Genomic DNA, 278,898 nt, shown 5'->3' with positions numbered 1-278,898 from the left:
TCTTTTTTTTCATGATAGACTTTTAATATAGAAACTAGCCCCCAAATAAAAGACACACTAAATCCACAGGCGCTTGGGTCTAGGATACAGAATTTTTTTTTATTATTATTATTAAAATATTCAATTTTCTATATTTATAATACATATCTATCACTTCTGTGCATGTCTCACCTAGTTTCGAGTGATTTAAACGACCCAGAAAAAATACCAAATTTTACTATCCATACTAAAATTGGGTATTTTCTCTGGGTCGTTTAAATCACTCGACCAAAAATTAAGAATCTACATGCACAGTTAGATTCGGCATATCAAAGAACCCCAATTAGTCAATTTTTGATGAAATTAAACAAAGTTTCATTTTGGACCCTTTGGGCCCCTTATTCCTAAACTTTTGGGACCAAAACTCCCAAAATCAATCCCAACCTTCCTTTTATGGTCATAAACCTTGTCTTTAAATTTCATTGATTTCTATTTACTTATACTAAAACTAAGAATTAGGGCAGGGGTACTTGATAAAATATGAATCTCTTAAATATATATATATATATATATATATACAACTCGTCTAAACATCAACCCAACAATGTTAGATCTGCAAATTTGCTTTCGCAAATTTTTGGTTCTTCCCTCGCCGGGATTCGAACCCATGCTACTGTGATATCGTGACACCAAATCGCCTGCACTGCAGCCGTCCCGCTAGACCACACGACCACCTGGGCTCTCAAAAAAAGAGCTTTCGCTGGCCGTGTGTTACCTTTCCTCGTCAGTTTTAATCTAGCGGCGTACTACAGTACATGATATATAAGGCATGAAGATGTTATTGTTACAGATCAGCTAAATTATCTATAGTAAAGGATCCTACGTTATTCAGGCCTCAGACAGGGTATATACTGTGACATTCCCGGCTTAGAGTTTATATCCCCTGAGCCGAAGGCGAAGGGGATATAAGCCCTAAGCCGGGAATGTCACAGTATATACCCTTTCTGAGACCTGAATTACACATATATTACGGATTACCCCTGACTTAATGTTATTTTTAGTGCAGGTATTTGTTGACAACACATATATATTAAAAACCCCAAACTGATATGTTAGGCATACGTGAAGGATTTTCTAATTTGCTGTGAACATAATTTTATCGTGTATGTAATAATTTATAATAACACTTTTAACATTAAATTTAAGTATTAAAAGCGTAAATTCATGATTTTGTATCAAACATGTATTATTGACTGAAGCACGTTATTACTTTCCCTCTGTGAGCCTCTGACAGTTTGATAGCTTTTGACTACGTCACATAGTTACCAGTGTTATGATGACGTTTTTGAGATTCCAATTGGGGATAAAAACGTCGTATATACCCCGGCAGTTTCCTGAATATATACTGACATCTCTGTGTTGTTATCCAATCACAAACCTCGACACATTTGTAATCCGTAATATATATACATATATATATGTTGATTTAAAGAAAGACAAGGATTATAGTAGAAAGTGTCAGCATTGTTTATTTTCACTGTTTATATGTAAACTGTGTATACCTATCTTCCAAAACCTATATGTATAATGTTTTTTTAAAAGCCTGGGGCCGTGTCAATGAAAGTATCCTAGGACATGTCCTAAGATAGGTCTTATGACATTATTTAGGATAGTCTTAGGACGTGTCTGAGACATGTCTTAGGATGTAAAACAAAGCTGTCTTAGGACAGTCCTAACTACGATGGTCCTAGGACCATCCTAACACATTTATTTAATTACAAATATATGTAGAGATTTGTATGACATGGATTGAATGGTATTTTAGTATCTATATATATAAAGAGAGGTTAAATAAAAGTTAAAGTTTTTACGGAATACTAATAAATACGTTATTTTAAAAATATGATAAAAGATATAAATATATTAAATACGAAAACAAAAGTAAATGGTCACAAAACTTTGTGATATTCGTGCTGCAATTTTAGTACATAAACTAGTTGTGTCCTTAGGTCCACTCGATTTCATTACATGTATCGAATCAGGATTAGGTAAAAAAAAAGAAGTAAACTTTTCCCCATATTTGAATTATTTAAAATATGTTGCTTAAGATGCTAGGCTTCAAAAAAGGCAGCACGAAATAATTTAGTATAATACAGTTAAATCTTTAACACACATTAAACAATATTTTTTTCTATTAATTTTATCAAATGATAGTTTAATATTGTATTAGTATTTTTAGTATTGAGTTTATGTCATATTTGTTGTTTTTATTACGTTTTAGGACGATGTAACCATTAGGACTATCCTAAGACACCTAATTGTATATCCTAACTTTAGGACCAAATTTAGGACATATCTTATTTTAGGAGACTTTCGTAAACCCGACATAGGACGAAGACGTGTCCTAAGACCATCCTTAGACATGTCTTAGTCCTAGGACAGCTTCGTTGACACGGCCCCTGGCATTTGCGCCCCCCCCCCCTCATTTGCTCATTTGGGCGTGAAGTGATTTTCAATAAAGTAATTAATTAATCAAGTTTAGACAACAGGGGCCGGTTTCACGAAGCTATCCTAAGACATGTCATAAGACATATCTTAGGACATGTCTTATGATCCTCTTATGACTATCCTAGGACATATCTCAGACCTCGTCTCGAAGCTGTCTTAGGATCATCTTAGCTAAGACATCCTAAACCTGTCGCAAGTTCTTTAAATTTTCAAATATAAATATGATCTACGGAAAAAAATCATGTAAATGTAGTATGTCTTACCATAAATTATTCTAAACGTATTGATTAATACAATGACATAATTTGCAAAATAAATATCAAAAAATAAAAGTAATTTATATATAAATTATCTTTAAACAATACATCAATATTAATATGAAATTTTCAATGCAAAATTAAGAAAAAAGAATATAAAGTTATGACATTGTTTTGGTACAAGTGAGTTGAATTCAATTTCGACTTTATTGGTTATAAAAGGTTAAGAGAATTTCGACTTTATTGGTTATAAAAGGTTAAGAGATAAAATCGTGCAATTTTTATATCAATATATCGAATTTTCATTGTTGACAAATCCTGATAATCCGTCAATGTATATATGTTTTAAGCAGGAACAGGAGAATAGATAATTAGATAATAATAAGATAATTTTTTTCAAAATTAATATAAAAAATGAGTGTAATTTATATAAATAAACGTATAACTATCCTAAGAACATCATAAGACACCTCTCGCGTTGTCCTAACTTTATGACCAACTTTAAGAGATGTCCTAATTTAGGACCGCTTTGTGAAACCCACTTAGGACTAAGATATGTCGTAAGACCATCCTAAGACAGCTTCGTGAAACTGGGCTCAGAACAATTAGAACTTGCTTAAAAATGGAAAATGGACAATCATTGAAACTATTTCACGTCCTTAATGTTTGGTTTGTGAAACTATGAAAAAAATGTCAGTCAACGAGCAATCTTGTTTTTATCCAACATGAAAAGCAACAAAACAAAGTATAAACTATGCAAGTTTTAAATTACTATATAATAATATAGGGTTATTGCATGAATATTGGGGAATAATTATATTGTCCCGAGTAGAACTTTAGAATCATATTCAAAACAGTGTGGTCCTGGCCATTGATTGACGACCTAACTTATCCCATTGACTGGGACAGATTAGGTGAACGTTTGTCGGTAACAATCACTGCTCACTATGTACTTTTTAAAGACACTGAATCTGTGGGGTCACCAAAGGTTCTCATTACCTAAATAAAGCAATTCGAAAAACGAATCCGGAATAATACGATGTGTTGATTTATATCAATAATATAAATCAAAACATAAAGGTTATTCCTGAATAATTTTTCGAATTATTTTATTATTAAAGGCGTTAAGAACCTTTGGTGACCCCACAGTTTAAATTCTATAATAAGTAAGAAGTGAGCAATGGTCGTTACAGACAAACGTTCACCTAATCTGTCACAGTCAATGGGATAATTAAGGTCGTCAATCAATGGCCAGGACCACACTGTTTTGAATATGATTCTATATCGCACGAGCTTGCGAGTGCAATATATGGTCTACGAGGGATAATATTCCCCAATATTCATGCAATAACCCTTTTATTGTATAGCAATATAATATTTGAAAGTAAAAAATTGTTTAAACTAAGATTTTGTCGTTGATGACGTCATTAATTTTGAAGATTTATTGCACTAATGCAATATTAGAATTTATTGCACGCTAACTTTTGGTTACTTTCTGTGGGAAATATTATATTGCTATGCAATAATATATATTGGTATATAACTTCCATGCAGAGACGTGTAATAAGTATCTCTACAATGTTCTGATCAATTTTGAATATGAAATGCTTAGTCAATTAATATGCAATTGGTATCAAAAGAGTTTTTTTAAATCTACTTTTGGTTTTGAATTTTACTTCCTCTTACTTTTTCCAGTATTTTTTTATAAAACTATTATTCTGATTTTTAAAATAGTCAATTCAACAAATGAACTAAATTGTACTTACTCTTGTCCGGCGCATTATCTTCTTGTATAACATGTATAATCAGCTTTAATTTTTAAAAGCGATTTCAATTTCAAATTTATAAGTCTTCCCAGCGATCAGTTATTTCGTCATTTATGATTTTAAACTTCACAGAGTTACCTCCCGTGAACTGTTAAAAGAATGTTGTTTCTCTTTTGGGAAAGATTCTATGGAATGTGTAGACGTTAAAAAGTATTAAAAGATTTAAAATTATAATCTAGGTCCTGGGAACTATTTAATAAAACACGAACCCCCAGTTTTTGGTTGGGTTCGTGTTGCTTTTCAATATTGTGTTTCGTTAACTGTCGTTTGTTTGTTTGTCTTATTTTCTTTTTTAGCCATGGCGTTGTCAGTTTATTTTCGATTTATGAGTTTGGATGTCCCTTTGGTATTTTTAGCATGGGAAGGGAGAATTGTACTAAATATCACTAAAAGCTGTGTATTCAAATTGCAAAGATCTTGCATCCTCATTCAAGCATTTCTACTCAATCATAAAACCTCTTCTAATGCATGGCCATGAAATTACGGGTATATTCAAAACTTGCTCTGAAACATGACATTTATTACAGCACATTTATATTAAATGATTTTATTTTAGATAAATCCAATTCAAGCTATGAAGGAAATTTTAGGGTTTATAAAAATCCATTTAACTTAGCTTCGCTATAAGAACTTCAGTTGTATTATCAATGGTGAACTATTGATTTACTACAATGTAATGTACAATAATGGTTTACTGTATAATATCTGTAAGTGTAACAAAAAATATGCCTACTAATAATATTGCCGGTATTCATCCATACATTATATCTTTAAAAAAAAAAAGCTGAATATTCAAAATTTAGAGGTAAAGCTTAACTTTTTTATCAAGCCAGTTAAGCAAAAACTGTAACAGCAAAAACTGTGTTACAGTTTTTTTACAATTTTGGAACACAAAAAGAACAGATACAAAAAGTAATAAATTAGATACTTATTTCAAACTGAAAACTTGTTTTCTGAGGAAATTTAAATATTTTTTTACAACTTTTTTGATTGAGTATTGCCATATGCAAAATAAGAACCAGTGCCTATGATAGAAAGAGACGTGTATAAAACATTGTATACAGAAAGAGAGGCTGTGAAAGAAATGTACTCTTAATTTTATTGAAGATGAACAACATTTATTACTATTTGTCCAGCATACAATGATGAAAGGGAGATATTTTTTAAGGAGATAAACAGCATTTTTCATTATTTTTTATGTTTCACAAATGAGGAAAAAATTGTTTGGTTATTTACTAATGAAAATGCGTCCGTCCTAAATTATTTAAGAAATTATGTTATTTAATCTTTAAATGTCTAGATGTTAGACGAAATGTAAATTGATATAAGTAATAACAATGCTTATTGTTATGATCTTATTGTTCTGGTCCTTGCTGGAATTAAATGTACAGGATTTATATAGAATAAAGAAACATGTGGAGTGGTTTTATGATAAATCATTGTATATTGTTTTATGTGTATTTATTTCATGCTGCCCATCTTAGGTCCGAGACCACAATTATTTCTTAGTGCATTTCTTTTAGAAGATGAATGAAAATTAAAAAAATCCCACCTGCGCTTTCTCAATGAAATTTTTACAGTGTGTTGTACTACTTTTGGGACAAATTATATCAAAATTATAGAAAACTTCATCGGCTCTAACTCAAAATATGGACAATTTTATGTTTAGGGCGTCTTGAAATATTTTGACAGCTTCCGAAGTGCTAATTTTCAACCTTTTTCAGCTGAACCAAATCACTACTTTCCTTCAAAATTATGAACCAAAATTTGTTTACAGTGTAATTTCACCCCCTTCTTGCAATTTGAGACATTAAACATAAATGGCAAGTAACCCACTGTCAACACTAGGGACTATATTTGTGGTCTCGGACCATCATGGGTCCTTAATTTTCTTATTCTTACAACAAAAGCCGTGGTAGTTATCTACCTTACCTCACAAATACTTGGATGTATAATTATGTATCGTGTAAAATGCATTGCGAAGTATATTCCGAACGTAAGATGAGATGAAAAACTTAATGTTACATACGAGGTAATAACTAACAAATAGGGCGGTTGGGCAGTAGATGAGGCGCGGATCCAGCCATGTTTAAAACGGTGGGGTTCCATTACGTGTAAGTCATATAAAAAGGGATTGTGCACCAGATATTCCCATACAGAAGCGATTTAGTTTGTAAAAATAAAATCGGGGTTTGAACTTTACATAATCTCCCTTAATACAATATGATTTAAATTCAAATATATCGTAATTCGCTTAGTCGTTGATCATGTACAGCGAAATCAGAGATCTACATCTTAAATTATAGATTTCGTGAATTGAGATCGACACAAATTCCAAAAAATAATAACTTATTTTGAAATGAATTTTTATTTTTTTTATTTTTTTTAACCTCAGTTACTCTGGTCCAAATTCAATAGAAAACTTGGCCTTTTTCCAACATTTCAAGTCCCTTGAAACGGTGGCGAGAAGTGTTTTTATTCCAAATTGTTCAATCCAAATTTAAGGTTCAAGATTGGGCAGTCCTTTACAACCCATGTATTGTTTTCTGTAGATTGTTGTACTTGTTTATAAACCTAGGATCGATGAAATATCTCTTATAGCCTCTGTTTAATTTATTACGTTGCATGTCTGTAGTTTAGAGCTAGATTTTTTTAATATATATATATAGATACGTTTCTTCAATAATGTCAGTATGACAATGTTTCATTTGTAGATATCCTTTTGAGTTGTTGATTTTCGTCTTAATGATATACAATGTATATATTGTTTTTACATTTATATGATGTTTGCTAAAAATAAGAATAAAATATATTAAATGACCCGTTAAAACGTTTTATTCCGTTCACTTGATTTTTTTTTCAAATTTGATAAAAATAACACAAAAAAAGATTGATTTGGGCCTCCTGTATGGATCTCAACGAAAATCAATTTAAACCCGGGTCCAAAATGTAAATCTAAATAGACCGTTAGATTCTGCATACCATAGAACCAAAGACTTTGAATTAAACCTCTATACAAAGTTATAGAAAATTGTTATAACTGGCCCCTTTTCCTAAACTGTTGGTGGCCCATGACCCCAAATCAATCCCAACCTTCCCTTTTTGATATGGAACCTTGTGGTACAATTTCACAAAGATCCATAGATTTATATACTCACGTTATTGTGCGGAAACCAGAAAATCCTAGTCTGCCCTTTTTTGCTCCTAATGATTAAAGGGTTAGTGCCATAACCCCCCCCCCCCCCCCAAAAAAAAAAATCAATCCAACTCCTACTTTTGGGGTATACAACCTTGTGGTACGATTTCATAGAAATACACAAGTTTTTGTCCTCACAACAAACACAAAATGCTTTTTTTTTTATCCTTCATTCCCCAGATTCTATCCCAACCTTCCTTTTTATTGTAACGAACCATGTTGTTAAATTTTAAAGAGATCTATTCACTTCTCTTGAAACTAGATGTATTCGAACAACAATAACAATATACGACCGCAAAATGTTGGATCAAAATGAAAAATTTTGAATTATCTGAATTATCATTTATCTTTGATGGCGTAGAATAAAGGAAAGATTGTACATTGATTTAGTAGATCATCGAATTTGCTGATAACATACATGTTAATTGTATAAAGTGACAGACAAGTTCAAGATCTTTCCTTTATCATAAACATTTATGATGAGAAAACTCTTATTGAAATTAGTCAATCAATTCAGAATCTCTGTGTTTTCATTGTCTGCATAAACATGTCAAACTTTATTCTGTGGCCGAATCTACCGAAGTATGTAACTGTTCAACTTTGAACAAAACACATAATATCATGAATATAGAAGACAAACTACTCTGCTTGACCATTTTTGTCAAATGGTCGCTGGGAACATAGAAAACGGGCGTCCGTCTGCATGTCTGTTCGTCCGTCTGTCAGTTCGTCTTGTTAACGCTCTCACGTGTAAAATTCTTTCCAAATTTTTATGAACGTTGTATTATAGGTTTCTATCAGCAGTGTCTTGAACGAACTCGAAGGTTGATGGGCTTTTTAACCTATTTCCGAATAGTAAAGGTTTTTTTTAATAAATGCAATATTTGTCTTTTTTGGGGGTTCCAAAAGTTATCGAAAAATTATGAGAGAACTGGAGTTTTGAACGGATTTTTGAAATCAAGTTTCTGCATTACTCCTTTTACCACGTTTTCAGTAGAATTTTGCAAGACGACAGCGCTTCTTACAAACCTTATTGAAAAGGCACTTTGAAAAAGCACTTTTATAGCTAGACCGCATGAAACCCTTTATAACTTTCTCAAGGATTATGATAGAGGTATACGCGTTTTTTCCCAGAACAATAATTAGGGCACGTGGTCAAATTATAACAGGGAAAGTTATATTCACATGATTCCATCATTAATGTATATATGTTTACTAAAATCATTCTAATTACTTATAATGACGACTGAACATGGGTTAATACTACATCTGGTGTATCTCAAACAAGATGGCTTTCTTCCGCACTGGCTACTTAAAAATAATTTATTGAAGAATTTCTTCTCATTCTTTTGAAGAAAACATTAAAATAAGTGTAGCAATGTCTCGTTCGAATTATCATTATCATTGATTAATTGGTTAGATGATTGATTGATTGATTGATTGATTGATTGATTGATTGATTGATTGATTGATTGATTGATTGATGATTGATTGATTGGTTGATTGGTTAGTTATTTGATTAATTAAATAATATTTGTCACATTTCAAGATTTTTTCTCAAAATTCCAAATTGTGGGACAAAAAGTTATATTCTCAAAAAGGTTTTAACGATTACTTCTCTTCCATTTGCTCCTCGTAGAGAGTCAAACTTGGAAAATTGATAAATCCAGTAGATGCGGTCATAAAACTTTCGAGTCAGTTTTTTGTACTCGTACTCGAAAATCAACCAATCAAAATGCTGGATTTCATGTTTCGAGCATGATTTTTGTGCTCCGAGCACTGAGCAAAGTTTTAGGCCTTCAGGTGCTTTGAATGATACTAGAGTCCTATAAAGGCAGCTCTACAAAGATAGTTTTAACATTTATTGATATACAATTGTATCTTTCTTCTTTCTTTTTTCTTATTACAGATCAAATGCCATGTGTCTCGATGCATGTATATAGTCATTAGGACCAAATAGTTATCAAAGGTATCAGGATTATAATTTAGTACGCCAGACGCGCGTTTCGTCTATATAAGACTCACCAGTGACGCTCATATCAAAATATTTATAAAGCCAAACTAGTACAGAGTTGAAGGGCATTGAAGATAAAAAATTCCAAAAAGTTGTGCCAAATACGGCTAAGGAAATCTATGCCTGGGATAAGAAAATCCTTAGTTTTTCGAAAAATTTAAACTTAAGTAAACAGGAAATTTATAAAAAAAAAAATGACCACATTATTGATATTCATGTCAAAACCGAAGTGTTGACTACTGGGCTGGTGATACCCTCGGGGACGAAACGTCCAAACTGATGAATAGTTCCTGAGACTACTATAACACATGTGTTTTATAAGTCTCAGATTGTTCGTATCTTTAAAGTATATCATAAATTTCTTGAAACATATTTGGATTTTGACAGATCTCAAGCTTATTATGACATATCACTATTACCCTGAACAGGTCCTGTTCCTCTGAAATTCCATGTTTCAAATTAAAGCACGGTTTCATTTGCTTTTGTTTTATTCATGTGTGTAGCGAAATTACTAGTATGTCACGAATTTGAACAAAAAAAGAGACTGTGTCGGTTTACGTCCATGAGACAGCATACCACCGACAAAAAGACTACGTATACTGACATCCAATCGATTAGATGACGTTTTAATCTCACTGTTTCGTAAGGCATTGAGATAAACAACAGCAACAAAACCGAGCACTATTACTTTGTTTATAAGGCTTTATGTCTTTCATATTTTTATTCACCCTTATTCTCATTTCATGTTAAGAAATCCTCGCTAAAAATTCCGGTCGACCCCCTACGGCAGTCATTAGTAGCTAAAGATTGAAATTAATGTATGACCTTCATGTACGTGTCGCTTAGAACACGGCCATATACCAAATGGTCAAAATTAATCATCCATGTAATTTGCTCTATGGGGTGTTTGCAGAATTTCAACGGAGGCAATTTCTTGGCATGGTAGGAAAAAAACAGCCGCTAGCAAAATTAAGTTAACAGTATTTGTTCTGTTTAATTTTTAGAAAGTACATCTTTGAAAATGTCGATTCAATAAAGAACAAAATAACTTTAAGTTCACTTAATTTGGTTTTTATTAAATCAACGTTAAACTATAAATTTCACCAAATATTAAAATTAAGTTATTAGCACCATAGAGCGGTTATATATTTCCAAGTTCACTTTTGTAAGATAAGACAAACGCACTGATTAAGTAATACTATAATTTAAATGGTTCATTAAAAATTCAGCCACTTTATGCGAGAATAATTCTAAGTTCCGACACTTTTTATTGAATTACTGAATAACATGTCGCTTATGTCAACGAAATCTTGTAGTGTCGACGGAACGAAAGACGAATATCCTCCCACAGGACTTGAGCTTAACGAACCATTACATTGTTAAGATACCGTGAAGATTTAACCACATCTGACACCAACTTCGTAGTAAAAAGATTTGTTAGATTAAAATACTGTGACGAAAAATTAGATCGCACTAAAGTGTCTGAATATATCCAGTAGCTATTTTTAAAGGAAGATTTGAAGATGTGAAGAAAATGTGGAGATGTGGCATGGTTGTATGCCTATGGTGCCATTAAATACCCACCATGCACAGCTTTAAACAACTTATAACTTACTTATTCAGTTTTTTTTTCTTTTATTCTCTGTAAATTTCTTTTACAACCACTAAAAAAAAAGGTAAAAAGTGACAATAGTCCCCTCTTAGTCTGCCTTTGATGGAAATTAAACCTTGAACCCATATATGATGAATCTATAACTGTGATTCTCCATAAAAAAAAAAGATGAAAAGAAACAATGCCCAACGGCACCATATGTAGTAACCCTACCCCTTGAGGCAGAATAAGTCGCAAATATTTTTACTGAAATAATTTTAAAGCCAATCAACGAAAAATCTCGTTAATATCAAATAACTTGCTTCTTTGTTTGAGGGTATTTAAAGCGGTAAAATAACAGAAACTAAAACAACTTACCATAATGTATCTACACCAAATCGAGTTGGAGTTTATCGATTTTTTTTTAAAATACAGCGGCAGATATTAGAGTTTAAGAACGCATGAGTCATATATCAACAGATGTAGCATATTCAACAAACTTTGGGTGTGTTTTTAAGCGGTATCATTTATTATTATTTGTGTTTTTGTCATTGATAACCACAAGCGCATCTGGATATAAAACCTATTTTCGAATCTCAAATTGTAGTCTGCGAACTTCTTGCACAGTTTTCCATCATTCTTACTTTCCAAATGTATACAAATAAGATGTTATCAAAATACGCGTTCAGAAATTAACATGTTTTATAAATACAGATAAATGACAATTCTTCTCATTTTCCAGTGACATTTTTCACCTAATCCTATATACTCTATGAGGGAGGTATATTATGATTGACGTTCAACACAATTTAATATATCAAGGAAGCGTCCCCTTTCGCCCTCAAAGAAATAAAAGATGGCCATGTGTTTTATGCAGGATTGTAAAAAAAGTACTTTTAATCTTGGTTTAATTTTTTAATTGGGATTATCATTATCAGATTAGATATAAATCATAGTAAGACGTAAACAAATCTTTCCAAAACACTGATAACTGTATAATCCTTTTTCTGTAAATATTTTTTTAAGAGAGCGACCTTTTTATTTTGACAGGAGGGTCTTCGTAATTTTGTTTAACGGAACAGATGAATATATCAATTTTCAAATTTTTACCAGAGAGAATATTTGCCTAATAGTTCCCTACCGACGAATCGAATATGGCTTTTGGTTTGCATTCCGTCCGTCTGTCTGTCCGTTCGTCAGTCAGCCTGCAAATCACTTTTCCACACTTTTTTTACTGCTTGAAGATATTGATTTTCTTTTTAGTGTATTACTGTTTTAAAGTTCGGTAATAATATTGTTTAAACCTCAATCGTTAATCCACGGCGAATCCGTTACTCTCCTTCTAGATGAAGGTACGGAATTGGCCGAGTTGTGACGAATGCAAGTTGTCGGAGACTTGAGAACTTACTTGTCCAATCGGCAATCCTCGGTTGAATCCGGTCCTTCTACTTGAAGGTACGGAATCGGCCGAGTGATTTTAACCTTTTTCGCCATAATATTGTTATTAAAGCTGCCTGTCGAATTGTCAACGTATATATAGTTATACCTTCTCACTAGCTTATATTTTTGTTTCTTAGAGATTTGTTTACTATGCGTAATTTAGTTTTGTGTATCAATATCTTATGAATGCGTTTAAGGTAAATGTTCCTGCTACAGATTGGAGTTTGCATGACAATTTGAGACGATTTTTTTTATATAAAAAAGAAGATGTGGTATGATAATTTGTCTAATTCAAAATTGACGACTTGGCTTAATCATGAAATATGCCAAATTGATTTGAATTTTAAAAGTAGATAGAAACAAGTGTAGATAGTTATTTGTATTTTAAACATTACATCTATTCAAGTTCATAGATTACATTCAATCGTGACGAGATGACACGAGAGTGGACGAGATTTTGAGTGCAGTTCAGCAGTAAATAAATTGTAATATTGTTAACTTATCTTCAAGTGCCATGCAAAATTATGCTTTCGCCCAATTGAATCATAACCTTCCATTTGTTTATCTTCTTTTATCAATCGGTAATTTCCTATATTACCCCATTAATGAATGATATATCTATAAACATGTTGTCTGAAGAAAAAAAACATTGATTCTTTTTGGTTTTATTTTCAGTGAGAATCTGAATGCATTAAACGTTTTTCGGCGACCGTTAGTCTGCCATGATCGAATTTCTAACTACGAGAAAGATGATCACTTGGGCGGTCTGGTTTTTATTTCATTCAGATGTATATAAGTAATTCATTGATTTACGTACTACGTTTAATACTTCTTTAATAAAAGTTGTATATATCAAGCATTTACTCAAGTGCGCCCGTTGACATTCCACGAAAAATGGCATTTGTGTCACGTGACTGTAGAAAATTAAGCAATACACAAACGAAATGGATTTTTCGCGTTAGCCAATCAGTCAGCTTCTTTTAAACAAATAATTTGGATTTATAAGTGTCATTTTGAGGAGGCGAGGAGAGGGTGTCCCCGGACGTTGTACACTCTCTATATTTCAAATGTGATGCTTGACCGATGGGGTAGGGGTTAATGTGTGTAAAGCGTAAATATAAGATCGATAATTCGTATGTCTGTTTTTTTCCCAGTTCGAACAACCCTTTTTTAGAAGCTTGAATTTCTAAAACCACTGAAATTCTAACATTATACGGTCTGTGTATGTAATGTTTTGGCACTTCTTGTCACCCTTAACAATTTGATTAAGCTTTCATAGAGAGGATTATCGTTTTGGTACTGATTGTTAATTTATTTCTGATAATAGCTTTAGATAAAAGTAAGTAAGTTACCAATCCCTGAGGATTTCTTGGTTGTAGATCTAAATTGGTAAATTTACGTTTAATCAATGGTAAAATTTAAGAAGATTACAACTCTTGTAAAAAGATAAGGATTAGAAGTTCTCATTTCAACATTCCCGCCTTTTGCATAATTCATCCTCGAAAGATTTACTGCGGTTTCTTATATCAAAAATTGCGGTTTTTATCCAACGCAATCATAGGTTTGAACGTAGTTTTCAATTTAGACTCGTTTATATATATGTGCATGGGTTCGAATCCCGGCGAGGGAAGAACCAAGTGAAAGCAAATTTACAAATCTAACATTGTTGGGTTGATGTTTAGACGAGTTGTATATATATATATATATATATATATATATATATATATATATATATATATATAAGGTTGAGATTTATGTAAAATGTTGATAACCAATGTACCTCTCCTGATTTGTATTACTCTCACATCTATACGAGATTACACTATGCAACATGTATGAAACATACAGGAGGGAGACTGGCCTGCAACCCGTTTTGAGTAAAATCGACTGATTTGTGCTTATAACAGACCGCAACTAATACTTTCTCTCATGTGGCGGACCATTACTTGTAAAAATAATCTTGAAACGTTGTTTTCCTATTCTCATAATCACTTTGTGTTAATTTCAATATTTTTTCCAGTTGTAATTATATATCTTTTGACTAAAATTGAACTCCCCTCTGGAAAATTTATTTTTCGTTTAATACTTTTAATAATATTTTAAAACTTTTTGTTTCTAATGTATCCTCACATTTTCGACTTAAGCCATAAAGATTCACTGGGTATACATATATGGTCATTCTTGGACATTTGCCGTCCGTCAGTAAAATCATTGCTTAATAAGGTTGGCGTCCCATTTGACAGTGTGGAATGTGTAAATACACAGCCCCGTCTGGTCGAAACGGGAACGTTGTATACTATGCCCCGTGTAGGATGCGTACCACGCTTTGCTAATCAATGAGCCCTTGCAAAAAATCACTCGGACGGGTCCGAAACGGCCAATGCCTAATTTCTGATTGTACAAAAAAATATTATCAATTTTCCGGTTGCAGTCCAAATTTTCCGTCTATCTTCATCCCGTTTAATTAACATTTTAAAACCAATACCTATTGTAATACCGGTAATTGTTAAAAATGTTATCGTCTTGTAGCATGAAATATTTGCCACTGAACATATAACAAACACAAATCTGTCGTTTCACTCTTTACCGGTTTGAAAAGTTATCAAGAAAAACATGTCAAAGGGCATTCAAAAATCCCTTATCAAGGTTTAGAAAAGACTTCAACAAATTCTTATATATAAACAGAAGATGTTGTATGATTACCAATGAGACAACTCTCAAGAATTCAAATGACACGGAAATTAATAGCTATAGGTCACTGTACGGCGTTCAATAATGAACATACCCCATACCAGATTGTCAGCCATAAAAGGCCATGGAATTAATGAAAACGCAAACGAGAAAATTAACCAGCCAATTGCAAGTCTCCGTGATGAAGACCGCGCTTAGTCTTTGAAGAGACATATAATACAATATATATTATATGTCTCTGGTCTTTGGATTGGACACTCATATATAAATATACCACATCTTCTTATATCTAATTATATGCACGATTTGTCTATGCTTGTAAATCAATTTTTTTATACGTTATCATCCAAGCGACAATGCTGTACAGTCTCATTGAACAATTATCTAGACGTTAAAAAATAGATATTACACAATTATGACATCTACATCGTTTATTATTACGTATATTTACTTATCTCAAAACTTAAGATTAAAAACTGTAAAACGAGCGTAAATGTCATTTCTAATTTAAACATGTTTATATCATTCTATCCTATACGGTAACGTACGGTTTTAGACTGTTGTAACCTGCCATTCATTACGTCACGAAAGCGGGGTTGCCAAATGATCGTGTATTTTATATGACGTAATTATGCGGATCGTTTTAGTAACAACCGGACGTATCAGTCATTATATTCTTTCAACAGTTCGTAATTATGTGTCTAATTGAAATTAAGAGGAAACCATTTTCAGGAGAGTTATAGTTTTTTTCATTTTTAAAATATTTAATGTAAAGGAATACAAATGATTTGTCCAGATAAGAACCATTCAAAGTACCATATTGAGGCTCTAAACACCGAGCCGCTATTGTCACTCAACTAGGTCTATGTTTAACTTAATGGACACTACAGCAATGAAGACTGACTGAAATCTTTCTTTTTTATCTTTTATCTTGATCATTTTTGTTTTTGTTTGAATTTCTTTCATCCGCACGACAATTAAAGACAATAGTACCTATAAAGACAAATGTAGTAGATGGAATGTTATATATATGTTATGGTTTCTTATGTATTTAATTTGAAGGGATTTGTTAAACTACTTGGTCAAAGTTACTTCTAGTGGATATTACGTCCATGAGTGTATGGTCGATCCAGTCGTCCATATCACCAAATATAGATTAATGTGGCCTTTGTCTGTAAAATAATTTTTTCATAAAATGTTTATAAAATCCTTTGTAACACTAAGGTTTTTCTCAAGGCATAGATTACTATACCTTCTTATAGGGGGGACTTTTGTGGGTAGTTGTCTACGGTTAGGGATGGCTTAGCCAGATATAGGCCAGCCTTTTAGGAAGTTGTGTATGCTCTTCAGCTACATATTATTGATTTGAGGTTTCTGTCGTGTTTTGTTTCGAGCGCCACTGGCGAGTCGTAGGTAGACGAAACGCAGCTGTTCTTTACCAATTTTTTTTTTTCATTATTTTTTATCTTAATGACATGGACATTTTTATACTCAGGAATCAATATTTATTGTGACACACTGGGATTTTGGGATTATAAATAGTTTGAAAAACAAAGTTAGCTACCATACCCTTATTTTTGACATTTTTACCTCTTATGTCTGTTTGTTGTGTTCACACATCGTTGTCAGTATAATGGAATTTTATGCGACTGTCGTACAAGGGAGAGGTTTAGCTAGCTATAAAACCAGATAAGAAATTGCCTGTACCAAGTCAGTAATATGACAGTTGTTATCCCTTCGTTTGGTGTGTTTAAGCATTTGACTTTGTCATTTGATTAAGTACTTTTCGTCTAGAATTTTCCTCGATTTTTTGTTATTTTTTATTTTTTTATATAGATTTCGGGATGAGAACCATTAGTATACCTTTATTTTAGAATAAAAATAAGACAGTCTGGATAAAACGTAAAACATGTCTTATATTTTTTGTGGTATGAAATTCATTATCTTATTAACCAACAGCAATTGTGGAATATCTGACGCCAAAAACTGTTGTTTTCCTAAATAGAATGAACTTGGAGATATGCGGAAGCATGGTTAATAATTATGTGCTCTCACTCCTACAGTTATCAATGTCCGCTTAAATTATTGTTATTTAAAGATAATTATCTGTATATGCTTGGTAATAAAAATTCATAACTTTCACAGGGAGGGTTAGTCTGGTAGTTACAAAACATGGCCCCTTAATCAATTATTTATTAACTTCGTAAAAATGGTAATCTCGTCATTAAAATATTTCAGTGTTCTTACATGCAGCAATTTGATAATGAAATTATACAATCACGGCGCATGTGTAATAAATTTGACAAACATCGTTCTCCGCTGCTAAACCAGTTAAACTGATGGTTATATTCAGTAGAACATTTATTAGGCAGACTTCGTCAACACTGTGACATGTTTAAATGAAATTGATGTTACCTTGTAAAAAAGGTCATGTTTTTGGATTTTCTAGTAAATGATGTTTGCTTGTATAAATTTTTCTTAAAGTGTAAAATAAAACCTGGCGCGCTCTAAGAAACAACCGTGCCCCCTAAAAAAAGAAAAAAAAAAGATGATGAAATCGTTTCTTGTATCTTGTATCCGACCAAAGAACATAAAGCATCTCAAGGTCAACAATGGGTCTTCAACTCATCGCGAAAATCTTGCACCCCGACACGGACTTTATGTGTCCTCCAAACAAAAAAGAGTACTAGTTCAGAGAAAATGAAAGTCCGAAACATATAGATGAACCAAAATTTAAAAATTATATAAGACAAACAAATGCCAGAGGTTCCTGACTTAGGACAGGCGCAACAATGCGGCGGGGTTAAACGTGTTTTGTGATATCTCAACCCTCCCCTACACCTCTATAGCCAATGTAAAATTAACACACACATACATGTAGCAATACGAACAGTAAAACTCAATTTAAAAGAATCTTTACATGAAAACATTCCTTCGTTTGTTTTGCAAATCACGAATGTCTATTCCTTTTGGTATTTCTGTTATGGGTTGTTGTATATATATAACCTAAGGTATATACTATCTTGAAATTAAGATCAAAAGTATTTAACTAATTTCCTTGATCAGCTGATTACAGAATATATTTCACATATCTTGTAATCCAATCTCTTGTATATTACTTACTAACATTTACCTTACTTCAGGTGATGATTTTGTCACTTTTTGATAATGATCCTTAACATTAAAATTTAATTGTTTAGGGCATAAGTTTCGCCGCATTATCACTGTACAAATGTGTATAGCGAATTCTTTGTTTTCTTTTTCTTAAAGAGTAGTTCGGTTGTGTTGTGATTGTACATGTTTCTGTTTCTTATACATTTTGGGGGGTGGGATGTGTGTGTGTGTGTTTATATAAATTTAGGGTTATCTTTGGTGGGGGAGGGGTGTGCTTTTCTTCTTCCTATGGGTTATACTGATATTTTTAGAACACCTGACCCGAAGTGTGAGATTATGCCATTACTTGGCATCTTGATCCGTCGTCGTCCATCGTCTGTCGTTGGCGTTGTCGTGATTATATGTCGTCCTCGTAACCTATTTCAAGAATCTTCTCCTCTCAAACTACTTGGCCAAATACCATCAAACTTTAACAAAATGTTCCTTCATTTTTAAATTTCATTTTGTAATGAGGCAAAAATAGACTTAAATAAGACTGAAACATTTCACCCAAGTATAATAATAGGACGTTAGACCCCTTTCTAATGTTATAAATAGACTGATAAATCTGCCTTAAATCTGATCGATATTGAGCGAAGGTACCAAGCCAGGGGACAGCACTCGTATGACTACCACTACCAGTCATAGTTTCAGCTCCCATTGCTCGGTATCATGTACGCTGCTATTTTATTTAGAGTATTATATTATACTATCCCTTATCAAAAACTAATTTCCAAGACTTGACGTTGATTAATGTGTCATGGTACGTCATCAGAAAAGACCAACGGCGCTAATGGGGAAAACCGCATTAACCTGCGTACACTTAATCGAACAGACCGTTATCAACAGAGAAGGCGGTATCCGAATTACACACTGCCAATTCAACGTAAGTAAAGTATTTTTGAATTAAGATTTGATGTACGAACGATCAGCGGGCGATTATTAAACTACTGTGTGTAGAATCAACGTTGATTGCATATCATCTCGATCATAACTGGAACACCGCTGTTACCCCATAAAAAAGGAAATATATATAAATGTCACGAAGAAGAATGTATATGAAAAGTTTTGGAAGGTTAAAAATATGCTATAAAATATTTACAAATCTGCATGATGAAATGTAAAGATTGTTATCATGAAATATCGTTTTCAAGATGAAATTATAGGATTTGTCTGTACCAATTACAATTGTAGTACGACTTGAAGAAAGGGGTTTGAACGAAAGAAAAAAAAAGAGTTAAAAAGAAAAATGAAGGTAACTTGGCTAATATAACCTCCTTGGTTAGGGCAAGTCAGCCAGATGGGATATAAATTAGCTGTATCGTTCGCAATGTTTTGGAATATAGGGAAAATTTTACAGTACAAACGAGTAGAATAAAAGACAAGACATTTCGGTTAACTACATTTCAGAATACGTTGTTATTCAAGTGCAAGATTGATCTCTGGGAAATCAGAGCGATCAATCTTTTAAGTATCCTGAAAAGTTGTTAATTTTGATCAAAACGATTGCTCTGCCCTGTTCATTTTTTTTCTAAAATTAAATAACTTTGATTTTATTGCTCCGCAAATCTATCTATTTATCACATTTCAGCTATCATAAATATCTTTACATATATATCTTTATTTCCTCCAATAATGAAGAGCGTTAGTCCCAACCTGGTGACAAACGGTCCGAAACAGAAGAAAAAGGGACGATATGGTTAATATTACGCATCATAAAACATTTACGCACAGGTTAGACTATACTTTTTGGACATTTTAGATTATAGCTCTTCATCTTTTATATATATATAAGCTTCGGATTTCAAATATTTTGGCCACGAGCATCACTGAAGAGACATGTATTGTCGAAATGCGCATCTGGTGCAAGAAAATTGGTACCGTTAATTTTATTAGAATTGTGTATAGGAGACATCATGTATTATAATAATTTGATCTCAATTATTAGGCTCGGCATTCTGGAAAATATTCGGTTGCAACGAAAACAAACAAGCAAATGCGAAAATACTTTTTCATATTGACTTCTCTTTGCTGTATGAATTGACTTAACTGAGAAACGTCAATGAGACAGCAACCCAAATGACAAATACATTCAACATAAATAACTCCATAGCCAATTTATGTACACAGTGTTTTAGTTTTCATTTTCTGACAATAAAGGCTTAAGTCGAAGTCCACGAAGAGATATTTAATTCAATAAAGAAACTCCTAAATATGTTTTTTTTTATACTTTTATTAGTACTTACCGCATTAAATATAATGATAGTCCATTATTTCATTATAAAACAGTTAGCACTTTTAGATATACTCGCAAAAACTACGAATATACAACAAAATCAGTGTAGAAATGACAGTTTCGTCAAGTTTCGGCCGTTATCTTACGTCGATTGGCGCCGACATGCTGGTTTGTGAATTAAATCTACAAAAATATGATGGAATATTTTGTGCCTGTCAATTTTAGTTATCAAATATAGATATGAAATATTGACATCTTGTTATTTTTTTCTTTACTAGACGAGTTTTTATTTTTTTTTTTAACAAAAGAGGAAAAAAGGTGTAAAAAAGATAAGAGTTTTTTTAAACTGCTTTATCGGCTTTTAAGGGGTGGCAACAGTAGAGTGGGAATTTTACAGAAGAATATAACATTTAGCATATACAACTGAAAATTGAAATAAAAAATTATTTCATTTACCGATTTTATTATTCGTGGATAAGACGAACTGTTTTTATAATGGATAATTACTACATGGCATAAAATATGTATGAAAACTTAGGGACAGTGCAAATAATTTGCGTGGTTTATACCAGAATATATTTGCGTTTTGATAATATAGGTATAAAAGTGGTTCTTGTGCAAGAAACAAAATTGTGCGTAGGCTTTATGCTCCGAGAAAACGACGGACCCCTTGGTATAACGATATGGTCACCTGCTATTTTACAGAAAAATAGTAAGAAAATACTAAAGTGACAATGACATTTTATCATAAATTACGAAAATACCATGAAAAAAAAATATCCAACAAAAAAGACGAAAGGACAAACAATAGTTTACCAAATAGATATAGGAAGATGTGGTATGAGTGCCTATGAGACAACTCTTTATCCAAGTCACAATTTATAAAAGAGTGTAAACCATTATAGGTCAAGGTATGGTCTTCAACACGGAGCCTAAACACCGTTTCAATGTCCCTCGTGATGCATCTATATTATTTATCAGAGGTACAACGGCAATAACTAAAAAATCACTTTGATATATAAACCTATGATGTAAGTTTCATAATATTTGTCTAGAAATGTACTCATAATGTTCTTCTCATTTAATTATTTAATTTTGAATGTAACACGTCTTCTGGTTGGTTGACGTTATTTTGTTATCAGCCCATAGACCTAATTTAGTCATGTGACCGTGACGTCATCAACGTTGTTTCATGGTTTTCTACGGTTTTTAAAATGGAACTTAGAATTAAATTAAAAGAAATGACTCATATTTTTTCTGTCTATTCGAAATAACATAAAAAATGTGGTGCACACTTTTAAATAACCCACACTGTTCAATAACCCGCTACGCGCGTTATTCAGTGTGCACCAAATTTTTTATGTTATTTCGAATAGACGAAAAAAATATTACAGTCATTCCTTAAACATGATGTTTCCAAGGGACATAACTCTTTTTAAAATAATTGATCGGCATTGATTTTTGCTGATATATAAACCTTTGATATAAGTTTCATAAAAAAAACTGACAAAAATTGGACACTTGAGAGTGATAACGATGCAATTTACCATGTGACTGATATTTCCAAGAGACATAACTCCTAATAAAATAAATAATGATATGAAAAATAATTGATCGGCACTATAATTTACGAATTTGTCCAGCACATTGCTGATATTAACCTTTGATATAAGTTTTATAAAAATCTAGCAAGAATTACATACGAGTGAGCGGGCGGACATCTGGTGTGTGTAGCAGGTGAAAAAACTAAAGAAAAAACATTTTAAATCACACGAAATCCTAGGGGTGATAAAAAGGACTTTGCAAGTGTTAGAAGGTCCTACTTTACTCATTCATTCGTCGTTTTGGTCATGACAAACACAATTTCGGCGAAAATTCGATGTACCCCACAACCATCCTGGTGTCTATTGGTTCTTTTTGTCCTCAGATTGTTTTCTCATTGGTGTTTACAGCACATTCCTTTTTACGCAGAGAATAACATCAATAAAAATAATTCCATTCTATAAAATTTGGCTATCTTCCTTTTTCATTGTTTTCTTACAATTTCTTATTGACGTTTTAAATTAATATACAACGCCATTTTTTTTTCATTTAAAAATTTGGCATGGGTATATTGTTTTAGTTGTTTATTTCATATGTTTTGTTTATCCGTTTTTCCCCCATTTTTTTTAGGGGTTGAAGGAGAATGGGTTTGAGCTCTTATGCTTTTTTAAAATACCATTACACTAATATTTCATTCTACATGTAAAGTTAATTAGATACTTTGGTTGTATTTTCTTTCAACGGTTGACTAAAATTCACGATATTTACATGGAGTTTAAATATACCCTTGAAATTCCCGGGCGGTCGCGTGAAAATAAGGCAAAGAATGCTACAGTGATATTTTTACCATAATTGTCCGTGTTTCTTATAACTGTAAACCTTGTTATAATCTTTTTGATCAACACTTCAAAATGAGTAGAATAAGAAACAAATTTTCTCGGATATCACCTTCATCTTTACTCAGAAACACGTTCTCCCGTATGCTGTTTTTGAGCAAACGTATATATAGACTTTTTTAAGCGTCTTTTATATTAGTCTGGATACTATCTATTATAAGAACTCGTTCATTCATTACTATCCTGTGAACTTTCAACGGTGTGTTTATACTGTTGCCTTTATTTATACTGTTTGTAGAAACAGCACTTTACATAATTCTTCTGTTCTTGGCATAAGAACAATATCTTAAGCGGTCAGCAAATGCCCATTATATCACTGAGAAAAGGGTTAACTTGCTCCGCCAATTGATCAGCACTTTAGCAAACGTCAATGCTAATTTGCTTATACTGGCGTCTAACGATAACCATATGCGTATTAATTTAATATCAGAATTGACAAATCAATATAATGACTGAATTCATCGAGAAACAAGGGAATTGCATGGTAGTTTATTGGATAGATTGGTCGTACAAAGGGGTAATAAATGACAGCACGCTACCTATGGCTATGTAGAAAATATAAGTGCAAACCACTGTGGTATCAGTCGAAAGATGCATAAAGTATTCCTGTCGAGACAGTCAGATAAAGTGGAAGAAAAATAGACCAGACGAAAGATATGCTTGTATTTGCATTGAATTAAAAGTAAACTTTTTCCAAATAAATAATCGCGTGCACCCTTGTGTTTCTTTGAGGGTCAGTTGTTGGCCTGTTGCACAGCATATTAGCTTTCCCTTTTCTATTACAATCTTTTCCAGCAGCAGTTCATTCGTTTAAAAGATTATTTTCAGCTTAATCAAATTTGAATCATCTTTGATTTATTATTAAGAATATATGCTTCAACTGAATATACACCAACTATTTGCCACTGGACGACGAGGAAATAACAATTTACCAATCTGTAAAATAGGGAACCGACTATGCGGCATTTGTTTTGCTCATTGTTGAAGGCCGTACTTTGACCTATAATAGTTAACTTCAATATGTCATTTTGGTCTCTGGTGGAGAGTGGTCTCATACCACATCTTATATTTATAAATATAAAAAAGAAGATGTGATATGATTGCCAATGAGACAACTATCCACAAAAGACCAAAATGACACAGACATTAACAACTATAGGTAATCGTACGGCCTTCAACAATGAGCAAAGCCCATACCACATAGTCAGCTATAAAAGGCCCCGATAAAGAATATTTGTGATAAATATAAACAAGAAAACAAAGCAGCAACACCAAATAAACAGCTATACGCATCGTATAACATTCACCAATTGTCAATGTTCTACGAAATCAAGAGAAAAGCCGACACCAACATCAATTTATCTTCCTTAACATGTTTTTTTTTCTCAGCAGTCCCGAATACATCTGCTACTTTGCCTAGTTATATCGATGCCTTATTTTATAGTCTTTTATATCAATTCTCTCTAATTATCCAACAATGTCAATACTGGCTGGCCACACTACCTTTTCAAATTTCTTTAAACTTATTGTGTGTAGTCACACTACATTACCATTAATGTTTTAAATAAGAAAAAAAAATAACCAAAATAATGGGTTGCTATTTTTCATACAATGGCCTCCTGAGAAGAAAAAAAAACACAAAAATTGCAATTCTGACCAATTTAATTGACATAATATAGTATAATATTTACAATACAGTGGAATATGCTGTTATTTATCTTAAGCTACTGTATTTGAAGTTTCTTATCATATAAACCACATGCTCCCAGGCGCAGCTTTATACGACCGCAGAGGTCGAACCCTAAACAGTTTGGGCAAGTATGGAAACAACATGTAAGCTTGATACAGCTCTGAATTTGGATTGTGATCAAATAGTTGACACAACATAGGTTTCTGACACAGAATGAATGTGGTCTATAAGAACTTAAATTTAAAAACTTAAAAGTTTCAAATTGGACATTTACATATTATGGTCCAATATCCAAAATATAAATACATGGTTAGATTCAGCATATCATAGAACCCCAAGAATTCAATTTTTGATGAAATCAAACAAAGTTAAATTTTGGACCCCGATTTGGACCAACTTGAAAACTGGGCCCATAATCAAAAATCTAAGGACATGTTAAGATTCAGCATATCAAAGAACCCCAAGAATTCCATTTTAGTTAAAATCAAACTAAGTTTAATTTTGGACCCTTTGGACCTAAATGTAGATCAATTTGAAAACAGGACCAACCAGATGCTCTGCAGGGCGCAGCTTTATACGACCGCAGAGTTCGAACCCTGAACATTGGGGCAAATATGGACTCAACATTCAAGCTTGATACAGCTCTGAATTTGGATTGTGATTAAATAGTTGACACAACATAGGTTTCTGATACATAATGAATGGTCTAAGAACTTCAACTTAAAAACTTTAAATTTTAAATTGGACATTACCTATTATGGTCCAATATCCAAAATCTAAATACATGGTTAGATTCAGCATATCAAAAAAAACCAAGAACTCAATTTTTGATGAAATCAAATAAACTTCAATTTTGGACCCTTTAGACCTCAATGTGGACCAATTTGATAACCGGGCCCAAACATCAAAAATCTAAATACATGGTTAGATTAAGCATATATCAAAGAACCCCATATATACAATTTTTGTTGAAATCCAACAAAGTTTAATTTTGGACCCCAATTTGGACCAACTTGAAAACTGGGCCTATAATCAAAAATCTAAATACATGTTTAGATGCAGCATATCAAGAACCCCAAGGATTCAATTTTTGTTGATATCAAACAAAGTTTAATTTTGGACCACGATTTGGACCAACTTGAAAACTGGGCCCATAATAAAAAAATCTAAGTACATGTTTACATTCAGCATATTAAAGAACCTCAAGAATTCAATTTTTGTTGAAATCAAACAAAGTTTAATTTTGAACCCCAATTTGGACAAGCTTGAAAACTGGGCCAATAATCAAAAATCTTAGTATTTATTTAGATTCAGCATATCAAAGAACCTCAAGAATTCAATTTTTGTTAGAATCAAACTTAGTTTAATTTTGGAGCCTTTGGACCTTAATGTAGACCAATCAAAAATTAAGAATCTACATACACAGTTAGATTCGGCATATCAAAGAACCCCAATTATTCAATTTTTGATGAAATCAAACAAAGTTTAATTTTGGACCCTTTGGGTCTCTTATTCCTAAACTGTTGGGACCTCAACTCCCAAAATCAATCCAAACCTTCTTTTTGTGTTCATAAACCTTGTGTTCAAATTTATTGATTTCTATTTACTTATACTAAAGTTATTGTGCGAAAACCAAGAATAATGCTTATCTGGGCCCTTTTTTTGGCCCCTAATTCCTAAACTGTTGGGACCAAAACTCCCAGAATCAATCCCAATCTTCCTTTTGTGGTAACAAACCTTGTGTCAAAATTTCATAGATTTCTATTTACTGAAACTAAAGTTATAGTGCGAAAACCAAGAAAATGCTTATTTGGACCCTTTTTGGACTCTAATTCCAAAACTGTTGGAACCAAAACTTCCAAAATCAATCCCAACCTTCCTTTTGTGGTCATAAACCTTGTGTTTAAATTTCATAGATTTCTATTGACTTACACTAAAGTTATAGTGCGAAAACCAAAAGTCTTCGGACGCCGACGTGATACCAATATACGACCAAAAATAATTTCAATTTTTGCGGTCGTATAAAGATTAAGAATCTAAATACACAGTTAGATTTGGCATATCAAAGAACCCCAATATTTCATTTTTTTTTTTTTTTTTTTTTTTTTTTATGAAATCAAACAAAGTTCAATTTTGGACCCTTTTTGACCCCTAATTTCTAAACTGATGGGACCAAAACTCCCAAAATCCATCCCAACCTTCCTTTTATGGTCATAAAACTATTCATAATAATAATTCTGCATAATTCAAAACGACACTTTATTTATCCAAATTTTGGCATTTTACCAATTCAAGAAAATTCCCTTTGGGAGCCTATTTTGAACAGATTTTTTTAACCTTTGTACACTAATTTGAATTATGCTTTGTTTGAATGGTTTTACACTTTGTAATTTTGGGCCCTTTATAGCTTGCTGTTCGGTGTGAGCCAAGGCTTCGTGTTGAAGTTCTTAGCTTGACCTATATTGGTTTACTATTAATAATTGTTATTTAAATTGAGAGTTGTCTCATTGGCATTCATACCACATCTCCCTATATTGGTTTACTATTAATAATTGTTATTTAGATTGAGAGTTGTCTCCTTGGCATTCATACCACATCTCCCTATATCTATTCGTTTCCTATTGTTAATTTTCCTTTTTTGAAGGGTGGTGTTACTTGTGCACCATCTTACGGTGTTTGTATTTCATAAACTCGTCCGCTATGCCCGTGTCTGTTTTGACGTTGTTAATTTTAACGAACTTAATACATAAAATTGAGAATGGAAATGGGGAATGTGCAAAATAGACAACAACCCGACCATAGAGCAGACAACAGCAGGTCACCAACAGGTCGTCAATGCAACGAGAAATTCCCGCACCCGGAGGCGTCCTTCAGTTGGCCCCTTAACAAATATATACTGGTTCAGTGATAATGAACGCCATACTTAACTCCAAATTGTACACAAGAAACTAAAAGTTAAAATAATACAAGACTAACAAAGGCCAGAGGCTCCTGACTTGGGAAAGGCGCAAAAATGCTGCGGGGTTAAACATGTTTGTGAGATCTCAACCCTCCCCTATACCTCTAGCCAATGCAGAAAAGTAAACGCATAACAATACGCACATTAAAATTCAGTTCAAAAGAAGTCCGAGTCTGATGTCAGAAGATGTAACCAAAGAAAATAAACAAAATATCTATTACTGGTAGTGGTAAGTTATTAATCCAAAACCTTTCCACAGATATGCAGATTTGGTTTTGAAGTTTTGTTGTACAAGTAGAAATCTTATTTCAAATGGGATAGCACATCCTCATTTTACGGATATGTTGTTAAAAACAATGTGTTAGGGACGACATCAAAAGTTTAATGAAGGATAAGAAAGTTAATTCACATAGTTTTTTCATTGACCCCCTCACCCCCCTCTTAACTTAATTTGGGATAAATTGATTGACCCATATGGATATATGTAAAAATCAATGTCGGATAACCAAATCTTGCAGCAGTTCAACCCCCCACCCCCAAACTATTTGAATTAAGTTTTTTATCTTACATTGATCTTTTGATGTCGTCCCTTACGGAGATGTTGCCCAGAAATTTGGAAACGATCCTAGTAAACTTATCGATCCTTTGAATAAACTTATTCTAAAAGGTTACCAAAACCTGTAATTAGAACTTTGAATATTGTTTTTATTGGTATAAATATTGATTTTATGATCAGTAAATTAAAAGCAGACTAAATGTTAGTTTGTTAATATATCTCGCTGCATTGAAGACCTATTTGTGACCTTCTGCTGTTGTCTGTTCTATAGTCGGGTTGTTGTCTCTTTGACACATTCCCCATTTCCATTCTTTATTATATATGCACATTCATGGATCTACAATATGTCGATACATGTATCTTGGCATTGCATAAGGTCATGTTTTTCTCTGCCACTTTATGACGTCGTTATACTAAAATCCATTGGATATTGGATGTGTACAGATAAATGATAATGATGTCCTATTTCCATGTTTTTCCATTTGTTGTATTTGGCTTTGAACTAGCTCTCAGTAGCTGCCAGTACTCTCTGATCTGTACTTTTTTTGCTTTTGTGATATACAAGTGCCTTTGTTAGAAGTATTTCTATTTGTATCTGAAGTTTTTTTCCACTGGTTTTTAAAGTTCATCCTTATGTTGTACTGTACTGTTACATCACTGTCCAAAGTTAAAGGAGGGTTGAGATTCGGCTAACATGTGTGTTCAATCCCGCCACATACTGTATGTATGTGAATGTTACAGGTCAATAGCCTGTATTTCGTCGATTGTTTTTGTTACATATTTGTTTTTCGTTGATTTTTTTGTTCATGAAATAGGCCGTTAGTTTTCTCGCTTGAATTACTTAACATTTGTCATTTCGGGGTCTTTTATAGCTTATTATACGGTATGGGCTTTTATCATTGTTGAAGGTCGAACGCTGGTCTATATTAATTAATTTCATTTAGTCTCTTGTAAAGTATTGTCTCATTGGCTATCACATGATATCAAATTTTTTATGTTATACAATAGATAATGGAAACGTGAAATTAGTTAAAGAGACAACAACAACCCGACCAAAGAGCAGAAAAAAGGCAGATGCCACCAACAGATCTTCAAAGACAATCGTGAATCCCATAACTGGAGGCAAGTTTCAACTGACCCCATAACATTAATGTATTATACTATTTCAGCTAAAAGGATGCCCTTATGTCTGTATGCCTAATATGGTTCCAATGATTGGGAAAGGTGGTTTGGTGAGTGTCTCGAAAAATATAAGTTTAAACTCCTTCATATTATCCAATGCATTTACAGTCATGAACCTTGTCCCAGCGGTTGTCTTTAATTATGCACAGTGCGCGTTTGTGATTTTTTTTTCAAGTATGTGATGTTTTTTTTGTTTGTTTGTGTGTGTTTTTCGTCATGTTTGGAATTTTGTGTTGATCCGGAAAAATCTTTAATACTACTGAATTACGACTTTTCGTCACTCATGCGTATGGTTTTATTTTCTGGATTTTTTTTTGTGTGGTTTTTTTTTTGGTATCGTGTCTAGAATTGTGTTGATATCCGGACAGATCTCTAATAGACCTTATTTCTTTCTTTCGTGATTTTTCTTCAATTATGCCGATTAAGAGTGTGACATAAGCACATGGGAATTTTCTCCATGTTATGTTTGTGTTGTTCGGTTTCTGTTCCGTTGCCCAACACCCTCGTTATTTTCCTCTTCTCCATGTTTTCAATTTTTTTGTCCTTGTTTTGTTTTTGAGGTCATCTTTTTGTTAAGTAAATATTAAGATTAATCTCTCTAAAATACATAGCATGTATCTAACTAAGCTTTGGTTACAAAGGTCTGAAAAGGCATCGCTCTACCTTCAATCCAAATAATTTTCGGGATCTTCTCGGGTTTTGCCCGATTAATGAACACATTCAAATGACTGAAGGCTGAAATTTCGTTGGCTGATATAATAAATATCAGAACAGAAAGTAAAACGAAGTATGTTCTGATCATTGTAAGCAAAACTTGAACCACATGATATGTAGTTTAATAACTTGCATTAATTTGTTCAAGGTCTCAAATCTTCACTTTAAAAAATAAGTATATGCATTGCAACAAAACTAATAAGTTCAATAAAACATGTATTTGAGTATCTCATATTTAGTTATAAAATCTCTGAATAATTAAGAAAAAACAACATAACAATCATTAATTTGGCACGAATAAGTTGTGTTCGGATTTCGGTATCGTGTCATAGTTGACCTTGGACGACTGCCACTTGATTTATCGTAAAAATTCGATAACCTCAAGTATTGCAATAAACTCCGTATCACAAAAGTCTATTAGATAATTGTTCAAATTCTCACACACACATATATGCAGATAAATAGTTCGTTCTACAATCATTCACAAAATTAAAGAAATGCTGCAAAACACAAATTGGAAAGTAAATGTTTACCGGAAATGTCTTTCAATTCAACCGGATATCCTGTTTTGTCCATGCAGTGAATAGCATGCGTATAGTTCCGTTTGCAGTACTTCCTGTCTGTCTAATTTGGTTTTTCGGAATTTCATGTCATAAAACCCGGATTTCCTGTGGAATTCACGTATCCTTCTTGGAATTGCTATTGATCGTCACTAAATCTAATGATTAATTCACGGTTTTAACTCGGAGGCCCAGACATGTTGCGGCCAACCTGTTCGTCCTCGTCCCTTACTTTTGTCACTTTTGTCACTACCTGAATCACTCTCCAGAATGTCCATCTGAAAAAAGAGAAAAGGAAATTTAATAAATCTTCTTATACAATATCAACAATCAAATATAATTATTTATCAAAGGTACCAGGATTATAATTTAGTACGATAGACGCGCGTTTCGTCTACACAAGACTCATCAGTGTCTGAGTGACGCTCATATCAAAATATTTATAAAGCCAAGCATGTACAAAGTTGAAGAGAATTGAGGATCCGAAATTCCAAAAAATTGTGCCAAATACGGCTAAGGTAATCTATGCCTGGGATAAGAAAATCCTTGGTTTTTTGAAAAATTCAAATGACATACAATTTTCGCTAACGGGGGTAAATTCAAAGGTTGTAGCATTGTAAAATTTTAATTGGAGACAATTTAACACAGATCCAACATCTTTAATAATATAGTGCAATAATAAATTTAATCAATGGCTATTGATTGAAAAATACTAAACATTCAGTGGCAAATATCTGATTCACATTAATTTCAAGTGTTGCTGAATATTTATAAAGCACACAGATTCGTGTATAAAAAAATCTACTCGGAACAATAATATTCACATATTTTCAAGTAATAAGCCTTTGTTTTTTTTTTTTTTTTATTTAATAAGTATTTTTTTTCAATTATATGTTTATGTATTGCTTTTTTTTCCCAGATTTAGTACTTAGTTAATATTCTTCTCAAAATGTTTCTATTATTCAGTACTTTTATTTCACAAACAAACTGTTATAATTCATTGGAATCGTTATTCACTTTAATTTTTTGAACATGGTATAATCAAAGATCAATTTTCTAATTAGGTTGCTGTTGCTGAAGTTTGTTCTATATTAATTTGTTTTGAGAAGTACTCAGACTTGGTTTTCTCTTTGAATTTTTTTTTATTTAAGATACACTATTGGTCATGCTTGGAATTCAATAGGTTATTATACGGTATGGCTTTTGTGCATTGTTAAACCCTGGTTAGACCCTGTACATTGATTAAAGTGAAATGAACAACTATAGTTCACCGTACGGCCTTCAACAATGAGCAGAGCCCATACCGCATAGTCAGCTTTTAAAGACCCCGAATGACAAATGTAAAACAATTCAAGTGAGAAAACTAATGGCCTAATTTATGAAAAAATAATGACAAAAGAATAAATATACATGTAAATCAGCAACAACCGACAACCATGATCGTCATTTGGTCCGTGCAGTAGATCTGTGATGCATACCAGTAATTGTCTCTATGGCAAACATACCACAACATCGTGTTTTTATATTGTGTTCTCTATGACCCGAAATACTTGAGGAGAAAATTTAAGATATGTTTACTTAAGAAAATATTTTGTTTACAAATGATGTCATTTGCAGGTTGGTAAAACATGTCATGATATCTAAGAAAGCATACATCAAGATAGAGGAGTTCCGAATAAAACGTAAAACACTTGGGTGATCCCATGCAACCTTTTGACCTTGTAACCGCAGCTTTATCAAGTGTCTGTCATACGTCCATTTAATCTTCGCTAATTAAAATATCTTTCAGCAAAATAAATGGTATACTGAGACAAATTTGTTGATAATAAAAGTGAAGAAAGCGACCACCGAACGTAAACATAAAATGCTATCTCCGACTTCAAATCGTGTCTCAGTTTTCATACAATAAAAATAGTAGTATCATTGTCTTAAATTTTCAACGTTTTTATATGTCGTGTAATAACACACGGTCTCTTGCTAAAGTCTTCTGAGAATGCATCCATTTTCGCGACTTGAGAGGACTGCAAAGATTTGTCTTCGTCGGGTGTTTCCGGTCAGTTCCGCTGTCAGTATGGATATACAAGAATTTGTTTAAAATACCAAACTAACTAATGAACTGATCCCTTTTTAATTAAAGTTATCTTACTTCACAATAGTTTACAAACAGACAGAAAACAAATTGTAGGAATGAAATAACAGTATAAATCCCACTTTATTATTTGTCTTCTATGTTATAGTTAATTGACGATTTTTCACCTTAAAAAATCAATTTCAACTTAAGTTTTAAGAAATTAGACTCATATTCCAGATACAGTAAAAGTGCACATATACTTTTAAAACTGGCATGGTCAGTTCTCACATAAAATGGTAGAATTCAAAACCCATTTCCGACGTTTAAGATTTCAATTTTTAGACAGCGGATTATGGGTGGGCTTGCTTAAAATGATTCTTCGACTATAAGACGCCAACATTCAGTTTCTACAAGTCGTGATTAAATCAACTTACACAACTACGATTTAATTATTTCCTCTCTTAAAATGTTTTAAAAAACAAGAAATATAATGGCTTTAATGTGTAACTTAGCTACTTTAATTCAAAACAATAAAATATATTATAAAGCGTGAAAAATGCGTTTCCGTTGTTTAAAGTCGTATCAGTCAAAACTACGTCAAAATAACGTAAATATATCATTTCCTCTCCGGGTTAGTTTTTTTTTTGTTAATACATTTACATCTTGTAGTTTTTAAATATTTTTTGCATAAGATAAGCGAACATATAATCAAATATTTGATAAGTTTGCATAAGACATGGCGGGTAACTAGTGGTTCGCCGCAGGAGTTCTGATTACATTGATATCTTCAGCAAAAATGTTTTAAAATTATTCCATTCATAAAAATTATGAAAATAAATAACATAAAGTATTCATAACATACGTCAATTTTCATTCTCGTAAATAACATAAAAAATGCATGACTTAAAAATCTTTGCAAATAAATTGAGTTTTTTCCTCTCACTTTTTTGCATAAAATGCTGAAGTTCATTCGATTTTTTTTTCGAAAATCTTTACTGAAAATGTCAAACTGCTGTTGAATGCAACATCTGACGTGGAAAAATTACTTTTCTAAGAAAGGAGGTCGATTTCGAAGTAAAAGTACAATACTATACAAAACGGACTAGTCCTTTCTCTTGTTTGCCGACTGATCAATGCAAAAAATGCTTCTTATTTCGAGAACATTTTTTGAAACAAAGTTTTTTATTTTTTATTTTTATGCCGAGCAGCAAAATAAGTTAAATCATTAAATATAAAAAGAATACCTGAAATGAGATACTGAGGGACAAAAAAGAACCGGAAAGTGGACAGTCACATAAATGTATGGAAAGGGAGGCAAAAGTTCTAAATCAATCCGCAACATTTCGTTCCCCCGGTCCCCTCCGGCATATGCACCAACTCAGTCCCTTAACAATATTCTGGAGTCCGAACACTTGCATGGTATTTGATACATACGCGTGAACTTCTTCGGGCATTTTTTAACCGTCGGACGTATTTTATTTTTTTTCAATCGGATTTTTTAAAGAAACGTGTTTCCAAAACAGTTAATATTTTTTTAACAACGTGTTTTAAACAAACAGAATATATTTAAGCAACGTGTTTTAATAAAAACAAGCAGGAAATATTGACTATAAATAAAGAAACAAAATGCGATAAATTTCATCAGTAATCTTTCCATAGCTCTTCGTTATGGAATTTTGTAATGAAATTAAATTGCCATTGATACATCTTTTTCATTGTTGGGATAATCATTTTATTTGATAATTAACAACGACCAATCGTTTACAATAACACAATTATTTCAAATTCAATTGAGTTTGATCTGATGATTATTACGGACCTTCTGCCTTCAAAAATTTTCTTCGCAGACGACAAGTGTGGGAATCGATTTCCCGTTTTCTTAAAATATTTGATTTGAATAAACATTTTACTTTGAATGTTTCGGGGTTCGAGTTGTTTTAATTTGACATTGCTATTTCTTCTCAAGAATAATATAGAATTTAGTCAGAGGGTATTCACCGGAACCCCTCCAAATTCTTAATTCATATTCAATGTGAACTACTTTTTCCACATTGAGTTTCCCTAGGAACAAATGAAACTATTTGTATTATTTTTGGAATAGAAATACCATAGCTGATGATATTCTAACCAAGATACAAACACAGTGAAGATATATTGCATCCATTTTTGTTTTTAGTAGTTTACGTTTACTTGATTTTCCCTTTAAAAATCTTACTTCTGTACGTGAATAATGTTTCAAATCATGTTATGCATATAGCGGCTAATCAGATTCGCGTATCCAAACTGACCAATTTGTCCGGACTTTGAATCCGCCATTAAAAACAGAAACCCTTAACAAAATTAAGATATATACTCTAATCAGCTTTTAGTTATACAACCATTAATTATGTCTTATTTTCAACATAAAAAGTTATCAACATGTACATAATTAGTGGCATTTTTTCAGAGTTCATTTAAGTGCAGTTTTGGCATGTTCTTATCGTTTTCGTCGTAAAGAACTGCCATGCCAGATTCAAGAAAAATCATTTAAAAAATGATTTACATTCAGAAATAAACTTAACGACAATCAGAAGCATCGTTTGCACTTATCTTTTACAAGGCACGTGCACGTGAAATGTAGAAATGAAAATTAAAAAAGTTTGGGCAGACGACAGATAGCGCATGAACGTAATAATTGAGATAGCATGTATTTTTTCTCATCTCAAAGGCTTCATTCATAAAGACAATTATTTATCTGTAAATATTTATAGTTTGTATATGTATAATTTACAAACAAAACATTTAAGCGTGATTAACTTTGTTATCTACATGTATATACAAACTATTTTTGTATGAAGGTATGATAAAGAATGGAATATGATTATATCATTTCTCAGACAGTTGGTCACATTTAGTTTCGCATTTAGGTTTTCATGTGCAACCCATCAACATTTGTTTAAAGTATCTGTGTTAATTATCTTTTTGGATTGTTTTTTCACTGAATGTAATTCGAACAATTAAGTAAAACATATTATGTTTGTTCAAACGAAGGAATTATCTTTTTATAAAAAAGTAATGTTTTCGATTACAAAAAGAAAGTTATGTGTTAATTTATTTTGAACATGTGACCGCTCAGGACTATCCAAACCTCCAAATCCTTGAACAGAATATTAGGGATTAGGAATGCCCTTTATTGTCAAGCGTCAAACCTCCGATTTTTGCTGCCGTTAGCGTCAAACAATCCTTTATTTTTTTATCTGCATCCGTCAAATCTCTTTTTGTAGCTAATGAGTATAATGTTATTGTTATAAACGGTATTTTAACAAATATTTTACCGTCATTCGTAATGTGTTGTGGTACACATACCTATAGTTTAAAATCAAACGCTGTATCATGCACCCATTTACGAAAAATCATAAAATGCAAATAATGTTTAATTTTCTTGCCACAACTGGTTTAACCAATTGATTTGTTACATTTTTTGTGGTTCATTTCTTCTATAAACAGATGGAGTGCTGTGTATCACAACAAACTAACCTTGCGCACAAGGGACTAATAAAGAAACCATTTTAAGTTTGTGCACGTCAAATGATGATCAACCACCGATAATTACCGTATCAATGTTAATTTTACTATATTGAATAGAATACCCAACTGCCTTTTTATGGGTACTTCATCAATTAGCTATATTAAATTAAACCGGCTTAATTCCTGCGGAGGTTTTCGTAACATGAAAGAAAATTGATCAAAAATTGAACAAGATGAGGAATCAAACACAAATCGAATTAGGGAATTATAGCCTCGGAGATTATTCCGATATCATTCAATGATGTATAGCCATTTTAATTTGATGGGCGTTGGATTGTAATTATGAATAATTCCGCCGATCGTTTACATGGACGTGATGTTAACTCCCTCGGCGAAACTTTCCGCGACAAGATATAGTATCTAGTTTCCACAATATGTGTAAAAGAAGTGTTTATAAAAACTGAGAGTCGTCCCTTCGCACCTGTTCTTGAGAAAATATGATTGTTATTTGCTTTATTTTCTCAATTTGATGCTAAATTTTACAGTTTTAATAACACATTATTGGTATTTTTTTATTTAGAAAACAGCAAACTCTAATTCGTTATGATGATAATATATTACAACAGTGCAGTTTGTCGCCTCTGTAAATATTTATTAACTTATTTACAAATCTTAATTAACGTTTCTTTTTACCAAATCGAAGATATATTTTAACAAAATAAGTCTACTTTCTAGACAGTATTTTAGAAAAGGTTGTTAACAAACGAAATATATAACATTTCCTTGATAATTTGATTGCTATCCCCTTTCATATTTTGTCGAATATTTTCAGTATTTAGTTTAGCATCATATGTACTAATGAGTCTGAAATATCCACTAGGTCCTAACGATTTTGCATATATTATATATGAAATCGTGCCGTTTTTTTCTTCAAAAAACTGGGTTCAATAAGTGGGTTTTTTTTAATAGAAATTCACGATGAACGGAAATTTTGTTATTGAAATAAAAAATAGGAAAAAAACATGTGAATAATTATAAATTCATACAGAACTCAATTTAATCTTTTTTATAAAAGATGCAGTCAGAATGTTTCGTTTCTCTCGATCTTGGATGGCTGCATACTCGCAAATAGAATAGTTCGATTACGGAGAAGACCGGAAACATTCCGGTTATGAGAAATCTGTACTGACATTTTTACTGCTTTACAGATGTATATCCCAAGTCCCCGTTACAAATGTCTTTGATGAAGATAACAATCAAATATTTAGTAAACAAATTATCCACGCGCCTTATGTAAACATGTGGTCGTAACTTTATCTATGACGCGGTCTTACTTTTTTGCCCGTCGGACATTTATTGCACATGTTCTTATAAATATACAAAGCAAGAATTACCCGGTCTCTATTTAGTGTTTAAACGTTACCACTAAAACTTTTATATATATATTTTTTAACGAAACGTAAACACACTAAAAATATATTTTGCCCTTAGCATTTTCTTAATTTCTCAATCGTTATATATAGGTTTGTATTTTTGGCGGGAAATGTTTGATCCGGTAACCGTTAAATTTTAAAACGTTGACATATCAGATAAAGCGTAATTCAAATGATTCCGCGTCCTCTTACGTCCAGTGCATGTAGAACTGTAGCGACTGAATTATTCGGATGAATGAAACGAGTACTTGAAGTCTTCTCTGTAAAAATTGTTTCTTTCATACAGTTCCAGATAGTTTTTTGGGGGATTTTGTTGAGAAAAGGGAACAAATTTCTTTAAGTAGAATATTTGTTGTTTTTGATCATGTAAACACTGGACAAACAGTCAGATTAAAACGATTCTACTTTTTTTCCTTTGATTCATCAATTGACCACGTTATTTGCAAAATAAATGTTGATGACCCAAACAGATTTCTTAGACAAATATATCTGACAGGCAACCAGCATGACCTAAAGCCAAAAGAAAAACAAGTTCGTCCTAAAAAACCGCTACACAGAAAATTTTAAACTGAGAAACATGAAGCCTCATTCTAAAATTTATCTCTCTCTCTAAAATTTTATTTTTCTAGATGAATTCTACCACGAAATATAAACCGTTGCAAAACTGGCCTTAGAAAACCATCAACTTCCTTGCATGTCTAAATGAAATAAAATATACACTCCAAATAATAACACTCAAACACACTGACGAAGAAGAGGTAAATGCAGTTAAAACGGTGCTAAGTGGTACATAATTTCCTTGAGGATGTTAAAGAGGAAAACGTGTAAGCTACTACTTGTGTATCTGATCTTATAAATTATCTTCCTATTATAAAAGCACTTTTGCGAATTATTGTAAATATAATATTGTTGTAAGCTTCAGTTGGGTCAAAAGTATATAATGTAATTTGCATTTTGTTTTGATCGTATATTTTGTAATTTGAGATGCTATTATAAAACACGTCAAAAGATGTAGTACTTTTTAATTTTTTTCGCTAAACGTGTGAATGTTACCAAAAAAAAACGCAATATTTAATAGTGCTGACTTTGTTTATTTTTTAAATTTCGCTCTAAAATATCAACATCATACGGTAGAATCTACAGTTATACTTGTATACTTGTATGCCAAATTAAGGTGTAGTTATACTTTCTCTCATTACAAAACGATGATTTCAAAACGTACATGTTTGTCATGTAATCTGGAAAGTCATAGGTGGCATATCAGTAACACTAGAATGTTTTTCAGCCACTTATAAAAACAATGAAGTCAGCATGAAATGAAATTATAAATGTTATTTTAGATTAAACAGTATAGATACACTGCAAGTAAACTGTAAATTATTGGACAATTTTTTATATTTTATATATTCATCCGTTTCAACCAAATTTTATTATTTTTTAATCATGTTTCATGAGTTTTCTTTGCCCATTTCCTTTGTCTATTTCAACTTAATTTCATTGTCTTTATTAATCTTATTTTTGTAATCGATTTTAGCTTACATGTTAGAGTTTTCAATTTGTTTTCTTATTTTCGTAATCTATTTTAGCTTATTTTCATTTGTCTATTTCGACTTATTTCACTGTCTAGTTAGAGCTAGTTTCATTGCGGTGTATAACTATATTTTATTGTCTATTTAAACTCATTTTCAAATAATTTCACTTTCTAGTTAAAAATTAGTTGCATTGCCTTTCAAACAAGTTTCGTGGTCTATTTCAGTTTTTGAATATATTTTTCGATGGCTAGTTCAGCCTTTTCTACCGTCTATTTCAATTTCTTATCGATGTATATTTCAGATTATTTTCGTTGTCTTTTTCAAATTATTGCCGAAGGATATTTCAGCTTATTTCCATAATCTATTTTGACTTATTATACTGTCTATAGTTTGGGTTAGCTTCATGGCGATGTAACTGAATTTCATCCTCTATTTAAATTTATTTTTATTCTCTAGTTTAACTTCTTTTTGAATATAATTTCACTTTTTAGTTTAAATTAGTTGCATTGTTTTCAAATAAGTTTCGTTTTTCAATGTATGAGCTTTTTCGTTGTCCATTTCAAATTATTAACGATGTCTATTTCAGTTTATTTTCATTGTATATTTCACTCAGAAATACATCTGCTTTAGAATGAAATATATACGAAATGCCCTCCGTTAATTTTATTAGTGGAGTTATAGATTTTTCACAGCAGCTAAGCACATTCATATAGCAGAACATGTAAAGTGGAGCCGTCTACACATAAAAACAGCAAATTGATTTCAAATGGTGAAATCTACACCTAATTTTTGAAATGAAATAAGACATCACTTGTCATTTAGACGATTAACCTCTCGGTATGAAAGCTAGTCAAGTGTCTTCATCTTTAAATGTGTACCTTATGTCTCTTTTCTGTTGCAGTTTCCGACGAAATACTTCCGAGTTTGTTTGTTGCAGTTTAGAGATTATAAAATTTAGAGAATATACTGTTCTTCAAGTATACTTATTTTCATAGTTCATAGTGTTTATATAAACGAGTAACCTCTCATTATGAAAGGTAGTCAATTGTCTTCATCTTCAAATGTGTACCTTATGTCTCTTTTTCTTTTGCATATTCCTAAGGATTGCTTCCGAGTATGTCTGTAGCAGTTTAGAGACTATAAAATTTAGAGAATATGTTGTTCTTCAAGTATACTAATTTTCATTTTACAAGAGGAGTGAGTGATATAATAGATTTCAATTTGTTTTCTCATAATGTTTTTATATTTATAATGTTTTTATATTTATAATTTTTTTATATTTATAATGTTTTTATATTTATAATTTTTTTATATTTATAATGTTTTTATATTTATAATTTTTTTATATTTATAATGTTTTATTTTATTTAAATCAACTATAATGGTGTACTTATTGAAAGTCTATCTAATCAAAAATATTTGAATTTTCAGAAAACGAAATGAGATTGTTATTTCTATTTATAGAGTTTAGAAGGGTATACGAACAATATCCGAAATTATTTTAGAACAAAACCCAAAGGGAACAATCAGTTAAAATAGTATTATAGATTTACAGAAAGCAGTCGTCATAAACAGGAGATCAAATGTATAAATTTTTATTCCTGTCCATTCTTACGTTTATTAAAATAAAATAATCGAAACAATGCTGGTACGCTGTTATTTAAAAACGGGATTTTAAAAAGATTTGTAATGTTTTGGATATAATGAATTCAGAGTTTATGATTGATATCATTTTTATGTTTTTAATCACGGTGCTTCATTTCAAAACTCGCGGGATCACAGGGTTAACATGGCCACATAGAGTTTAACGAGCTCAGAAGTATTTTTCTTAATGAAAACATTTTGATAAAAGATATTCAGAAACAAATAACTGAATGGAATTGTTGATTACACATCTAATTTCTGTCGCCGGTTGTTGGTTTAACCTCAGCAGGACGAGCGATTCGAAGCTGGTTTTTGACGGCCATTACTGGGCAGTGGAATGTTGCAATGCTCTTATAAAAACGATGACAGTTCACATTAAAACGGAAGAGTTAAAGGGATAGTAGCTACGATTTTGACAAAATTATGAACAAGTTTTAAAGCTGCTAAAATCAAAGATATGTACTAAATATAAGCAATAAGATCTCTAAAATGTTTTCATAAACTACAGAAGTGTTAATAATTGATAATTCATATCGTGTAGTGTGCCTATTCATCTCATTAATTATGCATCGGGTTTACTTCCCGAACTTTGCCGACATAGCGAGTGAGCTAACCAAGATATATATAGATACGAACACGTGCTTTTTGTTTTCTTACATATTTGATAATTACTCTTTATTAAACGTACATATTTGACGCCATTTATCAAATTATGTAAATAAAAAATATAACAAATACCGTCATATTATTCCAACCCAAGATTCTCCAACAATGGCGATATTATACACTTGTTATTACATTTGTATGACCAAACCATGCCGATAATGTATACACGTGTTTGTGTGTTAAATCGGGGCCTCCATGAAGGATACACTTGAAGAATAATACTTAAGTTTAGGAAGTTGATTTCTAATTTCTTCTAAGGTGGGAGATTACTGCCCGTAAATTTATAAACATATTTTTGACAATTATGAACACGTTGAGATTTTTTTTCATGTGATCTCGAAAATTTAAGAAATGTAAACATTACGCAAACCGTCGGCTACTTTTGTTTGACTTTGCCTGCGTCGCAGGTGTTTCGAGTGATTTTAATGACCGATCTCATCGACGTTTTTTTATTTTTAATTTACAATAACTTGTCTGCACCTCTTTTTTGTTTCTTTTCTCGCTGAAACTGTTAATGTCGCGTACCATTTCCGCGATAACATTCCCCTGTTCGACCATTTTCCCTTCGAGGCACAATGTGCGATTGCGCATTGGGAACTGACGAGTAAAGGTCACATGAATAAGGGTTGGGCTTAACATCGAATTATTATCTATAGATAATAAATAAATGTAGGTGTTAAACGTTAAAAAAATTCTAAATGCTTAATGGAACGTAACCAGTAATTGTTTTAATCATAATTATTTTACTTTTTGTACAAAATCCGGCATATAGATTAAAAAAGTAATTTTAACGAAAATCGTAGCTACTATCCGTTTAATAAAGTGAGAGAACTTGAAAGAATCTCTTTATTCATTTTATTCATTATTATTTAACTTTTGGATTGTGTTTTTGATTATGACACAGTTAAATAAGAATATATTTTAAAACTTTTATGAGATCATTGAACCATTGAAAATAATTTAGTTATTCTGTTGTAACTTCAACATTTTTTTTATAATTTTATGAAGAACTTTATAATGCCCATATAGAATTTGGTATGAGTAAGTATTTGGGGTTTTCTGTGTTGAATGGTTATTCAGAATATTGATTTCAAATGAGAATAATCTTTCCCCAAAATTACAGTCAAAAATCTAAAAAAAAAACTGAACATTTTTACGTCTTGAGTAAAAATATAATCCGTTTCTCTTCAAAGCGAAAAACAATACGAAGTTAAAGTGCAAGAACAGCATTTATAGTCCGTTATATCATACCATTGTAAATTCTTTGTTTTTGGTGATTATTTGTATCTATTTACACATTAATAAGAAATATTTGTAAGTAAACACCTCGGGTTGTAGTAAATATAACTATCTACATTGCTAATCTGGCTACATCATGCGTAAGAATGTCTGATAAGCCCCTGTTATTAACTACTTATAAAATCTCGCTACGGTTAAAAGGGGTCAGGGCAAATATACGTGAGGGGTCGCACCAGGCATTTCAAAATTTTACATTTTAGAGTGTAAACAATTTCAACATACTTGAGACTTTTTCAAGAATTTAATTCATAAATGAAAGTTAAATTTGCAAAAACAATACATAATTGTGATTTTTTTTAGAATTTAAATTTTCTAACGGTTATGAATACTTTCAATGTGATTTTCCAAATGAAAGATCAATGAAAAATGTAAAAAAAAAATGTTTTATTAAAGTCAATACTTTTCTGCAATAAACCTTTTAGGTCTGTGTGGGTTTTTTACGGACATACGATACTACATTTGCCCGACCAGTGCATGCATATTTGAAATTTAATCAGATATATAATATTATATTAAAAGATGAAATAAAAATTTAAAGTACAAAATGATTCTGCACCCACATATGAGTAATATAATTTTTGGGGGTGAATTGTAATGAGACAGCATCACAAAGACATACATCAGTGGCGGATCCAAGGGGGGGGGGGGGGGGGTTCCGGGGGTTGGAACCCCCCTTTTTTTTGGCCGATCAATGCATTTGAATGGGAGCATATAGTTGGAACCCCCCTTTACTCTTTGTTGGGAACCCCCCTTTTAAAATGGCTGGATCCGCCACTGTACATAACCGAAAGAGGGTTTCACATATAGACAGGACTGATGTCTTAACAATCTATTAAGATCTAAATCGACAAGAAGGTAAGAAAGTTGAGAAGGAATAATTAAAAAGAAACTAGTATGTATTGAAATGCATCTTGAACACGTCGGGAACCAATTTCATCATAAATATCATTCTCACTAAAATTCTTCGTCCATGAGCACTTAGTGAACCATTTTCAGAATTAATTTTGTATTTAAATAATCCACCCTTAACGTTTCTTTCCGTTTAAAATGGACGATTTATAAATATAGATATTAATTTAAAATGTCATAAAAGATAAGTGGTATTCATTACGTTAAGTAGGAGTTTTTAATGCATTAAGATAATTTGAGATTATGAAATTTTTGATAAATTGGTACCTCGCTAAAATGTATAGCATGATAAAAACACAGTGCTTCTGAAGTAGGTCTATTAGTTTCCTGTCTTGGTTAAAATATCTATTTCAAAATGTTGTCTTTAACATTTTTTGATAATGTTTATCTTAAAATCTAAAAGTCTGTTGAATGTTTGGATGTCTTTACCAATTAAGAGAGAACGCAATTGTATACGTCATTTTGTCTCTTGTGGAGAAATGTCTCATTGGCAATCATAGTACTATATCTACTTTTTTTTCTTATAAAACAAATTTCTTAAGACCAAGAATTTGTAAAGTTGGAACGAATTTTGTGCTATCTATAAGCATAAAGATAATATTGTCCTCCATACTCAATCAAATTTTTAATTCTAAAAGTTTACTGTTGGCATGTCAGTAGAAAATAAAGTTTTCGAATAGTTTTGAATTTTCACACAATAGTTAACACATTGCAAATTAAGTACGAGTAGATTGTACAAAAATACATCTCAAATAATATATCAAATTCGCCAAGAAGTATAGGTTAATGGAAATTCATTATTATTTGTATTTAGTTACACCTTTTACTATTTAAATAATACAAATCATTTTACGTATGACTTATGCGATATTTTTTTAACTAGACTTTTGTGACTGGAAAATACGAAGTGCATTTGTTCCGATATTTCATATTTCGTTTCAATTTTTTTATAACCATGGAAAATTTTGTATTTACCCGTCCAAAAGATTAACAGACTTCTGGTAAAAGCAAATATCTTTTAGAACTTCATGACCACCTCGTATGTATATATATATTGCCGAGTTCAATGTACAAAATTTCAAATTTACAAAATAATTTATAAAGTAACCTACTTACTGGTTCGGATTTAATGGCTGTCTTCTTGTCTTCTTTTTTGTCATTTTTCGGCTTCGTTAACTCCGCTTTAAACCCATTCTCTGTCAACGTGGGATCGTCTTTGGCTAGTACATCCATGAGATAAGTAATATAACTTGTAGCAAGTCTTAATGTTTTAATTTTGGATAATTTGGTATCAGATGGTACATTTGGTATACATCCCCTAAGCTGAGCAAAAGCCGTGTTAATACTTTGTGTCCTTCTTCTTTCTTTTTTGTTAGCGGTCACCCTTCGTTTCACAATTCTGTCCCCATTTTTATCAATGTAGTGTTCGTACTGTACCCCACCTAGGGTGTACGTCTCGGGCGACGATGGAGTGCCACCCATTGCGTAAATATCGGGCGGCATAGGAATATCTGTATGGTGGCCATTCAAAACCCAGTTCTGAAAATAAGCGGCGTCCGTGCAGTGGTCTGAATATCGAGGCATGTGCTGGTATGCTTGGTAAAAATCGTGTGTCATTGGTCCCGGGTGGTGGTATCCTTGATGGTGATACCCGGCCACACCCAAACTCATCCTGTTTCGTGTCAAATAATCCACAATAGTTGCAAGTATACAAATTTTCTCCCAACTGTCACTGTTCAGTCTTAATTTACAGAAACAATCGACAGAGGCTGGATGCTAATTGTGTGATCTTGAGTTTGTCAAATATTAACAGATGTCTTTTTTCGATTCTCTAATATCAGTTAGGGTACAACGTATAATCACAGAATGCCAAAGCATCTTTTATTTACACGTTTTTCTTAAGTTTACGCAAAATTAATCAAAACCAATCAGATTCCGTTATCGCTGTAGGCAGTTGTAAAGCTCCGCCTAGTTGCACCGTTAGCCACGCCTACATAATGATCGCATGTTGAGATAATCACTTTTGATAATTATGACAAATTTACTGCTTCATTTTATGCTCTTTTTTATTTTTCTGTTCTGCTTTTACCAGTGCAATAAATTAGAATAAAGGAGTTTTCTCTAATATATGAATAAGTATATCAAACGAATATTCTCTTATATAAAAACAACAAAAACACACACTTTAATTTAAGTTTTCTTCAAGCTAAACGAAATATAAAAAAAAACATCTCCGAAAGTAAATATGGAAAAATTTAAAACAATGGAAATTTTTTGTATTAAAGTAAAAATAATTGTGTATGAAAAGATAATTAGTTAATATACAAAAGAGGACAGTTGTCTCCGTATTGAACACAAAAAGGGGGATGAAAGTTAAGTAATCTGAATAGAATGAAAACCTCTTTCTTAGTTTATTTGCGGTACAATTTGAACATTTGGGGATGCCATTACCAAATAAACGTAAAATATTTAATGCCATATTATCATCAATGTATAGAATCAAATGCGTAAAAACGAGCAATCATTAGACTTTTTTTTCTAAAAAAAAAAAATAACAACAAGGTACTTTTGGTGTAATTTATTAATGACCGTATACTGTTGATTGAAGTGTACTAAATATATAGTGTCAGATATATTGAAAATCTTTATGTTAAATTGCGGCCTATTTTTTTAATATGACTTCCCTAAAAACCAAATTTAGTTTTCAATATTTAGAAAATTCCACTATTCCAGCGATCAATCAGATAGTAAAAAAGTAGGCGGTTCAAATCATTGTAACAAGTGCTCATTTTCAAAGATAACGATAACAGATAAACAAACATCGAACAAAACATATACCAAAGTCCTGTGAAACTGGAACATTTGCCGAACTCTAGTAGAATTTTTCAAAACCTCAGAAAATTGAGAAAAACTCTGTTCAAAAGTTACACGCAAAAATCAACATATTCTACACCTTAACTTTTCAACTATAACAAAAATCCACGTGCAGGTATGATTCTTATATCTGATACAGTACAAGTCTTTCATATTCAATTTTTATTTTTTTACAATATTTAATACAACTCTAGTACAAAGTCTTTCATATTCAATTTTCAATTTTTTACTATATTTAATACAACTCTAATTTTTGCTCGTAATTTCCCATTTTCATTTTATAAAGTATATATTTGGTTTGCCATCCACTATTTTCCTAAGCTCTTTTTAATATCTTTTTTGATATTAAATTGACCAGGGTAAATTGAATAAATGATTTATAATAAAATGCAAAATCAAATAGGATATAGATATGCCAGGACTATGCATTATTCTATATATCCTTCAAACATATAGTTTTATATTTTAGAACATCATATTCCGCAAAAAGTTAAACCCAACCTATAGGTAGATCTAGATAGATAAACGGGAACGAGGCTAAATTCAAATATATGACACTATCGTTTTGACGATAAGAATATTGTTGTGTATTGCAATGAATAATTCAATTAACACTCGTGTCATTAGTAGCACCGGAAATTGTTCTGGCACGTGTAAAATGGCTACTGTTGTTTATTTGTCAGTTTCAGTGTAATATATCCTGCCGTCAACTTGTCAAATATAATTAAATCATTTCAATTTCATATATAGCGATTTTCTGTGTATTTTCTTCTAATGTGTAAAGCCAGTTTATATAAAATGATATATATTATACATTTATGCAAAATATAGTCTTGGTATCAAGAATTTGAAATGAACGAGAAAAAGAATCACGAAGAAAAAAAAAGAAGACAAAGATTTAAAAAATATATATATACTTAGTACATATTACATGTAATACAAAAATAAAGCCGTTAGTTTTCGCGATGAACTGTTTTACATTGTCATTTCGGGTCTTTTTATAGCTAACTATGCGGTATGGGCTTTGCTCATTGCCGAAGGCCGTACAGTGACCTATAGTTGTTAATTTCTGTGTCATTTTGGTCTCTTGTGGAGAGTTGTCTCATTGGCAATCATACCACATCTTCTTTTTTATATTTACTATACAAATCCTTGGTAAAATACTGTTAACAATAAATGTGTTTAAAAATAATATTAACAATATTTATAACATTTTATTACGAAACGAAATACAAAACCTAATCTATAATAAAGCATTTTTGCGAATTCTCAGTTTTCTTTAGACGATAGTAACTTTACAATAAATCTTCATAATCATTATTCTTCTGGGAAATTATTTCAACAAATCTACATGCTACGTTGATTTCGATAGAGTCCATAGCTCCCAGTGAAACAGAGGCAGTAAAATTTTGAGATGTCAACTTTCGTAATTTTCTCGTTACACGCATCATTAATTTGTACATTTCGTGAATACTAAATGTAAGTTTCTCCCGGGACAACTAATAATTACCGATTAGTATATATGACACGCTTAATTGTTTATTTTGAAAATGAACACGTGCAAAGTGGTCAATTTTGACAATTTCTATAATTTTTCTTCTAAACAGATAAAAGGCGCGATTGTGGTCAAGGAATGGTCTTGAATTTATGAATATGAAGAAAGAGCTAAAAAAAAAAAAAAAAAAAAATGTAGTATTTTGTGCAATAATTTGTTTTCTAAAAAGTTATATTTTAAGCGCATGATTTAAATTTGGCTTCAAAAAGTTAAATGCAGAGTTAAAAGTATATAATTATTCAGAGGAGCTCCTGAAATTATAAGTGTGACAAAAACGCATTAAGTTTTTAAAAATAGTTTATACGGTCTCTTAACAATAGGCAAAATCTAAATATTAAAATATTGTTGTTTTATACTCGAAATTCGACATTTACTGTAAGTTTTGATATAAGATAATTAATATGTAAATTCATATTCAAAATAAGTTATATACATGTATTACAAAAATATCTTCAGAAACTTGAAATTGTACAAATCTAGAGAGTGATATATATATAACACTTTTGATGACGAATCTCATTTCTTTTTATCAAGCTACAGATAATATAATTTAAACTTTCCATACACAAACCTTACCAAATACCACAAGAAGAATTTGAAACAATGCAACAAGATAAGATAAACTGGTTGAAGGAGATCTTCGTTTTAACTACTTTGTGTTACGTCTCTTCTCAGTGTTTCGTATAGAAAGGGGTATTTCTTATTTTGATTCATATTTACATTGTTACAGCTATTTATAGCCATGCGTTGACCATTTTTAAAAGTGTAAATTGTGATTGTAATGCTAATTCGAATTGGAATGCGCGTCAAATTCGCTTTACTGTCCTAACGACGTTAACTTTTAATTCGGATTAACAAAAACGTATTTCTAATGCGAATTAGTTAATTCGAATTAGCTAATTCGAATCAATTCGAATTAAAAAAGAAGAGTGTGTGAACGCGATTAGCGAATTCGATTCGCATTCGATTCGAATTCAATTCGAATTAAAGGTCATCACACATTGTAGTATATTTAATGTTTAAAACCTCCAAGAGAAAATTCTTCCTCGAGAAGGAGAGGATATTAATTTTCAGCAATAATAATTAATTTTGAGCGATTGAGACTGTTCTCTATCATTATACAGTTCTTTCGAAGAATATTTCACCATATTTCAATTATAATATATACAAATCAATATTAAAATCTAAGCAGTTTAAGCATTTGAAAGCCGTATTTTTGAAGTTTCGACATTATCATGATTTCTGTGAGGAGTTTATTATAAAGCTGTCATTTTTATCCCAAAGAACATGAAAGATAACTTAATACAAAACGTTCAATGAAGGGAAACATTGTTCAAAGGTTCCGAATACTTAACCATTTTCAGCATAGTCGCATTTCTAACGTTTTCCGCAGAGGTAGCGAGTGCACCCCGCTGGCCGGTGCCGATATTGTCTAAAGACTGAACAGTGTCCACTACAGGACCTTAGGTGGCCATTTTAGATGATACTGATGCATTTGCATCGAAAGAAGTAAATCTTATTACGGGTCCTTAGGTTGCCATGCTTTGATCAAAACACGACGGAAGAGTGACCAATGTCCACGGGAGGACACCGATAATCTTGTTACTTTACCTCAGGAGGTCAATCTTTGATCCTAGATGAAATTAACATAACAATTTGTAGATAATGTTCATTTCAAGAGTATCTGTGAAACAAGTTTGCAAACAAGAGATTAGCTTCTGCTGTGAAACTCTTGGTTTTGATGAAACAGAACTATAGTTATGTAAACCATTGTACAGTCTAATTGGACATCTGGGATATTTTGTGTTTATTTATATTGATAATTAAGGATATTATCTACCACGAAACGTAAATGTAACGGTAGTAATGGATTATTTACCAGATATATGATGTAGATACAGAAACAAAAGAACAATTACATTATTTTTTTTAACTCTTGACGAATATTTAGATTGTAAGCGGAGCCGTTTTCGAACAAAAAGTATGCATGGAATATTTTGACCTTTTTGGAAAATGAAAGCTGATCAAATGTATATATTCAAGAGATCATGGAAATAATTTTACTTCCATGATGAGATTAATTAAATGTCTATTATTAATAAAATTGATTATAATAAGATTATTATATTGACAGACTGAAATTAAAGACGATGTATTAATACACGATTTAAAATAAATCGTCCTTTGTTTTTTTTATCTGATTGAACCTAGTGTTTCGAAGCAATTATTGCAAAATGATATAGTAACCTAGAGAGAGATTTTTTTTACATTGTAGGGAAATTCAAATTTGATATCTTGTATGTTCCAATCAGTTTTTACCGCGCACAACACTGAAAAAAAGTATTATTCAGAAAGGAACAAAATTTTTTATGAAAATTTAAGCGTTATCCCTAACACACAGTTTCCAACGTATCTATAGCATATTGAAAATTTTCGACTTTGAGAGACTCCTACGTATTCGTAAGGTTCGGTTTCTTAAATATATTTTCTCAAGGTTTTTTTCTATCTGGACAGTCACGTATATTAGAAAAAAATCATGAGTCAAGTTAGTGCATGTGATAACCGTCAAATAAAACTGTAAAAGTATGAATGCAAAAGCTTCATATATATGTTATCGTCCTTAATATGCATGAAATATTTGCCACTGGACGTAAAAAAAACCACTTTACATATCAATGAATCTTAACTTGTATGACATGCATAGATAAAGGCAACAGTAGTATACCGCTGTTCGAAACTCATAAATCGATTGAGAAAAAAAAAACAAATCCGGGTCACAAACTTAAACCGAGGGAAACGCATCAAATATAAGTGGAGAACAACAACACAACAGAAACACAACATTAAAATGTAACACACACAGAAACGAACTATAATATAACAATGGCCATTTTCCTAACTTGGTACAGGACATTTTTAGAAAAAAATTCTTAAAATGGTGAGTTGAACCTGGTTTTGGGCATGCCAGAACCTCTCGCTTTTATGGCAATGTTAAATATAACATTAAAATGACAACATAACATGGCAGGACTACAATACAAATAAATGGGAGAACATATAGGACAGAGAAACACACGAATAACAAAAAGTACCAGGTTTGAAAATTTAATACGCCAGACGTGCGTTTTGTCCACACAAGCAAGACCAGTGACGCTCAGGTGAAAAAAGTCCAAAAGCTAAAACAAGTACACAGTTGAAGAACACTGAGGACCATACTAAGTTCCAAAAGTTGTGCCCAATACGGCTAGGGTTACTGGGCATAAGTTAGTTGCACTGAACGTAAAGAAACAAATATAAATATGTCAACGAAGTTTAGCGTTGCATGAAATAGTTTCCACTGGACGTAAGGGAAGCAAACAACACATGAAGTATCAATGTTGACCGTGCATGAACTGTATCCGAGTTCTACTGGGAAAACACCGAATTCGATTCTCTCATGTTCATCTTAAACTGTAAATATATCTAATAACATTTTCATATAAACATATTAAGGCTTGAAGACATTTTTATATTTTTTTACGTTTTGATGCCACTAATGAATTAATTTAAGAGTTAATATAATTATATACATAAACCGGATGTACACCATCATCTTAAATCAACACTGAATCTTTCAAAGATCGTGTAAATGATTTATTCTTGGTCAAAGCGACGCTTAAATAATGTTCTCATCTCCCCTTTTAACCGAAATACATTTATATGTCTTCTTTGTTTATGCTTCGTACAAACAAAAGTAAGTATTAAATTCCCTTGTAAAACTATGAACATCTGAAAGTACTTCGCTTTGGATCGTTATAGCTAGAAAATTAATCATTAATTGAAAAATGGTGCCTTACTTATCGACATAATATTTTTATTTAATATAAGAAATTATTTTTGATACTGAGATTTTGGAGCCAAGAGTCTGTACAAAAGACCACCCAATCGCCAATGCCCATTAAGTTTACATTTTTTAATTAGCTGACTTTTCCAAACTGAACGTTATAATCATTCAATATTTCATATGCATAATCGGTGGAGGTATATTGAAAGAAATTTTTGGTAAAAAAAAACCCTGTTTTATTTGAACTACTTTCATTCATTGTTGCTGATTTCGAGGTCCGTCATTCAATATAACAATCTGACAGTCAGTATACTGCATGGTCAGTGAAGTTGAGTAACATAAAAATGAAGTTACGGCTTCGTGGTGAGTTCTTATGTGCATTATCCCAGGCTTTCAAAGGTGTTGAAAGCACGCAACTATTTCAATCCAGTAACATTCTGCATGTGTCACTTTGCCATCCGATGTATATCTGTTCTACTAAGTTAACGCCGTAAAATTATTATGTGATCTAAAATACCCATATAGACATACAAACATCCCATCAAATCACATGAAAATTGAAATTCACAAATTCAGTGATTTTGATTTTTATCTATAAGCAGTGCTTTGGGTTATACGAGGGGAATTTGGTGTAAACCGATTACACGATAAACTATATACTGCTAGAGGTAAAGATCGACACAAGATATGGTTCTCACACTCTATGGACGAACGATGCCGGTTTGGTACAATTTTTTACTCATCTATTTTTTTCTCTCGGAAACTTCTCTGCTAAGTTAGTCTATTTACGAGGTTGAATAACTAGAAATAATCGAGGACGAAACGTTACAGATATCAAACGACACGAATCAACGTTTTAACTTGATTAATTCAAAAACCTCAATTGTAGAACACAATGCTTAGGAGAATTAACTGATCGATCGATATATATGTTCCAGACCGTATGAGTATTTGGACCGTACGCGTACGGTCTGGACCGTATGCGTACTTTTTCAATATACGCATACGGTCGGACCGTACGCGTACGGTCGGACTAATATTAAGAATTTGGTCAAGTTTATTAGATACAAATGTATATAACAGATCAACATAACTTATATCTCAAATTAATATAAAAAGTTGAATAGTTATTGAAATAAAAACTTAATATGTTAACTATTTGTAAAAAATCAGGCTTATTTAATCTATTAATCTCCTGTACTTAGCATGTCAGTAATTCATTAATTACAGCCCAGTATGCTCATTGAAATTGAAGTTATCGGAAGTAAACATAATGTGGGAGGACAATTGTTTTAGAATATTTAGGAACTTTACAAAAAATGCATATGCAAAGGAACATGCATGAACAAAACATGTCAATGTTAAAAATATATGACGTTCCTTGTGAAAGCAAGTGTCATCTTGGGCCAGAGTAACAAAATAGGATTCACGGATATAAAATTAAACAAATATTTAATTTTAATTGTTCGCTTATTCACTTTATCCATCTAATTGTATAATAATAACAATTTGTATAACTAAAAATAAAGATTTTGATAAATGTTTGTTAACATTTAACCCATATGATCCCAAAACATGTATGGTCAGCTGGACCGTACGCGTATACTCATACGGTTCGACCGTACGCGTATGGTCGGACCGTACGAGTATACGTATACGGTCCGGACCGTACGCGTACGGTCCAAATACTCGTATGGTCTGGAACATATATATTGTTCTCGGGTGTTGGTAAGATTGCATCTTTTGAAAAAAATGTTTACAAAGCAATATGCTATTGTTTTGAAATTAATTTGCATTTATTTTAACTTCTTTTTTTTTAAAGTTCAGATTCCGAATTTGTACTTTATTGTGAAATGGCTGACATGTCTATAAAACGCAGCTGCGGATCCAGTCGTTTCAAAAATGCATGGGGTTGCCATTCGAATGCATTGATCTTCCAAAAGGTAAGTTCAAACCCCTGGACCCTCTAAATCCGCCACTTACTGAAACGATAATTATTCGGAATCTATTGATATTCTATCGTTGACGACGGTTACCGCGGCTGTCTTATTAACGTTTATACATCTTTATTTGTGTCTAAAACGTGTAAACACGCATTTCTTTTACACAAAATTGCACCCTTTTAATTGAGAGATGAATGCAAAGCGAGAAAGATAGATTAGAGAGCAATATTTCGGTATTTTCATGGGATGCGTACATTACTATATTCACAAGAATATAGCAAGTTAAAATCAGTATTAAACCAATATACTAGTATAGAAAAGAAGATGTGGCATTATGATTCCAAAAATGAGACAACTCTCCACTAGAATCCAAATGACAGAGAAATTAACAAATACTGGTCACCATACGGCATTTAACAATGAAACCAAAGCCCATACCGCATAGTCAGCTATAAAAGGCCCCGAAATGACAAATGTAAAACAATTCAAACGAGAAAACTAACGGCCTAATTCATGTTAAAAAATATAGCATATTTGTAGTTAACTTTCATCAAATCATCGCACATCGTTTTCTTCCCCCGACTCCTAACCAGTCTAAGTGCCCTGGGAATAACAAGACAACATTGAATTAACATAAAATACAAGTAAACAATTTGTATATTTGTCTTTGAAGTAACTGCCGCCTAGATTTTATCTTGGTATATCAATATCACAAATCTTAATGTTTATGCATCTTATTCAATATTGTAGTAACTGTTATTTAATATAAAACGAGATTGGAACGTGATCAGCTCTAGATGAGATTGGTAAGATGTCACCGACAATATATAGCATTCCACACATTGAAATTGAGAATGGAAACTGGGAATGTGTCAAAGACATAACAATCCGACGAAATAACAGCTAAAAAGTAATAAGTTCTTTTGATTATATCTCACTAAAATCAGTTACAATTTTTAGTTTCCAACTTTTTACAAGAGAGAGGAATTCAACGTATATTTTAGCCAAGTTAAATGTCCTGAAATACTTGAAAAAATTGACAATTCATTTCTTTTAATCGAAAATTGATATTTTTAAAATTGCACTGCTCCCTAAAAATTCATGACCGTTGCTATTCGAGTTGTGGTTCCTGGAAATTGGAAAGATTTAATTATTATTTTCATTTTTTTAAAACTGGTTAAGAGTTTTACTTGAGTGCGACAATATCTAATAACTGTATATACGTTGTTTCAGAAAAGTGAGATGAATCTATAGAAACTGAACTATTTCAACTCTAACAAAGCACAGAGAAATTTATTTAATGAATATATAAAGTGCTTTAAAAATAAACAAAACATGAATTTTGTGCATCTGGCAAAACTAGTCATTATTTTTTTATTTACTTTTCTTGAAAGTCGAAAAATAATTAAAAATCGAAAATTTATTTAATACAATTTGTTGATCATCGAGAAATGTGAACGATAAGTGCATTTTCTGCCATTTTGATGATGAATCGATGAAAAAGGTATCAATGAGCATTTGTAGTTATAATTGGAATTAATTATCCCTTTCATGTTATTGGACTTATCTTCAATCCCCCATTAATATTGAGTGCATCAAATTTGTTTGGAAAGTTGATAATATATTCATTTGTAGCAATAGAATAATTGCATCATTATCAACGATGCAGACGATTTGAAGACTGCGCGCGGCTTTGATCAATGTCTGTCTTCTGCTGAAATCGATGAAAGATTAAAGTATTCTTATCTTGATCAAACAACTAAATAAACTTCACTAAAAGAAAAACGTTTTATATCCAAATTGACGATTCTGAAAAGTTTGGTACTTAAGGTGTAAATTGGTTTCATCTACTATTCAAAGTTTTGAAATCTATAAATTCTATATAATTGAGCGATTCGGTAAAAATAGTTTTTTTGACTAAGCAGTTAAAAAAGAGCTAAATAACGCATACTGTTTCTAATGAAAATAAATAAATAAATAATAAATCAAAATTTGTAAAAAAAATTTATAAAAGACAATTAAAAATCTAATGTATTGTAATCGATTTAAAATTATGTGTTATAAACCTTTTGACATTATTTGTTCTTCATTCAAAACTTGATATAGTAATAAAATTTCAAAGATCTTATAATTCTTGATGCATGTTTCTATGAATACGGAATTAATTTCAAAACTAGTTGAATGGCTCCAGAATTTTACTGAAATCATTAGAGTTTGACATCTATATTTATTATCTTATTATTTACATGATTATTTTCTTTATAGAACTACTCGTGACCACAAACGATCTTCACACATTTCAAGGTCTTTACGCGCGCTTGTATACATGCAGTTCGAATTTAGCAGAACATATGTCTTTTATATGTTGCTGCATATACTTAAAACCAGATGACAAAAATGTTTATATAAAAGTGTATAGTCACTTATTCAAACCAAATTTCTTAGCAATTTTACTTTATAAAATAATAAACTCCGATTATATTAAATATAGATGGCATTTTTAATTACGGTCTCACGAGCGCACGTGCCACTGACGATCTTTCAGCAGACGATACAACTAATGAAATTAATTACAAATTAAAATCAGTTTCAGGACCATTTCACGATGACATAGGCCATTTTGATTTAATGACGATGTAGTGGTCACTACAATAACAAAATTAGTGAGTTACATGGACATTTATTGCTTAAAATTTCATGAAATGTCTCACTGGGACACTATATGGATTTTTGACATCTTCAAAGTCCCGAATCAATAAGTTATCGAGCGTCGCCTCTATTGAAAAGATTATGAAATTAAAAATAAATAAAATAAAATTATAATATATTAAGTTTTTTTTTGTCGTAAAACGGAACGGAAGAGTTAGGCATGGTGTATCAACTGCAAAACAAAATTTAAAAGGTTAAAGGATCAGTGCTTTCATACTTGTTTCAGCAAAGTCCCGCGGCAAAGCCTTCAACAGGGAACAAATTATCAAACTGTATGTTGTAATTTTACTGAGTTCATTTCATGTTTTTTATTGCGGGGTAGGTTCCGTTGGTCTTTAGTTTTCTCTGTTCGTTTGTTCGTCTATTCGTCGATTTTGTTTGCCTCGGCGCTGCCAGTGTTTCTGAGTTTTGAATGAGTCATGATATCTTGGGTTAATAGATGATGTATTTATATAAATGCATAAGTCCAAGATGATATCTACTGCATGTGAATTTAATATCATTTTTAAAAATAATAACGAAAACTGAGTCTGAACAGATATCCCTTAACTGCCAATATACAAATGAAAGGTCTTCTAACATTTTTCGACAATTGAAGATCATTGAAGAGAGTGTCCAAACATCACTAAAATTGTTATTACAAAATACTAGTTAGCAATTATCCTGGTATTTCAAAATGTCTTATTTAACAGTTTCACTTTAAAACATTAACATTTATATTATAATGTTTTTCCTACGTTTATAACAATATAACCGAAAAGAAGATAATTTGAATTTAAGGAAGAATAGTAAAAATGCTTGTACTACTGTGCAGGTGTGTTCCGTCAATATAATTGCAAAACAGTTACGTCACCCTTTTAGTGCCGGAAATATTTCGTTTCAACAATGACGTAAAAATTTACTTAAAATTTTGTTCTAACCGCAAATCTTACTTATATTACGGATTAACGGAAATCCTTTCAATTGTCAATTAGTGCCACAATACATTTTATTAACAATTTTAAATCAGATTTATGTTTTTGCACGTGACCCTTTTCGACCGTCAGTTTAATTGACTCTCAGAATTTCAAAGCCATGAAGATTCTCCCTATTAAAAGTCTATAATTTCAAGCGTGACTCCTTTCTCTCACAGGTGCGCTGTAGGTCGACTAAAATACATACTAATATAAAGAATTGTTTCACAAAGTTTACATTTAATTAATTTGAAATACACGTATTTTTTGGCAATCAATGGCAAACTATGACAACGATGCCAAAATATTTACAAATAATGAAAATGACAGACCGCGTGTTATACGTATCAAAACCTGGCTTTCTGTGTGATCGTAATCTATTACTGAAAATGCACTTTCTAGATAACGTATCTTTTAATCTGGTACTGAATTTAATTGTGCAAATAAAGTGAAATGTTCTTCAAAGTTACAACGGTTTGATGGCTTTACAGGTGGCCACGTTGAACTTTAAAAATCAAGAAGGACGACTTAGTTCACCTTAAAGTTATTTTACTCCACAGATTTTTTCAAAAATCGATCGGTTCTGAAATCGGTAGTTTTGCAGCTTCACTGTAATATGTATTTTCAGATCGTAACAAAACAATGTGGTATTGTTGAAAAGAAATTGAGAATGGAAATGGGGAATGTGTCAAAGAGAAAACAACCTGACCAAAGAGCAGACAACAGCCTAAGGCCACCAATGGGTCTTTAACAAGCTAGAAAATCCCGCACCCGGAGGCGGACTTCAGCTGGCCCAAACAAATATGTGTGTCTACAAATTATTTAAAATTTTCTAGATCTGGTTCAATATCATAATTTTTATATATATTTAGATTTTGGCAAAAGTTGTAACTGTGGCAGGTTTATTTACGATGTCTGCATGGTTTCTCACATGCAAGGGTTGAAGTACCCTACTATTCGAAAGTTGTATTAAACTTTTATTGGAATTATATATACATGTGAAAATATTAAATCTAATACGTGTACAATACTTTTTTTTTTTTTTTTATCTATGCTATCAAAATGTTTCTGAATACAATTTTGTATCGCAAAATAAATAAAAAAAGTTTTTTTTTTACAGTAATTGCAAATCCTGGCAATTTAATTTATATCTGAAAATCAAAACATCTTTATTGATTTTTGGTTCATCATGTCTTCCTTTTCATTCTTTGTCTAATGGCTCTATCCAAAATCTTTTTAAAAGTCATCAAAATTACAGCTGTGAGATGTATATTGAGGTAAATAAAAATAAAAACCATGCATGCCAAAATGTTGTTTAAAGCTATGTGTACACACTAGACGTGCAGATACTGATTCGAAAAGTAATAAAGTGTCTCCCTGTGAAATTAAAATTGTGTAAAGGGGTCCTAGATCTACTATTCAATGCATTAAAAAAATCACGTCATTTCAATGGATCGATTGTTGGTTTAATACTGGAAGTCCAGTGGCAACTATTTCAAACACGTTCAGAATGTCGAGGACAAAAAACACCAATTTTATATCAATTATATTATAAGTTATAATATATATGTTGTGTACAAGTTATCATTTTGTACAAATTATAATTTGTACAAAAATATTGTACAAATTATAATTTGTACAAATTATAATTTGTACAAAAATATTGTACAAATTATAATTTGTATTTTGACTTTGTACAAATTATAATTTGTACAAAACGTGCCTGTACAAATTACAATTTGTACAAAATTTGACCAAAATTCACTTATAACTTGTACAACAGTTATAACTAGTATCTCAATTGTTTGTAAAACAATTGAAAGGTCTTTCCTGTAAAAGTGATGTTTTCGTAATGTACTTTGTATGACCTTTCGTTTGATATACGACAAGGATACCTTTTGAAACTTTTCGCGTCTTACACTTAATGACCTCATCCGCCTACATTTTTGAGATCGGAAGTATGAAATATGTAACACAGGGTAGATGAGCTTTCATTTGATATGCGACAACGCCATGTTCTAAAAAGTTTGATTTTTGCACTTAATAACCCCATCCAACCAATTTTTGGATGTTAAGAATTTGATATTTCAAATGATGACCTTTCATTTGATATACAACAACCCGATCGTAAAAGAAAATTTATTTTTTGCACTCAATGACCCCATCCAACCAATTTTTGGGGGATGTCAATTTGAAAATTCAAATGTACGCTTTATGTTCTTCTGTAAGTATGCAGCAAACTCTTTTTGTTTTTTTAATATGCAAGCTTGAAATTGCAGCGTAATTTTTTTTTGCACTTGGTGACCTTTGACCTTGGGTGCAAATTAAAGGTCACATGAACTTAAGATTATTGGTGTAGGTCCCAAGTCTTTACGACATCCGGTTCTCGAGATACAATTTTTCAAAAATTGTGTATATTTTTTCAAGGGAAATAACTTCTTATAAGGGTTAACAACAAAATGATTGTATATTTTTATTATCATTGCCATCTGGTCTTGTACATGTTGCCGTTTTCAAATCGATTCTATCTTAAACACTTTTTGAGAAAAATGTAAAAGAAAGAAATTGCTTCAAGGGGACGTAACTCTCATAGGGAATGATGAAATCCTTAGCAGCCTCATTTGATATCACATCATGATGAGATCTAATTTTTTTTAAAATAAAGTCACGATATCTTTTAAAACAACGAGGGGGGGCTATGTCGAAAAAAAACAATAAAAGGGAGATAACTTCTAAAGGGGATGATGAAATCCTACACAGCCTCATCTGGTAATACTTCATGATGAGGTCTACCGATGGTCCATATTTGGTCTTGATAACTCCAATAGAAACGAGGGGTGGCCACATCATGACCTTTCATTTGATATACAACAACCCTATCGTAAAAGAAAATATATGTTTTGCACTCAATGACCCCTACCAACCATTTTTTTCTGGACGTCAATTTGAAATTTGAAATGTACTCTTTATGTTCTTTCATTTGATATGCGACAACCTTACCATCTGATAAATTTGAATTTTTGCACTAAATGACCCCACCCTTCCCCCTTGGATGAAAAAAGGGTTTACAATTTTCATTTTTAAGCAGAGTTTAGTAAGACCTTCAATTTGATATATTAGATGACCCCATTTGACAAAGAGCCAAAAATGATGCAATATCAACTATATAAATAGAACTTATGATACTCACAAAGTCAATGCAAAACTTGAAAATTTCAATTTGATTTTTTGGGTGTTTTTTTTCAATGGAATGTTTTTGGTATTTGGTTAAACATGTAACTATGTTAACCTCTTCACTTTCTTAAAAATTTTAAGTGGTAAACTGTTGTTGATTCAGAAATATTTGCCGCTGTTCGCAAAATTTCAAACTGAATTATCTCTAAAACGACAATAGATATCTCAAATCTGTTGAATGGTATTTGATCTACAATTAAAGCACAACATTATAGAAGAAGAATTTGGAGGATTTCAAAGTTCACCAAGGTCACAATTAATCATCAAGTATATGATGCAATACAAAACTTGAGAACCGGTAGTCGTGGAGACATGAGACTACCACCATTCAACTCAGGACCACTTGACCTTTCAAATATCAAAAGGTCAAGGTCATAGTATAATTTGAAGGTCAAGGTGAAATTTCATCATGACCTGACATTGACCTTAAATTGACGGTCTTGAATTACTGATCATCTTTGCAGTTTATAGTAGGTTGATATCTGTTACCTTTAAAAAGATATACACAAAATACTATACTTTTAAGAATCATCCCTTTGTAACTTTTGAACAGACAGTCGGACATTTATGGACTGATCATATAAAATGTAGAGCTCGTCAAGAGGAACATTGTATACGCTGTATGTATGCAGCAAAGTCTTATCGTTTTCCTAATATGTAAGCTTGAAATTGCAGCGTAATTTGTTTTTGCACTCAGTGACCTTTGACCTTGACTTCATATGAAAGGTCACATGAATTTAAGATTATTGGTGAAGGTCCCAAGTCTCTACGACTTCTGGTTCTCGAAATACAATTTTTCAAAAAATTATGTACAATTGTTCAAGGGGAATAACTCCTTATACGGGTTAATAACAAATGATTGTACATGTTCATTAATATTGCCATCTGTTCCTGTACATGTTGCCGTTTTCAAATCGATTCTATCTCGTATACTTTTTGAGAAAAATGCACAGGAAAGAAATTATTTCAAGGGGATATAACTCTCATAGGGGACGATGAAATCCTATTCAGCCTCATATGGTAATACATCATGATGAGATTAGCATTATATCCAATTAAGGTCATGATATCTTTAAAACCAACGAGGGAGGGCCATGTTGAAAAAAATCAATAAAAGGGAGATAACTCCTAAAGGGGATGATGAAATCCTTAACAAGGTCATTTGGTAATACATCTTGGTGAGGTCTAGCGATGGTCCATATTTGGTCTTAATAACTTCAACAGAAACAAGAGGCGGGCATGTCAAAAAAATGTTGGAAGAAAAAAAAGAAAAAAAAAAAGAAAAAGAAAAAAAAACATTAGAAAAACAATAAGGTCTTTCCTTTGTAGAGGAAAGACCTTAAATATGAATTTTGGTGAAAAATGCATTGATTCACACGATAGAATTGTAATTAACTGACCACACACTAAACTTAATTAACAAAATGCAAAAGGCAGATTGATCTTCGAAATTTTTGAGAGAAAAAAAGTAAACAAATAGGATTTTTATACAAATTTTTAATACATAAACTACTTTTTCTTAAAAAAAAGGAGATCATTCAATAGTACTGCTTGATTAGTTCTTATCGTTATTTTGAGGATTTTTGTTTTATTTAGATAGTTTGCAAAAACGATTATATTTGTAAAATTTGATATTTTGTATCGTGAAAGATCGTGTATAGCATTTTGATGATCGTGAAAAGGATCTCAAAAGATATGTTGCCACTTATTCGTTATTTCAAAAAGTCCATGAAAACAATCAAATCTTTCTTTAAACAAGTTATAGTTTATATTTGTAATTGGTACATCAAAAGATTGGATGTATATGACTTATTCAGCTTCACTTTTGTTTGTGAAAAGGTTGATGGTTTAATGCCATTTGGGTTTGATGATTTTATAATACTACACCAACTATAAAATAAAAGTCTGTCTGTCTGTTCTGCATACGTTTAATGTTTTTTTTCAAGCTTAGATTGTCTCAACTGATTTCCGTTAAGTTTGATATTTATAAAACAAAGATCCTTGTTGAAAAAAAAACATTGATAAAAAAACGGCAGAAAAACAACTGACATATTCCTGACTTTAGCATAGTCATATTCCTTAACCAAATGGGGTGTTTAATCTCGCTTTCTTTCTTGGATATTTATTTGTCTAAAAGTCCAACTGAAGCAGTGAAATACACATGTTTATTCACAGCAACGGTTCTTGAGCTTCAACGTTCGCTATGTGAAGCAGTTTAAATGCCAGTAAAACAGGTCGTCATCGATTTGAGAGTGAAAAGATGGTTTGTAATACCTGATTCCATAAATCACTAGATCAACTGCTCAAACGAATGATAAAAAAACTAATATTTGATTTTGTAACTTAGGTGTACTGTGTGGTCATTTTATAGCATTTCAATAATGTGTATTGATGCTTTTTTCACCAAAATCCATATGATAAATAATTGTACAAGTTATAAGTGAATTTTTGTCCATTTTTGTACAAATTGTAATTTGTATAAAATGATAACTTGTACACAACATACATACCCCTTGACATACAAACTAATTCCTTTTGTCATAGAATGTCCACTGGTGCAAACTTTTACCAAACATAACTTCATACAAAATTTTACTCTAGCTGGTATCTCTTAAGATTTTTGTGATTTTACTTTTTAATTGTGAAGATGCTTCTGTAAAAGTTAACTAAAATTCTAGGTATAAATTTATTTTAATAAACCAACCATGACTTTATTTTAATGTAAGTGCAAAATAAAATTTAGAATGGAAATGGGGAATGTGCCAAAGAGACAACAACCAGACCATAGAGCAGACAACAGCAGAAGGTCACCAACAGGTCTTCAATGCAACGAGAAATTCTCGCACCCGGAGGCGTCCTTCAGCTGGCCCCTAAACAAATATATACTGGTTCAGGGATAATGTACACCATACTAAACTCCAAATTGTACACAAGAAACTAAAAGTTAAAATAATACAAGACTAACAAAGGCCAGAGGCTCCTGACTTGGGACAGGCGCAAAAATGCGGCAGGGTTAAACATGTTTGTGAATTCTCAACCCTCCCCCTATACCTCTAACAATACGCACATTAAAATTCAGTTCAAGAGAAGTCCGAGTCTGATGTCAGAAGATGTAACCAAAGAAAATAAACAAAATGACAATAATACATAAATAACATCAGACTACTAGCAGTTAGTCTATTTATCTGTAAAATACGGAAGAATACAATACATTAATTCAAAATGTTTGCTCTGGCTAGCTGTGGTCTCCTGGTAATTAAAAAGAATCTGTCCAAGTTTCATAAAAATACCATGAAGATTCGACAAAGTCATTGACGCCCAAAATAACTTTACACTTGTAGAATCATAACTTACTGTTGGAAGACAATTTAATTTTGAAAGACCATTAAATAAAATAAACAGTCCGAGTGCAGTCTAAACATTTGATGATTGCAGCTTGATATTTCTGTTAAATTTATTTACAACTTCTTTAGACCATTTAGAATGTATGTTAGACATAGATCTCTCTGTCATTGAAGAATGTAACTTGCATCTCCTTTCATTTTTGTAGAAAGAGCTTTTGGTTGTTCAGCGATAAATATTACACACCTTTACACGTTTTCATGTTCAATGAAAAATCCTGCTTTCTAGAAAGTGATCCAACTGCATTGGCGGATCCAGGGGGGGGGGGGGGGGGGGGGTTTGGGTTCCAGGGGGAGTTCCAGGGGTTGGAACCCCCCTTTTTTTGGCCGATCAATGCATTTGAATGGGGACATATAGTTAGAACCCCCCCCCCCCTTTTGTCCTGGGTTGGGAACACCCCCTTTTTAAAATGGCTGGATCCGCCCCTGAACTGAGTTATTTTTTTTAACATGGTAGAAAAGATTCTTAGTCTAATTAGCTCTTGATCTTTTATTTCATTATTAAATGCTGTTATTATTTAGTTTAAAATTCTCTCATCCTTTTGAAAAATGAAATATTGCTACAGTTAATTCAACAAGAAACCAAAAAGGAAATTAAATTGAAATTTGTTTCAGAGTACTCATTTACAAAGTGCCCTCTTTCAAATTTATCACTTGCTTTTACAGTTTTAAAGCATTTTTAACTTCAATAAATATATTACAAGTATGTTTCATTATAATACGTTATTCTGATTGGCTACACTATAATCTCGTGTTATTCCTTAATCAACTTCATTACACAATAAAATTTATCATTCATGATGACACAAGGGGCGCATTGCATTTGCGCCAATTTAAAAAAAATCCAATCTTTCATTTGCATAAAAATGTTATATTTCATTTGCGCCAAATAAAAAAAACTTCATTTGCGCCATTTCACAGGTAATTCAAATAAAATATATCCGAACAGTTGAATATTCTTTGCTGTATCTTGAATAAGATTTGTTTTTACAGTGTTTCTCCTGAATGATTGTTCATACTAATTTCTAATACATAACTGAGGTTTAAAGTTATAAAATGCTTATATGCTTGAGGTGTATAGATGGACATTGTCAGTTCAGAGTCCAATAGAGGAAATAAGTCTGTATTTTTTATGATCACACATACGGTATATAGCTTATCATATGCATCATATTAAAAATCGTTTAGCTGTTCCATAAAACTTGCAAAGCCAGAATAACAACTGATATGGACAAAATTATAACTTTACTATAGTGTATAATGCATACAACTGTCTTGCAATTTTACTACTTTTTAAATATGTTCAAAGTAACAAAACTGTGTTTCAACGAAGTTTTAACATACCTTGTGTATGATTTTAGATGACTGAATTCTAAGGAATATGTTTTATTATTTAGATTTTTATCTATTTTTTAAAGTGTTTTCTGAAAAAAAAAAAAAAAATTCTATTTACTTTTATTTACCTGTATTATTGGCGCAGATGAAAAGTTTTATTTTTGGCGTAAATGAAAGATTTTTTTGGCGCAAATGAAATGACAAGTGGCGCAAAAGCAAAGCACCGTACACAAGGTCCCATAATAAAGTGCACAGGAAAATTAAATAAAAACTTGATAAAAATCGTGTTTTCATGACCCTAGCTAAAAAATGTAATTATAAGAATTGAATGCTTCTTTTTGTAACTTCATAGGGTTGTAAAAGCCTTGACTGTGCTCACATTTTTAGAATGAAGCACTTCATACAAAATGTAATTCGGTCAACGCTTTTACACCCTAATAAAGTTACAAAAAGAAGTATTCAATTAATAGATAACCTATAGTAATAGTTCTGGCAACATCAATGATGACAGAAATTTCTGTCCATGTATTACTTTCTATGTTATTATTTGTCCTTTTTTTCTATTCTTATAATATTTTTTTCACTTTTTCTATTTTTTATCCTTTTTTCTTTATTTTTTTTCTTTTTTTAATCTATTCTTCCCCCCCCCCCCCCCCCCCATTTGTCTGTAGTCTTGGACCCAATATCCTCCTATTCTGTGGACCCCATCTATATCCTCAACAAATGTAGTAGCACTATCAAATATGAATTCAAGGAGGGTGAACTTTCATAAGCAATCACAAACCAGTAACAAACAAAATAAACAATATCTGTAGAATTTAAATATTGCACTTTATTAACAAATATAATTTAATAGGCAACAATAAGTTAATGGTCCAGTAAAAATGTCTATAGACTGGAAATTATTTCATATAACAAGTAATGTGTATATAATTAATTAAAGTTCATTATAAAATACTGTAAAAAATAATTCAAAAATTAAACATGTTAAATGAGCAAATGAATTTCTATTCAATAGAGAAGCTCAAACATTCCTGGCAACTTCTTAAAATCTCCTCCTGGGATTGTCAGCAAAAGACACCCTTAAAAATGTTATTTTTGTTTAACCTAACATTTGAGTGATTTGAATGACTAAACATGTGCTTAAATACCATTTTTATTCTTCCAATGCCTGTTCTGAGGTATCCAGATTTTTAATGGAGGATTTTTATGATTTATGTTATTAAAATTGAGAAAATATGCAGGTCTGGTTTGTCACGTTTATTATTTTGTGGAACAAATGATATCCTATGAAAATATTCACCTTTCTATGTAAATATTATTGTTTTTTATTTTAAATCACATTTATTTTTGATTTGGTTAAATTTTCTCAAGTGCTGTTAGTTTTAGATAAAGGGGAACAATTCAATTATATTAAAGAGTAAAATCCAGAATAAAAATACAATTTAGAAATATTGACTATAGTCAATTTAGGGTTTCAAGAAATATTTAAAAATAAGTCAATATGGAATTGAACCATTTTCACATGGTCAATATTCATTAAAAAAAATAATTCAAGAAAGGAGTCTTCTTTCAATAACACAGTCAATAATTAAGGTTCTAGCAAAGAAAAATTTTAGACAAAGGGGGAATAATTCAAAAATTGTAAGATATAAAATCCATAATTCTTCCCTAAAAAAAATAATAAGGCAATATTAGATTTCAAGTATTTCTCTGTTGTTATTCTCTATAAAAAAAATCAGTACAAAATTTTTGAAATGTTTACAATTAAATGTCATAGACATAATACATTGCTCATAAAAAAAGATGGAATGTTTTGTAAAAAATCTTCACCAAAACATGCTTATTAAAACAGTCAAAAGGTTAAGGTCAACAAAAACATATGATTCAATACATTATTTAAAATTTCCTCATTGGTCATTGTTAAGTTAAGAATGATTCAACACTCACTATTTTGACTATAATATTGCTATAAAAATTGCTATTTTTGGTCCCATAATTTCATTTTCCTGCATAATTTTTTGGTGGGATTAGGACATTGCAGCAGTATCAATTTTGGTATGAAATCAGAGTTAAAAATAGCTATATATGAAAGTTTTAAGAATCCCCAGTTAGCGAAAATAATGGTTAACAAATATTTGAGGAACTGTCCAGTGTCAGTACTGTTTTTCTTTCAATCTTCTAACAATATTTGTTAACTATTCGTGGAAGAAAATTCAACTAGACACATGATGAAACATCTCTTCTCTGTTCTGCCACAAATCAATCATCACCCTGAAAAAACAAGATAATATCAATAAATACTCTTTTCACTTCACCTGTATGAAATAAAAATGTTCACATATGTTTCACCCTCAATAACTGAGGACTTATATAGTGATCTTCTTATGTTCAGTGGACCGTAAATTTGGGGTCAAAACTCTTAATTTGGCATTAAAATTAGAAAGATCATATCATAGGGAACATGTGTACTAAGTTTCAAGTGGATTGGACTTCAACTTCATCAAAAACTACGTTGACCAAAAACTTTAACCTGAAAGTGGGACGAATGGAAGGACAGACTGACGAACAGACGAACGAATGGAAAGACGAACAAACAAACCCACAGACCAGAAAACATAATGCCCCTCTACTATTGTATGTGGGGCATAAAAATAAAAAAGAGTTTAAGCCTGATTATTAATTTTTGTATGTGACTATTAAGAGGGAGATAACTCTGTAAAAACCAGTGGAACATTTTAATCATGTTAATCATGTTTTATTGAAAGTAAATATCAAGCTTCTAATGATCAAAAGATTGTCAAACTGCTTAATATTTAATGAAAAATTTCGGATAAAGTTTATGGCTCTAGTTTTTTGAAATTTTTATATTTTTGTCAAAATTTAATGAAAATAAAACGAGCCAAATTAATTTTATTCAAGGTTTTTGGTACCACCTTAAAGAAATACAAATGTATAAACCAACAGTTAAACCAACTCTTGAAATCTAATGACTTACCCATTCATCATCGTCAACACCTTCTGCTAAATCTTGTGGTAAGGGTGATTCTTTTATTTCTAACTTCTTTGTCACTGCATCAAGAAGCTACAATAAGTATAGAAGTTTTATCATCACTCAATGATAGATATAGATCTTTTTATAATTTGTCATTTAAATAAAATTAAATGATCTGGTTCTGATATCCCCTCACAATAATAGCAGCTTCTACTTTAAAAAAAAATAGAAAAAAAAGTAATCTGAATCCATGTTTGAATTTCCATCTTTTTCAAAAAGAGGAGACAACTCTATGTGAAAATTCCAGTAAGCTCCCATAATGCAATACTTCAACTGTTTCAAATTCAAAATGAATTCTGTATCTAGTTGATAACATTCACAAACCATAAGGAAAGGCATTCATTATACTAGTTTGTATAAAAAATTTGTAAGGGTTCTGCGGAACCTAGTGTCTCGCCTACTTTTGCTGTAAATCGCAGGCTTAACAAAAATGAGGAAAAAAATCAATAACAATATTCCTCTTGATACTATCTTTTGATTGTAAGAAGCTTCTGTCCAAGTTTGGTAAAAATCCAGGATAGTTTATGGATCTAATAAATGTTTTAAAAACTTTTAACTGCAGACTGTATGTAATGTTAACTGGAAGAAAAACTAAGTCCATTTATAAGTAAAATACAGATACACAGGTACAAAATATTAACAAAATTTCCTTCTAGATACTAGCTTTTGATCATAAACAAGCTTCTGTCCAAGTTTGGTACAAATTAAAAATAGTATAAGAAATTAAGTTATTATTTTTTTTTAAAATTTAACCACAGAGTGCATGAATGAATGTGTTGTTTCCTGGCAGAAAATCTAAGTCCATTTAAAAGTAAAATACGAAAACAATGAATTTATTTTTTTACAAAATTTACTTCTGGATACTATCTTATGATCATAAACAAGCTTCTGTCCAAGTTTGATGCAAACCCAGGATAGTTTGAGAAAGTTATTAAAATTTTAAAAACTTTAACCACAGAGTGAATGTAATGTTTCCCCGCATAAAAACTAAGTCCATTTATAAGTAAAATACAGAAAAAAGGAATTTTATTTTTGCAAACTTTACTTCTGGATACTATCTTATGATCATAAACAAGCTTCTGTCCAAGTTTGGTAGAAATCCAGTATAGTTTTAGAAAGTTATTAAAATTTTAAAAACTTTAACCACAGAGTGAATGTAATGTTTCCCCGCAGAAAAACTAAGTCCATTTATATATAAAATACAGAAAAAATGGAATTTTATTTTTACAAAATTTACTTCTGGACACTATCTTATGATCCTAAACAAGCTTCTGTCCAAGTGTGGTAGAAATCCAGTATAGTTTAAGAAAGTTATTAAAATTTCAAAAACTTTAACCACAGAGTGAATATTTGTGGACGCCGCCGCGAACGACGACGGAATGTAGGATCGCTTAGTCTCGCTTTTTCTACTAAAGTCGAAGGCTCAACAAAAAGAAGCCATTGTATTAATGTCTGGTTTTACTTTTAAAAACAATTGATCCCTAATTTTTAATGACTGAAAATTGTGAAAATTTATCAATTCAAGTTTTAAAATCCTATAATGTGGATTCATTAATTATTGTGGTTTTCAATTTTTTATGGACCAAGAAAATTTGAATGTTTCACAGATATTTTGATTTCCTGATTTAACAAATGTCTTCATACAAGCCTGTAAAAAAATTGTACTTTATTCAACTCCATTGGTTCTTAGCTTTTTTAAAAATACTCAGTGTTGACAGTTCCTGATGAAGGTAATTCCAGGAAAAGGCTTCCGACACATGAAATTCATAACCTGTTGTTTTCATTTTTGCATCTGCATCCAAGAAATTGGTATCTGGCCACAAATATTAATGAATGGTCAGTAAATACAAGATTTGAAATCATATTTTTTTACCTCTTCTTTCTTTTGTTCATCACTTTTGTATGTATCAGGATTAAAACTTTCATATTTCCTCTCTTTTGGAGCCTCTACAGGTGCCTCACTTACTACAACAAAATAGTTTAATAATATATTAATTGCAGAAAATTATAAAGAAATAGCAGATAGATTGTTGTAGAAATTTTTAGGAATCTTATAAAATTTTGAAAACCACCCTATAGATGACAGTCAACCAATTAATTTTGCAACTATTATGAGTATAAAAATGACAGTAGATATTGGTATGAAAGTCTTGAAAAACAGGGAACTTCTATTTAATCAATACATAACTTTTTTTAAAGAAAATTGTCTTTAAGTTGCCTAGAAAGGGCTAAAAGCAGAATGGGTTAACACTAGTAATTTTTGAATTCCTTTATAGCTTGCTGTGAAGTGTGAGCAAGGCTTTGTGTTGTACTTTGAACTATAATGGTTTACTTTTACAAATTTTGACTTGGATGAGAGAGTTTTCTCATTGGCACTCATACCGCATCTTCTTATATCAAATAAACAAAATTCTATAAGCCTTACATGGTTTCATATCCTTTGGTCTCAGACTGACAGTTCTTGGAGGAGTATTGGCCCCTGACAACCACTCTGTACTTGTCATAACTGGTTTGTCTATTACTTTGGTATCAGGGAAGACATCATCTTGGAAATATTCAGTCTAAAGAGTAAAATTAGAAAATCAAAAACCTGTAAGGTGGTACCCAACACTTTCACTAAAATTAATTTGGCTCGTTTAATTTTCATAAAATTTTGACAAAGTATTAACTTTGACCCTTTGACAAAAAAATAAGAATTTAAAAAATTTTGAACCAACCGTTTAGTAAGAAAATTTACACTGGTTATATAGCAATTTGACAAACACCAATTTTGATCATTGAGAAGCTTAATATTCCTTTTACAACACAACGTAATTAAAACGTTTAGCTGACTTTACAGAGTTATCTCCCTGTAGTGTTAGGTACCACCTTAAATCAGGAACATAAATCAAAGAGGCACATAAGGGTTAAATTTGTTCCACATGTAACTAAATAGTGGTACACATCATCCTAATTCCATTCAACTTTTTTGATGGTCATGGAACTGTACTCAAAACACCAAATCAAGTATTTTGTTTGCTTGAATTCAGAATTTGAGTACTATAATCAATTCTTATATTTTTCAAGGCAGGATAAAAGGAGCTGTGTTGTATGTGTCAACAAGACAGCAACCTAGGGAAACACATACAGCATTAGTTTCACTTGACCTTATATACGACTCAAATTCATATAATCTCTGAATAAATATAAATATATGCTATTGACTCACCTTAACTCTGGGTAGTGTAAAGGAAACTGGTTCAACAGTGTTATTTGTTAACCTCCAACCTTTAGCAAACTCTACTTTCTTTACATCACAGCATGTCTTGGGTAGGAATGATAGAGCCTGGTGGAGTCCGTCAAATTGGACTGGAGACAGTGGAAAGATGTGAGGATGTTCTGTGGATATCTCAAAACTGTGGACAACTCCATCACCCTGTTAAAAAAGAATAAATATACAACTGTAGAATAATTTATTTTCATGGGAAATAATTTTCATGGATAGAGGAAAAATAGTATATTCATGGATATTTGATAAAATGCTTTTGCTAAGGTCTGAATACCAACATATATAGAAAATAGAGGAAAAATAGTATCTTCATGGATATTTGATAAAATGCTTTTGCTAAGGTCTGAATACCAACATATAGAAAATGAATACTTTGTTGATCATTTGAATTCATAGTTCACCTATACCCAGGACATCCTCAGTTGGGAAGAGGTTTTTTTTTTTTTTTTTTTATCAATTTCTTGTCTGTAAGATTGTAAATGTAACTTCAGGGTTCATTTCCAGTAAGGAAAAACATTGGAAATGACCACATCTGATTTGCATATATATTTTTGCTTCCACTCTTCATGATATACAATATAAAATTTTGATTTAAACATGAAGGAAAGGGTTTGGTGTTTAATATATTAATACTGCTGACTTTTATGACTTGACCTAAATCATCCCTTGAAAGATTACTTTATAGTGCACAAGGCAAATAGTCTTAGATGTGTCCATAAAATGTCCCTGGGATGATTTACTACTAACTTTTACTGTTACAAACATATAGCCGTCAACTACATAGTCTGGTATCCAGTTTACTACTAACCCTTCCTGTTACAAACAGTGTTTTACTATCATCATCATAGTAGGGCACCAGTACTGCAGGATTAAAATCTAACTGATGAATGTACAGAGGAGATTCCAATTTATCTACATCATAAACGTATAGCTGTCTGCTGCATAGTCTGAAATAAATAAAAGATATATTAAATTCCGTTTTTCTTAAAAACATTTTTCGTCATCAAGAAATGATACAAAAATAAATTAAAATTCTCAGAATAATTTTCAATTTCTTTTTCTTTTTTCATTAAATATTAATCTTCTACAAAGATGTTCTTTCTTCTATTGCTTAATGATTGGAATGTTCTTGTCTTGAATATGCATTTAATTCAGCTTGTTAGTTGCAAGCGAATTGTGTTCTTACTAACACAAAGGTTCCTGGTTCGATTCCCGTTTGGGATGAAAATTTCAGGAACTCAATTTTCGGCTCTCCCTTGACACCATCTGCGAGTATGGTCTTGAGAAAACGATGATAGTCCGTCGGAAGGGGACGATATATGGCTGACCCGTGTTAAGAGAGAGCCATATCTCTTGCACGTTAAAGACACCCTTGTAGATTTCGAAAAAGAGTAGGCTAATGCCGCTACAAGGCAGCACTTGCACCCGCAAAGTGGAGAGGGATTAATATAAGTTGCAAAACTTGTTTCCCAATCTACTATAAATAAATATGTTTGAATTTAAATTAAATTGTGTTCTTAGATTTTTTTTTTATGTCATCTTGGTAAACAGTGAAATATGAAATACCTTCTTGTTTCTAGAAAATAGAGCATTACATCCATACACTTTCTATAATTTCAGATAATTTCAGACAGCATTACATTACCATGATGCTCAGGGATAAACACTGCCAGTTGGATTGGTATAGGTAAACCAAAATTGTTAGCTATCAACAATCTACAAATTTCTTTACTTTATATGCAGGCTTTTTCATGACCACGCAATCAAATACCCACAAGAATAAAAGTGTTCCTCAAAAAATGAAAGTTGTCAATATATGAATGCTTTCTTTTGTTACATTTTTTCCAAATTTTCTTTTAAAATGCAATAATAACAAGATACAAACTTACTTGTCAAATCCAGTTATAACCAGATATTTCCCGTTTAATGCCCAAACAACTCTGGCTCCTCTTGGTCCATCTGGTCCTTCTCCTTCCTGGAATGTGGAAAAGTTTGAATTTGTTTTATTTTATCTACACTTCTGTGTTGACTTCTATTATCGTCATGTTTCTAAATTAATTGTTAACAATACCGGGTAATGTAAATTGACCGAAATACTGTGGTAGTCCTGAATGCTCTTCAACTTTGTACTTTGTTTTGCCTTTTAACTTTTTAAATAATTAGCATGGTATCTTTCATGAATTATTCTTTCTCTACAAGCATTTATTCAGAAGCTTTTGACCTCGATCTGCGCCTTGATCCGGATAGGTAGATTCATAAAAGTTGTGATTTTAGCCTGAAATTTCAAGTCTCTCAAATATATGTACATTGTATATATTTTGGTCAGGGAGTGTGGAAAATTTTTGCAAGAGAGAAGTAAACCTTTGAAATGCATAGAAATTACAAAAATTACATAAATGTGTCAGGGTTTTAAAAATTTACACTCTCATTTTGAAATTTTTATATGACTTGAACAGAATTTATCTCAATATTGCAAAAACTAGTCAATTAAGATTTGGATCCCAATGCACTACCAAAATGTAGGGTTTCAAATTTAGAACCTCACTTTTCACAGGCTAGTGATACAGTAGTTTATTAGACCACTTCTATACAGAGGCCCTCAGTATAATTTGAAGATTAATGCAACAGATTTTTATAGTTTGTCGTACCTTTATGGCATCTGGTGACTTTCTTGGATCAAATATTCTGACTCTACCATCTTTACACACTGTGGCCAGGTATCTCCCATCAGGACTCCAGGCTACACAGAAAACCTACAAAGGGAGATAAACCACTCACTACTATTTTGTATGGATGATTAATCATATACTGTGATATCATTATTGATCATGGGATACAAATATGTATATATTTTGTGGGAACAGGTACTGGTGAATCACCAATTTAAATGTTTCAGAAATCAATTTTTTCTCTAGGCTTATATGCAAATAAAACAAGAATGTGTCCCAGTACACCGATGCCCCATCATTTTCTATGTTCAGTGGACTGTGAAAATGGGGAATTTTGACATTAAAATTAGGAAGATCATAACATAAGGAACATGTGTACTCAGTTTCAAGTTGATTGGATTTCAACTTTAATATACGAATTGATAATATTAAACAATATACCTGATCCGGATGTGTTGTGAGCTGTAGTTTTTCCTTGCCTTCAGTTAAATCCCATATTCTAACAGTAAAGTCATAAGCTGATGAAACAAGTATATCACTGGCTAATGGATGGAATCTGACAAAATACAGCTTCTCTGTGTGTCCTACAAATATTAAAAATAAAATTTAGAAGGAAAATGGGGAATATGTCAAAGAGAAAACAACCTGACCAATGAACAGCCAAAGGCCACCAATTGGTTTTCAATGTAGCGATAAAATCCACATCTGGGCCCTTAACATTCTATCATAAAATCATAAAATCAAATATCACCATGGTGGAAAGTATAGCACCAGGGTACTACATAGCCTTAAGGCCTTTGGGGAGAACACTGAACAATATAAGTCAAAGTTGGGAATATAAATTACAGAACTTGAAAGTCTGAATATTGATTGTTACCCCTAAGATACATGGAAGGTTCTGTAACTGTTTCTGCAAGTCCTCCCTCTGGTATGTTCCATATCCATACTTTAGCATCATCACATGCTGAAAAGTAAAGAAAATAGGTATACATTTAATCTTTAATCATTTATTTTAAGGAATAAAAGTTTAATTGATTGTTTATTATTCACTTAATATCCATTAGTAAATATACAATCATGTTCAGTTCAGAATGTACCTGTTTGGTTTTAATAGCCATTACTATTTATTGGTATAGATTTTTTTGTAATATTTTGGCTTTAAACATTACTGAAAAGACAATGAAATACCCATCTTGTGCAGTAAAACTGGTATTGTTATATATTAATTAGGACAAGAACAAATCAACATCATCTCACTAGAAGCAGGGCAGAAAATGTGGACATCACTATTGTTTAGAGGTCTAGAGTGTGAAGTCACTTGGCTCTGAATTTATTTTTACATATATACATTAATATAACACAAGGAACCTAACTAACATATGTGAGAAATGTCTTTGGGATGTGCAATTCTGTTATATTTTGATTCTGAGGTTGCCTACCTCTCTTAAATGTGTTGTTTTGTAAATCTACATTAAATTAAGTACAAAAAGGGGAAAAACACACCTTTTTTTCTATTGTAAGAATCATTTGTAACATTTCTTTCAAAATATTTCAACATTGAAAATATTTAGGTAATTTATTTTTAGAGACAGGTGCCTGAGGGAGAAGTGGGTAAACTAAAAAAAAAAACAAGAATGTGTCCCCAGTACACCGATGCCCCATCCGCACTATCATTTTCTGTGTTCATTGGACTGTGAAAATGGGGTATAATCTCTAATTTGGCATTAAAATTAGAAAGATCATATCATAGGGAACATCTGTACTAAGTTTCAAGTTGACTGGACTTCTACTTCATCGAAAACCAAAAATTTAACCTGAAGCGGGCCAAATAGACTAATGAACAGAAAATGAAGGAACGGAGGGACAGACGAACGAACGGAGGGACAGACAAACTAACGGACGCACAGACCAGAAATCATAATGACCATAAATGGGACATAAAATTCTCTACAGCCTGTCTTTATTATTGACTTTCAAATAACAGGTCCAAAGTTAAAACAATCACGTAATGCTTGTAGAACTTGGTTCCTGTCAGGGGATCATATTTTAGGTCTATGTCTAAAGAAGGGGAGGGAATATACAAATCTACATACACACAGCCAGTCTGCTATCATTGAATGGATCCCACACATAGTCAGTAGCTTTACTTTTATGTTGTAATACTGGAGTCCCAGTGTCTGCTAATCTTCCTGGTTTATTGAACTGTAAAAACAAGTACAAACAAATAATATGTTATCATGAGTAAAGGCAGTTGTGACAGTAACCTAATATCAAGAGCAAATAAATTAAAGAGTTGCGCTATAAGCACATGATACACCTGTTGCCCTTTTAGCTTGTCTTTGTGCTTTAAATGATTTTTTTTTACATTAATTAGGCTGTTAGTTTTCTCATTTGAATTGTTTTACATTTGTCATTTCAGGGTCTTTTATAGCTGACTGTTAATTACTGTGTTTTTCATTTTTTCTCGATTGGTTCAATTTTTTTGTGAATCAAAGAAAAACTATTTGTTTGTGGAAATTTGATTATTTATATTGATAACGTTGCCAATGTTTGCATATTAGCCTAAAGAAAATTTGAACTTTGTTGAACATTTAAATCTGTGGTTCACTTATACCCATGAATTCCATGAACAATAGTATCTCATGAAAGCTAATGAATTCACAGTATCTGCAACTGTATAAATAGTTTAACAATGAGGTAAAAACACCAAAGTTTATAGCATACCTACCTCTAGAACAGAGAGAAGGCCACCAGCTCCTTCCACTGGTACTACACATCTTGTTTGGTTAGCATAAAACATGTCACTTTCGCCTGGTACCCCATGATAAAGTTTTCGTATATTATCTATATGCAAACTTTTGTGTAGTGTGTGACCTTTCAGATATTTGAACTTTGATTGTCTAACAGCTGCAAATTAAAGATATCAATACATCAACAATTAGATAAATTTATGTTAGGCCAAATAAAAATATATGTGTGGTTCCAGTAACCCTACCGTCCCTACTTTTTCGGCTTAAAAATTGCCTACCCTAAAGATTTTATTGTCATTTTTAATTAAGCACTGTTAAAGTCAGAATGTTGCTCCCATAGACTCAATGTAAAAAAAAAACTTAAAATAAAAAAAAAATCCCTATGGTTTTAGAAAAGTTGCAGCTCAATAAAATTGGTCTCTTCTATCAGTAGTATAGGTACCACTGTATTGATTGAGATACAATACAACTTATCTCTATTTGGAAATATGTTCTATTTTACCACAGAATTTGCACCACTTGAACTATTATTGCATACAACAACCACTTTTCCATTGCAATGTCAGATATTTTTTAAATAGTCAAAATTTTAAGGAAATCTTTGATATGTCCAGTTATGGTGGACAAACAGGGATAAGTGTATAATGTACATTCAATACAGGAAAATTTCAATTTCAAAACTTTTTTTTATTTAAAATTTGAAATTTGTTAACAACAAACATGAATATAGCATGAACAATTTTTCAAAACAAAATAAACTTATCAAATTTTACCTGTAAATACTTTGGTGACAGGTTTATTAGCTGAAGTTAAGGCAGGGCTTTGTTCCTTAGGTGTGTCTGAACTTCTTTTGGTGGGTGTGCCAGCACTTTCCTTGGTGGGTGTGTCTGTAGTTACTTTAGTTGGTGTGGCTTGTTTTGGAATGACATTTGATGTATCTTTTCCTGAGATCTCTGGTTTTGAGGTTTGTGGAATGTCTTGGGTTTCTTGTATCACAGATTTGCTTGTTTCCTGTTGGAAAAATAAATACATCACACTTAACACACATATGAAAATTGATTAAAATGGCAAAAAATTATTGTGGAAAAACTATTCTTATTAAAAAATCTAACATTCAAAAAAACATTTATTCAAAACAAAAACAAAAATGCTTATTGTAGTGATTTAACTATTTTAAGATATTTTTTCTTATTTATAAATCAAACATTTGGATGTGAGTGTTCCTGTTGAGCGTAAATCCAGAAAAGCAGTTTGCATTTATATAGTGATTCTATTTCAATAAGCATTTATTTACAAAAATATGTAATGCTCATTTTTATAGTTTATGAATGAAAATACAGTTGTTTTAAACGCAATAGCTGTAAACCCAGTGAAAATCAAAAACATATTTTTTTTTCAATTAATCTCCCTTTAAAAAAAAAAAAATCTCCAAATAATATTGTTTTTATTACATCACTAAAGTCATTCTAACATATTCTGAAAATGTCGCTCCCTGTTACATTTATAACTGTTTTTTTTTTCTCATGTTTTTGTAGTTCTTCGCAATCTGTATTAGATATGTTTGTGTTTGCTTGACCCATATGGGTGTAATTTGCAAATAAAATTATAATTAGAATTAAAATGCTACCTTTGGTTTTGTAATCTCTTTGGTTTTACTGATGCTATTGGTCTGATTATCTCCCTTGCTGCCTATTGTCCTACTTCCTGTTTGCCTTTTCTTTCTCTTTGCTGGATCTAAACTTGTACATTGTACCTTTAAAAAAGTAAATTTACTATGTACATATAATATAATTTTGGATGTAACGCGTCTTCTGATTGGCTCATATCAGCCCATAGACATAATTTAGTCATGTGACCGTGACGTCATCAATGTTTTTTCATGGTTTTCTACGATTTAAAATGGAATTTAGAATTAAATTATAAGAAATGACTAATATTTTTTCTGTCTATTCGAAATAACATAAAAAATGTGGTGCACACTGTTAAATAACCCGCTACGCACGTTATTCAGTGTGCACCACATTTTTTTGTTATTTCTTCATAGACAGAAAAAATATTACCATCATTCCTTAAATAAATAATGATAAAATAAAATAGTAAATGGTTAATCTCTTTTATTCTAATCCTAAGACTTGTCATTAGAGCTGTTGCATAAAAACATACATAGGACCCAGGGTAAGGCAGCTTGAATTTGCCACTACAGGTGAGAACAAAATACAACGTTAAACATGCTTGAAAGTACGAGGACTCTAAATTTGCTCCTAAAGAAGGTTACTTTATTTTTAAGGACTCCTCTAGGTATAATAAAATGGAACAGCCCTTCACATATATGTGACTTAAAATTGTACACCCAATGATTTCGTTCTTGTATTTGTATAAATATTTGTAGATGAAATTGAAATTTCTAACTGCTAATGGTAATTTAAAATCAAAGTTTTTGGTAGGATTTGAATTGCCTTGTCTTCTCTATATTGTTTTCTAGTTGTTTGTATATTTGTTGTTTTTCTTTACTGTTATAGTATTAACATTCCTGACCTATATCTGATTGTCCCTATGGCATCTTTTGCCACTTTTTTTAAGACTACATGAGTTACCACTTGCCTAAACTGGTCCGCCGTTCTATCTAAAGCTTTGCACCGAAGGAACGGGTTGGAGCTACTGTCACATTGGCATTAATTGGATGAGTCTTACAAATTCAACGATTCGCTAATAAAATTGGCCAATTAAAGTGATAGGAAATTGACCTCAAGTGTTAATACAGCGATGCCGCAAAATAAACAAGTATCTGCTAATTTTACCACATGGTAGTAGCGCAGATAAATGACCAACGAGCATGATAACATGTTTTTGACAAACTGAGCCGGTATCTTTTATTCCCTTAAGAACTCAGTAGGGTAATAATTGTGCTAATTTTTCTTTGATTTGCTATCAGTATAATACATAATTAAACATAGCCCATGATGTACTAGTCTCATCGAATTATTAAATCCTGTGGTCAGAATTCTGACCACGGGATTTAGGCCATACCTGTTGTCAGTGTAGCGATAAGTGAACACAACAGGGGTCCAGTTTACCACTTGCCATACTTAAATGTACTGTTTTTATAAAACTGGTTGACTGTTACATGTATATCTTAATTAACATACCTGAGCATTTTGACCAGAGAACCAGTCATCAGTGGATAATGCTGGTTCCCCACAAGGTGTGTCTGGGAACAGATCGTCATGGAATTCTTTGTAAGACTGAAAAGAATTTACCAATCTTCATAAAATATGATGTTATAAATAAATACAAACAGGAAGATATATAAGGGCCTGGTAATAAAGGAATTGGGATAACTATAGAACCTTTATTGAATGTTTTTGACTAACAAAAACAAATGTTGAAATTGAATAAATAAGGCACATTTTGCCTGTTTCTGTGATAAGATTTAGCCAAACATCTAAGAACCAGCCTGTTCTTAAATGCAATTAAATTTTCATTCATAGAAATATTTTCTGCAATTCTTTTTCATGTGTAATCCTTACATCTTCAACCTGAATATATATCAAAATATTCTAACATCTAAATGCACTCACCTTTCTGGGTACTATATAGGGAGTAGGTAAAACATTTGACTTGGTCAATATCAGTATTCTGTTAACCTCCCCTGCCATTACATTTAATGCTAACTTAGGTACCAGTCCTGCTCCTTTTATCTGTTCAGTGGAGGCTACTGAATCTAAAAAAAATAATGAATTGGCAATTTCCCAATTAAAAAATTCTATAAATGTGTAACAAAACAATGTAAGAAACAATCTTGCTGAAAGACAATACGCTATTTACAATAAAAAATCTTAAGTAGTATAAGTTCAGTGGTTGTCTCCTAATTCTAATGCAATTTGTTTGTAACGATAGTTTTCATTGGACATTTACAAATATTTTGAAGGGGCAAATTCCACTTTCTACCAGTCCGTAACAGTAAGCCACCATTTTGAATTCTGCTAATCGCATTTTGTCTACAATGTATTTTTAAATTGATTAAATTGATGAAAAGATTAAAATTAAACTGATTTTTTTGTGGAATATAATTTCTCAAAAAATAAACAAGGTAGTCACATTTTGAGCTTCAAAATCTCCTTTTGATAAAAATGTACCAATCTAAAGTATAAGAAAGGTATAAATACGTCTAGAGTTTTATGTTTTACATCGTGAGTATACATATGACGTCAAATTGTTTAGTTGGTAAAGACATTGCGACAGTTTCACAGACTTTTTCATTTATGCCATTTTATGCCAAAATATTTATCATATGGTTTATATTTTAATATGCAAGTTTCGCAGATTGTAGTTTGTTGATGTGGTTCATATTAAGTATTTCTTGTTTCTCGTTTAAAAAAAATAAATAGATTAGACATTTGGTTTTCCTGTTTGAATGATTTTACACTAGTCAATTTTAGGGCCCTTTATAGCTTGGTGTTTGGTGTGAGCCAAGGCTTAGTGTTGAAAACTGTTTTTTGACCTATGATGGTTTACTATTTACACATTGTTATTTAGATGGAGAGTTGTCTCATTGGCACTCACTCCACATCTTCTTATATTTATGATTTTGTAACCTGTCTAGTGCAAAATCAAAAGTACCAATTTTTACAGATTTGTGTGAAAAGGTAAAATTTAAATGTTCAGCAAAGTATAAAATTGAGAATGGAAATGGAAATATTTTCTATAGGCTTGTATGTAAACTTTCGCAAATCTACAAAATATCCTTAAATAGATAATATTCCCTCAGTCCACAAAAAAATTAGGTAATCATGGAAGTAATTGAATCCACCCCAAGTATGAAATTTCATCTCATGATGATGAATTACTTTAATCAAATTAAAATCACTTACTTTCCTGTAAATATGGAGTCTTGTCTGTGATTTCACAATATTTGATTGTGTTGTCTCCCTGTAAAATAATTTAAATTTTCTTTTTACTAATATAAACAATAAATAGAATTGAGTTCTCTAGAAAATTTTATAAATTTTTGATTCCTGATTTTTTGTTTTTTTTGTTTGTGTATATTAAGAAAATAAAATACTTTCTGTGCGTAAAGGGGAGATAACTCATTGGAATTCCTTTAGTTTGGTAATTGCCCAACATCCAAAACATGGCACAGAATTTTCAATAATAATTGTGTTTTAAACTAAAATAATTTTAAATCTATAGACTAAAACATTGCATGAAAACATAAATATTTTCACAGCCTCAATTAATGTATTTTATTTCGTTTGAAATAGGGTTTTTCCTGTTTTCTATTTGTAGTAATTATTTATAGATGGGAACTTGTATAACTAGTTTGGATACTGGTTTTGTAACAGTATGTACTATTTATAAATTTGATGTTAGGTGCATAAGGCACAAGGAAAGTTTTGGCGGTTTTTACGGGTGGGGTTAAATGGTACTATATAAATTTTGGCATCTAAATGTATTAGTATCGAAGGTGCTTGCAGTTACGTCGAATTGAAGTTGGTCACATAGGTATATATGCAGTTGCTGCTGTGTTTATTGTACGTACAGGCGTTGGAGGTATTAGCCGAGGAAAAAGAAACAATGCGAAAGAGGAACAATGTTATATGTCATGTATTTATATATTGTTTCAATCGGAGAAATATGTACAATAAAGTAAAATAAAATATTGAATCGCAAGAGAAAATAAGATGTTACTGCAAGCAACTAATCCTATATCTGTGTTTGTCTTGTTTATAGCCTATTGAATTTAGAGATTAAATACTTTAAATTCGGACGAGCAGGGCGAGGGAGAATTTAACAGGTATTATTCTACATACCTTGCCAGCAAAGAAGATCATACCAGTGTCAGCATCATACAATGGTATTAAAGTCCTGCAAAATAATTTCATGTTAGAAATACTGTGAATTCATTTATATTTGTGGGTACAAATTTCTAACGCTCTGGAAAAGTTGTACTATTTTGGAGATTCGATTACATTGTGTTTATAACTACAGCATACAAATCTCACACAGAAATAAGTACATTATAGAACATTCAAATTTGTGGTTTCCACATTCACAAGGAAAAATAAGTACCCCTGAGTAATAATGAATAAACAGTATCATATATTATCATTATATCATAAGTTAGGTAAATTTTTTGTCTTTTTAAAATTTTGATTGCTGATATCTTCGTTAAACCTTAAATGTAGAGCTGGATCAGCTTATCCTTCAGAAGGACTTGAGGTCACCCCAGTTTTTAGTGGGGTTAGTGTTGCTCAGACTTTAGTTTTCTAAGAAGTGTTTAATATTCTCTTGTTTGTTGATCTTATCTTTTTCTCACCATTTTTTCAATCTTTTTTGGACAAACTAGTTTAAATGTTTAAAAAAAAAAAGGTTTTGGTTTTCATGTCTGAATTTTTACACAATTTGAGGTCCTTTTATAGTTTGATGTTTGGTGTGAACTAAGGCTCTGTGTTGAAAGCTGTACTTAGACCTATAATTGTTTACTTTTTTACACATTGTGACTTGGATGGAGAAATGTCGCATTAGCACTTATACCACATCTTCTTATATTATTAAGAGAAATAATAAAAATTCGAGATTTAACCCACACATGTCTGGCAATAAACTGATGAGGCTGTCTGTAAGATAAACCTACCCTGAGGATGCATCAACTGATACTGTGTTTAAAGAAGAAGACAAGTTTCTACTGTCCCAGATACTAATTTCTCTATTTCTTGACTGAAATGAAACATTATAAACATAACAAAATATCAGTGTTCAATCTTAATCAGAAATGACAAAAGAACGTTATTGGCTATATCATGGCCATCAGATTTTATTGGTGGAGAGAACCACAACCTTCAGGAGGAAAACTGACAATTTTACATTATCCCAATAAAGACAACAGTAGTATGTATGCCAGTGTTCAAAAGTCATAAATCCATTGAGAGAAAACAAACCTAGGTTACAAACACTTGCCAAATACTACCAGTTAACTGTTAAAATCTTAAGTTGCAGTTAGGAAGATAACTATTTCATGGTATACAGCTACTTACACTATCAAATCCTGTTGTAACTATGTTGTCTTTATTACCTAACCAGACAGCTCTGGAATCTTTTATATTCTGATGTCCAGATCCTTCCTGTAACATAAGAGAGAGAAATATAAACATCATTAACAAAACAAATTCTAGAACTGCTGATCCTTCTAGATACACCCAGTTAACGTCAAAATGTTGGTGAGTTTCATATTGCTCAAGCTTTAAGTTTTTGTGAAGGATTTAGTTGATTATTATGGATTCATTTATTTTCGTGGGAACCAATTTTCTTGGTTTGAGAAATACTTACATAATGTGGTACCTAACACTACAGGGAGATAACTCTGTAAAGTCAGCTAAACGTTTTGATTACGTTGTGTTGTAAAAGGAATATTAAGCTTCTCAATGATAAAAATTGGTGTTTGTCAAACTGCTATATAACCAGTGTAATTTTTCTGACAAAACGGTTGGGTCAAAATTTTTGAAATTTTTATATATTTTTTAAATTACTTTGACAAAATTTAATGAAAATTAAACGAGCCAAATTAATTTTAGTGCAAGTGTTGGGTACCACCATAAATGTGAATTTTTAATTTCGTGGTTTTGGCAAAGTGTGCACTCATTCTCTAAGAACATTTGTATTTCGTTGAACATTTGAATTTGTGGTTCTCCTGTAATCACGAAATCCACGAAAGTTGGTATCCCACCAATATAAATGAATCAGTAGTATTGAATTGGCTTTTTTAACTTTTGATGATAGTTGCCCCTCTTTGATTTTTAATTTTGGTTGTGGATTCATTTATTTTCGTGAGTATCAATTTTAGTGGATTGCTGAAAACTTGCATAATCTTGGATATTTGATTTTGTGATTTTTCCAATCTCTGTATACAAAGCCTATTGAAATATGTTATTCGTTGAACATTTGAATTCGTGGTTTACCTGTACCCACAAAATCCACGAAAATTGGTATCCAACGAATAAAAATGAATCCACAGTAATTCAATTTTGTAGCTGTCATTTGATTACTGTCTTTTTGATCTCCACATGTTTTTTTTCCACATGTATTTAATTCATTCAGGGCAATAATATGAAAACGTGAGCCATGCAACAAACTGACAAAGTAAAACATCATGCAACAAGAATGTGTCCATAGTACATGGATGCCCCACTCGCACTATCATTTTCTATGTTCAGTGGACCGTGAAATTGGGGTCAAAACTTTAATTTGGAATTAAAATTAGAACGATCACATCATAGGAAACATGTGTACTAAGTTTCAAGTTGATGTAACTTTAACTTCATCAAAAACTACCTTGACTAAAAACTTTAACCTGAATTTCGCACTATCATTTTCTATGTTCAGTGGACCATGAAATAGGGGTCAAAAATATAATTTGGCATTACAATTAGAAAGATCATATCATGGGGAACATTTGTACTAAGTTTCAAGTTGATTGGACTTCAACTTTTTCAAAAACTACCTTGACCAAAAACTTTAACCTGAAGCGAACGGATGCACAAACGGAGGCACAGACCAGAAAACATAATGCCCCTCTACTATCGTAGGTGGGGCATAAAAAGATATATTTTGTATGGACAGCCCATTGAAATCTTTTAATTAACAAGAGGAATCAGAAAATATTCCTAGAAAAGTAGGAAGAGGTAAGAAATCTAATGTCCAAAAATATCGAAAAAGATTGTAATTTGACACATTTATCATACTTTCAGCTTTATAAGGTCTTTAAATCTAAGTTTCTTCTTGTGCCACCAAATACTAAAATCAAAGTAAACAAAAAGTTTCTTGTGTATCACACACCTGTTGCACAGTAGATGAACGAGGATCTATAACTCTGAGAAGTTTATCTTTACATGAGGTCACTATACATGTTCCATCACCTTTCCAGCTAACACTTTGTATTTGATCTTTGTGACTGTCTATACCTATAATTAAATGCAAAACAAATGATTACTGTTATTTCGGAAATTAGTGTGTGCATTTATTATTGCCAAGACTTTACCTCTGGCAAAAATTGCAATTTAATTATTCCAGTTGTAAAAATTTATGACAGAAAATCACAATTGAAAGCATTTTTTTTTTGGTACCAATTTTCATGGATGTTAGAATATTTGGTTATGCAAAAGTATGCTTATATAAAAAAATAATTCTAAAGACAATTTTGTGGAAGACCCTTACCAAAGAAATGCTTTAAAAATGATATAATAAATCCCCAAGTAACTACATGTAGCTTTTATATCCAATCAAACTTCAACATCACTGAATTAAAACTGGTACCTACAACATTTTTCTGTTCCCTGAGATACATCAAACAATTTAACTGTATTGTGTGAGGTAACAGTCAATATGTTATCAGCGACTGGATTCCATGTAACATTCTCTATCCTACGCTGTTGGCCAGGTAACACTACAGCAGGACTAACATCTGATATGGTCTCTGTCAGGTTAGCTGTGTCTTCAGGAAGCTGCCAAACTTTTATCTGAAAATAGAAAATTGTATAAAATTCAAACAAAAATATATTTGACTTTTGAAACAAATGGTTCAAATTCTTGTTAGGGCTATTCCAGAAAAAAATGTATGGAGGGGTTGGAAGGCAGTTTTTGTCAGCACCCGCCACCCAGACAATTGTAATTGAGTATTATAGTGCATTATAGTGTGAAAAGTTGCTCTGATTCCCATCACCCATGTATTATTAATATAATGTGCCTCCCCCCCCCCCCCCCCCCCCCCCCCCTCATACATTTTTTTCTGGAATAGCCCTTATGGAATACTTTGATTAAATTTTAAGAATTTTAAGATCATATGTTTGCTAAAAACAGTAATTGTAGCAAATGTCGTCTTAATAATATTGTGTACTACAAAGTCAAAGGCAGAAAGATTGCAAATGATTTTGGTTCTACCACACATAAACATCTGAGACTTCTTTCTATAATTTTCTAGCTATGAAAAGGACGCTTATTTCATTCATATTTACCAAATTACTAATATACATCTGAGAGTAATAAAAACTAGACATTTTTAATCAATTTAAACAAGAATGTGACCATAGTATACGGATGTCCCACTCACACTATCATTTTCTATGTTCAGTTGACCGTGAAATTTGGGTCAAAACTCTAAAATGGTATTAAAATTAGAAAAATCATATCATAGGGAACATGTGTACATACTAAGTTTCAAAGTTGATTGTACTTCAACTTACTGTAAACCAACTTATATTCGCGGATACTTTATTTTGCATTTTACCAATTCTAGTCCATTTCAGGCCTTTAAAAATTCGTGATTTTCTTATTTACTTGATGTAGATTAATAACGATTTAATTATTCGCGACGATTTATATTCGCGTTATTTTTTTTCTCGCGAGTTGCGAAAATTAATCGCTCGCATAAGTTGGTTAACAGTAATCAAAACTATAACCTGATGCAGACACTACCATTCACTATGTTCATTGGACCCTGAAATTGGGGTAAAAACTTGGCATTAAAATTTGAAAGATCATATCATAGGGAACATGTATACAGTACATTCCGGTTATTTGCATAGCCTATTTGTCAGACGAAATTATGCAATAAAGCGGAGTATGCTTATATCCGAAATGCCAAAATACGGAGTCAAATAACATCGATAGTGCAGATCAGTAAAGGAAATCCTGAAGAAAGATGAATGTCCATAATCCACTTACACCATATTGGATGATTATTTATTCTAATAAAAGTTATTTGACTAGTGTCATGCATTTTATTTCATTGTTTATTCTTTCAATAAAGTTTATAAACACATTTAGTTTTAGTTTATTTATGTACCAATTTTCCTTTACCTGAGATACGAAAATAAAATTGTTCTAAAATAGATTTGTTTCTATGACCCGGATGTACAAATTATATTGTTACGCTTTGATTAAAACAAACTGTTGAACAATGCTACACAGTTTATAATCATTTGACACAATAAATGTGTAATAAACTGCCTTTAATATGCAGTATTTACCAATTGCACAGTGATGTAACACTGTTACTTTAACCTCGTTAGTTTCGTATATATATGCAAAGCAGTTTTTAAAAACAGGTAATGGGGCCCTGCACAGGTTATTTGCTGGACACGAGTGTTCAAAGTGAGAAAATATAATAATTTTAAGAAAATGTTCTTTTAAAAAAATATTAAAAATGAAAGATTGATGTATGAAATTCTTCAACCATATATAAATGCCCTGTAATATTTAATATAAATGTAGATCACCCCTAGCCAAATTACGAGATTGCACATTGGATAATGATTGATAATTAGCAGGCGTTATTGTTTTAAAAATACACCCAAAATGTAATCTATGAACAATGTTTGAAATGCAATCAATAATTAACACCTTTTGAGATAGAAGATCATAGAATGGTTGTGTTTTTACAAAAATCAGCTGATTGACATTTTTATGACCTCAAGGCTTAAAATATAATATGGGAAACTTTACCTGTGTACACATCGAGCACGTTTTTATAATCATATAAACACGAAAGAAACTGTTTTAAAACTTTATTTAAATAACACAGAAGTAAATATGAAATAATATTAAAAATTATGATGCATTCAAGAAAAATATACTTACCAAATTGCTGTTTCCGGTCAAAAATCTCGTCAGTTTTAACTAAGCATATCTAGCTGGCGATTATTTTGTATGCAATTAACCGAAATGCCACTTGTGGGGCTATGCATATAACCGTACAATTTAACATTAGATGAACGGGAAATGGTTTTGTGCAGGAGAAAAGTATGCAATTAACCGAATTATGCTATTAAGCGGTATGCAATTAAGTGGAATCGACTGTACTAAGTTTCAAGTTGATTAGACTTAACCTTCATCAAAACTACTTTGACCTTGGTCTGTGTCTCTGTTTGTCAGTCCTTTCAACTGTTTATCCATCCTTCTGTCTGTCCCATTTCAAGCTGAAATGGGATCTTTCAACTGTTTATCCATCCGTCTGTCTGTCCCATTTCAAGCTGACAAAAAACAAACAGAGACACAGACCGAGGTGGGACATAAAATATAAACTATAACTTACTGTGTTATCTGCTGAACCAGTTGCCAAGAGGAAATCATCAAAGGGAGAAAACTCAAAATCTGTTACAAAATCTGCAGAAAAATTTAAAAAAAATGATAAGTTCATACATGCAAAGTGTTAACAACATTGTAACTGACTAATTGAATTTTTAGTCTGAAAAGTAAATTACTTAACCAACCCTCATCCTCAATGCAGACATATATCAAGGGTATGGTGAGTCCAAACTCCAAAGTCTTGACAAAAAACAATGTCAAAATCTCAATCGATAAATTACTCTTTCTTGTCAAAAAACAAGAGGAACTAAAAAGTTACACTTTTATTATTTTGAGACTAGATCATTAATTCAAAAATTCTAGTCTGATTTTTTTCTGAGTTTTGGATCCATGAACTATTTATTCTTAGTGTGAGCCCTTTGTTATCTTGTAAAAATTGTATCCTGTGGATTCATTAAATTTCTTGTTCACCAAATTTTGTGAATTGTGGAAATAAAATATTTTTGTGAACATTTGATTTTGTGGTTTTGCCAAGCAATGCCAAGTCTGCATACAAGCCTTTAACCAGATGCTCTGCATGCTGACGCCAACGCCAACGTGATACCAATATACTTTTTTAATATATTTTCAATTTTTGCGGTCGTATAAAAAATGTGCACTTCATTGAACCTTGAATTTTGTGGTTCAACTTTTATTTGTCTGTTTGTCTTTTGCTTTTTTAGTCATGGCATTGTCAGTTTATTTTTTATTTAGGCCAAATAAAAATATATGTGTGGTTCCAGTAACCCTACCGTCCCTACTTTCGGCTTAAAAATAGCCTACCCTAAAGATTTTATTGTCATTTTTCATTAAGCATTGTATTTTTTTTTATTTTATGTTTATCTTTATCAAAATGCTGCTCCCATCTCAATGTAAAAAAAAATAAAATTAAAAAAAATCCCTACCTACCTACCCATACTTTTTTACAGATGTAACTGGAACCACACATACTTTTTTATTTGGCCTTATGAGTTTGACTGTCCCTCTGGTATTTTTTTCGCCCCTCATTTCTATACCCATGAAATCAACAAAATTTGGTATCCCAATGAATAATAATAAATACAAAGTATACAACTTATTCAACAAACCTCCATGTGCCTTCAACATTGGCAATGCAGTTGTCAATCTCCCAGACGTATTTATTGGTAAAATGGCCAGATTACCTCCTCCTGAAATATTAATATTTATATTATACTATTTTTTAAAGCAAAGAACATTTACAAAGTAAGTGAGCAGTAAAGTCTGTAGTCATGCCGAGATAAAACTTTTAAATGTTTACCTAACTCTCACAACAAAATATGTCCAAAATACAGTTTGTAAGCAAATTAAGGGAATAATCATGATAATTGAGTTAAAAAAAAAAACAAACAGAAGCAAATCAAATGTTCCATTATAAAAGTTTCTTAAAAGCAAGAAGGAAAAAAAAAGGATTTGTTTTGTAATACATGCACTGACAATGCAAACTCAAAGATTTTTTTTGCAAATATTTTTTCCAAATTTCATTCACAGTGTGTTTACTTTTATATATCATCATGATCATTGTATTTGATTACAAAATATAAAAACTCTAAAATGCAATTTTAATATACTAAGAATTTACTACAAAGTTCAAATTGACATGCAGTTGATCATTGCAACAATAATTGCACACCATTAAAGCTAGCTAAACTTACCTGAAGTATCTACATTAAAGGCCATATATTGACAGCTAGCTTTGATGTGGTTGCCACATGAACTTAGTAAACTTACCTGAAGTATCTACATTAAGGCCATATATTGACAGCTAGCTTTGATGTGGTTGCCACCAGAGTTTGGTAAACTTACCTGAAGTATCTACATTAAAGGCCATATATTGACAGCTGGCTTTGATGTGGTTGCCACAAGAGTTTGGTAAACTTACATGAAGTATCTACATTAAAGGCCATATATTGACAGCTAGCTTTGATGTGGTTGCCACAAGAGCTTGGTGAACTTACCTGAAGAATCTACATTAAAGGCGATATATTGACAGCTAGCTTTGATGTGGTTGCCACAAGAGTTTGCTAAAATTACCTGAAGTATCTACATTAAAGGCCATATATTGACAGCTGGCTTTGATGTGGTTGCCACAAGAGCTTGGTAAACTTACCAGAAGTATTTACATTAAAGGCCATATATTGACAGCTAGCTTTGATGTGGTTGCCACATGAGTTTGGTAATCATACCTGAAGTATCTACATTAAAGGCCATATATTGACAGCTAGCTTTGATGTGGTTGCCACAAGAGTTTGGTAAACTTACCTGAAGTATCTACATTAAAGGCCATATATTGACAGCTAGCTTTGATGTGGTTGCCACAAGAGTTTGGTAAACTTACCTGAAGTATCTACATTAAAGGCCATATATTGACAGCTAGCTTTGATGTGGTTGCCACATGAGTTTGGTGAACTTACCTGAAGTATCTACATTAAAGGCCATATATTGACAGCTAGCTTTGATGTGGTTGCCACAAGAGTTTGGTAAACTTGCCTGAAGTATCTACATTAAAGGCCATATATTGACAGCTAGCTTTGATGTGGTTGCCACAAGAGTTTGGTAAACATACCTGAAGTATCTACATTAAAGGCCATATATTGACAGCTAGCTTTGATGTGGTTGCCACATGAGTTTGGTAAATTTCCAGCAGATATGTCTCCAATCCATTCCTATTGAAAAATCAAGCACTTTAGACATGTTAGATATTGCAATTTGCAGATAAATTATAAATTCAGATATTATAGAATGCAATTATTCAAAGTGATGGTTGTAAAACACAAAAACCTAAGATTAAACTTATTGCTATTTCCTGCCACTACTGCTTAGACATAATGATGTCAGATTCTGCTTTTTGAGGAACATATTTGATTACATTTTTTTAAATTGATAATCATAAAAAAAGCACCAGATTCTGCTTTTTGAGGAACATATTTGATTACATTTTTTTAAATTGATAATCATAAAAAAAGCACAACAAACAGTATTGAAATTTATAATATTCAACCAGCTATAATAACGACTGTATAGTCTTTTCAGCCTTAAGGGAAATGATATTCTTCACATTGCAGGCCTGGCTCTTTAATGTCTTATTTGATTCATTCATGAATTTTTAAATTAACTTTGCTTCCTATACATTCGTATTGATACCGGGTAAACAAATAACACACAAAAAAATTATGATTTATTAAACTGTTTTATTTGAGTTCTTGTTGTGAAATAACTCAGATTTTAGTATGTGTAAGATTGAACTGTAATATTTATACGTTTTGTGATGTTGCATGGAATTTTACACTTTTTTCAGAAAGTAAAATTTGTTATATGTCTTCCCGTACGAAAAAAATCCAGGCGTATTTTACACGGATTCCAGACAGATTTTTTTAGAGGGAATCCTTTAAAGTAACCTTTTACACAAAGAATCTTTCTTACATGGATTCCAGGCGGGTTCAGGGTGGAATAGAGCTGAAATATGCAAATTTATCCACCTGTCTTAGGGGGAAAAAAATCCGCCTTGTTAAAAGGAAAAAAATTTCTAAAAAATATATCCGCCTAAAGAGACGGAAAATATGTCCGCCTAAAGAAACGGAAAATATATCTGCCTTTAGATTTAATACCATGATTCATATTCTGTCATATTTATTTTGTTTTGTTTGCGTCATAAAAGAAATATTTAAATAATGTGAATTTTGAGGCCCCTCATGGGGGGGTCCTAGTAATCACATAATCACCATTTTTTTGCCAATATAATCACATAATCATTAAATATTTGCTTATCTTTAGTAATCAAATAATCATAAACTAAAAATACAGTCCTAGGTAATCAAATAATCATGAAATATTTGGCTTAATAATCAAATAATCATTAAAAAAACGGCCAAGTAATCACATAATCAAAAACCCCATGAGGGCCCTCAATTTTGACTCGCTTGAAGCTTGAAAGCCGACTAAGTGACCTTTTCTAAAAAAATTATGATTTTGGAAATGAAATACCTTTTAGCAAATTATTAGTTTGTTTGGTTTATTTTTTCTTTCTTAGTGTGACTTAATACTGTATTATAGATTACCTCTCTTTTAAGAAGTTTTGGTGCTGAATTCTTGTACTTCGATGCCTTAAACCTCCAAGCCATTACTGCTTCCTACAATGAATATAAAACTTAATCATTACTTGTTGTCAACTTTAAAAAAAAACACAAAAATATCGTCAAAAGGACTACAACAGTAGTTTTAAGAATACTTTTAAAAGGCTAATTGAATCTGGAATGATTTGGATATTTTATCTGACATGATACTTTTTTTTTTATCAATATTCAAGAATTCAAAATTATTCGAGATTGAAATAATTCCTTGTTTGTGGTATAATGGCCAATGAGACAACTATCCACCAGAATTCGAAAAAAGCTCATATAAGGAATCATTGGCGACCATTTAGCCTTCAACAATGAGAAGATCCATATATTGTATAGACTAGTCACCTATAAAAGACCTCAATGGCATATGAAAGATAAGAAACAATTCAAACAAGAAATTATCAGTCTAATATATGACAAAGTGTGTACAGTTTTGCTGGTTTGTTGAAAACAGGACACCCTATAATAATATGGGCATGTACACTATTCTGACTCTGTCACAGTCTGTGCAATAACACATAAACTTTATGCCGAGTTTTTAGGAGAGAAGCAGCACATACCAATTCTAAAGTCTTTGACCTGGGTTCAAACCCCAAATACCAGTGCCAGTGCCCCTCCCCCTCCCATTTATGAACATTTCTAGATCCGCAAGGCGCCACTATAACCCTTCTCTATCCACCATTACTTGACTTCATAAAGGTTCACATCAAATTTTGATGTCATTATACAAAATATGTGACGCTTCAATGGAAAATTGATAGCTCTATGACATCAATAGTTAAAGCAGGACAGAGTCTCAGGTCAGCAGAGGCAGAATTCCAGATAGCAATAAGTATAGGCAGTGTCTGCGCGTACCCGCATACGGGTACGAATAGTCAAATTGCCGTTCTATGCTGCGCGTACCCACATCCGGTTTTATAATAAATATATATATATAGGTAAGTGAACAGTTTTTTCTCAGTTAGCAAATATTCATAAAATTGAAAAGTGATATTATAACTGTGGGGAAGACTTTAATTTATAATTTTGTTCATTTTAACCTGAATATGAATACCTAAAATATTTTATTATATTTCAGGTGCAACAGTAAGAGTAGTAAAAGATGAATCTGGTGTTTTGAATGAAATATTTTTCCAGGATAAACCATTTGCAAAATTTCTTTGATAAATATCCTGAAGTCTTACTTATTGACGCAACTTATAAATTGAACATGTTGAATGACTTACGACTGCCTCTTTTTATTCTTATGTGCGTTGACAGGAAAACAGTTTCTGTTTTACATTTTACTGAAAGATTATTTTAAAATAGCATATGGGTATATTTAAATTATTAAAATTTTATTCTTTAAATTTTCTGTGATTTAAATTTTATAACAGTATTAATTTCTTTCATGTTTTTCTTTTAAAGGGACTGTACAGCACAGGCACTAGACGTTCTGTCAATAGTATAAAAATATTGGCAATTGGAAGAAAATAGTGTCCATATGGACACTATTTTCTTCCAATTGTGTCCATATATATAATATATTTTTATACTATTGACAGAACGTCTAGTGCCTGTGTGTACAGTTTCATTTTCCATCATTGTGCATTTAATTTTGCAATGTTTATTATCATTATTTAATTAATACAATTTGAAAATAATATTTTTCATACTCTTCACTCGTTCTACACGAAATCCCCATATTATCGATAATTTTTGTATATATTTCACGTTTCATTCCCGATCTGATGGCATTTTAATAGAAAACCGGATGTGGGTATGCGCAGCCTAGAACGGCAATTTGACTATTCGTATCCGCATGCGGGTACGCGCAGACACTGTCATAAGTATAATCAATAAGGTGTTTTATGAGAATGAGTCATGGCTCATGCACAGTTGTTCATTCAGATATATTTCAGTACCCAAGATATCTCTTGAATGAGTATAATTTGAATTTAAAATAAATATCCCTGCATTGACATTAACTGTTTGCTGGTGTCTCTTTATGATCTGTTTATTGGGCAAAAGTATAAGCAGATAAGGGGCGGATCTTGGAACAACATGATCAAGGACATGTACATTGACAACAGATTTATATGAAGAAAATAAGCTTGCTTATTCTCTTCACATTTTTAAATATGTTCGGAAAGCTTGATTTCAAATCTGTAAGTAATTACTGTTAGGTTCTCCCTTTAAAACTGTTTTTCAATAGACTTTGTCGTCTGTTATGAATTTTACAGGAAATCAGTTTATCAGGTTTGAAGTTTCCGGCTTTTGAAGTATCGCGGGGATTTCCGAGATTAATTGAGAACCGTCTGGGATAAAGAGCAGACGATTTTTCAATTTTTAAGTCGAATTAACCAGACTAAAAATTCAATTTTACTACCTAAATGAATATCAAACATTGCAAAACGAATTATTTTATATAATTTCGCTGTTTACTTCTATGATCCCAAATCTATAGAATTACATAATTTGTGTTTCGGTATTGACTTTTTATAAACCTCTTGATTTTCAGCAGACGGAAAATGGCTGCTCTAAGGGGAGCATGCTGTCGGCTTGGAAATAAGAAACTAAATGCAACAGTGGTTGTTTCAGGGAAGTCTCCCTTCCCTGACGATACATTTCATCACATCGAAAGGCGTTGTTCCTCATCTCTAATTTTGAAATCAACTTCCAAAACAAGTAAATCTTTAAATATGCACTAAACATTCTGCATGACCGACAAGGTCGAAACGTCCCTGCTTAGAACTTAATTGCGTCATATGTATTCAGGGTCTATTTACTCAATGATTGAAGTTTTCTATAGAAATGATCGAAGAAATCCATAAGTAAAGCCATCTGACATGTAGTGTTGACATGTTTTGTTCCTTTATTTATGTAAAAGATCCTAGAGGTACTAAAACAAAAACCACAAGGGCTTGTTTTTAGTGCTGTTGTCTGACCGACTAAACAAGACCCTGTGAAGATATCAAATGGGCATGCAAACTCATAAATCAAAAACAAACTGACAATAAAAAAAACCGACAGTACTGAAAGAATAAAAAAATCCATAAGAAGAGCAAAACAATTCTGACCAACATTATTATGGGGGTAGGTGTAGTAAGCAGATCCTGTTCCACATGTGGCACCTGTCCTCTTGCTTGTGTAAATGCTAAGCACTTTTGTTTGAAAGGTCACATTTGTGGAAAAGAGGCCAGGACTGTTGTTAACCACAAGCAGAATATAATAAAAAATGTTTAAATGTTTGAAAACTAATCAACCTATTATCTGAGATGGCTTGGTAAAATGTAAAGATATAAACTCTTAAACTAACCTGGTTTTAAAGTCATCCATACTCTACATGACTTGGCACCATTGCGCACTGGAAACAATTATAAAATTTGTATGAAGATAGTCATTCAAAATATTCTGTCTGGTCAACATTGAGGCCGAGAAAAAAAAATCGATGTTTCCGGTAACCCGACCGACCCTGTTTTATAGCCCTGACCCTAACTTTTTTATTGGATCTTCAAAAAAAAAAAAAAAAAAAATTGTATCAACCGACCCCATTTTTGACACAGGCTTCTGATAGATGACATAAGGCCGAGAAAAAAAAGATCGATGTTTCCGGTAACCCGACCGACCCTGTTTTTTAGCCCCGACCCTAACTTTTTTATTGGATCTTCAAAAAAAAAAAAAAAATTGTATCAACCGACCCCGTTTTTGACACAGGCTTCTGATAGATGACATAATGTTTTTTCTCTCTTGCTTCTACTTGCATAGAAAGCCAGTAAAACATTTTATTAATGTCAAAAGGTATTCCAAATAGGTTAAAATCCCAGAAATTTGCACAGCAGGTGCTTCAAAAACATTGCAAATGGCACACTTCCGGTTTTTGAAACTAATTACGGATCCGGACTTGGAAAAACCATGATAATTTTCCGGATTTCATTTACGATGTCAAAAAAAAAAAAAAAAAAAGAATTCCGACCTACCGACCCTATTTTTCAAAATGATGTTACCGGAAACACATATCTTTTTTTTTTAGGCCTAATATTTTTTCTCTCTTGCTTCTACTTGCATAGAAAGCCAGTAAAACATTTTATTAATGTCAAAAGGTATTCCAAATAGGTTAAAATCCAAGAAATTTGGACAGCAGGTGCTTCAAAAACATTGCAAATGGCACACTTCCGGTTTTTGAAACTAATTTCGGATCCGGACTTGGAAAAACCATGATAATTTTCCGGATTTCATTTACGATGTCAAAAAAAAAAAAAAGAATTCCGACCTACCGACCCTATTTTTCAAAATGATGTTACAGGAAACACATATCTTTTTTTTTTAGACCTGATAGGAGTGTATTATGGTTCCTGTGTTAAGAAAGTACTGAGGTGTCAAAGCAATAAATATCTATAAGAGAGCCGTGGTGTAGTGGTTAGTGCATCAGACTATTAACACAAAGGTTCCTGCTTCGATTCCCGTTCCGGGATGAAAATTTCAAGTAGTGAATTATCGGTTCTCCCTTGACACCATTTGCAAGTATGGTCTTGAGGAAATGATGATGGTCCGTTGGAAGGGGACGATAAATGACTGACGTGTGTTAAGAGAGCCATATCTAGATATCTCTTATAGCTTGCAAGTAAATGACATCCTTGTAGATTTTGAAAAAGAGCAGGCTAATTAATGCGGCTGGGCAGCACTCGCGTCTCCAAAGTGGAAAGGGATAAATATAAGATGCAATAACAAATGAATAACTTGTTTCCCAATCTACTATAAATAAATATGTTTAAACTAATAAATATCTATATATATATATCTTACTGTAATTTCAGATTTATTGTCTGTTGCTCACAAAACCTGTTGTTTACATAGAAAAATTCACAGAAGTTCACCAAACAACAAAAAAGACTATTACGAACTTTTAGGGGTTCCAAAAAATGCAGATGCTAAGGCTATTAAAAAAGCTTACTATGAGGCAAGTATAACATGTATAATAAAGTAACTGACTGGATAGCCTTAATATTATCGGTGGTGATTGGTATTAGGCCAAACAAAAAAGTATGTGTGTTTACTGTCACATGCTGGAAAAAAAACAAGGGTAGGTATTTTTTTTTTTTTTACATTGAGTCTTTGGGAGCAACATTGTGACTTTATCAGTGTTTAATCACAAATGGCAAAAAAAACTTAAAGATAAGGGATACAAATTAGGGTAGGAAGGGGTACAGTAAACACACATACTTTTTTTTTGCCTTATTTTCAGGGGTCACACATTTCTACTTTGATACTTACATAGTGCAATGAAATAGTCGGCTAATTGATCATAATTTTGTTATCAAATGATAGAAATCAACCTCATGCATGTGTACATTTACAAAACTTTGATTGATTTACACGATTTAGGAACATATGTATAAAAATAAATGATGAGCATGATGAATGTTCATGATGTTGGTCTGTTGTTTAGGGTTTTTACATAACTCACTTTTTATTTTATGAAATCGTGAAAATAACATATTTGTTTTTTTTATCACACCTTATGTGAATCTACCTACTTTCCAGCTATACTTCTAAAGAGATCCTGATTAGGGATAACTGCACAGAGTTACTAACATTGCTAACCAAGATGATATATTTTTTCAAACATTGAAAAAAGTGAATTTTGTCATACTAGTCAATATTAATCTATTCTAATATCTGTATTTCTTTTATTTTAGCTTGCCAAAAAACACCACCCTGATGTGAGCAAGAATGATGCTGGATCTGCTAAAAAATTCCAGGAAGTGTCAGAAGCCTATGAAGTAAGGACTGTGCAAGGAAAAGATAGTTTTATAAACACGATAAACCTCTAAATGAGATATAATACATTTATAAATTCCATCAATACAAACTGACAGTCACAGTATAGTGTTTAAAGTGGCATTAAACACAAATCAATCTATATCCGTGTTGTAGTATGATTGCCAAAGAGGCTACTTGACACCAATTTTTGTGGATTTGGTGGGTATAGGTAAATTGCAAATTGAGATGTTATGCGAAAACAAATTTTTAAAAGGTTAATCTTCAGTAATTTGCAAAACAGTGAAATCAAATATCCACAAAATACAATTTCCCTCAATGCACAAAAATTGGTACTCATGAAACATAAATGAATCAACAGCATGAACAGTAGAGAATTTTTTTTCTAACAGCAATTATCAACTCTTGTATGACATGAGTTAAAATTATTTTTTCCCGTTTAAAGGTTTTGAGTGATAGCACAAAAAGACGTGAATATGATACATTTGGTATGGGCGGCGGAATGGGAGGTATGGGCGGAGCCTCTCGTGGACAGAGTCGTGGACAGGCACAAGGTAGGTAGGATAACAGCTTAAGATTTGAGGTACTTAGATCTTTTGTTCTGATAAATATCTACCAAAGTTTAAATTAAGTGGATGAAAGTAATTATAGGCAACTGTATGTACAGCCTTCCACAAGGAGAATACTCCATATTGTATAGATGGCTATAAAAGGGTCCTTACATGGAATATGTAAAACAATTCAATTGAGAAAACAAATGACCTAATTAATAACAAAAGAATTTTCAAAAACAAATCTGACAGCAGTGAACCAACAACAATCACTGAATGACTGAATTCAGGCTCCTGACTTGGGATAGACACATAATGAAAACGCTCAACCTCTCATTGTTGAGATGTTGAAACAATGATTTTCAAAATAAATAAATTTTATAAGGTATTTTCTTTTTTCTCTCTCTAGGATTTGAAAATTTCCATGGTTCTATAGACCCTGAGGAATTGTTCCGTAATATTTTTGGCCAAGCAGGATTCAAGATGGGAGGATCAGGAGGATTTAATGACTTTACAGATTACGAGTCGTCAAAGTGGGGATTTGCTCCGGCAACTGAGGTAAGAGATATTATTCAGATGTAACCTGGCTTCTGATCACAACACAAAATTAGGTGTATTTTTGACTTTGGTAACAGTTTGTGTGCGGTTTCAGCAAAGAGCCATTGTTGGAAAAGTATATTGTTAAACTGCTTTGATTCAGAGCTATTTTTCTTTGACTATATCCTTGGCGTATAGAATCAGTGTTTGCATGTTTGTTAAGGGACCCATATCAAAAGAGGAGGTGTAGAGTATACACCAATGAAACAGCAACCCAACACAAATAATAAAACAACACCTAAAAGGTAACAAACAACCAAATTTAAATGAGTGGCACTGAAATGAATTAATTAGTTCATGAATTTTTTCTTTTCTTTATTTCAGGCCACATTAGATTTAAGTTTTCAAGAAGCAGCCAGAGGAGTTAATAAAGACATTAATGTGAATGTGAAGGACACTTGTCCGAAGTGTAACGGGAATAAGTGTGAGCCAGGAACAAGTGCTGTCCGATGTCATCAGTGTAACGGGACAGGAATGGTATGTATGACTAATAACATCATGGATTTTTGTTCTTTCATAATATGTACTGAACTTTAAATTAATAGTGTTAGATGTCATTGCTGTAAAATGTCCCTTCAGGTTAAAGTTTTTGGTCAGGGTAGTTTTTGATGTAGAGGGGCATTATGTTTTCTGGTCTGTGGCTCCGTTCGTGCGTCCATTTTTCCGTGCGTCCGTCCGTTCAGGTTAAAAGTTTTTGGTCAAGGTAGTTTTTGATGTAGAGGGGCATTATGTTTCTGGTCTGTGGCTCTGGTCGTGCGTGCGTCCGTCCGTTCAGGTTAAAGTTTTTGGTCAAGGTAGTTTTTGATGAAGCTGAAGTCCAATTAACTTGAAACTTAGTACACTTGTTGCTTATGATATGATCTTTCTAATTTTAAAGCCAAATTAGACTTGTGACCCCAATTTTACGGTTCACTAAACTTAGAAAATGAAAGTGGGAGTTTCAGGTTAAAGTTTTTGGTCAAGGTAGTTTTTGATGAAATTGAAGTCCAATCAACTTGAAACTTAGTACATATGTTCCCTATAGTATAATCTTTCTTATTTTAATGCCAAATTAGATTATTACCCAATATTTACAGTCCATGGAACATGGAAAAGGATAGTGCAAGTGGGGCATCCGTGTACTTTTAAGTATGAGAACTGATTGATTGATTGTTTTTTGGTGTTTAACATCCAGTGGCAAATATTTCATGCATGTTTAGGACGATGATGTATGTACGAATATCCAAGATGAGGCGATGCAGTAATTATGGTAGGGTAATACTAATACAATCCTGCATACTATAAAGGAGGTATTCACTGAACCATGACTTGTATGTTGAGAACTCTGTAATTAACAAATATTGACACTTTGCAGAAATTAAAAAAATTTGTTTATAAGGCTTCAGTTATCATATACTCAGGTTATATTATCTTACAAAACCAGTGGGTAGGAGGATGAAAAAAGAATAAAAAAAATGAATAGGTTTTATTGGCTAAATTTTAGGGTTGACATATTGGTAAAAATAAAAATATTGTAATTACGACCTAAATGCTTCTAGAACTACAAGATTAAGACTAGATTTCTATTTTTAGGAAGATTTACAAACGGGTCCTTTTGTAATGAGGTCAACTTGTCGGGTTTGCTATGGTGCTAAAAAGATAATTAAACAGCCTTGTACAGAATGTCAAGGAAAAGGGAATATTATAATGAGAAAAAAGGTTGTTGTACCTGTTCCTGCAGGTAAGTGTGTTAAAGTGGTGTCAAAATTTAATTTCAACTAGCCCAATAATCTTTAAAAAAAAAAATTGTACTTAAACATCTGAACAATAGTTATGCAGATGTATTTCATTAATTGTCCATACTGTTATTGTATATAAATAAGAAGAGCTGGTATGATTGCCAATGAGACCACTTTCCACTATAGACCAAACAGTTTCAGACATACTGTAGAGATTTTTTTTTATCAGAAACATGTTCACATACATATGGATGTTCATTTGCACAAGGTTGATTTTTATAAGACACCACTCCTTTATTATTTAACTACATCCTTGCTAAATATCTGGTTATTTCAAAATCATCTCAATATGCATGATATAGAAATCTGAAATATCAAGAGAAATTCAGTTTCCAATAAAATTTTGGAATACTGATTGAAAAACAATTGCCATTAGTCATACAATTATTTTTTCTACTTTGTAGTACTTTTTTTTAGCAAATGCCTTAAGCATGTTAAGTACAATTTTTTTTTTGTTATTTGGAATCTTATATGAATTTCCTTACAATAAAAATTCTCACTTTGAGTTTTTTATTTGAAGGTATTGAAGACGGCAGTACATTAAAAGTGGGCATAGGATCTGATTATCTTTATGTTAATATTAAAGTAAGTACCTTGTGACTTATCTTGTCTCCTTTGTATATATTTAAAGGTGTTGAGGATGGTCAAACGGTCAGAATGATGGTCGGGAAGGAGGAGATATTCATCACATTTAAAGTAAGTGATTCTGATCATGTCTCATTCTACTTCAGTCACTTGCTGCATGGTCATAAGACTGAGCTAGAGGAAAGTTACCCGCTTTATATAGGAAAACATTTTAGGCCTAAAATAAGATATTGTTTGTTTCCCCAATCCCAACCGACCCTGCAAAGACTCATTAAATTTTATTGTCAAAACTAAGTCAAATACTCTTTTATTCATTTTCAATTTTAGGCTGGCCAAATTGTTCGATTTTGTTCTAGCTTTTTGGAAAAAATAAAATTATTTCCCTACCTTCCTTCCCTCACCTGGCTTGGCAGGGTCTGGTTTGGGGAAACAAACAATATATTAATTTAGGCCTTATGGAGACAGGTATATGACAAAACAAGTAAATAGTGTTCAATTTAACCATAATTTACATGCAGGATTTAAGAAAAGTTCCTGGATGTATAATGCTTAGATATCATAAAATCCATGACCACTTACAGTAATTTTGACATAGTTCCTTCAAATTACCAAAAACTATTGTTTACTGGAACAGCCATATAGACAAAAATATTAATCCTGTTTTCATAAATGTTTACAGTGAGAACACCACCAATTGAAACATAGATGTTTTTTAAGTGACTGGCATTATTTATGTGTAACTTTGAATTTTGGATATATATCAATTGTAAATTTAGTTCAGGAGTATACAGAACACTAGTACAAATTTCAAATGTAAGAAAAATATATTTATGACTTTAGGATTATTAAAAAAATAATTCAGGTAATGAATATTTGTGAAATGGTGATATGTTTTATATTGCAGGTAGCTAAAAGTCGAGATTTCAAAAGACAAGGAGCTGACCTACACAGTGAAATACATATAAGTGTAGCTCAAGCTGTATTAGGTGGTACACTCAGAATTCCAGGGGTTTATGAGGAAATTTTACTAAATGTAAGATTTATTACTGGAAATTTAGATATTTATTTTTAATCTTTTATCAATAACTTATACACAATGCTTATCAACACAAAAGACCGATTAAGTTTGAATTTGAGTGGCATCACTTTTACTATTCTAGAGTTAAGCCCCTTTTCAAATGGTAAAATGGCTGAATTTTTTAGTTTCCATTCTCTTAATTTAGTTTTCCTCAATTAAATGTTATGTTAAATCTTATACACAATGCTTATAACCACAAAACACAGATCAAGTTTAAATTATTATGGAGTCACTATTACTGTTCTAGAGTTATGACCCTGTACAAATGGAAAAATGCCTGATTTTTTTTGTTCTCCAACTTTAGTTTGCCTCAACCGAATGTTATGAAATTATTATTACACAATGATTATTACCACAAAAATCATTTGGAGTACAAATTTGGATAGTCATTTTTACCATTCTTGGGTTATGTCCCTTTATATTTTATATGTAAGTGGGGGCATTTGTCTGTGTCCCATGGACTCATTCACCCTTTATGTTTTGTTGATAGATAATGTCGGTATATTCTTTTGCAACATTGTCTTGCAGCAAAAAGTAAACAGTTTTTATTTCCCTAGAATTGTCCGAATCCCAGTGTTTTAAATCCAAATTAAGGTCATCATTTGAAACTAAATTTATAAATAATTTGACATGAGTAACTATATTTATTTGTTTCTTTTGTTTGCTACGCCTAAAACTATAATATATTCTGTTAATAGATACCTGCAGGAAGTCAGTCACATGATAGAATTAGATTGGCTGGTAAAGGTCTGAAGAGAGTTAACAGTTATGGACATGGCGATCATTATGTACATCTTCATATCAAAGTCCCTGTGTAAGTAAATGTGTTGTCTGGCTGAGAGGCTTGAATTAAAATATTGATGAGTGGCTATATTTTGTAAATTTTGTTTGAAACTCCATAAAAGAACATTCCAACTCAATAGTCGAAAATAAACTGACATGGCTTGCATGGCAAAAAAAGGGAAAGACAAAAAAAGACAAACAACAGTATACAAAACACAACATAGAAACTAGACTGAGCAACACGAAACCCACAAAAACAGATGATTGGGAATCGCAGTTGCTCTGGAAGGGTTAACAGATCCTGCTCCACATGTGGAAAAAATTTTGTTGTTCAGTTGCTGTATCAATGATGCAGCACCTTTTATTTGTTAGTAGAGATTTTACACCAAAATAGGTAATGTGGAGATTAATTTATAACTTTCCAAGGGGGTCAGCAGATAATTAATGTCACAAGAAATTAAAATTAAAGAACGATTTGTCATTATAGTCATAAAAATTGTATATAGTTTCATTTTGTAAAACTGAAATATCCAAATTGTGATGTCTTGTATAGTGTCCATGGGGCACCTTTTCTTTCCCCCATACTTATATTTATTTTTCATGTTTATAACAGATCTTTAAGTAAAGAACAAGAAGCATTAATGTTAGCCTATGCCGAAACAGAGAAAGTTAAAGGCACAGTAAACGGCATTGTAAATACAGCACAAGGTAAGTTTAAAACAAAGCAAGCTATCCAAAGATTCTACCCTTGCCTACACACTCAATGCAATCGGCTGTAAGAGCAATTTTATCCATATGATGGTTGTTCTTTATTATCTTCACTTAGGAAATCCCAAAGGGGAAGGTTTATGAGAACTTTAAAGTATTGGTTTAGCCCCACCATATTGTGGGCATGTGGCAAGTCAGGCTGTACACCAGATTTCTTTAAGAAGGGAGTTAGTGGAAGTTTATTTATTTGGAGATTCCTGTTATCCTGTGAGTCATTTGTTTATAAAAAAAATTTATTTTCAATTATCGATAAAAAATATAATGCTTGAAATTTCCTAGAAGAATATCATTGTCTGGTATTAAAATGCATGATGACGATAGAACACACATTTCAGACGTAAAACTTACATTGATCTCTTTCTGTTAATATCTGGAACATAAAAAGGATTTTATAAATTTGAAAAAAAATCCTTTTTGAGATAAGCTGACAGTCCCTTCTCTGTTTTAGATTCGGGAGCGAAATCGGGTGAGAAAACAACTTCTGGGGAAAGATTGTCTGAGCATGATGATGACGATTCATTTCTTGGGAAGATAAAAAGAAAAATCTTTGGATGATGATAGCTTCTTCTAGGAAATTTTAATTTAATAGGTATTTATTAGATGTATTTATGTTTATAAAGTCAGTTAACTTTATTTTTATATTTTTTATGAATTTTTGTGAATTTTTGACAGGTCAAAATATTGTCTTCCAAAAAACTGCACTGTTAAATTTTGTATAGAACAATATTAAATAACAATGAAAACATAGACTTGGGGAAAAATGAAAATATGAGGATATAATTGTTAGGTATCAGTTAAAAAAAAAATCTAGATATTAAATTTAACAATCCAAAATGTTGCTGAACACTCTCTGTAATTTTGTTTTCTTCAGGTCAAACAGCAGTTGATGAAAATGGATTTGTTGCACTAATACGGGAAGCTTTAGCAGAAATGGCAGACAAAAAGTTAGAAGATGGGGAAAAAGAGACAAGAGATGAGGAGAAAGAGACAGTAGATGCAGAAAAAAAGACAGGATCAGGGAAAAGTTGATGAAAGGAAACATTATCTTGTCTTCTCCTTGTGGAAGATTGTTTATATTAAACATACACAGAATGTAGATACCTGTATGCTAAAGTTTATACTTGCATTTATCAGGTTTCCATGCTTATAGAAACAAATTGCATTTGTGATGCTCAAAAAACCTTATAAATGTGGGTCAAATTTGCAATTAGGGAACAGTGACACAAGTCTGGCATTTAAGGAATTGAGGGCTGTTCCAAAAATTAAATATATTTACAGAAGGCATGCCTAAAATTTCTACTGATTATTTTTTACAAGTGTTGCCTTTGGGTGTTGAGCAAATAAATGAATCTATGAATGTTCAGGCTATCCTATGATAACCAACACCCATCAAATTTACTAGAAGTCCTTTTTGCCTTTTCCCCCTACAATTAAATCTAGAACAGCCCTTAGAAAAATATGAACAGTTGACATAAGTTGTTTGTTTAAAGTTTCTAAGAGATCTTGCCATTTCTGTTAAAAAATCATGTGTTATGTAATAGTGCTGTAATTTTTTCATCTCTGATATTGAATTTCATGAACAATTTGTCTTTCTGGCTAAGATTAGCATACATCAAAGGACATACAATGATGTTATTATGACCCATGTCTATAAATACAGTTTTCTTTCCTTGCCTACCACATACATTTAAACTAAATAGCTCTTATAAACAGAAGAGAAATGCTTGAACTTATTGAAAGTTGGAAAATATTTTTGAAACATATATTGGTATATAACAATAATTTTGGACTTTTTAATATTTAAAACCATAAATATATTAAAAAGATAATATAAATAGTGATTTTAAATGCATTTATTAATGAAGTTTATTTAATTATTTATTTCTAGCATACTGTAGTGTCATTTTTTTCTGTGGATGCCAATGTTTTATCTATTGAGCAAAAATGTATTGTCATGGAAATTGAACCATAATCCTTTTCTGTTTTGAATTTTCCTTGGAGTTCAGTATTTTTGTGGTTTTACTTTTTTTGTTACAAAGTGTAGAAGATATATTTTTGATCAGTTAATATCATGGTACCCTTTTTTCATCAAAATCTCTGAAAATCAGTACATGGCAATGACAAAAATTAATAAAAACCCAGGAGCCATTAGATATATAGATTCCTACACTGCAACAAGTGTATTACGATATTTCTCCACTCGAGACAGTTAAATTTTATTATTTAAAACGCGAGGCTTGCCGAGCTTTTTAATTAATAAAATTTTTACTGTCGAGAGTGGAGAAATATTGTAATACACAAGTTATAGTGTTGGAATCTGTTTCTCTGATGATTTTTATAATTCGTTTTCAAAGATTTCCAGAAACTTGTGTTCTTTATATGCGATGTCATCAGGCATGATCGCCTTTTTTCATGACGTCACAATAGGAAAATTCTGAAGAAAACAAAACATTTTGACGTCATAATCATATTTCACCCAATCATTTGCCGAAAACAGATATTTCACTAGTGAGGAGAAATAATTTTCTCACACTGTTCAGGAAATGTGAAAATAGCACAAAAATTAGAGAAGATTTACTCCACAACAAGGTCTGTAACAGATTATAAGTTGTATATGGTGTTGAAGAATGTATTGTGAAAATGTTTGAAAAATTATGAATAAAAAGTTTGTGACTGTGTTCTCAGAGTACCTAAATCCAATAGTAGGGTGTGAACAATTGTTAGAGATATTGAGTGAAATTGAATGTAGTTAGTGGATAATAATGTTTGTTATGTTTAGATAAATATTTTACTTTCATTCTAAGTTACAGCAAAGTGCAAAGAATGTGTAGGTAAAGGTAAAATCTTGACTTACTTGCTTGCTAGCTGAACATTGAAGTCATTAATATTCAGTAAGGTATACTACCCTTATTTTTGAGTAGTCAAGTCCTACAGACATACAGATCGTTTATCTGTCATACTAGTCTACTTTTAAAGGAGGGTAGTTTACCTCACCTTATAACTACTGTAAAGACTTGTCATAATTGTATGATTTTGTGTTGTTAATACAATTTTGGTCCTTGTCTGATTTTTAAAAAAAGGCTGTGCATTCAAAGCCATAGAAATTTTTAAGTGTTGAACATTTGAATTCATGGTTCACCTCACGAAACCCATAAAATTGATATCCAATGAATAATAAATTAATGAATCCAAATTATATACTTAAAGTAAATAAATACTTGTGTGGTATTTAATAACTGTATGACTTTTAAAAAAAGAAACCTATAAATTATATGTAAAAAGTCCAGTTAGAGTAAGAGTGGTTGTTTAAGAATGTATTTAATCTTGATCATATATGTGATATTTCATGCAAAATGTTTTTATATGTTACGAAATGATTAATAAATGTAATACTATATATATATAAACTAATTTTATTTTGCTAGTTTTTAAGGAGGTAGACCTAGGTTAAGGGAAATAACTCTTCAGTTTGTGTCAACCATTTTCAAAAATATATTCTGAGCTTCTAGGTTACATAGATTATTTTCAATCTGTTTCAGGTAAATGCCTAAAAATACATTGATGAACTTGACTTTTACTAACGCTTAACTGATTTAAAGAGTTATCTCCCAGAACCAAGGTCTACCCCCTTAAGAGAAGTTTTGGACCGAAAGACTTTTATTTGGAAATGATTAGAAGACATACATATATAATGCTGCATACTCAGTGTAATATGGCAGCAAATCCTTGAAAATTTTATAAATAAATTACAAGTGGCAATGAGATTAATTCCGTTTGAAGTTGAAAAAGTAACTATGAATTATGTCAAAGACATAGGTCAATTCCTGCATGTGAAACTGGAAAAAAGTATTTATTTCTTTTGATTTCAAAGCCTTTGTTATAAAACTAAGAAAATGTGGCATAACTGCCTATTAAACAATTTCCTGGTATCTATAAAGACCTATAGACAAAAGTTGTGAACAGCCTTCAACAATGAACAAAACTCATACCATATAATGAGATATAAAATACCTGAAGGTGACTAACGTATCAAGAGAAAATAAGACTTTCAAAATAAACCAATGAAATAATATGTCGAAGTTTACTCCTTGATCACTTAAGAGTGACTGCATTCCCTGTTGTGTATTGGTATCAAAACAGAAGCTCAACAACTGCATACAATGCTTGCTAGAAGAATACTGTCAAGCTTCATTACCCGGTAAATTTTCTTTTGTGAAGGGCTGTAATTGGACAAAATGATATAGGTCTACAAGAGAAAGACTTCCATGTTAGTCAAGTCAATATAGCATAAATTTGACCTTAACCTTAAAGTAATTGCAACAGAAGATTTTTAAAGTTTTAATCTTTAGCATTATACCCCAAACATACACAGAAAAAAGTACCATTAAATCTGACTTGAGGAAGATTAAAAATCACGATTTAAAATTCATATGGAGATTTGCAGTGAATAAGGGAGATAACTCTGCAAAAAAAGGCAGAAATATCAATAAAAATTGATACAAAATCATAACTTTACAGCTTCTATTCAACAGAATGTATTAATTCTTGATAATTTAGCCCCCTACAATCTACAATCTAGATTTTGTAATTTATTAGCTGATTAGTTTACCATTAATTGAATTTTTCAGCACGTCAAGGTAAAGAATCTCAAATTTAATAAAAAAATAATTAAGTACATTCTTCTTTTTGTGGTTTTAAGTTTCTTTATACAAGGTAGATGCTGAACAAATTGTTATACAGATATATATATATATATAAAATACCAAATTTTCACATTATTTTTTTTAAATGATCATAAAGCCACAATTATTCAATTTCTTTAATGAAAAATGCACCTAAATAAATAAAAATACCCATAATATTTCGGTTTTGTACATTTAATTAGCAGAAGATTATATAATACAGTCAATTAGGAACCACCCCCCATCAAAGTATCATACTTTACATAAATTTAAAGAAAATTAACCAAAAACTGACAAAAAAAAGACTCATTTTTGCTGAGTTATCTCCCATTCCAATGTTAATTTCCATAGGAAATTTAAAGTGCTGATTTTGAGTTTTCCTCAAGTTAGATTTTATGGGACTTTTTTTCTGTGTATATTTAGAAATACATATTTATAGGGCTTAATGCTATAGATTAAAGCTAAAGCATTTTCTGTTGCAATTGGTTTGATTTGACTGGACTATGTGGAGAAGTAAATACAAAATATCCTAATGATAGGATATAATAATATCCTATCAATTAACAACACTTACGTATTATCTACACATAAAACCACCAAAAGAAAAAGAAAGTTATTGTACTGCTCTTCATCTCAGTCAATCTGACACCTTCAACATAGAGCAAAACTTAAACCTCTTCGTTACAAGTTCAAGAATTCAATCAAGTCAAAAGAGATCATTCTTGATTTTTGTCTCACCTTTACGGAGTCGATAAGTGAGACATAGGTATGCTGTTTGTGGCGTTGGCGACGGCATCAACAATGTATTAGTTTGTGATTAGGTCTAGTTTATGGTGGTAGGTTTGGTATGCAGTTGTAAAAGCATTGGCACATCTCATTTCCATGAAGATTATTTGGCCCTGCCCCCTCAGTCATGGTCTATTGACTTTGAAACTTTTGCTTATTTTACATGTATTAGTTTGTGATTTTTATTGGGAACCGCAAGTGGTAGGTCAATGATGTCAATGATATTTGGTATGCAGTTGAACAAGCATTGGCATATCTCATTTCCATGGAGATAATTTGACTCCGCCCTCTTAATCATGGTCTATTGACTTTGAAAAAATTTGTAAGTTATCATGTACATTCTAGTTGGTGATTAGGTCAGTTCAAGGGGAACCATTGGTGGTAGGCCAATGTTAATTGGTATTCAGTTGTATAAGCATTGGCACGTCTCATTTTCATGGAGAATACTTAGCCTCATCCTTCAGTTACAGTCTAATGACTTTGAAACTAAATATCTTGTTTACAAGTATTAGTTTGTGATTAGTTCAGTTTAAGATGAACTGCTAATGTTAAATCAATGATATTTGGTATGCAAATTTGATTACATTTGCAAGTATTGTTTCCATGGAGATTATATAGCCCCACCCTCTCTTTGGTTCATTGACTTTGAAACTTTTACACAGTTTCCAGTTAATTTTTGTATTAAGATTTGGGAACGACTTATAATAAGTCAATGGAATTTAGTATGCAGTTGTATTAGCATTGGCACATCTCATTTACATTGAGATTGTTTAGCCATGTACCTCAGTTATGGTTAATTGACTTTGAATTTTTGCATAACTTGTGTAAGATGTTAAAGTACATTGTATTGCTATTTTGATTTCAACATTTGCATTTACCGGTAATCAAAATTACAAAAAGGTGAGACATATCTCTGTGATAACAGTTTGTTTTGATAATAATGGTTGTCTTGTCTATTTGTCTTTGTATTTTTTTGATACGAGATTCTCTTGCTTGTATTTCCTATCATGATTTCCTTGATAGAGGGTTGCTGCTCACAAGGAAGCTATTTAACCAATAGTTCCTAGTGAAGTTGAAATTATCCCTTTGTAAATTTACTGATGCATTCACGAGTAGGTTGTATTGAATTTTTGGAATGACTTCCAAATATCACTACAATCCCGTCCCCATTTCCCAGAATGTGACCTACTAAATTCCTATATTAAAATAGGAATCTATTAAAACCAGTAGTTCTTAGTGAAATTGAAATTATCCCTTTACAAATTTTCAGATGCATTGACGAGTAGGTTGCATTGAATTTTTGGAATAACTGTTCCAAAGATGACAGCAGATATGTTCAAAATATCACTACAATCCCGTCCCCATTTCCCACAATCTGACCTACTAAATTTTAGACATATTACCAGGTTTGTACTTGCAAGAGCAACACAACAGGTGCAGGATCTGCTTACCCTTACGGAGCACATAGATCACCTCTGATTTTTGGTAGGGTTTGTGTTGCTCAGTTTCCCCTTTTTCTAGTGGGTTTAGTGTACTGTTATTTGTCTGTTTGTATTTTTCATTTTCGCCATGGCATTGTCAGTTTATTTTCAATATATGATAACCAGGAAAACACGACATTGATCAATGGACCATGACAATGAGACCAAGGACAAGGTCAGATGAAAACTACCAGACAGTACACCTTACAATCATTACAAAATGGGTACTATAGAGTATAAAAAACAACTCTAAAGGTGTTTTGGTATCTTTTATCAAGCTACATTCAGATATCGCAGATCAAATTTTTTCGTTCATAGTTTGTTAATATACGTTTTTGCTTATAGTTTCTCAGAAACAAACTAAACCAGGAAAACTTCAGATTGACAAATAGACCATGAACAGTATATTTTCACCATCACACTTCCATTTTCAGATAACTGAAATCTAGGACAAAACCCTAATTTGCCATATTTCAAAATTTTACACAAAAAAAAATGTTTACTTAAGGGGGCTCGCGGGTCTAAATCAAATTTTTTATTTAATAAAGGATTTCACTATATTTTTCTATAAATGAACTTTATCTTATACTAAATAGAAAAATGAAATAAAAAAATGGGGTCACCGTTCATTTACGCTCACAATCTGCCTTCGAAAGAAGCATACATTTTTGTTAATGTCCTTTTTTTCTGTTGAACTAATAGGAGAAAAAGCGGTAATATCGAAATAAAACCAGATGCTCCGCAGGGCGTAGCTTTATACGACCGCAGAGGTTGAACCCTGAACGGTTAGGGCAAGTATGGACACAACATTCAAGCTGGATTCAGCTCTAAATTTGGATTGTGATTAAATAGTTGACACAGCATAGGTTTCTGACACAGAATGAATGTGTTCTAATGAACTTAAAATTTTTGTTTCTCTTAGAGCAATTCACTATGCTGTTGAATATTAATCCTTTAAAAAAAATGTTTGAAGAAATTTTCTTTTTTATTTATGAAATTTCAAATGAGAAAAATTGAACCCAATTTTTTTAATCACATCCCCCTTTCCCTTATTCCAAAACTAATCTCAATTAAAATTTCTAATGGAGTTTGCAACAATAACTACTCATTTAAATACATCATAAAATATTAAGATGTAAAAAAACTGCTTGTTATCACTGAATGGTAAAGATTATTTTAATTTATCAGTTGGTAGTAAAAAGCGAATATACATTGTATATTGTATATAACAAAGATTTAAGTTGATTCTGGACAAAGAAAGATAACTCCAATTAAAAATCAAAGCCTTAAAGGCTGTAAAAGCAATTGCTGCCATGTTAATGTTTGGGGACTTTTATTTTTCATCCACATATATACAAGAATTAAACCTGACATGAGTGTTGTCTAGTTAAAAGTAAGAAGGTTTTAACTTTATATAAATAAAAGACTTTAGCAGAAAGTCATTTTTAATATGTTTTATATTTCACAAGGAGACAACACATTTACCAGGCTAAAGTTGGGGTCAAATATACATGTGCTGAAACATATAACTCAAAAAGAAATCATCATGGATTATCCCCTGGTAGTGTTTGTAACTTCCTTGGCAATAATTTCCTTTATTGATTTAATTTTAACAATTTTCATTATTAATTTATATTTAACCATTAACACAAATGATTAAGTTAAAACATTTCAACTTTCCAGACGCAAATGTTAAAAAACGGGAAAGAAATAAAATATCTTACAAGACATAAACATGTAAAGAATAAATGTATATTTCAGCTTAATAAAAATATTTTCATAATGTTACTTTGTCATCATTTTTAAAACTAAGTTCCAAACATTATTGCTCAGTTGATATGTGTCCTTCTGATGCGGTACGAGCACAGGCACTTGTTTCTATCCATAGGAAGGTCGATTATCCATATAAATAGTTTTATATGGATAGTCGACCTTCCTATGGATAGAAACAAGTGCATGTGGGTACGAGATAACTACAATTCTCATGCAATCCCGAAAAGGGGGGTCATCACAGTCAAACATGACATTAAATCGTTATCACTGAACTAGTATATATATTGTATAGGGGCCAGTTGAAGGACGCCTCCGGGTGCGGGAATTTTTCGCTACATTGAAGACCTGTTGGTGACCTTAATTCTGCTGTTGTATGTTTTTCTATGGTCGGGTTGTTGTCTCTTTGACAAATTCCCCATTTCCATTCTCAATTTTATTATACGAACAAGAACAAACAGCTCTACGTTGCTTTGATATTCATCAATTTTCAGGAAACATTGCGAAAAATAATCTTCAATATTTCGAAAACATGTGAAATAAAATTGCTAACACGGTGGACCGTCGAGTGTCAACAAACGTAGTAGACTTGTTCACTGAAAAGACGAGGATAATGGTTTCATCTGACATTTGTTATGCAAACCCAGTTTTGATCATGATAATTAAAAAGACGTACTTTTTTTCAATCTATGTATTAATAAACTAGAAAATTCCAAATTGTAAATATCTCTTCATCTGGACCGACTTGGCATCTACTACGTTTGGACGGGTCCATTTCATTAGTAAGGTGATCGATAAATATTACGGAGTTTTGACAGAAAAGGAAAACGAACTTATTGTTATGTGTTTTCAACAAGGGTTTCGTTCCGCTAAATTATTTGCGCAAATAAAGTTTGTCTATTTTTAGATTACAGGTAATAATTTGACACTACGCATTAACCTGACCTAACCTGTGTAGTGATTTTGATTTTACGATAAATGTATGAATGAACGGTAATTTTATGAATGAACAAGAGCACCTGACCTCTTAAAGAAACACAAATTAAACATAAAAAACCGTATTTATTAGGAGATAATTCGTTAAATTTTCAATACTAAATCAACAACTGAAATGAATCCATATTTTGTTGAAATATCGTACGAACGGCGGAAAACGGAATCGCATTTATAAAAATGTACTTTTTTTCACTCGGACTTCTATGTTATTTGATAGTCAAACGGTTGACCCTTTAAATACAAAAATACATCTACAAGAACATATTCTGAAACTTCTTAAATCCACTAACTTTTTTTTAAAGTTTCAAGCTATGTATTGCATTAGAAAACATACATAGGTGTTAAAGAATGACTGACCAGGAGCCTGTTAAACAAAATACTATGGCTTGATCTGGGCGGAGTCTCTGATCTGGGTCACAAAGATGGTCATAAGCGACGGCATAAAAGCAATTGCTTTAAAAAATCTTGCTATTGCACAATATTTTGCAATTAGATATTTCTTGCTTACTATTCTGGACAAAGAAAGATAACTCTAATTAAATTTTTTTTTGATATTTCACAATATTGTGCAATTAGATATTTCTTGCCATTGCGCAATACTGTGCAATTGAAAAGACTTGCTATTACACAATACTTAATATAATAATTTTAGATCCTGATTTGGACCAACTTGAAAACTGGGCCCATAATAAAAAAATCTAAGTACATTTTTGGATTCAGCATATCAAAGAACTTCAAGATTTCAATTTTTGTTAAAATCAGACTAAGTTTAATTTTGGACCCTTTGGACTTTAGTGTAGACCAATTTGAAAACAGGACCAAAAATGAAGAATCTACATACACAGTTAGATTTGGAATATCAAAGAACCCCATTTATTCAATTTTTGATGAAATCAAACAAAGTTTAATTTTGGACCCCGATTTGGACCAACTTGAAAACTGGGCCAATAATCAAGAATCTAAGTACATTTTTAGATTCAGCATATCAAAGAACCTAACTGATTCATTTTTTGTCAAAATCAAACTAAGTTTAATTTTGGACCCTTTGGACCTTAATGTAGACCAATTTGAAAACGGGACCAAAAGTTAAGAATCTACATACACAGTCATGACAGTTAGATTCAGCATATCAAAGAACCCCAATTATTCAATTTTGATGAAATCAAACAAAAGTTTAATTTTGGACCCTTTGGGCCCCTTATTATGTTGGGACCAAAACTCCCAAAATCAAACCCAACCTTTCTTTTATGGTCATAAACCTTGTGTTTAAATTTCATAGATTTCTATTTACTTATACTAACGTTATGGTGCGAAAACCAAGAAAAATGCTTATTTGGGTCCCTTTTTGGCCCCTAATTCCTAAACTGTTGGGACCTAAACTCCCAAAATCAATACCAACCTTCCTTTTGTAGTCATTAACATTGTGTTTAAATTTCATTGATTTCTATTTACTTAAACTAATGTTATTGTGCGAAAACCAAGAATAATGCTTATTTGGGCCCTTTTTTGGCCCCTAATTCCTAAACTGTTGAGACCAAAACTCCCAAAATCAATCCCAACCGTTCTTTTGTGGTCATAAACCTTGTGTCAAAATTTCATAGATTTCTATTAACTTAAACTAAAGTTATAGTGCGAAAACCAAGAAAATGCTTATTTGGGCCCTTTTTGGCCCCTAATTCCTAAAATGTTGGGACCAAAACTCCCAAAATCAATACCAACCTTCCTTTTGTGGTCATAAACCTTGTGTTAAAATTTCATAGATTTCCATTCACTTTTACTAAAGTTAGAGTGCGAAAACTAAAAGTATTCGGACGCCGGACGACGACGACGACGACGACGACGCAGACGCCAACGTGATAGCAATATACGACGAAAATTTTTTCAAAATTTGCGGTCGTATAAAAAGAACTAAATTACAGAAATCGCCTAAATTTTACAATTTTTTAAGTTATGTACAGCTTATTCGAAAACAACAATAAAAAATATAGGTCACCGATGAGTTAATAAAAATATTTCAATTTTAATACCAAAAAATGGCATTTTTGCACCAAAGGGAGATAATTTGGAGCTTTTTCGATATCTACATTTTAAAAGTCACCTGGGGCCAACACGAATTGATTTTTTTGAATGATTTTTGTTCCATATGATAAAAGTTACAACTACTAAAGGTAATTAATAAAGTTTGTAATGAAAAATAAATGTTTAATTTTTTTCTAAAAATCTTATACCCGCGAGCCTCCTTAATACCAAATTGATTTCATGGACAACACACAAAATATGCCAAACCTAAATGTGAGACCATGATGATGCATCTATAAACAAGATACGGCCTGTTCTACTTTGTAAATTTCTCCAAAACAAAGCTTTAAACAAAATTTCTGCAGAGCTTGCGCTGCTTGATTACCAAGTCTCACATTTTATTACATTAATCATCTAAACAAAGAAAAAACAAATTCTTTGACTTTTAAACACATTCTTTCTTCAGTAAATAACAATATTATCAAACTGCAAAAGTTCAAAGCAGAGTCTATGTAAGCAATCCTATTAACGTGTTGGAAACCATGGTGATAAAACGTCCTTGTACTTCAGTTTTGTTTCTGAAAAGAAAAAAAACAAATTGAAATTACATTTAGAAGAATATTAAAATCTAAACTTTTCTGTTGATACAAAGGGGAGGAAAAACTTTATTGCTTGTATTTTCAAAAGTCTGCATACACCCCTTCACATACAACAACTGGCTCATCTAAATCTGTGGTTAACATACATGAGGGGCCTAAAAGGTTATTTTCATTCTTCATAATCGGCGCGTTTTCGCTATCATGACCCTTTTTATAGATATTTTTTTGTGATCATGGAAATTTATTTTCTGTGAATCGTGATTGACAAAAAATTCAACTCGTGATGAGACCATGAAAATTGATACCCATGAAAATAAATGAATCCACAGTATACAAAAATAAGGAAATATGATATAATTGCCAATGATACAAGTTACCACCAAAGTTCAACTGAAGTGGATGCAAGCTGTTGTAGATACCTGTACAGTCTTCAACATTGAAAAAAACTCATAATCATGATATTGTTTAGTCGGCTCTAAAAGGCCCAGACAAGAAAGTTCTTATTTTTAAAATTATTTTAAATGAAGGAATATATTTCTCAGTTCCTTATGCAAAGCTTTGATTCCTTGCCAAGCTTTGACTATTCTTTTATCCTTTTTTGAGTATATAAACTTTTAAAAAAAAATTGAGTAATTGGTTAACAAATATTTTGGCCTCAAGCATCACTGACATGACTGAAAGGCATATATATGGGGTCTCATTGGGGGTTCTGATCCCAGATCCCACTTACTGTTTTGTCAGATTCCCGTATCCCGCTTACACTATGTACGTAAGCAATTCTCATTTTTTTGTAATTTCCTGTGTATCGTTAGACTTCATTTTTTGTTTTCACGGCACAATAATTTGACTTTCAAGTGTCACGCTTACAAAAAAAAACGGCAGTTCCGTGTGACCTTAGACCCCAATGAAACCCACTATATATTGTCAAAATGCACATCTGGTACACTACTGGAAATGTTGTTATTCCATACTGGTTTTATTTTGTTTGTTTTTCTCTTTACGATTTAGATTTTGAATAAAAAAGCATATTCATCATGCAAAATGTCACATGCTTTTACATATTCAGAACAGAACAGAACAGAACATATTTTATTTCCAATTAAGGGCCCACAAGGGGCATACAGAGCATACATGAATAAGGAAAAAGAATATTGATTATATTTAAGGTTATATAATTAGTTTTGGTAAATACTTGACATCAAATACATTTTTTCCCCTGATGTATAATAAAACAATAACCATGATTAGTTGAAAGGTATATATTCGTGCTGTCCAATCAAAATGGGTCTTTTAGAACTGACTCAGTATGCATTAGGTAATAAAACAGTTATTGAATGTGTAACAGTGCACTAGATCAAAATATATTTCACGAGGTATGAAGATGAGGTCATTGTTCTATTGCACGAAGCCAACTTTTATTCTGTTCAGCCGTTGTAGTGAATATCTATTTTTCAAAAATCTATTTGAAAGAAATCCACTTTATATTTACTTCATTTAAGGTAACACGATACCGAATGGCATATCTCCCGATTTCCAAAATTTTTGGCATACGTGTACTTTGAATCGAGTTACATCGGAATATGTAATAAAATTTGGGGGTCACCATTTTTGTTTTTTTGTAATTTTCATAGGAAAATGTCAATTTTGGCGACAAATTTACTTGGGTATATAGGGGAAATGCCTTTTTTTCGGCTTATTTTTTTAGATTTTCAAATGGATGGCTATTTTCTTATATACGGAGTAAGACAAAAAACTAACATAATATCCAGGATTGCATAGTGAATCCATACACATATAGAAACTCATATGTCACCATCCTTGTTTTTGAAATAAATGGCTTCAAAGTTGATCAATAGGCCTAGAATTTGACCAAAAACATGTGACGTTATGGTGTACGGAATTCCTTCTCAGAGAAATGAAGAAAAAATATGTGTCGGGATCTGAATGAGTATATTTTATTTTCATTTCCCCTGTCGACTGTCGTTAAGTTACTAGTAATGCAATATAAAATTCTACTGAATCATATATAATTTTATTTCGTCCTGCACATGGAATTTCACTCATATGAATTAATATTAAAATCGTCTGATTTTCACATCAAACGAGCATATACTTGAAACTTGCGTAAACAGGTTCCATGTGAATCTTATGATAATAGTTCATGCATGCATAAATCACCGGAATTTTGTACACGTTAAATTCACGTAAATATTTGAAATAAAATTATTTAAATAATATCTTTGTTCTAAAATTTGATTAAAACCATATAAAATACCATCAGATTTTTGTTAAGTTTACGTGAAAATTAAATGAAACATTTCACGTGAGATTCATCCAAATTACTGATTTTTAACTCCATCATATTAGACAATGATGGTATCATCACTGCATCCCGTGATGCAGAAATATAGTATTTTAAAAAACTTGATTCATTTAACAGTTTTTTAATTGCTCGGTTAGATGGTTGTTTAACGTTCAATGGCAAATAGTTCATGCATGTTTGGGACGACACAATACAATTTTGAAGACATTTTTTTTTTATAAAAGACACATTTGATGCACCAGTCAACAATGGTCAAAAAAGATTAAACGTTCTGTTATTTGTGAAAATTATGAAGAAAAATAATGATCCTGATAAAATACACATTCCAAAAAATAACATAACACAACTCCAAGAAAAATTCAAAACGAAAACATCCCTTATCAAATGACGAAATCAAAAGCTGAAAAACATCAAAAGAATGATAAGCAGCTGTCATATTCTTGACTTGGTACATACAATACATGTAGTATAGTGTACTCTGCGTGGTGTAAATGTGTCACTTGGTTGCTCAGCAAATAGGACAAACCTTGTAAACTGTTAACCCGAATAATTCAGTCATTATATTCCATTTTATTTGTGAAAAAATATTTACATAACAAATCTTGAGATGATATATGCATTCTTTATATAAGTAAAGCAACTGCGAAATTCAAAAGTTGTAGACGCAAGTGGATACTCGGGGCTGGCTTTAATCAGACTGTATCGAATCTGCCGAATCAAGTGCCCATGTATTTCTCAGCCTTCGTTAACTTTCTAATGCTTCATTTCGATGTTGCTGTCCGTCACCTGGTTTATAGGATTACAAAGCTGGCACTGTATTTTAAAATATTTCCAAAACTATAATATCCAATTTACTCTGTACAGACCAATGGATTTCAGAGACTGTTTACACATGGAACACAGGAAAAGTTATTCGGCTAAATAACCACTTTTTTTACATTCCATACAAACAAACTATTTTCTGTATGATTTTCAACGTCTTCTTGTATTGTGCTTTTCCCCCTAATTTATCCGTATTCTCATCCAAATAAATTTCAATTTTGTCCGAGCGGTGTTTTTGATGATCATTTTAAAACGAATTAATAGTTGTAAAATTCCCCGTTTTTTTTCACACATCATCCTAAGCTTCTATAAATTAGATTTCTACTTTCAAAACAAAATTTCATGGGGATTCGGCGTGAATCATGAATAAGTACTAATTGCAAAAATAAACCAAAGTTTACTTTTATAAATTGTTATTTGGATGGAGAGTTGTCTCATTGGCACTCACACCACATCTTCCTATATCTATACCAAGAATAAAAATAAAGTGATAAAACTGTGTCTGTTATGCATAAGAACATATATAGATAAAGCGTGCAGATGCCCAAATATCAAAGAAACAGAATATTTAAAAAGTAAAGTAATACTTTTTAAAGATTAACAATGAGCAGAATGATTGCCGGAAAACAATAAAACAATCTATGTCAAATAACCGCTACGTATTGCATTAAAACTCTCGGCAATCTGCATCTAGGGAAGTTAACGTTAAAAATGTCACACAAAACTCGCTGCATTGGCTTTTAAGTTATATGTATGAACGTTATTCGATAACGTCAGGAACGATAACTCATGGCGTAACGTCATTCGGTATCGTGTAACCTTAAGACAATATTTATACATTTTTACCTGGTTCTCTAAATGCATCAGGATGTCTTGCCATATAATCTTCATACATCAACTGTTCTCTTCTATTCCTGTTGTTTTTGTATACTACAATCTGGTGGCCAACAAAAGCTCCAACTCCTATACCTATAAAATGCTTGTATATACCTACAATAAAGAGAAAAATAATAAATTCTTTAGTTACAATTACTTATCTTCCCCGAGGCCCTCAGAATATAACAAGATTATGAGTAACTACCTTTAGTATATATATCTGTGTATCTACAAGAATATAACAAGATTGTGAGTAACTACCTTTAGTATATCTGTGTATCTACAAGAATATAACAAGATTATGAGTAACTACCTTTAGTATATCTGTGTATCTACAAGAATATAACAAGATTGTGAGTAACTACCTTTAGTATATCTGTGTATCTACAAGAATATAACAAGATTATGAGTAACTACCTTTAGTATATCTGTGTATCTACAAGAATATAACAAGATTGTGAGTAACTACCTTTAGTATATCTGTGTATCTACAAGAATATAACAAGATTATGAGTAACTACCTTTAGTATATCTGTGTATCTACAAGAATATAACAAGATTGTGAGTAACTACCTTTAGTATATCTGTGTATCTACAAGAATATAACAAGATTGTGAGATAAATACATGTACATAACAAAAGTATATACTGTAAATTCTAAAATGTTTGCAATACATACATGTACATACACTATGACATATAAAGGTATATACTGTAAATTCTTAAATTATTACGATATGTACGTGTACATACAAAAGATGTCAAAGATCTTCCTGATTTTTTTATTACCTGTCTCTGGTGGATTATTAATAATTATCAATATTTTGTGGGTTCATGGTCATGATGGTCTAGTGGTTAAGTTCGATGGCTACAGTCAGTGCTGAAGGTCCTAAGATAAATATTAGTATTGAACATTGTAAATATGTTAGTGACACATCTCCATTAATACCAATCATGGGGAGTGTACACAGATTCAACTGTACCCTTGCACCTCTCGAGGGGTGCTCCATAAACAGAGGCATACAATATGTAAAACTTATTATAGAACAGTTTGCTTTGATTTCTAAAATTTGATAATTTCTTGCTTTGCGTCTCAGATCTCAAATTTGTTTTATTCAGGAAATATAAGAGGGTGGTAATGCCCTTTACCGTCAGGCGTGAAATGGTCATATTTGTTAAAATTTTACTGTGATTCGTTAGATGTCTCAAATAATTATCATGATTATCGTTACCGTTATTTTTGGAGAAAAAATAGTTTGATTCGTCAAATTCAGCGGATTTTTTTATCGTCTAAAGGAACGTGTACATTTTATCGTCATGCACTAAAAATTTCTGTTAACGTCATTTGGCAAGAATTTTTAGCATTATCATGATTATACGTCATGTAGGTACCCCATTACTACCCTCATATAAGACATATAAACTGTAAAAGAAGCGGCTATCAAACTTTTCACAAACTGATCATAAAAAATCTTCTTTGTTTATAATCCTACCAGTACCAACAATGCAACATGACCAAGCTATTAACCAATTTTTATGTCACTTTTCACTTAAATAAAATTCGCTTTGTAAATACCAGTTAACAGTTATCTGTGGTGTGATTACCAATGCAGTGGCGGATCCAGGGGGGATCCGGGGGTTGGAACCCCCCCTTTTTTTTGGCCGATCAATGCATTTAAATGGGAGCATATAGTTGGAACACCCCCTTTACTCTGGGTTGGGAACCTTCCTTTTTAAAATGGCTGGATCCGCCACTGCAATGAGTCTAGATAACGTTGATTTTATATGACCAGTAGTACTCAGGTACTTACTTGAATAAATTGGCCTCCTTCCCATCAAATTTGTCATGCAAGCCATAGCAAAGCCACCCCCTCCTAGAATGAACTCAGCCAATCGAAAATCAAATGATGGATATCTGTGCTCATGGGTCATTTCGTTCATATCGTAGTTACTCATTTTGAGGAAAGTTGTTTGATTTAAAAAAAAAGTCAGAATAATGTCAAAGTCAAATGTCAAAGTCTATTTAGTTGTTCAATAGTATCCCGTAAAATGCAATTTTATAAACGTCTCCCAGACTAAGATGGAGACTTTCTAAATTAAGTTCAACGGATTCTTATTCCGTTTAAAATTAACCATTACATACAAATTTAATTATTTCAGCTAGTAATTAATTCTCAATACCAGAAATTTAATTATTTTTATGTTAATAAGCATTGTCAACATTTATATTATGATATGGGCATACTAGATTGTTATCGATAATTGTAGCATTTAATTTAGCATGTCACCTAGGAAAAAGGGGGAATTTTAGAACATTACCATGATTGAATAATGACAATATTTAGCTGTTTTACAAATTTTCTGACATGTCATCAGATACAAGTCACATAAGCAAGTCATCCTTGTCTTGTGCAAAGTCATTTCTTTCAAAGAAAAAGTATGGACGTTCCTTTGCCAATTTTTTGCTCTTTTTAAAACTTTCACCTCATAAACAAAGTGAAGTTATAGATGACTTTATACACTGTATGACAGAATGGACAAATCAGTTGATCTCTGAAGAAAGAATTGATGATCTGTTTAAATGTTATGACCAGGCATGTGAAATCCTCCCAGACTGTGAATCTATTCTAAATAATATTGGAGCTCAGCTATTTAGGTAAAGCTTAAACATGTTAAAAGCAAAATAGCCATACATGTATATCCTTAAAAGAGGCACTAGCTGTTAAATTCATCCAAAAATGCCAAAAATAACAATCACTGAAGCAGGTATAAATCCACACAAAGCTTGCTGCCTGGACAATATAATAATCAAAGGCAGAGTCCTTAAAGAACTAAAGGAACAAATCTCACCAATTCTCACATTGATATTTAAAAAGTCACTTAATTCTGGAGAAACACCTAAGGACTGGTAATTTTCGTTCATTTTTTTAATATAAATAAGGCCGTTAGTTTTCTCGTTTGAATTGTTTTACATTGTCTTATCAGCCTTTTAAAGCTGACTATGTGGTATGGGCTTTGCTCATTGTTGAAGGCCGTACAGTGACCTATAGTTGTTAATGTCTGTGTCATTTTGGTCTCCTGTGGACAGTTGTCTCATTGGCAATCATACCACATCTTTTTTTTTATAATGTAGCACCAGCCTTCAAAAAGGGGGGGAAATACAAACCCGTAAACTAGAGGCCAATATCTTTAACCTGCATACCTTTATGTATGTTGCAAGCTCATGGAGCACATCATTACAAGTGGCATCATGCCTCATCTTGAAAAACATCATATATTATACGATCTTCAGCACGGCTTCAGAAAATCAAGGTTGTGTGAAACACAATTACTAGACTTCATTCAAGAACTAGCACATTCAAATAATAAAAACACACAAATTGACTTGATCATAATGGACTTTGCTAAAGCGTTCAACAAAGTCTCACATCATCACCTCCTTTACAAACTCAAATTCTATGGTATTGAAAATTACACACTAAATTGGATTCAGGCATCTTTACAGGATAGAACACAAACAGTAGTCATTAATGGCATTTCCTCCACCTCAGTACCTGTAACATCTGGTGTACCACAAGGAACAGTATTGGGCCCAATACTGTTTCTCATCTATATAAATGACTTACCGGAATACCTACAACACAGCAAGCTTAGACTCTTTGCTGATGACAGCATAATTTACAGGGAAATAAAAACACAAGATGATTGTCATAAGCTACAACTTGACCTAGACTCAGCAGTTCGATGGGAGTCAGATTGGCTTATGGCATTTCACCCTGATCATGCTGATAGATATACCAACCTTCATGACCTTTCCATCTCACAAAAGAAAAATAACTACCAGCATAAATACATCCTCCACCATCACATCCTCAAGTAAGACCCAAACTAAAATATAATTGTAGTTGCTTGGACACCCATATGAAAGAACAACAGATACAATTAGAAAAGGTACAGAGACCAGCTGTCCAATATGTACACAACAACTACGTTTACAAGAGCAAAATCGTGTAAATCAGTTGAAAAAGCCACCACTAGCTGAGAGACGCTTAAAAACCAGACTTATTCTATTTTATAAAGTAATACATTGTCTTGTAGACATCCATAGCATATTCTTGAACAAACAGACAGCAGAACAAGACAAAATCAAATTCAGACATACAGAGTAATTACAGACACATCCAAACTTCCAAAGTTAATTTATGCAATTGGATTTTTCTAGGTCTGTTAAATGGTTAAATTTTATATTAAAGATTAAAAATTTATATTTATCATTAATTTTACCTGTATAATAAGGATTTTTTTTGTAAATAGAATCAGTCAATCAAATGGCTTATCATTTACATTTGTTGAACTTTCAATGTTGACATTCTTTTCCTTTAAAATAAATAACCAAAACACACATGTCTTGTAAAAACATGTCTCGTAGCTAGTGCCCCTTTGAGGTAATACAACATATTAATTATACAATACAATACAATACAATACAATATTTTTTATTGTCAATCAAGGATGCCCTTAAAGAGCAGTATAATTACAAACAATTTATTACAATGATTGTTATTAATTCTTAATGATATACAAATGATCAAGTATAGATTAATGAAAATAAACACAAAAGCAAAATTAAAACTGCAGATATTTATATATGTATACATGTATATTCAACATGTAAAAATGTTATTCAACTGTTTATAAGTACCATTAGTGCCATATAAAACTGATTATTAAATTAAATAGGTGTTTTAGAACTTCTAAACCCATTAGCCATATAAACATATTATATGTCCTTAATTCCTTAATTTGATTTAAGCGTTAAATTAATAAGGACATTATTGTAGCTAGGCCTGGTAAGGCCTGAATATAACAATGTATAATGAGTCTTGCATAACTTAAAACGAATATGGATATTCTGAAACAACATGAACACAAAATGCAGAAAACAATTTTGTCATTTTGTAGAGAAGAGTAACAAAATTTTGTATGGAAAGCTAAAGTAAATGATTTGCATGAAAATAAACATGATTAATAATCAATCAGCAAAAGTATAAATTAATAAACCAGTTTGCAAATATAAAACGTTCTGACTTCGATATTTATAATAGTAATTATCTATTGATTAATTATAAGGTCAATGATGAACTTGGGGCTAGAATATTTGGGCTGAATTGGTACCAGATTGGTCAAGGGCCAAAACAACCTGATTCCATTAATAATTTGTGGTGAAATTGTCACAGATCAAGAAAAAAAGTAGCACAATATTGGAAAGTGCAAAAGTTCTTTTTGAGGGCTGGTAAAAATTTGTGAAAATTTATTTTAATATATATAAGGGAAACTTGTCAATTTTGGGATGGGACTAGTACTAGCTGAAAAAGATTTTGACACAGCCTGACCCCATGTAAACTATTGAATATGATATAATGTAAAATGGTTCAGCCAAGTTTCAAAACCAAAGATAATATATACATGAATCTATTTTATTCAGACTTGGTTACATTGAAGAAGCAGCCCTATACATCAGAAGATCTATAGATTCTCAATGTTATTTATTTTATTCAGACTTGGTTACATTGAGGAAGCAGCCCTATACATCAGAAGATCTATAGATTCTCAATGTTATTTGTTTTATTCAGACTTGGTTACATTGAAGAAGCAGCCCTATACATCAGAAGATCTATACAGATTAATCCAGATTACACAGCAGCCAGACAGAATTTAGAAAATGTTTGCAGTCATCTGGTTGAGCGCTGGCATTTCCGAATGTTGAATGATGTGAGACGTAATTGTGCATACCGTATTGCAATACGTAGAGCAGCACAAAGAGGTCATAGATCAGTGTTAGATATAGGCTCTGGAACAGGAATCTTAAGGTATGAATAATCTTGGAGTTTGTAGATCATTTTATAAAAAATATTGTTTTTTTTACTATTTGGTGGGGTGGTTGTCTCTATAACTCATTCCTCATTTCCATTTTTTATTTCATGATCAATATATATTTGTATAAAAGAAGATATTAAACACATGTCAATGAGATACATGTAGCAACTGATATATTATGCTAATGTTGTATTTGATTTAGTTTGTAAATACTGTGGACGTCTTTGAGTTTAATGTTTGAGAAATAAACTTTTTTTTTGAATGGTTTTCAGTTTTGAAATACATGTACAAAAGCATAACCCATTGTGGTGAATTGTTCATTTCAGTATAAAACTGATTTTAACCTATTTGATCATTGTTGATATATTTAATAATATTTGTAGAAAATTGGTATTTATCATGTTTATTGAATATATATATACATGATACTTGTCTTGCTGGGTTTATTTTTTTGCTCATTGTTGAAGGCCAAATGGTGACCTATAGTTGTAAAATGTCTGTGTCATTTTGGTCTCTTGTGGACAGTTGTCTCATTGGCAATCATACCACATCTTTTTTATATTATTTGAAGAGAATGATAAATGCCCAGTAAAATGAATGAATGCATGAGACAGGCAATAGATATGATTAACTTACAATGGTACATAACACTACAGGGAGATAACTCTGTAAAATTAGCTAAACATTTTAACCACATTCTATTGTTAAGGAAATATTAAGTTTCTCAATGATAAAAATAAGTGTTTGTCAAACTGCTTTATATCCAATGATTTTCTTTTCAATAAATTCTGTGTCATTGTGTGCATTTCAATATTTTTGATTTTTTAAAATTTTTGTCAAAGGGTCAAAGTTAATATTTGTAAAAATTGTATGAAAATTAAACGAGTCGAATTAATTTTAGTCAATGTATAAGGTTTTTAACTTTATAGGAACTAATTGTTTTAGAATTCAAAGTCCATGTTGACCCCTAACTTGTTTTGTTTCTGAAAGTCTGATGGTTCCATATGTTGTATTTATTTTTCTTCTCTATCACATACTGTGGAATCATTAAGGTGGTACCTAACACTACAGGGAGATAACTCTGTAAAGTCAGCTAAACGTTTTGATTACATTGTGTTGTAAATGGAATATTAAGCTTCTTAATGATCAAAATTGGTGTTTGTCAAACTGCTATACATAACCAGTGTAATTTTTCTGACAAAAAAGTTGGTTCAAAATTTTTGAAATTTTTTTATTTTTGTTTATGGGTCAAAGTAAATACTTTGTCAAAATTTTATGAAAATTAAACGAACCAAATTAATTTTAGTAAAAGTGTTGGGTCCACCTTAATTTTCGTTTGTACCAATTTTTGTGGATATCTAACTTCATTGCTTTGGCGAAGTCTGCATAGAAGCCTATAGGAAATTTGTTGGTTTATCTTATCCATGAAATCCACAGAAAATGGTATCCATTGAATTATAATGAATTTACAGTACTCATTTTACTTTCAGTTTATTTGCCATGAAGGCAGGTATACCTGAAATACATGCCTGTGAGAAGTCAAAAACTATGTGTGAGATTGCTAATGATGTCTTCAGAGCTAACAAAGCTCAGGATACAATTGACTTGATCTGTAAAACTTCTACAGACATCCTAATTCCAGATGACATTCCAGACAGGTAGGTTGGTTTGAGCTGTGACCATAGTTACAGGTTGCATTTCTGTAAATATTGACAATGCAATTTGCCATAGGAATTCTTTTTACGGCTAAAACTATACCACTTTTACTATGAAGTTTAGAATAAAATCTTATCCTAAAATTAAAAGTTCATATGCACTACAATTTTTTACAAAGGTCAAAATATAGGGCTGTGTGGCATATTTTCAACGTTTATATGCCCTGAACTTCTCACAATTTAAACCAACACTAATTTTCTTAACTACCCCTACCTTGAAAAAAAAGGTTGCCACAGATTTCAATATAAACAAATTGCACATGTATATTTACTGGTAACATTCCCAAGTGATGTCTCTATGAGCATGATGAGAGGGAACACAGAGATTATAACTTGGAACCAGTATGTAAACAAAATTAATTTTCTATGAATATTCTAAATCTCCCCAAAAGAGGCGTGGTTTGAGAAACAGCTGTTTTTAAAAAGTGCAACCTACACATTAAATAACACACAAGTTTAAATTAGTTTTTACAGACATTCAATGGCTACACATTATTAACATGCTGAGGATTCATTTATTTCTCAAGTACCATTTTTTCATGGATTTAAAAGGATAACTTGCATGTAGTTGGATAATTTATTGTGTGGTTTTGGTGAAATCTGCATACAATCCTATCATTCCTATAGACATGATGGAAAATATGTCATTCTTTGAACATTTAATTTCGTGGTCCACGAAATCCATGAAAAATTGGTATCCAACAAATAATAATGAATCCACAGTACATTCATAGGTTAATTGTGCAGGACATTTATGAGACAGCAACCTGACAATGTAAAAATAAGAAAATGATATATGATCTTTAAAACAATAAATTGTTTTAATCACTCTGTCTGTGTCTAGAAATGTTGTGAATGAATTTACTAGAAATATTGTAAGAGGTCAGCTATTGAAACCAAAGGAGTAGGTTCGGTAAGGGCCAATTGTGGCCTCAAATTTCAGGTTCATCTAACGAATGAATTTGGACACTTTTTAAACACTTAAGTGTCTATTTTAGTTGATTCAATTAGTTTATGTGAAAAAATTTAACTGATTTACTCATTAAAAACGCTCCGATTCAAGCTTATAAATATGAAAACCTATCAAATATGCAAAAAATGTCACTTTTCATATGGTTTTTGTCAAAAATGAAAGTGGCTGCATCCGTTAGTAATTATATAATACCCTGACTCACTTGTAATAGAAGTAGGGCCAATACATGTCTTTAATTTCTCTTATAGAGTTTCATTAGTAGTGACGGAGACGTTTGATGCAGCTTTGTTTGGAGAGAACATTGTCAGTACAGTACAGCACGCTCTACAGAATTTAATGATTCCAGTTGACGATGACAAGGAAGAGGTACAGAGTGTTTAATCCTGTTTTTTTCTCTCGTAGTAAATTCCCGCAGCTGGAAAAAAAGTATATACTTTAACAGCTGTAAAAAGCATGATTTGGCTTTTTAACTATTTTGATCTGAGCGTCACTGATGAGTCTTATGGAGACGAAACACGCGTCTGGTGTATAAAATTATAATCCTGGTACTTTTGATAACTAATTATATGCATGATATTTCTAACAAGTCCAATTTCTAAAGTTTTGACTTAACTGTTCTGTACAATTGTAAGCATGGTTAATTAAGTACATATTCCAGAATTTTATTTCAGTTACAATTTTGAAGTGGCTTGGTTTTTTTTCAATTTTGGATAGCATTTGAATTATCTGAGTAAGGGTTTCTTTTTATTTTCAACTCTGAAGAACATGACATGAAAGTTTATTAACTACAGTTCAAAGGGAAGTAATCTTTTCATGTTAATTGTCTCCCCTATTAACTTTTGTCTCTCATGTGCATGCACTAACTATTATTGAACTATTATGTTGTATTTTTATTATTTTGTTGTCATAAAAAAAATCTTTGTATCATTGTATGAAATATAAAACCTGCGAAGTCCATATTGGTCAAATGAAGAATTTCTATTTCTATATAACATTAAATGCTAAGTAACTTTTGTTGACTGTTGAAGTTTAAACTACGACAGCCAGCAAGGCTTGTTAATAGAAAAACAGAAATTTAACTATCTGAAGTGGAGAAATGGTGTAGCATAGTTTATTAGATGGAGTGGTAGAATCTTTTTCATGTATACATGTATGTTATGTAATACTTTACTTGTGAAACTTTATTGTAGTTAAACCCTACAGTCATACCATGTGGAGCTACAATATATGTTTGTCCAATAGAATGTGAAACAATTAGGAACAAAAATAGGTAAATTTTCGAATATACATGTAGATTATGTAGAATTAGACGAACAAGAATAGAAGCTCGCTGTAGACGACTTTTCAAATGTTTACATTACATGAATGAGGGCAAATAAAGATAAAACAGAAAATCAAGTTGTAAATCTATTTGTAAATTTCAAAGTAGAAATCTATTTGTAAATTTCAAAGTAGAAATCTATTTGTAAATTTCAAAGTAGAAATCTATTTGTAAATTTCAAAGTAGAAATCTATTTGTACATTTCAAAGTAGAAATCTATTTGTAAATTTCAAAGTAGAAATCTATTTGTAAATTTCAAAGTAGAAATCTATTTGTAAATTTCAAAGTAGAAATCTATTTGTAAATTTCAAAGAAATCTATTTGTACATTTCAAAGTAGAAATCTATTTGTAAATTTCAAAGTAGAAATCTATTTGTACATTTCAAAGTAGAAAATGTATTGTCAAAACAGTGATTTTCTTTCCCATACCAGTTGTCGGGAAATCAGGCAAAAATCTATAATAAATAAAATAGTTTAAAATAAAGACATTTAGTTGTAAATAAAAAAAAAGGACAAATTCATTTGCAAGAATTGTTTAGATGAAAAATTCTTTATAAATGATTTTTAAAGTTAATGTTACCCATTAATCAAAAGAAATACAATTCCATATGCGAATAATTTAATTTTGGATGTAACAGGTCTTCTGATTGGCTGACGTTATTTTGTTATCAGCCCATAAACATAATTTAGTCATATGACTGTAACGTCATCAACGTTTTTTCATGGTTTTCTACGGTTTAAAATGGAATTTAGAATTAAATTATAAGAAATGACTGTAATATATTTTCTGTCTATTCGAAATAACATAAAAAATGTGGTGCACACTGTTAAATAACCCGCTATGTGCATTATTCAGTGTGCACCAAATTTTTTATGTTATTTCTTCATAGACAGAAAACATATTACAGTCATTCCTTAAATAGTTTGATATTTCATAAATATCCAACACTTTGAGAAAAATATTAAAAAGTCAACCAGGAGGAAATCAAAACCATAATGTGAGGAAAATAGAAATAAAAAATCTAACTGAAGTTAAAAAAACACTTCATAGAACGTCAGGTGTGATACAGATATTCCATACAGTCAATATCTTGTCAACTAAATCAAACCTAAACTTTCATACAGATGGTTTCAACTTAACCAAATAGAACCAATGGTTCAGTAGCTTCTTTTAAAGCAACAACCTTTAGAAATATTTGTTTTTCAGTTGATTACTTTTTTTATGCTTTTTTGCAGATTTTTATTCTCAGGTTTACAGAATGTTGACATTGCATACATTCCTATACACTGTACAACTGGGTCAAGGGTCGATCCATACACTACAGAAAATCTGTCAACATTACGAGGGAGTTATAAACCTTTAGCTGACCCAGTAATTCTTACCAAGGTCAATTTTACAAGTCTAGAGGTTAGTTCTGCTATAGTTTTTAATATTGGAAAATACCTTCATTATTAAATCACATGGCTGATGCTGTTAGCTTTTTCAATAAATAAGAGTTTTCACTTTGTAGATTTTGGATATCATGTTTCACATTTTTTGCTCTCTATCTAAATCCTTTTAATATGTTTTAGAATGAATGAAAATAAACATATTATATTAAACAAAAGCATAATTTTTCACAAAATTACTTTCAAGATTATGAATTTTTGTTTAAATTTAGATTCAGAATATTTAAATTCTAGTTTTTTAAGTAACTGACATTTTTGAATAAGAAAACTTATTTTTATTTTCCCTTTTCCATTAAAAAAAAAAAGAAAATACATCGAAATTGCAATAAAAATTCAGAAAAGACCAGGAACAAGGAAAATACAAATATATTTGTCACCTTTATGTAACTGTGGATTGATTGATTGTTTGTGGGTAATTGAGGAAAAGTTGTATTTTTTGGATATTTTATATCATGGTTTTGTCAAAGTCTACATACAAACCTTCATGAATATATGATATTAGTTGAAAATAGTTCCCACAAAATCAAACAAAATTGGTGTCTCACTAATTATATTGAATTCAAAGAAACCCCATGTGTGCTGTTTTTATTATGTCTTGTAGATACATATGAAGCACTTCATGTCACATACATCTTTTAAGATACTATAAATTCAGAAATTATTGAAATGTTTTTACTACATGTATTGTGAAAAATGTGACAGGATTATAATCACAAAACTCACATTTTTGAAATTTTGATACAAATTAAACAGGATTTTTCTCATTATCACAAAAATAAAAATCGCATTTCAGTCTAAAATGGCAAATCGAAATAATAAATGCAAGCAATAATTTCTGAATCTACAGTATCAAATATTTCTGCATCATTTGACAGGAATTAGACATTTTATGTAGTGGAATACAGTGGGATGCTGATGTTGATGTGACAAAGTGTGGTAAGCTGGATGCCATTGCACTATGGTTTGACCTTCACCTTGATGAGGACATCTCCATATCAACAGATCCAACCAATAAAAACTGCTGGGAACAAGCTATTTATCCTGTGCTGCCCTCTAACTTCTGTTATTGTCAGAATGGGCAAGGTAAGAGTGTTTATTTTGGCACTTACAATTAACATCTATTATTTATGCAGAACAATGCAGAAGAATGATTTGGGCAAAACAAATAGCTTAGTAGAAAATCTACAGAAAAGATAATGGCTGTTTTTGCATCATAAATCATATATATTTTTTTGTATATATACATAAAACAATTTTGAGCAATCATTTTTTTTTTAGGTTTCTCTTGTATTTCATTAATGGGAGACAACCCATATTACAAAAATCAATGGTTAAATGTTTCTTTTGTCTTGTTTTTACATCAATTCACTTTTTTATCAATTAAGGCTATTCAATTAGAACTGGTGTGGGAGGAAAAGGGTGGACTTATAATATCCACTTATATATTCTTTGAGTAAATTTGCATACATCAAATAGATGTGTAACAGTATTACCATACATGACTCTTGACCCTTGTCCAAATATACAATTTCATTTCCTACTCACAAACATAGATTTAAATAGAATAGTCCATACCTGTCAACTCACCCGTTTTTTGCGGGTGACACCCGTTATTTTCACCTCTCACCCGGGAGTTTTTCTTTACCCGGCTGGTCCCGGGAATTTCTTACATTACCTGTTTCACCCGGATTTCTGACCGGAATTGTTTCCGGTATTTAGAAGTAATACGACCTTCGGTTTTATCGGTCTTTTTCAATGTAACCAAAAGTCAAAATGTAGGACTGTTTACCTGAGCTACGTAACGATATTTTATTAGATGAACTTCCACTTTGCACTTCCCCTGAAACTGACATTGGTACATTTTGGGGAGAAATGTCCAAGTTGCATGACATTTTTCTTAACAAGCCAAGATTTTTTGTTTTTTCAAAACTTGCTAAAACATTACTGGTTTTGCCAAACAGCAATGCAGACAGTGAGAGGGCATTTTCTTTAGTAAAGAAAATAGCTACAGAGTTTAGGGCTGATCTTAATAAGGATACACTGTGTGCTCTTCTTTCTTGTAAAATGAATACACATTTGCATTGCTATGAACTGAAACCAAGTGCAGTTCTTTTTCTTTCAAGTCTGCTACTATGGAATATAACAATAGTCTGAAATAAACTTGTAAACATGTTCTAACTGTTTCATATACATATTGACTATATAAATTATATGTAAACATATTTTTGTTCTTCAATTGAGCCAGCAAAATGTCGTACGCGTTATGACCTGAGATTTTTTTTCTCAATGCAGGTCATGACCTGACTTTTCATTTTCAGAGGTTGACAGGTATGATAGTCCTAACTCTAAAGTCAGAAATAATTGCCAGGTTTTATTATTCCAAATAAGGTGTCTGTGTGAGTATCCCAATACATGTAATATAAGAACTCTCATTCTGAATATTATACATAAATTTGATGAAATCACAGAAATAATTTCGCATTTTTGTTTATTATTCAAATATACATGTATCTCAATAATAAATGCATGCAGTAATTTCTGAATTTACAGTATTGTACATTTTTTAAGAATTTTTGATATTTTTTTTGCAGTGCAGAATAACTACCAAATCCGTAGTGGAAGCAAGCTTCATTTGTGTTTTACTCTAGATGGAAACTACCTGCATTTAAATTCTTGTCAAGTGAAAGACTCAGATATTATGAGTTGTGATGTAGAAATGGCAGAAAACTTTGTCGTGCAGAATTACCATGACCCCGTTTTACTAGAAAGGACAGAAATCTCAAAATTAAACAATCTGGACATGAACAGAATATATTGCCAGGCAATTGAAAAATTTGTGATAAAAGGCGAAAGTGAAAACGTTTCCGTTTTAGACATGTGCTTAGAATTATCTCTTTTGACGATTCAACTTTTAAAACAGGGGATTTCCCATGCTACTGTGTTGGCAAGGAAGGAAGTCCATAATGATATAATTAGAATAGCCATGAACAATGATCTTGACCTTAGTTGTCTATTTATAGAAGATAATGTTAGGAGTGTATCTAATTTGCATAATTTGTTGGTGTGTGACATAATAGACACATGTGGAGCTTTGAGACAACAGATTCTGGAAGATATAGCTTTGCTCAGGTTGGTACACATCTTTGGCCAGGATTTTCAGTTCCGCTCTTACATTTTTGGTGAAGATTTCTCCTACATCTTGTCATTTTGCATTTCCTGCACAAATGCAGGAAAGTTTTTTTTAAAATGTTAAAATTAAAAAATTACCTTGTAACAGAATTTTTTTTTTGTCTTAAAATCCTAAAAGTCATTTTGTTGCCCATTGTTACAGTATTGACATTGCAATCTGCATTTCTTACATTGTCATATTGTTAAAATAGATTTGTTAAATGCAAATTTGTCTGCCATTACCTAAAGTCAAACAAGTTCCCATAAACAATTATTAACATTTTACATCATAATAGACGTATTTACACTTGTATGCAAATTTGTCTGCCATCACATAACATCACACAGGTTCCCGTAAACTTTGACTTCATAATTCAAAACATTTGACGTCACAACTAAAAAGTGATTGTTGCGTGACGTCAAAAGGTTATTCGGAGGTGATATAAGGTCATTCGGAGGCAAAATACAGCTAATTACCAAAAACGTAAATACGTTTATTGATGGTTGCAGCACCCAGAGGGTTTTTTGGAGACAGATTCCAACTCTTTCTGAGCAAATTCAGCTAAATACCCTAAAGTTTATATACTTCTATTATTTATTTTCTAACTTATAAGTTGTGACTAGAAAATCAAATAAATTTTTGACTTTTCACAGGGTGACCAGTTTAACCAAAGAAGGAAGAGTTTTGCCTGGGAGAGTTACTATACATGGAGTTTGTGTTGAGTCCGTAGATCTACAGATGGACAGTGCTGTCATTAATGATGAAGTCACACTCGGATTCACTGTGGCGAAATTTATGAATGATTTTCAGGTATTATGTAATAACAGATGATTCCTATATATACCCATGACTGAAATTTGGTGTTTCATTTCTGTACTCTTTTATTTTTTAGGGTAGATAACTGTCAGACTAAGATCTGAAATAACTCAACAATATAATTTACACAGCCATTTTTCATACTGTTCTCCCCTTTTTTGTACATATTTTTTTTAAAGATTAAAATGTTTCCTTAAATGAAGGATTTAACAAACAATGCATTAAAAAATTTATATACTTTAGTTTAAACAATATTTATTCAGATAATTCATCATGAACATGATGAAACAATATTATACAAATGAAATAATGTTCAGGATTCAGAAACAAGCAATTTGCTTTTACAAATCTGTCTCTTTTATATACTTTACTCGACTTAAAGACAAATCCTTCTATTCAGATCTACCAATAATATCTTCTTTATATTTTATTTTTACTTTAGGCTAGGTAAAAGCTTTAAAATAAGCAAATAAAAAAATGGGGTCACCGACCTCGTTTTCGATTTAAAACGCCATCTTTTTCACGGAATTTGGAAATTGGGACTTCTACTCAATAGCAGTGTAATATTTTTTTTAAAGTCCGTATCCAATAAAAACTTGTCTGTTTTGTTAACCTAGTTGTTAATACAAACTATTTTAATAATATCACCATTTTCTGAGTGGAAAATAATAATGATAAGTTGCTATAATAGTTTTCCCGCCTTTTTTATTGTGAAATACCTATAAAAAAATTAAGTTTAAAAAAAATTGACCAATAATTTCTCCATGAGTCTTCAATAGAATATGCGTTGTTTATATCTAAACAAAATAAGGAAATAAAAAGATGGGGTCACCGTAATGGAAAAAGAGATATTTCTAAAAAGGGGGTAACAATTTGAATTGGCGGGAACATATTGCGCCAATTCTAAAAACAACGTCGAAAGACGTTCGGCCGGTTTAGGCTATATTCTTACAAATTAGGGACAACCCAGTTCTCGTTATTTGCTGATTTGTTTGTTTGTTTGTTTTAAATTCACATTAATCTACACATGATAGTACTTAGTTTTAAGTTAGTATATAATCAAAGACACGTAATATAAATGCGGTGGTTGGAAAACAATGCGTTGTACAAATGTACACACGAATACTTCTATGAACATTTCATTTCAGGTTATTCATAGTGCTTATGTGTTTAACAGAAATTCTTTTTAAAATAGTGAAGACATTTTTATATATTAATATCATTGTTCAATCAAAGCTAGTATATCTGAAAGACAAGACAGAATTTAGCTTCAGGTATATATCATGAATTTTAATTTCGTTTAAGAATGTTATTCCTTTTTATTTAGATGATAATTACTTAAAATCATTAGAAATATAAGACTCCGTTTCCACTAACAATAAAGATCGATCATTTCTGAGATCGCCGATCTTTAGTATTGCAAAAATGAGAAAGATTGATCTTCAATCGGACGTAAAAATTCCATCTCCAGATGTAGTTTTAAAAGACCGATTTTTCTTCAAGTGAAAACGTTTTATATAAATCGCGATCGACTTTTCAATCAATCAATCGATATAAAATTCCAAGTGTTTTTTGTAGATATGAAAATAAATCTGCGCATGGTCAGTTTAAAAATGTTCTTAAAAAAAGCTGATTTCAGTGTTTATTCTCAAATGATTTGACAGAACGTGCCATAGAGATAATAAAAACCAAACAAATTCGACGTTTTTTGCGTCATTCTTCTGAAAATATATAAATAAAAAAAGAAGATGTGGTATGATTGCAAATAACACAATTCTCCACAAATGACCAATTGACACAGGAAATTATTAACTATGGGTCAAAGTACGGCCTACAACATTGAGCAAATCCCATACCGCATAAACAACTACAAAAGGTCCCGAAAGGACAAATGTAGCACAATTCAAACTAGAAAATAACAAAACAAAATTAATGAAAAACTAATAGATGTAGTTCTTTTACAAACAACAACCCCTTAATTACCGACTCCTGAGTTGAGACAGGAACCGTTTCAGCGCTCGACTGATACCATTACTTATTCGTTCCTTATTTGCTTATACGTTGAAATACGTTGCACCTATTACGAAACAAATCTTTTCAATTGTTTTCTTGTCTCTGGTGTTAGGTATGGGTTCTTAAAAGTGAAACATACCTATTACCGCGTATGTACCAGTTTTAGCGCTAGACCGATGACCTGCTACTTATTCGCTTACAATATGTTTGTTAAAGGTAACACCTTTTTAAACAAATATTTTCCATTTTTTTTTCTTGCCTCTGATGCTATATATTGGTTCTAAGAGGTAAAATAACCCTATACTAAGGCGTAAATACTCGTTTCAGTGCTCAACTGATGCCCTGTTACTTATTCGTTCCATATTCGCTTACTATACGTGTGGTATTCGGTGCACCTTTTAAAAAATATCTTTTCGATTGCATTTATTCATTATTATTTTTTATTTTCTGTAAATTACTCATCTTCCGTTATACGTAATTTTTTTCTGACAATTCTTTGTTTATGATTACTTATGACATGTTAATCAAAAATAAAATTAATAAATGCAGAAGCATATAATTATCTCATGAACCAAATATTTCCTTTATTCAATTTTCTACGATTTTTTGTTATCGAAATGGTTAGACCGATTATTTTAGATATGCAATGTATATAAATGTAAACGCACAAGTTCTTAAAAGATCGAAAACGAGAGATGCTCTTCAGAGATAGATTTTATTTCAATTACTTGCAAGTGTTAACGGGGTCTAATTAACATCACATCTGTTTTGATCATTCATCCTTAGGCATCAATGAATGTCGAAATATTCCGTTATGTTGCTAGAAACTCAGTCTAAGTATACTCATACAGATGTCATACCGTGAGTATGGATAAAACCTAGTCCGACCTCTTTTCTCAAATCTCATTTTAATTGATTTTTTTTCCATATGCATTCCTCTGTAATTCTTCATTCCGACAACTTTTTAACACAGACACGATTATGTTTTTTTCATACAAAAATTGAGCACCTTGCACATAAATATCAAATTTGGTAAATCGGAACAAACTCGGAATGGTCATATAAAAAACCTAGAATGTTAGAAGCTTTTATGTTAACTTCTCTAGATGTACTTTGTTTTACATGTATACGTCGTTAGGTTACTGTTTTGTTGGTGTTTATCAGAAATCTAATTATTATATTCATGTAAAAATGTAAGTGCCGTACACATTCAAAATACGTCAGTGCAATTTGCCATATCCATACATAGGCACGTTATGTACCTATTGCTAAAGATACATTGAATTTTGAGGATATGACCAGAATGATTGATGATTTTCGTATTTTCTTAATGATTTGTAAAATATTGATATAATTAAGAACCTACGAAAGTCTATACATATAGAAAATTAAGGAAAAAAGTATTATATTATAATTTGATTGGCTCATCTTTCTGTCGAGTATCCAGATTCTGTATCGTTTCTTTGCAGTCGTTTTTGTGTATTTGTTGTTGTTAGATTGCTGTATAGTTGACTCTCTTTTCATTCTCATATTTTATCCAATTCTTGAACATGTTTATTATATAAAAACAATTTTCATTTTTTTTTCTCGGAAAATTAACCTATCAAAACGATTGTCACTCTCTCCATCGGCTCAAAGAGGAATAACTCTAATAAACGTTTCCAGTTCGCGGAAACCGCGACGTCATAAACCGCTGACGGCATAGTACTGTTGCGCTTGTATATGCGCATAAACAATAGAGGGATTTGTCTTTAATATTATTCTACTACCATATTCTAAGACATCTATTTGACTTGTTTATTTTGACAGTAAAATACAGATAGTGGAATTAAAATAACATAACATATAAATTATACAAACTATTCAAAGTCAATGAGCCATGACTGAGCAAACAGGCCTTGTAATTTCTAAGATATGCCAATGCTAATACAACTGCATAATAGTAATATCATAGGTGGTTCCCCTTAAATCTTACCAAATCTTACACTTTAACATGTACTGTAAACTTTGCAAAAATTTCAATGTCAATAGACTATGACTGAGGGGACACAAATAATTAACCTCCATGTAAATAACATGTACTGATGCTTTTACAACTGCATACACATCTACTTTTGCATCGGTACTATTTCTGTACTAAAATATGTAGTACTGGAAATCTACTTTTAACATTTAGTACTATCTCTTTACTTTAAAATTATTGTAATATTTAGGTACTGGTATTTTACAGTACTTGATTTGTACTAAATATTTTGGTACATAAATTATACAATATTCCATGTTTGAAAATCATAATTTTAAGAGATTTGAAATAGAAAAACTCTCAAAATGCTGAAAATGTAACGGTAGTAACCAAAAATCTGTAGTACCTAAATTTCAAGTACAAATTAAGAACTGTAAAACACAGGTACCTAAATATTACAATAATTTTAAAGTAACAAAATAGTACTGAATATTAAAAGTAGATTTCCAGTACTACAAATTTTTAGTACAGAAATAGTACCAATGCAAAAGTAGCTGTGTACCACATACCAAATACAGACTCATTAGGTGGTTCCCTTAACTGACCAATTGACAAACTTTCACAAACTGCTGCCGTTGCCAGAAACAATAATTCCCTTTTACATGCTGTCAAGGGGAGACAAAAATGGCTTTATATTATCAATATTTGAATATTCATTCTACAGTGTGCATACTAATATTATTCTATCTTTAATTTTTTAGATGACAACTCATGTTGATATTGATCTATTAGAGTTTTCCCACAGAAAACTATCATCACCATTTGAACTTCTAACCTTTGACCTCAATGAAGAAATTTCAGAACATCATCCACCATCTTTTTTGAAAATGGAAAATAAGGTGAAGGTTGTTTCTGAGGAAACAGGTCAGGTTACTGCTGTTGTGTATTGGTTTGAATTTGAACTGTATGATGGGATACATTTTACTACATTAGATACTGTATCACATTGGAAACAGGCAGCCATTATGATGAAACCAGCAGAGGAACCAGTTCTAGCTGGTCAGGAACTTACTTTACATGTGACATTAGAAAATAGTTGTTTAAATATAAAAATGGAGTCATGTGTTTAAATTAAATTTTTAGAAAAATTTGTAATATTTTTTTGAAATTTTGTCAAACGGGATATTTATGTAAAACGAATTCAAGATGAAAGGTAAACATTGATGAGACAGCAACCCAGTCATATAATGTTAATAGCAATAGACATTCAGAGGTCACCAGTCTTAAACAAGCATAAATTATGTGACGAGCTATTCATTGATCAGAGAGATTACAAAAGTGTTTAATTATCAGTATTAGAAGATCTCTGGCATCAACATAAAACTATAAATAGAACAAAATAATAAAAGACAATATAAGAACCATAGGTACCAGTTTCAAGTGATTGATAGAATCATAAAAATGAGGCAGTTTTAGAAAGCATGGCCATTTTAAAAAGAATATAAATGGAAAAATTGGAAATTTATAAATCTAAAGTTCACTTTACCCTTGACTTAAACTGGTTCTGAAGAAATGCAGTCAGTTTCTCTTTGAATTCTCTACCATTTATTACTGAGGGGCCCTAAATACTTACTATGCAGTTTTGCTCATGGTTGAAGGCCATTGGGCCACTTATACATGCTTACTTTCACATCATTTGGTCTCGGGTGAAGAGTTTTTTTTGGCAATCATTCAACATTCTATTTGAATAAGTGGAAAGGAGAATAGTACAATACTCATAGCTGTGTAGGAGAAAATGCCATGGTTAATTTTTCAGACTTCATATTTTGGATCATACTAATCATTAGCGATCTAACTGAAAAATTAAAATAAGAAATTAGACATTTATTATTTGTAAAAAAATATTAAATAATATATATATATATATATTGAAAATAAAACTAAAATAAGAGGTACAAAAATACAGATCTTTTTAATATGATTGTAAAGTCACACATAACACTCATATAAAATGTCATGTTTGTCATGCCTACAATGATTAAGTCTTGGATTATTGATAATGTTAAGTGTATGTAATACTTACAGTAAAACATTTGATTTCACCTTTATCTTTGAGATTTTCAAAATAAAATCAATTATGGTCAGTAATCATGGTGAGTTAAATAAACACTGTCAAGGCATTTCAACATGTGCAACCTATGTTTGTATAAAAAGATCAGCTATATATTAAATTAAAGAGATATATGAGATCAAAACCCAACAATATGTTTAACCAAAGGAAATCTAGAAAAAAATATTAACTTCTGAAGATTTATATATTTTCATAAATACCAAGTTTCATAAATTGCTGAAACATTCAATTTTCATGGAAAACAGATATTATGGTTTTGACAAAGTCTGCATAAAATTCTTTATAAATTAACATGATTCATGTACCAAAAATTAACCAAAAATCTGAAGAATCTATAAACATTAATCTTTGACACCAGTACTATTTCTATGAAAGTATTGCTAGTCGAAAGGAGTCATACTTTTAAAAAAAAATTATCAACGATTAAAATGACAACATCCATTTGTAAAACATCACAAATGTATTACCAGTAATCACTTGCACATTGATATCGTAAAAAATATTCAACTTTATGACATAATCACAACGATTGAAATTCATTAAAAAGATCAAATTCTAATAAAAAACTTTTACATTCATAACAAAGATAAAAATTTAACAAATCAATATGATTTATATTCATAACAAGAACATGAAGAATGTGTCCCAAGTACACAGGTGCCCCATCCATTTTTAATGTTCAGTGGACTATGAAGTACACAGGTGCCCCATCCATTTTTAATGTTCAGTGGACTGTGAAGTACACAGGTGCCCCATCCATTTTTAATGTTCAGTGGACTGTGAAGTACACAGGTGCCCCATCCATTTTTAATGTTCAGTGGACTGTGAAGTACACAGGTGCCCCATCCATTTTTAATGTTCAGTGGACTGTGAAGTACACAGGTGCCCCATCCATTTTTAATGTTCAGTGGACTGTGAAAATAAGATAATAAAATCTCTTATTTGGCATTAAAATTAGAAAGATCATATCATATGAACATGTGTACTATCTTTCAAGTTGATTGGACTTAACTTCATCAAAATCTGTCTTGACCAAAAACTTTTACCTGAAGCGGGACAGACAGTCTGATGCACGAACGGGCAGACACACAGGCCAGAAAACATAATGCCCATAAATGGGGCATAAAAAAGAAGATCCAACTTTCACATAATCAAATCAATTTACACAATTTCTTTTTAATCACAGAAGTTACATAAATATTGTAATATCAAGTTAAGGTGGCACCTAACACTACAGGGAGATAACTCTGTAAAGTCAGCTTAAACGTTTTAATTACGTTGTGATGTAAAGGAATATTTAAAAATGAAACGAGCCAAATTAATTTTAGTGAAGTGTTGGGTACCACCTTAAACTGAAAATCAACTTGAAAATTAAACTTGGCACAAAATGATAAGAAATTGTATAAGTAATTCCTATGTCTTAAGTAAAAATATGAACAAAAGAAAAACAACACATATATAAGGGTCTGGATGGGGTAATTCATATCTGTATGCTTGAATTTTGTAGGTAATTTTTCTAGATATTCTTTTTATTTTTTGTTGATTTTTTTCTCTATTCTTTATCCTGATCTTTACCCAAAATTTTTGTTAACTAGGTTCATTATCTTGATATTTTGATTTTGTACACAAGTATTGATGATTCCTTGATTGTGTACACAAGAATAGATGATGCTTTGATTTATGTACACATGTTTTGATTATGCTCTTGTTCTTTTATAGTTTCAACATTAAAAAGATGTTGACAAGATGTGTTTCAATAGAAAAACATTTAAAGACATTATGGCAAAAATATAGAGACTATGACAAATTAATAGAAATAATGACAAATAAATGGTCAATAATGGCAAATAAGTAGAAATGATGGCAAATAAATAGCCATAAATGGCAAACAAATACACATTATGGCACATTTCTGTTATTTTATCTCCTTCTGTATCAATGTTTCAATCAGGAAGTCTATTTAACACGTTGGTATTTTATAAGGAATTCTGGGTAACATTGAGCATGATCGTACACAACCATTTCTCTGAAAATCCACTGTCCATCTACCAACACAGAATCAAACAATTTCGTGTTTCTGCATTCTTTCTTACACCTGAGTGACAGACAAGATCTACAGGGAGGCCTCTGCATGCGCAGTGGTTTATCGACAACACATATCTCACCCATGCACATGCGTGTCAGGAACATGCTTTTGGGTGACATGTCTCTGTTAGCTCTATCATCTGTGGGAGAAACATAGAAAAATGTATAAAAGAAATCAAGTGTATTCTAACGAAATGTTATGACATTCAAGTTGTAGTAAAAGATGTGATGAAAATTAAAAATGTATCTCATTATGGTATATTTAGGCAATAACCATTCATCTTTTGTTTTGCTTTTTTTAAAATGAATTGTTTGATTCTAAATATCTTAAGGGGAAAAAAAATTTGCTCCAGAATAAGAACAGAAGTGAAAAAGATTGTTTGTGTTTTTCTAATGTGTGTCAAAATATTTGAAATTTCTGGCCTACAATTACTTCTTTTTTTTAATGTGTGTAATAATATTTTTACTGCATCACCTAAAATTGTTTTTATGCCCAACTCAATGGCATTATGGTTTTCAGTCTGATTGTCTGTTCATTGGTTCATCTGTCCGTTTCATTGTTTGTTCATCCGTCCGTCTGTCTGTCCCACTTCAGGTTAAAGATTTTGGTTATCGTTTTTGTTCAGGTAAGTTTTTGATAAAGCTTACCTGCATACTGATCTGATTTCGTGGAACTTTCTGCTCCGTACACACCCTGACCAAACATAGCATTAGCTCCTGCCATCCGACTGTCCAGGCCTGTGGCTAAGATTATTTCTATATTCTCCGCCTTTGTCCCATGGAAAACATAATGTTCATTTATTTCTCTGTAAATATCCTTTGTCAAACAAGGATCTATATGATGTGTGGTTAACAGCTGACCTTTTGACTGTCGTATTTGTTCCGGTGATCGAAAGATACTTGACTTCGTTACGACTTTTCCAAACATCTGCTGACGAAAACTTGCATATTTTTCGAATAAATTGAGATTCTCAAGTCTTTTTACACCCATGACTTTGATTTTATTGTATTTTAAATCAACTAAGCCGGCAGCATCACGCCCATGTTTAAAGGAATCCTCATTCCACGTCTTTTGCACCAAAGATCTAATGGCTTGTAAAGTTTTTTGATCAACGTCTACCAATTTAAAAGCACCTTTTGAAGCAAATGTTGGGTCAACTTTCAATTTTCTTAACCTTTCACCTCCAGGGAAATAAGTCCAATATGGAGGGGTCATTAGGTCATTCTGGTACATTTGTATAAACCACTGCATTGTACCTCGTGCAGGCATACGAGGCATTTGAACTAAGTTTAATGGCATATTTTCTACGCTGACAGGTGCACATGGTTCTCCCTGTTTAGGAGGTTTTGCAATCAATGTCTTGTCAAGCTTCTCTTTACCTTTTGCATAGCGAAACATTTTATCTTTGAATGCCTGTTAAGAAAGTAAAGCAGAGTTGAGCATAATTGTGTCCTCAAAATAAATGTACAATAATGTGATATTTTGGCATTGGGAAATTTTAAAATTGAAAAATCAAATATGCTTCTCTGTAGAGGATTTTTGTCACTGTAAAGTTAGAAATTAGTGCACCACAAATCTATAACATGCAATTCCAAATAATTTAAAAAACCACCCCTGAAATTTTGAATTGGGAGTTTTCCTCATCGGAAAATGTGATACATGTACTGTCAAAAATTCGCAATTATTTCTGAATTATGGACCCATACCACATTTATTTTTAAATTTTAAAGCTAGTTAATTTTTGTTTTTTAATAAGATGACAGGAAAGATTTCATAATTACCTTGAATATGTTTCCTGCTGAAGGGTGCACCACCAAATATATATTTTGTAAAGAGGTATCATCACGATTTCCACTCAGGTATTCTATGATTGACCCCTGGATAGCCTCAGCTGATAATTCTGCAGAGTAGCCCTTCAGGTCAGTTCCAAGAGGGGGTAGGGATATTGAATGATATCCCGACTCTGTAGCTTCCATAAAACACTGCATCAAAAACATGTTGATTGCCTAAAAATTAAAAAAAAGTTGGTTGCTTGAATGTTCAAACAAACCACATTTAAGGGAGCAATTTAAAGGGGGTTTATGGTTTTTTTTCTGAGTTTGTATTTTTATTCAGTTTTTTTATGCTATCTTAACACTTTCAGAAATGGAGGAATTCTGCATTCAGAACTTTTTTTTTGTAATCTGCTTGACCAGAATATTTTTTTCAACAAATTGGGGCTCAGAATATTGTTTTAGAAAAAAAAAAAATCCCACCTCCTGTTTTGAAGTTCAATGGTCGTTCCGTAACTTTAATATTAAATTCTAAAATGTGTCAACACATACTGATCTTCAGGAAAATTATCATCTAAAACAATGTATTTCACCTGTCTGCATTCAATCTTGGTGGATTCTTTATATAGAGGAAGTGCTCCGTGGTAGACAGCTTTACAGTTGGTCAAATCTGCATTACCAGTTACAGCAATATGTCCATATTGTATTTTATCTCCAACGTTCTGCTTCAATGATAGATGTAGACCAGGCCCTGCTGCTGCACATAGTTCTTTAGACATGGGTGATTTACTCATGTCCAGGTTTTCTAGGGTTTCATTTACTACAACATCACACTGTATAAACAGAAAAACATATGACGTTACATGACAATGACATGCAAAAATATCTTAACATGATGCTGGATGTTATGCAGCTTTCGAATAATCAATCATTATCTTGTTTCTAAAATATGCTCCTACAGTTAAAACATGCATTTAACTTTTTAGGGGCCTTTTAGAGATGAAAGCTGACGATGAGGTATGGCTTTGCTCATTGTTGAAGGCTGTACAGTGACCTATAGTTGTTGATTTCTGTGTCATTTGGTCTTTTGTGGAGAGTTGTCTCATTGGCAATCATACTACATCTTCCATTTATATTTGATGACTGTATTAAGTTCAAAATTGTCAGAACATTAAGGATAATTTGAAACTGAAAATAATTTTCATGAAATATGGTAATTTGGCACTCCATAAAATGTTAGTACTTTCCCTTTCTTTTGTTTTATGATATTTTTGCATTTTCCTTTGTTTTATGTTGTTCTTTCTTCTGAATGTGATTCTTCTTGACTTTGTTTAATTGTAATTATTCATTATATCCTATACTTACCACTTGTTTTGTTAATGATCCTCTCACTAGGGTGAATCTAACATTTCCTATGTCTGTTGAATATTCTAAAATTCAAAAAAAATTAAGTATTTGCTTTCACTTTCAAAAACTGGCATATGTATAGGGATAACCAGAATGAATCTACTTAGCATTGGTTTTCTAACTCTTTTTATTACATTTTTTTTTTTTACGTATTCTGACATCTTCTCTAAAAGTGAGTTTTACTGTGCATATTGCTGTCAAGTGTGTTTGTTTTATTCTACATTTACTAGAGGTTGGTAGGAGGGTTGAGATCTCGTAAAACAATGTGCTGCATTTTTGAGCCTGTCAGGTCTTTTTTAGTCTTGCATGTCTTTTTAATTTCATGTCATTTATATGTTTTGAAGTTTAGTGTGCAATCAATTTTCACTGAACTAGTACACTTTTTTGTTTAGGGGCTAGTTAATGCCAACCTCTAGATTTAGGATCTTATTGCTGTGTTGAAGACCCATTGGTGGCCTTTGGCCATTTTCTGCTCTTTGGTCAGGTCCTTGTCTCTTTGACACATTCCCCATAATTTCTATTCTCAAGTTAAAATATTTTAAAAATATAAACTTTGCATTTATACAAATAAATGTACCAAATTGTAGAATGAATGTGTGATGAGTTTAATCAGAATGTTAATTATTTCCACTAATTTTAATAACTTAAAATTTAATTTAAAATTGGTTTCCATTTAGATAAACAAATAATTCATGTCACTTTGACCTATTGCTTATAATTGTTTGAAGATAATTGTCACACAGCTGGATTTAAAAAAAAATATATGAGCATCAGGATGACTGAGGGGGTCCTTTGTTTCTGTAATCTTTAATTGTAGGTCTTTCCCTCCCCCCCTCCCCCCCAATTGTTCTCTTTTTCTTTCTTTTTTAGCACCCCTGATAATTCTCTATGCTTTGAGTTTTTTGCCCTTATTCTCTATTCTTTATATTTTCGGCTTAATATTCTGCACTTTTGCCCATCACTCTCTATTTTATTAACCCCATTCAGACCCTCATTAATTTAAGACAACTTTATCTTACCCATAGTTGTGACAACATTCTGACTTCTTTGTTTTGCTTCTTCTATAAATGCCTACAAAACAAAAATTCAATTTATAAATAAAATGTCATTGAGCTTTTCTTTTAAAATAAATAATTTAAAAAATAATTTTTTGTCAGGTGCAACTGCATACAAAGTGATGTAACAAATCATGCAAGATAAAGGTGGTACATTGGTACATAACGCTACACTACAGGGAGATAACTCTTTAAAATCAGCTGTAAGTTTTTATCAAGTTCTATAGTTAAGGAAATGTTAAGTTTTAAATCACTGATACAAATTAGTGTTTGTCAAATTTCTATATGTCCAGTTACCACACTTTCTCTGAAAAATTTGATTGGAATCCAATATTTTTCAGAGAAAGTGTGTGGTTCAAATTTTTTGATTTTTTGATATTTTTGTCAAAAGTCAATTGAAAGTAAATATTTTGTCAAAATTTTATAAAAATCAATCTTTATAGTCAACTCATTTAGTACCATCTAAAATTGAGTCAATGTGTTTGGTACCACCTTCATATGATATGATGATGCAGCCTTCATGTGCATGTAACATGATTTAACCTAAAATCCAAAATATTATATAGAAACACCAAATAAAAAAAGAATCAGGTGCTTTGATTTTTTACTGCAATGAAACAGCTGTCAAATTTGAGGGAATATATTTTTTTACATATGCATCAGGATGTGACGTACTCTGATTAGGACTGGTATGACACCTTTTAACAATCTGCTTATCTATATGTTAATTTTGAGTTTAACTTTTAATAAAATATTTACTTTGACACCCTCTTCATCCCCTGGATAAATCACAAATCGTACGTCTTTAACAGTTGGCTCAGTATCTAGACTCTCTTCAAAATCAGCGACACACTGGAACATTAACTTGGCAACATTGTCAGCTTTAAAGTTACTAAATCCCCGACCCAAAGCAGGAAATGTGATAGACTGCACATCATGTTTTTCATGAGCTTCTTGTAAAGATGATGTCACTATCTGTTTCAAAACCTATATGAAAGTCAAATCATTTGCTTATTAATCTTTTTCTAATCTGCTTGAGTAGAAGTTTTGTAGTGAACAAATATTAATATTCTTGGATGAAAATAAACCTTGAAAAAATCAGTTCTCTTGAAAATTAAATTAACAATAATAAACATTCAAATTTTAAAAATAAATAATTACAAAACTTGTTTTTATGTTTTTTCACAGGAAAATAGATCTTTTTTTGCCTTTTGCTTAAATTGAAAAGTTGTATACAAATGTTTAGCTGAAAAACCTATAAAAAGCATATAATTCACTTTTGAAGTAAAATAATATGAATATATAAAATACATCAGGAATATTTGAAATTGAATTCACTGACATTTCTGCAAATAAAATAAAATTATAGAATTTAATTGCTGCAAAGTTGCTTTTCAAGGACTTCACTTGAAAAAAATCAATGAAGGCTTAATTTACAGGAACTTTTTTTCCTTGAAATGAAGGTCGGAACATCTTGAAATGTGCAAGCATGCCTCAGACACAAGATGATTGACTTTTGGAGTTTGATGTCATTTTCTACTTCTTAAGCACACAAGACCATGGAGTTGAAGCTCTTTGGTTTAAACAATTTTGAATGAAATTGGTGAATAAAACAATTTAATCTCCACCTAAAGACACACACAACCAAAAGATATTTTGAGTCAACTTGTTTTTATCTTGCCTATGGTTGACTTTTGTACAAGCAAGATATTAATCAACCTATGACACCTTGACCTACATTATATGCATGAGTGATTATTTACCTTTTCAGCATTGTCCTTATCACCTTCTGTCCATCTCTTGAGAAAACAATGAAAAACTAAGGCACAATATAAGTTATGTCCTCCTGATATAGCCATGACCTACATTCTATGCATGAGTGATTATTTACCTTTTCAGCATTGTCCTTGTCACCTTCTGTCCATCTCTTGAGAAAACAATGGAAAACTAATGCACAGTATAAGTTATGTCCTCCTGATATAGCCAGCTCCCCACAGACGACACCATCAGGATATTTGGCTGATATTTCTGATTGAATCTGGACACCTGCTGCTTTGAATAAAGCCTTGGAACCCAGTCCATCGTTAAGGTTGAGTTTCTGTGATGTACTGTTGACTACGACATCTGTCTGTCAAAATACCAAAAAAAGTAAAATATGAATAAAACCATACAATTGGTATGTACATAAAAATAAGAAGATGTGGTATAATTGCCAATGAGACAGCTCTCCACAAGAGACCAAATGAGACAGAAATTAACAACTATAGATCACCATTTAATCTTTATTAAAGCAGCAACTTAGCTAAGTTATCAAAGGACATCCAGATGTCTAATAAGATTCTTCAATAATACCTAGGTGTCTATACATGTTCTAAATTTTTTCTCTATTATAAAAATTTTTATCCTCTCAGTCGGCATATGAAGGAATTCCTTATATATGTGCTACTGGATTGCTCTATTCTAATCAATAAAGGATGTATGTATCTTTTATATAATAGAGCCTCCTCATTGGAATTTTTGATGATGTGATTTATACTTGGCTGTTTTTATTAAGTGAATATATTAAATACCAGATTAAATATTTCATGAATATTTGATTATTTGATAATATATGACTGTATTTTTTATTATTTAATTATCTTGTTTAAAAATAATTAAGGTTTATGTAATTATATTGGCAAAACATTTGTGATTATGTGATTACGTGAACACCCCCCATGAGGGGCCTCATACTGTGGATTCATTAATTTTCGTGGATGAGGAAAACTTGCATTTTTGTGGGTACTTGATTTCGTGGTTTTACTAAATGCTGCATACACATCCTATAGAAAATTGAAATTTGAATTCGTGGTTCATCAGTACATGTACCCACGAAAGCCACGACAATTGGTATCCAACAAATGATAATGAATACACAGTATTACATATTTTCTGTGATCCCTTTTTACTTACTTGTTCATTATAAAACAGTCCAGTTATCACCTGCACTTTGATGTGTTTAAATTTTATACTGACGCAATGCTGTCTGTCAAATTCTGACATGGCTGTGAAAGAAAAATAAATTCTGTCAAATTAAATAAATACTGTAACCTTCAATATGACGAGAGTGTCTGATTAATGCTGTTATCAAGGTTACAGTTACCAAAACATGCAATAAAAAAACACTAAATTTTCACAAGATTTGCATGCTTTTCTGTGTGAAATTATTCATATAAAAGTGTTTTTTTTTTTAAATGAATGCTAATCATGAAACAATGCCTCAGATGCAACTCAAAGAAAAGGCTTATCTATGGGACACAAGAAAACTAACAGATTAATTTATGTACAAAATAATAAACCAAAAAATATATGTAACACAACACATATATTTTTTGGTTTATTATTTTGTACATAAATTAATCTGTTAGTTTTCTTGTGTCCCATAGATAAGCCTTTTCTTTGAGTTGCATCTGAGGCATTATGAGTGTATATGTAACACAACACATATACACTAATCTGCTAATGCTTATATATCTGTGGTGGATCCAGTATTAAATTATCATAAATGGTTCCCTCCGACTGCCAAAGAGAGGGCCTCACTTCAGTCATGTGTTAGTGATTCCCTAAATAAACAATAATTTTTTTCCAAGAAAACCCCTTTTTCTTGGCACCCTAATTCTGATGGCACCCTAATTCTGCCTTTGAGCATTGCATATCAGTAATACTGTATTGAGATGAATAAGCACAGAATATACATATATGATGATGAATGCTGTGGACTTTTAAAAAAATAAAATTCCCATAAATTTAGCATGAAACATTAAACAGTGTTAAATAGAACATTTATCTTAAACATGTTAAAATACCACCCCCCTTTTTCAATTATATATTTTTTTTAACAACAAAATGTCAAGGTCACACATTCTTACCTCTACTACCTGTGACTATCTGAAATACTGTATCTAGTAGTTCAAAAGTACATGGCATGTGTTGTATCTGTAGCACAGTATTCAAATATGAAAAATTCCACTTTCATTTTTCTTTTTTTAGAACGTCGATCAAACAAAACGAAAGGGTTTATTTCTTGTCATATTATAACCATTACGACGATTATAAACTGATTGAAACCCTCTCTCAATTACTATCAATTATTAAACTGTCAACTTAATACACTTGGATAAATTGTATGCACAAAACACAAAACATGATTAAAACGAAAGTAAAACTGGAAATTCCAAAAAGAATAACTGGACCCGTTTCCGGTATGGCGCATTTGAATGTTCCGGGATTAATTATATTTTGTAGTCGGGATTCGTTATATTCTTTCATGGAGCACAGGCACAATCCACTGTGCATGGAGAGGGAGGAATGAGAACAAATATCTAAATTTCACATGTCTTTTTTCAAGTCCCTACCCAATGCACTTTCCGGCGAAAGACACGTTTGAGTACTGTTTACTCTTTACAATGATAAAAAAAAATTAGGCATGTAATTGCACTTATACAAACACTAGAACACACCCGCGAAATCGCGTTATGTGTTTCCTTTCTGTTAAATTCAATTATTTTTCGTGTTTCTGGCCTTATACCACAATTATTCTTCCCCTTTGCTACAATGCATTTTTTGGTAAAAGTCAAACTAAATTAAAATTTGCTTCAAACATGAAATTAATGAAACTGCTTATAGTCCATTATTATTCTAATAAATTGTGCCTCTAGGAAAATCCATAAGTACTTTTCCTTTTTGAGGGCCATATTAACATGCCAATGGTAGGATTTAAATCTCGTATAAATGACTAAGGCTCATTTGAGGAACGGTCTGAGGGGCCCTGATTCCGAAATCCCGGGCTTAAAAACACGAAATACCGAGGTGCGTATTTTAACGAAATTCAAATCCCGACATCCCGAAATTTAAAAAAAAAATATTCCTGCATCCCGTAAAGATCAATCCCGAAATCCCGAGCTTAAAAACACCCGATCCCGACGTCCCGAATAAGTCTTGCCTCCCTCTAAATCACTTCTTTCACTTTAATTCAACAATAAATTTGTATGCCCCATTTATGGGAATTATGTTTTCTAGTCTGTTCGTCCGTTCGTTCGTTCGACCGTCCTTCTGTCCGGCTTCAGGTTCGAGTTTTCACTTTCAACAATAAATTGTTATGTCCAATTTATGGGAAGTATTTTTCTAGTCTGTTCGTCCGTTCGTTCGTTCGTTCGTCCGTCCGTCTGTCCCGCTTCAGGTTAAAGTTTTTGTCAAGGTAAAGGTAGTGTTTGATGAAGTTGAAGTCCAACCAACTCGAAACTTAGTAAATATGTTTCCTATGATAAAGATCTTTCTAATTTTAATGCCAAATTGATCCAAATTAGAGATTTTACCCCTTTTCTCGGTCCATTAAACATAGCAAATGATAGTGCCGATGTGGCATCCGTATACTATGGACTCATTCTTGTTTCCACATGTTTTACTTATTTCAATATATATGCAACTTGTATGACCTTGATAGTATTTAAAATATTTGATATTGATAGTAAATATTTCAGAAAAAAGTAGACAGAATACAGAGAGTCTCTGTATATTATAGTAGTATATTCGTAGTTAACAGGTGGATAAACGCGAAAACATAATTGTCTCTAAGGAGGTATAATAGTTGTGGTTCTTGCGATCTAAAAACCATGATACGGAGAACGTTCTGATTGGCTTATTTATTTTTCATTTTTGTAATCTAGCATACGATTGGTCGTTCTTGTGAATGTTTAAAACCGGAAGTCTTATCTATAACTAAAAGTCAGTCTGATAACGGAAACAATATCCGGACATCTATTTTATCGTTTTTCTCCCAAAATAACTCAATCTGAATAATCATTAGAATGGATTCGATCATGACAAATGCGACTATGCATGTTAACTAAAGAACACAGAGGCATGCTGATTAATTTATTGTGGAAGGAAGAGAAGCGACACACAAAATGAGGTCTTCTCGTTTAATAGTATAGATGTATATTAGTATTATGCAACAACATAGTGCATCAGTGTTGGAAGGAGAAGTTGTTTGTGATTATAGGGAACTCTAGTAAATTATGCATGTTTAATCGACATTTACCACACCTTCATCTCAATCCATTGAAATAAGAATAAGATTAAAGTGAATACACAATTTTTAAGCCGGGACATGAAAAAGATAGAAAAAAATCTCTCACCAGATAATTGAAAAGTTGGTGACTATGTTCAACGCATCTATCCCATCGAACTAGAGATAAGGGATACAACAGACACAGTTTAGTCTGCGTGATATCTTGACTTAAATCTAGAATTTAGAATGAGGATCGGTTAAAGACAAAAGAAATGATTTCAGCTTCCCAGTTGTGCACTTCCCATTTCTATGTAGCAACATACCAGCAGCCCCTGCGTACGGAGTGTTACTGTATATCACCCAATATTGATAGGCATAATTCATCCTTTTAGGGGTTTAGTATTATATACCATCATAACATATATGAAAAGAACATAACCCGTGTCATGCCAACAACTGGTTTTAAATAAATGTGTTTAGTTCCGATGCAAAGACCATATAAGTGAATCAATATCCAGACACAAGTTGTTTCCTTTTTCCCTTTTCGATATTAAAATTTTTTGAAAAGTCCAAACTGATTTTTTTTTCCCTCAAATTTTTTTTCACAAATCTTTTTTGGAAAACAACTTGTGTCTGGTGAATCAGTATTAAAGCCAAAAGATTTAATCTTTAATGACCTGACAACAGTATCGTAACTATATCCCTTCTTAATAAGTCTATTTTTTAGCTTCTGAGGTGAATACTGACATTTTCGTGCTTTATAAAGAATATAACCATAAAAGATTGCATGTGAAATACATGAACGTATAAGAAGTCTGCATGTTGAGCTATATTTACGAATGATTTCATTGTACCGATGATAAAATTTAGTAAATGTTTTGACTAGTTTGTGATATGGAAAACCCTGGTGTGATAATTTTTCAGTAATACATCAATTCTCTCGTTTAAGGTAGCACAATATTTTTTCACCTCCAATCAGACAACTATGAACTGATGTAATTCATTTCATCCTTCTTAATATTTTATAAATGAGGTACCAAAAGAAAGAAGAAAGATTAATCTTTCAAATTGTGATAATTTCATAATGACACAATTATTACATAATCAATTGCTATATTGTGATGTCCACACTTGATTGAATTTAGCGTCTTTGTGCTTCATAGCATTCCAAAATATTTTATAGATTCTTGTACAACACAGCTTGACCTCCAAAACCGTATCTCAGATTTCCAAAAACATCAATAGAACAAATTTTATACCCAATTGAATTTAGTGATCTCTTATGAATTGATGTTGCAAACTTTATTGATGATTTATGAGAGAATGAAATACAATAGGAAAAATCTGAGACACGGTTTTGGAGGTCAAACTGTGTCGTGCAAGAATCTATAAAACATTTAGGGATGCTATGACTAACAAAGAAGCTAAATTCAACCAAGTATGGACATCACAATATAGCAACTTATTACATAACAATTAGTTATGTAATGGTTATGTCATAATATAATTATCACAATTGGAAAGATTAATCATTCTTCTTTCTTTTGGTACCTCATTTATAAAATTTAAAGAAGGATGAGTGGAATTACATCAGTTTAAAGTTGTCTGAATGGGGATGAAAAATCTTTGTATTGTGCTACCTTAAATCTAAAACGTTGTATCATACACGAACGAATCGTACAAGTTGAGATATATAAACACTGTAAGATAGTGACAAGCGAACGCCACCATCTAAAAATGAATAACTAACGATAGGAAATGAAAAATCATCTCTTTTTATCATAAATTTTAGTATTAAGCTTTCCGTTAATGATATAGATATCAAGATCGAGGAAAGGGTACTGGTCATTGTTAGTATTAGCTTTATTTAAAGCAAGTTCAACAGGATAAATTTCTTTAGTATACATACTGAAGTCGGCGTTATTGAGAGCCAAAATATCATCCACATATCTAAAAGTATTATTAAATTTTGTATCAGATGGGTTTTTGGTGATTTTTGTCATAATTAATTTTTTAGTCATAGCAATACAACAGATTTGAAAGTTATAAAGAAACTAAGGTTTCAAATACCACCAGCAACGTTGACTTTTAATTGATTTTGCTATTTTGAGGCACCTTTGGTAATTTCGCTTTTTAACTGTTTCGGTTCTTAGTAATACATTATTGGCTTTTAATATTTGGGTTTTAAGCATTCCTCAAGATAATACAGCGTTTTTTTCTTCTATTTTATATGTATGACTGTTTATTGTCTATAATTAAGATTATTATTGACAGTGTTTCAGATTGTACTGTTAAACATGGGTCCCTTTCCAAAAGCCTCCCAACTATTGCCTTGATTTTAGCAAGTCATTTCGGTATATTTTTGTTACGTTTATACGCTATGATAGACACTTGGATGAATATTTCACTGCATTGTTTGTCTTTTTGCAGATTGTTCCAATGTTTTCTTATTTTTTTACTAAAATTCAAGGTTGAAGTTAGAAACAAATGTAGCGTTTTATACTAACAAACGATGAACGACAGACTGTAGACGCATTTTTAGACAGTGCATAGTTTGTCAAAGTTTATGTAAACTTTGCAAACGTACATGTTAGAAAAAAATGATCAAAACATGTGCCCTCTTAGCCGTTTGTATCGTTTGTGCTAGAAAGAAATGCACTCTGTAGACGCATTTTTAGCGAGTGCATAGTTTGTCAAAATTTATGGGTGCATTTCTTTCTAACCAAAATTTTGTAAACGTTGTGTAGCGTTTGTTGTTGTTTTCTAAAGCCTACAAAAGTAGAAACAAATACAACGTTTAATAAGTCTTTACTGACCGTGTTTAAACTTTTAATTATGCATGCACATGTTGTTGGTAAACAGATTTTTTACAAACATAGAAAACATACATCGTTTAATCAACGTTAGAAACAAATGTAGCGTTTGAACCAACAAACGACGAACTGTAGACGCATCTTTAGCGTTTGCATAGTTTGTAAAAGTTTATGTAAACTGTGCAAGCGTATGTTAGAAACACATGATCAAAACATGTGCCCTCTTAACCGTTTGTATCGTTTGTGTTAGAATGAAATGCATTCTAAGACAATACTATGCATATGAATTATGCACAATAATGTTCGATACCAGCAACACGTTAAATGTACACATTTCTCTAATATTACCTTGCAACAATAGGAAATCCACGTTTTATTTCGATCACTAGCTTCTTTTAAAAATTCAAGTAAATCTTGTAAAAGAAAGTAAAAAAACCAAAACCAAAACGATAGGAGGTACCAAAGACGCAAGTGAAGAACAATAAACAATGCCAATGCAAAAATATAAACTTCAACAAAATTCCACAAACATAGAACAGAAACATATATAACGAGGTAAGAAACCCCCTATTACAAAAACAAACCCAAAACAAATCAAACAAAAAAGCCATCATATATTCGTACCTTTGAAAATAGGCAACTGCAGTAAAACTGATGTTCGAGTGTAACATCACATCGTCGTGATGTATTAAGAAAATCAGGTACACAATTGAAATTCAACCAATAACGTGACGTTATTTTTATTTTGAGGGTACAAACAGTAAAATTACACAAAGTCATTTAGATTTATTAAGAAGATTCATTCTAACAAAAACATTAAAGTCATAAGAAACGAGTGACCGGTGAAAAATAATGTTCTTCCAATTCTTGAACCAATGCATACAAGCATCATAAACTTAGTCTTCTGTGCACGAATTTATCATTTTTTTCGTGTAAATTTCGTATAATCGTCAATTTTATTTTCAATCGGCCAGTGTTGTTGTGAAAATATGGCAGGTAATTAAAGTTCGTGCTTTGAAGCCGAAGTTTAACGATTGTCACCTGTTTGTCAACAATCGACAAAAAATCAACAAAAAAGCATGGAAATTGAGCACGTGTTTAACATGTAAATTCAGATAATAGTTTATTTTAAGGACATCTATGCGTATTGTGATCACCGGATTTTTACGAGATGTGTCACACTGAGGTCACTTTGCATACGGAAAATATGTCGGGGGAATTGCTTCCTGGAAGGAAGCAATTAAAATAAAGTAAACTTTTTCTAAATATGAATAAATTAAAGAATTTTCTTCAGAAAAAAGTATGTGTACATAAGTTTTATAATGAAAACTATCCATTGAGTTATAAAAAAACATATGCATTATTTTTTTTGATTTGAGGTTTCTTATGACTTTAAGACTACCCTTGATCGTTTGTATACTATAGTAAATCGATTACGGACTTACTATTGATGCCAAATTTTCAGATACTACTTTCTTCTCTGCAATTTTTATTTCGATTAGGGTTGTCTGCTTACAAATTGCATGCATTTACTTTTTCGTAAATAAGATATAGATAACTTGGAATGGATGATTAATTCAGTATAACTAAGTAATACTAAAGCCTATTCAAATGTTTACGCTAAAAAGATCAAAATGACATTTTAAAATCTGCATAGATATTTCTATTAACCGATTTTATTACTTGCGTTGAGACTATAAATATATACAAAGACAAGATAACAAAACGTAACAGTTTGTGGCTTTTTTATTGACATTATGTGATCAACTTTAAAAAAAAAATGTATTCAAATTTGATATTCATTGGCGTACTTTGCACAAATATTAGGTACGATCATTACGTTATGCATCCCAAAAACGAACTTGATGTATCTTATGGTGTTTATAAATACATCTCAACTTGTACGATTCGCTCGTGTATGTAACAACGTACTAGATTTAGCGGGAGAACTTTATGTATTACTGAAAAATTATTACATTTACTGAATTTTATCATCGGTATAAGGGAATCATTTGAAAACATGACTAAACATGCAGACATCTTATACGTTCAGGAATTTCAATTCAATCTGTTATGGTAATGTTCTTTACAAAGCACAAAAATATCAGTATTCACCTCAAAAACTATCAAAACCTTTAGACAGCCTTATCAAGAAGAGATATAGTTACGATACTGTTGGCAGGTCATTAAAGATTGAATATTTTGGCTTTAATATTGATTTAGTTATAGGGCCTTTGCATCGGAATTAAACACATTTATTTAAAAAAAAAACAGTTGTTGGCATGACACGGGTTACGTTCTTCTCATATGGGCGTTTTTCAATAAAAATGTACTTGTCCCAGCAACTTTAAAAAAAATGTTTGATCTTTGCAAGTATTTTTTTGTGCAGTCAGTACATTGATTCAGAACTAGATTTAACATTTTTAAGCAAATAAACAGTTTTTTTTTTTAGAAGGATTGATAAGATATTGATTCCTGAATGGTCCAAAATAACCAAAATGGCATGTCCCTTGACCGCCTGTCCAACATTCATACTCTAAAATATCGTAAAAAAATGTAGAAATAAATGTTATTTTTACTTAATATAGAGCCAACATATTTTAATAAACAGCTTTTAATATAGGACTTTTAATTTCAGAAGGTGTGTCCCTGACAAAGTGTCCACTACCAAACGAAGTCATTAAAATTTGCTAATAAACAGTTTTATAAAATCAATGTTATTTTTGTTTGCAAGAGATATAAACATTAGGGTCTTTGAAAAGAAGTGATGCTTTTATAACGGCAATTAAATTGTTGGTAAGAAAGTCTGAGAGTGATACCATATTTTTGTTAATGTCCACTACGAAACGGGTAAAATCTCCTTCAGTATCTGGTTTTAAAATTATGAAAAAAATATCAGTGTACAGCTTAATACATGCTTTGATGATCAGTCTTGCGAAACTTGTATGGGAGAAAAACGTTTCGTAGTGGACACTACCACTACCATGCAGTCTTTTTTTACTCTTTCTTCAATTATATTCGTGCAAAACAAATAACAAGGGTTAGTTTCATGTAATTTTTATTATGTTTTTATTAACATAGAATAGGGTTGATGTCAACTACGAAACGGTTTTGTCAACTACGAAACGCATCAAAATGTCCACTACGTAACATGAGTTGTACCTTCATATGTGAAGTACTGTCTAATCTTAATCGATAAAAAATGGTTCTCCAATTCAGAAAAAAATGAGATTTTTCTAGTATATAAGGTAGACAAACTGGAATGTCTATAGGAAACATTTCAAATTGCTAAAATATGTGTGTTTAGAAGCAGTTTCGTAGGGGACTTTTGAAACAGTACACAACTTATGAAAAATAATATCATTTTAAAGAGTATTTAAGATTGCACTTTTTGTTTACAAACAGGTCTTTAATAGAGGTATTCAAAATAACTCTTGAAATTAAATTTTAGACAAGTTGATTTTCCATTTTCCATGATTTTAGGTCTGAAAGTTACGCTTTTATTGAAAAACGCCCATATATGTTATGATGGTATGATACTAAACCCCTAACAGGAGGGATTGTGCCTGATATTCATATGACATGTATGATGCAAACATAATCTTTCTATCAGTTCATTTGAGGTCTGTAGCTGGCATGTCAGTATTAAACTGCTAGTAGTAGTCTGTTGTTATTTATGTATTATTGTCATTTTGTTTATTTTCTTCTATTTCATATTCTGACATCGGACTCGGACTTCTCTTAAACTGAGTTTTATTGTTCGTATTGTTGTGCGTTTTTTTTTCTACATTGGCTAGAGGTAAAGGGGGAGGGTTGAGATCTCAAAAACATGTTTAACCCCGCCGCAATTTTGCGCCTGTCACAAGTGAGGAGCTTCTGGCCTTCGATAGTCTTGTATGAGTTTTAATTTGAGTTTCTTGTGTATAATTCGGAGTTTAGAATGACGTCCATTATCACTGAACTAGTATGCTCTATGGTCGGGCTGTTGTCTATTTGACACATTCACCACTTCCATTCTCAATATTATAGTATACATATTTATTTAGGGGCCAGTTGAAGGACGCCTCCGGGTGCGGGAGTTTCTCTCTGCATTGAAGACCCATTGGTGGCCTTCAACTGTTGTCTGCTCGATGGTTGGGTTGTTGTCTTTTTGACACAATTCCCATTTCCATTCTCAATTTTATTGATGTATCGAAAATAAATCTATGATACAAATATAAGCGTTTTGTAAATTGTATACACTGTAGTAAATAAAAAGATCTTATATTTTAGACTTACCCCAATTTTTTAAACAGAGAAACAAATCTTTATTATGATTTGTGTGTTCATGAACTTTATTCTTTCTCGGCTATGTATTTTGGATTTTTTTGTCTTTACAATTGCTTTACTTAACTGCTCATGAACAATTTGACTTGGTGCAGAACTGCTTTGAATCCAAAAAATTTACTGTACACAAAAAATAAAATAAAAATAAAATTCTGGACGTTTGATATACATTTTTTTTTTAATTTGTAGAATTGATATTTCAACAGACATTGAATATTCCAATGGATTCTAATTGTGGACCCTTACCGGCCGACCTTTTTAAAAAAACCTTTTCTTCGATCGATATTGACACATGTATATAGACTGCTTAAAAATAAATTCTATGACAAACGTTAGGATTTTAATTTCCCAATTATCACATTCCCAAGTTTTACGGTCATCATCACAAATTGGTTGACCTGTACGGTATTTCTGCGTCTGAACTTAATTGTGGCAAGTTATTGCTGTCTTAGATTTATATTTAACCCCCAAAAAAAACTTGTTATCTGTAATATTACCGATAGCGTCCCATATACCCATGACTTTTATTGAATGGATTTGCATGACGAGTGATACATACATAGCTGGAGACGCTTATAAAACTGTGGACGATTCCTATCCGGCTTCTATTTGGGTTCATCCTATTCTATCCGTTTTTTTTACTCGCCTGACCTGAAAGTTTTTCTCATGACTTTGCGTCCGTCGTTCATCGTCGTCCGTTAACTTTTTACAAAAACCTTCTCCTCTGAAACTACTGGGCTACATTTAACCAAACTTGGTCACAATCATCTTTGGGGTATCTAGTCTAAAAAATATGTCCGACGACTCCGCATGAAAACCAGAATGGGAAAGTTGGTTAAAATAGAACATAGGGAAAAGTTCAGTTTTTGGCTTGTATCTTTGAAATTAAAGCATTTAGAATAAATTTGACAGAGTAATCATGTTTATCTGGTAGAGATCTATCTGCCCAAGAATTTTCAGACGAATCAAACAACCCGTTTTTGGGTTGCTGCACCTGAATTAGTAATTTCAAGTTTTGGGTTATTATATTGAATATGTAAACAACTATAATGTTCAGCAAAGAAAGATCTATAAATAAGTAAACAAGGCCAAATTGGTCAATTGACCCCTTTACGAGAAATTGCCCTTTAAAGTTGATTTTTAACAATTTTTTGTAAAATTTTGTAATCTATTACAAACATCATCTACTGAACCAAATAGAATTAAACTTAGCAGCAATTTTATAGTAGGGTATCTTGATTGATAAATGTAGCCGATGACCCTGTCATCCAACCAACAAGGCCGCCTTGGCTCAAAAGGGAACATAGTGATTTACTTTATAGAAGTTTATTTAAAACTGTTAAAAAACAATTGACCACAAATAATCACAGCTTGAACACTAATTTAGATAATGATAAGGGGTCTCTAGTAACTATTGTAAGACTTCACTTGGGTGACCTGCTTTTAATTAAACTACTGGGCCAAATTAAACCAAACTTTGTCACAATCCTTTTAGGGATATCAAATACTATTTGATATGATTTTATCCTTATTTTACATGATTTCCCAAATAACAGTAGATACAAGTCAGCGACAATGGCTCTTGAGAGCCTTTAGTTTAATTTATTTTTTCGAGATGGCAATGTAATGTTTTGTATGAATAAAAGTAATTAAACGTAAAAATAAGACACAATCCATCATTTGATTGGCTTTTAAATTATAAAAGGAGTAGGGGCAATAAGGCCCTTATTTGGCCAAAAAAGTACTGCAAATTTAAAAGTTATCATACATATTCTTAAATTACTGAAAACTTGACTAAGGTATAAGGTATTGAGAAAAACAAATCAAATTTGACATTGAACGAGTTACCATGGCAACAAATTACGACTTAATTTGCATAATTATGTTGTAAAAAGTTCGCGATTTTCCTTGTTTTTCATGAAATGTTAAGTATATTTTAGATTGAAAAAGTATGTGTGCACCCAAGAAACAACTTTATATTTGGTGAGATTATGTCAATAGTTATAATAAAGCTTCTGTTAAATTATTTTGTTGTTTATTAGCTGCGCACGATGTTTCCACAATGGAAATAAAGGTATGAAACTACATAAAGTCTGTATTTTTCATAGTTTTTGTGAAAACAGTACATATTATGACGTAATTGTGACATCATCAGAAAAAAATCTTTATGTTTTTCATTTATCTTTCTTGACCATATACATTTCCGAACATTATGTGCCAATTTTAAATAAATATCAAATATTTTATTTTCTTGGGCCAAAACCAGGCCTTAATGTCCCTACTCCAAATTTAGTGAACTATAAACATATAATTTCCTCCAGTATTGAACAAAACTGTATAATACTATTTAATTATAGATTTGAGTAGTGGACGAGATAAATTGCTAAATGGCAAAGTTCTTGATACAATTTTCTATTCAGCTAAAGTTATTTACATTGATGTTTAGCCAGCTTACATATTATATTTGCGCAGATCAATTATTAAATTAAATGGAATAGATAATCGATCAGTTTTACTCAGACACAGTAAACACCATTTAAATCATTGCATCAAATAGTGTTCGATATATTGTTGAATTTGCATAAAAACTGACAGTTTCCGATTAAGGACATGTTTAAATTTGTGGTCTAATACTTATAATTTTTCGTGAAAATTCGCTAATGAAAAATTTAGAATACCAAAATAGCCATCTATATTTATGTTTCCATCGCTTACATGGTCATCGGATGACTATAGAGGTCAACATGGTCAACTCGATAAATAATTAGATGGCGTTAAGACTCAAATACACACGAAACGAAGCTACGTATTTTCATGGCTGTGCATTGTTTATTGTTTTATTATGACTTTTAATAGTTTGGATAACTGTTTTACATTGTTATAAATCAAATATGAGAATTTGATTAGAATCGATGAAATTGAATTTGACAGCTAGTGCCCCTTTAATACCATCATATCTACCAGTATTTGCAAACATGGTATTAAGGATAGAAAATATGTATTCTGTACTCCCACTGGACAGTTCAAATGTAATGTGGAAAAAGTCTCCAAATGAATAAATTAAACTTTCATTAGGGAAACAAATATATTCCAGAACACCTCTTTAAACACGACTCTTCTTTATATCAAACAATATATGTATAATCGAGATGCCGTAAAAAGAATCTGTTACAAAAACAATTTAAATATAAGCTGACAGATACATAATACTAAAAAGGCTCGATAAATGTAGCTTCCAAAAATTGAAAAAGAATATAATTATACTGAATTTGAACAATTTATAAGTGATTGCACGAAATATGTTGGCAGCCGTCCACCGTCAAAGAACATACCAAGCTGTCAAATCACCTTACTTCACCAAAATAGCTAGTATTTTCTTTCAGAAAAATCATTTAGAAATAGGGATGCATCATTTTAGTTCCTAAACCAAAATATACATATCAAACAATTTCTTGAGCTTAATGACTTATTTGTTGTTTGTGTCACAAAGGATTGTAGCGTATTGTGTACTATGATTTTCAATAGGTATAAGCTTCACCGTAAACATACATTAGCAAATAGATTTTCCACCATACCTATTTGAGGGAACTTTGTTGTGTAGCAAAGTCTAGGCATATTCTGAGCGCATAGTCCACCACTATATTAAATTGCGATTAGTATTTAGTCCATGTAGAGTTTTGTAGACTGTTGTTTGTGATTTAGCTGTGTTTTTTTTCATTCACCATGGTAATGTAATTTTTCTTCGACATATGATAGTCCCGTTTTTATCGTTTTTCTTTTTATAATCACGTTAAATAAGTTCTTTATTTGTTTACTTTGATTTATTTTTATTTGTTTACTTGCGTCACTGGAAAGTTTTCTCTAGGAGTACAATTTCATTTATAATATTTCTATACAGACTATAATATGAAAAGAGCTTGGGCTGTGAAACTCTTTCTACTGATTATGTAGTTTACTTTTTTTTTCATTTACCTTAATTAGATTTTGATAAAATGTACATTTGCTAATCTATTTGATATGACTTTTGACAGATCGAGTCTTAACTTCAGTTTGTGTACATTAGTTGAGGTTGCCTCTCGTTTGCATGTAAAACAATGGCGATTACTAATAATAAATTATATGTGGATGATCCATATATATTGGTTGCAAACAAGTAAACTTTAAGTACCTGATTTATTTGATATTACTCCTGCCGTCACGTCATCGTCTTGTTTAACTTGCTGATTGCATATGTCTGTTATTTCAACTTCAACATATCTATGTTGTTGTTGATTCGTCTGAAGTTCCACGTTCTGTACGGTGAGATTAAATTCATGTGTACTATCATTTTTATCACATGATGGAGTGTCTTCTTCGCCTGAAGAGGAAACAATTACAAAAGTATCTACTATGAAAGATTATTTGATTTTTTTGTTAAATACAAAATTATGTCTCTGTTTTTAGAATTGACATCATCTAGCACTTGGTACATCCAAACAATTTTAAAAAGATTTTTTTTCCCATCATCTTTTATCTTTTATCATTCAAACCAATTCAAACTTACAGCTATCATTTCGGATATTGCAAGTCACAGACTTTTCAAACCAGTTCGCATTGGAAAAGTCGAAAAAGAGAAAAGATCTTTTTCTTAAACTTTACTTTGCCAATAAAGGTCTCGATGGCGCCAACTTATAAATTCAGTCGACGATTATGCCAGGCAATGAATTAAACGCGAGAAAGAAGACAAAGATACTCTTTCCGAATGGATTAAGGCTGTGAGTTAGTTGATCAAAATACGAATTAAGAAACTGAATAGGTCTAATAATACCCACGCTACGTCAATTTTTAAAGACCCAAATGTTGCAAAACACTTATCTTACCTCCATGACAAATATGTTGTTGTCCCCGCAGATAAAGCCCCAACCACATCGTGTTTGTGTATTAATATCATTACATATACTGCTTGATAAATGAATTCGGTATTCACAATTCACTAGGAAACTCTACATATACCCCGACGACACTTACCTAAGAAGAAATCCTGGATAATCATAGGCCTGTTTTTTTCCACAAAAAAACACAATTTTGTTCCTCCGAATATGCTAAATAAGGTTATGTTTAGCTGGTTTTTGAAGTGATTTTTACAGCAAACATCATTTGACCTTCGAAACTTGACAATAGACCTTTGGAATTTCAACCAAAGGTGAAGAACTGGATCTTCCATCACTGTATTGGATACCTAAACTACATTAGTGTCCTTACAAACAACGGTATATTGCTGGGTCTTCAAGTGCTGCACAAAACCTTTTCTGAATTAGTTACATATACAGTCGACTCTCGTTATCTCGAAGTCAGTCTGACCAGAGAAATATTTCGAGATACACATAGTTCGACTCAAACGAAAACCGGAAGTTTGACATACCAAGGGACACAACTGTTGCTTAACATTGTTAAACTAAGATAAATCCGGGAGAAAATGGGGAGGGGATCGATAATCTGGTATCAGATCGATTTATTTAAATGTCATGGTCTTTCATTATTATAATAACATTATTTTTACTTATTCTATTGTTTCAGTTACAACTGTATATCAAACAAAGCCTATCGTGAAACTGCCTATTGTAGAGGTGGCGTGAATCAGATGTGGATACTTAAAAATTCCAAATATCTTTTAGAGCACATGCAATCTAAGACTCTCTCATCTTGCAAATAGTACTAAAACGTTTGATTTTTCTACGCTTTTCACATGTATTCCACATTCCAAACTAAAAGACAAATTGAAAGAGATGGAATTACTTTGTTTCATTAAAACGAATTGCGAACGCAGATACAAGTATCTTGTCTTGAGGAGGGATTCTATGAAACTGATATTATCAAAATGCTTAATTTCGTGATTGACAACATATTTGTTACGTTTGAACGACGTGTTTTTCAACAGACTGTCGGAATTTCAATGGGAAAAATCCAGAGATGTTGCCTGAATCTATCAAAAGGACCTGGTCTTGTCTACCACCGAAAGAGTTAATTTGTGTCTTTACCCTACAAATTTACTACGTTAAAGATGAAAATGATATGAAATGATAAATGCTTACTTTAATATGTGCAGATCAGGACCACAACCATATGTAATGGTTGAATATGTTTTTCTAAATCTAATAGACTATACGTACTTGATTTATTCAATCTCATAAATGCTGTAACATCATCATTGCTTTGTATGTGCTGACCATCCATATCTCCAACAACAGCTTCAACAAAACTGTTTAGATTTTGGCGAATGCATTCATCTGTCTTCAGAGCTTTATTATCTACAGTTAGATCTAACACAAGCTTCTTATCAGCTATTTCAACTGAGAAATTGTCTTCCTCCTCTGAGGAGGAATCACTCATACAGCTATCTGTGATGGAAATGATATGGTGTTTGACAAGATAACAATTATTTTCAATTCATACGTTATATATCAAATTTGTAGTTATTTTTCAACTTTATTTTAACATGAAGCTAACATAATGCTAAATATGATTTTAATATAGACATTCAAAATATTAGCACTCTGAATATAAAAGTCATTTCGTATGTTACAATAGTATATGTAAAAAGTATTGTGTGATTCATAAAGGCAACAGTAGTATACCGCTGTTCAGAACTCAAAACCATACGCTTCTAAAACAAAACCAAAAACCTCTGAAACATTATAAAGATGCATTTCATCTTGATTGACAAAAGATTTGTAACGTTTAAAGGATGCGTTTTCACCACCAATTGGCATCCCCGTGGAGACAAACTGTGATCCTCTTTTTGCCAACTATTTCTTTTATTCATATGAGACCAACCTAATTCGAAAGAATAAAATTATCCTTTAACTTCACTTTCCGCTATAATAAGTGTAAATCTGGGGTATGGGAAACAACTCTTTCAAATGAATTTGAATGCATTTTTTTTGCGTTATAAGGTAGCTTTTGTTTGCATTTGGTTACATAAATGAGACAGAAGTATCTAGCAAAATCAAACCAGTTTCAATATACCAATCTACCATGCATAGAATTAAGGAATTCCAAATTCGGATGTTGAAAAGTAGAAAAATTATGAACCATACCTGCTTTTAAATAAGTACGTATTCAACAATTATAAAAAAGATATCTAAATATTACATTTGTACACGAAAAAAGTCGTACTAAAAATGTTTCCCCTATTTCTAGATTAAATGTGTGTGTCCCATTTCTTTAATAATTTGATTCATGTCCTGTGAATTAAAACCGATGCATGACATATTAGGATAAAACTATTTATCACTACACTTTTGTATAAATTCATACGTCAATTTTGATAACAATATATAATAGGCCTGGATGCGTTAACAGTAATGACGAAGTGGATAGAATGAATTAATTTGCAAACAATTATAGTCGAAAAGATATTCGAGTTTTGTTTTATACATCATGATACATTATTGCCATATCAAGTTTGATTTTTGTTTTTCCAAAACAAAATAAAAAGATTGTCATTTGAGCTGATATTGATTTTCATATGAGATCTGTTCTTTTAAACTTAGTACTTTTGATTACTCAAAACCATACCAAAAGCGTGAAGATGTGTTGTGCATTGTCGTTTTAATAATGATCCCGTCTTTTTGCGATGGATTGAAAATCGTTTTTTAAATTACAATCTCATACTATTATATTGCATTATGTATCAAACATTACCATCATTTAAAATCATAATATAGCTGGAGTCAGTAACTTCTGGTTTCAGAGAAATAACTGTAAATAAAATCTCTAGAAAACGATCCATTTCTGCAAGTAAGAAGCTATCACTTTGAAACAATCTTTCATGAACTTCAAGATGCAAAACCAAAGATCCTTCAGATGCTTCGTTCAATTTTATGAAACAGCCTTTGCATGCTATATTAATTTCTTCCCTGTGTGAATTTATTATTTTTGCAAGACTTCCTGGATTTTCAAGTCCATTCAAAACCATTTTTATTCGCTTTTTTCCTTCCGGTTTTTCTGAAAGTGTAAAAATATCTTTTACCGTTGCTGACATACTAACCAAATTTTAGTTGATTAGTGTTGCTATTTCTTTATTTGTTTTTAGCTTTTTCGAAATTATTCGTGCCCTTCGAAAGTTATTCATTAAAGTATATTTCATCGCAATAATAAAACACACAGAATTGGGCAAAATTTATATGATTTTATATTAAGTTATTTATATACGTATACAAAGCACATGTTTGATGGCAGCATTACATATAAATAAATGATAAAACGTAAGTTGTAGAATACCAAAAAAACGGGGAAATCACAAACGCAACTCAAGAAGTTAAAACAAGTACAAACCAGATTGAAATTGTTATGAGTTAGGCTGTTGTTTATAAGCTAGTTAACACACACGTCGTGGGGGTGAAACACACTTATATATGTCAGTAGATGTAAATTAAGAAATAATTGCAATTGTTTTTATCATTGTGAAAAATGTGACTGGGCGAGTATTGCAACACTATGATTCGCAATTGAACTATTTGATGCGTATATCTGTATGTGATTATTCCTGAAATCTTGACATATTCTTACATTTTTCAAATATCGCAATCATAAATGCCCTCCATAAATTCTGAATTTAAAATAGTCGTATAACATTTTCGAAATTTGTTCACCATGCTTCTAAATCAATGCTTTTGTATTGTTTTGATTGATATGAACAATAGCAGTAAAATGAATAACGCTCGAAAATAGATGATTTTAACACTATTTATTTTTTTAAAAATTCAAAATGCAAGCATAACGCTATGAAATGTACGACATGCTTATGACATATCTTTAAATTGTCAATAACTTTAATTTAGATTGAATACAATGTTTTTTAAAACTGTTGTTAAACTGGTTTTACAATGTTAAAATAACTATTGAATCAGCCAAAAGTAAAGGTATTACTTAATGTATTAATGATTTCTTGGTTCAGCTAGCAAACAAGCTAACCTAAGATATTACCTTTACCTTCACACTCAAGTCGATGTTCTGATATTGCCTGCATTATTTTACATCTTATCTCAGTGCCAATTTGAATCATAGAATCGAAAAAGAGGAACTGGACGCTATTTCTAAACAATATACCATGTTAAAGTTTATTACTAACCGTTTCCGTTCCGTACTTCATTAATGTACTCCGTTACATCCTTTTCCATGAAAACAGGAAACCGTTGTAACTGCACAATTTCTGCAAAGTACACCCGCAATAGTTACAAGTAACACACATGTATTATTTATCATGTCTTAATTCTTAACACTTTGGTTGTTAAGAAAATTTACCATCTATTTCTAAGAATCGATTGAACTCTAGCACCAACATGTACGTGCTGCAAAATTCTTTACATTCTAACGAGAACTTATATTTTAGCTACTTCATACATGCCTATTTATGCGCAACAATGTTATTCGTTATTATACGTGACAGTTATAAGCTCAACAATATTTTGTTTTGAGGTTTACTACTGAAAAGGCAAAATGTCTACGCTTGATATTAAATTCTTCGTATTAATTCAATAACAATGTCGATATTTTAGGTGCCTGCCATATTCTTAAGTGACGGAAGATTTCATTGTTCACATATACAATCACGTAATAATCTCAACCAACTGAATTTCAATGCTAAACCAGGATTCATTAGAGTCTGAATTGATGATGGTACATTGTAAATTTAAATTCAGGTAAAGCTTTGTACGTTACAAAAATATTTCCAGACGGATATAGATGAATATATAAGAAAAAAAAAATTAGAACTTATTAAGGTTAGTGGTACTATATTTAATTACAATTCAAAAGTGCAACGGTTTCGCTTTTTTCACACTTAAATTCTATTTCGTATAATCTGACGAATCTACATTTGTTGCTGTTCTTCCCATATGTACGATATGGTTTAGTTATACATACCTTTCAAATTCTTATTTTCCTCCATAGTTTTATATAACTTCTTTGTTGTTTCGGGATCAATAGGGGAACTTCGTAAATCATGTATTTGCTGTGTATATGACTGAAGAGCTGTCTTATTGACATGTACATCTGCCCTTGTGGCAACTTCAACGAATTTGTCAAAAAAAATATTGAATTCTGTTTCTGATACGAGGTGATGAGGGTTATGCATTATATCATCTCTGGAAAGTCTCATACGTTCAATATCATCCCCTATTCTTATTTCATTATAAAGAGGTATAGCTCCCCATTTTCTTGTTGGGTGGTCCTTGATTATCATTTTGAAATTTTTATCTCTTGCTATTTTATACATAAGTGTGATATCAAACTTTTCGTAATTGTCACTTAATAACGTTTGAACAATGCTCATTTCCTTCTGCGAAAGTTTCGTTCGAAACTTTGCACAATACGGTTGGGTAATTGTGTGGTAAACTGTTGCCGGTGGAACACTTGTTAGTTGCATATATTCTCTTAATATAGGAGTCAATACTTGACCGATCAACTTGTTGCATCGAATATACCTTGCTATGTCTTCTGAATTTGCCATTATCCGTATATTTTGTAGGATTGATACACAGAAATAGCTAACAAGGACAAAATAAAATAGAATACAAATAAATTAAAGAGACGTAATAACAATTATATTGTCTAATAGCTGTAAACATATAATGTAAAGATATTGGTTAACAATGTAATGATTGATAATATTTGTACCAGTAAGGTAATGGTATTTAAGGTACATGTAAACGCAATATAAATTTAGCTACATTAATATTGACTCGATTACATTGCATGCCTATACTTTTACAAACAATTTACAGTTATACCACTAATAATAAAATATGGCCTCTGTATTCGGTGTGTTGTGTCACGCGACAGTGCACAGCAAGGTAAAATTAGTTTAAATTTATAAACTTTAAAATCAGATTTAAACCACCATTTTTTCCCTTTACAAACTATAGTTTGATTTTAATATACTGTTTACAGACTAAAACATATGCTGCGTCAATATCTTTGTATGGCTCATTATAGTTCAGAATTTGAACAGATTATTTGTTCTTACCTAATACACAATACAATGTTTTATTTTATTTAAAATTGTTTTCTTACCATTGAACGTTTATAAGCACGTTCCGCTCATAATTTCATCGAGGATGTTTAATCGAAAGTTGATTTTGCGCATGTGCTAACAAAATGTATTTGGTTTATAATAGAAGAGAACTGTGTGAGGCTCAATTAGAAAAGACCGTATCCAGTTTTGTCATTTGCGATAGTTTTTCAAATCAACAAATACTATTTAACATTTATTTAACGAATTGAAATTTGGATACAGTTTAAAGTGTGATTTCATGTTTGTATCATGTTAACAATATCTTCAACCCAATCATAACTGATGAGACTAAAATTCTTTCTAAATTTAATTTAGATCCTAAATATTGCATGTATAAATGTTTCCGTAAATAAGATATAAATAAAGAAAAAAATATTTATTTCTGTACTGTTACGCATACTTTATAACATCCAAATAAAAAATATGCAAATATTATGGAATGAAAATGACATTAAAAATTGCATAAACATTTGGATTAGCCGTCCTCAGAATTTACAATTACTGTTACCCCGGACATGATGATATTAATGCAGTAATACAATTTTATTCAAAACAATTATTGACATGACTTTAACATTGGATCCAGTTAAAAGTAAAACTAACATTTCTATGAAAAAATATACATACTATAAAAAAGTAATTAGTGTAAAACAATTAATTAACATACACAAGTTGAGCTTTTGAATTTGCCATTTGATTAGGGGCTTTCCGTTTCGAATTTTCCTCGGAGTTCAGTATTTTTGGTGATTTTACCTTTTACAGGTCATAGAGAAGTGTAAAAGTACCGTATCCACTTGTGAAAGCTGTTTGTTGCTCATTTAAGGTTAAAAGTTGACATTCATTGATATACGAAAAGGTTGGTATTTTTTAACATATATTCTGAATCCGCATTGATCGACATTAATTTTACCGATACGATACGTAAAATCAATTAAAATGAAACAATTCAAAGTAAAACTCACATAAAAAGGGACCCACATAGAATAAAAAAGAGAAAACCCGAACGTTATCAAAGTAAGCGGCTTGGGCTATAACACATTCGAAAAAAAAATTTTGAAATTTACCATTGAAAACCTTGGTTTACTAACTTTCCTTTTAGCTTATCACTCCGGCTTCCTCCAAACACACCCACCAATCAATCCTTTTAGTTGAAACATTATATCCATATTTGAGTGGTTGAGTTTTCTAAAAAAAAATATTGTCTTAGTCGCTATGTGTACCACAACAAAGTTTGACTGCGCTACTGCACTCCTTGTGTCGCCATCTGTACTTAAAATTTCAAAAACACTCAATTTATTCTGCAAAAACTCCCCTCAACTCGTAAGTCTTATGTTAACGAATGCATCTAGGTTAAGCTTTTTAAAACATTACAGTAATGGTCTATTCAAATAACTTAATGTTTTGATGACATGTTTAAGATCACAAGACTTCTAAGTGTTTGCTTTTAAAGTTTTATCACCATACTGTTTGTTCACATAAGTAAAATAATGCGGAAGGATTGCCAAAGAGACAACTCTCCACAAGAGACCAAATAACACAGAAATTAACACCTTTAGGTCACCGTACACATAAGCAGCTAAAAGGACAAATGTAAAACAATTCAAATGAGAAAGCTAATAGCCTTAATTATATAGAAAAGGAAAGAAAAACAAATATGTAACACAGCACATAATTAGTTATGCTTGTTTGCTTTTCAGATATACAACTGGCTTCAGACAAAGTAAAGATAAACAGATCATACCATTGCAAAAAAAAAAAACCCATAACAAAACAATTCCGCAAAAGGCTGAACAGGAACATTAGTGGAAGATATTAGCAAGCAAAATCGAGGGAATTGTGCAAATGATGATACAAGCATGAAATTTGGTATAAAGGACGACTAAATGATACTAAAAAAAAATCCGCTGCTCCCAAAAAAAATTAACTTTTTTTTCAAGATGGCCACGGCCTTTTCAAAATGCCTGTAGTTTCAAAGTTCGAAAATACCTATTTTTCTGGAAAACTGTTTTTGTTTGTCATTCTTTTGGTAAAAAACATATGAGGTTCGATGGGTTCCTTCCTTACATGAGAGATATATTATATAAATGAATATTTGACTTGTTTGGGGTTTGCGCGTGCTAAAAAAATAGTTACAAAATTCAAAAACATTTACCATTTAGTTTATGTATTTGTCTATACTAACTAATGATATTTTTGCCACGTATAATAATGATTGTTATTTACAATTACGTCGTCAGGTCTCACTTATTCCCTATTGTGACTGTTTTTGCTGAGTATAAAATCGCATTGCTATAAGACGTGTCACGGTATTTAGTTATCCCACATTCATGGATTTGGTTTCAATGTTTCATTTGTTATATTGATCGAATATTGTTTACTGTTTTATCGTTTGTAGTTGAAACTATTTTATTTTCTATTCTATTATTATAGTATTGTAACTTAAATTGTTATTAAATGCATCGAATATCATTATTACGAACCTAATCTTGATCTTTATTCTTTTTCTTGAAAACTATTAAAAATTACCTGTGAATTCAATTGTGCGTCGATGTAGTCGGATACATCCCTCGACCTGTTATCATTTGCGTGAAATTTAGAAAAGGTTTTTTATAACTGTATTGCAATTATTGTTGATATCATTATTGCTATAAGAGTAAATATTTGATTCGGTTTTATTTTCACAATCATTATGGCGAAAAGAACTCGTCTGTCATCAGTCTCAACAGACAGTTGGGATACTGACTGGACAAAGTGTTGTTTATGTCAAGAAGACACAGTTGAAATATTAAAATTAACTGCCGATGGGTATAAAATGTTGGCTATCGACATTCCTAAGTTTCACGAAATGAATAGCTTACCTATACCACTAGACGTTAGAAGGTTTAACAACGGTTCTGGTATTGAAAGCACTTTAACAACAAATGAGGCAACATACCATCCAAGTTGTCGAATCAAATTTAACAACACCAAATTGAAACGTGTCAAACAACGATACGAGTCGACACAATCAATCAAAAGTGAACCTTGTTGTTCTCCCAAGTTCATTCGCCGTTCAATTGATCATTCAGATACAAAATTAAAACAAGATATTGTTAAGTGTTTTTGTGTGACAAAGAGGCTCCGCCTTCCTCACTCAGGGAAGCAATGACAATGAAGCTGAATGATAGATTGAAAAGTTGTGCCGAAACTCGCCAGGACAAACAGTTATTGGCCAAACTAAGTACTGGGGATGTCATAGCCCAAGACTTTAAATACCACCCCGCTTGTCTTGTAGCTCTATATAATAAAGAAAGAGCCATGAAGAAAAGGACAGAAGAACAGGCACAGATTGATACCGATGCGGAAAAAGAAGCAGTAGATGTTGCCTTGGCTGAATTGGTTAATTACGTATTTAAAACTCAAAGAAATAGTGATGGGGCCAATGCATTTAGACTCGCAGACCTTTCAAATATGTAGGAAAAAAGGGTTCAGCAATTAAGTGAGGGTATAATTCCAATACACAGGACACGACTGAAAGAAATGCTTCTTGCAAGGATACCAGATCTTTAAGCATATACGAAAGGTAGGGAGGTGTTATTGGTTTTTGATCTAGCAATTGCTCAGTTGCTTATGTACAATTATCATGCAAAAACACCAAAAATATCAGAACAACAACGGCATGCAGTAGATCGTGCTCCTTTTTGTATCTATATTGGACTTTTGATTTTTGCAAGGACTAGGAAGCGTCACTTGAACGATATTTTATTTCAATATGAGTTATGCATTTCATATCACCGGGTATTAGAAATATCAACACAACTGGGAGATGCTGTAGTTGAACGATTTTTGTCCGAAGGTTTAGTATGTCCACCTGTTTTGAAAAAAGGGCTTTTCACTACAGCTGCTGTTGAAAATATTGATCACAACCCTAGTTCAACAACTGCAAAAACATCATTCCATGGGACAGGAATTTCTATTTTTCAGCACCCGTCAGATGACTAAGTGGGATTGAACGTGGAGAATTAATACTTGGAAATAGATCAAATTCAAGACAAGTATCTTCACTTCCAGATACATACGCAAATGTTAGACCTGCCTACTTAAAGACTAAACCTAATAGCCCCGATACAATACTCAAGTTAACAGATCATGATTATCTTAAACAAAGCCTCCAGTGTGAATTTGAATGGCTAAACGAAGTTCATCTAACAGATGAGGATTTGGGTTTCAAACACATATCTTGGTCGTCATATCATTCCTCCAAAAAACGAGGCCCTTCTGAACAAGTTAGTTTAACCTCTTTGATGCCACTGTTTGAAGAACAAGCCCATTCAGTTGCAATGATAAAACATTCTATGGATAAAGTGAAGGAAGTGGTCAACCACTTTTTGTTTTGGCAAAGCAAATGCAGTGGGAATGGCCAAATTTGTATGGAGAAGATAAATGTGTCGTCATGTTTGGTGGATTGCACATTGAAATGGCTTGTTTTAAAATTCTTGGTGACATTTTGCGTGATAGCGGATGGAATAGTGCCCTCACAGAAGCCGATATTGCAACATCTGGCACGGCAGATTCCTTCCTTGTACGTTCAAATGTACCTAGGACCAGACACGCACATCAAATAACTGCCTGTGTTTTGTTTGAATTGCTAATGTCGGCTTATGAAAGCATAAACGCAGAAAATATAGCTGATGACTCTGTGACGTTCGATATTTTGATGGACTGGTGCACAGAAAGAGATTCAACTAGACCCCAGTTTAATTTCTGGCATTCCATTATGAATTTAGAACTTCTTGTGATATCTGTAGTACGATCACTTCGTGAGTCTGATTGTTTACTTTAGAAACAGTCCTTATCAAGCATGATACCGTATTTTTTTGGACTTGATCGTGTAAATTATGCTCGATGGTTACCGATCCATCTCCGCGATATGCCTTCCTTCACGAACATCACCCACAGGTGGCAATGGAATTTGCCAATGGTAATTTCACTGTTCGTAAGACCAACAAGTTGTTTTCTAATATCGCAATTGATCATGCACATGAACAGAACAATGCAATTGTGAAGGGCGATGGTGGTGCCATAGGTTTAACTGAGGATCCCTCAGCTTTGAGGCGATGGATGGTAGCTGGACCAGAAGTCAGTAGATTGGTAGAAGAATTTGAAATATCTAGTGGTTTGAGTCATACAACAACAGACGAACGGCACCATGAAGAATCTTCTAAGACCCAAAGGGATTTCTTCGAAAGAGTTCAACGGCTTTCTAAAGTGATAACTGAGTTTGGAAATCCTTTTCTAGAGGAGTCATCAGATTTATACAAAATTGACTCTAAGGAAATTGTTGAATCGGAGGCTGGTAATATATGTAGACTCGAAGATATTGGATCGAAACAATACGAAGATCTATTACAAAAAATGCAAAACGAAGGAGAATCTGCTTTTTATGACCCCCCAAAAAAATTTCCCTTTATTCAGCCGTAAAACGAAACCGGAAACGTCTTCATCAAAAACAAAGCTTAAGAATCTTAAAAGTGATTGCGATCTCTTTTTCTAGACTTTTCATTTCGTGTCAAAGTAGACAGTGTGACTTACAAGATTTCTTTAGTCATGAAAACCAAACTGCACCAAAGTCTTTGTCTCAGGATGGCACTTTCAACAGTGGAAATAAATCGCAGCTAATGGACATACTTGAATCCTTCTGCGATTTGCCATCAACTGATCCACACTCTGACGCATTCATTGTTGATGGGGCAGCAATGGTTAATTCCAGACCACCACGTGGGGCAAAAACATTTGTTGACTATGCAAATGATGTCATACTGCCTTACATAAAATCTTGCACAGATGATTATTCAAGAGTAGACATTGTATTTGACGTTTACTTGAAGAATAGTTTGAAGGCTGGAACGAGAAGAAAGCAAGGTGCTGGTGCAAGACGGAAAGTTGTTGGATCAGGTAGAACGCCAAGGGTTTGGAGTAGTTTTCTCCGTCAGTTTCTGGCCGACAGAATCGCTCGTTTAGAGACTGATAGAAAAACTGTTTATGTGACCCAAGGTGAAAATGTTCTTTGTAATAGCAATACGAATATCTCCCAACTATCTCCTTGTAACCACGAAGAAGCCGATACACGACTGTTTGTCCATGTTAACATGCTGCTGCAAATGGTTGTAAAAAAGTGATAATAAGTAGTACTGACACGGATGTAGTAGTGTTAGGAGTTGCAGCATTTGAAAGATTATGTGTGGAAAAATTGTGGATCGGTTTTGGAAGAAGTAAAGACTTCCGATGACTCCCAGTGCATGAATTATCGAATTCGTCAGGTCCTCGCGTAGCTGCTCTTCCTTTCTTCCATGCATTCAGTGGGTGTGACACTGTGTCCGCATTTCGTGGGAAAAAGAAGAAATCAGCTTGGCAGACATGGGAAGTATTTCCGGATGTAACAGACGTTTTCGCCCGCTTGAGTATGAGACCAAACTCTACTGAAGACACAGACATGGACCTCATAGAAGCATTTGTTTGCATTATGTATGACAGATCAACAACAACATTTGCAGTGAACGAGGCGCGGTTTGAAATATTTGCGAGGAAGCAGCAGCCTTATGATGCTATTCCGCCTACCAGAGGTGCTCTTTTGGAACGCACAAAAAGAGCAGCATTCCAAGGCGGACATGTTTGGGCCCAAGCGGACGTATGCATTCAACAGGTACCAAGTCCTGAACACTGGGGTTGGACGAAAGAAAATGACATCGACAATTGGAAACCAAAATGGACTTCGTTACCTGCAGTTGCATCGTCGTGTCAGGAACTTGTGAAATGCGGATGCAAGAAACCCAGCTGTGTTGGTAATTGTAAATGCTACCGGTCTGGCCTTCCTTGTACGGGTTTGTGTACATGCAACTTTCAGTTTGATAATTTTTAGATACACACAATGTTTATTCAACCAAACTATGAAAGATAACTGAAAGCAATCAGTAACATCCTTTGTGATGTTGCTTGAAAGTATAAAAATTGGTATTTTTGACTTTTTTGCCGGCATTTTAAAACCGGAAGTCACCTTTTGTTTCATTTATGTATTGTGCAGTCGACATTTAGGATCTGTTATCTACTTTTTATCAAAACTAACATCGGATGTTAGGTATAACACACCTTTCAAAGGATAAAAGCAGTATTGTCAATTTGTAATGACGCCATTTTCAAAATGAGTGGTGGCCATCTTGAAAAAATGATTTTTTTTTGGCCAGCAGCGGAATTTTTTTTAGTATCATTTAGTCGTCCTTCATACCAAATTTCATGCTTGTATCACGATTTGCACAATTATGTACATAATATCTCCCCCTACATATGTATTGAAACCCTTTTAAAACACCAATCAATCAAACAAACTAACAAATAAAAACAAAAAAGGCAAAAAAAGAAACTCACCGCAATGGGGAAATAACAAACAATAAAGCAACCAATCTCAAGTTTGCAGTGTCAAGCAATCTTGATCCACTGCGATACCTATTTGATTGTTTTTAAATGAGGTAGTAAATATTCCTGAAATATTCCTGAAATATGGTGGAGACCTATGTTTAAAAGATATCGGACTTTAAAGAAGAAAAAAAAAAGACTTTATTCTTTGTAAGAATGACAAAAAATGACAATAATTATATAAAACATAAAACATGCACATATTTGTTTAGGGGCCAGCTGAAGGAAGCCTCCGCGTGAGGGAATTTCTCGCTACATTGAAGACCTGTTGGTGGCCTTCGGCTGTTGTTTTTTCTATGGTCGGGTTGTTGTCTCTTTGACACATTTCCCATTTCCATTCTCAACTTTACACCATTGTATGTTTTTTTTAAAGGGGATCGGGAAAGAGACATGTAAAATGTTTTGCAATCATACTTTTACTATTTATTTATTTTATTTTTATGCAATGAGTTTGTATCAATGTGATTGGAAGACAATCAAAGTACAACTATGTAACTAAGGGATGCAGACATATTGAATTCCAGAAATTGCCTCATCCACAGCATCATTGGTCCAATGTCTTCCTTTAAAGCAGCAACACTTTAACCTTATTTCAGTACGTACAGTTGCTTTCTATGGAAATTGCTTCTGTCTTATAGATAAATTATAAACTAACACGTTTTTTTCTGATATGATTTATTACTCTCTATGTCGTATGTACTTTTAATGTAAATACACCAATTTCTTTCCGTATAAACATGTCTCCGTTCAAAGTCCTGGTGTCGTAATAATGGGTTTTAGATTCATTCTCCTGGATAAGTCAGAATAACACTAATGCCGTAGATCTTCAAATTACAAAACGATCCATGTATAATTAAATTTGTCAACAAAAGTATCTAGGTTAAGATTTTAATACTTTCCAGTAAATTAGATAAATAAATATCTTACCGTTCGAAGTCAATATCAAGACTCATTGACCTTTAACTATGGTTATCTCGACTCCGCATGTTTATGCTTGTTCTGTTATTTTTAACTGATATCGGTTTTACAACCGTCTTTAGTTACGTTTCCCCAATATTGACAACGTCAAATAGATGACCTTAGTGAAGTTGTGCTGCTAGATATCTCAAAACGATCCATTTAAAATTCCTCTTCCTACAATCGTGTGCCAGATTTTTATTTGGAAAATGTTCAAGAACCGCATGTCTAGTACTAGTTAAAAGTTATTGGAAATTAACATATACTAAACATTGAAATTTTAGAGCTGAGCAAAAATACGACATATCGGCATGATAAAAATCTACAAAATAGGAAAAAGGTATGGGATACAATGGAAAAGGGCGTCTCTTGTTGTACTCATTTTACTAGTCGTACTATCCAGCGTGATTTCAGTCGGTTTTATAATACACTCAATGCACATTGCTGAATGTCGTAAGTCATTTGGTAATTGTTGGAATGTGTTCCTGACAACCATGATAATAATACGCAAGTCTAGCGTACACATTTTAAGCCTGGTGTCTTTGATTGTAATTTGTAAACAACAGTTATATTTTGAGTAAAATTGAAGAGACCGGGGTCGCATTCATTTTTACATTCTGCTATTTAAGATTGATAATATAAAGACAAAATATTTTTCTTTTCCTCTCATGCCTCATGTTTCTAGTAACAATTCTCTGTGATTTTACTAATGTTTTTCTGATATAGATTTAGGGTTTAGTTAAGCTGATTTAATATTCATCAGATTGTAATAATTCAAAAAGAAAAATCAATGCAGATTTGTAAAAAAAACAAGAATAAAACAAATAATTGTATGAGATTAATATGACGCATGCAACTATTGATGTGTTGGTTTTCATTTTCACAGCACTGTGTCGATATCTCACCTGGGGACTATCAGTTCCAGAGGCTATCATCAACAAAATAGTCGGTACGTCGGTACTGACATGATTCTCAACAAACTTTTCTTAATTTGTCCATTAGAAAATTATGAAATTATAAAGAAACTAAGATTTCAATCCTCCCAAGTAAAGTTAACCTTAGATGTATTGATCTATTTTTATGTCATCTTGGTATTCTTGGTCCTCGTAGCTCCTTAGCTGTTTAGATTATTATATTTTTTAGCTTATAATTATTTGGGATTTGGCGCTTCTGATGAAGGGAAATCCAGAAAAGCGCATCGGACGCATGAAACTATTCAGTTTTTTCTTGTTTTCTTTATATGATCAATTTACAGAATATAATACAATGTATGTTTAAAATTACCTCGTAATATGCTTACATAATAAATACACGTCAAAGGTTGACATTACTCTAACAATATTTCCGTGTAACCATAGAAAATCAACGTTTTATTTGGCTCGCTAGCTTTGATAAAAATCTAATTAAGATTGAATATAAATAAAACTGTAGGAGGTAACAAAGACGCAAATAAAGAAAAATAGACTTTACCATTGCATTTAAAAAAAAAATACAATAATAAAAAAAAAAATTCCACATACACTGATCAGAAACAAAAACAAAAAGAATGAAATTACGCATAGTCCTTTGGATACTATTCACTATGAAAATACCAACCAAGAATAACAAAGACATTAAGACTACTACTAGATCGTCGATAGAAATCGATTACGGACTTACTTTTGATGCCAAAATTCCAGATACTATTTTCTTGTCTGCACTTTTTATTTCGATTAGACTTAAGTCTACTTACAAATCGCATGAATTTAATTTTCCGTAAATAAGATATGGATAACTTGAAATAAATGATTAATTCAGTATAACTAAGTAACGATCAATAATATTCAAAGGTTTACAACAGGAAGATCAGAATGACATTTTAAAATTAGCGTAGATATTTGTATTGACCGATTTTATGACTGTTCTTCTTTGGCTTTATAACTATTTTGATCCGAGTGTCACTGATGATTCTAATGTAGACAGAAAGCGCGTCTGGCGTATTTTAAAAAGTTATAAGCCTGGTACATTTGATAAGTTATTGCAATGAGACTATAGATGTACTTTTCTCTTTCATTTTAAAATAAGCGCATTCAACATGTTCAAACTAGATATTCTGTGGCATACTTTGCACTAATTACAGTTTCTATCATTACATTATACATCCCCAAAACGAACTTGATGTATTGAAAAAGTATACTACAAATATAGGCGTTTTGTAGATTATATACCTTGCTGAAAATTAAAAAAAATCTTATATTTTGGACTTATCCTAATATCTTAAACAGAAACAAAGCACCATTATGATTTATGTGCCCATAAACTTGTCATTCTTCGGTTATGTTTTTGGGAAAAGCTTTTTTGTCTATATGATTGCCTTGGTTTACTATTCCTAAAAAAATTGTGTAGAATCGCTATATGGGCCAAAAACAAATTTATTGTACCCAGAAAGGGATATCAACAAAAAAATACACTTTTGAAAAGACATCTTTTGATTTAGTGAGTTGATATTTAAACAGACAATGAATATTCCAATGGGTTAGAATTGTGGACCCTTACTGGCCGGTTTTGTATTTTATAACTCATATAAAACAGTATTTATAGAATAAAAACTTCTTCAGGACATCAAAAACTCTCAAATTCCACTTCCATATGTTGGAGAACTGCTAAAACTCCATTTTGCATAATCAAATATTTGTGTGATGCTTGCATCTCATTTATCCCAAATAAACTTGAGATTAAGGATAACTCCGAAACTGGATGGTCTTGGCATCGTGGTCTTTTCTTCGATCGATATTGACACATGTAGAAGACTTTATAAACTAAATTCTATGATGACGTAACCTTTTTAATTATAACATTCCCAAGTTAAACAGTAACTATCACAAATTGGTTGACCTCTACGGTTATTCTGCGTCTGACCTTTCTTGCGTCATGCTTTATAGTCTTAGGTTTATATTTAACAAGAGATTCGTCTAATCTGTAACTTTTTATACAGCTGATATCGCATATGTTCCTTATGTCAATGTCATAACTACAACCCCTACCCTTTTCACGAATGTGACCTGACGAATAAGACTTTTTACCGGGTTTGTAATAACATGAGCAACACAACGGGCGCCACATGTGGAGAAGGATCTGCTTACTCTTCTGGAGCACCTGAATTCACCCCAAGCTTTTGGTGGGGTACATGTTGCTTAGTCTTTAGTTTTCAATGTTGTGTGTTTTGTACTATTATTTGTCTGTTTATTGTTTTCTTTGTTAGCCATGACGTTGTCAGTTTATTTTCGATCTATGAGTTTGACTGTCCCTCTGATATCTTTCGCCCCTCCTTAAATGAATGAATTTGCATGGCCGGTTGTAAATAGTACACGAAGCGTACGCACTCAAAACTTACGGCCTCTCCCACTAGAGGTTTCCAGATTTGCGACCGTACCAACCGTAGTACGAAGTGGGAGCCGTCATTTAACTTTTGAAAATTATTGATGCATACACTTTATATCAACACATGTTTTAGGAATCATATGCAGAACTGTTTTGAGAATTTTTAGCTGTAATTTGGGACTAATTTTATGTGGTTTCTTCTTGTATTCGTAGGAAACAATAGTGTGTGCACTCGATTATGCTTTCAAGCAACCGTTGCAAGTAACCGTTGATACGAAAGGTTTATAGTTAAGAGTTATTTCCCCGTGAAACTACATAGATACAAAGAAGCTAAATTACAAAACAAATTTAAAACTTTATAAATTTTGTTTGTAATAACTTTATGTATCATTGTAAAATGTTAAAGTTTTGTATTCATTTTGGTTAGTTTTTAGAAAACATGATCAAATAAAATGAATTTGAACAAAATAAATTGACCTTAATAACAAAAGAAAAATGACAAAACTAATATAAAACCAAATCGTTGTTCAGTCTGTACGCGTGAGGTCTAAAACCTATGTCAATGGATATTGAATCAAGATAATAAAAAAGTCCAGGGAGACATACTTTATAAAAGTTAATACTCTGTTACAAAAACCCGAAGGTGTCAAAACGTTTGATTTTCTAATTATTGTACTCATTATCTTTGTCATTATACTTTTAAATAACATTGCCTTGTGATAATTTTGTGTTATATGTAATATATCTGTTGTATATATATGTTGAAGAATTAAATAAAGATAAAAAAAATCAGACGTCCGGAAAGAAATTATAAAAAAATACAAGGTCGTTTACATCTTCAATTTGAACAATTATGCATAAAGATATGGCTGATATCGTATTTACTTGACATCCTCCCTGTTTGGACAATTATCTTTACCGTCGGGCTTAAAGTTTTTCTTTATAAAAAAACCCCTCATAAAATCAATATGCTATATAAATTTTAGAAACAACACAACTGTTCATATATCTTTTTCGCAGTTAGCCGAGAGAGAAAACTCAGAAAAACTGAAGCTATCTATTTTAAGTAGTATCGTATTCATGATACTAGTACATATAAACCTGAACAAATTACATAGAAACCTTTACCAACCGATGAAAATAATCCTTAATTTTGAGTCCATAAATCAGTTTTCAATGGTGGAAAAGACATTATATCATGTATATAGCAACATAGTATTTTCCGTACAACATTACGAAGAGTTAGAAAGACATATTCATATTGCATTAGACTAAGTGTAAATATAGCGTCAAGTTATTGCCGTTTTCAGTGAACAAAATGCGCTGTGTTGTATGAAGTTTGTTTGGCAATGCTGTACGACAAAAGGATTAATGGATGGATATTGGTTTAACATTACTCCTCGTAGATTATATTATACTACTCCCAGGCATGTACAATACACAATTTTACTCGCGACAATATTTACAAATATTAATGTAATAACAATATCTAGTGACATAATGATAATAATAAGCGAACACGATGAAGTAACATCGTGATGATAAATATTTCGACTCAAAAAATGGTTTTCGTTAGTGTCATAAAATTTATATTTATTCTTTAAGTAATTAATATAATCAACAATTTTATTAAAAAGTTCAGTGACAAAATATAAGGAAAAAGATAGATCGATGGTTTTACAATGTGTGTTGCGTTTTATGAAATTTTTTTGCTCCAATGATCGAAAAGATAGTTTAATTAATAAAAAATTATTTTAATGAGAAATCAACACAATTTTGAACTCATTTTTGCCATAAGCACGTGTACTAGTTTAGTGACGCATCTAGAACTTTTCATAAAAGGGGGGCGCTCCATGCATGCATTCAGTGATTCCCTATATAATCAACCAAATTTTTGACACGAAAGGGGGGGGGCAAGCCCCCTCCTCCTGGATCCGTCTATCTAGTCATTAACGACACCAGTAAGGTAAAGTAAGATATTATTAATAAGTAATTTCTAATTATTCCAATTTATATTAGAGTATTAGAAAACATTCTTTATTCTAATCCTTTTCTCAATATATACAGAAAACAAAAACATAGCCATACAAAAACGCAAATATATTTTTAGAATATAAAGGTCGAGGCAACTCAGTTCCAGTAAGGACTGTTTGATTCATTCTCTTGTGCACAAAATAAATTTTATCGTATAAAATCACGTGCAAGGTTTTCTAGAAGCAGAGAAATCGTTATAAAATAAAAGATTAAGGTTTTTATCACTGATATGCAATTTTGTTTCTTTTTATTTTCATCATGATACATACAATAATCTCATGCATTAAATGAAACCTCCCAAACAACACCAACGGTTGTGTTACGTACCAACCGTACCTGATACGTAGCAAATCTGGAAACCTCTACTTAGAGTTTATGCTCTTCTGTCAATACTTTTAAATACATTTTAGAGAAGGTATGATTGTCAAAACCTCAATTCCCTATCAGAGACCGCATGACGTTGAAAAAAATTTGAAACAGCACGTTTAATAATTTCAGGCGTCCGAAGCGCTTTCTGGATTTACCTTTATCAGGAATGCTCAAAGCCAAACATTTGAAATCCGAAAGATGTAAAAGTACCGAATCAGTTGAAGAGCTATACGACAAAAATACCATAAACAAATAGCCAAATTCATCTAAGATTACCCTTGCCTGAGGGAGTTGAAACCTTAGTTTCTTTTCTTAGTTGAAGAGAGAAAAAAGTACCAAAGGAACATACATCTCATAAGTCGAAAACAAACTGACAACGCCATGTCAACATCAGCTAACATGCCTACTGTTGTCTATATTTTATAAACACTCTCATAATGTTTTGTGTGGATCGAAGTAATCCAACGTTAGCATATTATATAATCCATTATTTGATTGTCCGTTACATTCGAATATTCAGTGAACTATAAACATGCATCCATAATTTCCTATAGCATTGAACAAAACTATAAAATACTAGATATAATTATCGAGTTATGTAGTGAACGTGATAAAGTTATAAACAATTATGGCAATATTCTTGATACAATTTTCTATTCAGCTACACTAATTTATATTGATGTTTAGGAAGCTTACATGTTACACTTGCGTTGATCAAATATAAATAAAACGCCTGTACCAAGTCAGGAATATGACAGTTTTTATCCATTCATTTGATGGATTTGAGCTTTTGATTTGGCCATTTGATTAGTGACCTTTCGTTTGAAATGTTTTGAGTTCAGTATTTTTGTTTTTTTACTTCAAACATGGAATTATTCATGTATCAGTTTTACTCAGACACAATAAACAACATTTAAATCGAAACATCAATTACAATTGATGAATAATCAAACACTGTCATTCGCCGATTAAGGACATGTTTAAATTTGTGGTTCTATAATTTTTTTTTTAAATTCGCATATAAATGTGCAAGCTATACGCCAAAAAAATGAGTAAAATTATCAATTAAAAACATGTTTAATGTTATAGTTTTAAAGTGAGTCGAAAGCGAAAGACTATGGAAAAGTGTGCTCTCGGCTTCCTCTATACAATCATCGTTTTTTTTTTTTTTTTTTTTTAATTTTTACCAAATTTTCGACAGTTTAATAAAAAATAGTTCAGGTTGAACCCACCTCATTTCTCGATCATATCAAGAATATGACATATGTTTTACACGAACCTTACCAAAATCTGGAGTGATCTTTAGTGCTTCGGAAGGGAAACCAGATCCTCCTCCACATGAGGCACCCTTTGTGTTGCTCATGATATAACAAACCCGGTAAATATTCTTATTCGATATGAACGGGATTGTGGTTACGACATAAGGAACATATACCCGATTTCATCTGTGAAACGGATATTCCATAACGGTCAACCATTTCGTGAAGCCGTCCGTAAAATTTACGAAGGGATGATTTCAGTCCCATTACCACTTGTGTAAGCTGTCATGGTGCTCTTTTAAGGTTAAACAAAGTTGATGAATCGAATTCACTTATATTTAAAAGAGAAAAGGGACATTGATTGAAGCAAACCAAAGTAACACACACCCATTGATGGATTCACATGAACTCAAAGAGGAGCGATACCGGAACGTTCGCAGGGTAAGCGTCTTCGGCTATAACACTTTCGAAATAATTCTTTTTAAATTTATCATTGAAACCCTTGGTTTACTTACTTTCTTTTAGCTTATCATTAGCTGTTTTACACTGAGGTTGTGCGTTCTAATCCTTCACTGGTCAGGCGCTCTCGACTCCAATCTTAATTGACTATGATTGTCAGTTTGTCTACCAAATGTCGATTGTTCTCTATTGGAACGTAGGTTTCCTCCAGTAATAAAAAAAACCTCCACGAAATAGCATAATAGGGTTGAAGGTTGTCTTAAACACCGATCCATCAATCAATTCTTTTAGTTGAAACAGGATATCCCTATTTGAGTAGCTGCGTTTTCTAGAAAAATAAATACTATTGTTTTAATCGATATATGTACTACAACAATGGTTGACTGCGATAGAGCACTTCTTAAGTTGTCATCTGTAATTAAGATGCAAAAACACTTAATTTATTCTGCAAAAAATCTCTCATCACCGAAGTCTTAATCTTAGGATTTCCTTTCATTGTACTCGAGTTAAGATGTTTATGGTACATCTTTAAAATTCCAAACGATTCTATTTAAATTTAAATTTGTCAACGAATGTATTTAGGCTAAGCTTTTCATTCTTTCCGATAATGGTGTATTCAAACGACTTAATGTTTGATGTCAGTATTGAAAGTCCTAGACTTTGTCTCGTTTTAACTTACTTTTTGTTTACTGATTTTTTTCTAGTATCTTGGTTTTATTCAGCCTTTGTTTTAAATATGCCGACCAATATATATAATGCAGTTAATAATGCATGCATGTGAATCTTAACTTAATAGTATAAGGAACTGTGTTATGATTACCAATGAGACAACTATTCGTTTTCGTGATTTCCAATTCCATTTAACTTTACAGTTGATTTGTTTTCATTTGAGTGCCACTCTGTATCTTGTGAAGACAAAACGTGTACTAATTTGTGAATGTTTTATCTGATTAGCTATTTTCATCAGATATACAATGTAAAGAGTGAATACTAATTATCGGTTGTGTTTTATATAGATTTGAATAAATGCATCATATGACAAGTTCTTCTATAGATCAATATTCCTTCATGTAAAAAAAAATGGCAGACGTGGTATGACCACCCACGGGACAACTCTGAACCAAAGAACAAATGATATGGAAGCTAGTAACTAAAGGTCATCGTATGGCCGTCAACAACGAGGAAAGACTGTACTACACAGTCAGCTACAAAAGACCACGAAATAACAAATGTAAAAGAAATCAAACTAGAAAAAAAGACCTGACGTATTTACCAAATTATGAATGAAAGCAAATATGATATACCCCAACAAGCGACAACCACTGAATTACTGGCATCTGACTTGGGACAGGCACATACACAGAATGTGGCGGAGTTAAACTAGTTAAAACTCCCCCTGGGACATTAGTGTTACAGTACAACATAAAAAAACATATACAAATCAGTTGAAAAGAACTAAATTGTTGCTTATTCTTAAGTTTAATATGTTGTGTCATGTGTACTATTTCTTGTCTGTTTGTCTTTTTCATTTTAAGCCATGGCGTTGTCAGTTTATTTTCGATTTATGAGTTTGACTGTTTTATTCTTTAGTTTAATATGTTTGTCATGTGTACTATTTCTTGTCTGCTTGTCTTTTTCATTTTAAGCCATGGCGTTGTCAGTTTATTTTCGATTTATGAGTTTGACTGTTCCTCTGGTATTTTTTGCCCCTTTTTTTATCAGATCGATACAAAGCAGAAAACATCTAACAAAACATAGTCCAGGTGTAACGGGGCTATAACAGATTTAAGAGTACTCGCAGTTAATGACAGCAATTTCATAGCCAATAACAATGTAAAAAAAAATCATGCATCCTGTCTGCACGAATATTTCTTTAATGTATGAAACTGGCCAATGAACATTGCATGACATGATCTTAAAAAGACCAAAATTCAAGAAATTGAATATACATGTGCTATCGCTGACGCTTTTGGAAAACAACATACTCCATAATATTCAAACGAGGAACGAAAATGTCCATAAGCCAAACATCATAAGAAATTCATAAATAATGTAATTCAATCATGGTATTAATTTGATTTAGTTTCCTACGAGTAAATTTATTTTCATTAACCACGTCAGTTATGTTTTGAGTTCAAAAATCGCGAACCACATCCAAGAAAAATATACTACACACATAAACGTACGTAGTTTAGATAGGGTTTTAAATAAAGTGTATCCAACCTTCGTTATTTTTCGAGCTTTAACAAAAGTTCACAACACAATGTACTTATAAAGTTGGTTAGTGAAGGTGATCAATATTTAACTAATAATGAGAAATTTAGGTACGACATTTTCTTTTCCGTTTATCTAATTTCGATTTCTACATAAATCCTGCTTACCTATGTCATGTATTTTCTTTTTGAAGATATGAAATGGATAACTTGGAATTGATAGTTAATTCAGCATCACTAGGACTTAATACAAATACATACGCTTAAAAGAACAAAATGACATTCTGAGATAAGCATTAAAATTTATGTTGGCCGATTTAAGGTCCAGAAATGAATTGATTACCCCAAATTATAAGATGCAATAATGATAAACCAGCATTCAAAAATTCGGTTATTAAAATTATTATATATACTTAAAAATTGGAACTTTCTTGACCTCACTATTCAAATTGTTTAGCAGCAAAAACAAAAAGTTATACGGATAACTTGTTCTTATTTGTTTTGTTTTTCATAATTACAAACTAAAATTTGGTACGCCAGAAGTGCGTTTCGTCAACATAAGACGTATCAGTGACGCTCTATGTTCAGATCAGAGTCATGTCTTTTTTAATCTTGAATTCAAGTCTTCAATCAGTATAATTTATAATATCTCATTTGAAAATTGTATATTCCAATGTTCCAGTTAAGTACTTACATATCCTCATGTCAGTGAGTGGTCTGAATTCCATATTTTCACTGTTATCGTAACGACTACCTATTATGCCACTTTTAACTGAGTGAGAATTTGCATGAAGACGCTAACCATGTGGACGTTTGCCAATTTTTAAATGGTAAATGGACGAAAACTCGTCGTTCAGTTCCTGTCTGATTGAGAAATATTTCACGTTTGGCTAAAATCAACGAAAAACAATTCTAAAAATCTGGTTTCAGCATGGATGATCACAGGGAGTATGAAGTTTCTGCTGCAATTTAATTGGAAATTATAATACATGTTACATAATATGCACTCAAAGAATAAAAATATTTCAGACATACTATTAATATTATTGCTTTCATTAAAATAGATAATGTCAACATATCCCTTTTTTGTTTTATCATTTACATGACATAAGTTCAACATAAACTTAAAATACATAGATATATCAAAATAATATAAAATACAAGAACAATCTGAAAGGAAAAGAAAACAATAGCATTTTTTTCATGTATCTTCGTGTTAATAGTGCTGTATTATTAGCATATAGAATATAGTAAAAACGTCAATGCTGATCTGTACATGTCTGATTTTATTTACCCCTCCTTCTCCCACCCACACATACTATATATTTTGCATACAAGTCATTTCACATTACACAAGTGAACATATGTCCTAGTTCACTGCTTAAGTGTTATTTGAAACTCCATTTAACATTTTTCAATGTAGTATATACGAAGAAGGATCTAATATCGTTATTTTACATATAATGGTGTGTTTTATTTCGTTCATGTTTTAAATTCTTTAACGTTCTTCCATCGTCAAACTTGATACCTTATTCGTATGACGGACATGTCAAAATTAAATACAAACTATATGAGTTTTTTTCTAAAAATAACTATCATATTGTTGATCTGTATATTTAAGGATTTTCTTATCCCAGGCATAGATTACCTTAGCCGTATTTGGCACAACTTTTTGGAATTTTTGGATCCTCAATGCTCTTCAACTTTGTATTTGTTTGGTTTATAACTATTTCGATATGAGCGTCACTGATGAGTCTTATGTAGACGAAACGCGCGTCTGGCGTACTAAATTATAATCCTGGTACCTTTGATCACTATTTAAACCACTGGGTCGATGCCTTTGCTGGTGGACGTTTCGTCCCCGAGGGTATCACCAGCCCAGTAGTCAGCACTTCGGTGTTGACATGAATATCAGTTATGTGGTCATTTTTATAAATTTCCTGTTTACAAAACTTTGAATTTTTCGAAAAACTAAGGATTTTCTTATCCCAGGCATAGATTACCTTAGCCGTATTTGGCACAACTTATTGGAATTTTTGGATCCTCAATGCTCTTCAACTTTGTATTTGTTTGGTTTATAACTATTTCGATATGAGCGTCACTGATGAGTCTTATGTAGACGAAACGCGCGTCTGGCGTACTAAATTATAATCCTGGTACCTTTGATCACTATTTAAACCACTGGGTCGATGCCTCTGCTGGTGGACGTTTCGTCCCCGAGGGTATCACCAGCCCAGTAGTCAGCACTTCGGTGTTGACATGAATATCAGTTATGTGGTCATTTTTATAAATTTCCTGTTTACAAAACTTTGTATTTTTCGAAAAACTAAGGATTTTCTTATCCCAGGCATAGATTACCTTAGCCGTATTTGGCACAACTTATTGGAATTTTTGGATCATCAATGCTCTTCAACTTTGTATTTGTTTGGTTTATAACTATTTCGATATGAGTGTCACTGATGAGTCTTATGTAGACGAAACGCGCGTCTGGCGTACTAAATTATAATCTTGGTACCTTTGATAACTATTGACTACTTCTAAATATATAATGAATGAAAATTTTCAATTGTCATATATTTATATATGTATTACACATCACTTATTGAGTGCAAGGTCTGTGTTATTTAACTACAATGATACAGCATTTCAAACATGTAATATACTATTCGATTAACTTTGTTTAAATTACTAAATTCAGATATGTTCATCAAGCAAAACAAAATGACCATTGCTTCCTTGTGCTTAAAATCTTGATAAAAAAGTGGGAAATGTTTAAAAAAAAAAAAAAAAAAAGAACGTACAAGATTAAAAAAAGGGAAAATTTAAATCTGAATTATACACTTGTAAATCATTTATGACCATAAATAAGAACATATGGTATAAGCGCCAACGAGACAACTCTCTATCCAACTAGTCAAATTGCAATATGATCCATATCATTATTACTTGACATATTTTTTATGCCTTTACCGTAATTTTTTTTCTTTTTCTTTTTAAGAAGAATAATGTTAAATACAAACACCATATATTTGTATTTGCTTCAGATGTATATTTAAGAATTTGTCAAGACTAATGTAGCGGTTCGCTGAATCAGACTGCATCCGATACGCTCGTAAGCTAATTGAATGACAGGGTATAGAACAAAACAGGTGACGTCCCAAGTTTTATTAAATATATGTTTTTATTTGCCATGTCTTTATATTATCTTGCTTCTAGTTTCCTATCAGTTCCCTTTACAATTTTATAACTTTTTTCAAATTAAATCTACACAGAATTTTTTTTTTATAAATAATTTCAATGTTGTTATTAGCACTACAGGGAGATGACTGTTTGTTACACTACTTTTTTTATAGCTGACGTTGTGGTATGGGCGTTGCTCATTATTAAAGGCCATACAGTTGTTTATTTCTGTGTCAGTTGTGGAGAATTTTCTCATTGGCAGTGATACCACATATTCTTTTTTTATATGATATTTATCCAATGAATTATTTTCGTTTCAAAATTTCGGATTTTTTTTTTTTTTTTTGTCAACTTGTCGAAGTATATTATTTTCAAAATTTTGTGAAATTAAATGAGCCAAATTTAATTCAGTCAAGGTGTTTAGTAGCAATCTAAGCGACATCGTCAGAGCATTTCCATCTACAATTTCCAACATTGAATTTGATGACAGGCCCATTTTTTATCATCAAATTATCTCTGCTAGGATTTAGTACTGGTGATTGTAAAGCATTGTTGAGTTTTTCCCAGAAATTTCCGTATCGTGCATTCGAATGCACATCTACTGTGTTTTCATTATCTATTGCATTAAGGTCTTCCATTGTCTGCATTTCGTCCTGTAATCTTATATATACATGAGTATCCATATAATTCTCAAAATCTATGTATTCATTTGTCTTTTCGCTATTGTCAGTATATCCACTGGCACCTTTAAATATAACAATAAGGTAATTGTATGCTCTTTTTAGCGTTTCCATTTTTACTATGGGAAAGGCTATGTCTAGTTCCACCGATTGACAACTGGATGCTACAAGAATAGTTTGAATAGAATCATTTACAAATTCTTGAATGCTTATCATAACATTACTCCCTGGATTGATGTCATCCATAGATACCACTCGATATTTTCTTTTTTCCAGATATGGTATAATTTCGTTCCGACAAAATCCCCGTTCATTGTCTGAGAGAATGACAAAAATATCATTCCTTTGCGCTGTTTTAATTTCAATGTCCTCATACGACAAACTTCTGTTTACCTCGTAAATAACGTATCCGTTTTTAGGAAATTCATTTGAATATGAAGAAAGAGTGTATACTATTTTATCAAAAAACAAAGCACTTGTTGCTTTTAAAGCTTGGTGTAGCTTTAAATATTTCTTAAAATCTGTATCAAATACATTGTACACCGAATGCGAACACGTTGACGTAGCTATTAAGAAATTTGATCTAGCATTAAATCTAAACTGATATTCAGACCATGTCCAGTTGACGATACTTGAGTCAATCAACATATCCTCTGAAATAATTAAAAGTATATGTTTGCTTTGGTATATGAAAGTTTTAATGCTATCTAGAATTGAATATCCTGCAATAAAGTCTCGAACTGCCAGTTTTATTGAGAAACTTTTCTCCTCTAGTCGTTCGCATAAATTCATTGTAAATTCTAAAGATCCATTTGTGTGTAAAATTGTTAAATCATTTTTTTTTGTGTTCTTCTGGAGTTCGACGATCGAATGGATGGAGTTCGAATTTGACATATAATAAAACCTTTATTTCATGTCTGTAGATGTATACCACTAAAGTTATCAACATCATCAACACAATTATAACTGATGAGACTGAAATCGGTACGATAAAATGCTTTTGTATAGTTGTATGTCTTTTACATATGAAATCAGAATCGGGTATGGCTATCAATGTTTCTATTGTTTTAATTCCTGTTTGGCAAGTGATGTGTTTTATATAATCAACTGCATTGGTGTTTTTGAGAATCCAGTCTTTCAACCAGACGGTATGACAATCACAAATAAGAGGATTATTGTGCATAGAAATTGTTTTTAACTTCAAATTTTCTATATCTGTTGGCAAATAAAGTAATTGATTGTGATCAATCATTAACACTTCCATTTTTTTCATTCGACTGAAGACGGACGGTTTTATTTGTTGAAGAGAAATGTTTGATGCAAATAACTGTCGAACGTTCTTGAAGTATGATATAAATTCGAAGACTGGTAGATCATTATTGTCTATCCATATATCAACTATCCCTTCAGGCACCGAATCAGGAATCTCTGTTAGTCCTTTGCCGTTACAATCCACAATGTTTATTCTTTTATTATACCATCTATAACAGTCACACTTGATTGGACAATTAACATCAACTATTTCATAATACATGTCATTGGGTTGCATAGATAGAAGCGGTTTTCCCTGATATTTTTGTGGATATCTGCATTCACGAAAAAAATATTCATTTCCCGTAAAGAATCCTAGTGTTTTGAATGTGTTCATGATTTTGATAAAAGGCACGTTATCCGCAAAACATCCAATCGGGTTATTTGTTAAATTGAAATGAAAATATTTTAATAACGTAAGGAGAACAGTTTCCTCTTTTTGCGAAAGTTCAGAGATAATAAACCCGGTCACCTTGCATGTCATTAAATTTATATTTCTTCTTCGGACATTTGACTGTGGATCATATATGTGAAAAATTTTCAACCTATCTAATGTTAGCCCTCTTACTAGCAACTCTAAATTAACGGAATTCAGAAATGAGGAAAAATTAAAGAATGTTATGTTCAGGTTTTGAAGATCTACAGAGGAGAATTCAGTATTTTTCACATACAAAACTGACACTGGAAAATCAGTAAACGTATTTTGGTTTAGGTTCAAAAATCTAAAATGTATAGCATTTTCCGGTAACATTGAATCAGAAATATGTAACAGTTTATTGTGTTCAAGAATTAAAGTCTGCAAACTAGATAACTGTTTAAACATATTTTCATGTAAACGTTCTAATCTGTTATATCAAATGTTTAAAAAGAACAAACCTCTCAAATCATCAAAAATAGAATGTGGAAGGGAAGCCAGTCTATTATTGTGTAAATCAAGAAAGTATGTATTATATTGCCTTTTAAACGAGCCAGTCTCTATTTCCTCTATACTATTATTGGTTAAAGTAATTATGCCTATCGTTGCGTCTGAAAAACTATTGCTACATAGTTTAAACATACGACTGTTTGAAATTGCAACAACCAGAACATTACCTCTGATTTTGAATTGATCACAGCCTATATTTGGGATCTTATTAAAAGAAAGAAATCTGCTATAGTTATGGTTTGACACTGGTATGTTGAAAAACGTCGGCTTTAACTGGTGCACATTTAACACCGTTAAATTTAAATAAAAATGTATAGAGTTTTCTGGAAGTGGAAACAACAATTTCCCAGATATTGGACATTCTGAAATTTTCAAATTTTGAAGTGATGGAAATTTATTTTGAACTACCTCTAAATTCACGGCTCCACCGAGACATGACGATATATGAAGTTCTTTTACTTCTGGAAAAGTTGCTTTGCAGTTAAAAATGTAATAAAAAAGACCCATAATATCATCTAAACTAGACTGGATTATTATACATGATAATCTGCCAATGCCATTACAGGAATGCTGTTCAATTGATATACCCGTTAACGTTGGTAGCGTCGAGTGAATAGACCACAATACCCTAGAATAAGTTTACGCGAGAAATAGATCCATACTATTAATATCAAATGTACAGTTATTTATCCTTACTATCGAAATAGTGTTTTTGATCTCGATCTCGTGTTCTAATACTGCAAATACAACTTCCATTCTTTTTGTGCATCTGATATAAAAATGATTCTGTTGTAATCCATACGAACGCACCGTAGATAAAAATCATGCCGTCTGTATCACACAGTTTGTTGAATTGGCAAACTTTTTACTGAAAATTGTAATGAAGATATTTAAAAACTGATTCGTTTTATTATGTTTTTTAAACAAATCGGAACTTCCATTTTGAAATCCAACTTTTAATTCGCATCCCATACTTCTAGATTCTTGAAGTGTTACAGATAACACAACAATCAAAACGGAAAACATTACTGCTATTTTTGTTTTTCGTACGCACAACATATTTTATGTAATCTGGAAGAAATAATAAATAATAGTATCACTTCTACAAAAAATACATACCAGAAAAATACCGCAACAAGAATTTGATGAACGATTAAAATTAATAGCAAGAATTAAAAGGAACAAATATAACTTCGAATCTTCCGCTCTGGATATCAAACTAGATAAACTAGTAGGCTGTCACTGTTACTGTTAATGAACTTGTATTGTTTGGGTTTTTTTTTTTTTTTTTTTATCTTTGTTTGCATTTCTTTTCAGCCTATGATTTATCTGGACATAAGGTTTACATAATTTTATTGTTTGTATTGTATATGAATCTATGTTTAAAATGAAATAGATTATTTTTTTGTTTGTTTGTATTGTTATACGCTAGTCATTTTGGAGCCCTTTGTTGTGCGTATTAATCGACCCATGGCTCTGAGTTGAAGACCGTACTTTGACCTATAATTGTTTACTCTTTCACACATTGTGACTTGGATGGAGAGTTGGCATTGACATTCATATCGCATCTTCCTATTCTTACGACCAGTCTCGATGCAGTTTCCAGTCTCGCTGCAGTCTCTTGACCATTGAATGTATTCTCGACTAGTCTTGAATTGTTTGTAATCATTCAATCAATTGCGAAATGTGTAGAGTGATATAAAAAAAAACGTATTGAAAAAAAGGTATAGAAATTTTAAAAGGTGACTATCTGAGTTGAGTCTAAACTGAATTATAGCTTTTATTTACCTGTTGATTAAATCCTTAAACTTGACAGCAATTAAACAAAAAAACATATTCCATTATTCCTTCGTAAATTTAACGGATATCATCACGAGTTGGTTGACCGTCAGGGAATATTCGTTTCATAGATGGCAGCGGGTATGTTTTTGGTGGGGTTTGTGTTGCTTAGTCTTTAGTTTTCTATGTTGTGTCTTCTGTATTATTATTTGTCCGTTTGTCTTTTAATTTTTAGCCATGGCGTTGTCAGTTTATTTTCTATCTATTAGTTTTACTCTCCCTCTGGTATCTTTCACCCTTCTTTTCCAAATGTTACTACAATTCAGTCCCTCTTTTCTCCGAATGTGACCTATCGAATTAGAATTATTGCCTGGTTTGTACTTACATGAATTTTTTTTTCTTTTTCAGCCATGAAGTTGTCATTTTATGTTCGTCTTACCCTTTAATATCTTTCGTCTCTCATAAGAAAGATATGTCAAGACATTCGAGACATAATTTAAATCTCAGGACTGGTGCAGACTGTGCAAGACTGAGTCAAACATTGTTTGAGACTGGTGGTGCATTTTTTTTTAGATCATATTGGGACTATACAAAGTTTATTTAGTATTCAATCATACTTATTAAGAAGAGCCTATGCTAAAGACAAGTACAGTTTAGTACACTTAATGTCGAGATTATGTCGTGTATTGTCAAGTAAAATATGTGTTCAGCTTAATTGGTTGAGCACACAATATGTTTTTTTTTTAGATTTGCGATGATTGTAGTGATAGTTGATCATGTTGATGTGAAGTACGTTTCCCTTTTGTTAAATGGACAAAATGTCACGTCTTTGGTATTCAGTATTTTAGCTGTTTTGATATTATTTTACCTTGAAAATTTAGTGATAACTAAGACTTCGAAAGGGGTTTTATTCCTTACATCTGTGTTCCACACTTCCAAAACTCCTGTTTTTCTCAGGCGTCCCATACGTAGCAAAAGAATTAACAAAATAAAATCAGTTCAGAAATAAAGACCGAAGACGTATGTATGACTATGTTATTCGTGTCAATCCCTTTACAAAATGAAACTCTGCGGCCAATCATGCACGCACACAAATACAAAAATTGATGTATGTTTATATCATCGAGAATGAAATATCTTTCGACCTAACAATTTGTATAAACAAATCATATATTGTATGCTTATAATAATAAAAAGAAAATGACAGCAACTTTCTATCCTTTCACAATAAAAACATTAGAAAACATCAAACACATTTTACATACCTTTTTCAAAGTGCCTCCGAATTTACATACATTATTAGTTACAAATAATACTATTACTCGTATTGTATACAGTAAATGAACCAGTGAACCTTGCGTGTTATATTTAAAACTGTAAAATTTCCAGTGATGAATAAACTATATTTAAACATTTATTTGCGTGTTCACATGGCAATGACATTTATTAATACAACTACTGAGGCGGAAAGTGCATAGTAAGTTTGACATTCAGTTTTTTTTAATGCATGTGTGAATGAAAACACGAAACTTGAAAGCGAAATGATGACCTGGTGGAACTATACAGACAACAAATCCTTGTTTAGTAGATATATGTAAATCCTTAATAAAAATAGTTCCCAAGGGAAAATAATATCTTAAGTATTTTTTCTAGTGGTGAAAATATTACAGTATTTGTTCCTCACGAAAAAAAAATTAAAAAAATAGAAAATATTTATTTGCTGTTCTTATAGAAATATAAATCATTGCTCATGATAAAATTTCTAAAGGAACTTTTGTCAAGAGGAACAAATATATTTTGGGAATAAATACCTCACTATTCATCACGACTAACCTTATATAACGATCATACAACCATTTCCAGATATAAGTAAGGGATAAACAACATTTGTTAATGTCTTCCTATATAAAAATTATATATAATAAGATGTGGTATGAGTATCAATAAGACAACTCTCCATCCAAGTCACAATCTGTACAAGACAATGCCATAATAGGCCAAAACGGTCATCAACACGGAACTTTGGCTCCCACCGAGCACAAAGCTATAAAGGGTCACCAAAATAACTGGTGTAAAACCATTCAAACTTGAAAACCAATGGTCTAATCTATAATAATATATAAAAAAAAAACGAGAAAAACGTATGGACCATATCAACAAACGACAACTACTGTACTAACCTTCACCTTTACCCGAAACAATAGTGTAACGTCACAACGTAGAAAGACACAATATATAATATCAATTGAAATGACATAACTCAATCAAGACTATAATATAAACACAAGTGAACATGCACACTTTGGCACATTCCCCATTTCCATTCTCAATTTTATTTTTATACACTGAACGAATAAATTTGATGTATGACACAATGTAAATACAAAATAAACAAATTAAGGGTGAATAAATAAAGACAACAGTCGTATACAGCTGTGAAATATTAAATAATTATAGAAAGTAAACCCTAACCTCGAACACATTACCTTGTCGCCAAATCTAATATTATACACGGGTAAAAGAAACTGGAATAATTTTATTGTGAGGTATACAGTATAAATTGGGAATGGAAATATGTTTTACAAAAAATGTTGTTGTTCATAGTACTAAGATAAACATATGCGAAAATTTATAGTCATACTAACCACTTATCAAAGCTGGTATATTCAAAATAGAGAAACATTAAATTACACTGGTAATGTATCAACAGGTCACAATTAACATGAAAGTACCATTTGGTGGTACTCACAGCAACTGAGAGCTAGTTAAAAACCAAAATCAATAATAATAGAAAAAAATCATGCATCAGAGACCTATGTTTATAAAATTGCAAACGTAGTATAATTGCTCGGTTTTTTATTGATGCTTAAAGTTGTTGCGTAATCAATCTGAAGTAAAACGTAGTAACTTTATGTTAACTTGTATTTTAAAAATTGAACGGTCTCCTCAAACACGAATTAGATGTCTATTGTTTTCATTTGAGCTAGAGCCTGGTAGATACATTGGCGAACATTCCAAATCAGCTCTTATTTGGGTTGATAACACTACAGGGATATCACTATGTAAAAATCAGCTGAACGTTTTAATCACATTCTATTGTTAAGAAAATATAAAGCAAAATTAATATTTGACAAACTGCTATATATATATCAAATAAAACTTGTCCGATAAGATGTGTGATTCAAGTTTTGAAATATCCATATTTTCGTCAACGGACCAAAGTATTAATTTTGCCATAATTTTGAATGCTCTTCAACTTTGTACTTGTTTGGCTTTTTAAATATTTTGATATGAGCGTCACTGATGAGTCTTATGTAAACGAAACGCGCGTCTGGCGTATTAAATTATAATCCTGGTACCCCCTTCACCAGGACAACAGCACAACAGAAGAGCAAACTATAAAAAGCCGTCTTTTGTGTCACTGTGTTGTCTGTTTTTTTTTCGACTTGCGTTTTAATATGCTTATGTAGATTGCTCTTTATTTCTCAAACCACGCCTCTTTTGGGGAGATATATAATATTCATAGATACTTTGATTTGTTGACATACTGCTTCCTAGATATTATATCTATGTTTCGTCTCATAGAGACGTAACTTTGGAATGTTACCAGTATACAAACAAGCTATTGAGGTGAAAAATGAATTCTGAAGGAGGAAAAAAGGTAAAGGTAGGGAAAGTACATGATGTTAGTATAAATTAAAACTGTACTAAGTTCAGAGCATATAAATGTGGAAAATATTCTGCACAACCCTATGTTTTGACCTTTATATAAAATAGTTTTTGGCGTATTAAATTTTAAACCTGATGCTTTTTGTTATTCATTAATCATGTGTTTCTTTGTCTAATACGTTTTCCTATTTATTTGTATTGTAGTCCTGTAATATTATGTTGTCATTTCTATGTTATATTTAACATTGCCATTAAAGTGCGAAGTTTGGCATGCCACAAAACCAGGTTCAACCCACCATTTTTTCCTTTAAAAATGTCCTGTACCAAGTCAGGAATATGGCCATTGTTATATTATAGTTTGTTTCTGTGTGTGTTACAATTTGACGTTGCTTCGTTGTTTGCTCTTATTTTTTAGTGTAAATTGACATTGCGATAAGACGTGTCACGGTACTTGTCTATCCCAAATTCATGTATTTGGTTTTGATGTTATATTTGTTATTCTCGTGGGATTTTGTCTGATGCTTGGTCCGTTTCTGTGTGTGTTAGTTACATTGTAGTGTTGTGTCGTTGTTCTCCTCTTATATATATGCGTTTCCGTCAGTTTTAGTTTGTTACCCCGATTTTGTTTATGTCCATGGATTTATGAGTTTGAACAGCGGTATACTACTGTTGCCTTTCTTTATCTAGTGCATATAAGTTTTCCATTCTAAGATATGATTTTTCACGAAACTTCATTGTAAAATTGTCACAGTCGCAAAGGGAGTTCCTATAAGAAATTGCATTGTCTATATTTATAGAAATGCAACCTGTAGACTCTTGTTGACTAAAAGTAAGAAATATTATCATCTAAAAACCTGATACTGACCTACTAATGTTTAATGGCATTTGATGTGTTAGTATCTCCATTATTAATATATCTTCTTTAATACAGAAAACAAAAAGCTTCACATATAGACATTATCAATAATCTTTGAATCAAGAACTAATCCTTATTAACATAATTGGTGTGTTTAACAACAACTAATGAATATCTTAATACAGTATGCTTGAGATAAGGATCCCAGAATTAGAAACGTTAGAAAATTCTTCAACTCTCTGACCTCTTGTCAGGTTTTTATTTCTTTATTACGGTAACCAGATATTCGATATAGTATATAGAGTTATGACTATAGAAGATATGTATATATAGATTTAGTAGTGTTGGAATCTAAAGAAATCCTTTTTTTCTAATTCAGAACCATTAAAGGTAATATAAAAGTCAGCTAATGACCAATAAAAGACGATACGACTGTTTGAATAGTACATTCTCATTAACATACACGAATTGAACGAATAAACAGAGTCTTTAAAACATATGGAAATAAACTAATTTTGTGAAGTCAGCCTATTCGTTAGCCATGATTTTTTTTCTCTTTTAAATATATATTTCAAAAGCGATGCCTTTCAACTAATTCGCCTGTCTTAAGTTTGGTTGTTGGTTGCTTAACGTCCAGTGGCAAATATGTCATGCAAGTTCAGGACGACGCCAATCTTAGAGTTTACTAACGATTTGTTGTGCAGATTTTAACAGAGGTTTCCAGTTTCGCTACTAATCAGGTTAGTACGTGTGGTCTTACCGTTATCCTTTGATTTGTAACCGGAGGGATTGATTTTTATTAGACAAACACATAGTCTCCTGGTGGGTATGTGGTGTTGGGTGTGAAGGCGGGAGTTTTGGCTGAAACGGGATATATGTCGTACTAACCTAATAAGCCGAGAAAATGTCTCCCTAACTTAACCGCGTACAACTACCTTAGCATCTACTATGCAAACTGTCCTTACATAGATGGAACAACAAAAAACAAACCATCATTACGATTCATGTGATAATGCACTAATCTACGTCTAAATATTGTGTATTGAATTATTGATATTCGATATTTCTTTGGTATTCAGACTCCATGATATACGTTAGAAAGCCACAAAAAGTACGAATGCAACAATAATATCATTACCGTTTAGGAAACCTAGTTGTTTATAATGCCTTCTTAATTTCGTTTCGCATTTAACAAATATATATAAATTTATAAACTTGCGATCACTAGTCCGAAGTAGGAAATCATTGCTTTTATCATAAAGTGGTGGTATATTATGATTTGAGTGTCCGTCCGTTCGCTCGCTCGTTCATCACATTTTGCTCTGTGATAGAGTTATTTCAAATAATTTCATATTATAAATAAGAAGATGTGGCATGAGTGACAATTACTGCATAATGCAGCTCTACACTTCCTGCGTATTTGTCCATTTTGGGGCTAGCTTTATGATGACATGGATATGGATGTCATATTTTCACACGATAATACTTATTTTGTATACATAACCGTAGCTGTATTTGGCATAACTTTTATGGATTGTTGATTCTAAATGCTTTTAAACTTCGTACTTTATTTAACCTTTTTAGTTTTTTTTTGTATTGGGGTACCAATTTTCGAATCTGAAACATCTCTTAAACTTACAGTAACATTATATTGATACTGTCTCATATTATTAACTGCTCTTGTGCACCTCCTACATTGTTTCTGAATCTTATCAATAATAAGAGGTTACAAGTCAGATGACATTTGTTTTTCATTTGTTTGATGTGTTTTGATCTTTTGATTTGCCATATATTTTATAGACTTTACGTTTTGAATTTCCCTTGGAGTTTGTTATTTTTGTTATTTTAATTTTTTCCTACCAAAGCATGAACTTTTCCTTTACTATTTTGCGGAATACCATTTTTATCGGCAATTCTTTCTTAATCTTTAACTTTAATCGTTGAATCTTTATAACAAATTGATCGCATATTTAAAAACAAACCCATAACAAAACACGTACCTTACAATGTGCGTTAAATTACTTTGTAAGCTTTGCGCACAGTACCTCGAGTATTCTTCATCAAAAAGAAGGATAAAACCACGAGTGAAAGAAAAAACGAAAAACATATATGAATACACAAAAAGATTACGAGGACCTTCTTCCTCCGGAAAAACATCAAGACCTATATGACACAAATATCTAAAACAAGTTATGAATTTGGTAAGACATCAAATGACGACAAGTCAATCAATTTTGAATAGAGATGCGTTAAACGTTTTGAAATATACTTTAAATTCCAATTTGTGTGATAAGCTTTTATCTCAAAAAGTAAAATCACAAAAAATACTGAACTCCCAGGACATCAAAACGGAAAGTCACTAATTTATAGCAAAATACAAACCTCAAACATATCGAACGAATGAAAAACGACTGTCACATTTCTTACTTGGCACATGCGTTTTCCTTTGTAAAAAATTGTGGATTATACCTGATTTTAAAGCTATGAAGATATGATATGATGTGTGTGTTTGTTTTTGTTATTCTTTTGAAAGGATTTCCCCACAGAATTTGCAGTTAAAAATGCTAGCAATGTGTTAAATGCTACACTGTTATAAAAGAGTTGCACAAATTTTATTTCATTTTCAAACATTTTCTGTTAAATGATCCACTGATCAAAGTATGAATGACGAGGGTTGTATATTTTAAAAAGTGGTTTACAAATCCATGTGACGTATGAAATTTTCTGACGTCAGACACACAGATCAATGATTGTGTTTGTAGATAGATGTTTTTGTGTTCTGTTAAATTGTTCCTTTTAAAATTGTTATACGATGATGACTGATGTACCCATATTTTGACTATTTTATTTATTGTATCTGTTAAGTTAACGCATCAATGTTAATATAACAGAATTTGATGAGACTGTCATCAAAGTGAGAGGGTTAGCGCTATAAAACCAGGTTTAATCCACCATTTTCCACATTTGAAAATGCCTGTACCAAGTCAGGAATATGACAGTTCTTGTCCATTCGTTTTTGATGCGTTTTGTTATTTGATTTTGCCATGTGATTATGGACTTTCCGAATTGATTTTCCTCTAAGTTCAGAATTTTTGTGATTTTACTTTTTAATTCAGTGGTACGCGTACGGTCCAAATACTCATACGGTCTGGAACATATACAGTTTTCATCATTTAGAAAAATAATCATAATAAAGATATCGTTACTTTCAACGTAATTGATCTCAGGAGTTTTTATAGGTAACATATATCAGTAAATGAAAGTGATTTTAAAACCTCTTAAATATCCACTTGGTGTTTGTTAATACTTCGTAATTTTACTGAAGGCAAACAGATTGAAATGAAATGGTTTGTCAAGAACTTGTCAGTTACGAAAAGAATAATTTTCTATACTGTCTAAAGCTATCTGATTTTGAGTTGTATTATGAAGCAGTTTTTCAGTTCGTTGTATACCCAATGAAAATATGAATTGGATATGGAGTAAATGTACATGAGAGAATATTAATATCAATACACGATTAAACCCAAATATGGAACGTTTTTATTGTTGTCCTTCATCTTCAAGTCACAATGAGGCATTCAGCAATAATAAATATTTCTCATAAATGGTAGTAAGTTCAAACTAACCCTTCGCATTTGTTTGAGCACAATTCATGGTTCAATATTATACATAGCTACATTCCAATTTTTATGACTGTTTGTTGATACTTTATATAAATTTCACCAAAAGCGAATAGAAATGAAAACATTATGCCTAGGATTTCTCAACCTTTACTGAGAAGAATAATTTGATATTTGTTTGAAGACTTTTATATCGTTTCTCAAGACCACACTCGAAAATTGCCTTTGTTAGTAGTTCGATGCACTAACCACTACACCACAACTCCCCATCTATTTGTGTTATAGTTATAGTTGGTGAGATTTTGTTCATAGATGCGTTTCTGTCAATTGAGGATTAAAGTCAACTCAATATAAAGATTGTTTATATTATATTTTGCACATTTTACACCGAAAACCTCCATATTTCCTGCCCAAAAATGTGGTGCGTGCACCAATTAACTCTCTTATTCAACGTTAGATAAGACTTAACACTGAACATGTAAAGATGGGTGACCAAATAAAACAGAATAAAACAATCAAAGGTCACCGTGCGGCATTCAACAATAAGCAAACCCCATACCGAATAGTCAGCTATAAAGTGTTCCAAATTATAAATGTAATACAATTCGAACGAGAAAACGGTCCAGTTTATATAAAAATTACTTTGTTACAACGGCAACTACATGCAGTTGTTAAAGATAACACACGGAAACACGTTTGAGCCGAACAGCGTCGCATATATCAGACATACATGTATTAGAGAAAATTAAATCCCGGTTAATGAATGGGGTGATGTTATATAGATGGTTTATTTCCATATGTTACATCTCTATTTATTCGTTCCAATAAGTAAAAAAAAAAGGTTTATGTTAACTAGGATGATTAATGTACTGACTGCTGTACTATTCAAACAGTCATATAATCTTTTATAGGCAATTAGCTGAATATGTATTACATACTAGGGTATTTATTTGGAAATAGGAATATCTTTAATTCCAACGCTGCTTAATACGTATTGCCATATCTTCTATATTCATAACTCTATATATCATCTCAAATATCTGATTACCATTATAAAGAAATAAAAACCTGACAAGAAGTAAGTAGGTTGAAAAATCTTTCTTCCTTTTCTGGTTCTGAGATCCCTATCTCAAACTTGCTGTATTAAGATATTAATAAGAATGTTGTTAAACACACAAATTATGTAAATAAGGATTTAGTTCATAATTCCTAGATTGTTGATAATGTTCTTTGAACGAAGAATTTTGTTTTTTTGTATAACCGACACTTCAAATATATGTCATTAAATTTGTAGATACAAATTCGGTCTTCAGATGTCTATATATTATTTCCTATTCTTAATCAACCTGAGTTGATAAGGGTCGAAGATACCAATTGAAACACAAAAGTAAAAAAAAAGAAGCGGACAACAGACAACATATAGACAAAAAAGACTTACTGACTAAAACTTGTCCACTAAAGGGTCTTTCGAAAATAACGTATGTAGTTTTACGGTAATGGGTTTTATGCTGAGCCTCATCCTTTTTTTCTGATAATGGATTACCTCATTTCATGAGTAAGAGGACGAGAAGGGGAGGAAGAGTTAGAAAATGAATAACTCGCTCTGGTATGAACTGAAAGCAAATTACTTTTCACCAGACTCTGCAACATGAAATGCAGGATAGTTTCGTAAATTAATGTGTACCAAAGTGAAAACATTTTTTTTGCGCAGCACAGTCGCGCAAAATAAGGATAAAGAGCAACAAAAGAAGAAAGAAAGGTCAATCTGGAAACAATTTCCTACCGCCAGCAATTCAGTGGTTGTCGTTGGTCATTGCCTGTTGCATCTGTTTTTATGTAGTTGTCATAACCGGTAATTTGTTTTTGTCTAGGAAGGTCATTTTATAACTGATCATTGTAAAAATATTGTAATTTAACTCGATGAATTATCTAAAACCGTCACTAAATTTTTTCAAAGATACAAAGATTTGACTAGTGAATTTGACTGTACCTTATATATTATATTTATTAAATGCTGTATTCTAAATTTCACGTTTATATTTTACTAAACGCGCAGAAATCACTATGTGGTCCATGTTAACTCATCGATTTTTTTAAGTAATAGTTTTTTACAAATATTGTAATTAAAGCTATTAATATAGTTTACATTGGCAAAAATGTCGATTTTTTTTAGCAAATAAAAACAGTACTTAATTTGTATTCTTTTCAAACTGTATGTATAAAAACACATCCTCGTTCATATATAGGTTAGCTTATTATATTCTACTGCTCTCGATATTTTTATTTTTGGCATTGCACAATTCATGTCTTCTTTGACTGTCCATGACGTTAAGATACTAAATCCCTGGGATGTGTTTTAGTTGATTTTAGTCTCTTATGCATGATTTTATTTTTTATTATTAAAGGTTTTTGGCTTATAAATAGCTTTCACCTGCGAGTATTCTCAAAACGTACCTTCTGGTTAATTTGACCTGTTCATATACTTTGTAATGCTTTTTTTTATTTGATGTTTAATGATTTAGTGTTTTATCATATCTCTCAATTTTAAATATATACCCGCTCTAATAGGTGTTTGGTATGACTATAAATTTTCACATCTGCTCGTACTATGAACAACGAAATTATTTATTTTGTAAAATATCTTTCCGTTCTCCATTTATACTGTATTTCTTACAATATAGTTATTTTCATTTATCTGTCTAAATTAATTTGGCGGCATTTAATTCAAAGTTATGGTTGTTTTTTTGAAATTGTTTAACATCTAACCGGTTATTTTATTCAAATTCATTCGTTCAGTGTATTTTCACATGTGTTTAAATGTCTTTTGATTGAGTTCAGCCATTTCAATTAATATTTACTAGTGTGTCTTTCTATGTTGTGATGTTACACTATTGTTTCAGATAAGGATTAAGGTTGGTACCTAATAAAATGTTTTAATCCGCTGCATTTGCACAAGTCAGGAATCTGATGTTTTGTAGTTGTCGTTTTGATGTGGTTAACAAGTGTTTCTATTATTTTTTTGATAGATTAGGCCGTTGGTTTTCCCAGTTGAATGGTTTTACACTAGTCACTTTTGGGGCCCTTGATAGGTTTCTGTTTGGTGTTGAAGACCTTACTTTGACCTATAATGGTTTACTTTTACAAATTATGACTTGAATGGAGACTTGTCTCATTGGCCCTCATACCACATCTTCTTATATCTTTAGATAGATTGATCATGCATGCTTGGCACATATAGATCTTTGGCCTTAGTTTTTGCTCTGACAAACCTATAGCCAATTTCCTTTTGAAATTTCTGCAGTAGTGTCTGCTGGTGTTTACTTTATAGCCCGCACGGCGGTACAATTTTTCACCGTGGTTGAGATGAAAACATCATGCAGGACCATAGCATAGACATAATGTGCTGTATTCTGGGTGCAAAACGAAGCCGACCATTTTTATTCTTTCACTACAATTATAACAAAAATATGTATTCAATCAAAAGTTTAAAGTTTTGAAAACAGACACATTACATCTTTTTTCCGAAGACAATAACTATCTACAAAGTTAGCAGGCTGTTCAAACCAAATAAATCACACAATATGCAAACGTGAGAAATATTTTAAATCTCACAACGCACAAATACTTCAGATATTTAAAAAAAAAATTTCTTTCTTATGTATACATGTATATATTTTAAATTGCGCTATACAGTTCCGTAACTTTATATCCAGGCGTATAAACGAATGGTCGACAAGTGCGTACATTTTTTTAAATCTTTAATTCTGGTATGTTCCAATCTGTCCTGCACTATTGCCATTACGAGTACTTACATTTTCCCAAATTTATTCTTGGAAAAAATATGTAAATTAATTTTTATTTACTCAAATCTTTTTTTTATTTGGTTTTATTTAGATTTTTATAAATAATATTCTTTACACCAGAAATGTTATTTATAAACAAGCGTATGATTTTAGTAATGACTAGTATATCACTTTCGGACACGCAAGACAGAGATGTATATTATACACCTGATAGTTAAAATTGGAAAGTACGATAGACAAGATATTGACACGCAATTCCGACAACATCAGGTTTCTATAGTTTTGGTCCTTAGACATATCGTGGTCTCTGAACGGAGGAAATTACAAAATGGCGGCACGCAGGGAATTAACACTCTAAATTTAAAATCGATGGTGATCTTTTATTTAGCAGAATAAAACTATGACTTTAAGCATTTTTATACAGAATGGACATAATATCAATTTTTCAAAGTTTCCCTGTAACAAATGTTGTTTGTTCCTTACTTCCATCTACATTTGTGTGTGTGTGGTCGTAATATTAGGATTGTCATGTTGCATACATGTGTTCCTCCTCACAAAATGAAAATGTATCACAAGCAATTATAAATGTTCTTATAGGTACACCCGTTAACTATTTTATATTTTCCATTCTTTTCGAAACACAAACTGTAATATGTCCACCAGTAGAAGGAATATTTCAGAATTTTTCATAAAAGAATTTGCTTCTATTCAATGATAGTTTTTAATTGTTTGTCAAACTCATTATTTCGCTATTAAGTTAGGTGTAGATGTTTCATTCACCAATGCAACTAAATAGATGAATTAAAAAATGTTCACCTTGGTAGTTGTATTAAATTAATTCTTTATAAAATGTTACGACACACCCAAATAAGCATTTTAAATATAGTTATTTCATCACTGAAAATTTGGAAGTTTAAAGTAAAACAAGCAAGGTTAACTGGTATATTTATTTTATACAGGAAGATATAAGTAATAGTGTTATTTGTAAATTTTAATATTTATTTGAGAGCACTTTGAAAAAGGTATGTTTAATGTTTTTGAGTTTTTTTTATTTGGTTTAAGTGTGAACGGATAGGAAGTTGCTAGCAATTATGGAATTTACTTATGCTCTTCTAATCTCTTTTCGGTTATTGTAAGCTCCAAATACACATCTGATAAATGATTTCTGTAAGAATCGTAAAATAGGATTATATTTGTATGGTTGACCATTTTATCTTTTGCCCTCTCATCTACTTTATATATAAACTCGATTACCGCCGTCGGAGGTGTTATATTTTGTTATAGTTGTTGACACGAATCACATTTTATACATACAACTTCGGTCTTTGTAGATGAACTTATGTTTTTGTTGCAAAGTTTATTACTTTATACCATTGCTATGTATTGGATACCTCATAAATAAAGGAATTTAAAGGTGTGGATCACAGACCATCGCCTTTTAAGCATTTTTACAGGCCAAGTATCACGAAATTTTCAAGGTCAAATTATATTAAAACAGTAGAATACTGAATATAAGCTATGAACAACATGTTGTACAGATTACAATAGGGAAACGTCGTTCACATCAAATAAAACCACAAACAGCCCAGATTCTAGTCTAAAAAGACCATTATTGCTTCATTGAATATAATAGAAAATGAGAGTTTTGTGGCAAATTAAGCAAATAATTTTACAGAAAATCCACGTATGTTAAAAGGTTATAGTTAAGAAATTTTAAAAACAGATACATATACAATGAAAATTAAAATTATGTATGATTTAATAACAGATAGATAGATACGACTTACATTTTGGGATATCGATGAACCATAAGCTTAAAAAAATGCAAATCAAGATCAAACAAAAATGACAAGTGGAATAAGAATGTCAACAGTGACAGCCCACAAGTTTATTAATTAAGTTTAATATCCAGAGCGGTAGATTCGGAAACAATAAAATTGAAAATGGACATGGGAATCGGAATTTGTCTGATTTGTTTCCTTTAATTCCTGAAATTAACGTTAAGCGTTCATTAAATGATGCTTCTTCTGTCGTTTTCTGATATTTTATGTACAAATGTTACTATAATTTATAAATTGTTACAGATTTCTCACTTTTGAAGAAGATGTTATGCGTAAGAACAACACGAATTTACTGTAATTTTTGCCGTTTTCAGCGTTGTGTTATGTGTAACATTGCAAGAGTCTAGAAGTACGGGATGCGAATTCAAAGTTGAAGTGTACAATGAAAGTACCGATACAAGAAATGATAACACGAATCAGGTCTTAAAAATCTTCATTTCAATAATCAGTAGTAACTTTGCCAATTCAGCAAACTGTGATACGTTCGTATGGATTACAAGAGAATCATTTCTATATCAGATGCACAACCAGAACGGACATATCTTTTACAGCCTTGCAACATAAAAATCCCATCAAAAATGCATATGCTAGCGATAAACAATTGTACATTTGATGTAACTAGTATGGATCTATTTCTAGCGTATACTAATTCTAGGGTATTGTGGTGCACTCACTGGACACGACCAACGTTAACAGGTATAAATAAAACAATGGAGCAGCCATCCTGTAATGGGATGAATAGGTTATCCTCTATCAAAATACAGTCTAGTGTTGATGACATGGATCTTTTTACCTACCTGTTTAGCTGCAACGACACCTTTCCAGAAGTAAAAGAACTTCATGTATCGTCATGTATTAATGGAGCCGTGAATTTAGATGTAGTTCAAAACATATTTCCATCACTTCAAAACCTGAAAATTTCAGAATGTCCAATATCTGGGAAATTATTTTTTCCAATAACAGAAAAGACTTTCAATATTTTAAGCAATTTAACAGATGCAAATTCGACCGATGTGGAGTTAGTTCCGACGTTATTCAGTAGACCAGTGACAAATCGTATATATGATATACTTCTTGTTTTAAAAAGGATCCCAAATATAAGATGTGTTCAACTTGAAATCCCAGGTTACGTTCAGGCTGTAACAATTTCAAACAGTTTTATGGTCAAACTATGTAACAATAGTTTCTCAGGGGCAACGATAAGTATAATTACTTTAATCAAAAACAGTATTGAGGAAATAGAGAGTGGATCGTTCAAAGGGCAAAACAAAACATATTTCCTTGATTTAAGCCATAATAGACTGACTTCCCTCCCATATTTTATTTTTGATGACTTGAGTGGTTTGTTGTATTTAAACATTGGATATAACAGATTAGAACGCTTTCACGTAGATATTTTTAAACGGCTGTCTAGCTTGGAGACTTTAATTCTGGAACACAATAAACTTTCACATATTTCTATTTCTATGTTACCAGAAAACGCTATACATTTTAGACTATTGAATCTCAATGGGAATGCATTTACTAATTTTCCTGTGTCAGTTCTATATTTGAAAACTACCGATTTTTCCTTTGTAGATTTCAACACACGAACATTTCATTCCAGAATTTTTCTTCATTTCTGAATTCCGTTAATTTGGATTTGATAGTAAGAGGGCTACTATTAGATAAGTTGGATAATTTTGACAGATATGATCCGCGGTCAAAGATCCAAAGACGAACTATAAATCTAACTGGATGCAAGGTTACCAGGTTCTATATCTCTGATCTTTCGTATAACGAGACAGCTGTAATCCTCATGTTGTTGAAATATTTTCGTTTCAATATAACAAATAACCCCATTGGATGTTTTTCGGAAAGTGTGCCTTTCATCAAATTCATGAACAGACTTGTATCATCAAGAGTCTTATTTGGAACAGAATATTGTTTTCATGAATGGTTGTGCAGATATCCACAAAAATATCAAGGAAAACCGCTCCTACTAATGCATCCCGATGACACATATTATAAAATTGTCGATGTCAATTGTCCCATCAAATGTGACTGTTATAGGTGGTATGATACAAGTATAAACATTGTGGATTGTAACGACAAAGGATTAACAGAGATTCTAGATTCGGTGCCTGAAGGGATAGTTGATTTATGGATAGACAATAATGATGTTCCACTCATCGAATTTCGATCATACTTCAAAGACGTTCGGCAGTTATTAGCATCCAACATTTCTCTTCAACAAATAAAACCCTCAGTCTTTAGTCGAATGAAAAAAATTGAGAGTGTTAAAGATTGATCACAATCGCTTGCTTTATTTGCCAACAGATATTGTAAATCTAAAGTTGAAAATTATTTCTCTGCACAATAATCCTCTTGTTTGTGATTGTCATACTGTATGGTTAAAAGAATGGATTCTGAAAAACGCCAATGCAGTTGATAAAATAACGCATATCGCTTGCGAGACAGGACAAGACACAATAGAAACATTAATATCCGTACCCAATACCGATTTCATCTGTAAAAGAAATACAACTATTCAAAAGCATTTTATCGTTCCTATTTCAGTCTCGTCAGTTTTAGTTGTGTTGTTGATGGTGATAACATTAGTGGTATATATATACAGACATGAGATAAAGGTTTTAATATATGTCAAATTCGAACTCCATCCATTCGATGGACAAACGCCAGGCGAACATGAAAACATTGATTTAACAATTTTACACACAAATGAATCTTTAGAGTTTGCGACGAATTTAGGCGAACGACTAGAGGAGAAAGGTTACAAAATAAAACAGTTCGAGATTTTATTGCAGGATATTCAATTTTAGACAACATTAAAACTTTCAAATACCAAAGCAAACATATACTTCTAATTATATAAGAGGACATGTTAATTGACTCCAGTATCGTCAACTGGACATGGTCTGAATGTCAGTATAAATTTAATGTTAGATCCAATTTCTTAATAGCAACGTCAACGTGTTCGAATTCAGTATACAATGTATTAAATACGGATTTTAAGAAATATTTGAAGCTACACCAAGCTTTGAAGGCAACGAGTAAATTTTTTTTTGATAAAATACTATACACTATTTCTTCTTATTCAAATGCCTCTCTTGAAAACGAATACGTTTTTTACGAGGTAAACAGAAGTTTGTCGTTCGAGGACATTAAAATTAAAACAGCGCAACGAAATGATATTTTTGTCATTTTTTCAGACAATGAACGCAGATTTTGTCGGAACGAACTAATACCAAATCTGGAACGAAAACAATATAGAGTGGTATCGATGGATGACATCAATCCGGGGAGTAATGTTATGATAAGCATTCAAGAATTTGTAAATGATTCTATTCAAGCTATACTTGTAGCATCCAGTTGTCAATCGGTAGAACTAGACATAGCTTTTCCTATAGTAAAAATGGAAACGCTTAAAAGAGCATACAATTACCTAATTGTTGTATATAAAAGTGACAGTGGACACACTGACACTAGCGAAAAGACAAAAGAATACATAGACTTTGAGAATTATATGGATTATCATGTATATAAAAGTTACAAGACGAAATACAGACAACAGAAGAACAAAATGCTGCCTTTTGCTGTTACTAAAAATAGCAAATTACAGTGGTTGCAAAAGAGGGACGAAAGATACCAAAGGGACAGTCAAACTCATAAATCTAAAATAAACTTGTTGATTGAAAAATACTCCATTCGAGGTCGTTTTGTTTTTCGAATAATTAATATTACCAATAATTAGTTCCAGGTCGACGGGTTCAAAAAGAAAGATTTTGAAAGCAGAGAAAACTGTGCATCTCATAATCGGCATGACTTTATCAAATACGCATAGTTATATACTTTAATTCAATCATGGACCCGCGATATCACGGGTGTGTTCTAGTATATATATATATATGGCAAATGGAAATTTTCATTCACTATATATTTAGAAAGTTGGAATACTAAAAATATATAATTTCGAATTGTAATTATCAGAAAACCCGGATAGTTTGTATTGTATTTGGGACATGTCCTTGAAATGAAAATGGTGTTAAGTTTGACGACGAAAAGAAGCTTCAATAATTTAAAACATTAATGAAATACAACACACCGTTATATATAACACAACGACAATATATCCTTTATCCTGAATACAACATTGAAAAATATTAGATGGAGTTTCAAATAACACGCTAGTAGTGAACTATTACAGATGTTCGCGTGTTAAATGTGTTAAATGTAAAATGATTTAAAAACCCAGTAAATTATCGTTTAATCTCGGCTTCTAGTAAGTGTTCTACAACTAAAATTTCAGTGCTTTTAACGCGATAGATATTTAAAAGTAGTGAAATTAAAATTGAGAATGGAAATGGGGAATGTGTCAAAGAGACAACAACCCGCCCAAATAAAAAACAACAGCAGAGGGTCACCAACAGGTCTTCAATGTAGCGAGAAATTCCCGCACCCGGAGGCGTCCTTCAGCTGGCCCCTAAACAAATATATACTAGTCCAGTGATAATGAACGCCATACTAATTTCCAAATTGTACACAAGAAACTAAAATTAAAATAATACAAGACTAACAAAGGCCAGAGGCTCCTGACTTGGGACAGGCGCAAAAATGCGGCGGGGTTAAACATGTTTGTGAGATCTCAACCCTCCCCCTATACCTCTAACCAATGTAGTAAAGTAAACGCATAACAATACGCATTAAAATTCAGTTCAAGAGAAATCCGAGTCTGATGTCAGAAGATGTAACCAAAGAAAATAAACAAAATGACAATAATACATAAATAACAACAGACTACTAGCAGTTAACTGTCATGCCAGCTCCAGACTTCAACTAAACTGACTGAAAGATTATGATTTCATCATATGAACATCAGGCACAATCCTTCCCGTTAGGGGTTTAGTATCATACCATCATAACATATATGAGAAGAACATAACCCGTGTCATGCCAACAACTGTTTTGAGAATAAATGTGTTTAGTTCCGATGCAAAGACCTTATCAGTGACTCAATATTAACGCCAAAATATGCAATCTTTAATGACTTGACAACAGTATCGTAATTATATCCCTTCTTAATAAGTCTATTCAAAGGTTTTGTAAGTTTCTGAGGTGAATACTGACACCTTTGTGCTTTATAAAGAATATTACCATAAAAAATTGGATGTGAAATACCTGAACGTATTAGAAGTCTGCATGTTGAGCTATATTTACGAATGATGTCTTTATACCGATGATAAAATTTAGTAAATGTTTTGACTAGTTTGTGATATCGAAAACCCTGGTGTAATAATTTTTCAGTAATACATAAATTTCTCTCGTTAAAATCTAAAACATTGTTACATACACGAGCGAATCGTACAAGTTGAGATATATAAACACCGTAAGATGGTGACAAGGGAACGTCACCATCTAAAAACGGATAATTAACGATAGGAAATGAAAAATCATCCCTTTTATCATAAATTTTAGTATTCAGCTTTCCATTAGTGATATAGATATCAAGATCGAGAAAAGGGCAGTGGTCATTGTTAGTATTAGCTTTATTTAAAGTAAGTTCAACAGGATAAATTTCATTAATATACATACTGAAGTCGTCATTATTGAGAGCCAAAATATTATCCAAATATCTAAAAGTATTATTAAATTTGTTTATCAGATGTTGTTTCGATGGGTCTTTGCTTATTTTTGTCATAAATTGTAACTCATAACAATACAAAAACAGGTCCGCAATAAGTGGTGCACAGTTAGTCCCCATTGGAATTCCGATAATCTGACGATATACGGAATCCCCAAAGCGAACAAAAATGTTATCTAGTAAAAATTCAAGGGCATATATAGTATCAAAGCATGTCCAATTAACATAGTTTTTTTGTTTATTGCTACTAAAAAATGACCTAAAAGAGTTTGAACATATATATTCACATTCTGATTTTTTGAATGCCCATTTAATTAGGTGTGTGAATTTTTTCTTAATGAGAATGTGAGGCAATGTGGTATACAGGGTAGAAAAATCAAAACTTTGTACAGATTCAAAATCACCAATATAAGCATGCAATTTATCAAGTACTTTTTAAGTGAAATTAACTATTTTTGGAGTGTGAAAAAGTCTTTGGAAGTTTTAGATAAATGACGCGCTTTTGATGGTCCTTTTGATTCTGTTGACAGTTTTGACTTTTCTTCTTTTTACACAACACTTCCACACAATCATATCAAACAAAAGTTTTCCTATTTAATCAAATGGTCGTTTGGTAAATCTGAATGCAAATATATTTGCTCCAACTCATTTAAAGCCTTCTTCTCTTATGAGACAGGTTAATATGCTAGATATACTTGCTGGAGGTGATGATTGAAGCTGTTAATCGTCTTCTATGGAACGCCAGAACTGTCTTATAGTGTAAATATTTAATGTGTTTTGTCGATTTGCCTTTACGTCTTGTCATTTCTTCTTTATGTTATGTGCAGATGCCTTTATTTCCTGACACGGCATCTCTTTGTTATGTAAAATAAGTAATTTGTTTGGTCAAACAATTGTATGATATGTCATTGCTAAACTTTGTTGTGTAAGATATGCATTACATTATGCTGTAACTACTATATATTCTGTGAATAGTTCGAAACTTTATGATCAACCACATTTTCATTCTCTTATATTTTATCTATGCTGTGTCTATTCTTCTTTTACGTAAGTCAGTTAATAATTGCGTCCTGTCTCCTCAAGTGTTACTGTTATGTCAAATGTTCCAAAGCTTTTGTTTTGATACACCTTTGTTCTATGAAAATCTCATGATATTATTTTGGCATTATGTTTTGTTTATACATATGTATCTCCAGTGAAAAACCCAATACATCATGGTATAATTCATATGCGTTTTTCCGAACAATTGATACTCTCTGTGAGCATTCATTACGTCATATGCAAATGCCTTTTACATTATGTGCAAACAACTAATACGTTTTGTGCAAACCTCGTTTACCTTATGTGCAAACATCGTTCACCCTGTGTGCAAACATCGTTTACCCTGTGTGCAAACATCGTTTACTTTGTGTGCAAACATCGTTTACCTTATGTGCAAACACCTATTACGTTATGTGCAAATACCTATTAAGTTATGTATAAAAACTACATCATTATGTGCAAACACTATTACATTATGTGCAGATACCGCTTACATTATGTGCAAACACCATGTAAGTTATGTGCAAATGCCTATTTCATTATGTCCAAACATCTATTACGTTATGTGCAAACACCTATTACGTTATGTCCAAACACCTTAACGTTATGTGCAAACACCTATTACGTTCTGGTGAACGCTTTTTTGACACAGATTAAAACAAAACGCATCAATGATATGCTTTTTTGAAAATGAAGAAAATTAAAAGTTTGACCTTTCTAACAAACTGTGGATTTTTATATTAATTATTTTATACAAAAAATAAATATTATAGTAAATTGAAATGTTTTCTTCTATTATTTTTTTTATAAGTGATATGCATATTTTGTTGTCTATACGAATAAATAAATAATTTCGTTGCTAAAATGGTCATCTTAACATAATTTTCCTGTTGAATTTCAGAAAAAAACCTGACTATCTATAAAAAAAGATGTGGTATGAATGCCAATGAGACAATTCTCCACGAGAGACCAAATGACAAAGAAATAAATAACAATATATAGATCTTCGTATGGCCTTTGACAAAACACCCATACCGCATAGTCATCTAATCTATTTATTTTTCTACCCCATTTAATTTTTCACCAGTTTAAAAAAAAATGGTTACAGTTAAGTAATTCGCTTTTATCCTGCAATTAGCTAGTTATTATCTACAAATAACAGATAAACATTTTTTTTTTGCTTTGTTTGTACATGTACAAATAAATTTTCCTGCTACCCGTTTCCATGTTGATCAATCGGTAATATATTTCTCTCTGGGTAATCTTCATTTTTGGGGTTTTCTTCGAGTCCGCGTTTCAATAATTGTAAGAATCAAAGACAATGGTTAAGATTTAAACAACTTATGCTCAAATACCAGGTGTAAATTGTAAACAATACATGTACATTGTCAGAAATATAACATGTATTAGTTCTCGCTGCGAAACAGGAGAAAATTCGATAATCCTCGCTTTTCGTCCTGTTTCTAAAGCTCGTACAAATAAATTTCACGTTTACCGACAAAGTACATTTATAATCAATACATTATTCCACAGTTGTTGATATATACAAAAGAAGATTTGGTATGATTGCCAATGAGACAATTATCCACAAAAGACCAAAATGACACAGACATTAAAACAACTATAGGTCACCGTACGGCCTGTTGATATAAATTTATCTTTTTGTTCAATATTTCAACGAATATCGTCGTATCAACTAGAAACATCAACCTATTTTCCGAACGGAGAGTCATAAATGCAATGAATATTATTGCGGGATATACGGTATAAACGGTAAGCTTCGATGCGTTTAGTTATGAACGCGAATGGTTCGATAAATATAGCTAAATACACAATTAAGCCAAATGTTCATAAAAGGGATTTGCTGCACATCATTATTTAAGATATTTTTAGATATATCGGTCCCTCTTTTCTCGGCTACTGTTAAAGCGAAACGGTTTTTTTATTAATAGGTTGCGAGGCATGAAGTTCATATGATTCAATCCAAATTATCCTCAAAGTGCGGTTACAATCTTGAATTGATGCAATCTTGTTCGCCTTGAAATCGACGTAACATATTTAGTCAAAATTCTTAAAATAAAATCACCTATATATCGAAAAGAAAACCGTGAAGACTTTAACACGAAAGGGAAGGCTTCAATTCTTCTGTAATTTTCCTGCTACGAATTATAAATTAAGAAAGTCATGTTTTGTATTGTTGGAATTTCGGAACCCTCTTATTCATCCGTTTAAAGCACCATGAAATTGCCAGCTAACTCCCAGTTTTCAAAAATCTTTAAATGTGCAGTATGTCATTGATACGGTTTGAGTTTTCAAAATGAATCAAGATAAAATAAAAATAACAAGACATTTATAAAAAATATAAAACCCTTGTTATGTTTTATCATTTTTTGAGAACATCTTTGGGTTGAAGATATTAATCAAAGTACTGAAGTACTGAACATCGGATGACCGCAAGTTCTAGTGGACGGTCACAAGCACTTGTCTAAGAAAACCAAATCACATCTCTTTACCTGAAAGTGACGTTAAAGTACAGATATATATTTTTTCTGTGCGTGGATGATAAATTCAACCTCATCGTAGAAGTGATACAAATCAGTAAACTCTGGTTTTTGTTATACATTATTTTAATATTTGTAAATTACAGTTACAGGTATATATAATTTTTATCCATTTGTATATCATTCTATTGCACTATATTAAGTATAGTGCTGTGCAAGTGCATGGTGGACACTCTGCTGTAATAATTCGATTTTTCCGATAGATTGAATTTGAGTGGGCATTCATATTTTTCAGCAAAACATTCAATGTCCCATGCAGAGAGAGGGAGCAAAGACAGATAACTCTGCATGGGAGATTGCAAACGTTCTTATAAATATTAAAGATTTTTTACTTTATTTATGTTTCTAACGAGTTTAACGACATTTTCATATTATTAATTTATGTTCAAAACAATATTTTTTAGGAGTATCCATTTGAAATGAATTAAGAACAAGTGATAAGGAATGTAATTTTGCACTCGATAACGTCCGCGTATTTATTGTTATCATGTTTATAGATCGGTTACAATCTCAAAACGAAGGTTACGTAATGGAAATGTTAGGCGACAGCAATGCACATTAATGCCCTCACGGTCATCCGATGTAAAATGAATAGTGAAGTTGTTCATTAAGATATCATTAGATAAACAAACTCACGGACCTATTTTTTTTCTCTCTCTTTTTGATTTCTTATTCAATGACCAGTGGCGGAACCAGAATTTTGAAAATGATGGAGCTGCGTTTGTTGGTTCTATAAGCAGTTTGATTAAGAGGGGGCTCTGGACTCAGTTTTGCCACAACTCCCTGCTGATTCAAAAAAACAAATACAAAATAAGAGGTGGCGGGAAAATATCTTCGTCCTCGGTCAATAACATCTGAATAGACACATATATAATGTGTTGACCTTGTCAAAAGTCTATAATTCATAAATGTAATTCGGCGCCTTCTAAAACCATATGTTATGAATATGTATGCAAGATATGGCGACCTATGAAATGAACCGCTTGGTGCAGATGAAATAGAACATTACATAAATAAGGCCGTTAGTGTTCTCGTTTGAATTGTTTCACATAATCTGTTCGAGGCCTTTTATTGTTGACGATGCGGTATGGGCTTTGCTCATAGTTGAAGGCCGTACGGTGACCTCAAGTTGTTAATTTCTGTGTCATTTTGGTCTCTTGTGGAGAGTTGTCTCATTGGCAATAATACCACGGTTTCTTTTTTTAAATTAACTTATTTTCCGTTCACATTTTCCGTAAAGAAATGAGGTTGCATTTTGTTTTTTACATGTAGCCTTTTTTTGCTTCGAATAACAGGACAGAGCTTTTAGTTTCAGTCTATATACACGTCATCTTGAAATAATAAATTGTCACATATAAATTCTGTTTGTTTGCTTCATGATGTGGCTGATATTTAGCAACAACTAGTGGCTTAAATGCGATAAATAATTACAAACTGTTCTCTTCTGAGGATATTAAGCCATCAAATGCCGGAAATTTAACTATGTGTATTATATTTCAGATCAAATGTTATTAATTCATGGTCGTTTTATTATGCATATATATTACACACTGAAATTGAAAATTGAAATATCAATCATTAATAAGTGTTTATTTGCATTGCTAATCTGCAATATGCACGATTTCTTTGCTAAAAAATGTTCCTGTACAATGTTTTCAAAAATGCATTAAATGTATTTTATGACTTTTTTCAATCTAGGCACTACTCCAGAGAGACACACCTAGAGAATCGTGTCTATATATTTGTAAATATTTTAATTTTCAACAAGTAAAGTGAACAAAATATAAAAAGAATGGATGTATAACGCACACTCTTTAAATAGAACAAAAAACTAAATATTTATATAACATTTTTATATCAATCAATATATAAAAATACTACATTTCCAATACTAAATCAACATCCCGATGCACATATATAACCTTCAGTTCACATTCAGCATCCAATGGATATTACCTTGAAAAAGAATACAACGAAGTAGTTCAGAGCTTTTTAGAAAGCTAAAACTTTTAATTTTCTTAATTTTCAAAGTGTATAGATCACTGATGCGTTTTGTTTTAATCTGTGTCAAAAAAACGTTTACCAGAACGTAATAGGTGTTTTCACATAACGTAATTGGTGTTTGGACATAACGTAATAGGTGTTTGCACATAACGTAATAGATGTTTGGACATAATGTAATAGCATTTGGACATAACTTACATGGTGTTTGCACATAATGTAAGCGGTATCTGCACATAACGTAATAGTGTTTGCACATAATGATGTAGTTTTTATACATAACTTAATAGGTATTTGCACATAACGCAATAGGTCTTTGCACATAAGGTAAACTATGTTTGCACATAGGGTAAACGATGTTTGCACAAAAGGGGAACGATGTTTGCACATAAGGTAAACGAGAATTGCACAAAACGTATAAGTTGTTTGCACATAATGTAAATGGCATTTGCACATGAAGTAATGAATGCTCACAGAGAGTATCAATTGTTCGGCAAAACGCATATGAATTATACCATGATGTGTTGTGTTTTTCACTGGAGATACATATGTATTAACACAACATAACGCCAAAAGACTATAATATCATGAGGTTTACATAGAACAAATGTGTATCAAAACAAAACCTTTAGAACATTCGGTATAACAATAACACTTGAGACAGGACGCAATTTTTAACTGACTTACGTAAAAGAAGAATAGATAGAACATAGACAAAATATGAGAGAATGTAAAGGTGGTTGATCATAAAGTTTCGAAATATTCACAGAATATATAGTAGTAAAAGCATGATGTAATGCCTATTGTACACAACAAACTTTAGCAATGACATATAATACTACTGTTTGACCAAACAAATAACTAATTTGACATAACACAGAGATGCTGTGTCAAGAAATACAGACATTTGCGCATAACATAAAGACGAAACGACAGGACGTAAAGACAAAGTGACAGAACACATTAAGTATTTACACTATAAGACAGTTCCGGCGTTCCATAGTCTTCTAGATAATATTTATGTACGTTTCGGCAACCAATATTCTCGACAGGTTGTAGATATTCCAATGTGCACTTATGGAGCCCCTTTAATAGCAGACTTAATTTTGCACTGTTATGAATCACAGTGTATGACTAAACTCAGTAAAGACCCGTCTAAGTTGCATTTAATTGATAAATTCAACAACTCTTACCGTTATCTTGATGATGTTTATTCGTTAATAATCAAGAATTTTCTAAACATACTGCTGAAGTTAACCCAAAAGGAACTTACCTTTAATAAATCAAATTTATATGGTAACAACTAGGTTTATATATTTTAGTTTTAAATCGGAAACTCCACACTAAAATTTACGACAAAAAGGGACGATTTTTCGTTTCTATTGTTAATATTCCCTTTTTGGATGGTGATATTCATTTTGCACCATCTTACGGTGTTGCTTTGCCCGTGTCTGTTGTGACGTATTAGATTTAAACGAACGTAATCTATGTATTACTGGTAAATTATTAAGCCAGAGGTTTCGTTACCACAATTCAATTAGTCAAAACCTTAACTAAATTCTTTCTTAGATATAAAGATTTGATTTGAAGTTTGGTTGTACCTAAAAGGTTACCAATTTAACACTGTAATTAGATAATTGAATTGTATTATTGGTATCAATATTGATTTTGTTTCCAGTAAATTTAGAGCAAACTAAATACTATTGTTACATATACATGTACACATTCATGGATCTATAATCGGTCGATATCTGTATCTAGGCATTGCGCAAGGTCATGTTTTTCGTTGACTGTTTACGACGTCTTTTACACTAAATCGATAGGATGTTGGATGTGTACTGATGGATAATTTAGTGTTATATGCATGAGTTTTTTTTATTAGTTGTTAGTGGCTTTGAACTAGCTATATCAGTCACTACGACTACTCTCAGATCTGTACTTTGTGTCTTTTTGTTGTTGGAATATACAAGAACCCGGCCACGTCCACTCTGTGTAGTATTTCTATTTGTATCTATCTGATAAGTTAAGCCTTTTTCAACTGATTCGTATAGTTCTTTCGTACTGTTACATCACTGTCCCAGGTTATTGTATATTTTTATATGTATTATAAATCATGTTTATTATATTGTATATTTACCTCACTTATCATATATTCAGTAGTAAATACAGTAGTTTTGAATATTTGATAAATAGCCTGCTGTTTAATATGTATCACACAATTTTGATAACACCCTTTATCACACCCCTTTATCGCATGTCAACTATAGAGAAATATCTGCAGGTAACCCAAGTGATTTGGGTCAATACACAGTTCATATATACTCTCATATTTAAGGTCTTTCCCCTACGTGAGGAAAGACCTTATTGTTTTTCTAATGTTTTTCCTTTTTTTTCTTTTTTTTCTTCCAACATTTTTTTGGCATGGCCTCCCTATGTTTCTTTTGAAGTTATCAAGACCAAACATGGACCATCGATAAACCTCATCATGAGGTATAACCAGATGACCCTGTTAAGGATTTCATCATCCCCTTTATAAGTTATCTCCCTTTTATTAGTTTTTTTCAACATGGCCCCCTCTCGTTGTTTTTCAAGATATCATTACCCTATTTGGACAATAGGTAGATCTCATCATAATGTATTACCATATGAGGTGGAATAGGATTGCATCGTCCCCTATGAGAGTTATATTCCCTTGAAGCAATTTCTTTCCTTTGCATTTTTCTCAAAAAGTATTAGAGATAGAATTGATTTGAAAACGGCAACATGTACAGGAACAGATGGCAATGTTAATGAACATATACAATCATTTTGTTATTAACCCTTATAAGGAGTTATTACCCTTGAAAAATTGTGTACAATTTTAGAAAAATTGTATTTCCAGAACCGGAAGTTGTAGAGACTTGGGACCTTCACCAATAATCTTTAATTCATGCGACCTTTAATATGCACCCAAGGTCAAAGGTCACGGAGTGCAAAATAAAATTACGCTGCAATTTCAAGCTTACATATTAGGAAAACGATAAGACTTTGCTGCATACATACAGCGTATAAAATGTTCCTCTCGACGAGCTCTACATTTTATATAATAAGCCCAAAAATGTCCGACCGTCTGTTCAAAAGTTACAACGGGATGATTCTTAAAAGTATAGTATTTTGTGTATATCTTTTTAAAGGTATCAGATATCAACCTACTATAAACTGCAACGATGATCAGTAATTCAAGACCTTCAATTTCAGGTCAATGTCAGGTCATGATGAAATTTCACCTTGACCTTCACATTATACTATGACCTTGAACTTGTGATATTTGCAAGGTCAAGTGGTCCTGAGTTGAATGGTGACAGTCCCATGTCTCAACGACTTCCGGTTCTCAAGTTTGGTATTGCATCATATATTTGATGATTAATTGTGACCTTGGTGAACTTTGAAATTGTCCCAATTCTTTTTTTATAATGTTGTCCTTTAACTGCAGATCATTTACCATTTAACAGATTGAGATATCTATTGTCGTTTCAGAGATAATGCAGTTTGAAATTTTGCAAGCCGCGGCATGTATTTCTGAATCAGCAACAGCTTACCACTTAAAATGTTTAAGAAATTGAAGAGGTTAACATAGTTATATGTTTGACCAAATACCAAAAAGATTCCATTGAAAAAAACACCAAAAAATCATTTTGAAATTTTCATGTTTTGCATCGACTTTGTAAGTTTCATAACTTCTATTTATATCGTTGATATTGCATCATTTTTGGCACTTTGTGAAATAGGGTCATCTGATATATCAAATTGAAGGTCTCAGTAAACTCTACTTAAAAATGAAAATTTTAAACCTCTTTTTCATCCCAAGTGGAAGGGTGGGGTCATTTAGTGCAAACATTAAAATTTCTCAGATGGCAAGGTTGTCGCATATCAAATGAAAGAACATAAAGCGTACATTTCAAATTTCAAATTGACGTCTCCCAAAAATGGGTTGGATGGGGTCATTGAGTGCAAAAAATTAATTTTCTTTTAAGATAGGCTTGTTGTATATCAAATGAAAGGTCATGATGTGTACATTTGAAATATCAAATTCCCGACCTCCAAATATTAGTTGGATAGGGTTATTAAGTGCAAAAATCAAACTTTCTAAAACATGGCGTTGTCGCATATCAAATGAAAGCTCATCTACTCTATGTTACATGTATCATAATTCCGATCACAAACATGTAGGCGGATGAGGTAATTCAGTGTTAAAAGCGAAAAGTTTCAGAAGGTATGCTTGTCGTATATCAAACGAAAGGTCGTACAAAGTACATTACGAAAACATCACTTTTACAGGAAAGACCTTTCAATTGTTTTACAAACAATTGAGATACTAGTTGAATATAATTTTTATGATAAAGCGTATAAAAATGGCAAAATCCGTATCACATGCCATATCACACTCGACCACATCCCTCGGTCTGATATTGGTGTCTCGAGATGATACGGCATGTGATACGGATTTTGCCGTGTATTATTCTCCATGTTACACGTACATGTGTCTGGCCTTAAGGTGGCACGGTAGTATTTGCATTCCAGAATTTAGGTTGCTCTTTTGTGTACCCTACTTAGGTAAATGTATCTAAACAGTGTGATTGGACAAAAAATACAGTATCAACTGAACATACTTTCCCAAACTGAGGGATGAATCAGGTGTAGAAAAATATGAAATAATTTTACATACAGATGAAAATGAATTTTTAAGAATTTTTTTAAATTTTGTATTCACTGCACGGTAAAAGACCTAAAAGTACTAGTGGCCTTAGGTTTTTAAAAATAGTAAAAAAAGTAAACGGTCATGATACATATTCAAATTCATTTCTGAATGGTAAAATGAAAGTACTTTAGTTAACTGTGAATGTAGAATTTTTTGCAGTGTTAGAAAGTGGTGAAAATTTTAAAAAGGCTATCATTATCCCTTATGGGCCAGGAAATACTACCGTGCCACCTTAAGGGAGATATATATTTTTACACTAAATCAATAAAGGAACTTTTTTAACCTATGCAATTTGTAAGTTTATCAATAAAAAGTTGATTAAGGGCAACTATGATAAAACAAGCCTTAAATTCCACCCCTTAGAGTAAAAATTGCTGATTCAGCAAAATTTGCCTAATCTGTAGGTAATAATGTAAAAATTTACCTAGAAAGTAGAACTTCATTATTTTTATGTAACTTGCAATACATTTTTAATTATATATGCTCGCTTTAACTTTTCGCAGTGTCTGACACATGTGCAACCACTGAAATTTGAGACGCGACATTCTTCGGTTGCATGTACATCCTATTATTTTCACCGAAATAAATAAGTTGCATAATTTCTTATTTTTTTCAACACAAGTACAGCTATACTAGTTTTCTTGAGGTTTAATTTGTAGTTCTGATGTAGAATGACACCAGTAGGAGCTTTTGGGGAACCAGTAAGTGGTTAAGGCCAAGGGGTCCTTACTTATTCATTTAGCTCTCATATTGGTCTGAAATAGAGATAGAAATAGGGGTTTCTTTACATTGACTAGACATTATTTTTGACAAAGAATGTATTTATTATGTTATATCAGCAAGATTAAATGGTTTATTCATTTTCCATGCAAATACCATTAGTTGTTAAGATTTTCTGACAGAGAAAAGCTCAATAAAGGCAAATTGATTATGTAAGGGGACATAATTTAACTTAATGCATACATGAGAAATAGACAAACAGTCAACTTAGAGATGTATTCTAGTACATGTATTGTCAAACAGATTTTGGAATAATAGTTAACTGCAATCTAAAGACTCTTGTTGTATTGCTCTCATAATCTGGAAATGTTTAAAGTAATATAAGGCATGCTGTAAAATGTGGAATGGACTTTAATATCAGTTTTCATGATTTGGTGCTTAAACTGTTTCTTTTAGTCAGATTAACCATAAACAGAGTTGGCAATCCAGCAATTCCTCCTGAATCACCATGTTTGACTTCTGTGTTGATTTGAAACATCATATATTTGGATTTTGTTCACTCCTTAAGTAAATATGGTAAGATGAAAAAAAAGTGAAAATCTGCCAGATGGGGTAGGGATGTAATGTTTCATTTTTTTTTGTAACAAATGAGTGCAGACTAGTATTCTTTATTGTGATATGTTCCAAAGTAAGAAGTCTATGCATCATAGATGTCGTGACTGGTTTCAAGTTTGTTATGTCTTGGTTAAGGTGGCACGGTAGTATTTGCATTCCAGAATTTAGGTTGCTCTTTTGTGTACCCTACTTAGGTAAATGTATCTAAACAGTGTGATTGGACAAAAAATACAGTATCAACTGAACATACTTTCCCAAACTGAGGGATGAATCAGGTGTAGAAAAATATGAAATAATTTTACATACAGATGAAAATGAATTTTTGAGAATTTTTTTCAAATTTTGTATTCACTGCACCGTAAAAGACCTAAAAGTACTAGTGGCCTTAGGTTTTTAAAAATAGCAAAAAAAGTAAACAGTCATGATACATATTCAAATTCATTTCTGAATAGTAAAATGAAAGTACTTTAGTTAACTGAGAATGTAGAATTTTTTGCAGTGTTAGAAAGTGGTGAAAATTTTAAAAAGGCTATCATTATCCCTTATGGGCCAGGAAATACTACCGTGCCACCTTAACCATTATATCTTGAAATCCTAAAATCTGTTTTTGCCTCTTTTATGAATTTGCATTGTTTAATTTTTTCTGATGTAATTTAAAAATGCTTCAATACATTATCTTTGCTTATCCTAATCTATTGTTAGACATAATGGACAATTTTTTTATTATTTAAACAAAAATTAGAAATCGTTTTAAGATAAATGAAAAAAATCATCAATTTTATATAAAACATGAATTATAAATCCATTAATTATGTAAAATTGCATGCTTAGTTTTATAGCCTAATAAGGTCTATAAATCTTTAAACATTTTTGAAAAAATGAAGATATATATATTATATGTATCGAACCATAGAAGTATTATATTGACAGGCCTTTCCCTCTAACTTACATGATCGAACTTTAGAATTATGCACGTAATTAAAGTACAACTCCCCCTCATCGATCTTGCACGTGATGTATTCAGAAAAACTAATCTGACAAGAATTTCCAGAACATCATTATAATAAATCAATTCTGATTGAAATGAAATATGACAAGTCTGGCTGTGTAGAAATTAAGAAAATCTCGCCCGCGAACAGAAAGTTCGACATTTTTTTTTGTTTTTGGTTACCGTGTTGTCTAATAATAATTATTTTTATACATACAATATATGTACATTGTCGTAAAAAATAAATTTTATTTGAATAAAGTATAAACTTTGTAGAAGCAGGACGAGCCGAGTTTTTCTCCTGTTTTGTAGTGAGTACAAATATATTTTATGTTGTTTTTATCATGAATTTTTACACCAAACACTGGAAACCTGTTAGTATAATCATTCTCTTTTTTTTTTTTTTTTTTTTTTAAAGAATTCGACATAGTTTAAACGTGAACCGCGAAGTGGACCCAAAATGAACTGTTACGCAAAACGAAATATCCACATTACAGCTTGTTCATCATGTAAGCGGGAAAACATGGTAACTGTACAAATAAAGCAAAAGTGTATAGATATTTGTACAATAGTTGGCTGATTGCAGGATAAAACGACATATTAGGATTTAGAACAACAAAAATCTACGGCTTTCGGTCAACACACACTCTTCAACATTTAACAGGTGTCACAATGATAATTATGTAAAACTCTTAAAATTCCTGAGTTTCAATCAATCGTTGATAAATGGGACATCCATTCCTCCAAATAACAAAAACTATTAAAATACTGACGATTTTCATGACTATTGACCGGCTCTAGAATATAGTGGGATTAAACCGGTTTCTAGATAAAACCCTCGCCCTTCATACTGGAGGGGGTAGGAGGGGTCCTACTCCCGAAATCCAGAGCTTTAAAGAAATTTAAATCACGATATCCTGAAATTCGAAAAAAGAATTCCCGGATCCCGAAAGGACAAATCCCGAGCTTAAAAACGCCCGATCCCGAAGTCCCAATAAAGGTCCTACCACCCCACCCCCTCCCCCATACCTCGATCTTCAGTGGACCGTCAAACGGAACATGAAGGAAAATTAATTAAATAAAAGTTTATGTTACTTTTTTGTAACAGTTTTTTTATGTTTTATAATACAAGATTTTACTGAAAGCCCACTTAGAGTGGTCTTTTACAACTTATGGATTTACTATCTCCTTGCAGTAGCAGATCCATAAACAGACTTCCTAGAAAGGGTCAGCTCCAGTCATGCTTCAGTTATTCCCTATACAACCAATTAATTTTTTTCAACAAAAAGGAGATCCAGTCGCCCTGCCCCTCCTGATTCCGTTACTTGGTTTCTTTACAAACTGCAAATCATCAAAGAATAACAAAAGCACACATATTAAAATATATCATATCTCCCTCGTGTCGTAATTATACAGGAATTCCGCTAACCATGACTACGCTCTTACTCTTATGGTATTGGCTTCTATTTTTAGCTTACTATTTTATTCAAATAACGGGTGAGGTCATAGCTCAATCTAATTTCCTCTCCGGGCCATGTTCAGCGTTGATATAACTAATTTATTTTTTAAGGAAATGATGATAGTACTTATTAAGCTATGCATAAAAAGGTAGGTAACACGAGTTTGAAAGTATTTGATGTGACACTCCTGGCCTTGAAGGCATAAAACTTTGCTCAGTGCTCGGAGCACAAAAATCATGCTCGAAACATGAAATCCAGCAATTTGATTGGTTGATTTTCGAGTCTGAGTACAAAAATCATGCTCGAAAGTTTTATGACCTTGAGGCCTGGGGTCGAACTCAGCATCAAAACCAACACAATACATGCAAATAAATCAAATTTTACATACATGTGATGTGTTTCTTTTTTATTTTCGTAAATATCTATATCAGGGACAGTCACCTACATATTTTATCAGATACATCAAGGTGATGAATTGTATTCGAAATGGTTGAGAAATTCTGACTTGAAGAAATAAAAGATTTGATATAAATTCACTTAACAGGTAAGTTGTATGTTTTTGCAGGAGAAAATGTATTTTTTTGTTATATCTTTTAAATAATAACAATTGAGTAAGAGAGTGAGTAAACATGAATAAAAATTATGTAAGGCTTCTCTCACCGGGACTACGCCAAAGCGAGGAAGAAACCTCCATAAAACGAGATAGTTTATATTATAAAAATCGATATATTGTTACAAGGGAAAAACAAATACCAAATACACCGTACCAGAAAATATGTATTGTAACAAAAGAGGGACGAAAGAAACCAAAGGGACAGTCAAACTCATAAATCGACAATAAACTGACAACGCCATGGCTAAAAATGAAAAAGACAAACAGACAAACAATTATAGTACACATGACACAAGATAGAAAACTAAAGAATAAACAACACAAACCCCAACAAAAACTAGCGGTGATCTCAGGTGCTCCGGAAGGGTAAGCAGATCCTGCTCCACATGTGGCTTCCGTCGTGTTGCTTATGTGATAACACATCCGGTAAGTAGTCTAATTCGGTAGGTCACATTCATGACTTAACAACGGTCATTCACAACGATCAAAACGGCAGTACTTTTAATGTTGTTGTCGATGGTTTTTGATACTGTGACATAGGTGTTTCATCTGCTTATTTATACGGAATAGTTAAAGGTAAACAAAATACTTAACAATAAAAAAAAAACCAACATAATATATATAGGCTTAGTATACTAAAACAAAAACAAACGAAAACCGATTAGTACAAAATGCGCTGACTGACATCCCATATTTAGTATTTTTGCAACATGCCCGTACGGGATGCTCAGAAAAACACCAAATTTGCTTTTAATGATGATTTGACACAGTGTTATATGACGCAATACGCATTTAAAATGCAGCGACAATGCAGACTGATAACATAGATGGGTATGTTATTGTGGTGAAAATAGATTCGTCTACAGATACGGTTTAGAGAATTTGAAAAATAATTACTAGTAAACTGAAATATTTTTTGAATATGTTTTCTTCCACGTCGTTGTGAATTGAATAGATGTCAATTCACAACGGCATATAAGAAATCATATTTAAACAAGAACGTGTCCTCAGTACACGAATGCCCCACTCGCACTATCATTTTCCATGTTCAGTGGACCGTGAAATTGGGGTAAAAACTCTAATTTGGCATTAAAATTAGAAAGATCATATCATAGGGAACATGTGTACTAAGTTTGAAGTCGATTGGACTTCAACTTCATCAAAAACTACCTTGACGAAAAACCTTAACCTGGGGCGGGACAGAGGGACGAACGTACAGACGGACGGACGGACGAACGGACGGACGAACGGACGAACGGACGAACGGACGCACAGACCAGAAAACATAATGCCCCTCTACTATCGTAGGTGGGGCATAAAAATATATATATATTTGCTGAGCATCCCCCAAGTCAGAACCTGTAATTCAGTGGTTGTCGTTTGTTTATGTGTTACATATTTGTTTTTCGTTCATTTCTAAAAATAAATTAGGCCATTAGTTTTCTCTTTTGAATTGTTTAACATTGTCATTTCGGAGCCTTTTATAACTGACTATGCGGTATGAGCTTTGCTCATTGTTGAAGGCCGTACGGTGACCTATAGTTATTAATTTGTGTGTCATTTTGTACTCTTGTGGAGAGTTGTCTCATTGCCAATCATACCCCATTTTCTTTTTTATACCCCGTATGGGCCTGTTTCAAAAATACTTTTTTTGGTTAAATATATTTTACCAGGTATCATTCAGTATACACCAGAAACATCCCAAACATAAAATGTTAAGATTAAACTAAAATGTCATACAATTTTTTCCCTCTTCTTATTTTTTTATTATTCCATTTGTCTGTTCTCTTACGACACTATTGAGGCCCCTCATGGGGGGGTCCTAGTAATCACATAATCACCATTTTTTTGCCAATATAATCACATAATCATTAAATATTTGCTTATCTTTAGTAATCAAATAATCATAAACTAAAAATACAGTCCTAGGTAATCAAATAATCATGAAATATTTGGCTTAATAATCAAATAATCATAAAAAAAAACGGCCAAGTAATCACATAATCAAAAACCCCATGAGGGCCCTCACTATTCTCTATTCCGTAAACCCCTATCCAGTTTATGCTATCATAGGACACCAATATAAACTGCGGTGTGTGAGAGCTGGCAGTTTAAAAAAAACAACGTTTTTCATTATAAAAGCTGTTTTCTTGAAATCACAAGGATTCGTTATTTACATCGGAAAATATAGGTGATTGCGGAACATACACTTTGCAGACCAGTCAACCACCGGTATCTAAATTACATTGTTTTCTGGGATTAAGGAGACGAACGCCGACCGTATATTTTAATAATATTAAGCGATACAAGTCGAGAAATCAAATCGAAATACCAAAAGTTTACAAAATCATACATTTATATTGTATCATTATAAAGAACTAAGTCTTAAATCAATTTTGAGCCGTAACCTTACAAATAGCAAATTACTACAGATTTCTGTTACTTTATTGCCCTTATTTATATGTATAGAGTTTCTATTGATTTACAAACATATTTACATATATTTAATTAACAGAAAACTTGTATAGTTATGTTATATTAAAGTAGACAAATCAAGCCAAGCATATTGTAATATTAGGACCAATACCGGTGACAACTTTGTGAGAGAAAGGACGTTGATGGCATGACAGAGTAGCGGTGACATATTTAGGTGAGTTTTTTTCTTCAGATTTTTAGTTTCAATCATTTTATAATTTTATCATGATAATAATTTTCTTGTAGGTGAAAAGAATTATTTTTGGTAAACTAAATAAAATAAATAATATGCGTAAGCATGATATTAAATTTGAATTACAAGGATAATTATGCTTTTAATTACAATCGGTTAGAATAATTTTCTCTATAATCAGAAGCAAGACATAGCAGTTTAACGTAATTATTGCAAGCACTTCGATTTTCGCATTGCGAAAATAATTAGATGTTTTACGCAAAGAGAACCACTGACGTAACGGTATAGCATTGGCGCAATTGTTCAGCCAAAGGTTGTAACATACTGATTGTTATACAAATATTAAGAAATTCACTAGTATGATTTGTCTACAGTATATATTTTCAACCTGGGCTGAATCTAACATTTGAATCCAACAGGAGCCTGAAATTCAGTGGTTGTCGTTTGTTTATGTGTGACATATTTGTTTTTCGTTCATTCTTTTATATAAATAAGACCGTTAGTTTTCTCGTTTGAATTGTTTTACATTGTCATATCGGGACCTTTTATAGCTGACTATGATGTATGGGCTTTGCTCATTGTTGAAGGCCGTGCGGTGACCTATAGTTGTTAATGTCTGTGTCATTTTGGTATCTTGTGGACAGTTGTCTCTTTGGCAATCATACTACATCTTCTTTTTTATATTGTAATTTTTATGTCACTAGTAGATGCATAACAAAACCGGTTGACTTATTGATTGACTTCTAATGTTTAACGCCACTTTTGGCACAATTATTTTTGTGGCAGTTTGTTTTGAATGTGTAATAGGTAGAGTGAAAATTCAGAAAAATTACGATTGGTTCTAATGACGTTTTGTTTCGTTGTATTTACAAATTAAGATGAAACAATAAAACAAAATTTCATATCTTTTAGGCAAAGGTTTTGATTTTTCTTTAATTTTGTTTATGTTTGATGATAGGTTTTTGGTGGTGTGGTTTTGAAAAAAACCAACAAAACATGAATATTTTCAGAAAACGTTTTTAGAAAACATAAAGGGCGTTTAAAAATAATATCATAGTCCATTTAGAAAACAACCACCTGACGCGTGTGCGGCATGCTGCAATTTTTGAAAAAAAAAATAAATTATTTTATGTTTAAAAAAAATCATCATGTTTAATTTAGTATTTTTCACAACTATTAAGCTTCATAGAATGTAACATAATACAAGGGAGAGGAAGAGAAAAAAAAAAACTAGCAAGCAAAAACACCCAATAAATAATAACAAACAAACACTTGGACTTCGATATTTAAGCTTGTTTGATAAAGCGAAATGCATATCGTATCTACGTGCTATTTTTTTGTGCCTTTTAAAGGCACAACAGTTTAGCTCAACTTAGAATTATCGGCAGGCATGTTCGCCATTTTCCATAATTAAGTATGGAGGCATCCAAAATATTATTTTACTTTCCAAATGAATGCAAAAATTTCGACTGCGCATGTACTTTTTGACAAAATTGAAATAATGCACATAAATTTTGTAATTTTATTGAGTTGTGAAATCTCTTCAAGTTATGCTAGTTGTGTTTCGATCAATGTATGTCTGGAGAGTTATCTCATTGGCACTCATACCACATCTTCCTTTATTTATGTACACCCAAATAAAATTACATAATTAAAATTAATTTGATTCTATAATAACGAGAATGAAAAACAGCTATTTTTATCACACTCATTTGTTCCGGAAACAGGCCTCAAAATCGTTTTTTATAGGTTGAAAATACAAAGCAGCATAACAGGTCCGTGTAGCAGTATTATTCAGTATTAATCTACAGTCGAACCTTGTTGTGTCGAACTCGATCGTGCCGAAAACTCGATTTTTTTAAGTAATGAGAGAATTTCAATTTGTTAAAGGCATTTTTAAATGATGATTCTGACTCGGTTTATCAGACATCTGGGTTTACCCGAGTATAAGTTGATTATGTTGTTTCCTTTTTTTAAAGCCATTTAGAACTATAAAAAGCCAAAAGATCTTCACATAACCTTTCGTCAAAATCGACAAGAATGTTAATTAAAAAAATGAAAACAAGTATGTGTCCCCAGTACACGGATGCCCCACTCGCACTATCATTTTGTATGTTCAGTCGATCGTGAAATTGGGGTCCAAACTTTTATTTGGCATTAGAATTGGAAATATCATATCATAAGGAACATGTGTACTAAGTTTCAAGTTGATTGGACTTCAACTTCATAAAAAACTACCTTGACCAAAAACTTTAACCTGAAGCGGGACGAACGGACGTACGAACGGACGAACGAACAGACAGACGGACGAACGGATGTAAAGACCAGAAAACATAATGCCCCTCTACTATCGTAGGTGGGGCATAAAAATCACGTTTATCAGTATTGAACCCAAAGAAATAGATAATATGATATGAATTTGTGCAAGCTAAAAAACCGACCAAAAACATCTTTTTTTTATGGATCATACATAACTCATAATTCAAACATAAAATGATAACGCCATGACAATAGACGAACAACAGTATCAAAACACAACATAGAATTTATCAGAAAAAGACGCTTAAGGAAACGGTTTAGTTGAAATAATGATAATATTGTCTTTGTATTTACATAAACAGACGCTAGATACTTTCAAATGTGTGCAAAAATTACTATTATACATGTATATGCAAAAATACTGTCTCCATCTTATCCGCATACATTTTTATATGATATGTTCCGTAAAATAATATATTAACCGATATTTGTCATTGAATTTCTATTTTTTTATTGTTATGTTGTAAAAAGATAATTTGATAGTTTACATTAATATCAAACCCTACTTAACAAACATAAAGTCTTGATTTGATGCATTTTTGATGCATAATTACAAGTCACAATTCTTATTGTTGTAGAAAGTAAATTTTTATTATGTTCTTATTCAATACTTCAAACGAACATAAAGCATTTACAAAGTAAAACTCAACACAGTTTTTGGTTATCAGCTCGCCCCGACAGCACAGAAAGCTTATTTTTATTATATACAATAAACAAATGTCCAATTTGCTGTCATCGACCGCAGCCATCACATATACACACAATCTACAATAGAAAAATGTTCTATAAGTAGAAGAAAAAATCATTTCGATTTACATACATGTATTTTATCAACTATTTTCTACATAACATACTGATTCACATTCCTATGAAGTCTTAATAAAAGGGGTGGGTGGGTGGGAAAACGAACCTTTCTGTCGGATAGGCGAACCTCGAATGACAATTCTAGATATCTTATTATAATTTTAGCGCTAAAATTCTAGCATGAAGTTATCATGATTGATATAACTTAAACCGGTTATAACTTACTGATGGTCCAATCAAATTAAACATAAACATGTTTTGATTTAAACACACGTGTTAAAAGTAAACAAATACACGTGTTCCCGAGTAACCTTTATAAATACATTTTCTGCGCTTACGACATAAGTAAATACACATGATTTATTTTTGTATAAGTTGTTATTGTCTTTGAATTAGCTGTCAATAACTGCGAGTACTCTCATATCTGTACTTAGTGTATTTGTGTTTTTGGATGTACAAGTACTCGGCCACGTCCACTCGGTGTTTTTGTTAGATTTATTTCTATGTTTATCCATCTGATGAGTTAAGCTTTTTTAATTGATTTGTTTAGTTCGGTCTTATGTTGTACTGTTACACACCACTGTCCAATACTAGGGAAGTGTTGGGATCACGCTAAAATGTTTAACCCCACCATATTCTGTTTGTATGTACCGAATCTAAGTCAGCAGTCTTGTATTCAGTGGTTATCGTTTGTTGCTGTGTCATTTGGTGTCTTGTGACGAGTTGACCTGACACGATTCAGCTTCTTAAATGTTTTTGTTGGACGTAGTCACTAGCTTGAATAATCAATGTTATTAAAAAAAAACATGTCTTGTTAGAGGAGCAATCATGCAGTACACCGCTTTTACTGCAATTGGGTCAGCAACGCTGCTTATAAGCTATCAATCATTGGTTATAGAACAGCAAATTCAATGTTTCAGATTAAAAAAAAAACATTAAATAGTAATCTGACTGGACATTAAGTCAAAGATTTGCGTAGTGTACGAGTTAATAATCAGTGTTTGTTTGCAAAGCTCGAATATATTCCTATTTTTTTTTTTTAAATCTTATTGCACTGATTGCTGGTTTTCTGACTTGAAACATACGGATGTCTGCATGAGAAATATTTGAAAAATCATGGTTGATTGACTTACTCATGTGACGTTCATGTATTTTTTTTATTTTTTTTACCGACAAGTGTGTTTACATATTTGTTAATGCTATTACATAAGTGCTTGCAATTCACATCTTACTGTAAGTTTCGGAGTTTCATTTTTCTTGACATGATTGGAAAAACATGCATCTAAAACCAAGTCTAATTAAAATCTAAATTCATTCATATATTTTGCAGGCCATTGGCTCATATGTGCCCACAGTTTTTGTTTAAATATCATATTCCAATTTATTTACAGGTTAAGTTCAAGCCAAAATATAGATCAATAAAGACAAAATGGACCTTAACAAAACCATTTTGGACGCCGGCCATGCAAACAAAATGTACGTATATTTGATATGAACGGATATTTATGAAAAAAGGAAATAAAGATATAAAACTTTGTTCAAATTTTTAGCACAAATAAAAACCGACAAACCATGACCTCTTTTGAAGGTTATCTTTTTGATATCTGTTTTAATCACACTGCCATTTTGAATAATTGTTAAAAAAACTTCTTGTTAAAATACTTATGTTTTGAATAATTTTAAAGAACTTGTGTATTTTTCTTAACAGAAATTGTACCTACGAAGATATACCACCCGTTCTGGAAAAGTATGAAACCGCGTGTCTTATGCTGCTTGGATTTGGTGGAATCTCGTTGGTTCTCGCGGTATCTTACAACTACATCAGACGTAATGTTTATCATGAAGAAAAGAATGTGGATAGGACTTTCGACGCAGGTGGAAAAGTCAGTACCAGTCTGACGGCTGTTACAGTGGCATCACAGCTACTCTGGCCAGGGGATTTGATGCAGAGTGCAACTGTAACTTATAAGGTATTACTCATGTCAATATAAAAAAGAAGATGTGGTATGAGTGTCAATGAGACAAGTCTTCTAAAGAGACTAAATGACACAGACATTTACACCTATAGGTCACCGTACGACCTTCAACAATGACCAACGCCCATACCGCATAGTCGCAAAGACCTCGAAATCACAAATGTAAAACAATTCAAACGAGAAAACTAACGGCCTAATTGATGTTGAAAAAAATGAAAGAAAAACAAATAAGTAACACAGCAACCACTGAATTACAGACTCCTGACTTGGAACAGGCACATGTATACAGAATGCGGCGGGGTTAAACATGTTAGCGGGATTCCAACCCTCCCCTAATTTGGAACAGTTTCTTACAAAATATAGATCTTTTTTACTACTAATTGATATAAAAGTGGTACAGCAACATATTTTCATATAAATAGATATACAGGAATTTAGTTAGGCTGAGTGTTTATCAAACCCCTTTGAATATTTAAACAATAACATCTTTGAATTGAAATCTTAAAATTAAGCCTCTGGTGATTTCCTCTCGTAATGTCAGAAAATGCCGACGCATATTATAAACGCGAAACAAAATTGAACATCAATTTGAAGTTAAATATTGCGATTTGACTAAAATAGAAAGCTTAAAATGTTTTAACAAACATTATAACGTACAGTTTTGTGAAGATTTATAATAACTTTAGGCCGACGTCTGTTTTTGTTACATCTTCCAAGTTATTATGATACATGGTGCCGTAAACGATTGATACTGACCACACAACTTAGAAGACAATTTATAAACAATAGTATATTACTTCGAACAAAGTTTTGTATAATATTATTTATATATTTGTAGACTGGTATAGCAGGACCATTTTGGTATACAGTCGGAGCAGCCATGAACATTGCTGTATTTCCTGTTATGTCTGCGCATCTAAAGACAAAAGCACCTGGAGCAAAAACCTATCCCCAGGTTGGTGTATACAGAAAAGATAAATCAATTAGAAAATGAAAGTCCGTACAAAATAATCATGGTTGTTCTCGTAGGTTCATAGATATAAGAAGATAAGTTCCAATGAGATACGTCTCCATCCAAGTTACAAGTCTGTCATATTTGTTTTATTCGTAAATTGTTTTGTTATAAATTAAGCCGGTTTTTTCTCAATTGAATTGTGTCATATGTACAAAATGTATCATATCGGGGCCTTTATATAGTAAAAGTCCTTAAAACATTTCCAACTGGAGTTACTGGACAGAATGGTCTGTATTCAGAGTAGTTTTGTAGATGTAAATATAGATATATGATAGTATTCAGAACAGTTTTTTAGATGTAAATATAGATAGATATATGATAGTCAATTCTAATCAGAGTCAGCTTAAAACGGAAACAACAATGCAGGTATCTATTTTGTTTTTATTGAAAACTAGTAGTTTGTTTTCAAGTGTACGTATACCTTTTTATTTTATAGATCATTCAAGCACGGCATGGTAAACTGGCACATATAATATACTCCATACAAGCGCTTCTTGTAAACATGGTCATAATTGCCTCTTTGGTCGTTGCTGGTACTGCTACGATAAAGTCAGTGACGAAAGATGCTTCAGATGAATTTTGTACTTTAGTCATCGCCACTCTTTTTGGATGTTATTCTTTCATTGGTGGATTGGGTACGACGTTCTATGTCTCATATTTCAATACGGTTTCTATATATGTTTGCCTCACAATCATCATTGTTAATATTTTCTATAACTCCGACAATGGATATTCATTTGACAGCGTTTATAATAAACTCACCAACGCAACACTAATGAACAAGATCGTAGACGGGAATTTAACAAACACGAAAATAGTTGCCGGAATAGACGGAAATCTCGAGAATAGTTACTTCACGTTTGTATCTGAGACAGGTATGATTTATGCACTTGTTGGTCTTGTTTTGACATCATCCATCACCTATTGTGACCAGGCGTCATGGCAGAGTAGAATAGCAGCCAAACCCATGCAAGGAGTGACCGGTTTCTTTCTAGCCGCTTTGATGTGGTTCGCCATTCCATCGTCGATTGCCGTAACAACTGGTATGACGTTTTTGTCAACTGTCGATGAGCAAGGGTGTTTTCCGCTTAGTGAGGAACAGGTCGAACAAGGTAAGTTCAACAACATCTTTAACTTCCGGGTTATTGATCGATATTATGAACATATTTTTTTTAGATTCGTTTTATTGAACAAATGTCGAATTCTATGTATCACCATTATAGATTAGCGTTGATCATCTCAACGAGATTGTTTTTCTCACTTAAGCCGATACGAGTTGAAATGACTAATGCTAATCTGTTTATCGTTACATAAACCTTTGACGACGTGGTTAATGTCATTGACAGCGACACGTGCGCCCTTAGTTTCTAGCGATATTTTTTCATATTACTTAACTATGATGAGAAAAAAAAATTGTCAATCAGTAAGACCAAAAGAAAATTTTGTAAAATAACGATAATTGATATCATCACTATAGATGTAAATAGATATAAATGTTTTTGACTTAATTTAAACAGAGTATGCATAAATGAATCGGGTCTTATTTTTTGGCGTTTTTTTGTCACTCATCCATACATTTACGGAATCGGAAACTTTGTCAAAGGGACATTTACGACCGAAGGCCACCAATTGGTCTTCAAAAACAGCGAGAAAATCCCTCACCACTTAACGAAATACGCTTGTTAAACACTTATCACAAGAAACTATAAAGGTCAAAATAGTGTATTCTTATTTTAGGTTTGGTGACACCTTATATTGCTAAGAAGGTCCTCGGTGACATGGGGAGTTATCTGATCCTTATAATGGTTGGTATGGCGCTCATGTCGACAGGGGCAGCGGAAGTTATGGCAGTCTCCTCGATCATTGTTTACGATATATATGCTGCCCACATCGCACCATTTCGGTAAGTAAGTAAGTTAGAAACAAGCCTTGGAAATTATGATTTTTTCATTTCTAATTACCGATGACATTTATTAAAACTTTTAAGGCTATTATAGCTATTATTTGTCTACATAGAAAGGAAAATTATCTACGAAATATCGAATCAAATCACACCTTGAAGTCTCATTTTATTTAACATGACGTATTATATAGTTTAATGCACTTGAAGTAGTATACACACCGGATTTGTATGATTTAAACAACAACAAATGGAAGTTTTAACGACTTTGACTGGCTATACAGCCGATGCACGGTCGGTAATATGTAACATGATTTACATTTATACCATGTGTCCTTTTCAATTTATCTGAAAATACTGTTTTTCTTTCTTTTCTGTTAATAATTACAACCGCCAAGGAAATTTCGAGCTATACATTTTTGAAGGTGTGTAATCATTCGACAAACCTAGAGGACCCCGAAAGTGTTTTTAAAACAGAAACAACAATGGGGCGATTCAAGGTTTTTTGAAAACAAAGATAGAATCGAAGGAAACTTATTTAACCTAACATTTACAGGAGGGACATGATGTATGGTCTATGTATTTTATGTGGGAGAATAAAGAGCGACGACGAATCTCATGGCAATAGTCCTGTTAATTCTCATGGCTGCCAATGCCCGGAAGCTCTGACTTGTGAACACTGCAAGGAAAAAGAAACAGATGTTGTATGCGAGGACGACAAATATGTCGTTCACAGGTAGAAATAAAAACTTGCAAGCAAATTATAATGGCAAAGACAACATCATGATTACTTGTATAATGAAAACGCGATAAATATTACAAGTAGATTTCACTTTAATCTTATATTTTTTTCCTTTGGCCAATCTTCTGTTAATGTATGATCAACACATCTTTACAAAAACGGCAATGATATAGGAAATCATATTCTTCAGTAAACACAGATATATAAGAGTCTTGTAAAATAAACAAGTGCTCGTATTCAAGTAAAGTGCAAAATATTCATGATATTAACCCAACAAAAACAGTCGTTTTCTGTTTTCTTTTGAATTTATCCAGCTGAAAATATAATAAAGACGATAAGGTATCATTGCAAATGAGACTTCTCCACAAGAGACCAAACTACACAGAAATTAACACCTTTAACTCATCGTACGGCCTTTAACATTGATTAAAGTCATTACCTCATAGTCGGGTATAAAAGGCACAAAAATGATAATGTAAAACGATTCAAACGAGAAAACTAACAGCCTAATTTATGTAAAAAAAAATGAACCCCAAAAAATTATGTAACACTTGAATAAACGACAACCACAGTTTGGTTTCTTTATAGCTGGTTATATGGTATTGGTTTTGTCATTTATGAAGGCTGTACCATGATCTTTGACTACTGATATCCACGTCCTATTAACTGTTGTTGATAGTTGTCCTTTTACGGCCTAATTTATGTAAATAAAATGAACGAAAAACAATTATGTAACACTTGAATAAATGACAACCACTGTTTGATTTCTTTCATAGCTGGTTATATGGTATTGGTTTGGTCATTAATGAAGGCTGTACCATGATCTTTGACTACTGATATCCACGTCCTATTAACTGTTGTTGATAGTTGTCCTATTACGGCCTAATTTATGTAAAAGAAATGAACGAAAAACAAATATGTACAGTCCTTGGATGGTGTAAACTTCCCACTAACACCACACACCATTACACCATACACCTTATACCATTACACCATAAACGTTACACCTTTGCACCATACACCTTACACATTACACTATACACCATTCGCCATTCTATCTACACGATCCGAAATTTACCATAATGCAATTAAATTTCAAATATTAAGATTATTATTATTGTTTATGTTTTCAACACGAAAACTTCGTTTTCAACCAATGAAATGCCGTACATCATCATTCACATCATTCCCGATCGCACGTTACACAATCGCACCATTCCTCAAACACCATTACACAATTCCCCTTACACCATACACGATAGCACCATACACCTTACACCATTGCACCATATGCCATACACCATTACACCATACATGTTTTTATGGGAAGTTTACACCATCCAAGGGCTGTAACACTTGAATAAACGACAACCACTGTTTGATTTCTTTATAGTTTCATGGTATTGATTTTGGTCATTTTTGAAGGCTGTACCATGATCTTTGATTACTGATATCCACGTCCTAGAGTTGTTGTCCTTCTAAAAATCATCCTGAATCGTCTTATTTTCATATAAAAGGCTTATTTCTGCTTTTAGTATTTGTGGATTAGGCACTGAGATTAGGGTTGCTATAACAATAATCATGTATTCTTTCAATATAACGTGAAAACACGATATCTTTTGTAGGAAATACCTTTGTCCGTTTCATGGCAGATTTAGAGTTTATCAAGACAGACTTTTCAATTACAAGAACTGGTGCATATTATGGATATCGTTGGCTATTGTCCCGTTAGGACTCGTCGTCATAGAGACTGGTATAGACTTGAACTGGGCTATGTTGACAGGATCAGTTTTTACAATCCCAGGACTACCAGGGTTAGTCTTAACGATATTCTGGGCCAAATCGACATGGTTGTCTGTAATCTTAGGTAAGTCAATTTTAAGATAATTTGATTTCAAGATTTCCTTTTAACTTACGTAAAGCAATTATACTCTTTGGAAATACCAATTAAGTTTATGTTTGATATACAGAAATACCTTCAAAATACAGCAACACAACCATACACACACGGATCGATATCTAGAGGTTAACATACAGGCATTGACGGTCATTTATACAATATATGAAACTCTTAGCGTCAAAAGTGTATCATATTAAAACTATCAAAGGTCTGCCTTCCAATCAATGTCATTTTAATCTAGCATGCTCTTTTTTGTTGATCACCACCATTTGTAAATGTATTGGATCTAAAAACAATACAAGTTGGAGGTTTAGATAGCTTTAAAATCAGGTTTAACCATCGATTTCTTTTCTCCTGTGTTATGTATTTATCAAGTCAGATAAATGACAGTTGTTTTGCATTCCTTCTGATGGTTGATGGAGTCTAATATTTGATTTGATTTGGGCAGTTTTTATGGACTTCCCCCTTTGTGATATTATTAACTACTGTTGTGAATTCAGTTGTGTGGAGACAATTCGCTTGCAGTCAAACTAGTATTGCTCAGTTGGTTTTAATTATGTTGATGTGGAGAGATATATAACAACGTTTGAACAGTCTTACCATCGACCATACAAATCTGTATAACATTAAGTAGTTTACAGTAGTGAAAAGTAAAATCACAAAAGTACTGAACTCCAAGGAATACTGAAAACAAGTTCAATGTTCTTAATGTTACCCTACATATATGATATATAACACATACCACCATAATCTCATAAGTTATTGTTAAATACATTCAACAATTATTTTTTCGTCATTCCTTTATGAATTGTTGCCATGAAATAAGATTAAGTAGCAGTAAATGAATAATGAAAGATAGAGAGAAACAGTTATTCTTCATTCATATTACTTGGTGCTATACATGTTGCCGAGCATATTTATCACAATAGATTAATCACGGTTATCTCGGTCTGAGGAAGCCTAACATATAACAAAATAACATGGAAAGGACGCCTCCGGGTGCGGGAATGTCTCGCTACATTGAAGACCTGTTAGTGACCTTCTGCTGTTGTTTTTTCTATGGTCGGGTTGTTGTCTCTTTGACACATTCCCCATTTCCATTCTCAATTTTATTTAACACTAAGAAATACAGTTGCTAAAACAAATAAAAGTTTCTAATCCGAAACAGATTTTGGTACTCCATACAGACAGGCAGTTTGTCTATAATAGTCGATACAAGTATAAAATCTGTGATACATCGATCTTTTAAAGAAATACTATGGTTTATAGTTCGCTATACTTGCGATATCTCTGAAATAGTCGATTGAAGTATAGAATCTGTCATGCACCGTTTTTGTGTGCAATACTATGAATTGTAATTTCTTTGGACTTGAACAAGATTTATATCTTTGTGCTGTTTATATTCCCCCTTTTTCATTAGCACATTATGATAGTGACTTGGAAAATCTTGATAATGAAATTAGTTCATTTTCTATTGAAGGACAAATTATTTTAATAGGGGATTTTAATTCTAGAACTGCAATGAAAGCAGTTTATATAGAAAATAACTCAGATGAAACAAATAATTTTGATGGTATTGACCTTCTTCAAGATAGCATATATAACTGATATTGAAATCAGAAGAGTAAACCACGATAGCACTTTGAATACATTGGGCAATAAATTACTTGAAGTATGTTCGTCCTCAAGGCTAGGTATACTCAATGGCCGTTTTTGGGGAGATTCCCTGGGATATTTTACTTATATGTGTAATACTGGGTTCAGTACAGTTGATTATGCTATTGCAAGTGAGAGTCTCCTGCCTGAGGTAAAATACTTAAAAACAAATGACTTTACATATTTATCAGATCATGTTCAAATAAACTTATATATGAATTGTTCTATTATATCAGATACATGTATGAAGAAATGTTTAGATGAACAAAGATGGCATTTGATAAAATCATACAAATGGACAGAATTGTCATTTTCAAAATTAATTGATCTATCAACAGAAAATTTAAAAAAAGGAAATTTTAGATTTAGAGATGCAACATTTTACTAGCAATAAACTAGGCGTTGCTGGTGCAACTGAAAAACTTACAAAAATTTTACAAACTATTGCAGAAAATACATGTAAAGTCATATCTAAACCAACAAAAAAGAAAAAGAAATAAATTAAACAAGTATGGTCAGATAATACAGTATATGAAACAAAACAAAAAAAAAAAGACAAAAGTTTAAAACCTAAATATTTTACATTATGTAAAAAACTAAAAAAAATTGAATATCACCAAAAACTTTATAAATCACTTTCAGATAATTTTAAAAATAATCCAAAAGAATACTGAATTGTTCTAAAGGCAATAAAAAAGAAACCAAATATTGATGAAGATATCCCTGAAATTTTAATGAATGAAAATGAATTCATAAAACATTTTCAGGATCAGGGTACACCAGCCTCATATGATAAATCCTTTGTAAATAAACTGGAACGTGAACTAAACATCCTAGAAGATAATATCGAATTGATTATGGAAACTGATGCGCCAATTACGTTTGCTGAGGTAAAACTGGTAATTTCAAACCAAAACAAATCAGCAGGTCCAGATAGAATTGTGAATGAAATACTCAAACACTCACAACCTGTGATAATTAATTCTATTGTAAAAGTTTTTGATTTGATTTTAAAGACCGGTAGTTATCCAAATTCTTGGAAATAATCTTTCATGATCCCTTTGCATAAAAAAGGTGACAAGTTAGACCCTAATAATTATAGAGAAATTTCTCTTATAAGTAATCTACCAAAAATTTGTAATGCCATATTGGATAATAGGCTAATCAAGATTGTTGACAAACAATTAAGTGATTGTCAGTTTGGTTTCAGAGAAAATCGCAGAACAGCTGATAGCATCTTTGTATTGAAGTCATTGATTTATAAATATTTACATAAAGAGAAAAAAAAAGATTTATGCCTGTTTCATAGATCTGAAAAAGGCTTTTGATTCAGTATGGAGAACTGCTTTACTTTATAAATTATGCAAAATGGGAGTTAGCAGGTCTTTTTACAGAGTTATAAAACAACAATACTTAAATACTAAATCATCTTTAAAAATATAAAGATTATGTATCAGAATATTTTAATATTACTAGAGGGGTTAAACAAGGAGACACACTAAGCCCCACTTTACTTAATGTCTTTATAAATGATATTGTAAAATTTTTTGAGGGAAAGGATTCAAGTACCCTTAAGCTTATAAATAGAAAGGTGGGATGCCTCCTTTCAGCGGATGATCTTTTAATCCTGTCAGAATCAAAAGAGGGTCTTCAAAACAGTTTAAATAATGTTAAATTATATTGCAACAAATGGCAACTCTTTTTGAATACAAACAAAGCTAAATCCATGATTTTTAGTCAGTATAAACATAATGGTGAAACATCACATATTTACTATGAGAATAAAGCCATAGAGAGCGTATCAGAATATTCTTTTTTGTGAATGTTGATAAAATGTAATGGAAATTTATCACAAAGTACTTCAGAGCTGACAAAAAAGGCAAACAAAGTATTTTTTTGCTATGAAATCCTATACTAAATCATTGAATAATCTACCTTTAAAAGTAGCAAATAATCTTTTTGATTCTTTAGTAAAACCAATCATGACCTATAATTCAGAAGTAACATATTTGGATACATATATTTCTTTTCATACAGCCAAAAACAGAGCCTTACTTATCTTCAGGAAAACATATTAATCAACTTGATTTTACAGACAAAACCCCTATTGAAAATATGCATCTTAAATTTTGTAAATCGACTCTAGGAATAAGAATAAAATGCATCCAATTTAGGAGCAAGAGTTGAATTAGGGAGATTGCCTATAGAATGTTTTATTAAGAAAAAAACCCTTTTATATTTAGCTAGACTATATAATAATAATATTAATCCATTGATAAAGGAAGCTTTTTCTCTAGCACAGTCTCTAGATTTGACAGGAACTTATTCATGGTATACATATGCAAAAAATATTGTTGAAGAGACTAATGTTGACCTTAATATTCTTTCTACTTGTAAGGGAGCTACCTTTTGATTTTTAGGGGGGGGGGATAGATACGAAGATTTAATTCAAACTAAATTTGAAAACATTGATGAAAAAAGAAAATTTTATCTGTATAAAAAACTTTAAAAAGATTACAAATTAGAATCTTATCTAAATACATCTAATTTTCAGATAAGGAGATTAATCACTAAATTTAGAATAAGTGATCGCTCCCTCTTGATTGAAAAGGGGAGATGTTTTAAAATCCCAAGAGAGGAACGACTTTGCTATAAATGTAAAATACTAGAGGATAAGAAACATTTTTACTTTATTGTGATTATAATAAAACTCTAAGAAATGCCTTTTTTCAACACATATGTACTGAAAATAATAACTTTAAAAATTTAACTGAAGAAGAAAAAAAATCATTATTTACTAAATCCACCAACGCCTCTACAAACAAATAAGTTAGGATCCTTCTTGAAAAAGTCATTAGAACTGAGGACAGGGGACTCTTAACAGTCTTAACAGCTTGTTTGTTGTTATAAATTTTGATGCTGTTTTTATTGTGTATGTTTAATATGTATGTATGTATGTTTATTGTGTTAATATATGTTGGTCACAAACTGTTAAATTTATACGACGATGAAATATTTGATTTGATTTGATTTGTTAATTTTGATTTCTGATTTTTTTTTATAAAACATCATATGATTCATATTATATATATTCCACTATGCTCTATATTTATTGAGTTTTATTTAAAAATTGAATGCTTCTTTTTGTAACTTCATTGGGGTGTAAAAGCGTTGACCGAAGTACATTTTGCATGAATACTTATAATTACATTTTTGCTAGGATCATGAAAACACGATTTTATCAAGTTTTTATTTAATTTACTCGTGCATTTTATTGTTGGACCTCGTGTCATCATGAATGATAAATTTTATTGTGTAATGAAGTTGATGAAGGAACAACGCGAGATTGCAATGTAGCCAATCAGAAGAACGTATTGCAATGAAACATACATCTAATGTAATTATATCTAAATGCTTTATTTGTAACAGGAAGTTTGACTGGACTTGTGGGAGGATTTACAACACTTATAGCTATGGCATCACGAGAAGAAGGAGGCCTGGATAGTTTTGTGAGAAACACCGCAATGCCGCACCCTGTTTTAGCCGGTGGTTGCGCAAGTCTGTTTGGAAGTCTGATAGTTAACGTGCTTGTCTCCCTTTGTACACATAACATAAAAACCGAAGAGGATCGCCTACTGGAATGGAAAAAACTACGGGCAATTGACAATCCGCTACATCCGTGGACAGAGTTCTATAGAGAGGATTTGCCAGAGATGGCTGCCGATCAAAAACCAACGAAGAAACAACTGTCTTCGATTTTTAAACCTGCTAAGTATGTTTCCTACATTTTTGGTGGAATCTTTTTGGGCATTTTTGTTTTTATTATACCAGCTGTAATGACCAGTTTAAAAATATTTTCTTTCGATGACTTTCATGTTTGGACCATGAGCCTACATGTATGGTGTTTTATAATGGCTGCCATTATAGCTGTACTTACTCCAGTTGAGGAAATTCTTCAGATTGTAGCCGCTTTAAATGGTGTTCAATATGGCACGGATGTGTAGAAATGAACATAAATATATAGGTAATAAAGAATAAAACACTTAATACTACAACCTGAATAAACTCAACAGAATGCATATGTTCGATCGACACAAAGCTATGGATCGAATGCAGAATACTCGTGCAAATAGAAATACAGGCGTGGTTTAAAATCTACCTGATGGACATTTCGTCTTGGAAAAATGAAACACAAAAGATTAAACAGATTGTTTTTTAATCAGTCAGAGTTTTAAGCGTCCTATATACTGTTTCAACTTTGTTGATTACAAGAGATTATCATAGGATACAATGATAAAAAAAAAAAAATCGAACAAGGGGGAAAAAGCAAAAAAATAATTAAAAAAATAAATATAAAAAAATCAATCTACATTTAAAGTTTTTTTTTAAACGTTATACCAAGGGGTCGGGATATTGCATTTAATATCAGTTTTCATTCCTGAAAAATATTATTGTTTTCGGGATTTATTTTCTGTCCATTTTATCAAATGAGAAAATAGAATCTTAATTACGACACGTGAAGATAAAGATAGAGAAACACGGATTTCAACAAGCTTAAGAACTAAGACGACTAGTCAATCTATCATAGTTTTCGTTCCGGTTGACTGCACGCAATAATAATATGTTTAGAAATAGATGTATGTATATAAATGTTGTGATAGCAAATAATTTTTATTAATAAATTGAATTAAATATTTCTATTCTAATTATTCCCCCCTTAATTAGGAAATTACTTGTCATGTGACATATCTTATCGAATGGGAACAATTGTCATATTTCTGACGTGTTACAGGCATTTCCTCATGAAGTAAATGATTAATTAAACCGTAAATCTTTTGAACCAACATTTAAACGAATTGTCGTTTCATAGACTATAATTATTTAATTCATACTATTGGTTTAACAATTCATACACGACGACCTTTTTTCTGTCTTATTATATCTTTATTGGTGAGAAAGAAATGCTGTACAACAGTGCACTGTACATACATTGTGTATTGAAAAATCGAAATAAATATTTACTCCAGCGATTTTACAAACAAAAGTATCCTAATCGAGTTCACTTTTAAATTACAACTCGCCATAGTTCTATTGTTCATGTAGGAGTATACTTATCATTGACTGTCGATAGTTCGATTGTCCATGCATGAGAATACTAATAATTACAATTGTCGAGGGTTCGGCTGTACATGCAGGAGTATTCTTATAATTAACACATAACTGTCGATGGTTCTATTATTGTACGTGCAGGGGTATCCTAATCCAATTCGCTTTTTAAGTTACAATTGTCGAGAGTTCTATTGTACTTGCAGGAGTATACCAATTATTAACACTGTCGATAGTTCGATTGTATATGCAGACTGATCTTAATTCAGTTCAATTTTAAGTTTAAACTTTCGATAGGTTTATTTAGCACAAATAAAAACTATCAAAAGCAACAACATGTAGATATCGTGTTTTTCATTAAGTTTTGATTCATAACCATATCTTTAATAGCCGATGCTAAAACAGACCTAACATTCTCTGCATCTGTAAAGAAAAGTAAAACATATTTAGTAATTAATGTTAACAAAGACAATTTCAACTATTATGTTTGACAAAATGTTAATTGTGCAAATTTCTGTTAAAGGAGATATTTTGGAAGAACTGTTGTTGTGTATTTGATCATCTATTTTCGATTTTTAGCCATTCAATTTTCAGTTTGTTACCGACTAACATCTCTCGCGTTTCTTTTAAAGACGGTTAAATCAGCCATTTATAAAAAACAAAAAAATCAAAAAGAGAGGCAAAAGACACCAAAAGGACATTTAAACTCATAAGTAAATAATAAAACTGACAACGCCATGGCTAAAACATAAAAAGATCAACAGACAAACAAAAGTACACAAAATACAACATAGACAACTAAAAACTGAGCAACATAAACCCAACCAAAAATTGGGAATGATCTGGGCGGTTCCAGAAGACTATGCATACCCTGCTAAACATATGTCACCCGTCGTCATGCTCATGTTATTATCAACTCAGTAACAACTCATATTCTGTAGGTCACATTCAGTAAAGGGGAACGGGAAGCCAGCCTCATATGAATAAAGGAAAAAAGTCAGCAAGAAGTGGGGCACAATTTGTTTCCATGTGAATAGCGATTATTTGTTGCAAAACACGTCCCCCAAAAATAATAAACGTATTAGCAATCTGTCACGATAAACATGAATAAATCAAGATTACGATATACTTATTATTTTTTTTATACACATCGAAGTAATAAGTTACCTAATAAACAAACACTGTATGGATAGATGATACGATCATGGTCAGTGTTTAATTCTACAAACATCTTAATAATAAATTCAGTTGCTTCATGTGCATTTTTCTTAGGTCCTACAAAATAGAAAACAAATATTTTAATGGGTACTTATGTATGCATGAATGGGAGGGATTGTGCTTGATATTCATATGATGAAAACATTATCTTTCAATCAGATTAATTGAGTTCTGGAGTTGGCATGTCAGTTACTTCTACCAGCCTTTTGTTATTCATGTATTATTGTCATTTCGTTTATTTTCGTTTGTAACCTATTCTGACATTGGACTCGGACTTCTCTTAAACTTAGTTTTACTGTGCATATTGTTGTACGTTTGTTTTTTCTACATTGGCAAGAGGTATGGATTGAGATATCAAAAAACTTGTTTAACCCGCCAGTTTTTTTTCTATCCCAAGGCAGGAGCCTCTGGTCTTTGTTAGTCTTATATGATTTTTATTTTTAGTTTCTTGTGTATAATTCGGAGTTTAGTATGACGTCCATTATCACTGAACTAGTATAAACATTTGTTTAGGGGCCAGCTGAGGGACGCCTCCGGGTGTGGGAGTTTCTCGCCACGTTGAAGATCCATTGGTGGTCTTTGGCTGTTGTCTGCTTTATGGTCGGATTGTTGTCTCTTTGACACATTCCCCATTTCCATTCTCAATTTTATGAATAGTTACTGTATAGTGATGGAGTGATATATTTTAGAACGGCGTATCTAATGATGATATTCTGAAATAAAATATATAAAGGTACAATTTATATTGGTGCTCGTGTGGTTTAAGTAGTGCATGTGCAACGATCACTACCATGTTAACACTGAAGTTATGAGATTGAATCCAGTTTCAGCAAGGTGTTATAGATTCGGATCTTACTTAATTAGGATTAATACTTTCCTTTGTCATATCACGGTATTTCTTTCTAAAAAGTCTGTTCAACTCCAAAAATAAATGCGATTGCCGTGAAATAAATATTGGTGCAGACAAAACAATTTGACATCAACTATCAAACAAGAGGCTGTCACAACGACAGCAAACTAGATTTATTAATATTTATTTGTGTCCTGGCAATATCACAAGAACCATTACTGATGAATGGTGAAAGTGAAAATCGTCAATATCAAATTTGACCTCCATTTTGTCATCAGTATCAACATCTTAAAATTTGAAAAGCTTAGATTGAATGGTTCAAGAGTAAATGCAACCACGTGAATGGAAACGCCATTTCACAATCTTTCAAGAACCATAACTCCTGAACGGTAAAAGTCAAAATCGTCATTATTGAACTTGACCTCTAATTTGCCATCAGTAACAACATATAAAAATTTCAAACGCTTTGGTTGAATGGTTCATGAGAAAATATGCACGGACACGACTGGAAATACCATTTTTCAATCTTTCGAGAACCATAACTCCTGAACGGTAAAAGTCAAAATCGTCATTATTGAACTTGACCTCTATTTTGTCATCAGTAACAACATATTAAAATTTAGGAAGCTTTGGTAAAACAGTTCATGCGTAAATGCACGGACACGACTGGAAACACCATTTTTCAATCTTTCAAGAACCATAACTCCTGAACGGTAAAAGTCAAAATCGTCATTATTGAACTTGACCTCTATTTTGTCATCAGTAACAACATATTAAAATTTAGGAAGCTTTGGTAAAACAGTTCATGCGTAAATGCACGGACACGACTGGAAACACCATTTTTCAATCTTTCAAGAACCATAACTCCTGAACGGTAAAAGTCAAAATCGCCATTATTAAACTTGACCTCCATTTTGTCATCAGTAACAACATATTAAAATTTGGGAAGATTAGGTAGAACAGTTCATGCGTAAATGCACGGACACGACTGGAAACTCCATTTTTCAATCTTTCAAGAACCATAACTCCTGAACGGTAAAAGTCAAAATCGCCATTATTAAACTTGACCTCCATTTTGTCAGCAGTAACAACATATTAAAATTTGGGAAGCTTAGGTAGAACAGTTCATGCGTAAATGCACGGACACGACTGGAAACTCCATTTTTCAATCTTTCAAGAACAGTAACTCCTGAACGGTAAAAGTCAAAATCGCCATTATTGAACTTGACCTTCATTTAGTTGTCAGTAACAACATATTAAAATTTTAAAAGCTTTGATTGAACGGTTCATGAGTTAATGCACGGACAACATTTGATTGCCGCACGCCCGCCCGCCCGCCGTACATCCCCAAATCAATAACTGACATTTTTGTCACAAAAATCCGGTTAAAAATGTGGATCTCTTGGTTCTGTTATTGTTATCACACAGGACAACACAAATTCAACTTCTATACATCGGGGGTTGTAACCAAAGTTACCGATATTTCTTATTTTGAAAAAAACAATTGCTAGTAAAAAGCAGTTCGCCAGTTGTTATTAAATAGTCCGTTTATGTTGACGTTGGCGATTGTTTCGTTGCATTTCAGTGTCTCTGTTGTTTCGTTGTTTCCCTCTTACTATTGATGTGTTACCCTCGGGTTTTGTTTGGAAACCGGATTTGTTTTCCTCAAATCGAATTATGACTTTTTTCACAGCAGTATATAATATTGTGTTAGTCTATTAAAATCACGTTACTCAATAATGCCATTTGTATAATTATTTTTAAAAACGCTCCAAAGAAATAAGCTGATCAAATTGTTAAAATGAAATAAAAAACAGCAAACACATTATGTAATCTTATATAAAACATCCATAGAAGATCTCGCACTGAAAAATCATAGTTAATAAATAAATACATTTTATCATTTTATTGAAAACTGTGAGCAAACTGTCGAAATACTTTGATATTGACATTGATAAATAAAGGCAACAGTAGTATACCGCTGTTCAAACTCATAAATCCATGGACAAAAAACAAAATCGGGGTAACAAACTAAAACTGAGGGAAACGCATAAATATAAGAGGAGAACAACGACACAACACTACAATGTAACTAACACACACAGAAACGGACCAAGCATCAGACAAAATCCCACGAGAATAACTCACCTCTAAACTCGGGAAAGTAATCCACCAAATTGGTGTGCATTATTTGTTCTTCTATGATGTCTTTTTTACTAAAAAATAGCATTATTCCACAGTTCTGGAACCATGGATAATCAATAATTGCCTTAAACAATGATTTAGCTATATCTAGACGATTCTGAAACAGAATTGCAAATTATTTTTTCTTTCAATTTGCGAAAATAAAGCTATGACCAAATAGTTCTCATAAACAAGGATGGCAGAACCATGACATTTTGACATCTGCAGTACTTTTAGAGGGGATGAAATTAAAAGCAGATACAAAATAGACATACAAACTCGCAAATAAATGACAATGCTATATCAAATATACAAAGAAATGAAAATCATCAGTCTACAACAAACAAAGTTTAAGACCATAAACTCCATCAGAAATCAGGTTGACAAAAAAATGTAATTCTGCATTAAAATAAATAAGTTATAGTGTGTCTTTCTTTTAATTTAAGGAAAAACTAAGGATTTTCATATCCCAGGCATATATTACCTTAGCCGTATTTAGCACAACTTTTTGGATTTGTGGATATGAGCGTCACTGATGAGTCTTATGTAGACGAAACGCGCGTCTGACGTACAAAATTATAACCCTGGTACATTTGATAGCTATTTGTTGTGATGTTACACTCTTGTTTTTAGATAAGGGTGAAGTTTGGAACTATTAAATCGTTTCAACCCGCTGCATTTGTTTGCACCTGTCCTAAGTCAGAAATCTGATGTAAAGTTGTTTTTGTTTGCTGAAGCGGTTCATGAGTGTTTCTCGTTTCTTTTTTATGTAGATTAGACCGTTGGTTTTCCCGTTTGAATGGTTTTACACTTAGTCTAGTCATTCGCCCTTTATAGCTTGCCGTTTAGTGTGAGCCAAGGCTCCATGTTGAAGATGGTACTTTGACCTATAATGGTTAACTTTTACAAGTTGTGACTTGAGTGGAGAGTTGTCTCAATAACACTCATACTACATCTTCTTTTTATCTTTATAAATACTGTTTCAGTGGTTGCAAAAAGGTGAAAATAAAAATACCTACTTCATCATCACTGTATGATTCGATTTTATTATAATCGCTGAGAGCTACGATAAACATTAGGACTGACATATTGTCAAAATAATGAATCCATTTACGTCTCTCTGTCCTTGCGCCTCGTATATCAATAAATCTGTAAAATAATCACATATGTGTTTACAAGATTTCAGGAATTTCGGTTACGTGTTACTTATACTGATATGCATGGTCGGTAACCAGGCAAAATCTAATAGCTAAAATAGAGAGTTCAATTCCGACCTTTACGGGATCAAAAGATATTAACTATGTTTCGAATTGTCTAAACCAATCAACAAAAGTATCTACGATAATCAGATAGTAAGAAACATTTAGCTTAAATTGAAAAGATAGAATATAACTTTATGCTTTCCCAGATATAAACCATGTGATGTTTTTGTTATATTTGAATGTGTGGCTGATTTACAATTTGATATTGTAATTGTTGTTCCTACAGTTATTATTTTTATTAAGACTGAAGACAATGTATAACTTCTTCTCTGGCAATGATATGAAAGGTTGACGACCTCGTATTTTTTTTGGGTATATTTATTTGATCGATTTTTTTTTGTAGCTACAGTGTAGTATTGTTTTAAGAATCAGAATCAGAATCAGAATAATTCATTATAGTGTCACATACCAATATAAAACACAATAAATATATAATTACATAAAATGCAATTAAAAATTAAATATTACAAATAAAATATTGGTACCAGCCAAATAAATGACTTATGAGACGCTTTAAAAATATAACACGTATACTAAAACAATTAAAACTAACGTACTAAAATATTACTATACACAATACATTCTTCGATAAAACATGTGATATAAAGTTTGGCTAAAAATGGTTGAATGGTTTAAAAACGGTATACAGGTTTGCATACACAGAACATTAGTTTGTGTCATCTTTGTCGAAGAATCTTGTATCAACAAAATATAACAGAATGAAACTGATATCAATAGTAATCATAGGTACCAGGATTTAAATTAATACGCCAAACGCTCGTTTCATCTACATACGACTCATGAGTGACGCTCAGATCAAAATAGTTATAAAGCCAAACAAGTACAAAGTTGAAGAGCATTGAGGACCCAAAATTCCAAAACGCACAAAAAGGACGAAACGCACACTGTAACTACTTACCTTAGTAAATGACCATCAATATTATAAGAATGTTCTGTTATTCCACAAGAATTAATAGTGCATTGCAGTATATCATATAAAGTGGGTATATAGTTAGATTCTGTTATTCGGTCGATGTGATCTATAAAGCTGAAATCATATAGTTAATAATTAAATATTTTTAACGACTTGATTAAATGACAATGAAAACACTTAGTTTCTTGTGTATAATTCGGAGTTTAGTATGACATCCATTATCAATGTACTAGTATACATATTTTTTTAAGGGGCCAGCTGAATGGACGCCTCCGGGTGCGTGAGTTTCTCGCTACATTTAAGACCAATTGGTGGCCTTCGGCTGTTATCTACTCTATGGTCGAGTTGTTGTCGCTTTGACACTTTCCTTATTTCCTTTCTCAATTTTATTTTACTTAAAACAACATCAAGCAAATCACAGGAACTCAGACGTTCTGCTTTTTTTTCACTAAGATACAAATTAAAAAAAAACATGTGGACAGACGGTTATATCCCAGATTTATTGCAAGTACATAAATACATATGAAAGTCACATAATGCTCTTCAACTTTGTATTTATTTGGCTTTTTAACTATTTTGATCTCAGCGTCACTGATGAGTCTTATGTAGACAAAACGCGCGTCTGGCGTATAAAATTATAATCCTGGTACTTTTGATAACTATAGGGCAACAATACAAAATATGAAAAAGCAAATTACAATTAAAAGAAAATAATTCAGAACAAATTAGTATTGTGCTACGATCGTTCCTTATTTGTAGTCTATGAACACCAACGCGTTCGCGTAACGAACATATTCGTTTAAACAACAACAAAACATACTTTGCACGTTTTGCTAACTACAAAAAAGAATGATATTTTGTTTGAACCACAGTTTCAACTTTTGTTTCATACAATTATATTTGAAGTCTTAATTAAAAGTCTCGAGGCTAACAGATCAAATTCACAGAAACTGATAATTAATTTGAAAATAAAATAGTTTAAGAACAGCACATTACTTACTAACGCTGTGAATCTGTTAGCTGGCATTCTTTACATTCCTTGTAACATTTTCTCATTCCAGGATCTGCCCACAAACTTTTTATTGTATCCATATCGTCCTGGTTAACTGTTTGGTTGCTAGTATAATTCTTTTGTTTTAACTTTCTTGCATTTTCCAACATCAACAAAATAAATTTTATATGGCCAATTAAAATTATATAACAAATATCATTTTTACAAAATTCCAAATGGTGAATCATCTTTTGTTAATTTTAAGGATGCAATCCCGAGTTGGATGATCGTTTTGGAATATAAGTTTCACAGATGATAGTGGATATTTTCGTTTTTCGTGACTACAATCCCGTTCCCTTTTCACTAATTTGACCTACCAAATAACCGGTTTGTACTAACATTAACAACATGACGGGTGCCACATATAAAGCAGGATCTGCACAACCTCCGGAGCACCTGAGATCACTTTCAGTATTTGGTTGAGTTCATGTTGTCTTTCTTTTACTATGTTGTGTTTTGGTACCAGTACTTTTGCTTGTCTTTTTCTATTTTAGCCATGACGTTGTCAATATAAAAAAAGAAGTTTATTTTCGATTTACGAGTTTGAACGTCTCTCTGGTATCTTTCGTCCCTCTTTTACCGATTAATATTTGCAATTAACAAGTTGTTGATTTTTTTAATTTTGTCAAGTTTAAGGGTTGAGATTGACTCTTTCTGTTTCTCTTGATCGATCTATAAAAAACAAGAATGTGTCCATAGTACACGAATGCCCCATTCGCACTATAATTTTCCATGTTCAGTGGACCGTGAAATTTGGGCCAAAACTTTAATTTGGAATTGAAATTAGAAAGATCATATCATAGGGAACATGTGTAGTAAGTTTCAAGTAGTTGTGACTTTAACTTCATCAAAAACTACCTTGACCAAAAACTTTAACCTGAACTTCGCACTTTCATTTTCTATGTTCAGTTGACCATGAAATCGGGGTCAAAACTATAATTTGGCATTAAAATTAGAAAGATCATATCATGGGGAACATGTGTACTAAGTTTCAAGTGGATTGGACTTCAACTTCATCAAAAACTACCTTGACCAAAAACTTTAACCTGAAGTCGGATGAACGAACGAACGGACGAACGAACGGAGGCACAGACCAGAAAACATAATGCCCCTCTACTATCGTAGGTGGGGCATAAAAACAATTTCAAGATAATACGATTTGTTGAAATAGATCAAAAGAACAGCACTGTCATGATCAAAGTAATAATAAAACTATTTTACTAGCTATTTAGATTTTACCTCATTTGTAGGGGACTTGTAATGACAATTTTGCAGATCCATTTCATCAACTAATTCCTGAATTGCATTGACTACCTGGTTGTAGATGTGTACAATAAAAATGCTCTTCTCATTGTCAGAGTATCCGTCTCCATGGACAACCCTCAACATCCGTAAAAGAGTGCTTTTACCACTCTGATCTGTTCCTTTAATATAAAATATTGCTTAATAGCACCTCCATAGCAGTTTAAAGTCACATTTTGAAAATAAATATTTCCGATGCAATTCTTGTTTAGAAAACCCTTCTTGAAGATACATGTACATATTAAATAGCTGGTTCTTAGTAGGTCAACTTTATAGTTTGGGTTAGTCATTTTTGGTTTATCACTCCACTCTTTTTCGAGATTAGAGATATATTTTTGCTGCACAAAAGGAGCAGGCACGGTAAGACTCCTTGTTTGACCCCAACATATAATATTTTTACAATTTGTTTATTTATTGGAAAGAAGAATACTTAAGCTTCATAAATGTGGGCTGTGTTTGGCAACACAATGCACTTTCACCAAGTACTTACCTTCTGTTATGCATGCAAAAGTTACTGATATTTTTTGTGCTAATTATTTGACGGCTTTTGTCTAAAATGAAAGTAGCCCCACTTGTGTTCATTTTATATATTTAAATACATGTTGTATTTGATCATTATACATACCATATATAAACTGAACACGAATGTGGCCACTTTCATGTTAGACTAAAGCCGTCTTATAATTAGCATAAAAATGCTACAATTGTGATAATATCAATAATTTTTTATGATTATTTATATAAAAACTATCTGAAAGTGACGTTATATGACGTATTTGATAGATTTCTCATATTGAAACTTGAAACTGATGGTCTTCAATGACTATATCAGTTCAAATAGTGTGCATAAACAAATTAACCCGAACGAAGTAGACAATTTAGTGTTTTGAAAATGTCAAAAATATTTTATTAGATGTACTTAAAATTTGAAGCCAACACTAGCCTTTAACGGCCGACCTTCTCCTTTCATCCGTTAGTAGATAATTTGATTCGTTGATATACTGGTTCCTAATTATGATCTCTATGTTTTATCTCATAGAGACATACCTCGGGACTGTTAACAGTATATACTATTGCAGTGAAAAAAATGAATTCTGATGTAGGCGAAAAGTAGAAGTAGGGGTAGTTCATAACTTTAGTATAATTTTACCACTGTAACAAGTGTAACGAGTTCAGGGCATATAAAGGTTGTAAATATAATCAACAAAGTCCTATGTTTTTGACCTTTGAATAAAATAATAGTGTATATCAACTTTCCATTCTAGGATATAATTTTTCACGTAACTGCAAATTGAAAGTGTAACAGTTTTAGCCACAAGGGGAGTCCTATTCAAAATTTTATTATCTATATTTACAGAAATGAAACCTACAAGAGACCAAATGCCACAGAAATTAATAACTAATTGTCACCGTTTATAATTTAACAATGGGTAAAGTTAATTTCGCTCAGTAAGCTATACAAGACCCCAAAATGACTGTATAAAGTTATAAATAAATTATCTTATCGAACTATCATGGTGTGTTTTAACTATACGACACAATGTTGCATGTGCTAGATCAAGTTCATCTTTACAATAATTATATGTGTTCAGTGTTCCATGGCGGGATAGATAATACAGTTAACAATTAGCGTCCAGTTATATGTTATGCACGTTCAAGACGACCGAGAAAATATCTGCTTAATTACATAAACTTTTGTCAAAGTCGTTTGAACTAAATGTTTAGGTCAAGTGTGTATTTTTCGTTTTTGTTTCAAAAATACTGTATTTAAATTTTGAAAAGATATATAAAAAAAAAACACAACAAAAAACTGCTCTTGAAAAACAAATGATATAGAATATGATTTAATCACCAAATGACGAATTTAACAAAATACAAGTATTTCTGTAAACAGTCTGAAACGTAGGGACATATAAATTATGAAAAATCAATTTCTTTGAATTTTTTTACTTGTAATGTAAATAATGTTAGATCACATTAAATAATTTCAAATAATGTGTGGCTGATAATGACTTTTTATCAAATATAATGAAATTGCTTTGATATTAATTTCTAACTGTTTCGGTATCATGTTGTACAAGAGAAAGAGTTATGTTTGTTCATATCTGCATCATAATCACACGAAAATCATAATCACAGTCAACACAACTTAAATAATTCACTCGATAAAAATCACGATCCAAAAAGTCAACTACACCTACCGTGAATGTAGTCATTAAAAGAAATTTATCAATGTTGATCTAAACATTATTACAGATTTTCAAATAAGTCAAAACTTTAAACAATATGGAGACAAAAGATACAAATATCATTAGAATTACCAAAAGTGTTTGTTTCTGTTGTTTCTTTTATTTACAATAGTGTAGTCCTAGCGGATCGATTATTCTATTTTTATCAAACTACAACTATTTACCTTTACCGACAGGTAAATCGATTTTGAATGAAATGGCATTTGTACATCAATAAAGAATCTACCTTTATTTGAATATAATGTCTAAACTTACCTAACAAAAGAACTTTGATCTCTTTCTTAAAGTCGTCTTTGTCCTTCTGTATTCGTTTCTCAATTTGTTTATTTACTTTCTTTTGTTTATTTCTAAAGCAAAACATCCTTTTAATGGTTGTAAGGTATTACTACAATAATCAAAAACATTCTCCTACTTTGGAGCACCAGTGTAGTGACTCAACATAATTATTAGGTGATTGTACATGTTAAACGTGTAAGGGCAATGCTACATAAAAATAATAACGTCAGTTCATATCAATTTTTTGTTGTTGAAAATTCACATAAATCAAATCTCATTTTAGACTACAGTTTGATAAGAAATGGTTCAATTTTTCAACACACACAAAAGAAAATGTGGTATGATTGCCAATGAGACAACTCTTCACAAGAGACAAAATGACACAGAAATTATTAACTATAGGTCACTGTACCCCTTCAACTATGAGCAAAGCCCATACCGCATGGTCAGCCATAAAAGACCCCAAATTTTCCATGTTGTATTACCGATCTTCAAAATCAAACAGTCTATTCATTATCATAAAGATCTTATAGTGTAATACCAACATTGTTTCCCCCTAGGAGTCGTTTTTAGATTTGCACTTCACAAAAAATGTTCAGAATTTATCTGTGTTTCAAAAAAAGAAATACTTGACATAAGATAAGTTTTATAGTGTCCAGTACTACAAAAAAAAAAAAGAACATAGCATTTCATTGCATATAGATAATTACCATCACTGAAAATTAACTTATCAAATGTTTACCCTTTTTTCCAGTGTACAAGCATAAGTAACCATGTAACCTCAAGTTTTCAAAATATTTTATAAAGCACGTGCTGCTTTGAAAAACCCAAGATATCCTTTTCTTTTACTGCAATACAATGTAGGATTACTTTACTACAACTAACAAATTCAAGGGAATATTTTTCGTATGCAACCGGATGTGACATACTATGATCTGGTAGTTTTACACCTTCTGCACAAACATTTTTTATTGGTCTGAATTAAACGATAAACATTTCATCTCATTCGCATTTTGTCTACATTAAAGAATTTTTTTCGTGATTCTCGATTACAAAAAATAAATAGGCAAATGAAAATGCGAAGATGAAAACAATCGAGAACCTGGAATTCCGAACGGTTTTGTCAAATAGTGTTTAGATAATATATGCAAATTAAGTTCAAAAATATACTTAAAAATACGTTTTGCACATTTAGTACCTTAACAAGCTAAACCAAAGCCAAAAATGCCTGATATATGCCATTTATATCGATATTTCGACTATTTTATGTATTATGTCTGTTTAGTTCACACATCATTGTAAATATAACGGAATTTGATGAGACTGTCGTCAAAGTTAGAGGGTTAGCGCTATAAAACCAGGTTTAATCCACCATTTTCTACATTTGAAAATGCCTGTACAAAGTCAGGTATATGACAGTTTATGTCCATTCGTTTTTGATGATTTTTGTTATTTGAGTTTGCCATGTGATCATGAACTTTTAAATTAGATATTCCTCTTAGTTCAGTATTTTTGCGATTTTACTTTCCGTTAAGAGTTGTCTAATTGGCAATCATACAACATCTTCTTTTTAAAAGTAATTGAAAAATGAAAAACAAAATACTGCTAAATAACAGGAAAAAAAAATTCTTTTCAATTTTATTTTGACCCTTTATAAAGGTTGCAGTTCCGTAAATATTGACAATGCAATTTCCCATAGGAACTCCTTTTACGGCTAAAACTGTACCACTTTTACAATGAAGTTTTGAAAAATCTTATCCTAGAATTGAAAGTTCATATGCATCACAATTTTTTTCAAAGGTCAAAATATAGGGCAGTGCGGCATATTTTCAGCGTTTATATGCCCTGAACTTCTCAGAGTTTAAACTAACACTAATTTTCTTAACTACCCTTACCTCGAATAAAAGGTTACCACAGATTTCAATGTAAACAATATGCACATGTTTATTTACTGGTTACATTCCCAAGTTATGTCTCTGTGAGATGGAACACAGATAGCATGACTGGGAACCAGTATGTAAACAAAATTAATTTTCTATGAATATTCAAGATCTCCCCAAAAAAGGCGTGTTTTGAGAAACAGATGTATGTACAAAGTGCAACCTATACAGACATTTATTCAAATAGAAAACTCTCTAAAATCAGTTCTCCTCACATTAATACTCATTTATCAGAATTATCATCTTAAATAAATCACTGCGTATACTATAAGTTTTGCTTTACTATACATTTTATACCCCCTCCCCTGTTTCAATTTTTTAAAGAATTTGAAAACAAGACTTTATTTATTGCCAGCTTACCCTATTTGCATATTTTCTAATAAAAAATACCCAGAACCTGTTTAAAACTGTTTTGATAACATATTGAAAGCATATAAGAATACTATAAATGTAATGTTTAGCAGTCAATCATTACAACATTCAAGATTATATAAAGTATCCAATCCAGCCTCTGTCTCCAGTCCACATCTTACTGTATGCCTATTTGTCAATTAAAGAACACATTTTCTGCCTCAAATGGTCAGTTAAGAATGCGTGTCTCAACAGTATCATCTGTAACCATATATCTGAAACAATTTAGGTAATATATACCAGAAGTGTTCAAATAAAGTCATATTTGCAATAGTTGTATGTATGCAGATACCAGTCTGAAATATAAATTCACTTAAAATGTTGTAGAGATGACTGCTAACATCTGATTTTTGCATAACTTACAAGCATAGTTATTGTTTTCTATATCAAGAACTGTAAAATCATAAAATCATAGCATTTACAAGTTAAATTATTTGTTTTATGATCCAGGGGTAGGCAATTTTCTAAGTTTTTTGCCCATGGGGCCTCAAATTTCCTAAATCATTCTGCTGTTTCTAGCAATTTGGAATATTTAGTACATATTCAGGATAATACACACTATTGTAAGTTTTCTTGAGAAATTTTTGTTTTTCTAGCTTGTATTTATTATGCCATGTTGACAAAAAAGCAGATTTAGGTGTAGCGGTTTACTTTTTGGTTATCGAAAGGCCACATATACCCCATAAATAATATTCAGGAAGGATCTATGAGTTTCAATGACTGCTAAGAGTAAATATAAGCACTTCTTAACAATTTAACTTACAAATATGCAAATATTATGATTTAATTTTGTATCCAGGACTTTAAGTAAACTATGCATACTGTAAACTGTGCATTTATGCTGAGTCATCATGTTTAAGGCCCAGGATTCTATCAATCTTCATTAAATATTTATAAAACTTCATATTTGAGTTAATTTCTTTAAAATCTGTGAAAAAAGCAAATTTGGATAAATTCTGAAAGTTCCCCCTTTTCACCCTATATAGGTTGCATTTCTGTTAATATTGACAATGTAATTTTCCCATAGGAACTCCTTTTACAGCTAAAGCTGTACCACTTTTACTATGAGGTTTTGAATTTTTTTTTATCCTAGAATTGAAAGTTCATATGCACCACAATTTTTTTCAAAGGTCAAAATATAGGGCTGTTCGGCATATTTTCAACGTTTATATGCCCTGAACTTCTCAGAGTTTAAACTAACACTAACTTTCTTAACTACCCCTACCTTGAATAAAAGGTTACCACAGATTTCAATGTAAACAATATGCACACGTTTATTTACTGGTAACATTCCCAAGTTATGTCTCTGTGAGATGGAACTCGGAGAGCATAACTGGGAACCAGTATGTAAACAAAATTAATTTTCTATGAATATTCAAGATCACCACAAAAGAGGCGTGTTTTGAGAAACAGCTATATTTACAAAGTGCAACCTTTAGATTCAAGTGTTTCCCTGACAGAAACACTTACGTTTAGTCATGTGATCAAATTTACCTGACAATAAGAAGCTGACAGCTAACAGGAAAAAAGATGAGGTATGTATATATGTGAGAACAAGTCTGCAAACAAAAGTAAAAATAACAAAAAATACGGAACCACGAGGAAAATTCAAATCGGAAAGTCCCTTATCAAATGGCAATATCAAAAGAAATGCTCAAGCCCATCGAACGAATATAAAACACCTGACATATTCCTGACTTGGTACAGACATAAGGAAAGGTGGAATACACCTGGTTGTATAGCAAGCTAAACCTGTCACTTGTATGACAGTCGCATACAATTCCATTATATTGGCAAAAATGTGTTAACAAAACAAATTTATTTAACAATAATCAACTGTTTATTTCACAAACTTATTTACTGTAAAATCATGCAATATCTGTATTATGTAACTTGGTTATTTTTGTAGTTCATACCGGTCTCAGATGGGATGTATACGTCAGTGACGTGTGCTTGATACATCAATGACATGATCTGTATACATCAATGAACTGTGCTGTATACGTCAATAGAAAAAAAACCGGCAAACGACGACATGTCTATATAATATTGCAAACCAATAGTCACGCAAAGTTTAAAAACGACGCTAATAATTAAACAATCCACAAGGATTCAGCCAAATGTACAAATGTTTGTGTTCGGTTTCTTAAATTCTGATGGTTTTTCACGTAAATATAATTTGAAGAATACTTGGTTAAGTCCGCTATAACTCTCTAAATAGTCATTCTTTACTTTTTTATGTCATGTTTTGTGTACAGTTGTTTGTCTTTTTTGAGTCTTTTTGTTTGCCATAGCATTGTGTTTTTTTCGACTTATGAGAATAAAGAATATATAAATGTTCATTTGGTATCTTTTCTCTAAATTTTACATATAAATACACTATATCAAGTGTTCATAACATGACGACCTTACTAGAGTACATATCTTTTATCTATATCTGGTTATTTTGTCTTGCTATTAAATGTCATCAAATAAGAAATACCTCTTTTAATTGATTATAACAGTCTGATTAAAAACAGCAGACAAATCATCAGAAACTATCAGTCATAAGTGAATATAAATAGATACGTAGTCATCGGGCTGTACAAGCAGTTCCTTCTCATCATGTACTTATTTAAAGTAAAATCATTCAGTGTTATGCCTTATTGTGTAATGTCACCATGAATGGGAGGACATTCAATAAAGATTGACTCCCAACTCATTGTGTCCATTCAAATGTTACATGGATGCTATTATATGCGGGTTAGTTACACACAAGGAGTTATATATCATAATAAGAAACACAAACCCGTCATCATAGAACAGTCAGAAATATAATCCAAATGAAAAATTAACAATGAACAAAGTGCAATAAAATCGCTTGTAGTAAAGTTAGGTTTTTGTACATCACTTTTACGAAACATAATTGTATCTACTGTATTTTTTGTAAAGTTCAAAGTTATATGTTTGTCATTAACATGTTCAAGAACTGTTGTATTATTTGATAGTAGTTCATTATGTATTAGTCAAAAGTAAAGTTAAATGATATTATAGGCATAGTAAGCCCCCCTAATGATTCTATTTGCGAAGATTTCATTTGTTCCATGTATATACGATTGAAAAAAAACATCGTAAATAAGGTGCATAAAAGCTGATAATTTTTAAAGGATCGATAAATATGCAGTAATTGACACTTATATTCCTTTTTATTTGTTGTACATCCATTCACTCTGAATTGATAAATAATGCAAATAACGCAATGCATTTATATTTATTGTACAACTCTTTTTCTTTTTAATTTGATTTTAACCAAAACAGGTATATCGTATATGCAAAACAATCATCATGTAGTAACTTAAGGACAATGCAATGATAAGCTATTCGTTAATTGCAAATCTTTTGAAAATGATATATTAATTTAAGAATTTTGAAAAAAAACCCATCTTGAATGAAAGAAGAAATGTTTTGGCTTTTGCGTTTGCTGCTGTGTATCATCATTTTAATTGTGTTTCAGCTGAGCAGGTTAGACAGAATACTGCCATAGATAAATTGTTGTCAAATGGATATTCTTGCAAGATATATCTATGCATATATCTGATCAGTCAATTTATATAGGTTACTATACACTAACAGACAAAAACGGTGAATATTGCACCCTCCTGTCCGTTTACCACTTGTGTCTTGATTTATTCAATGAACATCAATATAAAAGTTTGATTTTTGAGGATCTATATTCTCTGCTTTGCCACGTTGCACGATGAATAAATCCTTGGTTTTACAAAAGCTTTCTTTAATTAACATTGTATACACGCATTAACCATTCATTCTAAATGTATGAACAATTCCTTGAATAATTTGGACATAATACAGGAGAAAACAGTATATAAAAATTGACACGTCTAGTAAAATTACTACCTACAAAACAAACACGCCTGTTTTCAGACTCTGTTGTAGACACAAGAATGAAAGAGATGAAACTGACTTGTTTTAAGGAACATGTGGCAGAGTGAAAGAATTTTAAACACTGTGAAAGAACAAGAATTTAAACAAACACATAAGAACTTGTGGGAGATCTTAGACAAGTGAAAAAAAACCCCAAGAATATTGAGGAAAACCTCGACGAGGATCATTATAGCATAATAATCTGTAAGAAGTAAAATAACAAAAATACTGAACTCAGAGGAAAATCATATTGGAAAGTTCCTAATCACATGGCAAAAACAAATAACAAAACACATAAAAAACGAATGGACAAGAACTGTTATATTCCTGACTTGGTAAAGACATTTTCAAATGCAGAAAACGGTGGATTTAACCTTGTTTGGTTTGATAGCGCTAAACCTCTCATTTTGTTGACAGTCTTATCAAATTCCGTTATATTTACAATGATGCTTGAACTAAACAGACATAATAAATAAAATAATCAACATACGGGTACAGTAGTCATCATCGTGTAACAATTTTAAAAGGAACAATTTAACAGAACACAAACACATCTATCTACAAACACATTAATTACTTCGCTTGTCTGACGTCAGAAAATTTTATACGTCACAGATTTTTATCGTTCAATGTTTATACCAACAATATTAATATTTCACATGGGCAATGTTTGCATACAGGGTTAAAAAATCAACAGTATGAAAGAATTAATTACAGAAATAGAAGGAGATTTAAAATAGTTCAAAAGTTCTATAGAATTTATAAGAATCCACAAATAATTCATTTCACTACGCGATTGAATAATTTTGACGTTTTTGGTTCAACGTATTTTCTAGTTTATAATAGAAATATATCATAATGACATATTATAGAATATATCCTGACAGGAACTTTTAAAGTATGAGAACCAACGAAACACAAAAAGTCGTATATACAAAACACACAAGCAAAAATGAAAGATAATACAAACACATTGACGGGATGTATAAGTATCGAGCCACGTCAAATGGATATCACACAAAACAATCAAACTGTAAAAGTAATATTAATGAAAGAACAAAGACATATGAATGAACAATATAAAACGTTGTTAAGATGATAAACAACATCAGTACGCAGAATCTATACATTAAGACCATCATGTATTAATTCTGAAGTTGATACGGGATATTTATCAACAAGGTCTTGGTACCTTCCGATGAACTTTGTTTTAGAAAACGGACGAGACAAGTGAAAGATCTCTAAGATATTGTCTTAAATAGAAATAACTGCGTGGCATACTGATTTGAATTTAACAAAAAGCATAAATTATTTAAAAAAAGAAGATAGTTATCAAAGGTACCAGGATTATAATTTCGTACGCCAGACGCGCGTTTCGTCTACATAAGACTCATCAGTCACGCTCATATCAAAATAGTTATAAAACCATATGAAACCCTATTCATATTATCTTGATATGTTTCTCTGATTACTCCAGGCTGTCAGTCTGGTTTTGTTTATTTTTTTTAAAACTATTTACCTGTTCACGGTATATGAATAAATCAAATTGACACTAAATAGCTGCTACATTTGTATCAATTAAAAATTAGGGAATAAAAACACTACAAAGTATTATAACAATGTGTATAAACTCTCATTTAATATTTAATTTCCATAAATAATACTATGGATAAGGTATGTATAAAACATTTGCAAAGATCGTATATGCAATTAGGAAACTGTCAATATATAGGTTGTAATTATTTAAACAGCTTTTTCATGATAGGAAAGGTGTTGATGTATGTATAATTAACAGACATGCTTCTGAATATAGCTTCATTCTTTCAAGCAAGTCTCCATTGATTTCAAATTAAACGAACCACAACGTACACTTAACGTGGCAAACCTTAAAGTGAATAATGTATATTTTTTTATCTATCGTGGAAAACACTTTTTAAAAGATGATATAAGTAACTGTATCATATTTTATCATTTTTGTTATAAATAAATGAGGCCTTCGTGAGCCCGAGAATACACATTCGTATTACGCCAAAACAAAATATATTCTGATAAATGGAAAATAAAAACAGATAAACTTATGCTACAAAAAGTTTCATATCATAACTTCTATTAATGTCTGGCTAAACAAAAAGTCACTCTGTATACATATAGCCATGAAATCGTCGAGCATAGATAGTTCTATATGAGTGCTTTATAATCATGCGGAACAGACCTTCCAAAGCTATAGTAAAATATGATAACAAATTTAAACATTAGCATACAAAACAATATATTAAAAATCAGTTTATTATTGAGTCCTTGTCATATTTTTAAATAGTAATTACTTAATCACATGACAGTTATTTCTGTATTTAATGATCGATATTGGCAGATATGTAATGATTTGTTTTAGGTTTAATTTGACTGTTTTATGAATCTTTTGGTTAACGACTGCAACCTGACGTCAAGAGTCGAAAAGCTCAAAGTCGGTCATTTCGAGATTTGCTGCTGGGACTCATTAATGAACGGACAGTACAGGACAATTTATATATGCATTTGAGTTAATGTTCTTATTTGAAACGTGAAGATATTGGATTAAATCGAAATTTGTTCTGCGATGTAGTAGTCATGTCGTACTGCTTGATTCAACACTAGACCTCATAATATTTAACTATAGGTTCACATTACTGACACTAATTTACAAAAAATTCAGAGACATTAAGTGCAAAACTAAACAACCGTTAAATGAAATACACACATCAACTTTTGAAAACAATCGTAATGGACTAGTTAGATGTATTTGCCTTATAAATACCATGTTAGCCCTATAATATGTTAGTAAGCATAAATTACTTCAAATTTATTTAGTAAAAAGTCTAACATCATCAGTTTTTGTATTCCACTGTATTGATTGTACTCGTAAATTCGGAATTGGTCACAATTCAACTTGATATTTCTCGACTATAGTATCATTCTTATTTTCCAGTCCGCGTTTGGAATTTACCCTTACTTGACAAGTTATTAAACATTTAAGAAATCAAACTCATACTCTACTTCAATGTGAACCATATTATCCGAATCAAGTCTAAACCATATTCGATCCTAGCTTTTCATTCAAGTATTTAATAGTCTCACAGGCAAATGGATGTTATAAACTATGACTACTGTGTAAATCAATACGTGTGCTAATAATTACTATTCAAAATTATGAAAGTTATCATATTCCCTCAGGCAAGAATTACCTTAGATGTATTTGGCCATTTTTTGTGTCATTTTTTGGTAAGATACATGTAGCTCTTAAACTGTTTCGGTTCTTATACATACTTTGTTTTCAAATATTCGGCCTTGGGCGTTCCTAATAAAGGCAAATCCAGAAAATCGCCAAGGACGCATGATATTCATAACTTGTTGTTTTCATTTTCTAATCTCCTGGTTGACTATCAGTGCCAAAGGTTTCATCGACCCAGTAGTCAGTATTTTGTTACTGACATGATTTATAACTTTCTTAACTTGTTCGTAAATTACATTTGAAATGATTAGAAACTAAGGTTTTAACAATCTCCGGCAAAGTTAACTTTAGATGGATTTGCCTTTTTTATGTCGTTTTTGGTAAAATAGCTCTACGACTGTTTCGGTTCTTTACATCCTTTGCTTTTATATATTCGGCTTTGAGCGGTCCTGTAAATCTAGAAAAAGCAGATCTGACGCATGCGATTTATTAGGAGTTGTTTATATGTTTTTATGTATGAAATATGCAACAGTCATCAATATGCTTGGTTTTTATCGTGTTTTTTCTTTGATATATTTTATAAAGCAAGACATTGTTTTACTTAAGCTCACCATATCTCTGCATTCATTTTGAAACATTGAAAGTCAACCAATTAATCAAATGATTGAGTGTTGCTCATTTGATATTCAGCGGTCATTTGAATACAAACGCAACACATCGTGTTGTGTCTATATATACAGTTGTACTACGATACAAACTAAGAATTGATAAATTAATAATTATCTCGTCAAGTGTGATTTGGAATTGGTCGATATTGCTGTAGACATTAAACACAAGTTCAGAATGGGTAAAGTAAATGTCAAAAATTGAGTTCAACCACAATTCAAAAGTTGGTTCAAACTGTTTCAGCATGGTGAATTACTATGTTATTGTTTTTTTATGATATTTTAAAACTTCTTCAGATGATAGTGAACGTTCACCACAAAAGTCAGATTTTTAATGGTTTTTATTTATAAAAACAAGAAAAGAAAAGATAAAACAAAAAACATCACAACACAAATTTTGATAAGCTGCATTTTGATATGTTAAACAACTAAATTATCTGAGGTTGTTTTTTGTTGGAAATATGATTTGCCAGGTTTGTTTCTATTGTGACTGGAAGAATGGTTTAAAGCCTTTTCCACTTAATTTGTTTTTCGTTTAACTGTGCAATGAGAAAATACTTACTAGTCACATTTCATGTTACTGCACTCTCTGAAATATATAACTATAAATAGTAACACCACAACACAACGATTACAAGAGTATATTTTACTGAGAGGTATCAATGTTTCTTTTAAGTAGAGATTTAACAACAATAATATTATAATATAGCATATGAAATGAATTTCTGATAAAAGCTGTATACTATATACAATTGTTCTCCCGTTTATTGTTCATTATCAATCAATAATCAGTCTTCTACAATAAGTACCCGGCCACGTGCATTCTGTGTAGTATTTTTGTTTGTATCCATCTGATGAGTTAATATAAAAAAAAAGGTGTGGTATGATTGCTAATGAGACAACTGTCCAAAAGAGACCAAAATGACACAGACATAAACAACTATAGGCCACAGAACGGCCTTCAACAATGGGCAAACCCATACCGAATAGTCAGTTATAAAAGGTCCCGATAAGACAATATAAACTAACGGCCTTATTTATATAAAATTAAAAAATGAATGAACGACAACCACTGAATTACAGGCTTCAGACTTGGGACAGACACATACATAAAACAAGAATGTGTCCTCAGTACACGAATGCCCCACTAGCACTATCATTTTCCATGTTCAGTGGACCGTGAAATTGGGGTAAAGCTCTAATTTGGCATTAAAATTAGAAAGATCATATCATAGGGAACATGTGTATTAAGTTTGAAGTCGATTGGACTTCAACTTCATCAAAAACTACCTTGACCAAAAACTTTAACCTGGAGCGGGACAGACGGACGGACGGACGAACGGACGGACGGACGAACGGACGCACAGACCAGAAAACATAATGCCCCTCTACTATCGTAGGTGGGGCATAAAAAGTGTCGGGGTTAAACATATAAGCATGATCCCAACCCTCCATCTAACATGGGACAGTGGTATAACAGTACCACATAAGAAAGAACATAAGCCTTTTTCAACTGATTTTTATAGTTCGTTCTTATGTTGTACTGTTACACCACTGTCCCAGGTTAGGGGATGTTTGAGATCCAAATACATGTTTAACCTGTTTGAAGTCAGGAGCCTGTAATTCAGTGGTTGTTGTTTGTTGAAGTGTTACATGATTGTTTTTCGTTCATTTTTTGTACATAATTTAGGCCGTTAGTTTTCTCGTTTGCATTGTTTTACATTTGTCATTTTGGGACCTTTATAGGTGACTATTCGGTATGGCCTTTTCAACTGATTTTTATAGTTCGTTCTTATGTTTTACTGTTATACCCCTGTCCTAGGTTAGGGGATTGTTGAGATCCCGCTAGCATGTTTAACCCCGCAACATTCTACATGTATGTGCCTGTCTCAAGTCAGGAGCCTGACATTCAGTTGTTGTCGTTTGTTGAATTGTTACATATTTGTTTTTCGTCCAATTTTTGTACAGAAATAAGGCCGTTAGTTTTCTCGTTTGAATTATTTTACATTTGTCATTTCGGAGCCTTTTGTAGCTGACTATGCTGTATGGGCTTTGGTCATTGCTGAAGGCCGTACGGTGACCTATAGTTGTTAATTTCTGTGTCATTTGGTCTCTTGTGGAGAGATGTCTCATGAATAATCATACCACATCTTCTTTTTTTATATTTGTTAATATAATATGTATCCTTTACAATGTACACACACTAAATGACGAAAGAGTCTTCATTTGTGATCGACCATATTTTTGTTTTAAAATACTTTAATTTTTGTGTTGCATTTTTCCTCTTCTATTTTTGCGTGTAGTACATGTTCGAAACATTTATTAAAAAGCTTCATTAAAGAAACAAGGCTTATACAATTGTTTTATCAAAACAAGATGTAATATGTTTGTCAACGATGCAACTCTAAGAGATTTTCTAAGAACCACAACTTGATATGATATCACACGAACAGATCAAACATACAAAATGTATGTCAAATGTAGATACATAATGGTGTGACGGTGTATGCATTCCCAGAATATGATTATGTTTCCAGGAAAATGGTCATAGTTCTAGTTTTTACTAGCCTTTTCGTATATGTATTTTCGTATATTATAGAAAACAACCTGTCAGTTCATGTTTTACTGTAACTTAATATTTTTTACCTTGTACACTTAGTAATCGTTTAACAAATCTGCATATCTTCAGGGAACAAGACATATTGCAAGAAAAAACTTTTAACACTATAATTGCTTTTTGGTCAGAAGGACAACTGATTGATGAGAGAGGGAAGTTGTATTGGTTATAACTCTACAAATACAGCTTGAAAGAACACATGGTAAAAAAACAAGGTAAATATTTATTACTTACATATATAAACCACGAGTGCTAAAAAATGAGATAAGAAAAAAGTAAGATTAGGAAACATTATAAATCAGTTGTAGCTTTGACTCGTAAAAATATTTGGATAATATTCTTAATCACATACTGTATATTCAGAAATAATTTGCTCGAACAAAAGACAGAAAAATCTTATATAATTGATGATTCGAAAATGGCAAATGTTCAAACAATTAATGCTATCACATTTTAAAGTA

General features: G+C 31.9%; 10 protein-coding genes and 1 long non-coding RNA gene across 19 annotated transcripts; 3 read left to right on the top strand and 8 right to left on the bottom strand.

Moving 5' to 3' along the window:
- Nucleotides 1-30,649: 30,649 nt before the first annotated feature.
- Nucleotides 30,650-45,936, bottom strand: LOC139486267 (heart- and neural crest derivatives-expressed protein 2-like). Of its 2 annotated transcripts, none has more exons than XM_071271073.1 (2): nt 45,164-45,936; nt 30,650-31,268 (listed from the first exon to the last, which is right to left on the bottom strand). In XM_071271073.1, exons 1-2 carry the CDS (start codon nt 45,720-45,722, stop codon nt 31,249-31,251), a joined length of 579 nt encoding a protein of 192 aa, XP_071127174.1. In that variant the 5' UTR covers nt 45,723-45,936; the 3' UTR covers nt 30,650-31,248. The 2 variants fall into 2 exon arrangements, with proteins under 2 accessions (XP_071127174.1, XP_071127173.1); XM_071271072.1 differs by having other exon boundaries at nt 45,168-45,931.
- Nucleotides 45,937-66,690: 20,754 nt separating this feature from the next.
- LOC139486266 (coronin-7-like) lies at nt 66,691-96,162 on the bottom strand. Of its 5 annotated transcripts, XM_071271067.1 has the most exons (27): nt 96,036-96,162; nt 93,814-93,885; nt 92,322-92,421; nt 90,826-90,906; nt 89,706-89,776; nt 86,934-87,132; nt 86,453-86,577; nt 84,655-84,741; nt 84,255-84,337; nt 83,431-83,485; nt 82,492-82,549; nt 81,199-81,341; nt 80,767-80,862; nt 79,248-79,373; nt 78,394-78,631; nt 77,599-77,777; nt 76,964-77,072; nt 75,748-75,834; nt 75,312-75,454; nt 74,850-74,954; nt 74,091-74,176; nt 73,010-73,148; nt 72,142-72,348; nt 71,359-71,494; nt 70,807-70,898; nt 68,877-68,963; nt 66,691-68,152 (listed from the first exon to the last, which is right to left on the bottom strand). In XM_071271067.1, the coding sequence occupies exons 2-27, from the start codon at nt 93,874-93,876 to the stop codon at nt 68,141-68,143; spliced, it is 2,907 nt and encodes a 968-aa protein (XP_071127168.1). In that variant the 5' UTR covers nt 93,877-93,885; nt 96,036-96,162; the 3' UTR covers nt 66,691-68,140. The 5 variants fall into 5 exon arrangements, with proteins under 5 accessions (XP_071127168.1, XP_071127170.1, XP_071127171.1 ...); XM_071271069.1 differs by lacking the exons at nt 92,322-92,421; nt 93,814-93,885; nt 96,036-96,162 and adding an exon at nt 92,094-92,157; XM_071271070.1 differs by lacking the exons at nt 92,322-92,421; nt 93,814-93,885; nt 96,036-96,162 and adding an exon at nt 91,942-91,981.
- Nucleotides 96,163-96,361: 199 nt separating this feature from the next.
- Nucleotides 96,362-107,889, top strand: LOC139486265 (protein tumorous imaginal discs, mitochondrial-like). Of its 4 annotated transcripts, none has more exons than XM_071271065.1 (13): nt 96,362-96,543; nt 98,673-98,815; nt 99,555-99,638; nt 100,082-100,190; nt 100,597-100,745; nt 101,109-101,261; nt 102,357-102,504; nt 103,194-103,258; nt 104,052-104,180; nt 104,924-105,039; nt 105,622-105,716; nt 106,225-106,365; nt 106,648-107,889. In XM_071271065.1, the coding sequence occupies exons 1-12, from the start codon at nt 96,387-96,389 to the stop codon at nt 106,329-106,331; spliced, it is 1,455 nt and encodes a 484-aa protein (XP_071127166.1). In that variant the 5' UTR covers nt 96,362-96,386; the 3' UTR covers nt 106,332-106,365; nt 106,648-107,889. The 4 variants fall into 4 exon arrangements, with proteins under 4 accessions (XP_071127166.1, XP_071127167.1, XP_071127163.1 ...); XM_071271066.1 differs by lacking the exon at nt 103,194-103,258 and adding an exon at nt 103,083-103,147; XM_071271062.1 differs by lacking the exon at nt 106,225-106,365.
- Nucleotides 107,890-117,891: 10,002 nt separating this feature from the next.
- LOC139486264 (uncharacterized) lies at nt 117,892-124,086 on the bottom strand. Its single transcript, XM_071271061.1, has 3 exons — nt 123,942-124,086; nt 122,101-122,244; nt 117,892-118,088 (listed from the first exon to the last, which is right to left on the bottom strand). The coding sequence occupies exons 1-3, from the start codon at nt 124,084-124,086 to the stop codon at nt 118,036-118,038; spliced, it is 342 nt and encodes a 113-aa protein (XP_071127162.1). The 3' UTR covers nt 117,892-118,035.
- On the top strand, nt 124,033-142,576 carry LOC139486263 (protein arginine N-methyltransferase 9-like). Its single transcript, XM_071271060.1, has 10 exons — nt 124,033-124,786; nt 127,764-128,000; nt 129,498-129,665; nt 130,944-131,061; nt 131,886-131,965; nt 133,253-133,424; nt 134,341-134,548; nt 136,057-136,594; nt 137,288-137,444; nt 142,188-142,576. Exons 1-10 carry the CDS (start codon nt 124,497-124,499, stop codon nt 142,554-142,556), a joined length of 2,337 nt encoding a protein of 778 aa, XP_071127161.1. The 5' UTR covers nt 124,033-124,496; the 3' UTR covers nt 142,557-142,576.
- A 2,507-nt stretch (nt 142,577-145,083) lies between these two features.
- LOC139484352 (protein mono-ADP-ribosyltransferase PARP14-like) lies at nt 145,084-173,582 on the bottom strand. Its single transcript, XM_071268090.1, has 14 exons — nt 172,972-173,582; nt 172,178-172,258; nt 170,749-171,051; nt 169,215-169,442; nt 167,234-167,422; nt 152,830-152,921; nt 151,769-152,005; nt 150,637-150,864; nt 149,842-149,893; nt 148,781-148,845; nt 148,009-148,248; nt 147,425-147,649; nt 146,291-147,056; nt 145,084-145,782 (listed from the first exon to the last, which is right to left on the bottom strand). Exons 1-14 carry the CDS (start codon nt 173,555-173,557, stop codon nt 145,514-145,516), a joined length of 3,561 nt encoding a protein of 1,186 aa, XP_071124191.1. The 5' UTR covers nt 173,558-173,582; the 3' UTR covers nt 145,084-145,513.
- Nucleotides 173,583-195,832: 22,250 nt separating this feature from the next.
- Nucleotides 195,833-196,873, bottom strand: LOC139484351 (uncharacterized). The gene has a single exon (XM_071268088.1). The coding sequence runs from the start codon at nt 196,871-196,873 to the stop codon at nt 195,833-195,835; it is 1,041 nt and encodes a 346-aa protein (XP_071124189.1).
- A 40-nt stretch (nt 196,874-196,913) lies between these two features.
- Nucleotides 196,914-197,888, bottom strand: LOC139484350 (leucine-rich repeat-containing protein Bf66946-like). The gene has a single exon (XM_071268087.1). It carries the CDS (start codon nt 197,874-197,876, stop codon nt 196,914-196,916), a length of 963 nt encoding a protein of 320 aa, XP_071124188.1. The 5' UTR covers nt 197,877-197,888.
- A 43,556-nt stretch (nt 197,889-241,444) lies between these two features.
- On the top strand, nt 241,445-253,939 carry LOC139486259 (uncharacterized). The gene is made up of 8 exons (XM_071271046.1): nt 241,445-241,530; nt 241,763-242,024; nt 242,869-242,985; nt 243,482-244,157; nt 244,783-244,948; nt 245,502-245,681; nt 247,313-247,554; nt 252,673-253,939. The coding sequence occupies exons 1-8, from the start codon at nt 241,484-241,486 to the stop codon at nt 253,245-253,247; spliced, it is 2,265 nt and encodes a 754-aa protein (XP_071127147.1). The 5' UTR covers nt 241,445-241,483; the 3' UTR covers nt 253,248-253,939.
- Nucleotides 253,940-254,165: 226 nt separating this feature from the next.
- On the bottom strand, nt 254,166-265,788 carry LOC139486260 (guanine nucleotide-binding protein G(q) subunit alpha-like). The gene is made up of 7 exons (XM_071271047.1): nt 265,655-265,788; nt 261,798-263,272; nt 260,783-260,911; nt 259,621-259,750; nt 258,566-258,719; nt 255,517-255,624; nt 254,166-254,772 (listed from the first exon to the last, which is right to left on the bottom strand). The coding sequence occupies exons 2-7, from the start codon at nt 262,034-262,036 to the stop codon at nt 254,672-254,674; spliced, it is 861 nt and encodes a 286-aa protein (XP_071127148.1). The 5' UTR covers nt 262,037-263,272; nt 265,655-265,788; the 3' UTR covers nt 254,166-254,671.
- Nucleotides 265,789-274,061: 8,273 nt separating this feature from the next.
- Nucleotides 274,062-278,690, bottom strand: LOC139487103 (uncharacterized). Its single transcript, XR_011655747.1, has 3 exons — nt 278,672-278,690; nt 276,383-276,409; nt 274,062-274,168 (listed from the first exon to the last, which is right to left on the bottom strand). It is a non-coding gene; the product is annotated as an uncharacterized lncRNA (long non-coding RNA).
- Between the last annotated feature and the right edge of the window lie 208 nt (nt 278,691-278,898).

Source organism: Mytilus edulis, chromosome 8, assembly GCF_963676685.1.
Source record: "Mytilus edulis chromosome 8, xbMytEdul2.2, whole genome shotgun sequence".
Lineage (NCBI taxonomy): Eukaryota > Metazoa > Mollusca > Bivalvia > Mytilida > Mytilidae > Mytilus > Mytilus edulis.
This window is presented reverse-complemented; position numbering and strand designations above follow the sequence as displayed.

Coding starts and splice junctions, on each gene's coding strand:
- LOC139484351 (XM_071268088.1), bottom strand. CDS start 196,873: ATGAATTTATGCGAACGACTAGAGGAGAAAAGTTTCTCAATAAAACTG.
- LOC139484350 (XM_071268087.1), bottom strand. CDS start 197,876: ATGACATGCAAGGTGACCGGGTTTATTATCTCTGAACTTTCGCAAAAA.
- LOC139486263 (XM_071271060.1), top strand. CDS start 124,497: ATGTCATCAGATACAAGTCACATAAGCAAGTCATCCTTGTCTTGTGCA. Junction 131,062..131,885: donor TTGACGATGACAAGGAAGAG/GTACAGAGTGTT, acceptor ACTTTATTGTAG/TTAAACCCTACAGTCATACC. Junction 137,445..142,187: donor AATTTATGAATGATTTTCAG/GTATTATGTAAT, acceptor TTAATTTTTTAG/ATGACAACTCATGTTGATAT.
- LOC139484352 (XM_071268090.1), bottom strand. CDS start 173,557: ATGGCAAATTCAGAAGACATAGCAAGGTATATTCGATGCAACAAGTTG. Junction 171,052..172,177: donor TGAAGTACGGAACGGAAACG/GTTAGTAATAAA, acceptor TTACACTTTCAG/AAAAACCGGAAGGAAAAAAG. Junction 150,865..151,768: donor ACAAGGACAATGCTGAAAAG/GTAAATAATCAC, acceptor ACTTTCATATAG/GTTTTGAAACAGATAGTGAC.
- LOC139486260 (XM_071271047.1), bottom strand. CDS start 262,036: ATGATTCACCATTTGGAATTTTGTAAAAATGATATTTGTTATATAATT. Junction 260,912..261,797: donor CTAACAGATTCACAGCGTTA/GTAAGTAATGTG, acceptor ATATGATTTCAG/CTTTATAGATCACATCGACC. Junction 254,773..255,516: donor ATACAGTGTTTGTTTATTAG/GTAACTTATTAC, acceptor TTTTCTTTACAG/ATGCAGAGAATGTTAGGTCT.
- LOC139486264 (XM_071271061.1), bottom strand. CDS start 124,086: ATGAGTAACTACGATATGAACGAAATGACCCATGAGCACAGATATCCA. Junction 122,245..123,941: donor AAGGAGGCCAATTTATTCAA/GTAAGTACCTGA, acceptor TCTTTATTGTAG/GTATATACAAGCATTTTATA. Junction 118,089..122,100: donor TGATGCATTTAGAGAACCAG/GTAAAAATGTAT, acceptor TTTTCTTTTCAG/AAACAAAACTGAAGTACAAG.
- LOC139486267 (XM_071271072.1), bottom strand. CDS start 45,722: ATGAGTTTGGGTGTGGCCGGGTATCACCATCAAGGATACCACCACCCG. Junction 31,269..45,167: donor CAGCCATTAAATCCGAACCA/GTAAGTAGGTTA, acceptor CTCTTTTTTCAG/ATGGACATTCTGGAGAGTGA.
- LOC139486265 (XM_071271062.1), top strand. CDS start 96,387: ATGGCTGCTCTAAGGGGAGCATGCTGTCGGCTTGGAAATAAGAAACTA. Junction 96,544..98,672: donor GAAATCAACTTCCAAAACAA/GTAAATCTTTAA, acceptor CTGTAATTTCAG/ATTTATTGTCTGTTGCTCAC. Junction 100,191..100,596: donor GAGTCGTGGACAGGCACAAG/GTAGGTAGGATA, acceptor TTCTCTCTCTAG/GATTTGAAAATTTCCATGGT.
- LOC139486259 (XM_071271046.1), top strand. CDS start 241,484: ATGGACCTTAACAAAACCATTTTGGACGCCGGCCATGCAAACAAAAT. Junction 241,531..241,762: donor GCCGGCCATGCAAACAAAAT/GTACGTATATTT, acceptor TTTTCTTAACAG/AAATTGTACCTACGAAGATA. Junction 245,682..247,312: donor GACAAATATGTCGTTCACAG/GTAGAAATAAAA, acceptor TATCTTTTGTAG/GAAATACCTTTGTCCGTTTC.
- LOC139486266 (XM_071271067.1), bottom strand. CDS start 93,876: ATGGCTTGGAGGTTTAAGGCATCGAAGTACAAGAATTCAGCACCAAAA. Junction 77,073..77,598: donor GCCTTCTCTCTGTTCTAGAG/GTAGGTATGCTA, acceptor TTGTTTTTACAG/TTCAATAAACCAGGAAGATT. Junction 74,177..74,849: donor AGTCACCAGATGCCATAAAG/GTACGACAAACT, acceptor TCCACATTCCAG/GAAGGAGAAGGACCAGATGG.